General features: G+C 46.0%; 1 protein-coding gene, 1 long non-coding RNA gene and 1 other non-coding gene across 3 annotated transcripts; 1 reads left to right on the top strand and 2 right to left on the bottom strand.

Annotated features, from left to right (window-relative positions):
• Positions 1 to 17,437: 17,437 nt before the first annotated feature.
• Positions 17,438 to 24,662, bottom strand: LOC144479289 (uncharacterized). Its single transcript, XR_013495491.1, has 3 exons — positions 24,549 to 24,662; positions 22,205 to 22,280; positions 17,438 to 17,485 (listed from the first exon to the last, which is right to left on the bottom strand). It is a non-coding gene; the product is annotated as an uncharacterized LOC144479289 (long non-coding RNA).
• Positions 24,663 to 136,744: 112,082 nt separating this feature from the next.
• LOC144479217 (synaptotagmin-6-like) lies at positions 136,745 to 280,869 on the bottom strand (the record flags this gene model as incomplete). Its single annotated transcript, XM_078197879.1, has 8 exons — positions 136,745 to 136,816; positions 138,618 to 138,692; positions 144,129 to 144,258; positions 146,581 to 146,752; positions 178,202 to 178,322; positions 258,081 to 258,639; positions 280,101 to 280,446; positions 280,827 to 280,869. Coding segments are annotated over 8 exons (1,518 nt in total), but the record flags the coding sequence as incomplete, so codon positions are not given.
• trnat-ugu (transfer RNA threonine (anticodon UGU)) lies at positions 227,080 to 227,152 on the top strand. The gene has a single exon. It is a non-coding gene; the product is annotated as a tRNA-Thr (tRNA).
• Positions 280,870 to 288,358: the final 7,489 nt, after the last annotated feature.

Below are 288,358 nucleotides of genomic sequence, written 5' to 3'. Positions count from 1 at the left end.
GGCCCTATCCCCGTAACCCAACATATTTGCCCTGCTAATCTCCCTGATTCTAAAGCGTCAATTTAGCATGGCCAATCAACCTAACCCGCACATCTTTGAAGTGTGGAAGAAAAAGGAACACCCGGAGGAAACTGATGCAGACACGGGGACAACTTTCAAACTCCACACAGACAGTGACCCAAGGCCGGAATCGAACCCATTCCCTGATGCTGTGAGGCAGCAGTGTTAGCCACTGTGCCACCTTGCCACCCTAATGTATTTAGTCTTTGAACACAAAATACCTTAAAGTATGTCAAAATAATGCAAAGAAGTCCCAAAGAGGAACCCAACGGTGCACCTGATCTACTGGAAGGTAGCTGCCAATATCTCTTACCCCGTGGTTCATTTGAATTGGCCACCTCACTCATTGTGAAGGAATGCAACTATAAATGTGAAGTTATGAGAGAATCAGCTGCAAATAGGGTTATAAGATTAAAAAGAGTAATTCTCTCATGATGCAGGGATTCATAATTAAAGCAGAGTTTATCTGTCAGACAAAGGTTTAAACATTATAAACATAATTGTGCACTCAAAGACAACAACATTCTGTGACATTTTCTCTAATGCAAGGCAGTTCTGAAAAAAACCAGGAACCGGTCTTTACATCACCTCAGCGAGACATTGATAAATTGCACGATACTACACTCTAACAATGGATAACCTTAAGGTTGACCCTAAATAACTTTTAGTTTATAAGTTTATTTATTAGTGTCACAAGTAGGTTTACATTAACACTGCAATGAAGTTATTGTGAAAATCCCCTAGTCGCCACACTCCGGCGCCTGTTGGGGTACACTGAGGGAGAACTTAGCATGGCCAATGCACCTATCCAGCACATACTTTAGACTGTTGAGGGAAACTGGAGCACCCGGAGGAAACCCACGCAGACACGGGGAGAACGTGCAGACTTCGCACAGACAGTGACTGATGCGCGATTAAATCACTCGGGAGGCTAGATTGTACCCAGGAAATAAAGGCTTTTACTACTAACAAGAATGGAGCACACTATATACAATACAATCCCAGACTAAAGGGTCACCAGGCAGTGCAGTGACCTTTATACTCCTCCAGGTAGGCGGAGCCAACTGGAGTGTACCACAGAACAATATCAACAGGTAGAACAGCCCAACCCTAACCCCAACATTGACAACAGTAACATATCTACAAACACCCATAGTGCTGACCATCCATGGCTCAGCACTCATAGTGGTAACCAACTATGGTTCACCACAGTGACCCAAGCTGGGAATCGAACCCGGGTCCCTGACGCTGTGAGGCAGCAGTTTTGTTAACTGAATCCTGGAAACTGGGTGCTGGAGGGAAGTGACCATTGTCTGCACCTTTCAGTATTCTGTTTGATTGAAGGATGCTGAATACAAACGATAGATGTTGATGAAATATAGAAGATGTTGTCCAACACGTGCTCATCATGCTTCCTGTTGGTTTAGATTGTTTAGGTTATAAATACCGGAATTACACAGCAGGATTTTTAGATTCATTGGATTCACTCTAGTGCCTCTCCAGGTAAAGATGGTCTAGTGATGGTAGTTTTCCCCTCAATTGAGATAAAGGTATCTTGCTAGACTCAATAGCTTTCTATTTGGGGATTTAAGATTAATACTACTTTAAGTATTGATGGATTTCTTAAAAAATCAGTAACATTAATAAGACCTTCATTCTCTATGAGAAGGAAGATTATACTTTTCCTAGAACTGTCAATGTTGTGAATGAATTTCCATCAAAACTGAGTTGCATGTTTGGTTCTTTAATAAGCTCTTATATAATTTAGAAAATATGTCATTCTTTTGTATCTAAACTCAAAAAGCCACCTCCATGCATTCTTCAGTGGACTGGCACTTTGTTGAGGAGAGATTCCTGGATCCTTATAATATCTGTGTTGTTATAATCTGGCCAACACTTGCTAAAAAGGCTATCTAGAGGATGGTAATTTTCTCTAATTGTTTCTTTGCTTTGGAGAGAGTTAGATCAGTTCCTCTGACCTGTTGGAATTCTTTGAAGATGTAACTAGTAAAGCCGACAAGGGGGAACCAGTCGATGTGATATATTTGGACTTTCAAAAAGCGTTTGACAAAGTCCCGCGCAAGAAATTATCGTGCAAGATTAAAGCGCATGAGAGTGGAGGAAGTGTATGGAGGTGGATAGAAAACTAGTTGGCGGAGAGGAAACAAAGAGTAGGAATTAATGGGTGCTTTTCAAATTGGCAGGCAGTAACTAGTGGGGTGCCACGGGAATCGGTGCTGGGACTCCAGTTATTCACAATATATATTAATGATTTGGATGAGGGAACAAAATGTAACATCTCAAAATTTGCAGATGATACCAAGTTGGGTGGGAGGGTGAACTGTGACGAGGATTCAGAGATCCTTCAGAATGATCTGGACAGGTTGGGTGAGTGGGCAAATCAATGGCAGATGCAGTATGATTTGGATAAATGTGAGGTTATTCACTTTGGAAGCAAAAACAAGAAGGCAGATTACTACCTGAATGGCTGTAAATAGGGAGAGGGGAGTGTCCAGCAGGATCTGGGTGTCCTTGAGCACCAGTTGCTGAAGATAAGCATGCAGGTGCAGCAGGTGGTGAACAAGGCAAATGGCATGTTAGCCCTCATTGCGAAAGGTTTTGAGTACAGGAGCAGGGATGTGTTGTTGTAATTATACAGGGCGTTGCTGAGGCCACACCTCGGGTATTGTGTGCAATTTTGGTCTCCTTTCTGAGGAAGGATGTTCTTGCTCTCGAGGGAGTGCAGTGAAGGTTTACCAGGCTGATTCCAGGGATGGCGGGACTGATGTATGAGGAGAGATTGACTAGGTTAGGACTGTTTTTGCTGGAGTTCAGACGAATGTAGGGTGATGGGAGAGGAGGAGGGTGGGGGGATTTCATAGAGACTTATAAAATTCTAACCGGACTAGACACGGTAGATGCAGGGAGTATATTCCCAAAGGTGGGGGGAGTCCAGAACCAGTGGTCGCAGTCTGAAGATTCAGGGAAGACCATTTAGGACGGAAGTGAGGAGATATTTCTTCACCCAAAGAGTGGTGAGCTTGTAGAATTCATTACCATAGGAAGTAGTTGATGCCAAATCATTGAATGTATTCAAGAGGCGGCTGGATATAGCACTTGGGGCGAATGGGATCAAAGGTTAGGGGGAAAAAGCAAGATTAGGATATGAAATTGGATGATCAGTCATGATTGTAATGAATGGCGGAGCAGGCTCGAAGGGCCAAATGGCCTCCTCCTGCTCCTATCTTCTATGTTTCAGTGTCTGTGAGGCCTGTCTTTCTCAACCTGATGTGAGAGTGATCATTGGAGGAGTATGCCTGATCTGAAATAGTCCCGAAAAGGGGCTAAGATTATAATCCACTTCATCCTGACCCAAACCTGTCCCCTTGCTGTGAGCCTGAAGAACAGGGAGGAAATGTACGCCAACTTGTGGGCTTGTGAGAACAGTGGCCTGAGATCTGAACGTTTGGGATTAGGATCTTCGGATTATTCTGGGAAAAAGTGGAGAAAAAATAGTTTTTATTATACTTTCCTGTGGAGTTTTCAGTCTGACCCTGCGACTTGTGGAGCTCCTCAAAGCTGTACACACCGTTAACAACTACAGGAATTGATTAATTAATCACTACCAATCACCATATATAGTGGACAGATCATGTTAGCATGACCCTGCTCACTTTATACGATGATTCCTGCATTTTATAAAGATGATGCTGCCGTGAAAAGATTCTAGATCATTTTTCATACTGCCCCAACTTCTATTTTTTATTCATTCGTGGGACATGGGTGTCTCTGGCTGGGCCAGCATTTATTGCCCATCCCTCGTTGCCCAAGGGCAGTTGAGAGTCAACCACATTGCTGTGGCTCTGGAGTCACATGTAGGCCAGACCGGGTAAGGACGGCAGATTTCCTTCCCTAAAGGACTTTAATGAACCAGATGGGTTTTTCCGACAATCAACAATGGTTTCACAGTCATCAGTAGATCCTCAATCCTAGATATTTTTTAATTGAATTCAAATTTGACCATCTGCCATGGTGGGATTTGAAGCCAGGTCCCCAGAACATTAGCTGAGTTACTGGATTAATAGTCTAGCGATAATACCACTAGGCCATCGCCTCCCACTGAAACCACAAAGGTAATATTATTGAGAAGTTAAATCAATCCCTTGATAAAATATCTACCGTGCAGCTCCACAATGCAAGTAGTGTCATTCTCTCGAGTACCAGGAAATGCACATATACCTTTACTATCCAATTCCAGGAAATTTAGGCACAATCCTGTCCACTAATAGTCAGTGAAGAGGTTCCATCATGCAGTTAGAAATACCTGGAGCTAAATATGCTTTGATCCAGTAATGAAGGAGATTGGTACTGAGGTGTATGAGGAAACAAGATCTCAATGCAAAAATCACCTCATGGAAATATCAGTTGCTCAATTATTTATTCACAAAATTGAATAATTCTTCTAAAGCAAACCGTGTTCATGTTCCTTTGAAATGAAGTCAGTTATCGGTACAAAGTCAATGCTTTGAAAGTGATGATTTTTTTTGTGGCTCATTTCCTCGGTTAAGCATCAAAAACAAATTACTCTTCATCAGAAACATTGATTATATCATCAAACTGAGGAGAAATGTTCCATCCCCATTGGAGGATCAGTGGCTAAAATTCCCTAAAATGAAATGGTGAAGTATTTGTGAAAAGATTAATTCTACACCTTGTAGCAGAAAGGGTTCTTAAAAATTTGGTTCAGGGTGCTTCAGGTAAGTTCACCTGGTTACTGGGAATTGTAAGGATACTCTGGGCTGTGTTTGTGACTCCGCTGAGCTTTCAGAATGGCGAATTGGGCTTGGTTGTGGAGGTGCTGCCCCAATTTCCCACAGATCCGATTTTCTTCCTGGAAGAGAACTGGAGACAGGGTGTGATCGCACCCAGGAAAGCTAGAACTCAGCAGGGCCATTTGAACTCAGTGCTGCTGAGTTCAAGCAGGCCCCAATCAAGGATATTGAAGGAAGTGAGAATGGAAATTGCTGGGGCGCTGGCCAGAATCTTACAGTCTCCTCTAGATTCAGGGGAGGTGCCAGTGGACTGGAGAATTGCTAATGCTATGCCCTTGTTGAAAAGAGATTTTGGGGCCCCCCCGCATCTCGAGGGAGGAGGAACAACTGGAGCAAAACAAAGGGCCATCCAGAGTGCTTTGCAGAGTAAATACATGGCGTTATGTAGACAGGGCCATCCACGCAAAAGAGCCTGGGAGACCCCAGCCATTCTCAGTCCAATCTTGCTGAGACCAGCACAACTCAGACACAGAGGACAGGATAGGGCAAGGATAGATAAATTTTTGAACAGTAAAGGAATTAAGGGTTATGGTGAGCGGGCGGGTAAGTGGAGCTGAGTCCACAAAAAGATTAGTCATGATCTTATTGAATGGCGGAGCAGACTCGAGGGGCCAGATGGCCTACTCCTGCTCCTAGTTTTTATGTTTATGATGGCCAATTAGTTTGATGAGCATGAGTCTCAGGAATGTTGAAGAGCACAATTGCTTTCTGTATCAAGCAATAGGCAAAGCTGAGAGGCATCCTTCTTACCCAGGCTGCATCATTCGCAGATCTCACTGCTGTCAGGCCACAGCACCTAAGACCCCTGGACAGTCACTCCAAAAATTTTGCCATGCGTTGATGACCCCTCACCCCACCCCACACCCCACCACCAGACCGGACACCGTGTTGCCTTCTTTTTTGGGCAGAGTAAGAAGTCTCACAACACCAGGTTAAAGTCCAACAGGTTTATGTGGAATCACGAACTTTCGGAGCGCTGCTCCTTCATCAGGTGAGGAAAGTGACCCTCTTTTGGGGTCAATGGTGCTCACCTCCTTCCTCCCTCTTGGAGGTCACGGTGCCTGGTTCCTGTTTTTAAAAAGCAGTAGTGATTCGTGCCAGTCTGACATCACGCCTGGTGGGTGGGAAGACTCAATGAGGGCCGACGTTGCGACATTAACCATGCTATGTTATAATGAATTCAAATTCATGCAAATTAGGTTGTGCCCTTCCTGGGCATGAACCTGGGATTGGGGAGGGCCCGGGAAGCTTGTATTCTGAAATCTTGCTCGCACAAATCCTGTTTTTGGCCTCTCATGGGATTTAGCAGCCATGATGGGCCCACTGGGCCCACTAAATCCCCCTCTTGGTCATGTTGCCGCTCAATACTCTTTTGTCCAATGGTTCTGAGTCTTTCCTGATTCAGGTAAACAGCTGAGGGAAGACCAAGGGCTGCGCGCCACACATCAGGTTACGAGTAGACCAGAATTAGCGTCGAAGTTAGAAAGTGGTGCTTGGCGCAGAGGACAGTGGAACCATTTCCTGGCCTGAAATAATGCTTCAACCAACTGCACTAAACAGATGAGCCCATCATTATCTCATTGCACATTGTGGGATCTTGCAAAGTTATTACTGAGGTCACCTCATACAGAGGGAGGTAAAACGTTACCTGGTGTCAGAGGTGGCTCCTCCAGTCAGCTCAAGGGGCCAGAAAGGAATTTTCCAGATGTGTCCCCAATTGTCTGGTTATTCAAGGATTCCACATGGTTTCTAATATGGAGTGTACATATTGTGATGTGTAAATTGGCTAGTGACTCTTTTCATATTTTGTTCATATGTTTACTTAGCGTTAAGAGTGTCACAGAATGCCTGCAGTACAGAAGTTGGCCATTCAGCCCATTGAACCTGGCGGACAACAATCCTACCCACGCCCTATCTACATAACGCCATGTATTTACCCTGCAAATCACTCTGACAGTGAGAGGCAATTTAGCACGGCCAATCAACCTAATTAGCACATATTTGGACTGTGGAAGGGAACTGGGGCACCCAGAGGAAACCCATACAGACACGGGAAGAACATGCAAACTCCACACAGACAGTCACCCGAGGCCGGAATTGAACCCGGGTCCCTGGCGTTGTGAGGCAGCAGTGCTAACCACTGTGCCACCGTGCCGCCCGAATTGTCAATTTAATATTTGTTGAACCATCTTCAATCCTTTTGAGGATAGGGTGTACAAAACTGTGCACCATTTCCAAGTGTGGCCTCTTTAGTGACTGGAATCATTTGCTTCAACTTGGAATCACATAGAGCTGGCCCAACATAAGCTACGTTGCAACCTCGGAGTAAAAGCACCTTTGAGATAGCTGAAACTGCTGTGATCAGCTATACACAAATTGGATATTAAAACACAACTCTCTCGGTGTTTGACCTATTATACTAATATAAACGTAGATCAAATCATACAGTGGAATGATAACATTCTTTTCTGTAGTAATTCCCAATAAGCTGCCGTTATTACACAATCAGACTTATGTGCACCCCGAGATAAAAAGTTGTCTGGAAATAATTCTGCTGATCCTCAGGTGTATCTATGTGAACAAGTGCAAAAAAAACAAAATGCAAAGCGCAAGTTTAATTGAGAATATTCACCTCACCTCAGGTGGTGTTCAGCTAATTTCCCAAACAAATCTAAAAATGCAAAAGAACAATTTATGCAATCATTTACAAACGATCCTTTCACAGCTCAGGACCTGGGGCTGTTGTGTTAATTAAGTACCTGGGGAATGAAGGAGATTATATTAATTATGCATGATCAAGCTAACTTCAGAACTCCAGTAACTCTTTCCTGTCGAGTATATCCCAAGGTGTTGTCTGTACAGGGTTTCCAGGCTCAGGGGTCAAACATTTATCTGTGTCCAAAGGTCTTAGATTTTAACCCTACTCCAAGATTTATGTCCATAATCTAGGCTGACACTGGATGACTGCTACAGTGTTGGGAGTTATATCTTTCAGGTGAGACACTAAACCAACGTCCCACCTGCTCAGATAGATAGACATGCAAGATCCCATGCCACTATTTGAAGAAGAGCAGAGGTTTATTGGTGCCCATTTTTACCCCTGAGGTAACATAATTGAATCAGACCATCTGTAACCATGGCCGTATGCAAATTGGCTTTCATATTTTCAGCAGCGGGCACACTTTGTAATTACTTTGTTAGCTGCAAAGCACTTGAAATCACTCTGAGTTTGTGAAAGGCACCACACAATATTTTTTAAAAATCAAATGGAGTGGGGCTACAGGCCTATCTTTGACACATTCTCCTGTCTAATGAGGCTGGGCAGCATGGTGGCACAGTGGTTAGCCCAGCTGCCTCACAACGCCAGGGTCCAGTGTTCGATCCCTGGCTTGGGTCACTGTCTGTGCGGAGTCTGCATGTTCTCCCCATGTCTGTGGGTTTTCCGGGTGCTCTGGTTTCCTCCCAAAGTCCGAAAGACATGCTGGTTGGGTGCACTGGCCATATTAAATTCTCCCTCAGTGTACCTGAACAGGCGCCAGAGTGTGGCAACTCGGGGATTTTCATAGGAACTTCATTGCAGTGTTACTGTAAGCCTCCTTGTGACACGAATAATAAAATTTCCTCTGATCCAGGAGAACAACACCTAATATCAGAATTGTTGGCTGCTTTATTAACATACTGAGTCAAATTCCTACAATGCTCATTCACTCCATAGCAGCAAGATCTGGATGAACTCTGGAAGCAAAGGAACAGCATCTTGCAGCGAGATTGTTAGGTGCAGAAATTGGATGTCATTGCGCCAATCTTTTGGGCTTAAAGGGGCACAACAAGGACCAATTCCAGCGGCCAACGTGTAAAGTCCCAAAGATACCTGACAGAAGTCTAATCATAAATTGGGTTGGACCATTTTTAATTGCAGTTGCCAAAAACAGGTTTTTGATCCCCTGATGTTGTGAAAATAGGCCCTAACGCCTGTTTTAGATCCCTTCAATAAAACTGGGCAGCAAAGACACGACCAGATGTTGGACCTCCCTATTCTTTAATGCAATTATTTTACAAAACCTTCCCTTGGATCCAGGAGGAACTATGTTCCCTCCCAGTTTCAGCACCACCTTGCTCCCATCTCCATCCCGTAACTTTATGCCATCCTTGGACTTGCTGGCTGGCTAACAGTGGGTCTGGATTAATTGCATACGCTAAATCTCCCAGAGTGTTGCTTTCTTCCTTTACATTCAGGAGCACTATAGCAGGCATAGAAATGGTCCCCAATCACTTGGCCATGTGATGGTTTGTACTGCCGAGTATTCCTGCCATTCCTGACACCTACGCTCAGATGTCTGCTCTAGATATTAATGCCCCTAAATTCGAGAGTTTGTCCAAAACAACTGAATTTCATTGTTTGATTTCTATAAAGGACTGTTCAATAATACAGCAGTGACTATTCACCCCGTTCTTTAGTTGCTTGGTTTCCCCGAGAAAGGGACAGGATCGGCTGGTGGATCTGCCCTTGTCCTCTCTCTGTCCGGGTAAATGACCAGACTATCTCCTTCCCTGTCCGGCTGCGGAGACAGTCTCGGGTTTAACAAAGGCTGTGCTTAAATACGTCCCCACTTCGTGCCCTGCAATGTGCACACTTTATGATTGGCTCCTTTCTCTGATAACGACAGTCCATGACTGGCCCATTTTCACCCCCACCAACATCCCCCCGCCCACCCCCCTTGCCTCCCAGAACAGGAAGATCCCAACAGCAAGCTTGGCCAATCATCTCCTAGCTCTGCTTGCTTCAGAATCTTCCACCACGCGACCATTAGAATCATGGAATCATAGAATCCCTACAGTGCAGAAGAAGGCCACTTGGCCCATTGAACCTGCACCAACAACAATCCCACCCAGGCCCCAACCCTGTAATCCCACATATTTACTCCACTAATCCCCCTAGCCGACACATCTTGGGACACTAAGGGACAATTTAGCATGGCCAATCTACCTAATAAGAAGTTTAACAACACCAGGTTAAAGTCCAACAGGTTTATTTGGTAGCAAAAGCCACACAAGCTTTCGGAGCTCCAAGCCCCTTATTCAGGTGAGTGGGAATTCTGTTCACAAACAGAGCACATAAAGACACAAACTCAATTTACATGAATAATGGTTGGAATGCGAATACTTACAACTAATCAAGTCTTTAAGAAACAAAACAATGTGAGTGGAGAGAGCATCAAGACAGGCTAAAAAGATGTGTATTGTCTCCAGACAAGACAGCCAGTGAAACTCTGCAGGTCTAGGCAACTGTGGGGGTTACAAATAGTGTGACATGAACCCAATATCCCGGTTGAGGCTGTCCTCGTGTGTGCGGAACTTGGCTATCAGTTTCTGCTCAGCGACTCTGCGCCGTCGTGTGTCGTGAAGGCCGCCTTGGAGAACGCTTACCCGAATATCAGAGGCCGAATGCCCGTGACCGCTGAAGTGCTCCCCAACAGGAAGAGAACAGTCTTGCCTGGTGATTGTCGAGCGGTGTTCATTCATCCATTGTCGCAGCGTCTGCACAGTTTCCCCAATGTACCATGCCTCGGGACATCCTTTCTTGCAGCGTATCAGGTAGACAACGTTGGCCGAATTGCAAGAGTATGTACCGTGTACCTGGTGGATGGTGTTCTCACGTGAGATGATGGCATCTGTGTCGATGATCCAGCACGTCTTGCAGAGGTTGCTGTGGCAGGGTTGTGTGGTGTCATGGTCACTGTAACCTCACTACCTAACCCACACATCTTTGGACTGTGGGAGGAAACCGGAGCACCCAGAGGAAACCCATGCAGACACGGGGAGAACATGCAAACTCCACACAGTCACCCAAGGCCGGAATTGAACCCAGGCCCTTGGCGCTGCAGTGCTAACCACTGTGCCATCATGCCGATCAGGGTGTTTGCAAACGACCAAACATCTACTTATTTAATCATATTCTAAACTAATAGCATCATTTGTCACAGCATATTAAGACATTGGCCAAGCTTTCTCATCCTCGTTGGCGCCTGGGATTTTCCAGACCCGCTGAAGGTGAATGGACCTTTGGCTGGAAAGCCAAATTTCCCATTCCTGCTCGCAAGACGAGACTGGAGAATCCTGGTCATTACCTTTCGACCTTACTTTGAGTTTTAAACAAACATCTTTACACGATAGTTGTAATCAAAAAGGGAGAAAAAAACAATTGTTGCTTGGCCTTTAACCAGCCACCTTCTATTAACTCATTTGCAGATGTTAGCCTAAGTTAGCCTTATAAATAGTGCTAAATAATAATTGTAAGCCTAGTTTTTAACTGGTATCCATGAAAAGCTTCCACAATGTTACCATCCTGTTATTATCTTGGAAATTAGCAGCCCCAGCACCTTGTATCCTCCCTGTTAAAGGGAGGTCAGTTTCTGGAAAGGGAGCTGTTAGTAACTCTTGGTGCTGAAAGAGATCTCAAGTAATTGAGCAAATTTCCTCAGCAAAGAGTCTGCCAGAATGACCAGACTTGGAGCCACTCTGTATTCGAAATACAAGGTCTGTGTGTGTTGGACCAGTTGGTACACTGTCTGCCATGAGCCACAAGTACATGGGGACAGAAGTTTAGGATAGGCAGAGAAAATCTAATGAAACGTTAGCATTAATCTGAAGCGAAGTACAATTCATATTTTAACAAGAGACCAATAGGATCCACGCTTATACCAGTGAGACTGAGAATGAGAAATTCTATGGTGCATAAAATACACCTGATAATGAGTAACACACAACAGAAAATCATTATCACGTTTTCACTATGTTTCCTGTTTATAATCTCCTCTCATTAATTATGTTTCCTTGCTAATCCCTGTGTTAGTTTTCTGTCGATGTTCACGGTCTTGTGTTTGCATTTCCCTCGGTATTCTAAGCTGTCATTTTTCACTTGCAGGCTGCTCGGAATCTGTAAAACACTTACTGAACACCCAGTGGATACTGAACCCAGTGGACACTGAGTCCAGCAGAGACTGAACCGAGTGGGCAGTAACCCAGTGGGCACTAACCCAGAAGGCACTGACCCAATGGGTACTGAGCCCAGTGGGCACTGAGCTCAGCAGAGACTGACCCAGTGGGCACTGAACCCAGTGGGCACTGAACCCAGTGGACACTGATCCCAGTGGACACTGAGTCCAGTGGACACTGAGCCCAGCAGAGATTGAACCCAGTGGGGACTGAATCCAATGGGCACTGAATCCAGTGGGTACCGAATCCAATGGCACTGAACCCAGTGGGCACTGAACACAGTTGATACTGAACCCAGTGGACACTGAACTCAGTGGACACTGAGCCCAGTGGGTGCTGAAGCCATTGGACACTGAGACCAGTGGATATTGAGCCCAGTGGGCACTGAACCCAGTGGGCACTGAGACCAGCAGAGATTGAACTCAGCAGAGACTGAACCCAGTGGACAGTGAACCCAGTGGGCACTAACCCAGTGGGCACTAACCTCGTGGACACTGAGACCAGCAGAGATTGAACCCAGTGGGTACTGAACCCAGTGAGCACTGAACACAGTGGACACTGAACCCAGTAGACACTGATCCCAGTGGGCACTGAACCCAGCAGAGATTGAACTCAGTGGGCACTGACCCAGTGGACACTGAACCAGTGGACACTGATCCAGTGGACACTGAACCAGTGGACATTGAGCCCAGCAGAGACTGAACCCAGCGGGCACTGAGCCCAGTGGGCACTGAACCCAGTGGGCACTGAACCCAGTGGACACTGAACCCAGCAGAGACTGAACTCAGCAGAGACTGAACCCAGTGGGGACTGAACCCAGTGGACAGTAAACCCAGTGGACACTGATCCCAGTGCACATTGAGTCCAGTAGAGACTGATCCCAGCAGTGACTGAACCCAGTGTGGACTGAATCCAGTGGACACTGAGCCCAGCAGAGACTGAACCCAGTGGGCACTGAGCCCAGTGGGCACTGAGCCCAATGGGCACCGAATCCAGTGGGCACTGAACCCAGTGGACACTGAACACAGTGGATACTGAACCCAGTGGACACGAAACTCAGTGGACACTGAGCCCAGTGGATGCTGAATCCAGTGGACACTGAGCCCAGTGGGTGATGAATTCAGCGGACACTGGGCCAGTGGATATCGAACCCAGTGGACATTGAAACCAATGGTCATTGAACCCAGTGGGCACTGAGCCCATTGGGGACTGAATCCAGTGGACTTTGAACCCAGTGGGCATCGAACCCAGTGGGCACTGAACCCAGTGGATATTGAACCCAGTGGACATTGAACCCAATGGGCATTGAACCCAGTGAACACTGAACCCAGTGGACACTGAATCCAGTGGACAGTAAACCCAGCAGACACTGAGCCCAGTGGAGACTGAATCCAGTGGATACTGAACCCAATGGACACTGAACCCAGTGGACATTGAACCCAGTGGGGACTCGAATTTCTTGGATCTTTTTGAACAAATGTTTACAGAACATCTAGATCTTATCTATGGATTCCAGGATTCTAAAATAAGTGGTTGGAATCACTGCTTGTGATCCTCCAAAATTCCCCAGATTCTGTCACAATTGTCAACTGGAAGGTAACAAATGTAACATTGCTGTTCAAGAAAAGAGGGAAATTAAACCGGAAACTATAGACCAGTTCGTTGGAAAATGCTGAATACATTATTAAGGAAGTGCTAAGATCAGAAAATCATAACCTGCTTCGAGTCAACCAAGTTTTGTGAGGGAAATAATAGTTGGACAAACTACTGGAGTTTATTGAGGATGCAACTAGCATATAGATGGAGAGGAATCAGTGGAATTAATAAGTTTGAATTTTCAAAAGGCATTTAATAAGATTTTTTTTATTCACTCATGGGATGCGGATCAGTATTTATTGCCCATCCCTAACTACCCTTAAGGGTCAATCACATTGCTGTGGCTCTGGAGTCACATGTAGGCCAGACCATGTAAGGACAGCAGATTTCTTTTCCTAAAGGGCATTAGTGAACCAGATGCATTTTCAGTTTTTATCAGCAATGGTTTCGTGATCATGTTTAATTCCAGATTTTGGTTGAATTCAAATTTCATCATCTGCCATGGCGAGATTCGAACCTGGGTCCCCAGAGCATCACCCTGGCTCGCTGGTATACCAGTCCAGTGACATTAACACTATGCCACCGCCTCCGCACAAGATGCCACATGAAAAATATTGTTGTCCAAGATAAGGATTCATGGGATTGAGCTGATACATTAGTTGCCACACAAACAGGACACATATCCACGTCCAGGAGGATTATTCTGGGGACAGCGAGACAAACACAGTTCAAGTGGCTCCCTGCCCCAGTACACATTGGACCCCCTGATGTCCACAAGGAAAACATCCTCCTCAATGCACACCAGTGGCTGACAGCTAACTCCGCATTCCCATTAACATAGAACCCAAGCATCCATCTGAATCATAGAATCCTTACAGTGCAGAAGGAGGCCATTTGGCCCATTGAACCTGCATCGACCACAGTCCCACCCAACCATTCCCAATCCCTATAATCGCATGTATTTACCCTGCTTGTCCCTCTGACACTAAGGGGCAATTTAGCATGGCCAATCAACCTAACCCTCACATCTTTGGGATGTGGAAGGAAACCGGAGCACCCGAAGGAAACCCATACTGAAGTCCCGCAGCCCTTACTGAAGCACACCCCACACCCTACAAACTGACGACAGCCCCAGCTCTCGATAGCACCCCTTCACATTGACTGCAAACATCAACAACCGTGAACTGGTGACAGACCGAGTGGTAATGTCCCAGGATTCATCGTTCCATGGAAAATACGGACATTGAGGACTTTTCCCACAAGTACATAAGAACATAAGAACATAAGAAATAGGAGCAGGAGTAGGCCATCTAGCCCCTCGAGCCTGCCCCGCCATTCAATAAGATCATGGCTGATCTGACGTGGATCAGTACCACTTACCCGCCTGATCCCCATAACCCTTAACTCCCTTACCGATCAGGAATCCATCCATCCGTGCTTTAAACATATTCAGCGAGGTAGCCTCCACCACCTCAGTGGGCAGAGAATTCCAGAGATTCACCACCCTCTGGGAGAAGAAGTTCCTCCTCAACTCTGTCTTAAACCGACCCCCCTTTATTTTGAGGCTGTGTCCTCTAGTTTTAACTTCCTTACTAAGTGGAAAGAATCTCTCCGCCTCCACCCTATCCAGCCCCCGCATTATCTTATAAGTCTCCATAAGATCCCCCCTCATCCTTCTAAACTCCAACGAGTACAAACCCAATCTCCTCAGCCTCTCCTCATAATCCAAACCCCTCATCTCCGGTATCAACCTGGTGAACCTTCTCTGCACTCCCTCCAATGCCAATATATCCTTCCTCATATAAGGGGACCAATACTGCACACAGTATTCCAGCTGCGGCCTCACCAATGCCCTGTACAGGTGCATCAAGACAACCCTGCTTTTATATTCTATCCCCCTCGCGATATAGGCCAACATCCCATTTGCCTTCTTGATCACCTGTTGTACCTGCAGACTGGGCTTTTGCGTCTCATGCACAAGGACCCCCAGGTCCCTTTGCACGGTAGCATGTTTTAATTTGTTTCCATTGAGATAGTAATCCCATTTGTTATTATTTCCTCCAAAGTGTATAACCTCGCATTTATCAACGTTATACTCCATTTGCCATATCATAAGACCATAAGACCATAAGACATAGGAGCGGAAGTAAGGCCATTCGGCCCATCGAGTCCACTCCACCATTCAATCATGGTTGATTTCAACTCCATTTACCCGCTCTCTCCCCATAGCCCTTAATTCCTCGAGAAATCAAGAATTTATCAATTTCTGTCTTGAAGACGCTCAACGTCTCGGCCTCCACAGCCCTCTGTGGCAATGAATTCCACAGACCTACCACCCTCTGGCTGAAGAAATTTCTACTCATCTCTGTTCTAAAGTGACTCCCTTTTATTCTAAGGCTGTGCCCCCGCGTCCTAGTCTCCCCTGCTAATGGAAACAACTTCCCTACGTCCATCCTATCTAAGCCGTTCATTATCCTGTAAGTTTCTATCAGATCTCCCCTCAACCTCCTAAACTCCAATGAATATAATCCCACGATCCTCAGACGTTCATCGTATGTCAGGCCTACCATTCCTGGGATCATCTAATTTTTGGGCTTCATAGGCAGTTTGCTGTTTAAAATCCAACTGGCGATTGAGGCGGACACGCTGGGATCATTTAAGACTTATCTAGATAGCCACATGAACAGACTGGGAATAGAGGGATACAAACGAATGGTCTAGTTGGGCACATGAGCGGCGCAGGCTTGGAGGGCCGAAGGGCCTGTCCCTGTGCTGTATTGTTCTTTGTTCTTTGGTGAACCCCGAAGAAACAGAACTCCAGGCAGAACTCAAATCCCGTCTCTGCTGGAATATTTCCTATGATTGCCTGCAGAACTGACCCAATCTTTGTCTGCCTACTTCATCTGCAGTAGCAGCTCTGTAACTTAGTTCTTCAGCCAGCTGATCTTATGTGAAAGAACTCCCCCTTGGACTCTGGACTTGTGAACTAATATCCGTTTCTGTAGTCCTTGTATTGTGACTATTCATAGTTGTAAAACTTATTTTCTTTTCCCTTAATGTGCATGTGTGCGGTGCATGTGAACATGTTTGGAAAACATGTCACCACATAAGTTAAAAATTCAAAACACCTTTTGCTTACAGACAGGTGGTATGGGGAAATAAGCATAAGCCCGTCTCTCCTTTGTCCATAACAGTAGCTAACTTTACTTTAAATTAAATTTACAGTATTTGTTTCAACCACTCCTCTGGTAGCATTTTCCACATTTTGACCACACTCTGGGTAAAAAAAATCCCTATGGAGAACCTTAGGAGTCTGAGCTTGAGATCGAGGTTAATTAATATACATCCATGTTATTGAGATGATGCAGTTCTGCTAGCATCAGCTCCAGACACAACTAGGAAAGCCCAAATGTTAATACAAAACAGTCACAATTTATGTTCAGCTGATAGAAGCGTACCGCTGCCCAAGTACAATAACCATAATGGCTGCTCCATCTTCAGTAGGAATCCCAGGTGGTGCCAACAGTAGGATAAGCTCCTTATATTGATTTTTAAGTTTAAGTTTATTTATTAGTGTCACAAGTAGGGTTATATTAATACTGCAATGAAATTACTGTGAAAACCCCCTAGTCACCATACTCCAGCACCTGTCTGAGTACACTGAGGGAGATGACCAATGCACCTAACCAGAATGTCTTTCAGACTGTGGGAAGAAACCGGAGCACTCGGAGGAAACCCACACAGACACGGGGAGAAAGTGCAGACTCCGCACACACAGTGGCCCACGCCATGAATCGAACCCGGGTCCTTGATGCTGTGAGGCAGCAGTGCTGACCACTGTGCCACCATGTGGTGGTTGGCTGATTGTGTTGAAAGTAGGTAGAATACCAAACCCTACATGATTTTGAGTCAACCTTTCCCTGGGGAAGAATTATAAAAAGATTTGTAATACTCACTGGACTATCGTCTATAAAAATCAGTAACAAATGGTTCACAGTGTCCTTTAAAAAAAAAGGGAACAGCATTTGTACATCCATAATCAAGTACCTGAGAGTTTATTACACTGGAATATAATTAAATCAGAGAATGGACTCTCAAGGTTTAAATTTAACATTAACTGTCATCTAGATATTATTTTTGAAAATCATTAAAGAAACAACACAGGAAACTTTTAGGTTCAAGTCAATAACAACAAGGATCTCCCACAAACTGACCTCAGTTCAGATGGAAATTGTAAAGTACAGAAAATTGCCAATTTTAGTGCAAAATGAGACAAAAATGAAGTTAAATTGAGAAACATGATTGTGAAGGAGACATTTAACTATGAAGGAGTTCCTGTGGAACAATGCAATTAAACTGCTACCATAATGTTTTGATAACCTGAAGCATCAACTATTTCTCTCTGCATTCATGCTGCCTGACTTGCTGAATGTTTCCAGCAGTTTCAGTTTTATTTTATGGTACTATGCAGACTGATGAGATGCTACCGGTCAAAACAATAAATGGACATGGAATTTGTCTCTTGAACACTCAAGTGGAGGAGCAGAGAGGATAGAGTTCTCGTGCAACAGAGGCATGAACAAAATGGTTAGCAAGGAAGCACGTGAGATAATACAACAAAAGAGAAATAATGAAAAGATCATAATTTGAGGATGTGAATGATAAATGACAGTTTTAAAAGGGAGCAGAAAATACCTGAGGAATGGGAGCTGTTTACATTTTGAAGAGTGAGATGATCGTTTGGGAAAAAGATGGAAAATGGATAGGGCTGTAGGTCAAAGATCAAGTGACAAAGACTGAATGACATGATGGGATGGACAGATATAACATTAGGTGGTGATACAATTCACCAATACAGACAGTAAAGTGCAGAATGCACTGGTCATCAAGCTCCAAGCAAGAGAGGCACAAGACAGAGAGAAGGCTCTCTGTTAATATAGTTAATATGTTTGGTAAATAGAATTATGTCAGAAGGAATATGACATTTTGCTCTCACTTTTTACTTCTGTTTCATTCTCCATGTGAATAATTGACAAGATGGAAGGTGAAGGAAACAAGGCAATGAAGTGTTGGAAAGTAAAGAAACTTTACCCCACTTTCACCAATACAAGAAAACACGAGGTTGCATTAATAGAATAGAAAGCATAAGGAATAGGAATAGGCCATGTGGCCCTTCAAGCCTTCTCTGCCATTCAGTAAAATCTGGCTGATCTTATCGAAGCCTTAGCTCTACTTTCCTGTCTACCATAACCCACAACCCCCTTGCATATTAAAAGTCTGTCCAACGCAGCCTTACATATATTCAATTACACAGCCGCCACTGCTCTCTCTGATACAGAATTCCACGATCCGCAAATAAATTTCCCCACATCTCCATCTTAAATGAAAGACATCTCATTCTGAAAGTGTGGCCCCAGTTCCAGATTCCCCATGAGGGGAAACATCTTCTCAGCAGCTATTTTTCTAGCCCTCTCAATCTTGTATGCTTCAATAAGATCACCTCTCATTCTTCTAAATTCATAGAATCATACAGCGCAGAACAGGCCCTTTGGCCCATCAAGTCTGCAACGACACATTAGAAACACCTAAACTCCCACCTAATCCCATCTGCCAGCACTTGGCCCATAGCTCTGAATGTTATGATGTGCCAAGTGCTCATCCAGATATCTTTTAAAGGATATGAGGCAACCCGCTTCTACCACCCCCCCCAGGTAGTGCATTCCAGATCCTCACCATCCTCTGGGTAAAAATGATTTTCCTCACATTCCCCCTAAACCTCCTGCCCCTCACCTTGAACCTATGTCCCCTTGTGATTGACCCTTCAACTAAGGGGAACAGTTGCACCTTATCCATTCTATCCATGTCTCTTAGAATCTTGTACAACTTGATCAGGTCACCCTTCAGTCTTATCCGCTCCAATGAAACAACCCAAGTCTGCGCAACCTTTCTTCAAAGCTGAAATGTTCCATCCCAGGCAGCATCCTGGTTAATCTGCTCTGCACCCCCTCCAGTGCAATCACATCTTTCCAATAACATGGCAACCAGAACTGTACACAGTACTCTATCTGTGGCCTCACCAAAGTTCCATACAACTCCAACATGACTTCCCTGCTTTTGTAATCTAGGCCTTGATTGACAAGGACAAGTGTCCCATATGCCGTTTTCACCACCCTTTAGACCAGCACCAACCACCAACTAAGGGGGGATCTTATTGAAACTTACAGGACACTGAGGTCTGGATAGAGTGGACGTGGAGAGGATATTTCCACTAGTAGGAAAAACTAGAACCAGAGGGCAAAACCTCAGGCTAAAGGGACGATCCTTTAAAACAGAGATGAGGAGGAATTTCTTCAGCCAGAGAGTGGTGAATCTGTGGAATTCTTTGATTCTTGAATAAGGGGATCAGGGGTTCTGGAGAAAAGGCAGGAGAATGGGGATGAGAAAAATATCAGCCATGATCGAATGGCGGAGCAGACTCGATGGGCCGAGTGGCCTAATTCTGCTCCTATGTTTTATGGTCCAACTCCAATAAGTATAGGCCCAGCCGGCTCAACCTTTCATCATAAGCCAACCCCTTCATCCTAGGAATTAACCTAGTAAACCAAAACTGTACACAATACTCTAGGTACGGTCTCACTAATTCTCTGCAAGGTTGTAGCAAGACTTCTCTACTTTTATACACCATTTCCCTTGCAATCAAGGCCAACCTTCCCATTTGGCTTCTTAATTATTTTCTGTACCTGTATGCTAACATTGTGTGATTCGTGTACAAGGATACGCAGATGTCTTTGTACCGCAGCATTCTGTAATAATTCTCCATTCAAATAATATTCTGCTTTTCTATTCTTCCTAACCAATATGCACAATCTTACATCTTCCCCACTCCATCTGCCAATTTCTTCCCCACTCACTTCACCTTTCTATGTCTTTTGCAGACTTTATTCCTCCTCACAACCCAACTTACACATATATATTGTAAAACGGTAAAGCCCTGCACTAATCTTTTTGGCACCCTATTAGTTAGTATGCCAATTAGAAGTGACTCATTTATCCTGTCTTGGATAATAATTTTTTATGTGGCATCTGTGGAATACCTTTTACAAAATCCAAATACACATCTATCAGTTCCCTTTAATGTAAAACAAAATCTATAATACTTCAGAGGGGTAACAATGAAGATTGGGCAAAGGTGGAAGGTTTAGAAAAGATTAACAACTGGTCAAATAGGAGCTTATGAAAGATGAACTTCAAAAAGTGTGTAGGCTGTTAAGAGAAATTAAATCTGAAGGTAACAAATAGGGTTGGGATCAAGTTATGAGATTGATATAGGGTGCAGGTGTGAGATGCAAAAGACAGAAGTAAACAATCTTGGTAAACAGGATGAAAGTTTGAAATTTAATTCTTGGTTGAACAAGAGATCACTATTGTGGAATATTTGGCAAGAGCAGTCAGGGACATGAAAGAAAATCCTGATAACTAAATGGAACAAATATTGTATCATTCAAACATCATACAATATAGCACACAAGAAACAATACTTTTCACTGTATACTAATACATGTGACAATAATAAATCAAACCACTGACAGCACAGCAATAGCTGAGAAGTAGAATGAAATTGTGGAGAGGTACAAGTGGATGTAATGAGCATATATATGGCACCCAATGCTACAATTATAGATAATGTCACCATATGAAAAGAAAGCAGATGAAGATGGAACCTTGGGCACTTGCCCATTTTCAGACAGGACAAGCCATTATTGGAGGTTTGGTGGCAGCATGAGGATAGGCAACAGTGGAACCATGCATAAAATGTGTTTGAACTATTTTTGTGTTTGGGACTGCTTAGTGGGGACCACATATAAATAAAAAAAACTGTTCTTATTAATTTGCCTGGATCTCAAAGCTATTGATACTTGGATATTCTAATTTAAGAATCACTCACCATTAAAAAAAGTGTGACAAATGAGCTTCAATAGAGATAAGTGAGAGCAGTACCAGTGAAAAAGTAGTAATGGTTAATACAGTCATAATAAAAGCAAAAACTGGAGCTCAATTCTGGAAGAAAGAACTGGAGAGCAAAGTTACATTAAATTTGAACAGAAATTTGTTTAGATGTGAGACTGTGAACAATCTGGTGTCTATATTGGAAAAAGACAGAGGTACTGGAGAAGGCTTACTCCAATGAAAACCAGTTAGTCATTGCGGTGGTAAATTACACGGTCTTGCCACTCTTCAATAATTAACGGTGGGATTTTAGCTATGCACGCTCCAAGACTGGAAATTCCCTCTGAGGTCAACGGGGCAGTGTTCATGATTGAAGAGTGGCAAGAACGTGTAATTTACCACCACAATGACTGAGGCAACGAGCATTGATACAATTAAAATGAAGCTAGGTAAACGTATGAAAATAAGATGAAGGGTGGCAAAGGCTTGTGTGGAACATGAACACATGGACATAGCTAAGAATCTTTTGAACCAAATGGCCTATTTCTGAGTTGCAAGTACTTTACAATTTTGGAACCCAAGCCAGTTCAAACATTTTAATTCAAAATTCAAAGTAAGAATTATCAGGGCAAAGAGAACCATGCTGGATGTCATGAGCACAGCTGCATGCAGAACATATATCTCAAACTCCATTTATATTCATTTTCAAGTACGTTTTATTGAAGACTTTTGGTCAAACAATTAACCAGTTTAGTCTAAACAAAGATATTTACCGGATCAGCCAAGAAGTCCAGAGAGGGAAGAAACACTGACCCAGCCAGAATTTCTTGAATCAATAGGGCTAGAGATCTAGACATCAAACAGAGGAAACCGTCACCCGCTGCACATCCTGTACGAGACTAATATGCAAGTGCACAATCCATATACAAGCTTATAGTTTCTTCCCTCATTAACTGGGACCCTTCTAAATGGTGAATTGATCCAATATATTTATGTGGATGGATTTAAATTTATTAATGACATGTCACAAGATTGTTTCAAATTTCAGATTAAGTTAATAAACTATTGCATCCTCACAACAGTCTCTTCCAAAAGTCCAACCGTGGGGTGCAGAACAATGAATAATCTCGACTTGCATTGCAATACATTTCAAATCACTTGAGCAGTTTTCTTACAACAATTTACATTTATATAGCACCTCTAATGTAGAAAAAGATACTGCAAGGTGATCAGGAAATGAACAACAAGTCAAAAGGAAGGAAGTGGGGTATGTGATCAAAAGATTGGTGAAAGATATGGACTTTCAGGAGAATTTGAATAGTGTGGAGAAGGAAGTGTTTTAGGGAAGGAATTCCACACCCTTAAAATTGCAATTCCACAACTGAAGGACACTGCCAACAATAGTGGGTTGAAGGGGGGTGCACAAGAAGTCTGAATCAGAAGAAGTGTGTTTTAGGGGCTGTGGGACTGAAGAAGATTAAGGAGGGACAAATCCATGAACAGATTTGAACACAAGGATGAGAAATTTACATCTGAGATAACAGCCAATCAAGTCTTCAGACATCCTGGGAAAGTATTGACAATGCCCAAAGCTCAAGCACAACTTTTGTCGAAAAAAAATCCTCCTTTCCACCGTTCAATTGAGGTTGACGAAGGAAAAGCGGTAGATGTGGTTTACATGGACTTCAGCAAGGCGTTCGATAAGGTCCCCCATGCAAGACGTCTCGAGAAAGTGAGAGGGCATGGGATCCAAGGGGCTATTGCCTTGCCTGCAGAAGGCAGAGAGTGGTTGTATTTGGGTCTTTTTCTAAAATGGAGGTCAGTCACCAGTGGAGTGCCCCAAGGATCTGTTCTGGGACCCTTGCCGTTCGTCATTTTCATAAATGACCTGGATGAGGAAGTGGAGGGATGGGTTGGTAAGTTTGCCGACGACACGAAGGTTGGTGGTGTTGTGGATAGTTTGGAGGGATGCCAGAAGCTGCAGCGTGACATAGATAGGATGCAAGACTGGGCGGAGAAGTGGCAGATGGACTTCAACCCGGATAAATGTGTAGTGATACATTTTGGCAGGTCGAATGGGATGAAGGAGTATAATATCAAGGGTAAGACTCTTAGCAGTGTAGAGGATCAGAAGGACCTTGGGGTCCGGGTCCATAGGTCTCTTAAATCAGCCTCGCAGGTAGAGGAGGTGGTTAAGAAGGCATATGGTGTGCTGGCCTTCATCAATCGAGGGATTGAGTTTAGGAGTCAGGAGATAATGATGCAGCTTTATAAGACCCTCGTCAGACCCCACTTGGAGTACTGTGCTCAGTTCTGGTCGCCTCATTACAGGAAGGATGTAGAAATTATTGAAAGGGTGCAGAGAAGATTTACAAGGATGTTGCCTGGATTGGGTGGCATGCCTTATGAGGATAGGTTGAGGGAGCTCAGTCTTTTCTCCTTGGAGAGACGAAGGATGAGAGGTGACCTGACAGAGGTGTACAAGATGTTGAGAGGTATAGATCGGGTGGATTCTCGGAGGCTTTTTCCCAGGGCTGAAATGGTTGCTACGAGAGGACACAGGTTTAAGGTGGTGGGGAGTAGGTACAGAGGAGATGTCAGGGTTAAGTTTTTCACTCAGAGGGTGGTGGGTGAGTGGAATTGGCTGCCATCAGTGGTGGTGGAGGCAAACTCGATAGGGTCTTTTAAGAGACTTCTGGATGAGTACATGGGACTTAATAGGATTGAGGGTTATAGGTAAGCCTAGGTAGGTAGGTAGGGACATGACCGGCGCAACTTGTGGGCCGAAGGGCCTGTTTGTGCTGTGGTTTTTCTATGTTCTAATTGCTACGTCCTAATGTTAATAAAATATATTTTAAAAATGACACGAAGGAGAAGTACCCAAAATTTTAGGTCATCAATCAAGTTTCAAAAGCAAGCAACTCTATTTAAATACCTGGTCAGAACTTCAAGTTAAAAACTTCTGAATATAGAAATATTACAGAAAATATTGTTATAGGGAGATAGTAGCAAAGAGTCAATTCTGTTTACAGTATCTTTTAGTAAACAAAACTTGCCATTAAGCATATGTTTCATATTCCACAGTATGTAACAGAAAATAAAATGTCAGCAGAGTACCTGCATTCTGTGGCTTTTGGCGGTAGAATGTATGGGAACAGCAACTCGGTTAATTTCCTGAGATACAGGAGTTCATCCCTGCGACTTCTCAGAGCCAGGTGCAGATCTGGCCCATATTTTTCCAGTGCAGCTTGTTGTAAATATTCACTATGTTTCACTGAAATAAAAGAAACTCACTTAAATACACCCGACAGGTAAAGTCGCCATAGTCCCAGATGACCATAGGCTGCTCTCCTCTTTGAGGGACAGAGCTGATTGGTGGTGATTTAACCTGAAGGTCACCATACCTCAGGCAAGGTTAAAAGGCAGGGGCTTCATGAATAACCTCAGCCAGTACAGGAATTGAACCCATGCTATTGGCATTGGTCTGCATCACTAACCATTTATCCAGTCAACTGAGCTAAACTGACCCGCAAACAATCTATGACTCTAGTTCTGAAACGACAGTTGATAGAACACAATTGGGGAACAATCCATGATATCTGCACACCGGACAATGCTCCAAACTAGAGATGAAAATAAAATAATTTTAATCTCAGAAATATCAGTATAGAAAGAATATTTAAAATCTCTAAAAAGGTATAAAAGTTGAGTATTTACTTGTATACTTGCAATAATGAATGGGCAAGTTGACTGTTCAATCTTCAAACTCCTGAGATACAACACTTGCTTTTAAAAGTTTTCTAGTCTATATAAGTTGCAAGATTGAATTTGATATAACTATCGCCAGCAATTACCAACCCCAACGCCTCCTGATCGGCAAACCCCCTCCCCGCCACCCGATCACCGGCCCCAGCCCCAATCACCTGCTCCAGCGACCAGCCCCGATGTCGAGATCCCCCCCTTCTCGCCCTTTCTACCCACCTCCCCAGCCCCCAAAATCTGGCTCCGCCCCAAGCTGACTGTGCCAAGCTCGCACTGCCCAAGGGGCTCTGTCCACCCCCGCCCCCGACTACCTGGGGGATTCAATGGCCTCCAGTCTCACCGGCGAGACCATCACATCTGGTCCCCATTGGTGGGGATCATTGGTGATTCTAACCAGTGAGGACCTCCACCGGCAAGGTTGAAAAGCTAACTGGGCTTGGACTATTGCATCCCAGGCTCATTAATGATGCCAAAATGATCTAATACACACATAAATCAGCCTTCCCGGGTGTGGGGCTGATTACGTTGGCAGAATGGGGCTGGCAAGGTTGGTAAAGGCAGGAAATCGAGTGAGCGCCCAATTTTCTGCCCCTCAATCATATTTCCTGCACTGCTATACTACTCGATTAGCGCAGCGGGGTGCAAGAGTCCATCCATAGAGTTTTATAGCGTGCAAAAAGGTCCTTCAGCCAATCGTGGCCGCTCCAGCCATCAAACTCCTATCCACTTCCTCGTACAGTATATAGTGGAACCTACGATGAAGCAAACTATCCTACATCTGGTCCTGTGTAATGAGTCAGGAATGATCTCACAGTTAGGATTCTCTCGGAAGGAGTGATCACAATATGGTTAAATTTAAAATACAGATGGAGGGTAAGAAGGTAAAATTCAATACCAGTGTCTTGTGCTTAAACAAAGGAGACTACAATAGGATGAGGGAGGAGTTGGTTAAGGTAGATTGGGAGCAAAGATTTTATGGTGGTACACTTGTGAAACAGTGGAGGACTTTCAAAGTGATTTTTCAGTGTTCAGCAAAAGTATATACCAGTGAAAAGGAAGGACTTCAGGAAAAGGCATAATCAGCCATGAATATCTAAAGAAATAAAGAAGGGCATCAAATTGAAATAAAACGCATTCAAAGTAGCAAAGATTATTGGGAAACTAGAGGATTGGGAAATATTTAAAGATCAACAGAAAGCCACAAAAAAGCTATAAAGAAAAGTAAGATAGATTATGAGAGTAAACTAGCTCAGAATATTTTTAAAAAGCACAAGTTTCTACAAATACATAAAACAAAAAAGAGTGGCTAAGGTAAACATTGGTCCTTTAGAGGATGAGAAGGGAGATTTAATAATGGGAAATGAGAAAATGGCCGAGGCATTGAACAGGTATTTTGTGTCGGTCTTCATGGTGGAAGACACAAATAACATGCCAGAAATTGATGACAAGGAGGCTATGGCAGGTGAGGACCTAGAAACTATTATCACTAAAGAGGTCGTGTTAGACAAGCCAAAGTCTCCTGGCCCTGATGGAATGCATCCCAGGGCACTAAGAGAGATGGTGGGGAAAATAGCAAATGTGCTCGTGGTAATTTACCAAACTTTACTGCACACTGGGTGGTTGCAGCAGAAAACAGCAAATGTGCCGCCACTGCTTAAAAAAGGGGATAGACAAAAGGTGGGTAACTATAGGCCGGTTAGCTTAAATTCTGTAGTGGAGGAAATGTTTGAATCTATCAAGGAAGAAATAGTGAGACATCTGGATAGAAACTGTCCCATTGGGCAGACACAGCATGGGTTCATGAAAGACAGGTCATGTTTAACTAATTTACTGGAATTCTTTGAGGACATTACAAGCGCGGTGGACAATGGGGAGTCTGTGGATGTGATGCATCTGGATTTCCGAACTTGTTGGATTTTTATGAAGATGTGACTAGTGCGGTTGACGGAAGGGAACCGGTGGATGCGGTGTTTTTGGATTTCCAAAAGGCGTTTGATAAGGTGCCTCACAAAAGGTTGCTGAAGAAGATTGGGTCACACGGAGTTGGGGGTCGGATGTTAGCGTGGATTGGCTATCCGACAGAAAGCAGAGAGTCAGAATAAATGGGTGCTTTTCTGGTTGGCAGATGGTAACTAGTGGCGTGCCGCATGTATCGGTACTGGGGCCTCAACTATTTACCATTTATATAGATGATCTGGAGGAGGGGACTGAGTGTAGGATAACAAAGTTTGCAGACGACACAAAGATAAGTGGAAAAGTGAATCGTGTGGTGAAGTGAAAAGTGAATCGTGTAGAAGGTCTGCAGAGAGATTTGGACAGGCTGAGTGAGTGGGCGAGGATCTGGCAGATGGAGTATAACGTTGACAAATGCGAGGTTATTCGCTTGAGGAAATAATAGCAAATTGGATTATTATCTAAATGGAAAAAAATTACGACATGCTACTGTGCAAAGGGACCTGGGGGTCCTTGTGCATGAGACGCAAAAACCCAGTCTGCAGGTGCAACAGGTGATCAAGAAGGCAAATGGGATGTTGGCCTATATCGCAAGGGGGATTTGCCATATCCTCGCCCACTCACTCAGCCTGTCCAAATCTCTCTGCAGATCTTCTCCGTCCTCCACACGATTCACTTTTCCACTTATCTTTGTGTCGTCTGCAAACTTCGTTACCCTACACTCCGTCCCCTCCTCCAGATCATCTATATAAATGGTAAATAGTTGCGGCCCGAGTACCGATCCCTGCGGCACGCCACTAGTTACCTTCCTCCAACCGGAAAAACACCCATTTATTCCGACTCTTTGCTTCCTGTCGGATAGCCAGTCCCCAATCCACTTTAACACACTACCCCCAACTCCGTGTGCCCTAATCTTCTTCAGCAGCCTTTTATGGGGCACCTTATCAAACGCCTTTTGGAAATCCAAAAACACCGCATCCACCTGTTCTCCTCCATCAACCGCCCTAGTCACATCTTCATAAAAATCCAACATGTTCGTCAAGCACGACTTTCCCCTCATGAATCCATGCTGCGTCTGATTGATCGAACCATTTCTATCCAGATGCCCTGCTATCTCCTCTTTAATAATGGATTCCAGCATTTTCCCTACTACAGACGTTAAGCTGACCGGCCTATAGTTACCCGCCTTTTGTCTCCTTCCTTTTTTAAACAGCGGCGTAACATTAGCCGTTTTCCAATCAACCGGCACTACCCCAGAATGCAACGAGTTTTGATAAATAATCACTAACGCATCCACTATTACCTCTGACATTTCTTTCAATACCCTGGGATGCATTCCATCTGGACCCGGGGACTTGTCCACCTTCAGTCCCATTAGTCTACCCAGCACTGCCTCTCTGGTAACATTAATTGTATTAAGTATTTCTCCTGCTGCCAACCCTCTATCGTTAATATTTGGCAAACTATTTGTGTCCTCCACCGTGAAGATCGACACAAAAAACTTATTTAAAGACTCAGCCATATCCTCATTTCCCACTATTAACTCCCCCCTCTCGTCCTCCAAGGGTCCAACATTCACTCCAGCCACTCTATTCCTTTTTATATATTTATAAAAACTTTTACTATCATTTTTTATATTAATTGCTAGCCTAGCTTCATAGTCTATCCTTCCTTTCTTTATCGCTTTCTTAGTCTCTCTTTGTTGTTTCTTAAATTTTTCCCAATCACTTGTTTCTCCACTATTTTTGGCCACTCTGTACGCAGCTGTTTTTATTTTAATACTCTCCTTTATTTCCTTCGTTATCCACGGCTGGTTCTCCCTTTTCTTACAATCCTTGTTTTTTGCTGGAATATATTTTTGCTGAGAACTGAAAAGGATCTCCTTAAAAATCCTCCACTGTTCCTCAGCTATCCTACCTGCCAGCCTGCTCTCCCAGTCTACCTTAGCCAATTCATCCCTCATCCTATCATATTTCCCTCTGTTCAAACAGAGGACACTGGTTTGGGACCAAACTTTCTCCTCTTCCATCTGAATCAGAAATTCGACCATATTGTGGTCACTAGACCCAAGAGGGTCCTTCACAATAAGATCCTTAATTCTACCTACCTCGTTACACAATACCAGATCCAAAATAGCTCGTTCCCTCATCGGTTCCGTAACATGCTGTTCAAGGAAACTATCCCGACAGCATTCTAAGAACTTTTCCTCCATTCCACCCTTCCCGACTTGAGTCTGCCAGTCAATGTGCATGTTGAAGTCCCCCATGATTATTGCCGTTCCGTTTTTACACGCATCCCTTATCTGCTTGTTTATAGCCCTCCCTACCTCAACATTATTATTTGGGGGCCTATATACCACACCTACTAGTGTCTTTCTCCCTCTACTATTCCTCATCTCTACCCATAATGATTCCACGTTTTGTTCCTCAGAGCCTATGTCATCCCTCAGTACTACCCTGATATTATCTCTTATTAATAGCGTGACCCCACCACCTTTTCCTTCCTGTCTATTCTTCCTAAACGCCTGATACCCCTGGATATTCATCTCCCAGTCCTGGTCACCTTTCAGCCACGTTTCTGTAATGGCCACTAGATTGTACCCACTTGTGCTGATTTGCACCATCAACTCATTTACCTTGTTCCAAATGCTTCATGCATTCAGGCAAAGTGTCCTTATTCCAGCTTTTATCTGGACCCGCTTTGATGAGTCGCGAACACCCTCTCCCTCTACTCCCTTATCTAAATTACCGCCTTCATTCACTTGCACCCTCTCCTCTACCATTAATTTTGTAATTCCCCTTACCCCTGCATCCTCCCCCCCATCAATTAGTTCCTTGATCCTAGTCAACTCTTCTAGCTCCCCTCCCCCCAACCTATCTAGTTTAAATTCTCCCCAGTAGCCTTAGCCAACCTACCGGCCAGGATATTGGTCCCCCTGTGATTCAAGTTCCACCCGTTCTTTGTATACAGATCACCCCTGCCCCTAAAGAGGTCCCAATGGTCCAGGAACCTGAATCCCTGCCCCCTGCACCAGTCCCTCAGCCACACATTCATCTTCCACCTCACTCCATTCCTGCCCTCACCTTCCCGTGGCACAGGCAGTAATCCTGAGATTACTACCTTTGCTTTCCTCTTTCTCAGCTGTCTCCCTAATTCCCTGTACTCCCTTTCATGACCCCTTCTCCCTTCCTACCCACATCAGCGGTACCAATATGTACCGCTACCTCAGGCTCCTCTCCCTCCCACCTCAGGATTTCCGGGACGCGACTAGCGACATCCTGGATCCCGGCCCCAGGGAGGCAGACCACCATGCGAGACTCCCGCCTACCTCCGCAGAAACGCCTGTCTGTCCCCTTCACCATCGAGTCCCCGATTAATACCGCCTTCCTCCTCTTTTCCTTAGCCCTCTGAGTTACAGGGCTGGACTCCACTCCGGAGACACGGCCACTGCTGCTTCCCCCAGGCGGGCTGTCCCCCCCAGCAGTACTCAAGCAGGAGTACTTGTTGTGCAGGGGCAAATCCACCGGGGTGCTCTCAACCACCCTAGCCTTACCCTTCCTGGCCGTCACCCACTTGGCCTCCACCCGTGGCCCTGGTGTGACCACCTGATGATAGCTCTTGTCTATCACCTCCTCATTCTCCCTCATCAGCCTAAGATCCTCGAGCTGCAGTTCCAGCTCCTTAACACGGTCCCTCAGGAACCGCAGCTCGACACATCCCTCACAGATGTGGATGTCCGGGAGGCCAGATGCCTCCAGGACCTCCCACATCCTACACTGGGAACAACACACTGGTTTCACACTCATACTGGACACTTTATGTCAAGTAAGACAGTGAAAAGTTAATAAGAATGTAAGGAAACAAAAACTCACCCCTGCTCGTCCAAGCCCTGTGAGCCAAAGCCCTGACAGCTCACTCAACTCCCCACTCACTCTGCTGCCTGCTACGATGCTGCCCGCTGTATACTTTGGTGCACTTTTAAACCCTCCAAAAACTTCCCCAGGCCTCTCCTGGGCCTACTTCCGGTTTTGAAAAAAACCTCCGATTTTAAACCCAAAATTAACTGAAAAAATAAATAATTAATTAAAGTCAGAAAACCAACTCTCTTACCCTCAGCCTGCTCCTGGGAACAATGTGAAGCATGGTGAACAACTCAAGTTCAGACAGTGACCACCCAAGTCTGACTGTCACTCACATGTTGAACTACTGCACTGAGAGATCCATTCCCGGTGGCATCATAACCATTCACACTGTGTCACCTAAAGCCATTGATTTTTTGTTTATTCTTTCATGGGATGTGGGCGTCACTGGATGGGGCAGCATTTGTTGTCCATCCCAAGGAGCAGTTAAGAGTCAACCACACATTGCTGTGGATCTGGAGACCAGGTAAGGACGGCAGAGTTCCTTCCCTAAAGGACATTAGTGAGCGAGCTTTTACAACAATCGACAATGATTTCATGGTCATCAGTAGATTCTTAATTCCAGATTTTTCATTTAATTCAGATTTCACCATCTGCCGTTTGGGATTTGACCCCCCAGCGTTACCTTGGGTCTCTGGAATAGTAGTCATAGAAACATAGAAACTAGAAGCAGGAGCGGGCCATTCGGCCCTTTGAGCCTGCTCCATCATTCATCTTGATCATGGCTGATCATCAAATTCAATATCCTGATCCCCCCTTCCCCCCATATCCCTTGATCCCTTTAGCCCCAAGAGCTAAATCTCATGTCTTCTTGAAATAAGACAATGTTTTGGCCCCAACTACTTTCTGTGGCAGTGAATTCCACACATTCACCACTCTCTGGGTGAAGAGATTTCTCCTCACTTCAGTCCTAAAAGGTTTACCCCTTGTCCTCAAACTATGACCCCTAGTTCTGAACTTCCCCACCATTGGGAACACTCTTTCTGAATCCACCCTGTCTAACCCTGTTAGAATTTTATCAGTTTTTATGAGATCCCCTCTCCCTCTTCTAAACTCCAGTGAATATAATCCTAACTGACTTAGTCTCTCCTCATATGACAGACCTGCCAAGCCAGGAATCAGCCTGGTAAAACTCCGCTCTACTCCCTCTGTTGAGCAAAGACATCCTTCCTCAGATAAGGACACCAAAACTGCACACAATGCTCCAGGTGTGGCCTCACCAACGCCCTGTACAATTGTAGCAAAATTTCAGCAACGATACCACTGTGCCTCTACATTAAACTATAATTCCAATATAAAAACATAGCATGGACAGAGGATGGGTTACAGGATACAAAAAAACAGAATGGGAATAAACAAATGAAGAAAAAATGATGTCAGAAAATATTTTCCAGTTAGCAGGTTATTACTAGTGGGATGCCACGAGGATCAGTTCTGGATCCTCAGCTATTTACAACATATATTAAGTGGATAGAACAAGGAACACATGTCAGTATTTTCGAACAATGCCATGTTTTCTTCATTTGTCCATGCGATGTGGGTGTTGCTGGCACATCCAGCATTTGTGGCCAATTCCTAATTACTCATGGAAACAGTTAAGAGTCAACCACATTGTTGTGGGTCTGGGGTTACATGTAGGCCAGACTGGGTAAGGACAGCAGGTTTCCTTCCCTAAAGGACACTAGTGAATCAGACTACTAATTTACTAGTAATCTAGTAAGCAGATGACACAAAGGTTGGAGGTGTTGTGGATAGTGTGGAGGGATGTCAGAAGTTGCAGCAAGACATTGATAGGATGCAAGACTGGGTGGAGAAGTGGCAGATGGAGTTCAACCCAGATAAGTGTGAGGTGCTTCATTTTGGTAGGTCAAATAGGATGGCGGAATATAATATTAATGGTAGGACTCTTGGCAGAGTGGAAGATCAGAAGGATCTTGGGGTCCGAGTTCATAGGACGCTCAAAGCAGCTGTGCAGGTTGAGGCTGTGGTTAAGAAGGCGTTTGGTGTACTGGCCTTCATCAATCGAGGAATTGAGTTTAGGAGTCGGGAGATAATGATGCAGCTATATAAGACCCTGGTCAGACCACACTTGGAGTACTGTGCTCAGTTCTGGTCGCCTCATTACAGAAAGGATGTGGAAGCCATAGAAAGGGTGCAGAGGAGATTTACAAGGATGTTGCCTGGGTTGGGGAGCATGCCTTATGAGGATAGGTTGAGTGAGCTCGGCCTTTTCTCCTTGGAGAGACGAAGGATGAGGGGTGACCTGATAGAGGTGTATAAGATGTTGAGAGGTATTGATTGAGTGGATAGTCAGAGGCTTTTTCCCAGGGCTGAAATGGTTGCCACAAGAGAACACAGGTTTAAGGTGCTGGGAGTAGGTATAGAGGAGATGTCAAGGGTAAGTTTTTCACTCAGACGGTGGTGGGTGCATGGAATGGGCTGCCAGCAACGGTGGTGGAGGAGGATTCGATAGGGTCTTTTAAGAGACTTTTAGATAAGTACATGGAACTTAGTAAGATAGAGGGTTATAGGTAATCCTAGTAATCGCGAAGGTAGGGACATTGTGGGCTGAAGGGCCTGTATTGTGCTGTAGTTTTTCTATGTTTCTATGTTTCAGATTAAAGTCCACCTCGTTTGCCTCCCACCATCCTAGAAGTTTCTTTATTCATTCATGGGGTGTGGCATCACCGGCAAGGCCAATGTTTATTGCCCATCCCTAATTACTGCTGAGAATTTGTGGTAGACCATATGCTTCAAATCTGCTAGTCTTTGTGCACTATAGGCACGCTGTTAAGTGAGTAGATGTCTAATTCAATAAACAGACATGAGATGAAAGTCAATGGTGGTTAGTTTTGGGAACCAAAGTCACTTGGAACACACCAACAAGCATACTCTACTCACCAAATAAAGTCAGACATGGAAGATGAGAAAGATAAAGAACACCATAAAGCTCAAGGAAAAACAGAAAGACTACAAAAAATCATAGATCATAGCAAATGGTACAAAGAATAGCAAAACAGAAAATACAAGCTATATGAAGAATGTGAAGAAGCATGCAAAGGATATTGGAATCAACACAAAAATCCTTTTACAATTATATATGGGAAAGAAGTTGAGTTAAGAACAATGATGTTCTTAAAAAGCAATGGTGATGTTGTAAATGAAAATAAGGAAATGTCGGGCCTCTCAAGTAATGACTTTGCATCAACATTTAGGGGAAGAAGGAACATCCGAAGGAAACTAACATTGAATCATTTTGTCTCACCAAAATTATCACAAGCAAGTTAACAGCAATAAAAAAAATAAAGGCACCACAGAGGGACAAATTCTCAGAGCATATTGCAGATGCTCCAATTATAACCTTCTGAGGTTCTTCCAATTCAGAAACCATTCCTTGGAAAATTGTGCATGTGGCTACACTATTTGAGAAAGTTGAGAAAGGGAAGTGAAGGAATGAGAGATCAGAGAGCTCAAAATCTACTGTTGGGAAATTTACTGGAGTCTTTAATTAAGGATCAAGTCATTGAATGCCTTGAAAAGTTTCAGCTGATCAGAAAAAGCCAGCTTGGATTTGTAATTGGACTAGTTCATGCCGTACTAACCTGATTGAATGTTTTTGAAGAGTTGACTAAAACAGTAGACGGGGGAATTTCTATAGATGCTGTCAATATGGACTTCCTGAAGTCAATAGAGTCCTTGATCAAAGATTGTTGGTGCATTTGAAGCTCAAAGGCAAATTATTGACCTGGTTAGGAGCTTAGCTGAGTGACAGAGTATGATACATAGATATGTAGAAACTAGAAACAGGAGTAAGCCATTCAGCCCTTCAAGCCTGCTCTGCCATTCATCTTGAACATGGCTGATCATCAAATTCAATATCCTGATCCCCCCTTCCTCCCATATCCCTTGATCCCTTTAGCCCCAAAAGCTATATCTAATTCCTTCTTGAAATCAGACAATGTTTTGGCCACAACTACATTTGGTGGTAGTGAATTCCACATTCACCACTCTCCTCAGTTCTAAAAGGTTTACCCATTTCTCCTCAAACTCTGACCCCTAGTTCTGAACTCCCCACCATTGGGAACATTCTTTCTGAATCTACCCTGTCTAATGCTGTTAGAATTTTATATGCTTCTATGAGATATCCTCTCACTCTGCTAAACTCCAGTGAATATAATCCTAACCGATTTAGTCTCTCCTCATATGATAGACTTGCCATCCCAGGCATCAGCCTGGTAAATCTTCACTGTACTCCCTCTATAGCAAGGACAACCTTCTGCAGATAAGGACACCAAAAGTGCACACAATACTACAGGTATGGCCTCACCAACGCCCTATACAGTTGCAGCAAAACATCCCTATCCCTCACTATGAAGGCCAACATACCATTTGCCTTCTTTACTGCCTGCTGTACCTGCACGCTTACTTTTAGCAACTCCAAGGTCTTGTTGCGTATTCACCTCTTTCAATTTACACCCATTCAATTAATAATCTGTCTTCCTATTCAATGGATAGTAGAGGGTCATTGATGAGATGATCTCGAATACTGTTGCAGTTTTAGTCTCCTTATTTAATAAAGAATGTAAATGTACTGGAGGCGGTTCAAAGGAGGTTTATTAGATTGATACCTGGAATGAGTGGGTTGTCTTATGAGGAAAGGTTGGAAAGGTTGTGTCTGTTTGCACTGAAGTTTAGAAAAGTTGCGGGGTTGAGGGGGTGACTTGACTGAAGTATAGAAGATCCTGAATGGCCTTGACAAGGTGGATGTGGAAAGGATGTTTCCCCTGGTGGGTGAGTCCAGAACTAGGGGGCACTGTTTTAAATTTAAGGGTCACCCTTTTACAAGAGAGATGAGGAGATTTTTTTTCCTCTCATAGGATTGTGCAACTTTGGAATTCTCATGTGGTGGAAGAGGGTTTATTGAATATTTTTAAGGTGGAGGCAGATAGATTCTTATCAGACAAGGGAATCAAAGGCTAGATGGGAATGTGGAATTTGAAACGCAAACAGGTCGGCCATGATTTTACTGAATGACAGAGCAGGCTCGAAGGGCCGAATGGCCTGATTCTACTCCTATTTCATTTATTTGTATGTTCGTATTGTAGTTGATAGGATATGACGAGTGGTGTATCACAGGGATCAGTGCTGGGATCACACTATAATGACTTAGATGACAGGGTGGACACGTATGCATCCGAGTTTACTGATGACACAAATAAGTATGACATTGTAAGCAGTGTAGATGGAATCATAATGAATGAAGGTATTAACTGATTAAGTGAAAGGGCAAAACTGTGGTAAATGGATTTCAATATAGGAAAGTGTGACATCATCCACTTTGGATTTATAAATAATAGATCACAGTATTTTCTAAATGGTAAAAATCTAGAAACTGGAAGTCCAAAGAGACTTAGCAGTTCAACATAGATCATTAAAATGTCCTGTATAAATGCAAAAAAAATCAAAAAGGCTAATGGAATACTAGCCTTTGAATCTATAGGACTAAAATTCACTGGGTAGATGACATGCTTCAGCTATACAAAGCTTGGGTTAGACCACCCTGAAGCACTGTTAGCATTTCTGGGCCTCACACCTTAGGAATGATTTATTGGGGGGAGGATAGTGTAAATTCACTCGAATGATATCTGGACTGCAAGAGTTAATTTAGGAGGAGAGAACACACAAACTAAGGGGGCGATTTACCTTCCTCAATTCCGGCCTTGGGTCACCATCTGTGTGGAGTTTGCACGTTCTCCCCATGTCTGCGTGGGTTTCCTCCGGATGCTCCGGTTTCCTCCCACACTCCAAAAATGTGCAGGTTAGGCTGTTTGGCCATGTCAAATTGCCCCTTAGTGTCAGGGGGAATACATGGGGTTACGGGGATAAGGCCTGGGTGGGGATTGTTGTCGGTGCAGAGTCGATGGGCTGAATGGCCTCATTCTGCACTGTAGGGATTCTAGGATTCTGTGATTCAAACACAGATCCTACTCTGCCAGAAAAGGTGTAACAGCTTGTTTATTATCTAGTTCCTTTCAAATAATGAGCAACAACAGTCTCATGTCCTATTTTCATTATCGGCCCACACAGTTCATTCCCTCCATCCCCCTCATTCATTCTGATTGCTTCCTTCTGTGGTATTTTCATAGTTACAATAAACCTCATATACAATGTTAACCAGAGCTATATGCAAGATTCTAAGTGTGGTCAGACCAATTACTTATAAATTGGTAGGTGTGGTGAACCATAGTTGGTTACCACTATGAGTACTGAACCATAGATGGTCAGCACTATTGGTACTTGTAGATATGTTACTGTTGTCACTGTTGGGGTTAGGGTTGGGGTGTTCTACCTGTTGATATTGTTCTGTGGTACACTCCAGTTGGCTCCGCCTACCTGGAGGAGTATAAAGGTCACTGCACTGCCTGGTGACCCTTTAGTCTGGGATTGTATTGTATATAGTGTGCTCCATTCTTGTTAGTAATAAAAGCTTTTATTTCCCAGGTACAATCTAGCCTCCTGAGTGATTTAATCGCGCATCAGTAGGATTACTGTTGTATCTTAAAGCGGTCAGCTCACTTTAACAGCAAAGATAAAAGGATGCAAATGTTGTCAGATGGTGGGTTACTTAACCAATTAAATGGAGCTTTATCAGATCGGTGTTGCTTGCTTACAGTCCAAGATGGAAGAGAGGGAAAAATCTCCCAAGTGCCTCTGATGATGTCACCGTGTAATCATGTGACATGCTACACAGTGATGCATTGGTTTACAATACATAACAATTGCCACCCCTAGCTCCCTCCCTCCCTCCCACACACACCCTGCCCTTGGCCCTTGGGTGTGGACTGTGGGGCAATGGTAACAGTCTTACCTCTGAATCTGAAGGTTGTTGATTTAAATTGCCCCTTGGTGTCAGTGGGATGAGCAGGGTGAATATGTGGGGTTACGGGGATAGGGCCTGGGTGGAATTGTTACAGGTGCAGGCTTGATGAGCCAAATGGCCTCCTTCTGCACTGTAGGGATTCTATGATTCTATGATTCAACCCTTACTGGAGGGACTTAGAGATTGAAAGTCAGGCTGTTACTCCAGTGCAGTACTGGGGGATTGCTACACTGCCTTCCAGGTAACATATGAAACAGATACCTAGTCTCAGCTGAATGCAAAAGATCCCTCCATGTTACTTTGAAGAGTAAGGGAGTTCCCCTGGTGCCCTGGCCAAAGATTTATCCTGCAACCAATATCTCAATCAGATTATCTGCTCAGTTATCACATTGTTTGTGGGACCTGGCTGTATACAAAATTGTCGCTGTGTTACCTAAATTAGTAAGAAGTCTCACAACACCAGGTTAAAGTCCAAAAGGTTTATTTGGTATCACAAGCTTTCGGTGCGCTGCTCAGGGATTTTCACAGTAACTTCATTGCAGTGTTAATGTAAGCCTACTTGTGACACTAATAAACTTTATACTTTATTTTATTTCTTCCCTTTATACAAATTAACGACAAATGCTGAAAACATCAACACTGACCAGAAGGATGCTATTTTCAAAATCTAGTTGCAGTGATTCCAGGTTTTGAAAAAGTTAAAGCTTATTTATTAGTCACAAGTGGGCTTACATTAACACTGCAATGAAGTTACTGTGAAAATCCCTTAGTTGCCACACTCTTCCGCCTGTTCGGGTACACTGAGGGAGAATTTAGCACGGCCAATGCACCTAACCAACACATCCTTCGGACTGTGGGAGGAAACCGGAACACCCGGAGGAAACCCACGCAGATACGGGGAGAACATGCAAACTCCACACAGACAGTGAGCCAAGTCAGGAATTGAATCTGGGTCCCTGGCTGGCAGCAGTGCTAACCACTGTGCCACCGTGCCACCTGATTTAACCATGGCTTTATATTTGGGGCTGAAATGAAGCGATTTGGGAATATTCTGTGTGGCTTGCAGAGTTTATTCAGGAAACAATTTTATTTACCGTGTTTCCTTTCACTTTTCAAATTAGTAATCCCATAAGCTTCCTGTGCTATTTAATATGTTAATAATTGAAAGAACAATATTGGCTGTGTGAGTTAGGCTTTGAGCTTTGTCTGAAATATAAAGAGCCAGCCGGGAGCTTGAGACTGAAACAACGATTCTCTGATTACAGAACTATTTTTAAACACAAGTTCATAAATGTTGGAGGCCTTTCGCATACTAATGTCTGGTTCAAAGGCTGTATTTCTGCAGCCTTCCCAGCTAGTTAAAAATATCAGTCAGCGAAACCTCTTTCTATTTCATCTCCTCCTGTGCGTTTGAAATTGTAAACAGAGCAAAATGTCATGATTGTGTGAACTGACCTTTATATGTATCATCGCCCAAGGGTGCAAGGGATAAAAATAAGCTTGCTAGTTTTATAAATCCTGAGCGCTGTGCCAAGCAACAGTGGAGAAGCTTACATTAGTGATAGATCGGAACTGCTTGGTGCCAAATGCATGAACAAGAAGTGAGGGGGTTGTGCGCTGGCACTATTTGTCGTGCAGTTTCTCTGTTCTGTGGGACCATTTTGCAGATGCATAGAAACATAGAAATAAGAGCAAGAGTAGGCCATTCGGCCCTTCGATCCTGCTCCGCCATTCATTTTGGTGACGGCTGATCGTCAAATTCACTATCCTGATCCCCTCTTCCCCCCCATATCCCTTGATCCTTTAGCCCGAAGAGCTATATCTAATTCCTTCTTGAAATCACACAACATTTTGGCCTCAGCTACTTTCTGTGATAGTGAATTCCACACATTCACCACCCTCTGTGTGAAGAAATTTCTCCTCACTTCAGCTCTAAAAGGTTTACCCCTTATCCTCAAACTATGACCCCTAGAAACATAGAATCCCTACAGTACAGAAAGAGGCCATTCGGCCCATCGAGTCTGCACCGACCACAATCCCACCCAGGCCCTACCCCCATATCCCTATATATTTACCTACTAATCCCTCTAACCTACACATCTCAGGACACTAAGGGCAATTTTTAGCATGACCAATCAGCCTAACCCGCACATCTTTGGACGCTCCAAGGTTCTGGACACCTCAAGGTTCAGGAACATTCTTTCTGAATCTACCCTGTCTAATCCTGTTAGAATTTTATCAGTTTCTATGAGATCCCCTCTCACTCATCTAAACTCCAGTGAATGTAATCCGAACTGACTTAGTTTCTCCTCATGTTATCCCTGGAATCAGCCTGGTAAACCTTTGCTGTATTCCCTCTATAGCAAGGACATCCTTCCTCAGATAGGGACACTAAAACTGCACACAATTCTCCATACAATTACAGCAAAATATGATCATGCAGTTAAGTCAAATCAAAGAGCACAGAGAAAAGAGAACGTGAGTAATACACAACCCTTTCCACCTAAATTGCACTGGATGAGGTTGATTGTCTTCGATGGTGTTGGTCCCATCTAAAACTCTGCTGCCATGCTTGTAGCTCACACCAATACCTGTTTGTCCAACACCCCACTGCTCGCTGATCTCCGTAGATTTCCAGCCTGACAGCACCTCGATTTTAAAATTCTCTCATCCTAGCTTCCAATACTCCCCATGGCCTTTCCCCTTCTGCCCCACAGTCCTCACCAATCGCTGCACTCTCCATTCTGGCCTCCTGTGCATCCCTGATTGGCACTGTTCCACCATTGCTGGCCATGCCTTCAGCTGCCTATAGGTCCTGGCTCTGAAACCCCTGAGTCCTGGGACCTCTCCATCTCTCTGCCTCTTCCCCTTGCTTCAAAACACTCGTTAAAATCTACCTCTTTGACCAACCTTTTGGTCAGCTGCTAATATCTCTTTACGTGGCTCGGTTCAAAGTTTGTTTGACAACACTGCTATGATGTTCCTTGGGCTATCTCACTACGTTAAAGGGGCTACACAAACACAAGTTCTTGCTGTGGGTGTTGTCAGGGTTTAATTTAATTGGACCAGTAAATCTGGCACAGATCTGCCCCAGCACTGACAGAGGTGACTATATTTTCAGTCTTGTTGCAGTGCAAAGTGAGCCGATTTCATTCAGGACTGAAGTGGGGGTATTGCAGGGAACTTTCAAGCACCTGTACTAAGGAGGGGGAAAGGAAGATAGGAGGGCTGATTTTAATTTAATCATTTGGATGATACGGTAGCACAGTGGTTAGCACTGCTGCCTCACAGCACCAGGGAATTTGGTTTGATTCCCGGCTTGGGTCGCTGTCTGTGTGGAGTCTGCACATTTCCTAAATCCATTCAAGTGTTCCCCCCTCACCCCCCTGCCGCTCCCCCTCCCCCCCTGCCGCCCCCCCCCTCCCCCCACCCCCCCTCCTTGGTGTCAGACTAACTGGCCTCTCTTTTTCTCTCTCTGTCCATTCTTAAATCACAGAGCTACCTTGTTACCTTCCAGCTACAGGGTCTATTCTAGAATCTAGGGATTCCTAGAAGATTAAATCAATGCGTCCACTATCTTTGTAATTAACTCTTAATGCACCCTTGTGCCTTGTGCCGGCAATCAGATTTGAGAGCTTTGTTGGCTTTTAATTCCATTCCTTTCCCCAGTAATATTTCATTACGAATAATAACTTCCTTTATTTCTTTAACTCTTCCCTTGGTTCCCGATACTGGCTCCAGTGTGATGGCTCTTAGAACGGAGAGTAGGAGGGAGGGATGGGAAATGAGCAATTCACATGAGAAATGTAAGAGTCCTGCGTGACACAATCATTAAGAGAGGCAGACACCTTCGTTTCCAATCCAGATTCAGTATCTCAGCTACTCTGCTGCGTTTGAATGGAGGATAACAGCCATTTCAGAGTGAATTGGAATGAGAGTAGCTCATCACAAAGCCATGAGTGAGTCAAAGACAGAGTGAAAGGAAGGTCAACAGTCTTTCAAAAGGGATGAGGAAGCAGAGAGTGGATTATAGCCACCCCACCACCCATCTCCCCCTACCCGAGCATGTTTTTGGCAGGGGTGGGTGCACAAATATGCCCAGCCGCCACCTTCCCACCCACCCCGAACTGACCCCTATAATACACCAGTGGGCAGGTGCTGAAATTGGCAGCATGCCCCACATATCTCAATGAAAGGCACTTAGGCTTTAGCAAGCTTATCGACTGGGATAATACGCTGCCCACGCCATAATACAGTTGGTCTGGTCGGGTGGGTGGGAATGGGCAAGCCGTAATTTGTGGTCTAGATAAAAAACAGTAGGAAGGAAGGCGTGTACCTCACCTGGAGGGCGCCCTGTGTGTATCAGGGCACCCCCTAAGATGTCAATCCCTCCCTTCCTCCCTCACTATCTGCCCTCCTAACCATAAGTTCATAAATCCATAAGATTTCGGTGCAGAATTAGACCATTTGGTCCATCGAGTCCGCTCCGCCATTCTACCATGGCTGATATGCTCCTCATCCCCATTTTCCTGCCTTTTCCCCATAATCCTTCAACCCATTGCCAATTAAAAATCTGTCTAACTCCTCCTTAAATTTACTCACTGTCCCAGCATCCACCGCACTTTGGGGTAGCGAATTCCACAGATTCACAACCCTTTGGGAGAAGGAGTTTCTCCTCAACTCTGTTTTAAATTTGTTACCCCTTATCCTAAGACACCTCAACCCTTCTTCCTGGGATCATGGATCCCTCCGTGCTCTATTTCGGTGGCAGTCATCTCTCTCCTTCGCCCTCCTTTCTGCAGTGCCAGCAGCAGCCACGACTGAGATTGGCATGCCAATCAATCTGCCAATGTTTGGTTGACAGCTCTCGAAGGCAGGATGTCCTCCCTCTGAAGGGGCAGAAGTCCGATTCTCAGTTAATTGTCAGCCTTCAGAAGAGATCCCATCACCCTCACCATAAAATGCAGCCCCCTCCCCCGCCCCCCCGCCGGGTTAGGACTACTTCTCCATCCACGAACAAGTATAGGGAAGGATCATCAACTCAGCCGGTGGCAGTAGGATAGTCAGGGTGTCAGGAAAAAGGCTTCCATTTAATGGCACCTCTTCTGGGAAATAAGAGAACAACTCGGTAAGGTCAGGTCATATCTGAACAGAAACTGAGCTAATGTACTGGAAAAAAAAGAATAAAAAGGCAAAGGATGATCAAAAATAGAATGCTGCAGGTGTAGGAAATCTGAAATAAAAAGAGAAAAAGTGGAAAACTAACTCAGCAGGTCCAGCAGCACCTGTGTGGAGAGAGTCACAGGTTTGTGACCTTTGTGTTTCGGGTTCCTGAACCTTTCATCGGAATTGGGAAAGGCCAGTGGTGTAATAGGTTTTGGCAAGGGGTGGGATACGGAAAAAAGGAAATTTTGAATTCGGAGAGATTGAATGACACGAGTCCCACAGCGCCAAAGAGAATAGAGATGGGGCAAGAAAAGGAACAAAGAAACAAAAGATGTGCCTGGAGCAGGTATACTGCTGGCTTAAAGAATAAAAAAACAAGCAAAGAAAAAGAAACAAAATGAAGGACAGAGATTACAGTCTGAAATTGTTGAATTTAATGTCACGCCCAGGAGGCTGTAGTGTACTATTTGAAAGTTGATGTATTGTTCTTCGAGCTTACATCACTTGAATAGCAATGATTCAGCTGAGTCATAGAGTCATAGAAATATGCAGCACGGAAACAGGCCCTTCAGCCCAACTTGTCCATGCCGACCAGCCTTCGTAAACTGAACTAGTCCCATTTGCCTGTGTTTGGCCCATATCCCCCTAAACCTTTCCCATCTATGTACCGATGTCCAAATGTCTTTTAAATGTTGTAATTGTACCCGCCTCTACCCCCTCCTCTGGCAGCTCATTCCATACACTCACCGCCCTCTGTGTGAAAAACTTCCCCTCAGGCCCCTTTTAAATTTTCTCCCCCCTCACCTTGAACCTATGCCCTCTAGTTTTGGACTCCCCTACCCTGGGGGAAAAGACTGTTGTGGCTATTCACCTGGAGCTTGGAGGAAAAATGTAGGGAGCATTAAAGCAACCTGAAGAAGCAAGTAGACAAGGTAGAACTGGATGAGGTTTATGTACAAATAAAAACAGAATTGCAAACCTTGCATGTGGAATGAATGTAAAAGGTAAAGGTAACAAGCCAAATCTGTAGGCAGAAAAAAACTTGAGATAAAATGTGTTTGGCTGGACAAAGAGAAAAGAAATGAGGGCAGCGGGATAGCTTTAGATTGGAACAAAGTACATTTACTGCAATACTCAGAGTATGCGACATAAACTAGGGAATTTAAGTACAATTATGCCACAGGAAGATATCGATTTTTACAGCACTAACAAAAACTTAGCAGCAAAATCTCCTGAAGTGGAAAATTATTAAGCTATGATACGTATCGAATGAGCAGAAAGGAGGAGATGTGGTAGTATTATTGAATCCTTACAGTGCAGAAGGAGGCCATTTGGCCCATCATGTCTGTCCCAACCACAATCCCAGCCAGGTCCTATTCCTGTAACCCCTCACATTTACCCTGCCAATCCCCCTGATACTAGGGTTAATTTAGCATGGCCAATCAACATAACCCGCACATCTTTGGACTGTGGGAGGAAACCAGAGCACCCAGGGGAAGCTCATGTGGACACAGGCAAACTCCACACAGACAGTGACCCGAGGCTGGAATTGAACCCGGATCCCTGGCACTATGAGGCAGCAGTGCTAACCATTGTGCCACTGTGCCGCCCATATTGATGAAGGAGGGAATACATGCTGTAAACAGGACTGATGTATGTAAAAGATCCGGCACAGTCAGTCTGGTTCAGGATCAAAGGGAGAACAGGGATGCTTAGATAAAAGCAAAATACTGCGGATGCTGAAATCTGAAACAAAAACAGAAAATACTGGAAAATCTCAGCAGGTCTGGCAGCACCTGTGGGGAGAGAATAGAGCCAACGTTTTGAGTCTAGATGATCCTTCGTCAGAGCCGAAGACAAGGAAAGTCGGGCAAGATTTATACTATGAGGCTGGAGGGGTGGGGGATAAATTTTGTCAGAAGGGTCATCCTGACTTGAAACATTGGCTCGATTCTCTCTCCACAGATGCTGTCAGACCTGCTGAGATTTTCTAGCATTTTCTGCTTTTGTTGGGAAAGGGACTGGCGAGGTAGTATTACAGACCAGTTAACTGTGGGAGGGAAATTAATGAAGAAAGCTATCCACTGATCAGCAATAGGAGAGAGAATAATAATATTATTTTTCTGGTAGGTTTTTGATTTGATTTGATTTGATTTATTATTGTCACATGTATTAACATACAGTGAAAGTATTGTTTTTGTGTGCTATACAGACAAAGCATACCGTTCATAGAGAAGGAAACGAGAGAGTATAGAATGTAGTGTTACAGTCATAGTTAGGGTGTGGAGAAAGATCAACTTAATGCAAGGTAAGTCCATTCAAAAGTCTGACAGCAGCACGGAAGGAGCTGGTCTTGAGTCAGTTGGTACGTGACCTCAGACTTTTGAACCTTTTTCCCGACAGAAGAAGGTGGAAGAGAAAATGTTCGGGGTGCGTGGGTCCTTAATTATGTTGGCTGCTTTGCCGAGGCAGTGGGAAGTATAGACAGAGTCAATGGATGAGAGGCTGGTTTGTGTGACGGATTGGGCAACATTCACGACCTTTTGTAGTTCTTTGCGGTTTTGGGCAGAGCAGGAGCCATACCAAGCAGTGATACAACCAGAAAGAATGCTTTCTATGGTGCATCTGTAAAGTTGGTGAGAGTCGTAGCTGACATGCTGAATTTCCTTAGTCTTCTGAGAAAGTAGAGGCGTTGGTGGGGCTTTCTTAACTATAGTGCCGGCATGGGGAGACCAGGACAGGTTGTTGGTGATCTGGACACCTAAAAACTTGAAGCTCTTGACCCTTTCTACTTCGTCCCCATTGATGTAGACAGGGGCATGTTCTCCTCTACGCTTCCTGAAGTCAATGACAATCTCCTTCATCTTGTTGACATTGAGGGAGAGATTATGGTTGCCGCACCAGTTCACCAGATTCTCTATCTCATTCCTGTACTCAGTCACTGTTTAATTGCTCTGTTTAATTGCCTACTGAAAGATTGAGACAGATAGGGAGTAAATAGAGAAATGGAATTTGTAATGTTTGTATGGGACATCTTTCTGAAGGAAATGCGCCTAACTAAGTGAAGTGGGAGGGAATGAGTTGGAAGAGTGTAAGTCGAAATTGGCAAGTAATTTGTTTCAGTGTTTGCAAAAGAGAAGAGAGAAGGTTAACCCATTTGGTTAAAAGTCACATGAGAGATATTATAATTAAAACAAAACAAATGTATTAAAGATGCTAAGCTTAAGGGGAACAAACTAAAGGATACATCCAAGGATTGCAAAATATTACAAATTATTTACAGAACAGAACTAGGTCATTCCACCCATCAAGTACATGATAGTGGGCGGAATTCTCCATGCCACGGGATTCTCTGCTCCTGCTGCAGTGAACAGAGATTTGGCTGAGACCCAAATTCTCCTTCCTCACTGGCAGCGGCAGGGGGGTGTTTAAACAGCCAGAGAATTCTGACCAAGAAACTACAAAGGGTTGTGAACACATTGTGACTCGAGTCTAGTGTAACACGTTCATCTTTTTTTTAAGGAACACCTGTGGTGAGAGGAACAGTGAACATTTCAAATCAACTCTCTACGTGGAGCAGAAATACTGGTTTGATAAAATTTGATTTGATTTGATTTGATTTTGATTTGATTTGATTTATTATTGTCACATGTATTGGGATACAGTGAAAAGCATTGTTTCTTATGCACTATACAGACAAAGCATACCATTCATAGAGTACACAGGGGAGAAGGAAAGGAGAGGATGAAGGATGTAGTGTCACAGTCATAGCTAGGGTGTAGAGAAAGATGAGCTTAACATATAGTAGTATCATAGTGTAGTATCATAGAGTAGTATCATAGTATACACACAAACCAGCCTCCCATCCATTGACACTCTCTACACTTCCTGCTGCCTCGGCAAAGCAGCCAGCATAATTAAGGACCCCACGCAACCCGGACATTCTCTCTTCCATCTTCTTCCGTCGGGCAAAAGATACGAAAGTCTGAGATCACGTAGCAACCAACTCAAGAACAGCTTCTTCCCTGCTGCCATCAGGCTTTTGAATTGACCTATGGATACTATGATATTACTCTATGATACTACACTATGACCTACTATATGTTCAGTTCATCTTTCTCTACACCCTAGCTATGACTGTGACACTACATCCTTCATCCTCTCCTTTCCTTCTCCCCTGTGTACTCTATGAATGGTATGCTTTGTCTGTATAGTGCATAAGAAACAATGCTTTTCACTGTATCCCAATACATGTGACAATAATAAATCAAATCAAATCAAAATCAAATCAAATCAAATCAAATTTTATCAAACCAGTATTTCTGCTCCACGTAGAGAGTTGATTTGAAATGTTCACTGTTCCTCTCACCACAGGTGTTCCTTAAAAAAAAGATGAACGTGTTACACTAGACTCTAGTCACAATTCCTAGAAAGAATTTAATTGTAAAGCTATTATGTGGTTTCTCAGGTTTTGGCTAGATTCCTATGAATTCCGAAAGGAAGATTGGCTATCACACTGACAGATCATTGCTTCCACTAAAGGTACAATAATAGGTTCAAACCCAGACTGTCATCCCACTCTCCCCTTGCTTCCTCAACCTCCACCCTGAGCTCAGTCTTCTAACAACACACACAAAGGAGCATTTAGCAATTTAACAGCTGTGTTGTGCTGAAGGAGTACTGAGACGACTTGGATTCCACTCCCGAGTCAGGTGGTGGGAATCAAGATCATTCCAGGGGCCGCGGAGTTGGAGGTCTGGGATGGAGTTGGGCTTGCCATGACTGGATGCATATTGAAGACTGCATAGTGTCAAGGCAGCCTGTTTAAAAGTTCTCTGTGAACTTATCCCAGTTGTTTTCTTAAATATTAGGCCCTCCAGCCCTCATCCGTCACAGCCTCTCATCTCTCCACCCACTCACATTGCCCAGACTTGCCAATTCATACCGACCCATGCCTCCATCCACCTCATGGCCCTTTATTGCACCTGTGCCAACTTGGTGCAAACTTTTGCCCCCCACTAACTACCCTTTGCCCTCCATGCCAACTCATCCAGTATCTATAATGGACAGACGTCGGGAGACCTAAGGTTCTGAATTCCCATTACAGACTCCATTGAAAGCCCATTCAAGATTTAGTTTCCCCCGAGTACATAATCACTTGTAAAAGGAACATTTGTATTTATAATCTCACATCAATAACAGCTAAACTTTGCCAGCAAATCCACTTTCTTAAACTGTCAATCAGATTGTGAATTCATATTCCCCACCACTTCCCTGGCACCTCCCACTGTGTTATAGACATATTGTCAACATCAGCCATGCAGAATGATGACAGAATGTAGGAGTATATCAACAAACAGCAATTGAAACTGATAGAACAGCCAGAGTGTGATGACTTCCAGAGAATCCTAAATGGATCTCCCTGTGGGGCTCGTGGAATATGAGTTCCCATGGTAACAGACAATTGCCTACGCAGGTGGAACACGTTAATGAAGCCCTTGATGAGGCAAACTCCAGAAAGGGTCTGGTGACCGATAATCAACAAAGAACAAAGAACAAACAAGAACAAAGAACAAAGAACAACAAAGAACAACAAAGAACAAAGAACAAAGTACAAAAAACAATACAGCACAGGAACAGGCCCTTCGGTCCTCCAAGCCCGCGCCTCTCCCTGGTCCAAACTAGACCATTCTTTTGTATCCCTCCATTCCCACTCCGTTCATATGGCTGTCTAGATAAGTCTTAAACGTTCCCAGTGTGTCCGCCTCCACCACCTTGCCTGGCAGCGCATTCCAGGCCCCCACCACCCTCTGTGTAAAATATGTCCTTCTGATATCTGTGTTAAACCTCCCCCCCTTCACCTTGAACCTATGACCCCTCGTGAACGTCACCACCGACCTGGGGAAAAGCTTCCCACCGTTCACCCTATCTATGCCTTTCATAATTTTATACACCTCTATTAAGTCTCCCCTCATCCTCCGTCTTTCCAGGGAGAACAACCCCAGTTTACCCAATCTCTCCTCATACACATATGTCCTGGGCGGGACATATGTATGTGCACCATATATGTTGCGGTTTAACTTTACGATTTGCCAGAAACATCATTCCTTACCAGTCAGCTTCCTAAGTTATTGCACATATGTTGGCAGTTCCTTTTCTCCTATTTTTAAAGGGCTGGCCATTTAACTAATTTGAAAGCCCCACTCCTCTGGATGGATGCAGCTCCAATAGCACTCAAGAAACTTGATGACATTCAGGACATAGAAACATAGAAGATAGGAGCAGGAGGAGGCCATTTGGCCCTTCGAGCCGGCTCGGCCATTCATTACGATCATGGCTGATCATCCAACTCAATAGCCTAACCCTGCTTTTTCCCCATAACCTTTGCTCACATTCGCCCCAAGCGCTATATCCAGCCACCTCATAGAAACACGAATCAGTCCGCTTGATTGGCTCCCTTTCTCCAAACATGCATTCCTTCCACCACCTATGAACAGTAGCAGTTGTATACCATCCACAAGACCCACTGCAGAAATTCACCAAGGTTCCTTAGGCAGCACCTTCCAAACCCATGACCACTACTATCTAGAAGGACAAAAGCAGCAGATACCTGGGAACACCATCACCTGGAAATTCCCTTCCATTGCCCTCACCATTCTGACTTGGAAATATCACTGGGCCAAAATCTGGGAACTCCCTCCCTAGCAGCACTGTGGGTGTACCTACAACTCACCAATGCTCCTTCGATATTGACTTCTAAACCCATGACTCTACCACGAGGACAAGGGCAGCAGATGCATGTGACTACCTGACGCTTATTGGTGTGAAATGTTAACTCGGTTTCTCTCTCCCTAGGTGCTGCCTGACCTGCTGAACAGTTAAGCGCTTTCTGTTCTATCTCATCCACCTCACCCAAGGCTGTCAAGCACCCTCTAGTCCGACTCTCGACCAATCCAAAGCACCATGTTTCAGCTGCTGTTCATTCCACCGGGTATGATCAGCCCGTGTTACTCAGATATTTTGGCTCCATGACCAAATGAGTAAAAACTTTCCTTTGTGGATCTCTTGCAAAGTTTCTACCGAACCTTGACGGGTCCACAATCTCCAGTTTGAAAATCACCAGAGTACCCGGGGGAAACCCATGCAGACACGAGGAGAACGTGCAGAATCCACACAGTCACCCAAGTCGGGATTCGAGCCCGGGTCTCTGGCGCTGTGGGGCCGCAGTACTAACCATTGTGCCACTATGCTGCCCTAATCAGCGATGGTCATCCATTGACTTCCTCAAGTGGTGTCTCAAGTGGACAAAGAACTAGAGCAATGTATCATATTTAGCGCAGAGGGCATGATCTCAGAGTAATGGGTCGCCCATTTAAAACAGAGATGAGGGGGAATTTCTTCTCTCAGAGGGCAGAGAATCTGTGGAATTCTTTACCGCAGAGGGCTGCAGAGGTTAGGTTGTCAAGTATGTTCAAGGCTGAGACAGACAGATTTTTAATCAGTCAGGGAACCGAGGGTTATGTGGATAAGGGGAAAAGTGGAGTTGAGGATTTTCATATCAGATCAGTCATGAATGGTGGAGCAGACTTACTGGGCCGGGTATTCTACTTCTGCTCTTACGTCCTATGGTCTAATTACGTCCAGAGGATGAGGGGGGTCATTGTGAGTTTGGGCAAGAGCGCAAACTGGGTGACGGTGAATGCTGTCAAAATAATTTGCAAGCAATGGAAAAATGGCCTGCCGGTCATCATTCTGTTTCACACCATTGACCAAAGTTAAAATGACTCCATCAGTGCTTACAGTCATATTGATACTGAGCAGGAACTTGCACCCATTGGAAGAAATGCTATTTAAGGGAGAAAGGCTCTTGTACTGCTATTGGGCCAGCTGTAGTCACACCATGTTTGGCTGTGCGAATATAAGTCACCTCCTTGCCGCCAAACATGGCCGCCTCCCCAGTGTTTTATGTGGATTGACAGGGCAGGCGAGCAGTGTCGGAAACAGGGGTCCATTAGACCATAGGACTTAGGAGCAGAAGTAGACCATCCAGCCCAGTGAGTCTGCTCCACCATTCATAGCTGATCTGATATGATACTCCTCAACTCCACTTTCCCCCCTTATCCACATAACCCTCGATTCCCTGACTGATTAAAAATCTGTCTGTCCCAGCCTTGAACATACTTGACAACCTAACCTCTGCAGCCCTCTGCGATAAAGAACTCCACAGATTCTCTGCCCTCTGAGAGAAGAAATTCCTCCTCATCTCTGTTTTAAATGGGTGACCCATTACTCTGAGATCATGCCCTCTGGTCCTAGACTTTCCCACAAGGGCAAACAACCTCTCAGCATCTACCCTGTCAAGCCCTCTAAGAATCCTATATGTCTCAAAAAGGTTGCCTCTCATTCTTCTAAACCCCACTGAGTACAGCCCCACCCACTCAACCTCTCATCATGAGAAAATCCCTCCATACCTGGGATCAACCTAGTGAACCTTCCCTGGCTCCTTCCTCTCTCAATTGGGCTTCAAAGTGGGTGCACAGTCACAAGTGGCACCTTAACATAAGTAACATTTGAGAGGTCACAGTTCTTGGTTGGAACATTGGAGTTCCAGGCGAGAAGAGAAACCTAAAAGGGAGTAAGCACTGAGCAACCTTGCAGTTGCCACAGAGATGAAAAGGAGAGGCTAAAAGTGTCAGGACTCCACAGTCATCCATTAGCATATGAGAGAAACAGGTTAATGTTTTATGTAGAAATCGTTTGTCAGATTGAAACAGGAAGCTGGGTCTTCCGATGGGAATAAAGAGGCAAGAAGAGAACAAGCGGCAAAGATCACTAGTCAAATATGCTAAGTACAAGTACAAAGAGACGGATTTAACAGTTTGACTATAGAGCTGGAAATGTCAGCTGTTAGATGATCAGAATAGCAAACCTCTGCAGACTGCTTGAAATCCTTCATCTTCTAGGTGAGAGGTTCACAGTTATTTTCTCAATAAGACTTCAGGTTTTGGGTAGGCCACACCCTTCAAAACAATAACTATCATTTCAAATGAATAACTTGATGTACTTTTGGAAAAACACCTTGTCCCACAAGCCACTAGACTGTTTCTAAATTCAGATTGTTCCCACTCTCTCTGGGCCTGTTAGATCCCTTATGAAAGTCGGAGACCTGAATAAATGGATGTTGTTTGCATTCGGGGTGTATTTGTATATGGCTTAGGTGCAAGTGGCCAACAGAGGAAGCCTCATGGTGGCACAGTGGTTAGCACTGCTGCCTCACAGCTCCAGGGACCTGGGTTCAATTCCCGGCTTGGGTCACTATCTGTGTAGAGTTTGCACATTCTCCCCGTGTCTGCATGGGTTTGCTCCGATTTCCTCCCACTGTCCGAAAGATGTACTGGCCAGGTGCATTGGCCATGCTAAATTCTCTCTCAGTGCCCCCGAACAGGTGTCTAGGGGATTTTCATAGTAACTTCATTGCAGTGTTAATGTAAGCCTACCCCTGTGACACTAATAAATAGACATTAATAGTTGCTGAAAATTGTGGCAGCAGAAATGAATTATCCTGGAGGACGCTGAAGGTGACTGAGCATGAATTATGATGTTCAAAAAGATTGGCAGGAGACAGTTTACCTTCTGAAGATCACCAATCACTGCCCGGAAAAAAATTGTTACACATCGCCATGAATGAAATAGAATCCTTTCATAGAAAAGCTGGACAGATGCTCTTTATCCCTGGACTCATTTTTAGGAGGGCGAGTCACACTAAGTGCTGAATAAGGGTTAGAAGCTGAAGAAGGGAAAGGGTTAATGTTTTTTTGTACTCAATGTATTTTGTGCCTAAAAGGTTGAACTTTGTACCTGGAATGTATCACAAACATAACCCTTCCTTATGGCTAGCCTCCCCCTTGTTTATATTGCTCCTGGTAGTAATACGAGCCATTTGTTCATGTCTTTCATCTTTTACTTTTAGTATAAGCCATTTGTTCATGGTTCCCTCGCTTGTTTATATCATTCTGATAAAACAGACAGTTGAATATAGATGTTAGTCTTTCTTTCCCGTAGGCTTGTCTATGATTTAAACAGAGGAAGCAGCGACCAAATGGTAGAGTGCGAGAATGGCCGTTTGAAGGAGGACTCCCACTGGGATAGCTGCAATCACACACAGTCACTTCAAAGGAAAAGCTGCGGGAAGAGCAGTGAACCAGAGGTGACACCTTGACTGCAACGACCAGAAGAATTGTGCTTTATGACCCAAGGGTACCAGATGGTCTCTAACCATGATCCAGAGACTATCAGAAGCTGTTAAAGGAACTATAATTTATGATCAAGGACTGTGAACTGGACTTTGCTTTATGGCTTGTACTGGGAACCCTGATGTATAAATATCCACGCTTCTTGTGTTCAGAGAGAACTTTGGCTTCCGCTTTCAAGGGGTCAGGTTCTCCCATAAGCTTATGAGAATAAAGCATGACTGTATTTTGACTCATACCAGCCTATAGAGGTATAATTTCCGACTTCAAAGCTCAACACATTCCCCCATGAAAACCCTATAAAATGTGCAGTGTTCAGTGTCAAACTGAAATGGCCATTATCTACATTATTATTCACATGCAGTTGTCTTGACGGAAGAGACAGCAATCCACAGTAAAGGAACCAAGGCAGAGGGATTCAGCCATGTTGAGTCCTAAGGGAGTAAGGCAAGGCTGGATGGCCTCTCCTTTAATGCTTAGAGTACTATCGGTAAGACTGATGAGTTAAGGGTTGACACGTGGAATTGTGATATTGTTGCTGTCACAAAGACGTGGTTGAGGGAGGGGCAGGACTGGCAACTCAACATTCCGGGTTATAGGAACTTTGGGCGAGATGAGTAGAGTGTAAAAGAGGAGGTGGTGTTGCATTATTAATTAAGGAGTCAGTTATTGAAGTAAGGAGGGACAATATCTTTGAATGGGTCGGGCTTAGGAATAAAAGGGGGGCAGTCACATTGCTGGGAGTGTATTATCAGCAGGCAATAGATATGTAGTATAAAGAACAAAGAAAAATACAGCACAGAAACAGGCCCTTCGGCCCTCCAAGCCTGTTAGCACTGAATTCACTGAAGTGAGTAAAAATAACAATAATAGAGCTAACAACAACAATAATGATATTAGGGGATTTTAACTTTCCCAACATTAACTGGGATATACATGGGACAGAACCTTATGACCAAATCGTACCCGTTTAGCAGTAGAAAAAGTTGTAAAATCGAATATGCGACTAGCGGGAATGGCGCCCATTTTTGCGCCCATTCCCCATAAAAACCCCATAAAATGTGCTGTTTTCAGTGTCGAACTGAAATAGCCATTATCTACATTATTATTGACATGAAGTTGGCTTTATGGCACCTGGGCCCACATCTGGGTGGTGGATAAGGGAGCAGGGCCCCAGAGTGGGTGGGGTGGGGGGGAGGGAGGGAATTTCTTGTGGGTTTTGGGGATGGCATGGCTGATGCTGTACGTTGCTGCCAATGAATGCCACCCGCTGTAGCCAGTGAATTATTTGAGTGTTTTGATTTTCTCAGTAGCAGTGCGCTGAGGGCCTCCCCCACTGATATCAACATGCAGGGTCTCTCCGGCGGCCGTTGGGGTCAGTACATTCCTGTTCGAGGCTAATCAGAGAGAGACAAATTAGTCACAGGTATGGGATGAAATATTGGTGTCAATAAAAGTGCCTTCAAAATAATTGATAATATAAAAATATGAGAAAATGAGACTTTAAAATGTCTAAATATTCTGTCTAACTAGTGTTATCCTTCACTCGTGTCATCTTAGTGCTGCTACAACTTCTTAACTTTACATGGGCTACCACTATGTCTCGGTGTCTCCCCAGGATGTATATTGGAGCTGGAGGGGGCCAGTTGCCTACCGCACCCCATAGCCTGTGATGCCCTTGGTGATCGACCTCTGGAGGGCTTGGATCTTGAGGACCCTGGCCAGCTTCCAGGTGTCAGGGACGTATCCATTTCATCCCGCTTCCCCTGAGACGCCCCAGTGTCAGGAAGGGGGGAGTCAGAAGGTGTAGCCACAGCCGCAGTCTCCTGGCTGGAAGGCCCCAATATGGGCTTGAGCCCTTCCTCCTCCCTCAGGGTTCTTGTGGGATGGCAGTGCTTCTGCAGTGATCCAACATCACCTGGCCCTGCCAGTCCGGGAAGATCACCTGCCCTGTTGCCATGGTGGCCGACCCCTCTGTATTGGCCCTCTGAGTTGGGGGGCACCTATAAATGGCAGCAGCAAGTGACTTCTAAGACTGGGCCACACTCTGCAACCACTCAGCCATGACCCTCTGCGACTGGGCCACATTCTCAAAGGCTGCAGCCATAGCCATGGGCCGCAGAATCTTGAGAGACCTGTTGAGGCCCTTAGCTGTGGCCTGCTGTGACTCGGCTGCGGCCCTCTGGGATTCTGCTGTGGCCTGCTGTGACTCGGCTGCGGCCCTCTGGGATTCTGCTGTGGCCTGCTGTGACTCAGCCATTGCTTGGAGTCTGCCATTCATGATGAGGATCCCCTGCCCCTGACTTTCCACTGTGGTCGCCACTCTTGTAGTGTTGACCAGGGAACCACTCAAAACAGGCAATAGCTGGTCCATCTGAAAGCTTTGGGACTCCTTCCAACAGCCTCATGGTCAGCCCAGTGTTGCTGTTAGCTCTTCCGGCATCCCTGGCTCTGTTGCTACATCTCCAGCAGCTGGGAGAAGTGATCCCAGAGGCCCTGCATGTAGCCTGGGGCCAGCTGAGTCCTTGCCTTCGGCAGGCCCCTGCGTGCCAGAGAACTCGGATGTTCCCTCCCCACCCAATGTACGTCAGTAGATGTATCGTGCGTACAGAGAGTGACCCAGATGCCTCGCCACTAACTTGACCCACCGATGTGAGAGTCTCTGGGATGGTGAGTTGTGAGGTAGAAGCTGACGTAAAACTGGTGGTGGTCTCGGAGGCCCCTTTACTGGCTTCCTCCGAGGAGTCTTCTGAGCTGTCAGGGGCAGGATGGGCGGGAGCAGCAGTGGGGGCCACGATGTCAGATGGCCCAGGCATGGGGTGGGGGAGCAAGGTGTGCAGTTCTGGCCACCTCACTATCGGAAGGATGTGATTGCACTCGAGGGGGTACAGAGGAGATTCACCAGGATGCTGCCTGGGATAGAACGGTTGAGCTATGAAGAGAGGCTGGATAGACTCAGGTTGTTTTCTTTAGAGCAGAGAAGGCTGAGGGAGGACCTGATTGAGGTGTCTAAGATTGAAGGGTATAGACAGGGTGGATAGGGAGCAGCTGTTCCCCTTGGCTGAAGGGTCAATAATGAAGGGGCATAACTTTAAAGTGAGGGGCAGGCGATTTAGAGGGGATCTGAGGAAAAGATCTTTTACTCCGAGGGTGATGGGAGTGTGGAATGCATGGCCTGGGAGGGGAGTAGAGGCAGGAAACTTCACAATCTTTAAAAAGTACATGGATGAGTACTTCAAATGTCATAACATTCAAGGCTATGGGCCAAGTGCTGGAAAGTGAGATTATAGAATCCCTACAGTACAGAAGGATGCCATTCAGCCCATCAAGTCTGTACCGACTGCAATCCCACCCAGGTTCAATTCCTGTAACCCTATTCCCATTTACCCTGCTAATCCTCCTGACACTAAGGGGCAATTTAGCATGGCCAATCAACCCAACCCGCACATCTTCTGACTGTGTGAGGAAATCGGGGCACCCGGAGGAAACCCACGCAGACACGGGGAGAATGTGCAAACTCCACACAGACAGTGACCCGAGGCTGGAATTGAACCCGGGTCCCTGGCGCTGTGAGGCAGCAGTGCTAACCACTGTGCCACTGTGTCGCCCTTAACGTAGCTTTAGTGCAGTTTTTGTTGGTGCAGGTTAGATGGGTCGAAGGGCCTTTACTGTACTGTATGGCCCTGTTACTCTAAGTGCTGTGAAAGCAAATATTTGCAACATCCCCAGTTGGGAATTGGAAAAACTGGAAATAAAGCATGTAAACTGTAGATTTCAAAAGTTATGAATCTCTGTAAATTTCTGTAGAGACATTTTTTGCACAAGGGATTTGTGCACAAAAGTGGATCCATTTTAAAATATCGTTTTACAGACCCCAACATCACTTACGGAATAGGCTGACAATTCCTGTGTTCATAAGGTTATAAATCCTTTGGCTAATTAATCCCAAGGCAGATGAAAACTAGAGCATCAATAACCCAGGCCACACGTATGTTAGCAACTGGAAGGATCTCTTTTGATGACACCTTCTTCTTTCAGCCTCTGACATCCATTAAACTCAGGCAGACTAATCAGAGATCATTCTTGATGTTTCTGAATTTCAAAGACATAACAAATTGAAAGGTCGCTAGCGTCAACCCTGCAGCTATCAACCTCCGGGCTGTGTTGGAGCTGCTTTTAAATTCTTAATTTAATTCAACTTGAGGCAACTCCTGGACCTGAATTTTTCTATTGATTGGTGCTTTCTTCCCGCCTTCTGAGGAGTCAGAGGGGAACACACTCCCATCAACTCCGAGTGCCCCGTAGCATGTCACACCCCGAATGTGTGTAAAATGGCTGCAGGTGGGAATTCCACCTCTCACTCGGGATGGTTGGCTGACAACTCTCCAGTCTCTGCGATGAAATGAGGAAGAATGCCTGAGAATAGGTCCAGGCTCCGGAGGCTCAGCTAAGTTCAAGGGGTTCCAGAGCAGGGAGGGTAGGGAAGGCCTGGGGGAGTGGGAAGTGGTTGGGTTCCAAGCAGAGAGGCTGGGGTGGGAGCGGGGGAGGAGGAGAGAGGTCTGGAGGCCTGAGTGGGCTTTTGACGGTGGTGTGAGACCTAACTCTGTGGAAATTTGGCCTTCCCCCACACAAGTTCAACCCTCCCACCAGCCTAAAATCTGACGCTAGGCAAGTGCGGGTCTGGTGATTGTCCCTTTAATGACAACACATCCGAGTAAGAGTCACGTGGTCTGGTTGACCAATCAGGGCTCAGGGTGGGGTATGTCTCTGGGGGAGGGGTTCTCCTAGTGCAGTGGTACTTTGGAATTAGCTGCAAGCATACAGGTCCTGTAGCTGACTTGAAAATAAATCCCTTTTTGTTCTACTAATGAAATCTCTGACAGTACATTGTTACATCTGGCGACAAGGATACATTATCCTGGTGTTGCTTCTGGCCAGACACCTGTGAACATCCTGTTTTAATTGAAATCTGAGAAAAAGAAAAGTTACACACTTACCAGGATGACCCAATCGGCGATTCCACAGTGCCTTGCGTTTTATTTCAAAAATAAAGAGAATAAATAGGCAAAGCATAAAGAAATTGCCTTAAGTGTTTGTGGAAGTCAGACCTTTATCCTTATTCGCAGTCTTACAGCCCAAAGTGCCCCCACTCCCAATCATTCAGTGAGCTTGTGGATTTAGTGAAAACTCATTTGCAATCTCAAATAGCAATGATGCTCCAGAGATTCAAAGTTAATTCGAGGTATGAGTCCCAGGCATTGCTAAACTGAGGCAATTATTGAAGTGTTGCGATTTTGGAACATCCCAAAATGACATGTTACAGGAACAGTTAGCCTGCAGTACGAGCAACTAAGCTATTCGATGCAGATTGCTCTCCGAAGTTGACATAACTTTTAATTGAGCAATGCAGATAGCACTGGCCATGGAAAGCACCGGAAAAGATGCACAAAAGCTGCAGAGTTCAGAAAATGGTGCCATCCACCAGGAATCAGCTGTGGCTCCAAAATCAGTCAGGAAGAAGGAAAGAATTTCCTAGAATCCTGCAGTGCAGAAGGAGGCCATTCGGCCCATCGAGTCTGCACTGACCACAATCCCACCCAGCCCTATCTCCATAATCCCACGCATTTACCCTAGCTTGTCCCCCTGACGCTAAGAGGCAATTTAGCAATTTAGCCAATCCACGTAACCGACACATTTTTGGACCGTGGGAGGAAACCGGAGCACCCGGAGGAAACCCACGCAGACACGGGGAGAATGTGTAGACTCCACACAGACAGTGACCCAAGCCAGGAATCAAACCCTGGTCCCTGGCGCTGTGAGGCAGCAGTGCCAACCACTGTGCCACCGTGCCGTCCCTTTCAGCCACCAATAAAACAAAAAGGTGCAGCGGAGAGAGTCAGTGACGTTTAAAGTGGAGCGTTACCAACGTGATGGTAACCACACTCCTGAATCATTCGATTTAAGGAGGCTAAGTGTTTCTATTGTCACAAAAGAGGAGATTTGATAAATCAACAGAGCTAAGTCAAGATTGCTAAGCGATCAATCAGCCAAGATGTTATAAGTGTGCAAAGTGGAGGAGCCTGGTATGAGTGATTCTGATATTCACTCTCTTTTTAATCTAAAAACAGACAAGATAGGCCCTATTATTGTAATGCTCGGGGTAAATGGGAAGCCTCTGAAGTGAAAGTGGATACAGGGGCATTAGTCACTGTGACGGGTGAGCACACATTTCAGAATCTAACAGAGGGTACCCAGCCATTGAACTTGAGTATTTCTACCAAGCTGAAGATGCATACAGGAGAAGTAATAAAACTAGAAGGCACCACAATGGTATCAGTAAGCTCTGGACAACATCTACCCAGCTCCCAGTGATAGTGACGGGGGAAGGATCAAGCCTTCTTGGCCGCGAATGGCTCAAAGAAATCAAGTTAATTTGGGCCGAGATTTTTCAAGTGCGGGAAGGGGACTGCCCAAACTAATAAGAAAATACAAGAGCATCACCTGTGATGAATTAGGCAAAATCAAGGGGCTACAAACTAAGATTTACATCGACCCAGAAGTGACTCCCCAATCCTTTAGGGCAAGACCGGTACCATATGCCTTATGAGAGGAAGTCGTACTCTGTTAATCAGGTTGGTAAAACTAGGGAGTTCAGTTTTTGGAATGGGCAGTATCTATAGTCCCCATATTGAAACCAGGTAAGACCATCCGTATTTGTGGCGATTATAAGCTAACAGCTCATCAGGCCACCAACTGGATAAATACCAATCCTGAGAATTGAAGACATGTATACAAAGCTGGCAGGTGGTCAGAAAGCTAGGTATGAGTCACACATACCAGCAACCTGAATTAGATAATGCTTCCCAGGTGTATTCCAGCACACACGCCTGCCTTTTGGTGTGTTTCAGCATGTGCAATATGCTAAAGAACAATAGAGAGCCTGTTGCAGGGACTACCATGGGTTGTAGCCTGACACTTAGTTGGCGTAAATGTTACTTGTCACTTATCAGCCCAAGCCTGAATATTATCCAGGTAAGGCTTCCTGTGGATGTGGATTGCTTCAGTAGCTGAGGAGTTGCGAATGGTGAGTGAACATTGTGAAATCATCCAAGTACAACCCTACCTTCTGAAAGGTCATTGATGAAACAGTTGAAGATGATTGGATCTTGGACACTAACTACAGCGAGGATGATTTATTACGCTGAAGGTAGTTTATAAATATCAATTGTTGTTGGTTTGGATCCTCAAAAATAAGTTTATCTGACATTTTGCCAAGGTTTTCACAGCGTTACAATTTAAATCTCTGAATTGCACCTTCCATGAACCACAAACGGAAGTGGTTGCCTTATGAGTACAGAGCTCATTAAATTAGCTGTTTCTCCGCTCCTGTGTGTAAGGCTGCAATGGAGGCTGCACCATGATGACTAAACCTGAGGACATTGAAGTAAGAGACCAAATCATGCTGTTTCTGCGGAAGCTTTTCTTCAACTCAAGGAATGACAGCTGGCGCTGAGAGATGCTGAGGGAATTGATGGCTTTGAAACAAATAGTGCACCGCAAGTGATTCCTTATGATACACGAAGCTGCTGTGAGATACAATTATTTGAAATCCATACTGGGATTAGCCTGGTGAGTGTGGAATGCTTTTACAGTCTGCGGTTCACAAGGGAAAATTCACACAATAGGAAATCTGTTCAATTGATTGGAACTGTCATGTACATAAATATAGCAGAGACCATATCCTGATGGCTCAGCTAACCTCTCCACTCAGGAGTTAAGCCGCACGGATGGTCCCAGACTCAGGATCTGATCTTTGCTAAATTGTCTTTTTCCTGCCATGGTTGGAAAAGGAAAATTATTCAGGGTTCCCTGGCCGGCTTGTTGCCCAGTGTTCTGGCCTGGAAGCTGGAGTGTGTCTGCTGAATGACAGCAGGGTTAGGGGTGCCCTCCACCCAGCCTAGTGATAGATAGACAATGACCACAAAACTGAGGTACTAGAGGGAGAGAGAGGACTGATACCTCTGACTGCCCCAAGACAGCCCAAGGCAGCCAGTTCAGTACTTCTGAATAGTCACTCTAACAGTGCAATCTCTGATTGACCATGAGAGATTATGGCCAAACCTTTGCATGGTTCGTGTCCCACCCACTACCGTTCCCATGGTGAGTGGGATGGGCAAATTCCACCCTATGGGTAGGATTTTCCAAGCCCCCTCGCCCTCTCTGGACCACTCGCCAAAAGCCAGTGGTGGGATTTCCCTGCTGTTTACCAGATGATCCCACGGGTGGAAGCATCCGGAAATTCCTGCCCTGTATATATTGTACATCAATCAAATAGCTCCAATTAACTGGATCTGCTCTCTGAGAGCGGCAAAAGGAACACGCCTGTTTAGTGTTTAAACAGCACCATTATGTTCCAGATCAGAGATTATTCAGGTTTTGTTAAATTTATCCTTTCATGGGATGTGGGCATCGCTGGCATGTTTGTTGATCGCCCCTAATTGCCCCTGAACTGAGTGGCTTGCTAGGCCATTTCAGAGGGTAGTTAAGAGTCAACCACATTGGCTGAGGCTCTGGAGTCACATGTAGGCCAGACCAGGGAAGGACAGCAGATTTCCTTCCCTAAAGGACATTAGTGAATCAGATGGGTTTTTACAACAATTGACAATAGTTTCATGGTCATCGTTACTGAGACTGGTTTTATGATTCCAGATTTTCAGCCATGAACCAATGCTTTGGTATATATGACAATCAGCTCTTGTTTAAAACAAAAATATTACAATGCTTTTGTGCAGCTTACTGCCATCGAAACCCAAAATGATGTTCCTTTCACTCTTCCAACCACATATATTTGATACAAGTAGATCAGGAATATATTATTCATTCATTAGATACGTGATGATGCCCTCACTGAATAAAGAGATTAAATTTGTTAAATTACCAATTTGCAAAGGACGTGTCCTTATCATGGTGGCGAACTGAACTGTAAAGTGAGAATGCTTTCTGCTTGAAGCAGCAGAAAAAATAACTGCTGGGAATGTGAAGCTAAAACAGAAAATGCTAGAAATACTCAACATGTCAGAGTGCATCTGTGGAGACAGGGAGAGAGGGAGAGGGAGAGAGAGAGAGTGCAATGGAGAGAGACAGAGAGAGAGAGACAGAGAGGGAGACAGAGAGAGACAGAGAGAGAGAGGGGGGGGAGAGAGAGAGAGGGGGACAAAGAGAGAGAGAGGGAGAGAGAGAGAGAGAGAGCGCAATGGAGAGACAGAGAGAGACAGTGAGAGAGTGAGGGACAGAGAGACAGAGAGAGAGAGAGAGAGAAGGGGACAGAGAGAGAGAGGGGGGGGAGAGAGAGAGGGGGACAAAGAGCGAGAGAGAGAGAGAGAGAGCGCAATGGACAGACAGAGAGAGACAGTGAGAGAGACAGAGAGAGAGAGAGAGGGGGACAGAGAAAGACAGAGAGAGAGAGGGGGGAGAGAGAGAGGGAGAGAGAGGGAGAGAGAGAGAGCGCAATGGAGAGAGACAGAGAGAGAGAGAGAGACAGAGAGAGACAGTGAGAGAGAGAGAGAGAGAGGGACGGAGCAACAGAGAGAGAGAGAGAGAGAAAAAGGGGGGTACAGAGAGAGACAGAGAGAGAGAGCGAGAGGGGGACAAAGAGAGAGACAGAGAGAGAGAGAGAGAGGGGGAGACAAAGAGAGAGAGAGAGACAGAGAGAGAGACAGAGAGAGAGACAAACAGACAGAGTGAGAAGCAGAGACATAAGCAGAGAGACAGAGAGAGAGACATAGGCAGAGAGATAGAGAGACAGAGACAGAGAGAGCGAGACAGAGACAGAGAGAGGGAGACAGAGAGAGAGACAGAAAAAGAGACAGAGAGTGTGAAAGAAAGAGACAGATAGAGACAGACAGACAGAGAGAAAGAGAGAGAGAGAGGCATATGCAGAGAGACGGAGACAAAGATAGAGAGAGCGAGAGAGAGAGAGGGAGAGCGAGACAGAAACAAAGCCAGAAACAGAGAGAAAGAGAGACAGAAAGGGAGAGACAGAGAGAAAGAAACAGAGAGGAGAAGAGGGAGACAGACAGAGAGAGAGAGAGAGCAAGATAGAGACAGACAGACAGGGAGAGCGAGAGATACAGAGAGAGAGAGAGAAAGATAAAAATAGGGACAGAGAGAGACAGAAAGAGATTGATTGGTTTAACATTTCAAGTCAATCACCTTTCCTCTGATCTAGTCCTGCTTACAATTTGGAGGCCCGATTGGCTGAATGCCTGACCTTGGAATTCATTTTTGGCTAATTTTGGGCGGCACGGTAGCACAGTGGTTAGCACTGCTGCTTCACAGCTCCAGGGACCTGGGTTCGATTCCCGGCTTGGGTCACTGTCTGTGTGGAGTTTGCACATTCTCCTCGTGTCTGCGTGGGTTTCCTCCGGGTGCTCCGGTTTCCTCCCACCGTCCAAAGATGTGCAGGTTAGGTTGATTGGCCATGCTAAAATTGCCCCTTCGAGTCCTGGGATGTCTAGGTTAGAGGGATTAGTGGGTGGGATATGGGGATAGGGCCTGGGTGGGATTGTGGTCGGTGCAGACTCGATGGGCCGAAGGGCCTCTTTCTGCACTGTAGGGTATCTATCTATCTATCTAGTAATTTACAGAGCGACCACCCCCCCGCTCCCCCCACTCCCCCCCTCCACAATAATTGGACTTCCGAGTAGGGACAGCCTTGCTCAGAAAGATGAGGGAAATGCTCAGAGAGAAAGAACATCAATAAAGGAATACACTGTATTTTATTCTTTCACTGAATGTGGTCGCTGGCTGGCCAGCATTTATTGCCCATCTCTAATTGCCCTTCCAAAGATGGTGGTGAGCTGCCTTCTTGAATCGCTGCAGTCCATGTGTAGTAAGTACACCCACAGTGCTGGTAGGGAGGGAGGATTTTGACCCAGCGACAGTGAAGGAATGGAGATATATTTCCAAGTCTAGATGGTGTGCGACTTGGTGGTGTTCCCATGTATCTGCTGCCTTTGTCCTTGAGGTCTGAAGGACGCTGTCTGAGGAGTCTTGATGAGTTGCAGCAGGAGTTGTATAGCTTGTAGATGGTACACACTGCTGCCACTGCGTCAGTGGTGAAGGGATTAAATGTTTGTGGATGGGGTGCCGATCAAGTGGGCTGCTCTGTCCTGGATGGTGTCGAGCTTCTTGAGTGTTATTGGAGATGTGCGCTTCCAGACAAGTGGGGAGTATTCAATCGCACCCCTGACTCGTGTCTTGCAGATGGTGGATAAGTTTTGGATAGCCAGGAGGTGAGTTACTCTCCCAGCCTCTGACCTGCTCTTGGCGTGATTGTATTTACGGGCGGCACGGTAGCACAGTGGTTAGCACTGCTGCTTCACAGCTCCAGGGACCTGGGTTCGAATCCTGGCTCGGGTCACTGTCTGTGTGGAGTTTGCACATTCTCCTCGTGTCTGCGTGGGTTTCCTCCGGGTGCTCCAGTTTCCTCCCACAGTCCAAAGATGTGCGGGTAGGTTGATTGGCTATGCTAAAATTGCCCCTAGTGTCCTGAGATGAGTAGGTTAGAGGGATTAGTGGGTAAATGTGTAGGAATATGGGGGTAGGGCCTGGGTGGGATTGTGGTCAGTGCAGACTCGATGGGCCAAATGGCCTCTTTCTGTACTGTAGGGTTTCTATGATTTCTTTCTATGATTTACATGGCTGGTCCAATTTAGTTTCTGGTCAGTGGTGACCCCCCGAATGGGGATTCAGCAGTGATAATGCCATTGAATGTCAAAGTTGTGTTTATATAACATCCTTCACAGCCTCAGGCTGTCCAGGATTGCGCTTCAGGAAAAATGGTTCTTTTCAAGTATAGTAGGGAAATGTGCCAGTCAATTTACACAGAGAAAGATACATAAAAATGAGACAAGAGGGAAACCACCCACACATTCCACCAACCCCAGGTTCATTGACAATTAAACTTCAAAATCCAAGCCTGATGTCATGTCGAACAGAAGTGTCCTCTTTTTAGGAAACATTGTTGATCTGTAAAATGGCTGCCACAGGTCACCTGATTTTGTAACTGCAATGGTGTCAAGCTTTCGGAAGGCTCTGAGTGGATTATAAGCAGACATACTCACACATGGAAAGACTTTTGAAATTTGATCAGTTCTCAAACAAACAATGGCTTTCTTTGAAAGCGGGAAAACCTTGGCCCCTTTTGAATGCAGCAGCAGATAGGGACATTTTGGATTGCTAAATGAGATTCCCCTTACTGCAGGTACCTGCCATCCACTGCTGAGATCACCCCTATAATACCGGGGGAGGGAGGGTCTGCTGATTTCAGCACCCACCCTCCCATATTTAAATGAATAATTAAGGATCAGTTAGACCAGTTATTGAGCTAATTAACCCTGATAAAACTCTGCCCTAATCCAAAAGATGTTTGACTTGGACAATTCAGCGGGAGTTTTTAGATAAATTCTTCAAAGGATGGGAAGGAAGAGGCTGTTCTATCTTTGGGGGCTGCCCTTTGCTGCTCAGGATTTGCCCCCCCCACAACCCAAAATTGAACCCTCACTTTCCTCCAACCCATCCGCAACCTTTGTGTTACAGAACTGAGAAATGGCAGATCGTGCTGGCAAAAGTATAACTTGGGGCAGACAATGGTTGATAAAGTTGAGAATAGCTGGGAGGTATCTGTGTGGCACAATGATCCTGCGTACCTGGGACTTGTATACCAATCCAACCATGCCCGTGCGGAGCTTACACATACGTTAGCCTCTGTCCTGCCCTGACTGCTGCCAATTCATGCCCGATGACTCACTGTGTGCTGATTCCAACTCAATTCTATTCTCTCAGTAAGCACTGGACCACTATCTGAGCTGGTGGCAGTGAGTGGCAGATCAAGTGAAGGTGTTTCTTTAAGAAAGATTAGGGCTGGGATTCTCCCAAAAAAACTCTAAGTTCCCAACGTGCAGGAAAATGGGAGTAAATCCCACTGGTTTTTTTTAGCGTGATTTCCAGAGCAAATTTCCAACACTCTGAGCACTGCAGAGTGCCCTAGCGTGATTCCCTCTGAAAATCAATGGGTGGGGCCTATTCCCGCCCGAGAGGCCGGCAGCATAGTGCAGAGCGGGCCACTGCGCATGCGCCGGTCTGTCAGAGAGGAGATCAGCATATGCGCAGTGGCCCCGCATTGCCGGCCTCCAGATTACTGGGAAGCCCCCCAACAGCACATTTCTGGTCTTCTAATCCCCCCAGCCCCCGATCACTGCTCTCCTGGGCCAGCCCCGATGTCTCTCCTCCCACATCCCCCCCCCCCCCCCCCCCACCGGCCAGCCCCGATCTCACTGAACCCCTACCCCCCAGACAGTCTCGGCCCCACCCCTCCAATGACCATCCCCACCCTCCCCATAGCCCCGACCCCCCCCCCAACCCAGATGGCCAGCCCCGATCGCCCCCTTCCCTCCCTGTGCCAACAATCCCAATGCAGGATGGCAGTGTGTCCCCGTAGGCCCTGCCCCCTCTAATCCCGCCCCCTTGGCATTGACCAATGCCCAATGGGAAGTGCCAAGGTGACTAGTGGGCAGTGCCAGTTTTCCCCTTGGACAGTACCAGGGGGTCAGGCTGGTAGTACACTGGTCAGTACATGATCTTAAACTTTTGTATCTTCTTCCTGACAGAAGAAGGTGGAAGAGAATATATCTAAGGTGTGTGGGATCCTTGATTATGCTGGCTGCTTTTCCGAGGCGATGGGAAGTGTAGACAGAATCAATGGATGGGAGGCTGGTTTGCATGATGGACTGGCTACATTCACAACCCTTTGTAGTTTCTTGCGGTCTTGGACAGAGCAGGAGCCATACCAAGCTGTGATACAACCAGAAAGGATGCTTTGTGAGACATGGTGAGAGTCATTGGTGAGAGTCATTGCAGACATGCTGAATTTCCTTAGGCTCCTGAGAAAGTAGAAGCATTGGTGGGCTTTCTTAACCATAACGTCAGCGTGGAGGGGCCAGGACTGGTTGTTGGTGATCCGGACACCTAAAAACATGAAGCTCTCGACCATTTCCACTTCATCACCATAGATGTGGACAGGGGCATGTTCTCCATGACACTTCCTGAAGTTGATGACAATCTCCTTCATTTTATTGACATTGAGGATTTTCCAGGAAGCTCAGGTGATGCATCCGTGCTTGTCCTCTTCTCGATCCAGTCTGCTTCCTCCTGCTTTGGGACACTTGTCCTGCAAGGGAGAGGGTAGAATATCAATGATTGTTTTGTAACGTGTTTGGATGATGATTGATTGTTTGTTCTGGAGTCGGCACCACAACGTCAAGGTTCTGACTCTGCATCGCATTGGAGCCTGAGGCCTGCCAGCTACCCAATCAGAGGCCAGGATATGCTTCATCGTCCAATTGGTTCGGGTTCTGAGACCCAATCGGAGGCCGTTCAGTAATGACAGATCAGAAGTCCACCATCAGGGGCAAAAGCAGCTGATGTTGATAGGAGGGAAAGAGGGCGGCTTGAGATGGAGGTGGCTTCTGAAGACTTTCTGAACAGTCAAAAATAAAACTCACGACAGCTGCCAATGCTATTATGTAGAGTCAGTCAAATCCGATCCAGCCAATTACTGCCCCATCACTCTATTCCCAAACATAGAATCCCTACAGTGCAGAATGAGGCCATTCGGCCCATCGAGTCTGCACCGACCACAATCCCACCCAGGACCTATCCCCACATATTCACCCTGCTAGTCCCCGTTACACTAAGGGTCAATTTACCATGGCCAATCCACCTAACCCACACATCTTTGGACTGTGGGAGGAAACCGAAGCACCCGGAGGAAACCCACGCAGACACGGGGAGAACATGCAAACTCCGCACAGTCACATAAGGCCGGAATTGAACTCGGGACCCTGGCGCTGTGAGGCAGCAGTGCTAACCACTAACCACTAATCACTGCAGGAGTTCCTCAGCGTAGTGTCCTTGACCCAACTACTTTCACCAATGATCTTCCCTCCATCATAAGGTCAGAAGTGAGGATGTTCGCTGATGATTGCAAAACGTTTAGCATCATTCGCAATTCATTAGATACCGAAACAGCGACCAAGACCTGGACAACATTCCATCTTGAGCTGATAAGTGGCAAATGATATTTGCACCATACAAGAGGGAGACATTGACCATCAGGAGAACATCCTATCAACCCGCTTGATGTTCAATGGCATGACCATCACCGAATAGCCCATTATCACTGTCATAGAATCATAGAATCCTACAGTGCAGAAGGAGGCCATTCAGCCCATCGAGTCTGCGCCAACTACAATCCCACCCAGCCCCTATCCCCATAACCCCATGCATTTACCCTAGCTAGTCCCCCTGACACTAAAGGTCACTTTAGCATGGCCAATGCCCCTAACCCACACATCTTTGGAGTGTGAGAGGAAACCGGAGCACCCGGAGGAAACCCCACACCGACACGGGGAGAACATGCAAACTCCACACGGACAGTGACCCAAGCCGGGAATCGAACCCGGGTCCCTGACACTGTGAGGCAGTAGTGCTAACCACCCATGACCAGGAATTGGACTGGACCAGCCATATAAACATTGACGTCACAAGGGCAGGTCAGGGCCTGGGAATTCTGCAGTGGGTAACTCATCTCCTGACCCCCTCTTCTCAAGGTCAGTTTGGGATGGGGAATAAACGGTGGACCTGTCAGTGATGCTGACGTGACATGAACATATTTTAAAAAAAGAACATGGATGTTACTGAGTTCAAAAGAGCTCATGAACTTCACGTATAAACTGGGTGGTTTATATAACAGTGAGATGTAATTTATTTGATGCCTGCATAAAACTTCTTTTGGACAGAACCATTAAACCTATATGTAACCTACTTTAAACCCAGTGCTCTCAGCTATGAGAGTTTGCCTTATTAGCAGACCTATTTACCATAACTCAGTACGGAGTTACATGTGAAGGGTGTGAAGGGAATTAGTTCTCCGGCATGCAAACTCTTCATCACTAATTTCCATTTCATTAATCTAAGTTTCCCCATTGAGGTGGTTCGTATCTAATCGGTGGTAATTACTAAATGAGTAAATGTGGAGGGATTTAGTCCGAACTAAACAGGACGTGATGTGCCTCCCTTCAACAATTAATTCTGCCTTGCAGTTCGAAAAGAATAATCTCTATCGGGTTCTGTTGAATTAATATTTTTTGCTTATGTAAGCTGTCACATCGAGGCTCTTGAGTATAACTCAGGGTGAAAGATAAGATTGGACTGTTATAATAACACAACTCAGGATCAGGTAGTCAGGCTCCAGTCAAAGGGACCACCTGGGACCACATATAGAAAAAAAACTGGACCACTTTTCTCCTGCAGCTAAGACAGATCAATATAATACACAACTGAGAATGAGGCCAAGTGTCCTTCACACTGCCTGTTAATAACATCAAATAGTTTCATGTGCACAGTCACAATGGATGAATATATCATGTCAAAAAAAAACATTGGTAGCTTTCCCATTCCACCACTGTGAGTGGGGCGGGAAACTTTGGAAAGCGGCCAAAAGTTGATTGACCTTTGATACCCGCCACTGTCGGGACGAGAAAATTCCACTGAACATCTTTCTCAACCTTAATGTGACACGGCCATCCCTCCACTCCTGCCATTAACATATGCAAACCAGGAAGTCCCTTCATTGCAGAGCCCTGTGGTAAAACATCAGCACATGGAGGAATCCCACACAGACACAGGGAGAGTGTGCAAGCTGAGCATAGACAGTGACCCAAGCTGGGAATCGAACCCAGGTCCTCGGAGGCAGCAGTGCTAACCATTATGCCACTGTGCCGCAGGTTTTTCCAGGAGCTTTCTTGTTGCAATCTCCCTCCTTATGTGAGGGGGCGGGATGTTGCTCAGGACTGGGAGCCAGGGGAGTTGAGTTGATCAGAGGGTAACCCGAGATGACTGTTGTGCTGAACCGGGTGTCTGCAGGACTGGTGTGGAATGTGTTGTACCATACCGGTGCACAGTACTCTGCAGTTGAGTAGACAATGGCAAGAGCTAAGGTTTTTAGTGTTTGTGCATCTGCACCCTATAAAGGGCCACACGTTTGTCGAGGAAGTTGTTTCATGTTTTGATCTTTGCTGCTGTCTTGCTCAGATGATTTTTTGTATGTCAGTGTTCAGTCAAGAGTAACACCAAAATAAACGGCATGTTGTTTATGATTCAGTCTCTTGCCATTCAAGGAGATGTTAAGTTCTCTCTTGGCATTGGTATTGTGGAAGTGGTAGATACTGGAGACTGGTTGGTTGCCGCTGGGCTGAAGGTGCCTTATCTCACATCCCTGTGTAAATCCATGTTGACTCTGCCCAATCAGATCATTCTTTTCTGATATTTATTCTAGATTGCTGTCCCTGTTACTGGCCTAAGGCTAACAGATCTGTAGTTCCTTGTTTTCTCTCTTACTCCTTTCTTAAACAGTGGGTTACATTTGCCACTTTCCGATCTGCAGGAACTATTCCAGAATCATTAAAATTTTGAAAGATGGTCGTTAATGCATCCACTATCTCTACAATCAACTCCAAACGTCTCCATTGGAAATAAAGATGGCAATATATTTTGATAATGTAACAACTCTATTGACAATATAGATCTACTGGAAGGAGCACTTTCAGCTTCAGATTGTTAAAAATGCCGATTTTATCTTATGAATATAACATATTACTTCATGGTTATATTCAGTAGTTCAGAGTTAAACAGCAAGTCAGTTCCGTCTTCTCCTTTTCTTCTCCACATTATTATTGTGGCATGGTGGCACAGTGGGGGTGGCACACTGGCACAGTGCCTCACAGCATCAGGGGCCTGAGTTCAATTCCCAGCTTGGGTGACTGTGCGGAGTCTGCACGTTCTCCCTATGTCCGCGTGGGTTTCCTCCAGGTGCTCCAGTTTCTTCCCACAGTCTGAAAGACATGCTGGTTAGGTGCATTGGCCATGCTAAATTCTCCCTCAGTGTACCCGAACAGGCGCCGGAGTGTGGCGACTAGGGAATTTTCACAGTAACTTCATTGCAGTGTTAATGTAAGCCTACTTGTGACTAATAAATAAACTTAAACTATTGGCCATAAGTTAGCTGCCCTAGTTTCTGGAATTCCTTCCCTAAACTTTGCCTTCTCTCCAGCTCTTACCCTTCTTTTGGGAACTTCCACAAATCACACCCCATCCCCGCTCACCAGACCCTGTCTTTGACTACACTTTTAGTCCCCACTTTATATCTTCTGCTTTAGCTTGCTGCCTATTTCTCTTTTGTTATCCTTTTGGGTCCAGCTTTGGGACAAATTCTAACTAAATGCAAGGTGTTACTGTTGAGAGGTGAAAGTGGTAATGATTATTTTTTCACACACAAAACTGTTCTGTATGCCTGCAGGCTAGAACAAACTGTGAAAAGCGTAGAAGAAGTTTGAAAGTTAACATATTTCACAATGTTGTCCTGCTGTTAGCTTTGTATGTCAATTGAGAGAAGCAGATGAGTTAAAGGAGGGAAGACTGGTATTTACTGTCACAGTGATAGTGATTTCACTTTCTGTCTGCTGCTATTATTGGATATACTCCTGGGCACACTCATGTAGATTGATATGGTGCAATTTTGAAACAACATCACAGCGGAACACCTCATAAGGAAATAAGAATGATTAGGGACAAAGACAGACCATTTTACCCATTGAAGCACATCCTTTTTGCACATTAACTCTCATAACCTTGCATTTTGCTTTGAATTGCTTCTTTTCCCTCAGTAGATAATTCCAAATTATGTTTAGCCGATTATTCCAAACATTCATCACTCTGAGAAAAGGAGCTTTTGCTGGTATTGCATTCATTCCTCATTTATTTTTCACCAAGTTCCATTTATATTTCCTCTGTCCCTACTGCCTAGAATTATTTTGACCTTTAATATTCTATAGACTTCGATGAACTTTTCCCTTTTCCGCCTTCTTTACAGACCATAAACATTAAGGGCAAGGAATTGGATCGACCTGTTGATTGGGCATAAGGAGTCATCCTGATTCACCATCTGCTCATGCTGGTTCAGAATAAGATGGACAGCTTTTAAACTCACAGTGTCTCCGAGACTGTATTCATGACACAAATAGCTTCTGTGCAGAACTGGTCTGTCTATCATTACTGGCAGAGCTCTTCACTCTAAAGAGGGTCAGAGGGTCTTCTAAGCAGAGCATGTGTTCCAGGTTGCCTTCCTTTTATAAACGCGTAATCCCTGCAATACAGCCACAGTCTTACAGGTCAGACATATCTACATAGCTCCCCAATGGGTGACATGGTGGCACAGTGGTTAACACTACTGCCTCACAGTGTCAGGGACGCGGGTTCGATTCCCGGCTTGGGTCGCTGTCTGTGTGGAGTCTGCACACTCTCCCTGTGCCTGTGTGGGTTTCCTCTGGGTGCCCTAGTTTCCTCCCACTGTCCAAAAGATGTGCTGGTAGGTGCATGTTAAATTCTCCCTCCATGCACCTGAACAGGCGCCAGATTGTGGCAACTAGGGAATTTTCACAGTAACTTCATTGCAGTATTAATGTAAGCCTACTTGTGACACTAATAGATAAACTTTAAACTTAACTTAAAGAGTTAAGGTTTCATGGAAATTTAATACTAGTCATTTCATAGAATCCCTACACTACAGAGGGAAGCCATTTGGCCCATCAAGCCTGCACCAACAACAATCCCACCCAGACCCTATCCATGTAACCCTGACACTAAGGGGCAATTTAGCATGGCCAATCCACCTAACTTGCACATCTTTGGAATGTGGGAGGAAAAGCATCCATGTTATTGTTTTACCAATCCTTGTATCATTGGAAAGTTTGCAACAGTCAGTTGGATTATATTCGCTGAAGTTCAGAAAAATGATGGGGGATCTCATAGAAACGTATAAAACTCTAACAGAATTAGACAGGTAGATGCAGGAAGGATGTTCCAATGGTGGGGTTGTTCAGAACCAGAGATCAAAGACTAAGGATACAAGGTAAACCTTATAGGACTGAGTTGAAGAGAAATTTCTTCATCCAGAGAGTAGTGAGCCTGTGGAATTTACTACCACAGAAAGTAGTTGAAGCCAAAACATTGTATGTTTTCAAGAAGGAGTTAGATACTGCTCTAGGGGCAAAGGGGATCAAAGGGTATGGGGAGAAAGGTGGGATCAGGCTACTGAGTTGGCTGATCAGCCATGATCATAATGAATGGTGAGCAGACAGGAACTATAGGACCAGAGGAACTCCAGAGACAGATCACCTCCTCAGGAGGTCTGGATTGGGCATCAAATACTCGAGGCCAAGAAAAGAAAAAGAGTCCATTGGATAATAGCTCCAAGCAGCTTCTAACTGCTTGAAGAATGTGCGGGGACAGGGAGGTGAGACATTAAACACTCTGGGACAAAGAAAGAAGGAAGAATCCATTCAGTAATAGCTCCCTTAAGCCTCTGACAGCTTGACAAGGCCTGTAAAACTTATTTTTTCACTGTTTGATTTACTCTTCAAAGCCTGGAGTCCACTTTCATGTCAAGATCACTGCCTCATGGGGAAAACATCCAGCAAACCTGGGGAAGCAGCAATAGCTCAACAGCGCCACCATTGCAGTTAAGCAACAAGCTGTGACCAGTTGAGGCAGTGGCCAGTAACGGTACTGCAAGTTAAGAAACTACAGAGCCAACATCCTGCAGGACTGTAAGAATGCTGAATATTTGTTCCTGATGGTCCTCCTAATCTGGCAAAAAGCCACAGGCTGATCGTAACATTTCCAATGCTTAGTTGGAAGGTAGCAGACCACCTATTTGAGTTTACTTTGTTCTGACAACACACAGGGCTATGTTTTCTGAACCTGGATATTTCCAAATCGGATGAACAAGCCTTAAAGATTCAAATTGCCAAAGGGAATGAAAGACCCCCCCCCCACCACCACCCCCCCCCCCCCCCCCCCGCCCCCACTCCCTCCCCCCAACAGACTGAACTCTTCAGGTCTTTCAGATGATGATCTTAAAAATCTAAATAAAATATGGTCAACACTTGAACCTTGATTACACGTGAAGCTTATCTCCTGAATGCAATGTCTGGGATTTGTGTCTTTTAGAGTACAGCCACTGGGGACTGTTGATCAATCCATGAACAGATCCAGGATAGAAGAGTCTGCTTGATTGGCATCCCATCTACTAACTTAAATATTCACCCATTCCAACACTGATGCCCAATGGCAGTAGTCTGTACAAGATGCACTGCAACTAATCAACGATCGTTAGACAGCACCCTCCAAACACACAACTTGGAGAGATAGGGGCAGCAGATACATGGGAACATCACCATCTGCAAGTTCCCCTCCAAGCCATTCAGCATCCTGACTTGGAAATACATCGCCGTTTCTTTGCTGTCACTATGTTAAAATCCTGGAACTCCCTCCCTAACAGCACTCTGGGTGTGCCTACACCACATGGACTGCAACGGTTCAAGAAGGCAGCTCACCGCCACCTTCTCATGGGCAATTAGGGATGAGCAATAAATTCTGGCTTAGTCAGTGATGTCATCAGTGATGGTCTGTCAAATAGTCCATCCTGTGACGTTTCCCTCAGTGGGCAGGACCAGAAATTTTACCCCAAGGGGTATGATTGTGATCCCGTGGCAGGGAAGCGAGCCAGTTGAATAATCAAGCTCAGGAAAGCATCTGCCCCCATAGAAGCATTCCGGAAAGACCTCCTGAACCAACCTAAAGGTAACAGTGCTGAAGCATTAACACAAAGCGAGCGCAAGTGTGAAACCAGTCTACAGGCCGTGCATGATTCATCCACCATTGGTAGAAATGCCATCGCAGGCAAACGTAGCGAGAGTGAAGGTGGCACAGTGTCATACATGCACCCAGACCAAGGCACGTGGCACGAGAGGAAACCGGAAATGCCAATTAAGAAAGCGAAGATTGGAGCAAGCGATTCCACATCACGAGAAGCCACAACCAAATGCCAGACAGGCAGCGCCATGGAGCCTGGTGTGACTCCCATTTCCGGCCTCCATATCCCATCTCCCATCCTCTCCCCTCCCCCATTATCCTCAATGCTTGTAAAATCTGTGTCAAATACACTTCAGATAATAATGGTCAGACATTATTATCTGAAGTGCAAACAGGGTAACTTTGCACCACTGCTTTATACTCAGCTGAGTGGAAAGTTTATTGGTGACGATGTTCCTTAGTGAATTACTGTATCATTGTATTATTGAAGAACCTCCATCCCTGCCTATGACCACCTCCTGCCACCGTCTGACCTCCCGACCCACGCCCTCAGTCACACCGCTTACTTTGTTAATATATTTATACTTCATATACTTCATCATAACCAGGATGATAGGGAGTGGGATAGCTTGATCTTGGTTTCAGATAAAGCTCGGCACAACATCGTGGGCCGAAGGGCCTGTTCTGTGCTGTACTGTTCTATGTTCTATGTTCTATTTTATCATTCTCGCTGCAGCTTCACAACCTTTGCTGCAGAAAACTGATGGCAAGAAGGAAGCAGGTGGAAGAGTGAGAATTCTTAAGCAAGCCTACTGCGCTCATCTGAACTGCTGTACAAAGGCTGATGGACCAAGTCAGAGTCAATAACCTATGAGGAAAGATTAAAGGGACTCGTGCTTTCCTGACGAGAAAGCAGAGATTAAAGGTAATGACTCACTGAAGTATATCAAATATTAATTACCAGAGATAAGATATACCCAGATTGTCACTGTGATGCACGTGAAGAAAGAACTAGAGGACATAAAATAGAAATTTACCAAAAGTAAATTAAAAATAACACGGGTTAAGATCAAACAGGTTAATATAGACTAAAAAAAATAGTGTTTTTTGAAGTACTGTTGGATGCTCTGATGAGAGTTAATATGCCAGTGGAATGGTGGCAAAAATTAACTATTCCATCTAGATTTATTATAAACCATCCTTGGTTTATTTATTTATTTGTCACAAGGAGGCTTACGTTTACACTGCAATGAAGTTACTGTGAAAATCCCCTAGTCACCACACTCCAGCGCCTGTTTGGGTACACTGAGGGAGAATTTAGCATGGCCAATGTACCTAACCAGCACGTCTTTCGGATTGTGGGAGGAAACCGGAGCACCCGGAGGAAACCCATGCAGACACGGGAAGAATGTGCAGACTCCGCACAGACAGTGACCCGAGGCTGGAATTGAATCCGGGTCCCTAGCGCTGTGAGGCATCAGTGCTAACCACTGTGCGGCCATTCCACCCGCTACAAGGGTACAAGGAATACAAGGATATCCTCCAACAAATCTACATTGTATTGCAGGAAATATGATTTTTGGACTGCGGGAGAAAACCGGAGCTCCCGGAGGAAACCCACGCAGACACGGGGAGAACGTGCAAACTCCACACAGACAGTAACCCAAGCCGGGAATCGAACCCAGGTAGATAAAAACTAGTTAATTGAAAACCAGGTTCTTGGCCTAACTTAAAACAAATGTTGTGGCATCATTTTCATTGCTTTCAAGGGCACAGACTTGAGGAAAACGCCAAATCACATTGAAAATAATGCTGGTTGTAAACGCGGTGACAATTAAATACTTGCTCGAGTTGTGATTAAGAGCAGTTGATACTAATTGGGAAAGAGTTAAGGCACGTGTATAAGAATCAGTTTCCACTAGTGTGAAAGGAAAAGGTAATCTGCATTTATGGCATATTGAGTTTTGTAAATACACTTATATTGAAGACAGACTGGCTTCAACTTATTCCTTTGCCAGATGGATGGACCAACATCTTGAGTCTATTTATTCTGATGAGCTATTGGAAAACTGTGGGGACTCGGAGGCTGGATATTTCCTCTCACTTGATGTGGGATCTGGTGGACACTTGGAATGCTGAATGCATGCAGTTAAATCAACCTACCAGCAGTCAGATATACCTTAGCCTGGATTCCCCACTGCCATTTGCCAACACAAGCAAGGGGCATCACGGTGGCACACTGGTTAGCACTGCTGCCTCACAACGCCAGGGACCTGGGTTCAATTCCCGGCTTGGGTCACTGTCTGTACGGAGTCTGCATGTTCTCCCTCTGTCTGCGTGGGTTTCCTCCGGGTGCTCGGGTTTCCTCCCACAGTCCAAAGATGTGCGGGTTAGGTTGATTGGCCATGCTAAATTGTTCCTTAGTCTCAGGGTGATAGTAGGATAAATATGTAGGGTGATGGATATAGACTCTGGGTGGGATTGTTGTCAGTGCAGGCTCGATGGGCTGAATGGCCTCCTTTTGCAATGTAGGACTTCTATGATTCTATGAATATAATCCATTAAGGACCTGCCAATAAATATACATTCAAATATACATCTCTTGCTGGTGGCCCCCATAAGCAGAGGGGGCAGCTTCATCTGTCTCCCTTGATGTGGTGGCCAGCCAAAATGCACCCTGAGTGCCACGGGTGCCTCGGGTGTCCGTATATATATCTGATTCTGTAGTAAAGTGGAGGGAACAGGTCAATGGGAGTGATATCAGTCCTAATATTGCAACATGAAAGCATATAAAGGAGCCCAGATTAAATCCATTTTTCTTTCTGTTTTCCCCCTACTGACATACCCACAAACTCTAACAGCTTGTTTTGCAGTCTTTATCACCACCATCACCCCTACACCATCTCTCACCACTTAACCTTACCTTAAATCATAATTCAATCGCAAAACTTAATATTCTTTTCACAAATATTGGCGATCTAATGGAGGGTTCTTACCCAGCATTCATAGCAGGATAGAGTGAATCTCTTGATGTAGCGCCCCTCAAGATATAAGCTTATGGCGACAGACTATAAAGTTTTATAAACTTTATTCATTTATTAGTCACAAGTCAGGCTTACATTAACACTGCAATGAAGTTACTGTGAAATTCCCCTCGTCGCCACATTCCGGTGCCTGTTCGGGTCAATGCACCTAACCAGCACGTCTTTCGGACTGTGGGAGGAAACCCACGCAGACACGGGGAGAACGTGCAAACTCCGCACAGACAGTGACCCAAGCCGGGAATCAAACCCGGGTCCCTGGCGCTCTGAGGCAGCAGTGATAATCACTCTGCCCACTGTGCCACCCAGTGATTAGCAATCTGTTCTGGGGATTACTAGCTATGGAAACAGACAAAAGTTTGCATTAGTGCACCACTACTTGCGGGAAGAGAATTGGAATTAGAATGCTATGTAGTGGCAGCTGGAACTAAATGATGGATTCAGTTGATCCCTGCTTACTGGTGCAATGAGGCTTATGGCCGAGATTCTCCCAAAAATATTTTAAGTCCCCAATTTGTAGGAAAATGGGAGAAACTCCCACTGATATTTTTAGTGTGATTTCTAGAGCGGATCTCCAACATTCTGCACATCACAGAGTGCCCGAGCGTGATTCACTCTGGAAACCAGGGGGCGGGGTCTATTCCTGCCCGAGAGGCTGGCAACATGGCGCTATGATGTGGAGATGCCGGCGTTGGACTGGGGTAAACACAGTAAGAAGTTTAACAACACCAGGTTAAAGTTGGACTTTAACCTGGTGTTGTTAAACTTCTTAACATGGCGCTAAGCAGGCCACTGCGCATGCGCCAAGCTGTCAGTGTGGAGATTGGCGCATGCACTGTGCCCCCCCCCATTGCTGGCTTCCAGATCGCTGGCCAGCCCCACAACCCCACATCGCTGGCCTTGTGGACCCACCACCCCCCTGGTTACAGGCCTCTCAATTCTCCCCAGGCCAGCCCTGATGTCCCCATCCCCACTGCTGGCCAGCCTCGATCTCCCGTCTCCTCCCCCTGCCCCGCAACCCAAACCCCCCCCCAATAGACCCGACCACCCGACACTCCCTGGCACTGCCCAAGGGGAAACTCCCTCCCTTACCCTGACCTCCCAGGGGGCCACAATAGCCTCTGTTCTCTCCAGAAGGGTCAGGCTGCCTGTTCCCCGTCAGTGGGGAGCAGTTGTAAACCCTGACGGAGTCATCCACTCCCGGCGGGGGGGGGGGCGGGGGGGACGCTAGCGGGCACGGAGACTCCAGTCTCGGGCCCGCTAATGACATGGTCATCAGCTGATTTCCGGCGTGGAGCTGGTTACGCTGGAAATCTGAGCTGCAGAGACTCGTGGAGGTCGTGGTGAGCAGCAGGAAGCCTGTGAAATGGCCTCTACTAATGTCTCCCAGCCCACTGCGCTGCCCAAGCAGAACTGCCCCCCGCCCCTTCCCTATATCTGTGATACTCCAATGATGTGGAGATGCCAGTGTTGGACTGGGGTAAACACAGTAAGAAGTCTCACAGCACCAGGTTAAAGTCCAACAGATTTATTTGGTAGCACAAGCTTTCAGAGTGTCACTCCTTCTTCAGGTGAGTGTGGACTTGTGTTCACAAACAGGGCATATATAGATACAAACTCAATTTACAAGGCAATGGCTGGAATGCAAAGGTACAGACAATGTGAGTGTCACATTGTCTGTACCTTTAAGACTGGATTACCTGTAAAGACTCGCATTCCAACCATTATCTTGTAATTGAGTTTGTGTCTATATATGCCCTGTCTGTGAACACAACTCCTCACTCACCTGAAGAAGGAGTGAGACTCCGAAAGCTAGTGCTACCAAATAAACCTGTTGGACTTTAACCGGGTGCTGTGAGACTTCTTACTGTGCTTATTCCAATGAAACAGACAAGGGGTTACAGACCGGATTTTGTGTGCAGGACTTGTTTGTGTTGAAGATTCTAGTCGACAGTAAAAGATGATGCAGATTAGACGTCATTACAAAAATAGCTCTAAATCTCACAGCAGGACCCTTGTGTCTAAGGGTTGGATTTACATCACTGGAGCTGGTAACTGGTGGAAACTGTCAGGAAGTGAAGGATACAGTTTGAAAATATTTGGCAAAGCAAGGCAGGGAGGAGAGGAAATGGTTTTTAAAAGAAAACTCAAAATGGTTTTATGATCTTTACAACAGATAGTCTAAGCAGTCGTAACCTTAAGAAGTAAGTTTATTTTATTTATTAGTCACCAGTAAACTTACATTAACACTGCAATGAAGTTACTGTGAAAATCCCTTAGTTGTCACACTCCGGCGCCTGTTCGGGTCACACTGAAAACTTGAATTGCTACTTGGGGGGACAAAATATTTGCAGGGAAAGAGGGGGAGTGGGGGGAGAGGGTGGGATGTATTGGTAGCTCTTTTCTCGAGCCGGCACAGGTATGATGCACTGAACAGCCATTGTGCTGTACGATTCTATGATCCTATAACCAGCATAGCTTCTGGCCAAGAACTCTGAGTCCTTTTGTATTTGGCATGCAGTGTTGGCATCTGCCCATCATCCTCAATGCGCAATGAGACACATTGGTGCTGAGGGGGGGACCGGATCCTGCGGCTACTCTGTGTAGCATCAGACCCACTCTGCTTCTCCGCTGAGGTGCCCCGCTGTGACCTGCTCCACACTCGGCATCTCCAGAATCTGGCAGTACCCTGCAACAGCAGAAAGAGATTAATCCAAGTGCTGTTCATTTACGTCCTTAACGTTACCAAATGAAGAATAAAACCTAAAAACAAGTCTGTGGGACTCAGCTGGAGAGATGCTTGCGTGCTGGAGTGAAAAGTGGAATAAATCTCTGAAAATCTGAAGATAAAAGCAATGTCAAAACCCAGCACGAGTATCTTTCTCACATTAAAGGGATCCAGCACCTATTTTTTTCTGTATCACTTGCATGAACAACAAAGAACAAAGAACAAAGAACAATACAGCACAGGAACAGGCCCTTCGGCCCTCCAAGCCCGCGCCGCTCCCCGGTCCAGGATTGAATCCTGAATCCAGGATCCCCGCCCAATTTTCCAGCCTATCTACATACCAATATCCTATCCACCGAGCTGTCCCTCACAGCTACGATGCTTTGTTCATTACAACCTATTAACTTACCCCCACCCCCCCATTCCAGACCATGTGATCTCCAGGGAGAGGCGAAAACCCAGAGTGAAAAACCCCAGGGCCAATATGGGGAAAAAAAATCTGGGAAATTCCTCTCCGACCCCCTGAGGCGATCGAAACGAGTCCAGGAGATCACAATGGCCCTGATCACAAAATGCTTCCCAACCCTAGTCATTTCCACTTCCACGAACACCATATGAATTCCCTGCCCCCGAGACAGGTTCCCAACTATCCGCAGTCTCACTCTGTACTGGCACCAGCAAGATGATCATAGAATGAAGCCTTGAAACGAGAAACCAGGAACAATTAGCCCGCGCCGCTCCCTGGTCCAAACTAGACCACTCTTTTGTATCCCTCCATTCCCACTCCGTTCATATAGCTGTCTAGATAAGTCTTAAACGTTCCCAGTGTGTCCGCCTCCACCACCTTGCCCGGCAACCCATTCCAGGCCCCCACGACCCTCTGTGTGAAATATGTCCTTCTGATATCTGTGTTAAACCTCCCCCCCTTCACCTTGAACCTATGACCCCTCGTGAACGTCACCACCGACCCGGGGAAAAGCTTCCCACCGTTCACCCTATCTATGCCTTTCATAATTTTATACACCTCTATTAAGTCTCCCCTCATCCTCCGTCTTTCCAAGGAGAACAACCCCAGTTTCCCCAATCTCTCCTCATAACCAAGCCCCTCCATACCAGGCAACATCCTGTTAAACCTCCTCTGTACTCTCTCCAAAGCCTCCACGTCCTTCTGGTAGTGTGGCGACCAGAACTGGACGCAGTATTCCAAATGCGGCCGAACCAACGTTCTATACATCTGCAACATCAGACCCCAACTTTTATACTCTATGCCCCGTCCTATAAAGGCAAGCATGCCATATGCCTTCTTCACCACTTTCTCCACCTGTGACGTCACCTTCAAAGATCTGTGGACTTGCACACCCAGGTCCCTCTGCGTCTCTACACCCTTTATGGTTCTTCCATTTATCGTGTAGCTCCTCCCTACATTATTCCCACCAAAATGCATCACTTCGCATTTATCAGGATTGAACTCCATCTGCCATTTCCTTGCCCAAATTTCCAGCCTATCTATATCCTTCTGTAGCCTCTGACAATGTTCCTCACTATCTGCAAGTCCTGCCAGTTTTGTGTCGTCCGCAAACTTACTGATCACCCCAGTTACTCCTTCTTCCAGATCATTTATATAAATCACAAACAGCAGAGGTCCCAATACAGAGCCCTGCGGTACACCACTAGTCACAGGCCTCCAGCCGGAAAAAGACCCTTCCACTACCACCCTCTGTCTTCTATGACCAAGCCAGTTCTCCACCCATCTAGCCACCTCCCCCTTTATCCCATGGGATCCAACCTTTTTCACTAGCCTACCATGAGGGACTTTGTCAAATGCTTTACTAAAGTCCATATAGACAACATCCACAGCCCTTCCTTCGTCAACCATTTTGGTCACTTCTTCAAAAAACACCACCAGGTTCGTGAGGCATGACCTCCCTCTCACAAAACCATGTTGACTATCGTTAATGAGTTTATTCCTTTCTAAATGCGCATACATCCTATCTTTAAGAATCTTCTCCAACAACTTCCCCACCACGGACGTCAAGCTCACCGGCCTATAATTACCCGGGTTATCCTTCCTACCCTTCTTAACTAACGGGACCACATTGGCTATCCTCCAATCCTCTGGGACCTCACCTGTGTCCAGTGACGAGACAAAGATTTGCGTCAGAGGCCCAACGATTTCACCTCTCGTCTCCCTGAGCAGCCTTGGATAGATTCCATCAGGCCCTGGGGATTTGTCAGTCTTTATATTCTCTAACAAACCTAACACTTCCTCCTTTGTAATGGAGATTTTCTCCAACGGTTCAACACTCCCCTCCGAGACACTCCCAGTCAACACATCCCTCTCCTTAGTGAATACCGACGCAAAGTATTCATTTAGGATCTCCCCTACCTCTTTGGGCTCCAAGCATAAGTCCCCACTTTTGTCCCTGAGAGGTCCGATTTTTTCCCTAACAACCCTTTTGTTCCTAACGTATGAATAAAATGCCTTGGGATTCTCCTTAATCCTGTCTGCCAAGAACATTTCGTGACCCCTTTTTGCTCTTCTAATTCCCTGTTTGAGTATTTTCCTACTTTCATTATACTCATCCAGAGCTCCCTCCGTTTTTAGCTGCTTGGACCTAACATACGCCTCTCTTTTCCTTTTGACCAGTCCCTCAATTTCCCTGGTTATCCACGGTTCTCTAATCCTACCCTTCCTATCCTTCTTTTTTACAGGCACATGCTTGTCCTGTAGCCCTAACAACCGTTCCTTAAAAGACTGCCACATACCAGATGTGGATTTACCCTCAAACAGCCTCTCCCAATCAAGAGCTGCCAATTTCTGCCTGATCCCAATAAAGTTAGCCTTCCCCCAATCCAACACCTTACCCTTGGGACACCACTCATCCTTTTCCATCACTATCCTAAAGCTAACAGAATTGTGGTCACTATTTGCCACATGTTCCCCAACCAAAACTTTGAAGACCTGACCGGGCTCATTCCCCAGCACCAGGTCCAGTATAGCCCCCTCTCTAGTTGGGCTGTCCACATATTGTTCCAACGAACCCTCCTGTACACATTTTACAAATGCCTCACCATCCAGAGTCCCTGCCCTCAGCGATTTCCAGTCTATACCAGGGAAATTGAAGTCTCCCACTACAACAACCCTATATTTCCTGCACCTATCCAGTATCTCCTGACATATCCATTCTTCCACTTCCCTTGGGCTGTTGGGGGGCCTGTAGTACACCCCCAACATAGTGACTGCGCCTTTCCTGTTTCTAAGCTCCACCCAGAGTGACTCGCTACACGACTCCTCCGAATTGTCCTCCCTCTGCACCGCTGTAATATGCTCTCCAACCAATACCGCTACTCCCCCACCTCTTTTGGCCCCTCCTCTGTCTCGCCTAAAACACTTGTACCCTGGAATATTCAGCTGCCAGTCCTGTCCCTCTTTCAACCAAGTCTCTGTCACCGCAACCACATCCAAATTCCTCGTGCGCATTAAGGCCCCAAGTTCGTCTGTTTTACCTGCTACGCTCCTTGCATTGAAGTATAAGCACTCCAGACCCCCAGGCTCAGTGAGGTCGTCCTCCCCCAAAGTGCTCTTCTTCTTTGCCAGCCTTGTCCCAGCCCCAAGCTCGTCCCCAGCCACCACACTTATAGACCTAATAGTTTGATCCCCACCCCCCTGCCATACTAGTTTAAACCCCCCCGAACTGCATTAGCAAAGCTCCCAGCCAGGATATTTGTGCCCTTCCAACTTAGTTGTGACCCCTCCCTCTTGTACAGGTGCCATCCTCTCCTGAAAACCTCCCATTGGTCTATGAAAATAAAGCCCTCCCTCCTGGACCAGTCCTTTAGCCAGGCATTCATTTGAACCAACTCCCTATTCTTATCCTCACTGGCACGAGGCATTGGGAGCAGCCCAGAGATGGCCACCCTAGTGACCCTACTTTTTAACCTATTTCCCAACTCCCTGAATTGCTCTCTTAGGACCCCCCTACTCTTCCTATCTACGTCATTTCCACCAATGTGTATAATGACATCCGTTTCTTTATCTTCCCCTTTTAAAATGCCTCCTATCCGCTCGGAGACATCCGTGACCCCAGCACCAGGTAGGCAGACTACCATCCTGGAGTCCCGTTCGCCCCCACAGAATCGCCTGTCTGTCCCTCTAACTGATGCATCCCCCACCACTATCGCTCTCCTAACCCCTCTCTTCCCTTTCCGGGCCACAGAGCCTGACTGTGTGCCAGTGACCTGGTCACTGTGTCTTACCCCTGGAGAGGCACACTCCTCCACACTATCTAAAACAATGTACCTGTTTTGGAGTGGGACAACCACAGGTGACCCTTCTTCTAACTGTCCACTCCCCTCCCCTCTCACACCTGTCACCAAGCCCTTCCTATTTTGAGACACCTCTGGAGACCTCCCTTGTACTTTACCCTTCTGCCCTTTACTCCTCCTAACTGTGACCCACGTGTCATTCTCCCGATGCCCCGGTGTAACTAGTTGCCTATAACTGCTGTCAATGACTTAAGGTACCAGGGATGATATCCTTCCTGTATTAAGAGGACCCTACACTCATACTTTTTCTGATTCTGACATGGTTCAGTTATGGATAGAAGAGAGCGAGAGAAACAAAACTGAACTCCTTTACTCTCCCACCACCCATCCATAAGCAGAGGTGTGTTTTTGTTTTGAAGATAGGCCTTGGCATTTACTCCAAAAAATCCCTTTGTTTGTGTAGCCAATTTTTAAAGTGACTGGCAAAGTCTCTGAGGTTGAAATCAGAAGTTTAGTTTATTCGCACATTCAAAGCTGGGGGATCACAAGTTCACAAACACACACACTCGCACACACACTCACAGACATATATACACATACGCACGCACGCACATGCACACACAAACACACACAAACACATATACACACACACACGCACTCACACACACACACACTTACACACATGCGCACACACACGCGCGCACACACACGCGCACACACACACTCTCGTGCATGCACACACACACGCATGCACACACACACACTCACACACACACGCACTTGCGCACACACATTCTCATGCACACACACACTCTCGTGCACACGCACTCACACACACTACACACACATGCACAGACATACACACACAGACACACATATACACACACACACACATACGCACTCACAACAGACATACATGTACACACACACGCACATACACGCACTCACACTACGCACACACGCACACACACACAGACACACATACACACACACACACATGCAGACATATATATATACACACACACACACACGCACTCACACACATGCACTCACACACACTACGTACACACACGCACACACACATATACACACACACACACAAGTATATAGTAGGGGGATAGGAAAGAAGGGTTGTACAACTATGAATAAGTTGACAGTAAGAAGAACCACAGTAATGGATATCAGTTTATGTGTTTGCCAGAGTCCAGAAAGTCCAAATTCAGAGGGGACTGACTCAGTTTAGGCAGGTCCAGTTCAGGCAGGTTCCTGGCAATATTTAGAGTCAGAGAATCATAGAGATTTACTGCAGGCTCTTCGGCCCAACTTGTCCAGTTTTTACCACTAAGCTAGTACCAATTGCCTGCACTTGGCCATATCCCTCTATACCCACCTTACCCATGTAACTATCTAAATGCTTTTGGAAAGAAAAAATTGTATCTGCCTCTACCACTGCCTCTGACTTCCTTGTCAAATTACTCCTTCCATGGTTTTCAGGGTTAAATTTCATCTGCCACTTCTTTGCCCTTTTGACCATCCATCTTTCTGTAGTTCAAGACACTCAACCTCACTGTAAACCACACGGCCAACTTTTGTGTCATCCTCTGGAACTTGTACCTCCCTTGAAGTTCACAGCACTTCCTTAACTTTGGGCTAATTTACACGTTTTCTTGGACTCAGGCCAAATGCTCCTTGTGCTTTGTAAATGGTGAAAACCCAAGTTTATTAATGGCAGTTTTATTCCTGACCCTTGCTTTTTGCTCCCCAGGAGTATTGGATCCTTTAAGGCAACTAATTAATGTTAGCGAGGGCTTTGGCACTGAAATCATTGTGGAAAGATGATCTAGATGATGTACAATGACTTTCCAACCAATTGATCGCTCCAATCCTTTAGTAGTTTCTCCTCAATTCCTTTTTCTGAACAGCAACTTACTTTTTCAATTTTCACCTCTAATGATGTTTATTGTTCCTTATGCGAGTCAGTCTTGTCTTATTCAGTCGCAATGCTGCCCCAGTCAATGGTCGTGGGTTCAAGTCCCACGCCAGACTCCAGTATACAATCACATTCTGTTGTAGCATGGATTGGGGGGCCTGAACTGCATTGCCGTGGAGTAATTGTTTGGATGAGATATTCCCCTGCTACCTTTCTCCAATAAAAGACGATATTCCAAGAAGAAAAATGAGTTTTCAAGGTGGCTTGGCCAAAATTGCCTCCCCAATCAATAAACAATCAGATAAACACATTATTCATCTCATGGTTTGTAGAATATTGAGTTGTATGATTTCATATGGACTGTTATCATCTGCTATTAAGGAGGGCTAAGTAAGGTTGAAAACAAAAGGCCAACACTTACCTGGAAACCATGAGAATAGATAAAGGAATGGGCATGAAACCCTGAACTTTTAAACAATTCTTTATTGGGATGTTGCCCATCTCTAATAATCCTTAGAGGGTGTTGGTGAGCCAATTTCCTGAACTGCTGCAGTCCATCTGGTGTAGCTACACCCACAGTGCCGTTTGGAAGGGAATTTTTGATTACAGTGAAGGAAAAGCAATATATTCCCAAGTCAAGATGGTGACTGGCTTGGAGGAGAACTTCCAGGTGATGGTGTTCGCATGACTTCCGCTGCTCTTATGCTTCTAGGTGGTAGAGGTCGTAGGGTTGGAGGATGCTGTCAGAAGGAGCCTTGGTGAGTTTTTGCAGTGCACCTTATGCTACATGCTTATGCTAAATGCATATTTTGATGAAATGGTTGAGGATTTATCTCTCTCTCCTCTGATCTGAATGGTTGCATGAATTTCTTCTTTGGGAACTGTTGCAACCAAACATTTAGGTGTATGGTTCCCACGTCTATCGCGTCTTCAAACTGTGTGTCGGTGGTGGAGGAAGGGAATGTTTATATTGATAGATGGAATGCTGATCAAACGGGTTTCCCTTGTCCTGGATGATGTTGAACTTCTTGAGTGTTATTGGAGCCACACCAATCCAGGCAATTGGAGAATAGTCCATCACACTCTTGACCTGGGCTTCCTACATGGTGGACAGACTTTGGGGAGATATGAGATGAGTTACTTGTCACAGAATTCCCAATCTCTGGCCTGCTCTTATATTTGACAGTCAGTATTTATCTAGCTGGTCTAATTCAGTTTTGGGTAAATGGTAACCTGCAGGGTGTTGATAGTGGGCAATATCACAATGGTACTGCCATTGAATGTGAGGGGAGATGGTTAGATTCTCATTTGTTGGAGAAGGTTCTTGCCTGGCACTTGCATGGTACAGATGGTGCAAAAATAAGTGCATTGTTTTTAAAGTTTATTTATAATTGTCACAAGTAAGCTTACATTAACACTGCAAAGGAGGTTTCTGTGAAAATCCCCGTGTCGCCACACTCCAGCGCTTGTTCGGGTACACTGAGGGAGAATTTAGCATGGCCAATGCACCTAACCAGCACGTCTTTCGGACTGTTTGGACACTATGCTGCCAGCCTTCCAGGTGGGAATAAGCCCCACCCACTGGTTTTTAATGGCATTTATGCTTGTGCACTCTGCAGTGCAATGAGTGTGGGAGATTCTACTCTAAACTACCACTGGAAAAACCAACTGGAGTGAATTACTCCACTTCTCACGCAAATTCGACACTTAGAATTTCTTTGGAAGAATCGCCCCCAAACTCTCTTCAATGGATGGGAGAGTTGACAAATGGGCAGAGGTTTAAGGTGATTGTCAAAAAGAACAGAGGGGCTATGAAGAAAAAAACTTGTTTACCCAATAAATGCTTAGATTTTGAATGTGCCACCTGATGTGGTGGTAGATATCGTTTCAATGATAGATTTCAGAAGTGACTTGGATGAATACGCAGAGGGAAAAACATTGTAGAGGCAACAGAAATAATTTATTCACTGATGTTCAGATTCTGCTTTACTCCAGGTGGCGAAGGATACAACTGGAACTTAACCTTCACACACTTCTAAGCTTTTATTTCCAGAGATACACATTACAAGCATGCACCTCCAAACCCAACACCTACATGTGACTCCAGAGCCACAGCAATGTGCTTGACTCTCAACTGTCCTCGGGCAACTAGGGATGGGCAATAAATGCCGGTCCAGCCAGCGATGCTCATGTCCCACGAGTGAATTTTAAAATGTAGAAAAGAGGTATCGCGAGTGATTTTTCAGGAGCCCATGAAGAACACACATGAAGGACTGTTGTTCAGGGGAATGAGGGATAGGCAGCAAATGTTAAATTTTTTAGCGATGCCCAAATCCGATATTGTGTAAAAAAAAAACCCTCTTCAATGTTTCCAGAACTGTTCACTCTTCATTCTGACTTGGATTGCTCGAATAAGAATGTAGAATGTATTCTGGAAAGACTTTGCATCTAACGTCAATAAAATAATTTAGAGTGTTTAGAATTATTTCAGTGTCAGTTGGTTCTTAACCTCTCAAGATCAATAACTAAGGAAACACTGCAATAATGCTGAAAAATGACTATTGTATTCGCTTGCTTAGCAATCACTGCACTTCAGAGCACTTCACCGCAGGGGAAGCACTTTGAGATTTGAGGCTTATGATTAGATCTCGATAATGACAAGCCTTTCTTTCCGCCAATTATTTACTTCCTGCCGGACTTCCCACCATCTTTCTGTTGTACGTTTTAGCAAGAAGTTATTCTAAATCGAAATCTTCTACTGTTTGGAATAAAAGATTTTCTTTTAGTGCACTTGACCTGTCATCTGCAACTTAAGAGTGGCTGTAGAATTGTCAGGGGCTCTTACATTAAACTCATTGCAAAATTGTCAGTCAATAACTTCAACACTTACGGAAAAAAATGGCACGATCGTAACATCTTTCAATCCATTCCGTCGGTATTCAGGACTTTCTGTGATGCAGGGATTCTTTGGTTATAGGTTCTGCTAGAAAGGTACAGTTTTGCCGTTGCTACGACCAGCCCCAGAAGTTGTTGATCTGGGTGAGACCCCCTCGATTTGTCACCATCCGGCTGGGAATCCCTCAAATTGTTACTAACCCGAGTGAGAAGGGATGACTAACTCTGTGGGCAAGATTTTATGGCCTCGCTTGTCCCGAAACCGTAAAATCCCACCCGAGGTCAACGGACCTTCCCACGCTCCGCCCCTCGCCGATTCCCATGGCGGGCGGGGCGGCAAAATTCCGACCTGTGTCTTTATTCAACTCATCCTCTGCAGGTAGCAACACGGTTTAATCTGACCAGGTTCCCTTCCCCTTGGATACCTTCACCAGACCCAATAGTTATGTTTAAAAAGGAGCCAATTTCACCAGACTTTCTAGAGTTAAGACAGAGTAAGTTTATTAACTACTGAGAGGCAAGGAGAAATGGTGAAACATATTTACATTTACATTCACATGGATTAGAGATAAGAAAAAATTGAGTCCAATTGTAAGTAAATATTTTAAAAAGTTATACAGAACAGTGCTTGAGTTGTGAGGATGCATTGCGGCTGTTGAGATTGTTTTCAGTATATTGGCTTCTGCTGGTGAACAGTTGAGTCTTGGGTTCAGGCACCCTGTAGTTCAGTAGTTTATAGAGATTTCAGTTATTTTGCAGTTACTGCTTTACTCACCACACACACACTCAGGCACACACATGCTCACACGCACATGCTCACACACAGGCGCGCACACACACAGGCGGGCACACACATACACGCGCACATACACACACACATACACACACACACACTCAGGCACACACAGGCTCACACATACATGCTCACACACAGGCACGCACACACACAGGCGTGGACACACACAGGCGGGCACACACACACACCTACACACACACACTGGTAGCAAGCAGACTTTTAACCCCCAGATATGTGCATTCCGAGAGGAGAGGACTGGAATGTATTAGCTTGTCTAGGCCACTTATCCAGGATCTTGGAGATGAGAGGACCATTCTGTCACTTCATCCTTATCAGAGATGGCAATCAGTCATTGGATGGTTTTACAAGTACCTTACGCGGAAGTACAGAGAGGGCTCCACTGCTCCTTAGAGAAACCCCCTGCAGACTTTCCTGTTAATGGCCAGTTGAGCATTCTCAGCCAGTTTCTGTATTTCTAAAAAAACCCATCTCAGGTCTTTATTAAAGTCCTGGTATAATTCCAGGGTTTTCCTCCATTGTCATAACACTGCACACAAGATTGGATCAGAGATAACACCATCATTGTGATTCTCTAGCTTGTGCTCTCTGTTAGTGAGACTCTGTTGTAACTCCTCAGACACTGAAACAGCCTGTGCCCAAATGCAACAAGACCTGATCAACATTCAGGCTTAAGCTGTTTAGTGTCATGTAACATTTGGATCGTACAAGTGCCAGGCAATGACTGTCTCCAAAAAAAGAAAATCAACCATCTCCTTTTGTTGTTCCATTACCATCACTCCATCACACACCATCAACAGTCTGGAGCTTACCATTGATCAAAAATTCAACTTGACTGGCCACACAAATACTGTGACTGCAAGAGAAGGTCAGAAGCTGGCCATTCCCCTTACTCTATCTACCATCTTCAAGTCACAAGTCAGGAGCGCGATGGAATACTCTCCGCTTGCCAGGATGAGTACAATTCCAACAACATTCCAGAAGTTTTAGACCATCCAGGATGAAGCAGCCCACTTGATTGGCACCTCATTCATCATCTTAAACATTCAAACCATTGATGCACAGTGGCAGCAGTGTGTATCAATCTACAAGATACACTACAGCAACTCACCAAGGCTCCTTCAACAGCACCTCCTAAACTCACAACTGTACCCCCTAGAAGAACAAGGGCAGTAGACACATGGGAACAACAGAACTTGCATGATCCCCATAAGTAACATACTATTCAGACTTGAAGAAATTGTTTCTTTGTTGTCGCTGGGTCAAGATCCTGGAACCTCTTCCCTAACAGCACTATGAATGTATCTACATGGATTGCAGCTGTTCAGGAGAGGGGCTCCTTACCACTTTCGATTTGATTTGATTTGATTTGATTTATTATTGTCACACGTATTAACATACAGTAAAAAGTATTGTTTCTTGCGCACGATACATACAAAGCATACCGTTCATAGAGAAGGAAAGGAGAGTGTGCAGAATGTAGTGTTACAGTCATAGCTAGCGTGTAGAGAAAGATCAACTTAATGCAAGGTAAGTCCATTCAAAAGTCTGACGGCAGCAGGGAAGAAGCTGTTCTTGAGTTGGTTGGTTCGTGACCTCAGACTTTTGTGTCTTTTTCCTGATGGAAGAAGGTATGTGCGGGGTGCTTTTCTGAGGCAGCAGGAAGTGTAGAAGAAGAAGAAATCATAGAAGAAATCATAGAATCCCTACAGTGTAGAAAGAGGCCATTCGGCCCATCGAGTCTGCACCGACCACAATCCCACCCAGGCCCTACCCCCATATCCCTACATATTTTACCTACTAATCCCTCTAACCCACGCATCTCAGGACACTGAGGGGCAATTTTAGCATGGCCAATCAACCTAACCCGCACATCTTTGGACTGTGGGAGGAAACCGGAGCACCCGGAGGAAACCCACGCAGACACGAGGAGAATGTGCAAACTCCACACAGACAGTGATCCAAGCCGGGAATCGAACCCGGGACCCTGGAGCTGTGAAGCAGCAGTGCTAACCACTGGACTACCATGCCGCCCTAGTGTAGAACTCTACAGAGTGTAGAAATGTCAATGGGTGGGAGGCTGGTTTGAGTGATGGATTGGGCCTCGTTTGCGACCCTTTGTAGTTTCTTGCAGAAACTGTCATAAGTTTCCCACTTTCTTAAGAACAATTAGGGATGGACAACAAATGCTGATAGCGACATTTTATGACTATCAAATAAAAAAAAACTTTTCAAAACGACTCTCGGAATGTCATCACTGCAGGAGTGGGAAGATATTTCTGTGTTAATTAACAGTCACTGTGATGAGGAAATACAGTTTTCAAATAAATAACTGACTGGGACAATGTTCCACCTGCCGCTGCACTGTTTACTAAACCGAGAGCCTCCTTTTGCCTTCCTAGATGGCAAATCGGAGAATTACAGTAGAGTTATTCCTGGTGTCCTGGCCAATATTAACCCCTCAATCAACATCACAGATTATCTGGTCATTATCACCTTGCTGTTTGTAAGAGGTTAATGTGCACTAATGGGCTACTGTGTTTCCTGCATTACGACAATGGCTAATTTCCAAAGCATTTCATTAACTGTAAAAACACTTTGGTAAATAGTGCAGTCATGGAAGCACAAAGCAAGTCTTTTTTTAAAAAAAATCTTGATTACGTTCCTTAACATTGATGAATTGCAACCTTTACTTCAGAATAGAATTAACAAATCATCCACAGACAGTAGTGAGACATTGTCATCTGTTAAGGAGCTAACTCCCTATCCTTTTTCTTACTGTAACGATACTGGTAGAATCAGCAGACAGCTGGGTACCTCAGGATCATGAAATAAGCTGAAGTATCTGTAGAAATCAAATATCTAAAATGCTGGGAAGTCAGCAATCCACTTCATCAATTACTTAACTGGGTAGAACCAGTTCTACGTCACACTGTTTTAAGTTGTGTGGTTTGTGCAGAATTAAAGATATTTCCAACTGTAAAGACCTTTCTGAATGAGTGATGTAAAGGCATCAGTGCCCTTTTAATCATTCATATGCATTATCACATTAAGTTTAATTATTAGTGTCACAAGTAGGTTTACATTAACACTGCAATGAAGTTACTGTGAAAATCCCCTAGTTGCTACACTCCAGCACCTGTTCAGGTACAATCATAGAAATCATAGAAACCCTACAGTGCAGAAGGAGGCCATTCGGCCCATCGAGTCTGCACCGACCACAATCCCGCCCAGGCCCTACCCCCACATATTTACCCGCTAATCCCTCTTACCTACACATCCCAGGACTCTAAGGGGCAATTTTTAACCTGGCCAATCACCCTAACCCGCACATCTTTGGACTGTGGGAGGAAACCGGAGCACCCGGAGGAAACCCACGCAGACACGAGGAGAATGTGCCACACAGACAGTGACCCCAGCCGGGAATCAAACCCGGAACCCTGGAGCTGTGAAGCAGCAGTGCTAACCACTGTGCTACCGTGCCGCCACTGTACACTGAGGGAGAATTTAGCATGGCTAATGCACCTAACCAGCACATCTCTCGGACTGTGAGAGGAAACCAGAGCACCTGGAGGAAACCTATGCAGACACGGGGAGAACGTGCAGACTCCACACAAATAGTGACCAAGCTAGGAATCGAACCCAGGTCCCTGATGCTGCGAGGCAGCAGCGCTAACCACTGTGCCATTGTGCCACCCCATGTTGAATTATGTTGAATTTTTCAAATAACAATTCTTAATCTCCTCACGTCAATAATGTTTATCTGATTGTGAAATCAAACCACTGTAAAATATTTCTCAATAAGTTGTCAGTGGATAACCATGTTAATGAAGGTAGAAAATACCATGCAATTCAACAAACTATGATCAGGGTTTATTCACAGTCAAATCCTAGTGGATATCTACTTTTAGGAACATGTGACCGGGAGTATACCATCCAACTTATTGCTCCTGTTCCAGCATTCAATCAGATCATGGCTGATCTTAACTCTATCTACATACTTTGGTTCAAGCTTGTAATAATCTCAGCCTTCCATCACCATAATCCTGTAATCACAAAGCAGGAAAGAGTCGCATCCACAGCTTAGAATCATAGAATCCTACAGTGCAAAAGAAGGCCATTCGGCCCATCGAGTCTGCACCAACAACAATCTCACCCAGGCCCTCTCCCTATAACCCCATGCATTTACCCCTGACACTAAGGAGCAATTTAGCATGGCCAATCCACCTAATCTGCATATCTTTGGACTGTGGGAGGAAACCGGAGCACCCAGAGGAGACCCACCCAGACACGGGAGAACATGCAGACTCCATACAGACAGTCACCCGCTAGGGGAGTTCCTACACCATGAAACCTATGATCTATTGATGATCCTCAGTGTCCTTCGTGAACATCCCTCCCCCATTATGTCCATTTCTCCTTTACTATCTCTGCTTCAAGGAGGTCCTTTCTGACTTTCTGGCGAGTGGTCTAAGTTTTGTTGAAGGCGGGACCAGATCTGATGGTGTGAATGGAATTGGTGAACTTTATTTCCAGACTGAGCGTCACAAAACCCCTGACTCAGATCCCTCCTCGGGTGCTGCTTCAGTCAGGGTACCATCTTCTTCCGCTTCCATCTCAGAGTCCGTGTCCTCATCAGCCAGAAGGGCAGGCGAGGGGTCGGCTTCAAGTTGTTGCCTGACAGTTTCGCGTCCAGGCAGGAATGCAGAAATTGATCATAGGGCTGCCTGAAATCACCCATGCCGGGGGGGGACCTTGGGGTCAGCCAGGGCTAGAAGCGGCAGTGCAGCCATGAGACCCCCTCCCCAGGGGAGAGTGCTGAGGTCAACCCCAAGCCCTTAACCCGAGCCCACCTAAACATCAGGACCCTTGAGGAACCCATCCTTTGCAGCCTGGCAGCAGCAGAGGTGCAAATGGCCACTGTGCCTACCTCCTTGATCCCCCTCGGGGCCCAAGGCACCAGGCCAGGGTGCCAGTGCCAGAGTGCCAGGGAGGGTGAATCATTGACGCTGCCAAGGTACGTGGCCTGAAGGGTAGCCTGATTGGGCATCTGAAGGGGAGGGGGGGGGCTAAGTGGAGGTTCTGAGGGGAAAGGGGGGGGGTTGTGAGGTTCTGAGGGGTCATGCACTTAGTGTGTCGGGGGGGGTGGTTACCCATTATTTGTGGGTGGGGAAGAGGATGCTCTCCTTTGGTGAGGGGTTGGTTGTGCTCCCCTGGTCAGTGGTGGGGGGAGAGGGGGGGCGGAGACGGGGGCGGGGAACAGCATTTCATTTTTTTGTGGGGAGGAGATTTATCTCCAAACACGGAGATTGGGACACCCTTTAAACAATCTCGGAACAGCGGGACTGGCCAGAGGTTCAGGCAGAAAGTTTTAATCCCCCACTGCTCATTTTCCATTGGAAGAGGCCCCGCTCACTCAATAGGGAAGTTCATACTCCACAAAGCCCATGATCTACTGACCATCCCCCGTGTCCTTCATTAGCACCATAACAAAACCTTTGCCTCACAAAAATCTATAAATCTTAATTTTGAAAGTTCTAATTCAGCTGGCAGTTCTGGTGGAAGTGATTTCCCTGTGTGAAGAAGTTCTTCCAGATATCACCCCAGTACAGACTATCTATTTATCAGCTTTTGTCCCCTTTCCCTGGAAGCCTGAACAGAGGAAAAGAATCATAGAATCCCTTTAGTGCAGAAGGAGGCCATTCTGCCCATCGAGTCTGCACTGATAGCAATCCCACCCAGGTCCTATCCCCGTTTACCCTGCCTATCCCCCTGACACTAAGGGTCAATTTAGCATGGCCAATCCACCTAACCTGGACAGGGGAGGAAACCAGAGCACCCACAGGAAACCCGCACAGACATGGGAAGAACGTGAAAACTCCACACAGCCAGTGACCCAAACGGGGAATCGAACCCAGGTTCCTGGCGCTCTGAGGCAGCAGTGCTAACCACTGTGCCACCGTGCCTCCCATGTTTTGTCTGTCTACTTTTAATCACGTCAATGAGATGGTGTGCTTCTTCTAATCAGAGCTGAACCAGGAGTACTCCTAAAGCAGTCTACCCCGAGGCCTGTAGTATCTTCTTAAAGCCTGTTCTGCCTAGCCACACAGAAATTCCCCCAAAAAACCATCCCAGGCCTTGGATAAGCCACTCACTACACCCGATACAAATGGGTGGAGTGGTATATGGTGCACTTTCCATCCACCTCGGCATCTTGGCATCTGCAAATGGTTATGGCTCCATGATTTACAGAAATGAAGCTGTCCGCTGCCTGTTTCAGCTCCATTTACAGGCCCGTCTGAAAGTCATCTCAAGTGGGCCTTGGGCCATTAAGGGTGGCTGATGTTTGCCTGCCACTATCAATTGCTGGACATCCGTGTAAGGAGGTGTCGAACATCACTCCCTGAATAGAGGTCATCGAGGTTTGCAGCTCTATGGCCAGCTCTGCTGCTTTGCTTTTCTGACTCATCTGCCAACTGCTAAGGCAAAGGTCAGCTTGATTTACTTTCATTTTAATTTGCCAGTGGTGAAATGCAGTGGGTGAGGCGAGTGTCATTCAACATTAGTGAACCAGATGGGTTTTTCTGACAATCGACAATGGTTACATGGTTCACTGGGAATAAGAAATAAACCTGTTGGACTTTAACCCTGGTGTTGTTAGACTTCTTACTGTGTTTACCCCAGTCCAACGCCGGCATCTCCACATCATCACTGGGAATAAGCAGGGCATTGGTGGACAAGCAGACAGTCGCAGACAGTACAAGGCAAATGTCCGAGGCGGAACCTCAGGAGAAGAAGTTTTCTACGTGATGCGCTATCAATAAGGCGAAAGACTACCGGTGTGCCAATACAACTGTAGGCTTTTATTCATAACAGAATCAGGAGCAGATCCCAACAAATAACCAACCTGGACTGAACAAGGGGGAGGAGACAGCCACCTTTATACTAGGTGCCGAGGGGAGGAACCGAACCGGGAGGGGATGTGTCCAGGCAGGACAAACACACACAACGGTGGTCCATATAGGACAAAGGCACAACTGAGGTCCACCACACTACGGCTTCTGTCATGATGCTGTCAGCAACCTTTCACCTTCAGCAGACTCCCCTCTCACCCACCCCTTTCCCCAATCCTGCTCGATGTTAGTGAACGACATGCTGACCATTGCCATCATTGTGCACCAAGCCACACAATGATTGCATTCATTGATCACAAAGGAAGTTTATTCAATCAGCATCCTGGGCCAGGTGTAACTAGAACACTGTACAGTCCTGTTACACTGATTGTACAGAGATGTCATTAACCACCTTTGTAACTCGTCACCCACATCTCTCAGCAGCCATCCATCAGGAAAAGTTTGGCAATGACGGAGTGGCTCATGATCCATGAGTTGCTGGTACTTTCTGGGAAGCCAACATACACATGCAATTCGACATTGATGTTGGGAAGCCACATATCACTGAAGAAAGATTTTGGTGTCCCATGGACTGAAAATAACATGAATTCAATTTGACAATTCCCTGAACCTTGGGGAGCTGCACCAGTTGGCAAACGTCTTCAACCGCTGGAGTTAAAGGTGCTTCTGCACTGCAAAGTCAATGTGATCTTGGGCAATAAAACTTCATCAATCACCGTTAATAATCCTTTAGCCCTTCACGTAAGGATGTCCCCTATATGAGACTCCCAAAGCTAGGAACAGCTTAGAAATTGTGAACCATTGCAACTTAGCTGCTGAAAGGAGGGCAGTATTTAACAGCGACTGATCCCAGGTCTCAATTCTCAAGAGCTGTCACGGATTAGTAATTACTTTCTAGATTTTGCATGCACTGTTGCTCTGCTTTAACACCAACATCCAGCAGGTATCTTGCAATTAATCTTAATGGTAATAATTACAGCCGTTCCACTCAATAAAAGGTTGCCACAATGTTACATTTGCTCCCACACTTTAAGAATGCTCATAAAACACATCATAAATTCATTAATGCCCAATGTAACATACTCAGTACAAATTGTTGAGGGTGTGTGATGAACCATCGTTGGTTCCCACCAGGTAGTACTGAGCCAGGGTCTGGCCAGTACTATGAGTCTGTATATATGTTACTGTTGGGGTTAGGGTTGGGCTGTTCTACATGTTACTGTTGGGGTTAGGGTTGGGCTGTTCTACATGTTACTGTTGGGGTTAGGGTTGGGCTGTTCTACCTGTAATATAGTTATTATGGTACATCCCAGTCGGGCTCCGCCTCCTGGGAGAGGTATAAAGGTCACTGCTCTGTCTGGGACCCTTCAGTCTGGGATCATGTATTATATATGGTAGCTCTATTGTTGTAGTCAATAAAAGCCTTTATTTCCTCGAGCATCTCTAGCCTCGTGAGTTATATCGCGCATCAGGGTGGCAAGGCAAATTGAGAAATTAATTAAAAAGAAATTTGGGATTTTGACTGTTATAAATGGAGGCCTTTGGTACAAGCACTGTAAGTTGTGAGGAACCTTTGTAAAACAATGGTTTGGCTTCAGTTCGAGTGTTGTGCCAGTTTAGAACTTTAGGAAAGATATGAAGGTATTAGCAAGGGTTCGATATGAGTTTGGTTCCAGGGATGAGGAACTTTGGTTAGGTGGATAGATTAGAGGGGATGAGATTGTTCACCTGAGAGAAGGTTCAAAGGAGATTTGATAAGGAGTTCAAAAACATGAGGGTCCAAAAAGAATCATAGAGTCTCTACAGTGCAGAAAGAGGCCACTGGGTCCATCGAGCCTGCACTGACATCAATCCCACCCAGGCCCTCTCTCCGTAATCCCACATATTTACCCTGATAATCTCCCTGACAGCAAGGGGCAATTTTGCAAGGCTAATCCACCTAACCTGCACATCTTTCAGGCTGTGGGAGGGAACCAGAGCACCCGGAGGAAACCCATGCACACATGGGGAGAACGAGCAGACTCTGCACAGACAGTGACCTAAGCCAGGAATCGAACCCGGTTCCCTGAGGTTGTGGGGCAGCAGTGCTAACCACTGTGCCACTGTGCTGTCGAGCAGTTAGAAATGGATCCATTGTTAGAAGGGTTCAAAACCGGAGGGTGCACATTTAAATTGAATATCAAAATAACCAATATCAGCACAAAGGAAATAGTTTTTCACATCGTGAGTGGTTACGATCAGGAATCCATTGCCTGTGGTCGATGTAATTGTGCCTTTCGAAAGGGGATCGGATCCGCACCCAAAGGAAAAAATGTTGCTTGCCTACAAGGAATAAGGAAATGAGATGAGCTAAATTCTTCTTTTGCAGCAGGTTGGTGTGGACACAACAGAACTGGCCTCCTCCTGTGCTGGGACCATTCTATGCTTCTAGTAACACAGTCATGGTTGGCAACATGCCCAGATTGTAACTGAATCTGAAACTCTAGTGAAGGTAATTTCATCAACGCACATTGTGGAATGATATCATAAGTATCTTTAAAGGATTGCATAAAATGATGCTGTGCCCAACACAGCATGTCGATCCTTGATTCATTTAAATGCGAATAACCGGAAGATGTCCTCATGCATCAGTCGCTGAAAGTAAGTGCACAGGTACAGCAGGTAGTAAAGAAGGCAAATATTAAGTTGGCCTTCATAGCAAGAGGATTTGCGCATAGGAATAGGGATGTTTTACTGCAATTGTATAGGGCGTTGGTGAGGCCATACTTGGAGTATTTTGTGCAGTTTTGTGTCCTTCTCTGAGGAAGGATGTCCTTGCTGTAGTGGGAGTACAGTGAAGGTTTACCAGGCTGATTCTTGACATGGTGGGTCTGTCATATGAGGAGAGACTAAGTCAGTTAGTCTCATTGGAGTCTGTCATTGGAGTTTAGAAGAATGAGAGGGGATCCCATAGAAACTTATAAAATTCTAACAGGATTAAACAAGGTAGATACAGAAAGAATGTTCCAGATGGCGGGGGAGTCCGGAACTAGGTGTCATAGTTTGAAGATAAGGGGTAAACCTTTTAGAACTGAGGTGAGGAGAAATGTCTTCACCCAGAGAGGGGTGAATGTGTGGAATTCACTGCCACAGAAAGTAGTTGAGGCCAAAATGTTGCGTGATTTCAAGAGGAAATTAGATATAGCTCTAGGACTAAAGGGATCAAGGAATATGGGGGGAAGGCGGGATCAGGATATTGAATTTGATGATCAGCCATGATCAAAATGAATGGTGGAGCGGGCACGGAAGACCGAATGGCCTATTCCCGCTTCTGGTTTCTATCTTTCTATAATAATATTGTCATATTAAAATAAGCACTTTACATCATGTAAAAGGATTGATATCATTGATTGTCATCCCAGTTGATGAGGTTTGGCAGGTCGCTTCTGTTGTATAAAAAAACCTCAGTTTGCAGGTTAAGAATTCCAGATTTTGTCACTGAATCTTACTATTGTAGAGGTTTCAGAAAACTATATGAAAAATACGGCAAAAGCCTACAAGCTATTCTGCAACTCATTAAATGTTAGGCCAGTTTACTTCCGATAATACTTGTCTTGCCTCCAAGGATATAATGTGGATTTATATATATATATAGTAACATTAATTGATGTTCCATGTTGTGTTAGACAATTCTGCTCCAGGGAATTGAAACTGTTCCCTGTTTACATCAACACAATTACACAATGCCATTCAAACATGACAGCATTATCAAACAGGACAGAATGACAGTTAACATTAACACAACTACAGGCCACAGGTACACAGTTCTTCTTGTTGTCCTGAAGCTAAGTTATTCAAAATAAATCAAGCAGCACAGCTTCCAAAACAAACAGCGTGTCATAGGGATTGGGGGAGGGCAGTTAGAATTTCCAATCCCCGAATTGTAGATTGTTGGTTCAGACAATCTCAAGGGGAAAGATTTCATCTGGTTCCCGAGACAAGTGCTCCCAGTTGCCAGACAATTGGAAGCTCAGAGTCTCTGACAGTCAGGTCATTAATTTAAATGAGGGGAAGTCAAGGTCTGGAAACACTGGATTTCCCAGTAGGCGCTCACTGCGAGCGACGCTTTTCATTGGCAGGGCGCAATCAGGAAATGAATCCTTATGTGTAATGAAAGTTTTAAATCTATTCACTGAAGAATGAGTCTCCAGTTTCACTGATGAATCAGACAGAAGGGGTGTTCCCAAAGGTCAGTATGTAAACATTGACTATGAAGAATTACATTTTGTCTGAGAATTTTACATTTATATTGCAACTTTATAGATGTGTCCTGAATCTTGAATTGCTTTGTTTCATGTTCAGTTGAAGAAACAGATGAGGCCCTTTGGTGCAGAGTTAGCTCATTTTAATTACTGATGGAAGCACCAGTACAATTGCCACTGCTTTCCCACATTTTCACAAATTATTTCCACAAATCATTTTGGGTTGCGTATTAAAAACCTGATGAGATGCCTAGATGCAAATTGAATGGGTCTACTTAGACCGAAATACATTCCGTCTCTGGGGGGTCTTGTGATCTAGACATGGTGATTAATTGAACTTAAAGCCAGGAGCCAGACTCTTTGGGACCAGCACCTACTGTTAATCGAGGACATGGGTCTGGATTATGGTGACACAGAACAGGGAGATCTACCACTGAGTGTCTTCAAACTAAACTTTAAGTTAGTTAGGGAGTGGAATAACTCAGGAAGCCCAACTGGAAAGGAACATAGTTTATTAAAGTAAAACCACTACCATGGTGCACACACACTAGTTCCTGCCTGAGACTGAAGTTCAGCAGGCCCAGTCCTGAGCCTGTTTTGTAAAAGGCTCAGGTAATGAGTTCAGCTGGGCTGGCCACTGCCTGTTCCCAGGGGAACTCATACTCAATGAGTCCCATAGGGAGATCAATCAGTGATTTCCCATGGACCTCATGGGGTTATTACAAGGACTGAATTGGATTCTGGAAGAATAACGTATTTGATTCTAATCCCTGTGTGTGGATTATGTTCTGTATCTCCCCGTACAATTCACTGTTGTTTGGTAGCATAGAACTTGAATATTTCTGAGAAGTGACACAAGAATGCAAAGTCAACACAACAACACTTGGCCAATCAGAATTAACTAGAGCTAACAAATCAGCACCCTTGTCTCCTGGAGTATAAATTGATGTGATTGTTTGAAATTTGGTATTCTTGTGTTTGTCCTAATGAGTGCAAGATGAAAAGTTTCAGCAAATGTCTCTTTTCAGCAATATTGACAATATGAAATAATCTTTTTCAACATGTGCCGGAAGATTTGTGTTTCCATTGCAGATCATTCTTTCACGGGTTTGTGAACATAGTCCTGATTTTTCTCAGTCTATTTATGCTTTGCGTTATTTTTGCATTTGACTAAAGGGCGTCATGATGTCAGAATGGTTAGTACTGCTGCCTCACAGCGCCAGGGATCTGGGTTCGATTCCCAACTTGGGTCAGTGTCTGTGTTGGAGTTTGCACATTCTCCCCATGTCTGCGTGGGTTTCCTCCCACTGTCCAAAGATGTGCAGGTTAGGTCGATTGGCCATTGTAAATGTGTACAGTTACGAATATAGGGCAGGGGAGAGGGCCTGGGTAAGCGAGTCGGTGCAGACTCGATGGGTTGAATGGCCTCCTTCTGTACTATAGAGATTCTAAGATTCTATGACTAGGTCAGCATTTGTTGCCCATTCCTAATTGCCGTTAAGAAGGTGGTGATGAACTGCCTTCTTAAGCTGCTCCAGTCCAGGTACAATCACAGTGAGTTCTGGATTTTGACCCAGTGACACTGAGGGAATGGCGATATAGTCCCAGGTCAGGGTGGTTTGGAAGGCAACTTGCAGGTGGTGGTGTTCTCACATGTTTGCTGCCCTTTTCTTCCTATCTGAGAGAGGTCACAGGATTGGAAGATGCTGTCGAAGGAGACTGCAATGTAGATGGAGAAGATATCGATTTCTGACACTTTGCAGTGCTGGAGGAGGGAGTGAGTATTTAAAGTGCTGATAAAGTGGGCTGCTTTGTCCTCGATGGTGTCAAGCCTCTTGAGTGATGTGTATGTGAGGATGAGAACATTGCAGCATGCTTAGGAGGACAAATGGGTCAGAATGTTTTCACCCAAGTGATGACTTGTTCCATTGTGTGCAGGGAGAGAAAGTTCCAGAAAATGAAATTGCAATTGGATCTTAATGGCATCCCATCATCTTCCAGCTCCAGCTTTCCCGAGGAACTGTTTTGAAATTTGCAGAGAAGCCCCAGGAGTCTTGACAGGGAGTAACATGAGGCGATTAAAATATAATTAATATGGCACAATTTTGCACCTGCGTTTGCCACAAGCGCAAATGCCAGCTAGATCTGGTTCTCTGTTTCTGCCCTCCAGCCCCACCAGTGATGTGACAAGATTCCCACCCAGGAAGGGCTGGAACCTCAATTCAATGCAGTTAAATACAGTTAGTGGGCATCCCCGCCATATCAATACCCCGCCATATCAATATCCCCGCCATATCAATACCCCCGCCATATCAATATCCCCGCCATATCAATACCCCCGCCATATCAATACCCCCGCCATATCAATACCCCCACCATATCAATACCCCCGCCATATCAATACCCCCGCCATATCAATACCCCCGCCATATCAATACCCCCGCCATATCAATATCCCCGCCATATCAATATCCCGCCATATCAATACCCCCGCCATATCAATATCCCCGCCATATCAATACCCCCGCCATATCAATATCCCCGCCATATCAATATCCCCGCCATATCAATACCCCCGCCATATCAATAACCCCACCATATCAATATCCCCGCCATATCAATATCCCCGCCATATCAATATCCCCGCCATGTCAATATCCCCGCCATATCAATATCCCCGCCATATCAATATCCCCGCCATATCAATACCCCCGCCATATCAATACCCCCGCCATATCAATATCCCCGCCATATCAATATCCCCGCCATGTCAATATCGCCGCCATATCAATATCCCCGCCATATCAATATCCCCGCCATGTCAATATCCCCGCCATAATCAATATCCCCGCCATATCAATATCCCCCCATGTCAATTCACCCACATGTGGAATTCCCCGCTCGCTGACATGACATCACATCAGCGAGGTTCACAACTGCTTTTTAAAAAGGGGAGCCAGGCGAAGGGAACCAGCCGGGGCGGTGGTGGGGTGGGGGGGGAGGCTGTGCACGTGTAAGTATAGCCCCTGGTGGGAGATGGACGTGCCTGGGCAGTACCCTGGCACTGTAACTGTCACCCTGGCACTGTCCCCTGGCATCATGGTACCACTCCTTTGGGCAGTGCTAGGGGCAGTGCCAGGGTCAGTGTCAAGGGGACCATTGGGGAGCTCCACTGGAGGGGGGGTTGGGAGGGGCGGGTCCTCTTATCAGTTGGGGGGGGGGGGGGGGGGGGGCGGTTCCCCTGTGTGCATGTGGAGGGGGCTCCAACGTTGCCTATCAGAGAGTCCAAGCTCTAACATCACTCTCACACTGGACTGAATGTGACTTTCTCACGGCAGGTTTCTCTTCCAAGTCATCCATTCCAAACACGATGCTCTTGAAGAAATAATTTCTTCAGCACCAATCAATCAAGGCCTATGGGATATTTTGATAGGGACATCGGAGTTGCCAGATGAAAAATGATCAAAATGCATTTGGTTTGCCTTCTCGCATCCTGGTGCTCAATATGATGTGATAACAATGGAGTTGTTAACAAATTGTAACAATCAGTCTTTGTCAATCTGCAGATCGAAACAGGGAATCTCAGTGGAGAGAGCTTTGAGAAGTGTAGACTGAAAGGTCGGAATTGTTTGACCCCACCAGCGGCTGGTACTGGAAAACGTGCAGTGAAGACAAAAGCCAAAAATCCAGGGAAACAAGTTGTAATTTTCCACTCAGCCTTACCATGGCAGGTACATGGCAGGCCAACTTTCCCGCTGGCAAACGTCGGGTTCCTGATTTGCATGTCATGAACACTCATTAAACGGGGCGACACAGCTGTATCTTGTGCCCCCGTGAAACTTTTACCCCCCCCCCCCCCCCCCCCCCCAGCTAGCAGGAAACCAGACACGAGTGTTCACTCAGTCTGGCGGATCTCTTGCTTTTCCCTGACACGACCGTCACCATTGGCACTGCTCTTGTCCCCGGTGGCGTGCTGTATTTCACACAGTGGATGGCATGTACATGAATTAAGTGGGGAGGTTGGATTGCACAATGGAAGTTGAGGGGGGTGTGGGGTTTGTCAGGAGGTCAGGAGGTGAGGTCCAAGGGTGTATGTCCAGGAAGGGCAGGTTCTGGGGAAGGGCAACTCTGCAAGCAGGGTGTTGGGCCAGGGGGGTGTGGGCAGGCAGGGGGAAAGGGAGGGAGGTGGGGTGATCTGGGTGCCTTTTAAATATGGTGCCCAGCCCTGATGGTGAGGCACCTGCCTTTCTGCCCAATCCGCCACGAGTTTTGACCTGAACCTCGCAGCTGCATGATTAATTAGCTGAACATTGGGTGATTTGGCAGATTTACCCATTGTACTCTGTGCCAGGAGTCCCTCGGACTTCCCACTCCCGCCACGGGGCTTAGTTTCAGAATGGAAAATTCCACCTAAATTCACCTGCTCCTTAAATACTATACTTACCAGCCACGTGTGGGTTAGGTGGATTGGCGATGTCCCTGCTAATCCCCCTGATCCTAGTGTCAGGGGGATTAGCAGGGTAAATTTGTGAGGTTATGGGGATAGGGCCTGGGTGGGATTGTGGTCGGTGCAGACTCGATGGGCCTAATGGCTTCCTTCTGCACTGTAGGGATTCTATGATTCTATGATGTCTCTGGCACTATATCTTAAAGGCTATTTTAAAAAAGTAACAATCTCCTTTGCATTTGAATGTATCAATATTAATGTGGTAGTGTGGCTCCTTTAAGGGGTGTTTGTTCATGGGTTACGTGACCTGCCCGGGGCCTATTGCTTGGAAGCACATGAACCTCGGCCAATGCAAGAAAATGTGGGAGTCCGGGGAGCAAGCGGACCCTCAGTGTGAGCCTGGGAGTCAAGGAGTAAAGACCTGTATTGTCGTTGCTGTGCCGATATGAAGTTTTACTTTGTTGCTGTCTGGAATAAATCATTTTGATGATTAAAGCAGCTTCCTCATTGATACCTCACGCTATTACAACTAACTACGTCCAATGTTTCTCCAGGGAGGAGTCCCATAACTTGACCACTCACTCACTCACTCAATCACTATAAAATATTTCATGGCTTAGATTTTCTTTTCCCGATAGGAGTAAACGCTGACCCTATTTACACTGAAAACCAGAAGTTGTGATATACCGGACATTCTCTCTTCTACCTTCTTCCGTCGGGATAAAGATACAAAAGTCGGAGGTCACGTACAAACCAACTCAAGAACAGCTTCTTCCCTGCTGCCATCAGACTTTTGAATGGACTTACCTTGCATTAAGTTGATCTTTCTCTACACCCTAGCTATGACTGTAATGCTACATTCTGCACCCTCTCCTTTCCCTCTCTATGAACGGTATGCTTTGTCTGTATAGTGAGCAAGAAACAATACTTTTCACTGTATGTTAATACATGTGACAATAATAAATCAAATCAAATCAAAAGCGCTCCAGAGCAGAATGGCCCTGCCATTCTGATTCTTAAAGTGGGCAGTGGGGTGGATGGGGTGGATTGGGAGGTGGGAAGAGAAGCCTGGGATCCGGGTGGGAGTGCCTGGAGGCACGGGGAAAGCAGGGGGGTATGAGGCCTAATAGGCGGGGGAGGGGGGGATGGTGGAATTATGGGTTGTTTGGGGATGGAGGGAGGAACCCGGGGGATGGGAGCCAGGGAGGAGGGATGGCCATGTTAGACGCCAGCAAATATTTAAGATTGTTAGAAAAGTGTTAACAGTATTGATGAGTGTCTACATCTTTTAAATAGTGCGCTAACTGTTTTGAAATATTTTAAATCATAATAAAAAACTCACCTGTCATTGTGGACTTCATAATAAATGATGTTCAAATCAATCACGTTCACTGTCAGTAGAATGGACATGTGTTGTCTGAACACGTAAGCTGCGATCAACTAACAAAATTCCTTGCAATGCTGACATTGACATCAATTGAATCTTGTAAAAGCTAAGATGTATTCAATTCAATTTCCATTTCATTTAGAATGCCACAGGTATCTGCATACTCACTGATTTAATTCGGTTCACCCAAGCCCTTTGCCTCTCCTGCTTTATATTTTGAAACTATTACTCTGAGACAATGAATGCAGATCATTGTTGCCGAGTGATGTCTTCACATCCCTCTCAAATGACCTTGCAAATTGTGAAGATGGGAGAAATACTGCGTAGATCAGGCAGAATCTGCGAAGAGAGAGACATGGAATTAATGGGAGCAATCTTAGCAAAACATGGCAGAGTGTCGCAGTGTTTCACACCAATGCAGCACGGTGGCACAGTGGCTAGCACTGCTGCCTCACAGCGCCAGGGACCCGGGTTCGATTCCCAGTTTGGACCACTGTCTGTGTGGAGTTTGCACGTTCTCCCCATGTCTGCGTGGGTTTCCTCCGGGTGCTCCAGTTTCCTCCCATCGCCAAAGATGCGCGGGTTAGGTTAATTGGCCATGCTAAATTGTCCCTTAGTGTCACGGGGACTAGCAGGGTAAATATGTGGTGCCAAGGGGATAGGGGCTGGGTGGGATTGTGGTCGGTGCAGACTTGATGGGCCAAATGGCCTCCTTCTGCGCTGTAGGGATTCTATCTATCTATGTAATGCTGCCGGTATGTGTTCGGGCTGAGCATTACGGCTCATTAGTATTCACTTCCATTCCCACGTGTTTCACATTGTTCCAGATTGCTTGATGGCGCAGAGGTGGGACACACTCTACCCCCGCTCCAGGAGTCGGCCTTTCACCCACCTGGGATGCAGTGGCAGCCCGGGTCAGTGCAAGCACACTGCAGAAGACAACGGGGCAGCAGTGTTGGAAAAAGATGAATGATCCTCTTCGTTCAGCCGGGTTAAGTACCCCCAGTCTCCTACTGGACCCTCTCGCACATCTCTCACTCCCCCAACCCTTTCTCTCACTCAGCCACCTTGGTCTTTGCCAGCACCAGGCATCAGGTTCCCCACTACTCCTCCCGCAATCACTATGTTCCCCCAGTCGCTGCTATGCTCCTCTCACTCTAGTTGCCACCCAAGCCCCATGCCTGCCACACCTCATCACCATCTTAAATGTCCACACACCCACCTACGTTCTTCCTCTCTGCATTGATGCAGGATTAACTCAACCACAATGGGCGTCAGCGGGCACAGCCAACTAGAGTCATGCCCGAGCTGAGAACTCTCACTCATTTTGAGGAGTGAGTCCTCGAGCTGGCCAGGGTGGAGGATGATTGTGCCGGAGCTGCTGGTGAAGTGGAGGCAGCAGAGAAATGAGAATCTTCAACGGATATACTGTCATTCTTCAAGTCCCAAGTGACTAATCATTGTTCCCTCCGCATCCCCTGTAATGCACTGATACCATCTCCCTTCTCTTGCAGGCCAGCCAGTAGAATAGGCTGGTCCATCCTCACGCTCCCTGGACCCACTGGACTCCAGCAGCTCAGAGGGGGGCTTCTCTAACCGAACCACTGAAGGGGCATCACACCCGGCCCCAGCGCAGATACTCACACCTCAGTGGAATTGCTAAGTAGACAGGCTTCTGGGTCACTCGCTAGTGAACACCTCACAGCTGGAGCGGGTCCAGCGGAGATTCACACGGATGATCCCAGGAATGGTAGGCCTGACATACGATGAACGTCTGAGGATCGTGGGATTATATTCATTGGAGTTTAGGAGGTTGAGGGGAGATCTAATAGAAACTTACAAGATAATGAACGGCTTAGATAGGATGGACGTAGGGAAGTTGTTTCCATTAGCAGGGGAGACTAGGACGCGGGGGCACAGCCTTAGAATAAAAGGGAGTCACTTTAGAACAGAGATGAGGAAAAATTTCTTCAGCCAGAGAGTGGTAGGTCTGTGGAATTCATTGCCACAGAGGGCTGTGGAGGCCGAGACGTTGAGCGTCTTCAAGGCAGAAATTGATAAATTCTTGATTTCTTGAGGAATTAAGGGCTATGGGGAGAGAGCGGGTAAATGGAGTTGAAATCAACCATGATTGAATGGTGGAGTGGACTCGATGGGCCGAATGGCCTTACTTCCGCTCCTATGTCTTATGGTCTTATGAAGATCCACAGCAGACGGAGGCAGGAACATCCCAGGGAACTAGCCCAAGATCTGGAATTCCCAGCGACAATCCAGTTAGTTCTACTGCCTCCACTCTTTCCCCATATCCCTGCCACTTTTTACTCTTTTAGCTCTTTATCAAATTCTTTTTTGAAGTTTGTATTGGATCTGTATCCATCAGGCAGTACATTCTAAGTCTTAACCACTCATTACATAAAACCACACATTTCTTCATGTTGCCTCTAGTTCTTTTATCAATTACCTTAGATTTGCAGCCCCTTGTTGGCGACCATTCAGATATTGAAGACTGTTTTTCTTTATTTGTTATTTATTTATTCTATCTAAACCTTCATGACTTTAAATAAAGCTCCTCTGAGTCTTCCCTACTCTAAAGGGAATCAAGCCCAGTTTCTCTAGTCTAACTGTAATCCATCATGAAACCATTTTAGTAAATCTCCTCATAGCCTCTCCAAAGTCTTTGGCCAGAATTCCCAGACTGTTCACTGGGGTGGGGGGGAGTAGGGGGATGGTGGCAAAATCCAGCCAGGTACCTCTCTTTGTAAAGCCCAAGATCCCAGGTGCTTTATTAACATCTTTACATAGAAACATAGACATGGAAACATAGAAACTAGAAGCAGGAGTAGGCCATTCGGCCCTTCGAGCCTGCTCCGCCATTCATTTTGATCATGGCTGTTCATCAAATTCAATATCTTGATCCCCCATATTGGGGCAGCACGGTGGCACAGTGGTTAGCACTGCTGCCTCATAGCACCAGGGTTCGATTCCCGGCTTGGGTCACTGTCTGTGTGGAGTTTGCATTTTCTCCCTGTGTCTGCGTGGGTTTCCTTTGGCTGCTCCGGTTTCCTCCCACAGTCCGAAAGACGTGCTGGTTAGGTGCATCGGCTATGCTAAATTCTCCCTCAGTGTACCCAAACAGGACTATGGCAACTAGGGGATTTTCACAGTAACTACATTGCAGTGTTAATGTAAGCTTACTTGTGACTAATAAGTAAACTTTTACCTTGATCCCTTTATCCCATAGAGCTATATCTAATTTCTTCTTGAAATCAGGCAATGTTTTGGCCTCAGCTACTTTCTGTGGTAGTGAATTCTACACATTCGCCACTCTCTGGGTGAAGAAAGTTCTCTTCAACTCAGTCCTAAAAAGTTTACCCCTTATCCTCAAACTATAACCCCCTGGTTCTGGACTCCTCCACTTCTTCTTTGTTAACATTTGCTGTTTCAAAGATCTGTGCACAAACCCCTAACCCCTCGGTCTCTCTTTACCTTCACCCTCTTTATGTGTAGCACTATGAGATCTTGTTTCACCATAGTTCCCAGCCAAACTACATCACCTACCATGTTTCTGCATTGAGTTTCATCCGCCCTGTGTCTACCCATTCCATGAACCTTATTATATCCTCTTGAAGTCTATTGCTATCTTCCTCATTGCGAAGCTTTGTGACATTTGATAAATGTAAAATTGTGGCCTGTACCCCAAGTCCAAGTTATTAATGTGTTTGAAAAACAGCAATGGCCCTAGTACTGATGCACCACCATGAATCTCCTTCCAGTATGATAGAAACCATTTATTATCGCTCTCTCTTTTCCATCCCTTAACCAATGTTGTATCCATTCTGCCACTGTTCGTTTTTGCTCAAATGTTTCAAATTTGAATCATAATCCTGACAGTGCAGAAGGAGGCCATTCGGCCCATCGAATCTGCACCGTCCACAATCCCACACAGGCCCTATTCCCATAACCCCTCATATTTACCCTGCTAATCCCCCTGATACTGGGGTTAATTTAGCATGGTCAATCAACCTAACCTGCGCATCTTTGGGCTGTGGGAGGAAACCGGAGCACCCGGAGGAAACCCACGCAGACACGGGGAGAATGTGTAAACTCCACACAGACAGTGACCCGAGGCCGGAATTGAACCCAGTTTCCTGATGCTGTGATGCAGCAGTGCTAACCACAGTGCTGACAAGCCTATTTATTATGTGGCAATTTATCAAAAAGCCTTTTGAAAGTCAATCTATTCCGCATCAACTACATCAACCTCATCAAACCTCTGTTTTTTTAAATCAAAAATAAATTAGTCAGATATGATTCATCCATAATAAATCCAAGTTGCATCTCCTTTATTCGTCCTAGATTGTGGTTTCTAAGTGCTTCCCTACAATCGACATTGATTGACTGGTCTGCTTTATTCATCTCCCTTTTGAACAAGGGTGTGTTTTTGGACTGCTGCTTCTAAGAAGTGTTGAAAGATTTTTGTTTAGAACCCCTGCAATTTCCATCCTTATTTTTCTCATCATTAGCTGGACTTTTAAAAAAATTGTCCATCCCTAATTGTTCTTGAATTGAGTGCTAGTTGGGCCATTTTGGAGGGTATTTATGAGTCAACCACACGGCTATGACGTCAATGAAATGGATGAGATTTTATGACCATATCTTCAGGGGTTATCATTAATTGAGTTCAAATTTCACCATTTGCCCCCAGAACATTATCCTGGGTCACTGTGGCAATACCATGATACCACCACCTCCCTGCTGAATGACTTATGTTTGTTAAATACTGTCAGCCTTTCCAGTTCCTCCTCTTTATCTATTTTTATTGCATTCAGGAAGATGTTAACATCCTCATTCATTATACATTTGCTAAATTTTTCTTTGGTGAGCACCATTAACTGGAACTCATTTACAACCTCAGCTATGCCTTGCGCCTTTACCACTAGAACTCCGTTTTGGTCTCTAATCAGCTCCAACACTTTTCTGGCAACTCTTTTTGTTTAGAAACACTTGGCTCTTGTCCAAACCGTGTCACGGGGTCTTTAATGTTGGCCTGACCCATCCATATCTGCTAGATAAGGCCCATAATGCAGCCCTTCTTATGTAATGCACAGTGAAGCGATGGACTTTTGTGGCTGGACTGGGCTTTGAACCAACAATCTCCTGATTCAGAGGCACAAATCATACCAATTGATGTAAAGTGGTGTAGATACTGGGCGCAAACGGGGCAGCCAGCCAAATCTCTGTTCACTGCAGTGGGATGGGAAAACCCCACTGGCGTGAACAGTGGTAAGATTCCGGTTCCTGACTTTAGCTGAAATCTTGCAGATCCAAGGAGCCATGGCAGCTATAAGGGCACCTGATATCTAGAAGGATGTGTTAATTAGTTTTGATAAAGAGGCTAACAGGAGACTCAAGTGGACCAGAAGAGACAATCTCGACCATTTGGATTGTATATTGTTTCTGAGCTGTAAATACATTGTGCCACTTCATAATGCATTTCTTAACTCCCCCTGGCTTCCCCTGTGCTTCTGCTGATTAGATATATTTGAGTAAAATTATGAGAGAGAGGATACTTGGCCTTATTATTGTGCAGATTGGAACAGAGTAGACGAATGATGTGTGTCATGGTATAGCTTTTAAATAATACCACTGGAATGCGAAGGTTATGTAGACTGGGGAGAAACAGATTTGGGAAAGAATATTTGAGGATAATCTATCATTAGAGGAAAAATTACTTTGCAGTGAAGCAAATTGAGTGTTTATTTGTCCTGTATCAAATGAGGTTTCACTGCACCACTAACTCTTCTTGAGAGCTTTCAGAAGTACCTTAGTTTAGATGGATGGTTTAATTCTCCTGCTTCTTATTACTATGCCCTTCACTCATTAATCCTCACAGCGTAAGTAACATTTGTGTTGTTACACCAAATAAGCTTTTGAGGCATTTCTTATGATTGCACTAGCTTTATAATTATGGACTCAAGTTGGAGATGGAACTGTTTAGCTGGGGGTTCATGATGTCCTTTAATAAAACCTGGAGCTAATCAGTCATGATGCATATTTTTGAAGGACATCCTGGAAATTGGAAACACGATGAGGAGGCTTTCTTCCTTCCATTTATAAATTGAGTTCTTTGATGATGGAGTGCTATGCCATTTGATACCTTGGATTTTTATTGCATTACTTACGTAACATTTCCTCAGACTTGTTCACAGTTTTCTTCGGAGCAATGAAGGAGAGGAAAAGAAAGTTCCAAAAGTCAAAACAATAGACTCCAAGGCCCTGATTTTAGCGGCACACCTGCCCCAAAATCGGGGCGGGCGAGGCTCGTAGAATGGCATTCTCCATTGGCCTCGGGTGCGATCTACCGAGCCTCGGGCAGGCGAGCCGGTAAAATCCTGGCCAAGTTAAAGATAGCAAGGCCACAATAGCTATGTAACCAAGAGGAGCAGGCTCTCTAAGGTAGTATAATGCTGCCTGAGACTGCACGTGTACAGGTTTAAAGTTATTTTAAAGTTTAAAGTTTATTTATCAGTGTCACAAGTAGGCTTACATTATCACTGCAATGAAGTTAGAATGATAAATGTACCAATTGCACATGTGGATTTGGTTCACACTTGGTGGGTTCATTTATTAAGTAAGAAGTTTAACAACACCAGGTTAAAGTCCAACAGGTTTATTTGGTAGCAAAAGCCACACAAGCTTTCGGAGCTCCAAGCCCCTTCTTCAGGTGAGTGGGAATTCTGTTCACAAACAGGGCATATAAAGACAGAGACTCAATTTACATGAATAATGGTTGGAATGCGAATACTTACAGCTAATCAAGTCTTTAAGAAACAAAACAATGTGAGTGGAGAGAGCATCAAGACAGGCTAAACAGATGTGTATTGTCTCCAGTCCTGTTCCCATATTCGAGTGTATGCAAAATAAGCTAGCCCTCTGAGTTCATGCGATTGGGCGTTTGATGTGGGAGTTATTAATAGGAATTGTAGTCACACCAAAACTGAGGGGTTGACAAGTATGTCACCACTTATAAAGGAGGAAGCAAACCAAAACACTTTCTGTTTACAGATGAGGGTGCGGCACAGTGGCACAGGGGTTAGCACTGCTGCCTCACAGCGCCAGGGAGTCGGGTTCAATTCCAGCCTTGGGCGACCGTGCAGAGTTTGCATGTTCTCCTCATGTGGTACTCCAGTTTCCTCCCACAGTCCAAAGATGTGCAGGTTATGTGGATTAGCCATGGTAAATGCGTAGAGTTATGGATATAGGGCAGAGAGGGGGCCTGCATGGATACTCTTTCAGAGAATCGGCGTAGTCCCAATGGGCCAGAAGGCCTCTTTCTGTACTGTCAGAATTCAATCGTTCTACAGGTAGTGAGAGGAGAAACCAGGGCTGTTTAAATTAACCTCCTCCTGTCTGTAACACATTGAATAACTAATTGTGGAGAACCTTGTTCTCCTGTCTGTAACACATTGAATAACTAATTGTGGAGAACCTTGTTCTCCTGTCTGTAACACATTGAATAACTAATTGTGGAGAACCTTGTTCTAGGCTATTGTGGGGAGATGTTCCTTTGAAATCTATGTGAAATTCCTAACATTGCAGAGAGATTTTAAAACTAAAGAATCTGAATACTGTGGAACAGGAGGAGGCCATTTGAACCATTGAGTCTGTGCCAGCTTTTTGGAGGGGCAATCCAGTTAGCCCCACTCCCCTGCATTTTCTCCATCTCCTTGGAGATTCTTTCTTCTTCAGGTATTCAAGCAAATCCCTTCTGAAAGTCATGAATAAAACAGCCAACTCGGGTTAGGGAAGACATATCTGAAGAACTAACACTTTTATTCATTTTATTTAAAATACAGACCAACCCAAAACATTCATATTACAAATACAATCATTGTTTTGTACAAAATTCTGAACTTCTGTCATAAATGATAACACACGGATTGGCTTCTAAAAGTGTCAGCACACAAGAAATCACACAAGCCAAATAATTCTCACGTGAAAATGCGGACAAAGTTACACTTTTCAGGAACTAAATCAACTACGACAGAAATGCGAGTCAAAAGAGGAGGTTAAAACCGGGATAAAAAACAATGTACAATTTACAGTTTGGGAAATACTTCTGACGCTCACACATAATCCCCCCGACTTCTTTATTGGGAAAGGCAGAATCATTCACTCTGCAACTAAACCAGAGAGACCGCCAGAAAAATCTGTGCTATCAATAGAATCACCTTCAGTAGTTAACAATACATGCCCTGTTGGAACAAAGCATTCTTGGTGCTTTTCCCAAGACCAATGGTTGAAGTAGGTCTGGAAGCAGAATTGGGGGCTTCTCAGCAAATATGGGGTCTAACTGTACCGCAGTGAAGAATAAAGGACCCTGGATGATTGAGAGTCCGTGATACAAGCTGAGAATGATGATCAGATTTATCCCTTCATATTCCTCTGAAAAAACGTTAGAAGTAATCATTATGTGAATAGGTATAGATGAAGAACCCCGGCCTCATAATAGTCAGGACTGATGTGTTCTCATTTCTCAAACCAGATGGTCTTGCGCACAGATATCCACATATCTATAAGTTATTACATCAAAGCTGGTATGTGAAAACTCTTTCAAAGTGCCAGTCATTTGAATTACTCTTGTATTTGGTGCCATATTTGGCCTACACAATGCTAGAGGTGCCACACAAATGGGTTGATCTTAACCCTGCCCAACTAGTATGTTGGCACGCTGGGTTTGGCAAATAAGTTGCCCGCCTGAAGCAGGACCCACAAGGAAGTTCACAGCTCCTCCTGGCCTGAGTTCCTACCCTGCCTCCTGAAATGTATTGTCCATATCGTACCAGCAAGCTGGTGGGCATGCAAGGGATGCCCAATCTTCAGCTCCTGGCAGTCACTCTGGGCCCTCTTGCTGCCTGTTCCAGAAGGGCAATGAACCTGGCAGTCAAAGTATTTGAGACCTGAAAATTAGGCCATAGAGTATATTAGAAATGTAGAAACATGGAAACTAGGAGCAGGAGTAGGCCATTTGGCCCTTCAAGCCTGCTCCACCATTCAACATGATTATGATTGATCCTCTATCCTAACACCATACTCCTGCACTCTCACCATACCTCTTGACACCTTTGGAGTCCAGATATCTATCCATTCATTTCTTAAGTATCTTCAGTGACCTTTCCTCCATAGCTTTCTGTGGTAGAGAATTCCACAGGCTTACCACCCTCAGAGTGAAGAAATTTCTTTCAGCTCAGTCCTAAATGGCCCATCCTTTTTCCTGAGACTGTGACCCCCTTCTTCTAGACACCCCCTACCAGAGGAAACAACATTCCTGCATCCAGTCTGTCCAACCATGCCAGAATTTTATATGTTTCAATGGGATCCCCTCTCATTCTTCTCATTCTAACCCTAGTGAATATAGACTCAGTCGACCCAATCTCTCCTCATATGACAATCCTGCCATGGCAGGGATCAGTCTGGTGGATCTTTGCTGCACTCCCTCTATGGCCAGCAAATCCTAGTTTAGATAAGGAGATATTGTTTGATCTACCTTTCCCTTAAGTGTTTGAATAAATAAAATTTCTCAAAATTACACATTTCCCGCCAATATCATAGAATTTATTTGCTCAATATTTGTTCCTGCCTTTATTAAAGATTTATGAAGGGCTTAATATCCCTCAAAAATGAACAGGTCCACTCATTTTGTTTCATAATTGTGCCTTCCAGCTGATTAGCCGAAACTCAATCAGTCAGGCTGATTGGCTTGGTAATTTCTGTTATTACAGATGTCATAGAAAATGGATAAATTAGTGATGCCAATTTTAATCTTCTAAATGCAGGCAGGGAGAGTGGGGAGACGGTATGCGAATGAATTGATAGATTTGGTGCTGGATTTAACCACCTTCAAATGGAAAGCTTGACATAATATCTTTGCAGAGTGTTGTGAATTTTACGGGATCAGAATTGATTCAATTCTGAGTCTGAACCTGGGCACTGGCAGAAAGGGGCATCAAACAATTTTCTGTACCGTACAAGTGTCAAAACTAACATGATAAGCAGACTTGGCGAATTTTTAAAGGTAAGGCACAAATGAAATGACGTGATATTGAATTTTCTGGCTTTAGCAAGCATTAGCTTAAAAATGACGAAATAATCCAAATCCCTTGCAACTTTCAGTTTTTGTACTCCACCATCTATAGTTAAGATGGGTTAGACTGTCTGAGACATGGAAAAATAACCTCTAACGTTACTTCGGTTCTGTGATCTGCTGTCTGACAGAGAGATCTGAGTGATGGCACAGACATTTCTCCCATTCTTATCAGAATAAAGCCGCAGCTTAGGTGCAACTCTGAGACCAAACATCTCATCATAGGCAAGGCGTGCCACACTTGGTTTAAAAGATAAGTTGAGTGAACAATATAGTGTGCAAATTACTAACACAGAATTATTTTCAAGTTTAGCTTAGTTATGTGCTTTTCCGTCTGTGTCCAGAATCTAACGCTGGAATTCTACCAACCCAACAATTCGGGAATCGGAGCGGGCAAGGGGCAGGCAATAGAAATGCCCTTTGACCTCGGAAAGGAATTTCGTCTCACTCGAGCAAGGCTGTAAAATCCCATTCTAAAAGTTCAACTCCGTACCATTTCCACAATAACCTTCTCTATGGATTCTTGCTGCTCATTCCTGCTGGGATTTGCTTCTGAATCTGCAGCAATTTCTCTTTTTAAAATTTCTCTGAGTTTGAATGCCGACTCCTCAATTCAATTCTGTAAAAGCTGCATGTAGAAAACACTCTTTACGGCAACTTTATAAATAGATGCCCCAGAACACAAAAGCAAGAGAGCAATGCTAAACATTCATAAGTTTAAAGTTTATTTATTAGTGCCACAAGCGGGCTTACATTGACACTGCAATTAAGTTAATTTGAAAATCCCCTAGTCGCCACACTCTGGCACCTGTTCGGGTACACTGAGGGAGAATTTAACATGGCCAATGCACCTAACCAGCACATCTTTCGGACTGTGGGAGGAAACCGGAGCACCCGGAGGACACGGGGAGAATGTGCAGACTCTGCATAGATACCCCAGCCAGGAATTGAACCTGGGTCCCTGGCACTATGAGGCAGCAGTGCTAACCACTGTGCCAGCGTGCCACCTGTCAGGAGCGGGTGGGCCTATCGGAGGTTTAACACCAGTTAAACCTCCGATAGTTATTGTGCCCAATTCTGGGCATCATGCTTTTGGAGGGGTGGCAAGGCCTCGAGATGAGGTTCACTCAAATAGGATGAGGGGCGACAGAGTTCAGTTTGGCGGAGAGATAAAACAGGTTCAGGCTTCTCTGCTTAGAGTAGAGAAGTTTATGGGGAAATTTAATAGAAGTGTTCAAAATTCTGAAAGGTTTTGATAAGGAGCTAAGGAGAAGCTAAGTTGAATGGCAGAGAGGCGATAATCAGTGAACACATGTAAAGAGCTCGAAGGGCATCACAGCGCCAGTGACCCGGATTCAATTCAGGTCACTGAAAAACAATGTGGTGTTTGCACGTTTTCCCTGTGTCTGCGTGGGTTTCCTCCGGGTGCTCCAGTTTCCTTCCACAGTCCAAAGGTGTGAGGGTTAGGTTGATTGAACATGCTAAATTGTCCCTTAGTCAGGTGGATTAGCAGGGCAAATACGTGGGGTTATGGGGCCAGTGCCTGGGGGGGATTGTTGGCGGTGCAGACTCAATGGGTCACATGGTCCGCTTCTGCACCAGAGGTTCTCGGATTCTATGATTTTTTTTAATGCAGGTGATTGGCATCCGAAATGGTCACCTGAAATTCTAGTCGAAATGAATTTGTTATTGACTTTCCAAAGTGAATTGGATGTCTGCTTGAAAAAAGAAACATCTGTCAGGCTATGGGGAAAGGGTAAGGCTGCGGAGCTAATTGGAAAAACCCTTTCAAAGAGTTGGTACAGACACTGGCCGGAATTTTACTGGCACGTCTGCCCCGATTCCGGGGGCGGCCGAGGCTCAGGGAACAGCACTCTCCGTTGGCCTCGGGAGGGATCGTCTGAACCTCGGGCGGACGTGCCGGTAAAATTCCGCCCATAGTGAGCCAAATGGCCACCTTCTGTGCTCGAGGATTCTATCATATGCCATTAAGGCATTGCCCTATCTCAGGGTGACACATTCTATAAGTTTATGGACAGGAGTAATGAGCTAAGCATCAAGTCTCGTTGACCTCTGCCATCTGACCCCATTCCATGACCTCCCACTTGGTAGCCAATGAAAAAGCAGCTTGAGCTACCAGGCTAGTCAGCATCAATGCAATTTCTATCCATAAAGTGGAAAAAGGACTAAAATTTGGTCTGTCCCATTTTTCAGGCACAGAGATTGTGATTCACAACCTGCCTGAATTTTTAAAATTCATTTTTACAGGATGTGAGCATTGCTGGCTGGGAAAGCCTTTACTGCCCATCCAGAGTTGTCCTCCATTTCAGAGGGCATTCTAAGAGTCAACCACATTGCTGTGAGTCTGCAGTCACATGTAGGTCAGACCAGGTAAGGACGGCAGATTTCCTTCCCTAAAGGACATCAGTGAACCATTGTACAACAATCGACAATGGTTTCATGATCATCTTTTAATTAAACTTTAAATTCCAGATTCTAAATTTCACCATCTGCCGTGGTGGGATTTGAACCCGGGTCCCCAGAGCATTACCCAGGATCTCTGGATTGCTAGTCCAATGATAATGCCACTACGCCACTGCCTCCCTTTAAATTGAGAAAAGAGAAAATGCTGCAGATTGAGAAGCAAATCTCAGTGGTATTCCTGTGGAAGTAGGCAGCACATAAATTGAGTGTTTCCACCTCATTTACCTAAAGGTGGTATCGGACCAAGTGGGTCCCGCACAACTGGCTGCATCTGTGTGGTCACACTCCTTTTCTATCAGGAAGTCTAGTAATCTTGTGCTGAAAGCAAGCAGAGCAGCCAGCTTTTGTTCTTAAAGCCAGTCTGTCCCTAGAAAAAGCGAATAGGTGGCAAAATTCTTGTGTCTGCACCTGAGAACCTGGCATTGGTGCCACAAGGCATTTATTATCTGTACACAAGTTGTCAAGATTTGAGAATGTAATCTTCACATGCCATCTCTTAACCACTGCACTGCCAAACTCTCATACTTCCCAATGCCATGGCACACCATCATTATCCATCAGCAGGCCCTAACACTGAGGGCTGAGGCCAGACATTCAGATACTCATTCTCACATAGCTTCCAATGCTGCCAGATCCACACTCACCCCTGCCTGCCTCCACATACATCTAGCTATTTGGTTTTGGCACACACACCCATGTGTCACACAGTCAATGACATTCGTCCCTCTCTCTTGCAGGGATAAGGTGACACAATGTCATTGTGTTGGGGGATTAGTATGCCTGCATCTCCTGAGCTTTAAAGAAATGTTTACCAGCATCGTGCAGCCAGCTGCCTCAGAGCTTGGGGAATCTGACATCGCTAAGACATTCATGATGGCACTTCCCACCCTCATCAAATCCCGCTCACTGTCACCCAGGAATCTGGCGTGACAAACCAGCTACAGATTGTCTTATCATGGACTTCTTGCTTTCCACCCATAGCCCCACTCCAAACCAGTGCCCCCCCGCCCCCCCCGCCCCACACACCCACCCCTGCCCCCACCACCCGTCGCCCCAATCTTCCCCTTCCTGGCTTTCTACTTTCAAACATTCAAGAATTGCTGCTGACTCAGTGACAACAGTTCCAGGAGGAGAGAGAGCAACTGAGGAAGATCTGACATTCACATTCACCAGCTCAGACACTGGCACCGCACATTCCTTCAGAAACGAATGTAGAGTTGGCATTGCCAGGCCTGTGTGGCAAGGAGCCAGACCAAGGCAGGGCTAAAGGGTGGTTTGTTTAGCTGCTCACCAGAAGGTGAGATCAGAAATGAGTTCTGCTGCAGAGGATTTGATGAGAATAGCGATGGACCGGCATACATCAGAGCGTTAATGGGCTTGCGCATCAAGATGCTGCGCGCGTTAATTGGCCTGGAGGATCCTCGCAGCAACTTGGCAAAGGACATCTGGCTGTGATACTGCAAATCCAGAGACATTGCAACTGCAGCCCCCAAACCTGTTGCAACCTCCTTGTGACCAGGTCACTTGATCCTCTGTCCTCCTTGTTGGGATGCAGAAACAGAAACACATCTTTCCAAATCCAGGAACTCACCACAACACCTCCAGAAACACTCCACAGGGCTAGTAAGTAGTCTCACAACACCAGGTTAAAGTCCAACAGGTTTATTTGGTAGCACGAGCTTTCGGAGCGCTGTTCCTTCATCAGGTGAGTGCCAGGGGGCATAGATTTAATAGATACTCACCTGATGAAGGAGCGGTGCTCCAAAAGCTCATGTGACCAAATAGGCACTCACCTGATGAAGGAGCCGCGCTCCAAAAGCTCGTGCTACCAAATAAACCTATTGGAATTTAACCTGGTGTTGTGAGACTACTTACTGTGCCTATTCCAGTCCAACGCCGGGAACTCCGCATCATGACTCCACAGGACTGACTGACACTTACAGGTGAGTGACTGGCATTTGAATAACATTGGTGGTGGGCCCCTCATTGGTGTGTGATGTACAAATTTGTTAGATTGACTCTGAGATCCGAATGAGCACAATGGATTCCCATTCACCAGCAGGGCTGTATGACATGAGAGGAACCTTGGTTTAGCTGTGGCCGGTATTTCATAGAATCATAGACTCCCTACAATGCAGAAGGAGGCCATTTGGCCCATCGAATCTATACCGATCACAATCCTACCCAGGCCCTGTTCCCGTAACCCTATATATTTACCCTGCTAATCCCCCTGACACGAGGGGCAATTTAGCATGGCCAAGCAACCTAACCTGCACAACTTTTGGAGTGTGGGAAGGAACCGGAGCACCCGGAGGAAACCCACGCAGACACAAGGAGAATGTGCAAACTCCACACAGACAGTGACCCAAAGCCAGAATTGAACCCGGTCTCTGGTGCTGTGAGGCAGCAGTGTGAACCATTGTGCCACTGTGCCACCCAAAGGGGATACCTGTGTAAATGCCACGTATAAGATGGCGCATGACAAGGGCTGCACCCAGAAGAGGCTTGCGGGCTTCCAGGCCTGCAGTCAGCTTCTGTTTCACTGGCCAGGGGTTTCTGCTCTTGCTGGTGTCGGACAGTTTGGTGGAAAGTCCAAAGTTGTGTTTCATGTCAATGTGAAAGTGTGATGTGATTGTCCCTTCCCCATGCCAGTGGTGGGCCACACTCCCAGCCATTCAACTTCGGAACCTCATTAGAATACACTTGCATCTCACTATTGGGCCCATACTCCGGAATCATACCACAGTGTTCGCTGAGCCGCTATGCATCTTCAGTGGGGCGGGGGGGGGGGGGGTGGCGGAGGGGAGAAGGGTTCAGGGCTTGACTCGAGGGGAGACAAGACTTGAACCAGGGGTTACGGGGTGTGCTGCCAGCCTCTTCTGGTGCGGCCCTTGTCATGCACCATCTTGTGCGTGGCATTTACACAGGGCGGCACGGTGGCACAGTGGTTAGCCCTGCTGCCTCACCACACCAGGGACTGGGTTGACTTGCAGGTAACGAGGTTTGACTCAGGGGAGACCGGGTGTTGACACAGGAGAGACAGGGTGTGTTTAGCAGAGGTGGGGCTTGACCTGAGGGTACAGGAGTCACGTCTAGAAGATGAGGCTTGCGTCGGGGGGAGGTTGGTGTGAACTGGGATATGGAGTGACTCAGGGGTGATGCCGGGTGCAGCAGGGAGGTGGCCCAGTGGCATTGGGTCACTCAAAGGTGATGGTGCATCAGGAGAGATGGGGGCAAGTCAGGGTGGCGAGTCTGGGGAGGCGGGGAGTTCACGTAAAATCATAGAATTTTACATCACAGAAAGAGGCCCTTCGGCCCAGCTGTCTGTGCCGGCCATCAAACACCTCTCTACTCTAATCCCATTTTCTAGTACTTGGTCCAAAGCCTTCTGTGCTATGGTATTTCAAGTGGTCATCTAAATGCTTCTTAAATGTAGTGCGGGTTCCTGCCTGTACCGGCTTTTCAGGCAGTGAGTTCCAGATTCCCACCACCCACAAGGTGAAAATGTTTTTCCTTAAATTGCCTCAAAATCTCCTGCTCCTTACCTTCAATCAATGCCCCCTGGTTATTGACCCTTCATGGGAAAAGTTTATTCCTATCTGCCCTATCTATGTCTTTAATAAATCTACCTCCACTGCCACTGTCGATAAGGTTACTCTAGCGCTCAATATTTGCAGCAGTGGCTCCTTCCACGGCTCCACGGGTAACCTCTGAGCGATTCTGCAAGCCTCCACACACAAGTACATTCAGGAGGATGTGGATGCGATCTTCATGAGGGCGCATGACTTCATTCATTTTGACCAGGATCAGGCAAGCCAAGAAGCAAGAGCAATGGGATTTGTGCAAATCTCTCCTGATCATACCGCATCCTTTGTGAGCTGAACCCTTGAGGAACAGTGTCACCAGAGGCAGAAGCAGATGAGGGGGGGTTGGGAGGTGGGGGTGGCATTGCCACATAGGTGCAGAGGGCATACCGGGAGAATGACGGAACTGTGTGATGCCAGTCCAGTACATTCTAGCAGACATTATAATTCCCATCAAGATGCAGGCATGACTGATGTGCTCAGTCATTGTGAAGGAACACCTTCAATGAGCTGGGAAGGTTGAACAAAGCACAGAGTGGAAGCCCTGGACTGAGAACCCTGCCTTTATCTTGTGCAGGAATCAATCTTTTACTTCAGACTGACAGGAAGACAGCTCATCATAACAAGGAGCTGGAGAAAGGGTGCAATTAGTGAGAATTTATTTACAGAGGTGGATGTTATGTACAAGTGCTTAACACTTATGCCCACACTGTGCAACCATAACCTTTCTTACCCTGCTGCTACATCTTGGTGCATCCCTACCACCCACAGCGATGGTGGAGGCAGCCTATTGACTGCTGTGCCCCTGTTGTCTGTGATGACCTTGGTGGCTGTCTTCTGAAGAGCTGAGACCTGGAGAGCCTTGGCCTGCTGTGTGGCAGGGCCACTCTCCTAGGCCTGTGGAGCTGGAGATGAAGCAGTCACAGGAAGAGGGGATTCGGATGGGTGGGACACTCCCAGGGTCACCTGGGCGGATGGTCTCGAGGTGTGCACCACCTGATCCTCCTCCCTATAGATGCCTGAAGTCCCTGGCTGCCTCCTTGAGAGGAAGAAGCACCTGGAGTGAGCTTGAGAAACCCCGCCCCCTCTGGCATCGATACAGATGGATGCCAGCAAGTGCCTGCACCATGGAGTGCAGCTCGTGCAGCAGGGCAGGACAAAGATCTTGGACCAAGGTCTCTACTGCATCCGCTACGCTCGCAGTGTTGACCTCGGTACTTTGGAGTGATGGCACAATCACCTCAGACATAAGGCGGACGGACTCCTCCTCCATGCAGCCTTTCCATCTGAAGGGTGCAGCCACCACTGATGTTCCTGACCTTGCCTTTGGAGTTCCAGCAACCCGGCATGACCGAGTCCAGAGGCTCGCCTTCTGACTGAGACTCAGCAGGTTCCTGGCCTCCAGCAAACCTCTGAGTCCCTGCCTCTGCCTGCTGTTGATCAGACAGTGTGATATACCCACCAGATTGGGACCCTGAGGCAACCCGAGAACTAGGTCCCGCCGAGGTGTGTGTCTCTGTGCGGGTAGAGGATGTGGGTGAACACAGTGACGAGTCTACCACTCCTGGTGCGCTTGGAGTTAAGTGGGCTGGTGGAGCCCTCCAGGTGCTTCCCAGATGTGTGCCTGCGAAGGAAAGAAGTCATCATGCATGGCTGGGGCCTTTAGAAACATCACTCACAGCATTGTTGTCTGATGGATCGTGCAGTGCACATTGAGTTTGTTGCCACCGACATCACCATCAGCACAGGAGCAGTCGAAGTCCGCCCCAGCCAGCTGGGTGGCTCATGCCTCAAGGTACGTGAGGACCTTGAGTTCTGACATCCCTCTGCCAGTTTAGGGTCTCTTAACTTGTCCTGGGAAAACAGGGACAGTGTAAGCAGGATGTGTACCAGGGCGGATGGTAAGGATGCCTGGCATGTGTGGATACAGATGTTTCAGGCAGGATAGAGGGGGATGTAAAAGGGGTGGGGGAGTTGCACTACTGGTTAAGGAGAACATCACAGTTGTGCTGCGGGAGGACACCTCGGAGGGCTCATACAGCAAGGCAATATGGGTAGAGCTCAGGAATAGGAAGGGTGTAGTCACAATGTTGGGGGTTTACCATCGGCCGCCCAACAGCCAATGGGAGATAGAGGAACAGATATGTAGGCAGATTTTGGCAAGATGTAAAAGTAACAGGGTTGTTGTAGTGGGAGATTTTAACTTCCCCTATGTTGACTGGGACTCACTTAGTGCGAGGGGTGTGGATGGTGCAGAGTTTGTAAGGAGCATCCAGGAGGGCTTCTTGAAGCAGTATGTAGGTAGTCCAACTAGGGAAAGGGCCGTACGGGACCGGGTATTGGGGAATGAGCCCTGCCAGGTGGTTGACATTTCAGTAGGGGAGCAGTTTGGGAACAGTGAGCACAACTCAGTAAGCTTTAAGGTACTGATGGATAAAGATAAGTGCAGTCCTCAAGATGAGGTGCTAAACTGGGGAAAGGCTAATTACAACAATATTAGGCAGGAACTGGAGAATGTAGATTAGAGGCAGATGTTTGAAGGCAAATCCACATCTGGCACGTGGGAGGCTTTCAACTGTAAGTTGATAGGGATTCAGGACCGGCATATTCCTGTAAAGATGAAGGATAAGTATGGCAAGTTTTGGGAACCTTGGATAACGAGAGATATTGTGAGCCTAGTCAATGAGAAAAAGGAAGCATTTGTCAAAGCTAGGAGGCTGGGAACACATGAAGCAAGTGTGGAATACAAGGAAAGTAGAAAGAAACTTAAGCAAGTAGTAAGGAGGGCTAAAAGGAGTCACGAAAAAGCATTGGCCAGCAGGATTAAGGAAAATCCCAAGGCTTTTTATACATATATAAAGAGCAAGAAGGTAGCCAGGGAGAGGATTGGCCCACTGAAGGACAGGGGAGGGAATCTATGCGTGGAGTCAGAGGAAATGGGCGAGGTATTAAATGAGTACTTTGCGTCAGTATTCACCAAAGGGAAGGACTTGGTGAATGATGAGTCTGGGAAAGGATGTGGAGATAGTTTGAGTCATTTTGAGATCAAAAAGGAGGAGGTATTGGGGTTCTTGAGAAACATTAAGGTAGACAAGTCCCCAGGGCCTGATGGGATATACCCCAGAATACCGAGAGCGGCAAGGGAGAAAATTGCTGGGGCCTTGAGAGAAATCTTTGTATCCTCACTGGCTACAGGGAAGGTCATGATGTGGAGATGCCGGCGTTGGACTGGGGTAAACACAGTAAGAAGTTTAACAACACCAGGTTAAAGTCCAACAGGTTTATTTGGTAGCAAAAGCCACACAAGCTTTCGGAGCTGCAAGCCCCTTCTTCAGGTGAGTGGGAATTCCCACATTTGCTGTTTATATATAAATGATTTGGAGGAAAATATAACTGTAGGTTTGATTAGTAAGTTTGCGGACGACACAAAGGTTGGTGGATTTGCGGATAGCGATGAGGCCCATCAAAGGATATAGCAGATATAGATCAGTTGGAGACTTGGGCGGAGAAATGGCAGATAGAGTTTTATCCAGACAAATGTGAGGTAAAGCATTTTGGAAGGTCTGATACAGATGGGAAATATACAGTAAATGGCAGAACCCTCAAGGATATTGATAGGCAGAGGGATCTGGGTGTTCAGGTACACAGGTCACTGAAAGGGGCAATGCAGGTGGAGAAGGTAGTCAAGAAGGCATACGGCATGCTTGCCTTCATCGGCCAGGGCATTAAGTTTAAAAATTGGCACGTCATGTTGCAGCTTTATAGAACCTTAGTTAGGCTGCACTAGGAATATAGAGTTCAATTCTGGTCACCACACTACCAGGAGGATATGGAGGCTTTGGAGAGGGTACAGAAAAGAGTTACCAGGATGTTGCCCTGGTATGGAGGGCATTAGCTATGAGGAGAGGTTGAAGAAACTTGGTTTGTTCTCACTTTCATTTTCTTCGTCCCTTGTTCTTTGTTCTTTGCGTAGGTGGTGAACTGTGCCAGATCTTGGTGTCCATTAGAGATGGACAACAAGACCTGGTGTCCATCTCTAATTGTTCTTCAGGAAGTGGTGGTGAACTGCCTTCTCAAACTGCTGCAGTGTATCTGGTCTGTAGGTATACTGTCACCTGAGGCTGGAATTGAACCTGGGTCCCTGGCGCTGTGAGGAAGCAGTGCTACCCACTGTGCCACCATGCTGCCCTAACTCACCACCTGCCTTCCCAAAGTCTGACAATCAATTATAAGGCTCAAATCAGGACTGTGATGAAATACTCTGCAGTTGCCTGGATGAGTGCAGCTACAACAACACTCAGGAACTTTGTACTGATAGGAAGGGAGCATTAGAATTGGGATCCAGTGACAGTGAAGGAATGGCAATATCGTTCCAAGTCAGGATGACATGGAGGGGAACGAGCAGGTTGTGGTGCTCCCATATATCTGCTGCCCTCGTCCTCCTAGGTGGTACCGGTCCTGGGTTTGGTGAATGCTGTCAAAGGAGCCGTGGTGAGTTGTCTTGGAGATGCCACTGTACATCAGAGGTGGAAGTGGTGAATTTTTTAAGGAGATGGATGGGACGCCAATCAAGTGGGCTGCTTTGTCCTGGATGGTGTTAAGCTTCTTGAGTGTCGTTGGAGCTGCAGTCATTCAGGCAAGTGGGGAGTATGCCATCATATCCCTGACTTGAGCCTTCTAATTGGTTGTCAGACTTTGGGAAGACAGGTGAATTAGGGTGGCACGGTGGCACAATGGTTAGCAATGCTGCCTCACAGCGCCAGGGACTCGGGTTCAATTCCCGGCTTGGGTCACTGTCTGTGTGACGTTTGCACGTTCTCCCCGTGTCTGCGTGGGTTTCCTCTGGGTGCTCCGGTTTCCTTTCATACTCCAAAGATGTACAGGTTAGTTTGATTGGCCATGCTAAATTGTCCCTTAGTATCAGGGGGATGAGTTGGGTAAGTACACGGGGTTACAGGGATAGGGCCTATGTGGGATTGTTGTCGATGCAGGCTCGATAGGTTGAATGGCTTCCCTCTGCGCTGTAAGGATTCTATGATCCTATGTTACTCTCCATTGAATTCCCAGCCCCTGACCTGCTCTGGTAGCCACAGCATTTATATAGCTAGTCCCATGCATTTTCTGGTCAATGGTAACGCCCTAAGATGTTGATAGTCGGGGATTCCATGATGGTGATGCCATTGAATATCAAAGGGCAATGGTTAGAAACATAGAAGATAGGAGCAGGAGGAGGCCATTCGGCCCTTTGAGCCTGCTCCACCATTCATCACGATCATGGCTGATCGTCCAACTCAATAGCCTAATCCTGCTTTCTCCCCATAATCTTTGATCCCATTCGCTCCAAATGCTACATCCAGTCGTCTCTTGAATACATTCAATGTTTTGGCATCAACTACTTCCTGTGGTAATGAATTCCACAGGCTCACCACTCTTTGGATGAAGAAATGTCTCCTCATCTCTGTCCTAAATGTTCCATCCCGAATCCTCAGACTGTGACCCCTGGTTCTAGACTCCCCCACCATTGGGAACATCCTCCCTGCATCTACCCTGTCTAGAATTTTATAAGTCTCTCTGAGGTTCCCCCCTCATTCGTCTGAACTCCAGCGAAAACAATCCTAACCTAGTCAATCTCTCCTCATACATCAGCCCCGCCATCCCCGGAATCAGCCTGGTAAACCTCCGCTGCACTTCCTCATGAGCAAGAACATCCTTCCTCAGAAAAGGAGACCAAAACTGCTCACAATACTCTAGGTGTGGCCTCACCAAGGCCCTGTATAATTGCAACAATGTAGAAGGCAACACAGAGTCGCTGAGCAGAAACTGATAGCCAAGTTCCGCATACATGAGGATGGCCTCAACCGGGATCTTGGGTTCATGTCACACTATCTGTAACCTCCACGACTTGCCTGGGCTTGCAAAATCTCACTAACTGTCCTGGCTGGAGACAATACACATCTCTTTAACCTGTGCTTAACCCTCTCTCCACTCACATTGTCTGTACCTTTAAGACTTGATTACCTGTAAAGACTCGCATTCCAACCATTATTTTGTAAATTGAGTTTGTGTCTTTATATGCCCTGTTTGTGAACAGAACTCCCATTTACCTGATGAAGGAGCAGCGCTCCAAAAGCTTGTGGCTTTTGCTACCAAATAAACCTGTTGGACTTTAACCTGGTGTTGTGAGACTTCTTATTGTACTTGCAACAACACAACCCTGCTCCTGTCCTCAAAACCTCTCGCAATGAAGGCCAACATACCATTTGCCTTCTTTACCACCTGCTGCACCTGCATGCTTACCTTCAGTGACTGGTGCAGGTCCCGTTGCACACTCCCCTCTCTCAATTTACAGCCATTCAGGTAGTAATCTGCCTTCTTGTTTTTGCTTCCAAGGTGAATAACCTCACACTTATCCAAATTATACTGCATCTGCCATTGCTTTGCCCACTCACCCAATCTATCGAGATCATGCTGAAGGATCTCTGCATCCTCATCACAGTTCACCCTCCCACCCAACTTGGTATCATCTGCAAGCTTTGAGGTGTTACATTTTGTTCCCTCATCCAAATCATAAATATATATTGTGAATAGCTGGGGTCCCAGCACTGATCCCTGTGGCACCCCACTAGTTACTGCCTGCCAATTTGAAAAGGACCCATTAATTCCTACTCTTTGTTTCCTCTCTGCCAACCAGTTTTCTATCCATCTCAATACACTTCCCCCAATCCCATGCGCTTTATATGCGGGACTTCGTCAAATGCTTTCTGAAAGTCCAAACATACCATGCCAACTGACTCCCTCTTGTCAACTCTACTAGTTACATCGTCAAAGAATTCCAATAGATTTATCCAGCATGATTCACCCTTCATAAATCCATGCTGATTCTGTCTGATTCTGCCACTGCTCTCTAAATGCTCCGCTATAAAGTCCTTGATAATGGGTTCGAGAATTTTCCCCACTACCAATGTTAGGCTTGCTGGTCTACAAATCCCTGTTTTCTCTCTACCTCCCTTTTTGAATATTGGAGTGACATTAGCTACCCTAGGTTCTCTCTTGTTGGAGACAGTCATTGCCTGGCACTTGTGTGGCGCGAATGTTACTTGCCACTTATCAGCCCATGCCTGACTATTGTCCAGGTCTTGTTACGTATGGACTTGGACTGCTTCAGTATCTGAGAAATCGCGCATGGTGCTGAACATTGTACAATCGTCAGCGAACCTCCCGTCTCTGACCTTATGTTGGAGGGGAGATCATTGTGGAAGCAGCTGAAGATAGTTGGGACCTCGAACCTGAGGAACTCCTGTAGTGATAGGAACTTCACTCTCTGAAGGAAGTTTAAAGCCTCATTCATGTTCTGCTTACTTGCTTAATACCCTGAGGCAATCTCCTGGCTATACCCATTGATTTACAGTGATATAGAACTAGCAAGGTGATTCACTTGAAAAATGAATATGCTGCAGTCATTGAGCAGATGATTTTCGATGAAATCTTTGCTTCATCAGTGCACCAAAACACAAGGCATTAAGGAAGGGAAGTCCCCAAATCTCAATGGCAGAATATTTACGGTGAAAAGTTACCAATGTTAATCTTCACATTACTACAGATGGGGTGAATGGGACTAACTGGGTGATGTGAATCACTTAAAAATACTTCTCACATGTCTGGTAGTGCCACCTTATTTCTGCACAGTTTTAACTGCACCCTTGAATTTTAATGGAGCCAGCACTATAGGGAGATCACCTATATTACATGATATAATGTCACCTCCCTAAATCCATAAAACAAGGGTGATGATTTTAAAAACATTTCCGCATGTCCGTCTCTAGTTGTTTGTGTTCAGTCTATCTAAGCAGACACAATTTAATAAGTAACTGGGTGCTGACTGGATTTTTGCAATAAATATTAGGCTGCAACTTTGCATCATTATCTTCTAGGCATCAGGTGGAAATTTTGAGAATGATCCAGAAAGAAACATCTTATTAAGGACAAACAGAGTAATGTTAATGGACATCTGGAAACCTTACTGCCACACTGCTAATTCAACCAGTTGAGTTAGTCACTGAGGCAAATCTCATTATGGTATTTTGACCCGAACGAAAGTCTAAAGATGGCTTGATTATTGGAGTGTGACTGAGTCTTTAGACCTGTGCAAATTAAGCTCTGAGCTGGTTTTGCAGCATTGTATTACACAGTACAAAACAGGGCGTTGCAATGCATCCGAATGACATATTTAAACACTTCACCAATCAATAGCCTTGCCTCTATCTTGCTAATTCTAGGCACAAAAGACATGAGCTCATCCTGAGTCTCGTCACTGTCCGCAAATGTGATTGTCAGGTTTCCATTTAATAACGTTCAATGAGGTGTCTTAAGAGAGCTTTGAATTGTCGTGCTTTTGAAGACCTGAATCTACCAGGGGAGGCTGCAATGGTGAAAATTAAATACAAAGTGGTCAAGGATTAGTCAAATCCCAACCGACCAACACTTTTCAGAGCTCACTTGATCTCGCAATGTTTCACTTGTTTAAAAGCAATCTGTGTCAACTTGTTAGAATCCAGAAGGAAAGCTTTGAGTGGTAAAGGTAGCACAGCAGTTTACATACCGTTCAATCCCGCTCTTTCTCTTCCCTACTGCTCTCATTATCCTGAAACTCCAGGTTCAAAATTTTACCGACTCCCCTGCACCCCGTTAACCTTGGAGACAGCTTGTGTTAGTTGTTCAGACGTATGTTACCATAGCAACATCACATGCAGACCTCAAACTTGCTCAGTGTCAAAGAGAGCAATAGTCATGGAAACTCTTCTGCCACGGTTGATAAAGAGTGTATTTACAATTCACACATCTGAAGACATTAGCAAATGAATCTTGTGAAAAGTCATTCCTTATTTGTCATCGCATGTTTTCTTACAGATGGCAAAACAAAATGTTCTACCGCAGCGATATCTTTGAGAGCGTGACCATCAATGCTCCCTGAGTGGATTAGAAGTTCAGCTTATCGCTCAAGAGTGGGTCTTATTGTGGCCTCCAGCTCAGTTCTGTCATGAGCAGACTGACCAGTAAGTACAGCTGACGTCACCAATTGCTTTTTTAAACCATAAAGTTATGCCATTGCCCAAAAAAAAGATATCATGCTCAGTATGCTAACTATCGCAACGTGCCCAAAATTTGTGCAATACATTATCAAACTGTAAACAGCCGCTGGTAACAAATGAAGCTGATGTGGAAGCTTGAAAGTCGTATTAATATCATCTGTTGTGTCAGATAAATCTGGCGTCAGTCTACTTGGACTTCGCAAAGCAACCAACCAAGGTATTTATCTATTTTAAATATATTTCAAGAATGAATATTGCTCTCCTGAAAGAGAGGATGCTTGTAATAAAGAGATCACTTTTACTTCTTGGACTTCATTTCACCATTTAAGAACTCCAAGTTAGCTAGATAACATGATTAATGTAAGCCAAGGCTCTTTCTATATTGCCTCAATAGAATCCCTAATTGTAAGATGGCGTTCCCACTAAATGCACTCCACTGTGCTATGAGTGAGAAGATTTAGGGGGAATTTTCCCCACTTCCATGATGCTGGGTGCAACTTCATATGGGATCCGAGATGAGCTGGTAAGATGGATACTGAACTGGCTTGGGCATAGAAAGCAGAGAGCAGTAGTGGAAAAGTACTTTTCTAACTGGAGGTCTGTGACATGCGGTGTTCCACAAGGATCAGCGCTGGGGCCTCTGTTGTTGTAATATATATAAATGATTTGGAGGAAAATGTAGGTGGTCTGATTAGTAAATTTGCAGATGATACAACAAATTGGGGGAGTAGCGGATAGTGAGGAGGATTGTCAGAGGATACAGCAGGATATAAATTGGCTGGAGACCTGGGCTGAAAGGTGGCAGATGGAATTTAACCCGGACAATTGTGAGCTGATGCAATTTGGAAGGTCTACTGCAGAAGGAAAGTATACAGTAAATAGTAGAGCCCATAGAAATATTAGACTACAGAGGGATCTAGGCATGCATATCCACCGTTCCCTGAAGGTGGCAACTCAGGTGGATAAGGTGGTCAAGAAGGCGTATAGTATGCTGCCCTTCATCAGTCAGGGCGTTGAGTATAGGAATTGGAAAATCATGTTGCAGCTGTATAAGACGTTGGTTAGGCCGCATTTGGAGCATTGTGTACAATTCTGGTCGTCACTCTACCAGAAGGATGTTGATACATTGGAAAGGGTGCAGAAGAGGTTTACCAGGATGTTGCCTGGTTTGGATGATATGGAATTTGAAGAAAGATTGAACAAACTTGGATTGTTTTGATTGGAGTGTCAGAGAATGTGGGAGGGCCTGATAGAGGTTTACAAGATTATGGCAGGCTTGGATAGAGTGGATGGTCAGAGTCTTTTTCCCAGGGTCGAAGGATCAATTACTCGGGGGCATAAGTTGAAAGTGAGAGGGGGAAAGTTCAAAAAAGATGTAAGGGGCAGGTTTTTCACACAGAGGGTGGTGAATGCCTGGAACGTGCTGCCAGGGGAGGTGGTGGAAGCAGATTCTATAGCAATGTTCAAGTGGCATCTGAATAGACACATGAATAGTCAGGGAATAGAGAGATATGGACCATGTAGAGGCAAGAAACTACTAGATTAGGGAGGCATTTGTGTCGGCACAAACTTGGTGGGCCAAAAGGCCTGTTCCTGTGCTGTACAGTTCTTTGTTGGTTGTTCTTTACCTCCGGTGTGCACGGTTCTCACCTTCAGGCTGTAGCCTTCCAGTCATAACTTATAGGTTCTTTGTAGGCTCCCCTACCTGACACCGTTTGACATGAAGGGCAGTTTAACCCAAAGGTAACACTAAAATTTAAAAATAATTAGGTCCATATTAGCCTCCAATACACATCCCACCCGGGATAGAAACAATCTGTACCAACCATGCATTTTAGAAGAGGATTGCAGTCTAATTTAATAATTTGGGTGTGGCACAGTTGTTAGCACTGCTGCCTCACAGCACCAGTGACCTGGGTTCGATTCCCGGCTTGGGTCACTGTCTGTGTGGAGTTTGCACGTTCTCCCCATGTCTGCGTGGGTTTCCTCCGGGTGCTCCGGTTTCCACCCATAGTCTGAAAGGTTAGGTGCATTGGCCATGCTAATTCTCCCTCAGTGTACCTGAATAGTTGCTGGAGTGTGGTGACTAGGGGATTTTCACAGTAACTTCATTGCAGTGTTAATGTAAGCCTACTTGTGACTAATAAATAAAATTCATGTATTGGAGAGGCTGACTCAGGGATTTTAATCACATTCTTCTAGCTAGCAATAGTTTGGGTGAGATACTGGTTAAGATGGGACAAGCTAACACAATCAATTGCACTTTGAAATAGGGGAATAAGTATTAATGAGTTAATGGTGAATAGGCATCTTTTTTTAGGGGTGCATTACACCGGTATTACCTTCAGAAGGACCCTAAACATTTTTGCATCTTTCAGGTATAAATCATATTCATATTTTGTCAAATTTCAGATTTTCAAAAGAGGTAAGCATCTGATTTGTACCCATGCCATATAAGGGCAACTTTACAAAGCCTCTCCCAGTTTCACTTCACCATAATGTTTGTGTCTTTTTCTCAAACAAATCTGATAATATAAAAATGTTCTTAATCAAGAGGGAGCACTTGCTTGCCTGCTTGCTTGAGCTGGATTCAAACCACAGCGTTGGGGCAATAAAAATCTATACACTTTCTAGACCATTCACTTGGGATGGGGCTACACTTCAGCTTTAGGACAAGAGTCCTTATATCTCCAATGGTGGGCGGGTGTTATGGTTTCAAGACCTCTCCGTGACCAATGCAAACACTTCTCCGTTCTCACTGACCAAATCTCACCACGCAAAACAGAGTAGAGATTTTGAGTTTGATTAGGTGTTGAAGAGGAGATTGTAGGGGAGATTGAGGACCATACAAAACCCTGAAGAAACATACCTCAATCAACTGATTCAACAGATACTTGTTAATTCATTGGACCCAACTCTTCATTAATTTCAGTAGCCCGAAAGCATCCGGCAAGCCAAAACCAAGAATCCTTTTGCTTCCTTTGACATAGTATATGGCAACGCATCACCTTTAAAGCTTGCTTTAGCCAAATAAAAATTGAAAATTATTATTCTGTACAACAATAATGCTTTCTACACAATAAAAACATTGAAAATGTAGTTGCCTGACAAGTATTCTGATAGCCTGAGGTTGCTGAACTATTGCGAGTTTTAATCCATGATAAATCTATCGTTTGATCATTTATGGAACAGAGAAACTATATTGACTCCATGATAAATAAAACACGAGTAATGCAAGTTTGAACACAGACCAGAATCATTTTTTGAGGCACGTTACTCAAACCTATGCATTGGTTCAAACTGTGATACAGATGGATTTAAATTTCACACATCACCAACAACATTTGGTTCCACTTCTCTCCCTAGAGCAGAACACAGAGTTCTCTTGTGCCTTCCCCTTATTTACACCTATGGCTCCACAATAATAATCCTGTATCCTTGCGCAACATCTGAAAGTCACCCAATTTTTTGGATTTGCTTTCTATCCGAGCAACAAGCTTATGACAAGCCACCTCCAAGATACTTGCATCCATTTGGCAGAGTACAATGTGTGGTTTTTCCAGTAAGGAAAGAGGCTGAACTACTGACATTACATTATGTTCAGAACACGGAAGGACCCACAGAATCTCTCTCTGCGCTGGGATTCATGGTGTTGATGGAGGTTTCGGAGATGGACAGGACCCTTGGCTGTCAAAGCTGGCAGTACGGCCTTGCCACTGAAAAGAAAAGAGGTAAAAAAGAAACCTTTGTGTTACTCTCTAATTGAACAGGTTTGTATTCACATAAAGACTTTAACACAGAAGAGAATTTCATGGTGCTTCAAGGAACGCATATTGAAAATGGAGGCTAAGCCAATGGAGGGAGTAGGAAGAGTGAGGAACAGCATTCGCAAAGATTTCAAAGGAGGAGGGTAAGGTGGAAATGTTTAGAGAGGAAATAACAGAGAGTGAGCTCTAGCGAGGAAGAAGGGAGGGATAGGTATGGGGCCAAAATTATTGGCCTTCGGGAGGGCAGATGCAGGACTAGAAGAGACTCTTGAGGTGGTGGACCAGATGCCAAAGAAGACTTAAAGGCAAGGACAATAATTTTAATTCTGAAGTATTGGCGGGCCAAGAACCCCTTATCCCAATGAAGATGAGGTGAGGGGAAAGCAAGGATAGGCTGCAGGATAGGCAAGGGGCAGCAATGTCGAGATAAACCTCGAGGCTGTGCATATCCGGACTGGTTGCTGGCGAGAACAGCAGCGTAAATGAGCCTACATGATAATGGTACGTGCGAGAGTCGCAGCAGTAGGTGGGCTAAGGCAAGCAGTGTCAAGGAATCGGAAGCAGGGGGTCTTTGTGATGGAGAAGATATGGGGTCAGAAAGGCAGCTCAGAGTTGAACAGGATTCTGAGGTTGCAAACAATCTACCACGGCCGGGGACTGAGTCAATGCTGAAGGGTCACAATTTGTGGAGGGAGCTGAAGACTATTGCTTCAGTCTTCCCAGTGTTTTACTGAAGGACGTTTGCAGCTGATCCAAGGACAAACAGTTCAAGAACACACAAATTGTGTCAAAGACCACACAACACATTTTCATGACAGCAACGAACAAATATCGGCACATTTATCCAATTTATCATATATTTACATGACAAGAAACACTCTGGGACTAAGGAACCACAGACAAGCAGTCGATGAAACAATGTGCTATCCTTTAAACCTCTCACAGTGCCTGGCTGTGATAGAGGGTATTTGCTTCACACTGTTTCTGGGGCAAAGAAAAAAGCAACATGTAACTTCACCAGGTGGTACCCAAAAGTTCTGTTTCAGCCACCAAACAAAGGTGGCTGCCACTTAGCTACCTCTTGGAATCAACTGTTTCTTTAAACAAATTAAAGTAACAAATTTGCATTTAATAAGTTGAGGGGGGGTGCTTCCTTGCATAGTGCCACTGCAGGGGGTAAATTTCTTTGTAAAGGGGCAATGCCACTAAACTTAGGCTGGATTTTCCAATTCAGTCGGCTTCCTGACAGAGGTGCTTGGAGTAGGTCCTGCATCTGCTGAATTTTGCCAAGAGCCAGACTCATCAGGTTATAAGTGGGTTCCCAGCATTACATATTAGGAGATCTGGTGGACCAGGTAATCCAGCTGCGGCATTTCAATTGCTGCTGCAGCAGCTTACAGGAAAAAGGTTCAAAATTTCAAATCGGGGAGCAGGTATTTTGAATCGTGAAACAAAAACGATGGTCTCCCTAAATGGTTCAACAGTATCTAAGAATTCTCTGAGAAAATGTCCAAAGCAGAGGGAAGGAGACCAGTTAAAAAAGGGTCCTGGCACATTGGACGGAGGATGCCTAGGCAGTCAGCGCCACCTACACAAACTGCCGTGTGATAACTCAGTGCCAGAAGAAGTTCAATGACTCCGCTGGGGCAGCCAAGATACAAGAAGACAGTTCAACAAAGCACTGTCAGAAATCTACCTCTCATTACCCGCCCGCTTACTCTCACAATACTGAACACCACCCACAACTTACCAGCAACGTGCAGGAGGGAGCACTATACCCTTCACAACCGCTTCCTTCCCCCGCAAGTGTGCCTTCACCCACAGCCTAAGACAAAGGGGAAGCATTAAAAGCCTCAGGATATTTAGTTCCTCATTTCCTGCACCTGTCTTCAACCCACCCCCTGTCACCCAACCCCCAAAACATTCACCTTTCCATTGGAGAATACTCCCTGCCATCTGACTTGTTCCATGTGACAGAAGGGCTATTGCACCATCAATTTTAATCTTTAAGTAAGAAATGACCCAGAACCAAACCCAAAGAATTGCAACAAACTGTGCCCTTCAACCTTTGAAGTTTCACCCGTTAAGAGGAGGAATTTTGGTTATTCTTGGACAGGTAAAGGGAGGAGTGGGAGATGGGGCGATATGGGGGGTGGTGCTAGGTACAGTTTGGTTGTCCAATTCATCATCTCAATTCTATTCAGCTCCCACAGGACACATATAACCTGTCGTCAATAAGCACTTTGCAGGGAGCCTTTGGGTGAATGGGAGCATTCCATATCTCAATCTGGAAATGCAGGGTTGAAACCCTATCCCAGACACTCCTGACAAACAGTGACCAGAGTTGGGACTCTGAATTCAGGGTTGACATACTCAGGTCCAATGATTAGACCTTCCTGCTATCGATTAGTGTAAAAATGATTTCAAGCACAAAAGTTATGTTTGCATCACCGTTTGTCAGACTGTTAATCAACCTGAGAATCCTTCCGCGTATTGCACTAGAGATAGAGCATGAAGATAGGGAAACAGCAACAGCTAAACATTATTAACCACTTGTGATGCAATGCAGGAGGAATGGCCAATGTCCAGCTTACGTCCCCTCTTTGTGTGCTCCTAGAGACAAGCAGAGAAGGAACAGCAAAGCACTTTGGCTCCCAATTGAGGTACTACCATCAACTCTTTACTCTTACCACCAATCACTCCCTCCAGCACAGAGACAAACACACACAGTGAGGGGGGTGGTAATGAGCCTCAGAGAAGCATACAGAGGATGACTGGATACATGCAGCTGAGTTGAAACATGAGGGCCCAGATTTTCATGGAGTTTTGTAGACTATGGAGACCTTTAAAATGGTGAGTGGGACCCAATTCTGGGATCTCCTCCAGCACCAACATCTCACATTGCACTCTCCTGCAAATCCCATGGATTCAGGCCATCTTCTCGAGGCATCACGGATCACGGTCCCTCAGTGGCGTCATGAACGATGGTCTGGGTTTGGCACCCTTTTGAAAGGTATCTTTGAAAGTTCTTATCCAAGTCACCTCACATCCCCCACGACTCCCCCCAGTCCCCATTCCATCCCCCCCTTCCTCCTCCATGCTTGCCATGCCCATTCCATATGCCTTCTATTACTCATGCCCCCCTGTATCCTCCATGCCAGTATGAACTATGGATACATCCAATGAGCCACATAATAACAATAGCAAGTCTAAAAATGCTCATGAAAAGACACCCATTCAGAAATCTGCTTTGAAAAAAACTGTTTCTCTTCCAACCTTATAAAAGGTTGTAATCAAATACTGCCATTCATGGTTTCAATAACGGAATTTTATCCTACTTCATACCTCTTAATCTTTTCCAAAACAAATTAAAGAAAAAATAGCATATTATAACCTCATAAAGATTTTAATCAACCAAAGCTAATACTCCACTTCAGCCTGTGTAAGCTGACCCTTACTGACACCCAACAGAGGAACTAAATCTACCAGCATATAGCTCAGGCTGAGTGGTTGCGGCAGGAGGTTTAAACTTCAATATTAGGATATTCAGACTAACATATATCAGAAAGTTGGTAAATTTCTCAAGTGTGTCCAGCACAGTTTTCTGCTATGATAAATCCTACACCAACAAGGGGAAGTCCATGTCAGTTATGATAATGAGCCAGTTAATGGATGAATGGTTTGCAAATAATTTTGTAATAGCAATCGGATTATGATTGAATTCAATGGTGTGTTTGAAAGGGAAAAATGTAATATAGCGACTAAAAGTTCAAATTTAGATTTCAACAGGATGATACAAAGACGAGAAGAGAGTGAGTAAATCTGTTATTGGATAAAACAACAGGCAATCTGTTGGTGCTGTTCATAAAAACACTATGGGGAGAGTTAAGTACTAGTTAATACCTCAAGGATCAAAATCTTTACTTGCAAAAAATTAACTGTGGATGATATAACTTGTAAGAGATAATGCAAAACTAGAAGAAAGAGAATGCAACAACTTAGCACAGATACTTGCGATTGACAAATGCAAAGAACAGCAAAACCAGATAGCTAAAGCTACAAAATAGAGTACAAAAAAAGGAACCTGCAAGTGATTACAAAAGCAACACAATGGTGTTTACAATTGTATTAGACAAAAGTGGGCGATTAAGACAGTGTGGGCCTTTATAAACAGAGTGGTGATATTATAATGATAAAAACAGGAAATGGCAAACAGGTTACATCATTATTTCACAGATATAATCAGTAGAGGAAGAAGTAAGTGTACCGGACATCCCAAGGAAAGTAATATTGAATCAAGGTTGGGGGCTTGTCAAGATTAATGCAATCAAAGCAACAGGCGATTCGGAAAATAATGGCACTGGAGGTTTCTTTATTCATTCATGGGACATGGGTATCGCTGGCTGGGCCAGCATTTATTACCCATCCCTAGTTCTTGAACTGATTGGCTTGCTAGGCCATTTCAGAGGTCAGTTGAGAGTCAACCACATTGCTGTGGCTCGGGAGTCACATGTAGGCCAGACTAGGTAAGGACAACAGATTTCCTTCCCCTTAAAGGGCATTAGTGAACCAGTTGGGTTTTTCCGACAATCGACAATGATTCTGTGGTCATCAGTAGATTCTGAATTCCAGATAGTTTTATTGAATTCAAATTCCACCACCTGCCATGGTGGGATGTGAACCTGGATCCCAGAACATTAGCTGAGTTTTTGGATTAATAGTCTAGCGATAATACCACTAGGCCATCGCCTCCCTAATCCTGTTGTCGCCTCATATTTACTCAGGTACAAAGTATATATCACTCTAGGAGTTTATTATTCCTGCAGCAGTCTAGGAAGCCTCACACTATACCATCTTGCCAGTATTGTCCTCTCATTTACCAAGCGGCATGGTACTGTATTTCAGCTCGACATGGAATCCAGTAAATCCAATGGGATTTCAACAGGATCCACAAGGAGGTGAGACTCTGCTGCCACCAACCAATGGGGATCAAGCAAAATATATCGTTATACCCACTCGTCCCTTTCATACCCAAATCATGGTTTTGTTACAGAAGGAGGCCATTCATCCCATTGTGTCCATTCTAGCTCCCTGCATGAATAACTCAGCTATTCCCACAACCCACCCTTTCCCTGTGGCCTTGTAGCTTTTTTCCTCCTTGGGGACTGATACAATTGACTTTTGAAAGCGCGATTGAATCTGTGGCAATCTTTGGCAGTGGATTCCAGATCCTAATCACCAGTGAGTAAACACGGGTTTTCTTCATGTTGCCATGGTTTCTTTTACCAACCTCCTAAAGTCAGTGTCTCCTGGTTTGCATTTCTTCCACCAATGGCAAGGCTTTCTCCTTACTTACTCCGTCTAGACCCCTCACATTTTTGAACATCTATCAAATCTCCTCTCAAATTCCCTTCTGCCAGGAGAACAACTCCTCTCCAACTTATCCACATCACTGAATTCTCCAATCACTGCATCCAATATCGTTTCTATTTTCTGCACCCTTTCTAAAGTCTTCGCATCTTTCTTAAAGTACGATGCCCATATTTGGGCAGCTGAGGCCTAAGCAGGGTTTTAGAAATATTCACCATAACTGTTACATATTTAAGTGGTTGCATGATTGCTTTCTGAGCTGGACATATAATTTAATGGTGATGTCATTGGGGTGTATCACAGCTGTTGTCTTAGTTTCATTTTCTACTCATTACAGACAAGAGCTCCTACAATAAATCTGTGGTTTGAATCTATGTGTATAAAGCACGTCTTTTTCTTTTTGCTTAAAACTCACAACCCCTAACAGAGTTAGGATGTTACAATAACCCCATTGCTTTTGTACGCTCTGCTTAGGAGTGAGTTCGTGTTTTGAGGCAGAACAATGCTATCAAACCTTTCACAGTTACATCAGTAATAACTTGTGCGAAAGGTTCTAGGTCTGTAAGGTACAACAGTGGTTAGCACTGCTGCCTCACGGTGCCAGCGACCCAGGTTCGATTTCCAGCTTGAGCCACTGTCTTGGCGGATTCTGTGTCTGCGTGGGTTTCCTCCGGGTGCTCCGGTTTCCTCCCACAGTCCGAAAGTCGTGCTGGTTCGGTGCATTGGCCATGCTAAATTCTCCCTCAGTGCATCCGAACAGGCACCGGAGTGTGGCGACTAGGGGATTTTCACAGTAACTTCATTGCAGTGTTAATGTAAGCCTACTTGCGACACTAATAAATGAACTTTAAAAGTTTAAGAAAATGAAAAGGGAGAGAATATGAGGAAAAAAAACAAGTGATGGTTGTATGATAAAACTGTAACAGCTGTAAAAAGGAAGAGATTAAAAGGTAAGGAGCTGCATAGTTTTGATGTTTGGACAATTAGGATGAGAGACTGAGATGATTTTAACACAATGAGGAACTGTGTGCAAGGCAGGTGCCCTGGAAGTACGAGGGGGATGAAAGTACAGTGTTGACAACAGCAATATCATGAACATTGTGATGGAGTGAGAGATTGCTTGCCAGATGAGAAAAAGAGTTCCCATTGACCAATGGGTTTCCGTTGTACTCTGAATGGAGGCGAAGACAACCCACTCAAACAGCTTCCCAGGCCATCCTGGCACACACAAACCATCCTGACTTACAGTCTCTTCACTGTTGATGGGTCAAATCCTGGAACTCCCTTACAAGCAGCACTGTGGGTGCACCTACGCCACGTGGGCTTCAGCACTTCATAAAGGCAGACTTCACCGCCTCCTCAAGGGCAACAAGAAGCTGGCCCAGCCTGCGACATCCATATTCCGTGAAAGAATGAAAGAAATATGGGAGCTGAACGGGGGTCCTGGAAAGGATCCAGACTTTACAGGAGGTTGGAGTTGCTGGGAAAACCAACAGGGATAAATTCCACCTTCAACACCTGAATGCCAGTCTGGGAGAGTGGACCCAGTGCCCATTGTATAACCTGCTGCATTTTCAATTGACAGGTTCCTGCTCAACTGGTAAAGATAATAATGACACCTATTGGTCTTTACACCCAATAGACACTACCACCACCCAGGAGCACCCAAAAAACCCAGCCCCTTTGGATATAACACTCATTAGGACATCCATGATTTAAGTATATAACATCTTATTTAACATATAGATTTTTCATTTCAGCTGCAGCAATATGTACAACTTGTTTGATTCAACTGTAAGACTACATACAAAGAAATGATAAATGTTTGGAGTATATACTATTATTGAATATCATTGTATATTCACCAATAAGCAGTCTGAAGTTCTCTTACCTCCACCAGGGGATGCCAATGTGCAATTGGCTTGCGTGGATATGCCAACATTTCATTCCAGTGGTCCCTCCCTAGGCCTTCAGCATTAATGCCCACACGACACACTCCAATGATCTCATTATGCCCAACACTAATCAGCATGGAGGGAAGAACATTCTCATTAACACATATTCCTTTGTGCAACCTCAATTATTCACAGCAGCAGAATTGGGACACATCTGAGCAATGGCAAGAAGGAACCAGCCAATCTCCTTCAATGGCATGGTGGCACAATGGTTAGCACTGCTGCTTCACAGCGCCAGGAACCCAGGTTCGATTCCTGGCTTGGGTCACTATCTGTGCGGAATTTGCATTATCTTCCCGTGTCTGCGTGGGTTTCCTCCGGGTGCTCCGGTTTCCACCCACAGTCCAAAAGACGTGCTGGTTAGGTGCATTGGCCATGCTAAATTCTCCATCAGTGTACCCGAACAGGCGCCGGGGTGTGGCGATTAGGGGATTTTCACAGTGGCCGGAGCTTCTACCACCTTGCCCGCCACAGAATTGGAGCGGGCGAGGGTCCGAAATGGAAATCTCCGTTGACCTCGGGCGGGAATTTCCGGTCTCGCTCAAGTGAGGCTGTAAAATCCCGCCCAGTAACTTCATTGCAGTGTTAATGTAAGCCTACTTGTGACACTAATAAATGAAAAAAAAGTATCCAGTTGGCTGCCCAAAGTAAACCTGGGCTGTAGAAATCATGATTCGAGCCCCAGTCTGCGTTGAGTTTGCTGATCTCCAGAAGGTCAATAGCAGTGGATCTTGACCTCAGTATCCCTGAGCCAGGAAGATGTAAAGTCAGCCAGAGATTCTATTTCTGGTTAATTCCCAGTATATGGAGCTGGGAAGTATGTGCATGGGGAAAGGATTCACCTCAAATGTTTGTGTGCACAATCTGGATTCACAGCTAAAGAATACCGTTTAGCTGATGTACCGGGGAGCCAACACACGTGCATCTGAGGCCAATCTGGATTTATACTTTCAAATGTGAAGGAGGAAGGAAGAAGAACAATTGAGCTGATCTCTGTGGCACTGTGCCTGGGTGGGCAATCTGTATGCAATTCTATGAGTGAATAAGGGAAGGACCAAAGAATCCCGCTGCTGGCAAACAGCGCGCCACCTCCCGCCAGCGGGAAACACATGGCTGGGAGGCTGGAGAATCTGGCATTTGGTTGAGTGTAACCCCCAGGTTTAGCATTCCTTTTACTTTCACAAGAGAATTTTATAATCACTTAAACCAGGAAAGCAACAGTGCAGGGTTGTGGAGAAACTGTGGGGAGGGGAGTGTGTCTGACTGGATAACCCTTTCAAAGAGCTGGCACAGATGCGATGGGCCAAATGGTCTACTCCTGCATTGTAATGAACATTAAGCCCTATCATATTAATTGCTTATCGGAGAACATGTCAGAACCGGGAGGGGAGGATGGTGATCGGGGGTGATTGGCAGGAGGTGGGGGTTGGGGGGAAGGGGAGGTCTCCTGTGAGAGTGCGGCATGGCAACTAGAGGAGATGGGGAAAGGCAATTGAGAGAGAAGGTGTGATTGGTGATGCGGGGGGTAATTGGGACGGTGATCGTGGGGGGTGGAATCTGGGGAGAGCACAGGAAAGCAATCAGGCGAGAGTAGGGTGCAGAAGGAGGCCACCCGGCCCATCGAGCCTGCGACGACAACATTCCCACCCAGGCCCCATCCCCGCAATGTTAGTCCCTCTGACACTAAGGGCAATTTTTAGCATGGCCAATCAACCTAACCCGCACATCTTTGGAGTGTGGAAGGAAACTGGAGCACTCAAAGGAAGCCCATGCAGACACGGGGAGAACGTGCAAACTCCACCCAGACAGTGACCCGAGGCCGGAATTGAACTCGGGTCCCTGGCGCTGTGAGGCAGCAGTGCTAACCACTGTGCCACCGTGCCGCCCCATCAGTAAAGGGGAGCAATCTGGAGAGTGTAGGATGTTCGGGGGTTGGGCAAGATGCAGGCGAAATTGGATGGGAGGGGGCAATTGGACTGGATGAGGGCAGGCAAATTTGGGGATGATCAGGTGAGAGAGGAGGGGTCAAATGAAGGCCGGCATTAATTGATACTGCGGCGGTGGGAGAAGATACAGTGGGCTTTGCCTCAACCAGTTAGTATATAGGGTATGAATTAGAGCCCAGCATCTGCTCGTAAAGTAGGATTAACAATGCTTGTGATGATTTTGACTTTGGCTGAAATGGATTACCGAAATAATAATTCACTTGAAAATGTATTTATTATCCAGGTCCCAGTGTGTCACTCATGCCACACATTGCAGAATTAAAGCTTAGAGCAGCAATCTTTCAAGCTGGAATCAGAAGCTTTTCCCTTGGTAACGCGCTGGCCTGAAGTGGAATCTGGTGTCTTGCCAGTCAGTCAGTACGATCAGAACTCTGGTACTCACCGGTCATAGTCCATGACTGAGATCAGCAGGCTGACCTGATCCATGTTCTCTGGCGGAATGTCGAAGATAATTGCCTCATTGTAAGTAGGATTGAGTGTGTTTTTCTTTATGGTTGTTTTCTTCTTTTTTAACCGTCGTCCTTCGCACAGCAAAGACACCTTAACATATGGATCTAGAAAAGAAAGCAGAGGCTTCATGTGACGTGTACATATTATCAACGGATAGTCTGGGCTCCTAAAGAATAGTAAGAAGTCTCACAACACCAGGTTAAAGTCCAACAGGTTTATTTGGTAGCACAAGCTTTCGGAGTCTCGCTCCTTCCTCATGTGAGTGAAGATTTGTGTTCACGAACAGGGCATACATAGACACAGACTCAATTTACAAGATAATGCGAGTCTTTACAGGTAATCAAGTCTTTACAGGTACAGACAATGTGAGTGGAGAGAGGGTTAAGCACAGGTTAAAGAGGTGTGAATTGTCTCCGACCAGGACAGTTAGTGAGATTTTGCAAGTCCAGGCAAGTCGTGGGGGTTACAGATAGTGTGACATGAACCCAAGATCCCGGTTGAGGCCATCCTCATGTGTGCAGAACTTGGCTATCAGTTTTTGCTCGGCGATTTTGCATTGTCGTGTGATGTGAAGGCTGCCTTGGAAAACGCTTACCCGAAGATTAGAGGCTGAATGCCTGTGACCGCTGAAGTGTTCCCCGACAGGAAGAAAACACTCCTGCCTGGTGATTGTCGAGCGGTGTGCATTCATCCGTTGTCGTAGCATGGTCTCGGCGGACAGAGTACCCTTCGTCATCCAGTACTTCCCCGGAGCGGAGAAGCTATGACATCTTCTCCAGAGCCTTCAACATGTCATCGAAGAAGATGAACATCTCACCAAGGCCATCCACACACCCCCACTTCTTGCCTTCAAACAACTGCACAACCTCAAACTACCCAGCCTTCAGGAGAACAGTGACCACGACACCACATAACCCTGCCACAGCAACCTCTGCAAGACGTGCCAGATCATCGACACGGATGCCGTCATCTCACGTGAGAACACCATCCACCAGCTACACGGTACATACACTTGCAACTCGGTCAACGTTGTCTACCTGATACGCTGCAGGAAAGGATGTCCCGAGGCATGGTACATTGGGGAAATCATGCAGACACTACGACAACGGATGAATGAACACCGCTCGACAATCACCAGGCAGGAGTGTTCTCTTCCTGTCGGGGAACACTTCAGCAGTCATGGGCATTCAGCCTCTGATCTTCGGGTAAGCGTTCTCCAAGGTGGCCTTCACGACACACGACAGCGCAGAGTCGCTGAGCAGAAACTGATAGCCAAGTTCCGCACACATGAGGACGGCCTCAACCAGGATCTTGGGTTCATGTCACACGACATGTAACCCCCACGACTTGCCTGGGCTTGCCAAGTCTCACGAACTGTCCTGGCTGGAGACAATACACACCTCTCTAACCTGTGCTTAACCCTCCCTCCACTCACATTGTCTGTACCTGTAAAGACTTGATAACCCGTAAAGACTCGCATTCCAACCATTATCTTGTAAATTGAGTCTGTGTCTTTGTATGCCCTCTTTGTGAACACAACTCCTCACTCACCTGAGGAAAAAGCAACACTCCGAAAGCTTGTGCTACCAAATAAACCTGTTGGATTTTAACCTGGTGTTGTGAGACTTCTTACTGTGCTGACCCCAGTCCAACGCTGGCATCTCCACATCACTCCTAAAGAATCATATATAGGGGGCAGCAACATTGTCGTTCTCTCCCACAGTTCAGTGAGGTGCAAACAGGACTCCGATTCATTCACCTTCATCTCACTATTATGAAGAATCCAAACATCATCTGCAGGGTTTGGTTTGCTCCAATTATACCATAATGGCAACGTGTTGATAAGGTTGCCATATTGGCTACTTTTACATGGTTGTGCAGTGGTTAGCACTGCTGCCTCACAGTGCCAGGGACAGGTTCAATTCCAGCCTCAGGTGCTATATGCGTGGAGTTTGCACGTTCTGCCTGTGTCTGTGTGGGTTTCCTCCGGGTGTTCTGGTTTCCTCCCGTGCTCCAAAATTGTGCAGATTAGGTGGATTGGCCATGCCAAATTGCCCCTCAGCGTCCGAAGGTGTGTAGATTAGGTGGATTAGCCATGGTAAATGTGTGGGGTTACAGGGAAAGGGCGGGGTAGGATGCTCTTTCGGAGAGTGGGTACAGACTTGATGGGCCAAATGGCCTCCTTCTTCACTGTAGGGATTTTATGGTTGTTCAGCATTAAATCTGCTAAACTCTGAATGATATTTCCTTTTACCCAATGGAGTAAATTCTGCCAGGATCTGCACCCAGTGCAGTAGTTAAACATTGCACCTTTAAATGATTCTTTCTATCCTTCTGTGGGGTAGGAAGGGCAGTTTGGGTAGTGGGCACTGTATTTTACTCAAAGTATTACCATTAACGCCAAGGTTACCAGATGCAACACTGGTGCAAAATGGGGATAGATGTAAAAAGGTGATGTTTCGATTTGAGAAGAATAAAGTAGTGATTGTTGCTGTATATTTTATAGCTTTCAGTAAAAGCCGTAAATAGTTGATAGGTCATGCTGCATTATAATCGCAGATGTGTTGACTGCTATTCTTGAACGGAGGAAAGTACCCCATTATTAAGGCAAAATATTCATTCGCACTCTGATCATTTCAGAAATTGGGACATTTTCATTCAAATTTGTGGTATTTTGGCAGCTAATTGTGCACTGAGTGTAGAGAATGATAGAGAATTTTTTTTATTCGTTCGTGGGACACGGGCATTACTGGCGGGCCAGCATTTATTGCCCATCCCTAGTTGCCCGAGGGCAGTTGAGAGTCAACCACATTGCTATGACTCTGGAGTCACATGTCGGCAGATTTCCTTCCCTAATGGGGGTAGGGCCTGGGTGGGATTGTGATCGGTGCAGACTCGATGGGCCGAATGGCCTCTTTCTGTACTGTAGGGTTTCTATGATTAATGGACATTAAAGTTTATTTATTTATTAGTCACAAGCAGGCTTACATTAACACTGCAATGAAGTTATTGTGAAAATCCCCTAGTCGCCACACTCCGGCGCCTGTTTGGATACACTGAGGGAGAATTTAGCATGGCCAATGCACCTAACCAGCATATCGTTTGGAATATGAGAGGAAACCAGAGCACCCGGAGGAACCCCACGCAGACATGGGGTAAACATATAGACTCCGCACAGATAGTGACCCAAGCCGGGAATTGAACCCGGGTCCTTGGCGCTGTGAGGCAGCAGTGCTAACTACTGTGCCGCCCATCTTAGTGAACCAGATGGGTTTTCCAACAATCAACAATGGTTTCATGATCATCAGTAGATTCTTAATTCCAGATATTTTTTATTGAATTCAAATTCCACCATCTGCCGTCGCGGGATTTGAACCTAGTTTCCCAGAACATTAGCTGAGTTTCTGGATTAATGATCTAATGATAATACCACTAGGCCATTGCCTTCCCCTTAAATTCATGGTGCTCCTAATTTCCTGCATGCTGAGATTAATGGCCAAATATTCAAAACTGCAGTGAATGGAAAATACCAACTTCCAAACTTAATCCAATTCAATTTGTCCAATCTATGCCTTTGATAAGCAAAACTCTTCATTAACATATTATAAGGACAATGATTGCAGATGTAAAACATTCTACAATAAGCCCTGTGAATCTCTAATCTTAACACATTGTCATGAATGCTGAACTTTACATGAGCATTATATCTTGAAATGTAGTAAAACAGAAGATTATGGATAAACCTCAGCTCAGAGGTAAACCCATGTGATCCGGTTGCCATGGGGAGAATTCAAACAGAAACATTGAAGTGAGTTGGTAGCTTTAGCAGCTGCTCACAGCACATCACAGAAAAAGTCAGCTGTTATTGGAGACACAGAAATAAAGGAGCTACAGAATGAACTCTTGTGGGTGAACAACCAAGCAGGATGCTGGTGAGAGTTCAGTTTCTGAAAGAAAGAAAGGAAGCAGGACAGGGCACTTGAAGAATTGAGGAATAGAGAGTCACCAAGGTGTGCCTTGCTGATGATAATCATATTTGGAGAAAACCCAGGCTGAGTAGAATGATTGTTGAAAGCTACCTGATGTTTTGAGCTGGTGTGGCAGGAGAAAGTGAGCCTCCACTGGCAAGCTGGGAGTAACTATGGAACTGTTCCTGTAAAGTAGCATATCGCTCAGAAGTCAGGTATTGTGCACAAGTGTTTCATAAAGCATTAGTGAATGTAAAACAAATATTTTCTTTACTTTAGTATATCATTTGCCTGTTAATTAATGTTTTATCTATGTTGATTTCAGTTTGTTTGTTACAGTAAAAGCTTTAAAACATGAAATATTGTCCTTTGCCACTTTCTGTCACCCACAATTAATCTCTTCTTAAAGGTTATCAGCCACCAGGGGAATTGTAACAAATGGACTATAAGGAGAAAATCAAAGTAGTTAGGACTGCGGCTGATGGAAGTTTCAATAGCGGAGAAGCTGAGGGCAGCATCACATGTAGATAACATTGTCATCTTACATATTTCTACGAGATTCCTTCGTGATCATTTTCTTGTTGAAGAGTCTGAATTTTACCAGCTTCATAATTGAATTCTCTTATTCAAGATATCTGCCACCGATTTTCATAATCCAGCTGGAATCCTAGTTCATAATATCAACAGAACACATTTGCTTGAATGCTAATGTTAAACAGACGCCGGTGCTGAAATATTGATTTCTATAAGCCATCTGTTTGTTTACGTGCTTGAATTAAAAACCTAATTTTGGTCCACATCACACTGCGTTTTTGGGATTAATTAACTTTGTTTGATGGTATGCACATTTCCAGAGTAATGGATCAGGAAATCAGCGACCAGTTAAGCTTTATCTTCTCCGCAGGTTGCATGCTCTGTCTCGTAGAGAGGGTGTGCACAGGGTCAAATCACTGGACCTCTGCTGCCGTCCAAAGCTCTTGTGGGTAGGTTCTTTGGGCAAGGAAAGAACATTATTTATTTGTGTCACATGTAGGCCTACATTAACACTGCAATGAAGTTACTGTGAAAATCCCCGCGTCACCGCACTCCGGCACCTGTTCGGGTACACTGAGGGAGAATTTAGCATGGCCAAAGCACCCAATCAGCACGTCTTTCAGACTGTGGGAGGAAACTGGAGCACCCGGAGGAAACCCATGCAGACAACGTGCAGACTCTGCACAGACAGTAACTCGAGCCTGGAGTTGAACCCGGGTCCCTGTCGCTGTGAGGTACCAGTGCTAACCACTGTGCCACGGTGCTCTGATCAAAGCCATCAAGACACATAATCAGCTGGTTGAAAGACCCAGCATCTCCCTCTGGTTTTATACTTACAACATTTCCTTTCATTTCTTTTCTACTTGTTGGTCTTCAGCTTCAGCAGTGTCTTCTCTTGGGTGAGATATCTTCCAAGCATTTCTAAGTTTCCTAATTTTTTGTCTCTAGATTTAAGAGACATCTGGTTGGGTACATGAATAGGAAGGGAATCAAGGGCTGTGGTCCAAGACAGGGCAGAAGGCTTTTTTCTTAGTTTAGTTAGGGCGTCATGATCTGTACGGACTTAGAGGGCTGAAGGGCCTGTCCCTGTGCTGTACTTGTCTTTGTTCTTGTTCACGGTGAACTGACCATTCTTACTGCTGCCATCTCTAATGGCTCAATGGTGGAATTGTTACGTTGCAATGTCTCCCAGTTGATTTTATCACCCTCCAATCTATTTAACCATCTCCCCATGAAAGCTTAACCTTATAATTAATACAGTCCACATCTTTTCTTCTCATGTGTAAACCACACACTTATCTGGATTGATTTTCATCTGCCGCATTTCTGCCCACCTGCAAACATTTTCTGGGTTCTCCGGCTTTCCTTCACTGTTTTATCAGGCTCGATCTGTCTCCCACCCTCAATCTAGTGTCATCACTGAAACATTCCTGAATCCAAGCACACATAGCAGATACCCAGACCCCGATTTCTCGGATACTCCACACGATACCCATTCCCGAAATAATTCTTCCTCTCACACAACTCCTTACGGCTCATCTGTATTACTTGGAGACACGCCACCTTATACTTGAAGAGCTTTATTGATACTGTATGTCAAATGCCAATGACTGGAATGATGGCCTCAATTTTACCTCCCCCACTTCCATCACCTCCAACAAACTTGACCACGTTGAACCTCAATAAGAACAAAAAGAAGAACTGGTGAAAGCGCAGCGACATTATTGAAATGGGGAGTTTCTGGAGGATGTACAGCTGCAGGAGTGGGCCACCTTACATCCGAAAAGACAGATGAACGCCTGCCCTCATTGACACTAGAGATCAAATGAAAGGTATGTTCCATGTCCCTCTATGTTCCATATTTCACTGTGCACGATGGGCTGCCTCACAGGTCCAGGGACGTGGGTTCAATTCCAGCCCCAGGTGACTGTCTGTTCTCCCTGTGTCTGCGTAGGTTTCCTCCGGGTGCTCCAGTTTCCTCCCACAGTCCAAAGATGTGCTGGTTAGGTTGATTGGCCATGCTAAATTGCCCCTTGTTGTCAGGGGGAGTAGCAGGGTGAATACGTGGGATTAGATTATTACTTGAATGGGTGTAAATTGAGAGAGGTGCATACTCAGTGAGACCTTGGAGTCCTCGTGCATCAATCGCTGAAAGTGAGCACACAGGTACAGCAGGCAGTAAAGAAGGCAAGTGGTATGTTTGCCTTCATAGTGAGCGGATATGAGTAAAGGAACAGAGATGTTTTGCTGCAATTGTACAGGGTGTTGGTGAGGCCACACCGAGAGTATTGTGTGCACTTTTGGTGCCCTTATCTGAGGAAGGATGTTCTTGTTATAGAGGGAGTACAGTGAAGCTTTACCAGGCTGATTCCTGGGATGGCAGGTCTGTCCTATGAAGAGAGACTAAGTCGGTTAGGATTATATTCACTGGATTTTAGAAGAGTGAGAGGGGAACCCATAGAAACTTATAAAATTCTAACAGGGTTAGACAGGGTAGATTCAAAAAGAATGTTCCCAATGGTGGGGGACTCCAGAACTAGGGCTCATAGTTTGAGGATAAGGGGTAAACCTTTTAGAGCTGAGGTGAAGAAAAACTTCTTCACCCAGAGAGTGGTGAATGTGTAGAATTCACTGCCACAGAAAGTAGTTGAGGCCAAAACATTGTCTGATTTCAAGAAGAAATTAGATATAGCTCTAGGGGTAAATGGATCAAGAGATATGGAGGAAAAGGGGGATCAGGATATTGAATTTGCTGAGAAGCCATGATCAAAATGAATGGTAGAGCAGGCTCGAAGGGCCGAATGGCCTATCCTGTTTTTAGTTTCTATGTTTGCAGGGACAGGCCCTGGGTGGGATTGTTGTCGGTGCAGGCTGATTGGCTTCCTTCTGCACTGTAGGGAATTCTATGCTATGAATAAAGGAAAATGGAAACCACAGTGTTTAATTTTTTTCTTAATCCGAATCAGGTGATTGATGATGTCGGGGGCCTAACTGACATTCAAAGGTTGCAGCCTTCTAACATCGTCAATGCTGTGGCTTTAACTGAACCGCAGGTCAAATGGAGGCCCTCTTGTATTCTTGTAGCAAATCCAAGGCAAAGTCACTGACTCCCCCAGGTTAAAATGTGAAGATCATCTGCTGTCAGCACTCGCTGTGGGCCAGGTGGAACCCCCCCCAGTCCTCACAATTAAGTCTTCAGCCTGCCGAGTAAATTTTAATTGCTGCTTGGAACTTCTGCCTTTGCCCATGGCTGCCCCCCGCCCTGCTCAGCTGCAGGGGGAGGGGGGGGCACGCCTGGCATGACTTACTGCCCTTGCCGTTGCCTTAGGCAGTCAATCTGATTGGCTGATGGGTGGGTGGTTGAAACCAATTCAAATATTTCACATCCCCAAGCTCGATAATTTCTCTGTTCACTACTAGGCTCAGCTGTATCCATCCATGTCCATCCACTAATGCAACTTGTCATCGTGTGGAGATGCCGGCTTTGGACTGGGGTGGGCACAGTAAGAGTCTCACAACACCAGGCTAAAGTTCAACAGGTTTGTTTGGTATCACGAGCTTTCGGAGTGTTGCTCCTTCATCAGGTGAGTGATGAAGGAATGGACAACTTGTCCACTCACCTCATGAAGAAAGCTCGTGATACCAAATAAACCTGCTGAACTTTAACCCGGTGTTGTGAGACTCTTACTGTGCACTAATATAACGGCAAGAACTTATATTTGATTGAACCTCCACTGTAACAAAACTAGCTAATACACTTCACACAAATGTTATAAAACTAAGTGTGACTTTCAGTTACAAAAGAAGGTATTTGGACAACTGACCAAAAGCTTGGAGAACGAGTTAGGTTCTAAATTTTTAATAGTTAATTTATAGAACATGGGTGTTGCTGGTTAGGCCAACATTTATTGCCCATCCCTAATTGCCCTTCGTCCTAAGTGTCTGAAAGGAGGAAAGCAAGGTGGAGAGGTGCAGAGGTGTAGGGAAGGAATTCCTGAGCTTGGGGCCTGGGCAACTGAAGACATCTCCATCGATGAGGGAACAATGTGCAATTATTTCCTTCTCTCTCCATTGATACCGTTGAGCTTTTCTAGAATTTTCTGTCATTATATCATTTATTCCATTATTATTTGTTGGGTTCTTGATATGTGTCAGCTGGATGCTGCATTTCTCTATGTTACATCAGAGACTACACTCCAGAAGATCCTTCATTAATTGTGAATTCTGGAGATCTTCAGGCTGTCAAAGGCATCGTATAAATGACCTGTTTATCTTTCACTGTTTTATCAACTTGCATTTCTTCCAATCCCGGCTCTGCTTACAGACGAAACAGAAGATCCCACTGCACTGCTCCTGCTCATTTGTCTCTCGCAGTAATGACAGTAAGTGTCAGATGACATCATGACAAGAGCTATCACAGAATGTTAATGGCAATATCATTCTTTCCAGGGATTGCACATTGGAACTGCTTTATCCATGCAGTAACCATTGCCTTCCTGAGGGAGGGCTCTCATTAATAATGAATTAGATTGAGATAGCAGATGTTACATCAGCCAGACTGTGTGTAGAGTACACTAAGGAAGGCTATTGAGAGCATTTGTATGTAAGGGGAATGCTTTGTGAACCCATTGGGAATCGCTGCTTAAGGGAAGGAGACAGGATCTTGCCATCTTAGCTCAGGATGCGGTGCTCCCTGTGAAAACAGGATTGTAACAAGCTCATCGATCTGCCTAAAGAGGTTTGATAAATCAACATTAATCAGATTGTTTGTGGCGAATAAAGATTCAACAACCTGAGCAAAGGTGCTGCTTTCAAAACAGCACGAGCTATTGGTATTTGTGGAGTATTGGAACAGATCTTTAATTGTTATGTGGACCGGGACTTTCCAGCACCATTCTTGCTCCCCCCCTCCCCCCCCACCCAGCTGACGCACAACCCACACCCCCCGAGCCCCGTGAGGGTTTTCCAGTGGTGGAGGCAGCTTGTCATTGGCTGCCAGCAAGCTATTCCAGTCCCGCTGAAGTCAATGGCCATTTGCATTGCTCGCTGGCGGCACCACTGGGGAACCTGCCGCAGGGGTTGGGGGAGGGGGGTGTGGCGGGTGGGACTTCGCCTTCAGTGGCCTCAGGATTGTTCAGCAAGTGCTGTCCGATTGCAAAATCACATCTAACATTAGTACTAGTACACAACCAGCCTGTGCTTGCAAAGCTCAGAACCTAATCTCTATCATCAGGTGCGATTCCGTGACTGAGCAGCACTTGCTAAACAACCATGTGTGTGCTAAGAATTACACTAATGGTAAATTTAAGATTACGGCTCAGGCTTGCAAAGCTCACACTTGTTAGAAGCTACATATATTCACAGACGGGGATCTGTCCCCTGCAGGCATTGCATCTTTTATGAATTAAACAAAAACATGGGGACAATAGTTCCCTGGTACAAAGGGTATAGTGCAATCTCCAAAGCAGCACCTCAACCAACCAGAGTCGACTAGCAAAACAATGAGTTCCCTTTTCTCATGCAGCATAGATTGTTGCTCTCTTTGAAATTTAGCATTTTTGTGTCCATCCTGTTGAGTACAAGATGATAAGTTTTGACAGCATGTCTCTTTTTTCAGCAATATTAAATTCTGCACTACCCAAGTGACTATCAGTATTTAATCAATGAAACCAGTTCTGTTTCAGTACAGTTTTTTTGTTTATCAGGTTGTTGTTTCTCTTGCTGCACCTAATGCTACACAAGGCAGACTTACACCTGTTCCATTGTGAATTTTTTCCTGGGATAGGTCGCTAGTCTGTCGCCAGAGGCTTATGGTTTGAGGGACGCCACATCAAGCATGGCTGACCAGGAGATTTTCCTGCTCTTACCGTCTGCCATCAGCAACACAACCTGTTACAAACGCACTTTCCTTGGCATTAAGTCCTTGAGTGGGACTCAAACTCAGAGCTTCTGGCTCCCAGGAGGGACACTACTCACTGCACCATAAGACTTCCCATTAGCAAGCCGGCAGGCAACTTGATATTTAGTGGGGGCAATTTCTAACCATGGCCTGTTCTTTTCTCAATATGTCTGATTCTACCGTTGACTAACTGAGCAACATTGACTGCTATGATTGGTCAACAGCTCCATTACTCTTGCCTCATGTGATCAGGATGATAGAAAGTGGACTCGATGGATCTTAGCCTTTCTACTTTTAGCAATCCCTGTGTTCCCAATCAAAATTAGCTGCCTCGCAGTTGCAAATCTGATGGACACACCATCACCTGCAAGTTCCCCTCCAAGCCACTCACTATCCTGACTTGGAAATATATCACTATTCCTTCACTGTCATTGGATCAACTTCCTGACCCCTCCCTAACAGCACTGTAGGTTTACCTACACCACATAGACGACAGTGGTTGATGAAGGTGGCTCACCACCACATTTTCGAGGGCAATTAGGGATGAGTAATTAATTACCCATCAGCCAAGCCAGTGATGCCCACATCTCATGAAAGAACGCAAAAACCCAGTCTGCAGGTGCAACAGGTGATCAAGAAGGCAAATGGGATATTGGCCTATATCGCAAGGGGGATAGAATATAAAAGCAGAGATGTCTTGCTGCATCTGTACAGGGCATTGGTGAGGCCACAGCTGGAATACTGTGTGCAGTATTGGTCCCCTTATTTGTGGAAGGATATATTGGCCTTGGAGGGAATGCAGAGAAGGTTCACCAGGTTGATACCAGAGATGAGGGGTGTTGGTTGTGAGGAGAGACTGAGCAGATTGGGTTTGTACTCGTTGGAATTTAGAAGGCTGAGGGGGGATCTTATAGAGACCTATAAGATAATGAAGGGGCTGGATAGGGTAGAGATGGAGAGATTCTTTCCACTTAGAAAGGAAACTAGAACTAGAGGGCACAGCCTCAAAATAAAGGGGGGTCAGTTTAGGACAGAGTTGAGGAGGAACCTCTTCTCTCAGAGGGTGGTGAATCTCTGGAATTCTCTGCCCACTGAAGTGGTGGAGGCTACCTCGTTGAATATGTTTAAATCACGGATAGATGGATTCCTGATCGGTAAGGGAATTAGGGGTTATAGGGATCAGGCGGGTAGGTGGAACTGATCCACTTCAGATCAGTCATGATCTTATTGAATGGCGGGGCAGGCTCGAGGGGCTAGATGGCCTACTCCTGCTCCTATTTCTTATGTTCTTATGTTCTTAACTGAAAAATTCCTGAGGCCCATCTGATGTAATGTTCATTTAGGTCTGAGCATGGGTAAACAGCAGGCCCACTTATCTGGTTGGTAGGTTGTTTAAAATCAAGGTCATAACACATTACAGGACCCCAGTTGCAATATTTGGAGTATGGAGTTGGAACAGGCAATGAGCATCATGGGACTGCTAATCACTGTTCTACAAAATCACAGACTCATGCAGAAGGAGGCCACTCAGCCCATCGAGCCTGCTACCAACAACAATCCCACCCAGGCCCTATCCCCGTAACATGCATCTTCCCTGCTAGTCCCCCTGAGAACTCAGGGGCAATTTAGCATGGCCAATCCACCTAGCCCACACATCTTTGGACTGTGGGAGGAAACGGGAGGACGCGGAGGAAACACACACAGTCACAGGGAGAATGTGAAAACTCTGCACAGACAGTCACCCTAGGCCGGAATTGAACCCGGGTCCCTGTAAGGCAGCAGTGTTAACTACTGTGCCACCACGATACCAAACTTGCCACGCCAGTTCAGGCAGGAAGCCCATTCTCTAGGATCAGTCTTTCCCAGCTTCATTCCTGTATAGCTGAACAGTGGGACGGGTGTGTGAACTTACTCTTTAAATTCCCGACCTGAGCAGAGGAAGATAATTCCAATTCTCATCACGTGGCAGCATATTTTTTGGGTGAAATGCTCTTTTAACAAACACTGTTTAATGACAATCCAAATAATTCTCAGTTCATTTGCTTCAACCCACCAACTCAACAGTGATTACTCATGTGTGCCCTTTGCATTCTATTAGGTTAATTTCTTCAGACAAAGCTGAAAGTTAATTCAATGGTTTATAACAATGATTGGAATTACAGCAGCCAAAGTTGTCAGTGGAAAATTGGAGGATATTTGGTTCCTTTTTTATATAAATGTCACCTTTGTTTTCTCTGTGTTTGCAACACTCTACCACTCCTGCCAGCCGGGGCTAATTTTAACAATGTTTTATTGTATCTACGCCCACCTCCTTACAGCTGTGAGCTGATTTCGAGAATACAAACAATATTTTCCATCCTTTCTAGAAGTAAATATTTTCTCTCCCGTTAACAACAAAAGATTATATAAGATCTATGCAGCACATTCCAGCACCACAGGATGTACTGGTGGGCTTTACCACCGATTAAATACTTTTGAAGTGTAGTGACTGTTGTAGCTAAGGAAGATGCCAATCTTGGTGAACGGGGTCACAAAGAGAGTCATGTGACAATAACTAGGTGATCTGCTGGCGTGATTTTGCTTGAAAGGTAAATATCGGACAAACACAGGACATTTGGCAAACTCAACGGGTGCAATTTTCCAGGCCTGAAAATATCAGTGGAAGGGAAAAATGGGATTCGCCGGTCCATTTTTTTTGGACGTAATCAGCCTCGTGCCGGGGAACAGAGCGATGCTGATTACAAAATGGAAATGAACATTTCCATCTATTTATCTTAGAAATCTTAGAAACCCTACAGCACAGAAAGAGGCCATTCGGCCCATCGAGTCTGCACCGACCACAATCCCACCCAGACCCTACCCCCATATCCCTACATATTTTACCCACTAATCCCTCTAACCTACGCATCCCAAGACACTAAGGGCAATTTTAGCATGGCCAATCAACCTAACCCGCACATCTTTGGACTGTGGGAGGAAACCGGAGCACCCGGAGGAAACCCACGAAGACACGAGGAGAATGTGCAAACTCCACGCAGGCAGTGACCCGAGCCGGGAATCGAACCCAGGTCCCTGGAGCTGTGAAGCAGCAGTGCTACCCATTGTGCTACCGTGCCGCCTATTTAGCGAACCCGGGACTCAATTGTCCAGTATACTGGGAGATTGACGCATGCGCACTAGCTCCCTCTGCAGTCCGATGCCGTCTTCTTAGGCGGGATTAGGCCCCCCACCCCCTCCCCCTCCCTACCGGCATAAATCCCCTGATGGCCTCTGTGATGCACAGAGTGCCGAAAATTCATTCAACTAAGCTTGCCCAAAAAACAAGTGGGAAATACTCCCATATTCCCGCCCATTGGGCACTTAGATTTTTGGGGGGAAAATTGCGCCCTTCATCTCTCCCTTTAATAGTGCAGGGGGATTTTTCACACACGATTCCTGGCTTGGGTCACTGTCTGTGTGGAGTTTGCACATTCTCCTCGTGTCTGCGTGGGTTTCCTCCGGGTGCTCCGATTTCCTCCCACAGTCCAAAGATGTGCGGGTTAGGTTGATTGGCCATGCTAAAATTGCCCTTAGTGTCCTGGGATGCGTAGGTTAGAGGGATTAGTGGGTAAATATGTATGGATATGGGGGTAGGGCCTGGGTGGGATTGTGGTCAGTGCAGACTCGATGGGCCGAATGGCCTCTTTCTGTGCTGTAGGGTTTCTAAGATTCTAAGATTCTTCTAAGACCTATCAGAGAAGATAGACAGGAGCTCGGATTAACAATTCATCAGTGTGGTGAACCATCGTTGGTTCCCACCAGGTAGTGCTGAGCCAGGGTCTGGCCAGTACTATGAGTCTGTATATATGTTACTGTTGGGGTTAGGGTTGGGCTGTTCTACATGTTACTGTTGGGGTTAGGGTTGGGCTGTTCTACCTGTAATATAGTTCTTATGGTACATCCCAGTCGGGCTCCGCCTCCTGGGAGAGGTATAAAGGTCACTGCTCTGTCTGGGACCCTTTAGTCTGGGATCGTGTATTATATATGGTAGCTCTATTGTAGTAGTCAATAAAAGCCTTTATTTCCTCGAGCATCTCTAGCCTCGTGAGTTATATCGCGCATCAATTTTATTGACTACAATTGAACTCTCTTCGTTGGAAAAAAAAAGAAAACGACACAGAGAGCATGGAGCAAATGCTTAAACCCGAACGGCTTACGCTGGACCCACGTGCGGCGGGCGCCTCCAACACCTTCGACCACTGGTTGAAATGTTTTCAGGATTACCTCGAAGCCTCCGCAGCGGTCACCACCGACGCCGACAGACTCCGGGTCCTCCACGCGAGGGTAAGCGACGCTGTATATTTAGCGATCCGTGGGGCCACCGACTACAAAGGGGCCCTCGAGCTTCTTAAGAAGCGCTACATTATACCGCCGAACGAGATGCATGCTCGATATCTCTTAGCCACTCGACGGCGGCAGCCCGGCGAAACGACGGAACAGTACGCGTGCGAGCTCCGACAGCTAGCCAGGGGCTGTAACTGCAAAGCAGTGTCGGCAGACCAGAACATGAGCGACCTCGCTCGAGATGCGTTTGCGGCGGGAATCGGATCGTCTTATATCCGACTTCGGCTGTTGGAGCAAGGTAATCTCGACCTCACTAAGTCCATAGAGCTAGCGGATACGCTAGAAACGGCCTCCAAAAGTCTGGCGATGTACCCCGACGACCACGTGGAGACAGCGTGGCAGGGGCAGTCACAGATCCCACTTCATCCAGCGGGACCGAAAAGCTGCGTGATTGCGTTCCCACCCTCGGGCCTGACGACAGCAGCAGCTCCAGGCAGCCCGCGGTGTTACTTCTGTGGGGGAGTGAAACACCCTCGGCAGCGATGTCCCGCTAAGCGGTGTTGTGCTCCGCCTGCGGCAAGAAGGGGCATTATTCGAAGGTATGCCGATCCAAACTTCCATCCAGGAACAGCAGTGCGGCGTGTGACTCCCCGGAGCCGGTTTCCTCATTGTCGGCATTGTCAAGGGCTTCTTCCATGTGCGAGGCCAGGACGTCGCCATTCCAGACGACGGAGTCGCAAGAGACACGCGACCACCAGGAGCCGCTGGTTTTGGCGCCATCGCCCACGTGTGACCTATGGGAGCAGCCATTTTGGTCAGCACCGACCGCGAATGACCAGCAGGGGTCGTCATCATCCATCTCAGCTGCCTGCAGTGGCGCCCACGAACCAACGGTGGCGTCGATCATCCTGGACCAGGCAAAGCCTCAGAGACTCGACAAGTCCATGATGGACATACAGGTAAACAAACGCACGATTTATTGTCTGTTTGACAGCGGGAGCACGGAGAGCTTCATTCACCCAGACGCCGTGAAGCGGTGTGGCCTCCGGATTCAGCCTGTCAAGCAGACAATTTTGATGGTGTCAAGGTCCCGGTCTGTCACCGTGCTAGGGAGTTGCGTGGTAAATCTAACGGTGCAGGGCACGGTTTACAAGAGCTTCAAGCTCCTGGTGTTACCGCACCTTTGCGTGCCAATACTCCTAGGACTAAATTTCATGGTCCACTTGAAGAGTGTAACACTACAGTACGGTGGGCCACTCCCTCCGCTTTCAGTGGGAGACTCGCAGCCTCTAAATTGCCCAACGCGCTCCACCTGTAGCCTCTCGACGCTTAAGATTACCACACCCTCCCTATTCCAGAATCTCGTGCCAGGCTGCAAGCCGATCGCAACTAAGAGTAGGCGTTACAGCGCTGAGGATCGGATCTTCATTCGATCTGAGGTTCAGCGGCTCCTCAAGGAAGGGATCATACAACCTAGCGCTAGTCCTTGGAGAGCGCAGGTCGTGGTGGTCAAGAGTGGGAACAAACCCCGGATGGTCATAGACTATAGTCAGACCATTAACAGATACACGCAGCTGGATGCGTATCCCCTCCCGCGCATATCTGACATGGTCAACCAGATTGCGCAGTACCGGGTGTTCTCCACCATCGACCTAAAGTCTGCCTACCACCAGCTCCCCATTCGCCCAGAGGACCGACAATACACGGCTTTTGAGGCGGATGGTCGCTTGTACCATTTTCTAAGGGTTCCTTTTGGTGTCACGAATGGGGTCTCGGTCTTCCAGCGTGCTATGGACCGAATGGTGGACCAGAACGGACTGCGGGCTACCTTCCCGTACCTGGATAACGTCACCATCTGCGGCCATGACCAGCAGGACCACGATACCAACCTTCTTAGATTCCTACGCACTGCATCTCGCCTGAATCTGACCTACAACAGGGAGAAGTGTGTATTTCGCACGCGCCGCCTAGCTATCCTCGGATACGTGGTGGAAAACGGGGTCATTGGCCCTGATCCAGACCGTATGCGTCCCCTCCTCGAACTTCCCCTGCCCACTAGCGTAAAAGCACTGAGAAGATGCTTAGGCTTCTTCTCTTACTACGCACAGTGGGTTCCCAATTACGCGGACAAAGCCCGTCCGCTCATCAAGTCTACCTCTTTTCCCCTAGCACCAGAGGCTCGTTTGGCCTTTGAAAAACTAAAAGCCGACATCGCGAAAGCCACGATGCACGCTATCGATGAGTCAATCCACTTCCAGGTGGAGAGTGATGCATCGGATTTCGCCCTGGCCGCCACACTTAACCAGGCGGGCAGGCCTGTCGCCTTTTTCTCTCGCACCCTCCAAGGCCCTGAAATTCGACATTCGGCGCTGGAAAAGGAGGCCCAGGCCATTGTGGAGGCCGTCAGGCATTGGCGCCATTACTTGGCGGGGAAACGGTTCACCCTGCTCACGGACCAGCGGTCCGTGGCATTCATGTTCAACAACACGTTACGGGGCAAGATCAAGAACGATAAGATCTTGAGGTGGAGAATCGAACTCTCCACCTATAATTACGACATCATGTATCGTCCAGGGAAACTCAACGAGCCCTCGGATGCCCTGTCGCGTGGGACATGCGCTAGTATGCAGGAGAATCGATTGCAGGCTCTCCACAATGACCTCTGCCATCCGGGGGTCACTCGGCTCTACCACTTCATAAAAGCCCGGAATCTACCCTACTCGGTGGAGGATGTCAGGTCCATAACCAGAAGCTGCCGGGTATGCGCGGAATGCAAACCGCACTTTTACCGACCTGACAGGGCACAACTCGTTAAGGCCACTCGTCCCTTCGAAAGACTGAGTGTGGATTTTAAGGGCCCCCTTCCCTCGACAGATCGGAACGTGTACTTCCTCAATGTGGTTGATGAGGACTCACGATTCCCTTTTGTCATTCCCTGTTCTGATATGACCACTGCCACGGTTATCAAGGCATTTCGTGATCTTTTCACCCTGTTCGGTTACCCCTGTTACATCCACAGCGATAGGGGCTCGTCGTTCATGAGCGATGACTTGAGGCAATACCTGCTCTCATACGGGATTGCCTCTAGTAGAACCACGAGCTACAACCCTAGGGGTAACGGACAGGTTGAACGTGAGAATGCTACAGTCTGGAAGGCTGTCTTACTGGCGTTGAAGTCTAAAGGCCTTCCAGTCTCCCGTTGGCAAGAGGTGCTCCCTGATGCGCTCCACTCCATACGCTCACTCCTGTGTACGGCAACCAACGCTACTCCCCATGAGAGACTGTTTTCATTCCCTCGGAAGTCTTCCTCTGGGACCTCATTACCGTCTTGGTTGACGTACTCAGTACCTGTCCTCCTGCGGCGACATGTTAGGACCCGCAAGTCCGACCCTTTGGTTGAACAGGTCCATCTCCTCCACGCCAACCCTCAGTATGCCTATGTGGCATACCCTGACGGGCGAGAGGACACGGTCTCGATTCGAGACCTGGCGCCAGCAGGGGGCTTGGAAACCCCTGTCGCTCCCATCCCTCCTGTTAGAGACCCCCCAACTATTGTTTCCCCTCCTGACATGGCGCCGGCAGCATCGGGACCATCACTTAACCCTTTTACTCCCGTGTACAGCTTGCCTGAGTCCAGGAGATGGTCGCCACTTCAAGGCGTGCCCGAGTTCAGCGGATTGTCACCACCTCGGGATCTACCGGCCCGTGAGACATTGGAGGAGCCGTTGGACACCGCCTTGGGGAGAACGCCACCGCGAGTGCCTACACCGGTGTCATCGCCGGTGTTGAGGAGGTCACAACGACGGTGCGGTCCCCCTGACCGTCTGAACTTATAGACTGATGAGCAATTGTTCTGTGTTTTTGTACCCCGCCGGCCTTTGTTTTCAAAAGAGGGGTGAATGTGGTGAACCAACGTTGGTTCCCACCAGGTAGTGCTGAGCCAGGGTCTGGCCAGTACTATGAGTCTGTATATATGTTACTGTTGGGGTTAGGGTTGGGCTGTTCTACATGTTACTGTTGGGGTTAGGGTTGGGCTGTTCTACCTGTATCATAGTTATTATGGTACATCCCAGTCGGGCTCCGCCTCCTGGGAGAGGTATAAAGGTCACTGCTCTGTCTGGGACCCTTTAGTCTGGGATCGTGTATTATATATGGTAGCTCTATTGTTGTAGTCAATAAAAGCCTTTATTTCCTCGAGTACCTCTCGCCTCGTGAGTTATATCGCGCATCAATCAGATAGGTGGTACTTCCAACAGTCCAAGACTGAGGTGTCAGCCAGGATTACTTGCTGTGTTTTATACGGCACTTTTAGGATAACAACCAAAGTAAAGTGATCACACACGAGGTTGGAGGCAAACAGCAACGCAGATTCATTTAATAGCAGTTAACTCTACAAAGACTTGATCTAGACTAAGGTAAAAACCCACAAAGCAACTGATGAAGTCACGAACTACACATGTGACTAGACTCTGAAAGTGACAGCGTAATAAAACAATGACCCCAAATGTGTAACAGTTTGGGAGTGGCACTTGAGTCAACAACTTTCTGACCACCGCTGAGCCACGATTGATGCCTTGGTCATTATGTTGACAATATTCCTGTTCAGTGCAATCAGTTACAATGTGAGCTCTCCATTACAGTCTGGGCAGGAGAAACAAACTTCTCCACAACAATCTCACTTGGTATTCTTTTGGATTCAGCATTACCGGCCCTGTCCATAAAATCAGGAGGTTATCTTTGAGCTACCCGCCTGGGAGCACCAACCCACCCGGAGCAACTGTGCTCCTGGCAGCCACAGGCAGCCACATTAGGCCCATGAAGGGGGTCATTCTGGTGTCACAGTAGCACTCCCCAGTGAAGACGGAAAGTAACTGGCAGCGGGCTCCCTGCGGCAGGTTGGGTTGGAGATGATTGGGCCTCATCCTAATTACTCCAGCATAGCGTCACCGGGAGAGGAGGCAACAGCCATGGCTGCAAGCAATCCTTGAAAGAAGGGGTTCCTCCTCCACATTGATGGCCCAAAGACTATGGTCCTTAATGATTTTTACATTTCCAGAGTGCTTCATAGAGTGTCTTCATTTTGTGGCACCCACCTGCTTTGCTACCTGTATCAGCAGCATCCAACTCTCCTAATGGGCCTGTGAATCATGCAGAGCTTTGGGCCCTCTTAAAAGCTTGGCGCGGTGGTAGTTGGAGTGGGAGGGAGGCCAGTTTGGTGTTCCAGAGCTCTCTCCCAAGATCCATTCACTCACTTCCCAACAATGACTAGCAGATCCCTGACTAACTACTCATCTTCCGTGGAGTTTGACTTTCAACTCAACCACTTGGCTTCTGCACTTGGTTTCTGCATGGCAGACCACAGGCAGAATTTTCCGGCTTTTCACGCCGGTGGAATTTTCTGGTCCCACTGCAGTGAATGGAGATTTGGCTGAGAACCAAACTCTCCATCCTAGCTGGCAGCGGGAAAATCCCAGTCCTTGTTATCGACTGCAGTTTGTGCTGTGGAGAGTCTGAATTCGAAAAAATTGCATGTTGATAAAGAATTGGCCAAAAATATCTTCATGAACTACAGACCGGCGGATACTGCTGGGGTAAGGGAGATATTGCTGAGGTAGGGGAGATATTGCGGGGAGAGGGGAAATATTGCTAGGATAGGGGAGATATTGCTGGGGTGGGGGAGATATTGCTGGGGTGGGGGAGATATTGCTGGGGTAAGGGAGATATTGCTGGGGTAAGGGAGATATTGCTGGGGTAGGGGAGATATTGTTGGGTGGGGAGATATTGCTGGGGTCAGGGAGATATTGCTGGGGTAAGGGAGATATTGCTGGGGTAGGGGAGATATTGCTGGAGTAAGCGAGATATTGCTGGGGTAGGGGCGATATTGCTGGGGTGGGGGAGATATTGCTGGGATACGGGAGATATTGCTGGCATGGGGGAGATATTGCTGGGATTGGGGAGATATCGCTGGGGTGGGGGAGATATTGAGGGGATACAGGAGATATTGCTGGGATGGGGGAGATATTGGTGCGTTCAGGGAGATATTGCTGGGGAGGGGAAGATATTGCTGGGGAGGGGAAGATATTGCTGGGGAGGGGGCATATTGCTGGACAAAGGGAGATGTTGCTGGGGTAGCGGAGATATTGCTGGGGTGGGGGGGATATTGCTGGTGCGGGGGAGGTATTGCTGGCATGTGGAGATATTTCTGCGGTAGGGGAGATATTACTGGGGTAAGGGAGATATTGTTTGGGTGGGGGAGGCAATGCTGTGGTGGGGGAGATATTGCTGCAGCAAGAGAGGTATTGCTCGTGTGGGGGAGATATTGCTGGGGTCGGGAGATAGAATCATAGAGTCATAGAGCTTTACAGCATGGAAACAGGCCCTTCGGCCAAACTTGTCCATGCCGCCCTTATTTTTTTTAAAAACCCCTAAGCTAATCCCAATTGCCCACATTTGGCCCATATCCCTCTATACCCATCGTACCCATGTAACTATCTGTGGTGAACCATCGTTGGTTCCCACTAGATAGTACTGAGCCAGGGTCTGGCCAGTACTACAAGTATGTATATATGTTGCTGTTGGGGTTAGGGATGGGTTGTTCTACTTGTTGCTGTTGGGGTTAGGGTTGGGTTGTTACACCTTGTATTATAGTTATTGTGGTACATCCTAGTCGGGCTCCGCCTCCTGGGAGAGGTATAAAGGTCTCTGCTCTGTCTGGGACCCCTCAGTCTGGGATCGTGTATATAATTAGTAGCTGCCTTGTTACAGCAAATAAAAGCCTTTATTTCCTGAGCGTCAAGCCTCGTGTGTGATAACGCGCATCGCTATCTAAATGCTTTTTAAAAGATAAAATTGTACCCGCCTCTACTACTATCTCTGGCAGCTTTTTCCAGACACTCACCACCCTCTGTGTGAAATAATTGCCCCTCTGGACACTTTTGTATCTCCCCCCTCTCACCTTAAACCTATGCCCTCTAGTTTTAGACTCCCCTACCTTTGGGAAAAGATACTGACTATCTACCTTGTCTATGCCCCTCATTATTTTATAGACCTCTATAAGGTCACCCTTCAGCCTCCCACGCTCCAGAGAAAAAGTCCCAGTCTATTTAGCCTCTCCTTATAACTCAATCCATCAAGTCCCGGTAGCATCCTAGTAAATCTTTTCTGCACTTTTTCTCGTTTAATAATATCCTTGATATTGCTGGAGATATTGCTGGAGTGGGGGAGATATTGCGGGGGTAAGGGAGATATTGCTGGGATAGGGGAGATATTGCTGGGGTAGGGGAGATATTGCTGGGGTGGGGGAGATATTGCTGGGGTAGGGGAGATATTGGTGGGATAGGGGAGATATTGCTGAACTGGGGGAGATATTGCGGGGGTAAGGGAGATATTGCTGGGGTAAGGGGAATATTGCTGGGGTAGGAGAGATATTGCTGGGGAGGGGAGATATTGCTGAGGTAAGGGAGATATTGCAGGGGTAAGCGCGATATTGCAGGGGTAAGCGCGATATTGCTGGGGTAGGGGAGATATTGCTGGTGTAAGGGAGATATTGCTGGGGTGGGGGGATATTGCTGGGGTAAGAGAAATATTGCCATTTAAGGGAGATATTGCTGGGGTAGGGGAGATATTGCTGGGGTGGGGGAGATATTGCTGAGGTGGGGGAGATATTGCTCGGGTAAGGGAGATATTGCTGGGGTTGGGGATATATTGCTGGGGTAACGGAGATATTGCTGGGGTAAGGGAGATAATACTGGAATAGGGGAGATATTGCTGGGTTGGGGGATATTGCTGGGTGGGGAGATATTGCTGGGGTGGGGTAGATATTGCTGGGATAAGGGACGTACTGCTGGGGAAGGGAAATATAGCTTGGTTAGGGACGATATTGCTTGGGTAGGGGAGATTTTGCTGGGGTGGGAATATATTGCTGGGGTGGGGAGATATTGTTGAATTAGGGGAGATATTGCTGGGGTAAGGGAGATAATGCTTGGGTGGGGGAGATATTGCTGTGGTGGGGGAGATATTGCTGTGGTGGGGGAGATATTGCTGGTGCAAGAGAGATATTGCTCGGGTGGGGGAGATATTGCTGGAGTGGGGAGATATTGCTGGGATGGGGGAGATATTGCTGGGATGGGGAGATATTGCTGGGGTGGGGGAGATATTGCTGGGGTGGGGGAGATATTGCTGGTGTAATGGAGATATTCCTGGGATGGAGGAGATATTGCTGGGGCGGGGGAGATACTTCTGGGGTGGGGGAGATATTGCTGGGGTAAGGGCGATATTGCTGGGATGGGAGCAACATTGCTGGGGTAAGGGAGATATTGCTGGGGTGGGGGAGACATTGCTGTAGTGGGGAAATATTGCTGGGGTAGGGGAGATATTGTTGGGGTAAGGGAGATATTGCTGGGGTGGGGAGATATTTCTGGGGTGAGGGTGATATTGCTGGGGTAGGGTAGATATTGCTAGGGTAAGGGAGGTATTGCTGGGGTTGGGGAGAGATTGCTGGGGTGGGGAGATATTTCAGGGGTTGGGGAGATATTGCTGAGGTAAGGGAGATATTGCTGGAAAAGGGGAGATATTGCTGGGGTGGGGAGATATTTCTGGGGTAAGGGAGATATTGCTGGGATGGGAGATATTGCTGGGTAAGGGAGATATTGCTGGGGTGGGGAGATATTGCTGGGGTAAGGGAGATATTGCTCGGGTGGGGGAGATATTGCTGGGGGTGGGGAGATATCGCTGGGGTAGGGGATATATTGCTCGGGGAGGGGAGATATTGCTGGGGGTGGGGATATATTGCTGGAAAAGGGGAGATATTGTTCCACAGGAGCAGGCTGAGGGTAAGAGAGATTGTGTCTGCATTTTATTTATTTATTTATTTTTCAGTTAAATTTGGCTTAAAAATCGGAGGTTTTTTTTCAAAACAGGAAGTAGGCCCAGGAGCAGCCTGGGGAGATTTTTTGGAGGGTTTAAAAGCAGGCCGCACTTTTGAGCGGGCAGCGTCTGGAGTGGGCAGTGGAGTTAGCAGGGAGCAGAGTGTGAGCTGTAAGGACTTTGGCTCACAGGGCTTCGCCGAAGGCGAGGAAGGTTGTTTGTTTTTCTTCTGTTACACCAGCTTTTTTGTTTTATCTCCCAAAAACTAAAAAGGACATAGCTGGTATGAGTGGGAGGCCAGTGTACTGCATTCGGTGTGGGATGTGGGAGTTCCTGGAGACAACTTGCCTCCCGGAAGTCCATATCTGTGCCAGATGCGTGGAACTGCAACTCCTGAAGGATCGTGTAAGGAGCTGAAGCTGAGGCTCGATGAACTCAGTTTAGTTAGGGAAAATGAGAGATTAATAGATAAAAGTTATAGTCAGGGAGTGACACCAGGGTCTCGGAAGGAAGACACGTGGGTCACAGTTAGGAGGGGTAATAGTCAGAAGGGTGATGTGCCAGACAGTACCCCAGTGGCAGTCTCCCATAAAAGAAAGGGATCGGCAAAAGATGGGAGAAGGGAAGGGAGTGAGCAGTCTGTGGAGGGATCCCCTGTGGTTGTCCCCCTCCAAAATAGGTATATTGTTTTGGATTCTGTGGAGGGGGATGACCCTCCAGGGGTAAGCCACGAGGACCAGATCACCTCCACGGAGACAGGCTCAGGGGTCCGGAAGGGAAAGAAGGGGTTTAGGAGAGCGATAGTTGTGGGGGACGCAATGGTTAGAGGCACGGACAGGCGGTTCTGTGGGAGCGAACGAGAATCCAAGATGGTAGTCTGCCTCCCTGGTGCCGGGGTACTGGATGTCTCCGAGAGGGTAGGAAGCATATTTAAAAAGGAAGGTAGTCAAACGGATGTGATTATACACATTGGTGAAAATGATGTAGGTAGGAAGAGCAGGGGGGTCATACGAGAGAAATTCAGGGAGTTGGGTGCTAGGCTAAAAAGTAAGGCCTCCAGGGTAGCAATCTCTGGACTGCTCCCGGTGTCTAGTGCAAGTGAGGCTCGGAACAGGGAGATTCTACAGTTGAACGTGTGGCTAAAGGACTGGTGCAAGAGGGAGGGTTTTAAATTCATAGATAACTGGGAAATCTTCAAGTCAGGATGGCACCTGTACAGAAAGGATGGGTTACACCTTAACTGGAAGGGAGCAAATATCCTGGCTGGGAGTTTTGCTAGAGTGTTTCGGCAGGATTTAAACTAGTGTGGCGGCGGTGTGGGGAACAAACAGTAGGTCAGTAAATACTGAGGCTGGGGTTGAGCTGGGGGCCAGGGCAAGGCTAGCTAAGAAGAGGAGCACTCTGGAGGAGGATGACCTGAGTGGGCCTGGAGGTCTGGAGTGCATCTGCTTCAATGCGAGGAGTGTAACGGGTATAACAGACGAACTTAGGGCCTTAATGCTTATGCGGAATTTGGATGTGGTTGCGGTGACGGAAACTTGGTTAAAAGGACAGGACTGGCAGCTGAATATTCCGGGGTATAAGTGTTTTAGGCGATACAGAGGAGGGGCTAAAAAAGGTGGGGGAGTAGCGATATTAGTTAAGGAGCATATTACCGCGGTGCAGAGGGTAGACAACTTAGAGGGGTCATGTACTGAGTCGCCGTGGGTGGAACTCAGAAACAGGAAGGGTGCAGTCACTATGCTGGGGGTGTACTACAGACCACTCAACAGCCCACGGGAAGTGGAGGAAAGGATATGTCAGGAGATTCTGGATAGGTGCAGAAAAAATAGGGTTGTTGTAGTGGGGGACTTTAATTTCCCTGGCACAGACTGGAAAGTGCTTAGAGCTGGGGGTCCGGACGGGGAGGAATTTGTAAAATGCATACTGGAAGGTTCTTTGGAACAGTATGTAGATAGCCCGACTAGAGAGGGGGCTATACTGGACCTAGTTCTGGGAAATGAGCCCGGTCAGGTCGTCAAAGTTTCGGTAGGGGAACATGTGGCAAATAGTGACCACAACTCTGTTAACTTTAGGATAGTAATGGACAAGGATGAGTGCTGTCCTACGGGCAGGGTGCTAAATTGGGGGAAGGCTAACTATAGCCGGATTAGGCAGGAATTGGTGGATGTTGATTGGGAGAGGATGTTCGAGGGTAAGTCCGCGTCTGGCATGTGGGAGTCTTTTAAGGAACTATTGATAAGGCTGCAGGATAGGCATGTGCCTGTAAAAAGGAAAGATAGGAAAGGTAGGATTCGAGAGCCGTGGATAACCAGGGAAATTGAGGATCTGATTAAAATGAAAAGGGAGGCGTACGTTAAGTCCAGGCAACAGAAAACAGATGGAGCTCTGGAAGAATACAGAGAGAGTAGGAAAGTACTCAAACGGGGAATTAGAAGGGCAAAAAGAGGTCACGAGATGTTCTTGGCAGGCAGGATTAAGGAGAATCCTAAGGCATTCTATTCATACGTTAGGAACAAAAGAGTTGTCAGGGAGAAAATCGGACCTCTCAGGGACAAAGGAGGGGAATTATGCTTAGAACCCAAGGGAATAGGGGAGATCCTAAATGAATACTTTGCATCGGTATTCACGAAGGAGAGGGGCGTGTTAACCGGGAGTGTCTCGGAGGGAGGTGTTGACCCGTTAGAGAAAATCTCCATTACAAGAGAGGAAGTGTTAGGTTTTTTAGGGAACATTAAAACTGACAAAGCCCCAGGGCCTGATGGCATCTATCCTCGACTGCTCAGGGAGACGAAAGATGAAATTGCTGGGCCTCTGACGGAAATCTTTGTCGCTTCTTTGGACACGGGTGAGGTCCCTGAGGATTGGAGGATAGCGAATGTGGTCCCGTTGTTTAAGAAGGGTAGCAGGGATAACCCAGGAAATTATAGGCCGGTGAGCTTGACGTCCGTGGTAGGGAAGTTGTTGGAGAGGATTCTTAGAGACAGGATGTATGTGCATTTAGAACGGAACAATCTCATTAGTGACAGACAGCATGGTTTTGTAAGAGGGAGGTCGTGCCTTACAAATTTGGTGGAGTTTTTTGAGGAAGTGACAAAAACGGTTGATGAAGGAAGGGCAATGGATGTCGTCTATATGGATTTCAGTAAGGCATTTGACAAAGTCCCACATGGCAGGTTGGTTAAGAAGGTTAAGGCTCATGGGATACAAGGAGAAGTGGCTAGATGGATGGAGAACTGGCTTGGCCATAGGAGACAGAGGGTAGTGGTCGAAGGCTCTTTTTCCGGCTGGAAGTCTGTGACCAGTGGTGTTCCGCAGGGCTCTGTACTGGGACCTCTGCTATTTGTGATATATATAAATGATTTGGAAGAAGGTGTAGCTGGTGTAATCAGCAAGTTTGCGGATGACACAAAGATGGCTGGACTTGCAGATAGTGAAGAGCATTGTCGGGCAATACAGCAGGATATAGATAGGCTGGAAAATTGGGCGGAGAGGTGGCAGATGGAGTTTAATCCGGATAAATGCGAAGTGATGCATTTTGGAAGAAATAATGTAGGGAGGAGTTATACAATAAATGGCAGAGTCATCAGGAGTATAGAAACACAGAGGGACCTAGGTGTGCAAGTCCACAAATCTTTGAAGGTGGCAACACAGGTGGAGAAGGTGGTGAAGAAGGCATATGGTATGCTTGCCTTTATAGGACGGGGTATAGAGTATAAAAGCTGGAGTCTGATGATGCAGCTGTATAGAACGCTGGTTAGGCCACATTTGGAGTACTGCGTCCAGTTCTGGTCGCCGCACTACCAGAAGGACGTGGAGGCGTTAGAGAGAGTGCAGAGAAGGTTTACCAGGATGTTGCCTGGTATGGAGGGTCTTAGCTATGAGGAGAGATTGGGTAAACTGGGGTTGTTCTCCCTGGAAAGACGGAGAATAAGGGGAGATCTAATAAAGGTGTACAAGATTATGAAGGGGATAGATAGGGTGAACGGTGGGAAGCTTTTTCCCAGATCAGAAGTGACGTTCACGAGGGGTCACAGGCTCAAGGTGAGAGGGGCGAAGTATAACTCAGATATTAGAGGGATGTTTTTTACACAGAGAGTGGTGGGGGCATGGAATGCGCTGCCAAGTAGGGTGGTGGAGGCAGGCACGCTGACATCATTTAAGACTTACCTGGATAGTCACATGAGCAGCCTGGGAATGGAGGGATACAAACGATTGGTCTAGTTGGACCAAGGAGCGGCACAGGCTTGGAGGGCCGAAGGGCCTATTTCCTGTGCTGTACTGTTCTTTGTTCTTTATATTGCTGGGGTGGGGAGATATTGCTGGGGTTGGGGAAATATTGCTGGGGGTGGGGACACATTGCTGGGGTTGGGGAGATATTGCTGGGGTGGGGACATATTGCTGGGGTAAGGGAGATATTGCTGGGGGTGGGGATATATTTTTGGGAAAGGGGAGATATTGCTGGGGTGGGGAGGTATTGCTGGGGTGGGGGAGATATTGCTGGGATAATGGAAATATTGCTGGGGCGGGGGAGATATGGCTGGGGTGGAAGATATTGCTGGGGTAAGGGAGATATTGCTGGGATAGGGGAGATATTGCTGGGGTCGGGTTGATATTGCTGGTGTGGGGGAAATATTGCTGAGGTAGGGGAGATATTGCTGAGGTGGGGGATATATTGCTGGGTTAAGGGAGATATTGCTGGTGTAAGGGAGATATTGCTGGGGTGGGGGATATATTGCTGAGAAAGAGAGATATTGCTGGGGTGGGGGTGTTATTGCTGGGGAGGAGAGATATTGCTGGGGTAAGGGACATATTGCTGGGATAGGGGAGATATTGCTGTGGTCAGGTTGATATTGCTGGGGTAGGGGAGATATTGCTGAGGTGGTGGAGATTTTTCTGAGGTAAGGTGGATATTGCTCAGGGTGGGGAGATATTGCTGGGGTGAGAGAGATATTTCTGGGGTGAGAGAGATATTTCTGGGGTAAGGGAGATACTTATGGGGTGGAGAAATATTGCTGGTGTGGGGGAGACTTTGCTGGGGTAGGGGAGATATTGCTGGGGTAGGGGAGATATTGCTGAGGTAAGGGAGATATTGCTGGGGTGGGGGAGATATTGCTCAGGTGGGGAGATATTGCGGGGGTGGGTGAGATATTGCTGGGATAGGGTGGATTTTGCTGGGGTGGGTGAGATACTGCTGGGGTAGGGAGATATTGCTAGGGTAAGGGAGATATTGCTGGGGTAAGGGAGATATTGCTGGGGTAAGGGAGATATTGCTGGGGTAAGGGAGATATTGCTAGGGTAAGGGAGATATTGCTGGGGTAAGGGAGATATTGCTGGGGTAAGGGAGATATTGCTGGGGTAAGGGAGATATTGCTCGGGTGGGGGGATATTGCTCGGGTGGGGAGATATTGCTGAGGTGGGGAGATATTGCTGGGGTAGGGGACACTTAAATGCAATTTAGCATGGCTAATCCACCTAACCTGCCCACCTTTGGATTGTGGAAGGAAACCTGAGCGCCTGGAGGAAACCCACGCAGACATGGGGAGAACGTGCAAACTCCACACTGATAGTCATCCAAGCCGAGAATCGAACCTGGGTCCTTGGCGCTGTGAGGCAGCAGTGCTAACTGCTGTGCCACCATGCTGGCCCATATTGCTGGGGTAAGGGATGGCCACCGAGGTGCCAGGACACTGTGTTGTTCAGGGAAGGTAGTTTGAAGAGGGATAAATAACCTTGTTTAATCATTTGTGCTATTTCAGCTAAGTTTCCTTAACCCTCCCAATTTGAAAGAATATTTGAACCTTCATCATCCCTTTAAGATGATTGGCTGACAGTTGGAACAATCTGGAACATTCCACTTTGCGTGCACTGAAGAGTGGTGATAGGAAGCAGAATTTTGTTTTCAGTGATCTATATATTTTTGTTTATTCATTCGTGGGACATGGGCGTCGCTGGATGGCCAGCATTTATTGCCCATTAATAGTTGCCCTTGAAACTGAGTGGTTTGCTAGGCCATTCCAGAGGGCAGCTGAGAGTCAACTACATTGCTGTGGCTCTGGAGTCACATGTAGGCCAGACCAGGCAAGGATGGCAGATTTCCTTCCCTAAAAGACATTAGTAAATCAGATGGGTTTATCGAACAATCGGCAATGGTTTCATGGTCATCAGTAGAGTCTTAATTTCAGATATATTTTACAGAATTCAAATTTCATCATCTGCAGTTGTGGGATTCGAACCTGGGTCCCCAGAATAATGGCTGAGTTTTTTGCTTAATAGTCTAACGGCAATACCACTAGGCCATTGCCTCCCTTACAGCTAACAATTGGAGGTTCGAAATAAAGTATATATTTAAGTGAGTTTAACTTAGTATGTAAGAAAGGGTAAAACACTGGTTAGGTTCATGCTAAACGAGTTGTGTCTCTATTGTGCTTAGAGAGTTTACAGCATGAAAAGTAAACAAGAGCTTGGAGAAAGAATGGGCTGTTGCTTAGTAACCAGGGCCACCATTAGGATAGGAAAGCCTTTTGAATTTCATTTAACTGAACCTATAGCAGAAGGAGACTAGCAGCCTAAGAGAGAAAGCTCTCTAAACTCTGCCAGAAGCAAGCAATGGAGTAATGGGCAAGAACACAAGTCCCAGACACTAACTGAAAGTTCTATAAACCAAGAGATGAAAAGAGAAATTCCAGGAATTTTGATTTGTAATCTCAAGGTAACACAACATAACTGCACATGCAGCGCCTACTGGCCTCCACATAAATGGCGTGCCAAACAGATTAGCCGAGTCCACTGATGACCGCGAGGAGTGGTGTGCTGCTTGTGCAGTCATGGCCTTGAGAAAGTTGGCAAGGAGTAGAGGAATGGCTCCTAATAACTTTATTAACCTGAGAGCCAGTGCAAAGCCTGTATCCTGTGGGGACAGAGGGAGGGCTGGGGAAAGGGGTGGGGGTGGATTGTGTGGGGAGAATTGCAGGGGGAGGGTACATCATCTCCAACCCATCTGAAAACAGTCCACTTTGTCCCTTAGACTTCTAGGAGGTGGAGGATATGTGTAGTGAGGTAGCCCCAGATGGAGGCTGGCAGAGAATCAAAGACTCATAGAATCCTTACAGTATAGAAGGAGGCCATTTGGCCCATCGCGTCTGTAGCGACCACAATCCCACCCAGACCCTATTCCCAAAACCCTCATTTACCCTGCTAATCCCCCTGACACTAGGGCCAATTTAGCATGGTCAATCAACCTAACCCGTACATCTTTGGAGTGAGGGAAGAAACCGGAGCACCCGAAGGAAACCCATGCAGACACAGGAAGAAAGTACAAACTCCACACAGCCAGTGACCCAAGGCCGGAATTGAACCCGGGTCCCTGGCACTGTGCCACCATGCAGAAGTGGGTGCATAATTGGAGCAAGCAAAGCTTTGCAGGTGATGACCACTTCCAACAAGGGACAATCAAATCATCTCCCATTGACATTCAAAGGCATTATCGTCACTGAATACCACACTGTCAAAATCCTGGGGGTTACCCTTGACCAGAAACTGAACTGGACCAGCAATATAAATGCTGAGGCTACAAGAGCTGGGCAGAGGCTGGAAATTCTTCATTGAGTAACTCACCTCCTGACTCCTCAGAGCCTATCCACCATCTACAAGGCATAAGTCAGGGGTGTGATGGAATGCTTTCCACTTACCTAGCTGAGTGCAGCTCCAGCAACACTCAAGAAGCTAATTTACCCCAGTTCAGGACACACAGTTGGAACATTGCGAGCTGCCTTTTCCCCTTACAGATATGGGATCTCCAACAGTTTCTGTTTCTATTCCAGCTCAAGTAGCAGAGGCGGAATGAGCTGGAATAGAAGCAGAAACCTTTGGAGATGCATAGCCATGCCTGGCTGCATAAGTTTTGAACCTGAAACTTTGAGATTGATAAATACACAATTTTTAAGATAATGGTACACACTCACCAGAGTAGCCAGTGATGTCCATGGCTTTGAGATTCCTGCACTTGATGACAGTCAATGTTAACCGTCCAGCAGTAGGCAGATAGCAGAGAGAGAACATGATTTCCCCCAGATCCACACTTTCCTTAAAATAGAGAAGAAAGGTTACAATAAGGTCAGGGGTTTACAAGACTTCAATCGTATTAAACAGACTGAATAAAGGGATTAAATGGTCAGTATCAGATCTTATAAATGAGACTGCTTTGCCTTGATGCTAAGTCCCGAAGACTAACAGTGGAATTTTCCATGCCGCCTTCCACGGGAATCGTAGCGGGCGGGACACGGGACCATGTAAAGGTCCGTTGACCTCGGGTAGGATTTTCTGTCTTTGGGGTGAGCGCGGCCGGAGAATCCACCCTAGAAGTTTTGTTTGTTATACTTGCATCTCCTGGCAACCAGCTGGGGATTAACCCTAAGTAAAAGTGTACTTTCTGCACCCGCAACTCTCAGCTCATGTGGGACATCACTTCATTCAGGAGCAGGAGGACACCATTCAGCCCCTCAAGCTTGCTACACCATTTGATAAGATCATGGCTGCTCTGATTATGGCCTCTACTTTCCTGTCGACCCCACACACTACCACCCACCCCCACCCCCCCATCTCCCCTCCCCACCATCTCACATAACCCTTGACTCCCTTGTCAATCACTTGAATCTCTCAAGGTGATCTGGCAACAGCCATAATCATTTCCCGTTGTGTTGGATCTGACTCCAGCCAGTGATGAGTTTTCTCCCACTGAATCTATTGACTCCAATTTTGCTGGGTCTCCTTGATGCCACCTTCACTCGAATGCTCCAGCGTGATGCCACCACCAAACACACCTTCCCCTCACTCCCCCTGTAACATTCCCCAGGATCCATTCCCTCCGGGATATCCTGGTCCACTCCTCCATCACACCCCGACACTTCACCCCCTACCCACGGAGCCTTAACCAGAGAAGATGCAACATCTGTCCCTTTCTCTCCTCCCTGCTCACCATCTAAGGACCTAAAAATTATTTTTAGGTGAAGCAGTGCTTCACGTGCACCTCATTCAATCTGGTCTATTGCATTTGTTGCTTCCAATGCGGTCCATTCTACATTGGAGGGACCAAATGTAGACTGGGTGACCACTTTTCTGAACACCTTCGGTCCGTCTGCAAGTAGCACCCAGACATTCTGTCGCTTGCTACTTCAACACACCACCCTGCTCTCCTGTCCACATGTCCATCCTTGGCCTTTTGCAATGTTCCAGTGAACCCCAACGCAAACTGGAGGAACAGCTCGTCATCTTCCGATTGGGCACTTTACAGCCTTCCGGACTGAACAATGAGTTCAACCACTTCAGACTGAACTCTTTCCTCCATCTTCATCCCATTTATTTTATTTTATTTTATTTCATTTCATTTTATCTTATTTGTTTATAATTTTAATTTTCTTCATCATCTCATTTTTCCACTTTTAAAAATTTTTGTCTTTTTCCCGCAGCACTGACTGTCCTCCCCCCACCCAACCACGGCCACCTGTTACCTTTTCCACATTGTCCTTTGTCACTCTGCTCACCTTTGTCCTGCCATTTACACATTCTGATCTCTTAATGGCCGCTATTAGCGCCCTTCTTAACCATGATCTCCACCATTGACTTCCCCTTTGGGGGTGATTTTGAGCCTGCACAATCCACCTGCGGGTATGGTGGCGCAAGATCAGAATCCGGAAAGCACAATTCCCTCCAGCGAGTTTCCGAGTTCCTATCTTCCCGCTGGTGGAGTGGTGTGAAACAGGCTGCGGGACCGCAGAACGGTCATTTAAATACATGAGCATGTCGTTAGCGAGCACTCTCTCTGAGACTTCCCCCTGCCCCCTCACCACTACTCAGCGGGTGCCGCTGTGACATCACCCTTTACATTGACAGGAAACACTCACACCGGAACCAATTGTAACGACTTTAATCAGGCAATTGAGGTGGGCCCGTTAGAACATGAACTCCCTGATTAAGGGCCAAATCAGGGAGGCTCTTGCTTGGTATTTAACCAGGAGTGTCAGTTCCTCTGGGACTCCTGGTGTAGACAGCTATCTGAAAGTACTCTGTGTGCTATTGTCAGACTTGTAAATAAAGGGATTTTGGGGGAGGGACTTCTGCCTCTGAGGATTTATTGCACCAATATTTTGCCATTTTTTTGTTAAGGTTTCAACCTTTGTCGTTTTTGTCCATAACATCTTTGTCAATTCCACCCCGCCACCGCCCCCCCCCCCCCCACCCCCCCCCCCCCCCCCCACCCCACAACCAAGCCCCTCACCCTAACAGTATAAATCTCATCCTATTTTCTATTATCTTTAGCTCTGACAAAAGGTCACCCAGATTCGAAACGTTGGCTCTATTCTCTCTCCACAGATGCTGTCAGACCTGCTAAGATTTTCCAGCATTTTCTGTTTTTGTTTCAGATTCCAGGACCCACAGTAATTTGCTTTTATTTCACGCAAATGCTGCATTGATGTCAAGGGCAGTCACTCTCACCTCTACTCCTGAGTTCAGGTCTTTTGCCCAGGTTTTTTACTGAGGCTGGAAGGAAGTCTGTGCAGGTTAGGTTGATTGGCCATGATAAAAGTGTCCTGGGATGTGTAGGTTAGAGGGATTACTGGGTAAATATGTGGGGATATGGGGGTAGGGTCTGGGTGGGATTGTGGTCGGTGCAGACTCGATGGGCCGAATGGCCTCTTTCTGTACTGTAGAGTTGCTAAGATTCTAAGATTTTCTAAGTTAAATTTCTCCAGCTGCTGGAGTGGGAGGGTGGTTTGAACTCCTATTTTCCCGGCATGAGTCGGGGCCCTTATCTTACTCACCCAGCGACATTGCCAATATGCTGCCAGTCTGAGTCATTGCTGTCATTTAGGGAAAGATGACATCCAACCAGCACACAGCAAGATCCCACAAACAGCAACAAGTCAAATGACCAGTTTTAGTGAGGCTGGTGGGGTGGGAAGTGTAGCCAGGACATCGAAAGGGCCTGCCCGCTCTTTTAATAACACCATTGGGTATTTCTAAGTCCAGTTGAGAGGACCGAAGGGGCCTGGGTTTAACAGGTTATCTGAAAGACAAGCAGTCCCCAGCTGTACTGCGTTGGAGTGGCTGCCTGGATTATGTGATCAAACAGCTACACTTGAACCCATGACCGTCAGACTCAGGCAAGAGTTCCAACACTCAGCCATGACTGACTGTCCTCAGTACATGTTAGTGTGACAGCAAAGGGGGGGGAGAGATTGTGAACCAAGCACCAGCACACACCCCGGGGCAATACTGAGGGGGTGGGCAGCAGATTGTGACATCACACTGGTGAATTGGTAGGCTTGGTTACCCATAGTGCACCAGCAAACATCTTCCATCATCACGATCGATCACTAACCTCAATTTCAAATCAATAAATTTTCCAACCACGCAACATAACCCCAATCGCTTACTCCTCGTCTCAGTAATGAACGCATCATTCAGTGAAGTACTGAGATACGCAGAGAGAGAAAGGTCCCAATTTCAATTCCTGCTGTTGACTAAACTAACTGATTAGTAATTACGCTCGGCTGCAGGTGGTAAATCAAGTACTTGCTGCTGGAAAGGACATCTGTGTGACTACGGAGCAAAGACACAAGCAGGCTAGAATTGAACCCCGTCCACCGTTTACTGTCCAGACTGAGATGTAAATGATGTTCACTAAATTGAGGTAAATACCATTGCTACCATGGTAAAATCCAAGTGGAGAGTGAGGAATTAAACTGAATTCCACTCTGTAACATGTATGGGATATATCTATAAGGAAGGTATATAGAGGAAGGCATATGGTGAAGATTTCAAATTTACAATCTATTGTGTTCAACATCACTGATCCCTCCTGTTGACTAATGCCATGTCCCGTACACTATTCAGGAACTCACTATGTTGTGATATAGCAGTGTTATCCAGGGCTGTCCTACTAAAGTCCCATGTTGGAATCATACGGTACAGAAGAGGCCCTTCGGCCCATCGTGTTTGCACTGACAAGCGGGAAACGCCTGAACTCCCACCTAATTCCATCTACCAGCACTTGGCCCATAGCCTTGAGTGTTATGATGTGCCAAGTACTCATCCAGATACTTTTTAAAGGATGTGAGGCAACCTGCCTCAACCAACCTCCCAGGCAGTGCATTCACCATCACCACCCTCTGAATAAAAAGGTTTTTCCTCACCCCGCCTGAACCTCCTGCCCCTCACCTTGAACCCATGGCCCCTTGTGACTGACCCTTCAACTAAGGGGAACGGATGCTCCTTATCCACTCAGTCCATGTCCCTTATAATCTTGTACACCTCGAGCAGGTCACCCCTCAGTCTTCTCTGCTCCAACGACAAACAACCCAAGCCTACCCAACCTCTCATTGTAACTTAAATGTTCTGTCCTATGCAGCATCCTGGTGAGTCTCCTCTGCACCCCCTCCAGTGCAATTACATCTTTCTTATAATGTGGCGACCAGAACGGCACACAGTACTCCAGCTGTGGCCTCACCAAAGTTCTATACAACTCCATCATGACTGCCTTGCTTTTGTAATCTATGCCTTGATTGATAAAGACAAGTATCCCATATGCCTTTTACACCACCCTACCAACATGCCTCCAGAGATCTGTGGACAACACGTCAAGTCCCTTTGTTCCACCGAACTTCCTAGTGTTCTGCCATTTATTGAGTGCTTCCTTGTCAAACTGCTCCTTCCAAAGTGTATCACCTCATACTTTTCAGGGTTAAATTACACCTGCCACTTATCTGCTCATTTGACCAACTTGTCTATATCTTCCTGTACCCAAGACACTCAGCCTCACTGTTAACCACCAGGACAATCTTTGTGTCATCTGCAAACTTACTAATCCTAGCCCCCACATAGTCATCAATGTCATTTATATAAATGATGAATAATGGGAAACTCAGCATAGATCCCTGTGGTACGCGACTGGACACTGGCTTAAGTGAACTGGCTACTAGAATCTTATATGTGTCTCACCATGCGTTCCCCCAATCTCCCAAAAGCAGACTGGCATGAGGCCAAATATTGGTTCACAACAGTTGGGTGAACAAGGAACGAATGATTGACCTTCTGTGGTCGCCTCATGGGAGATTCTTACTTGTAGGAGCAGCTAGATAAGATCACCCCAATGATGTTGGTACTGGGGTGAAGCAGGTTTCAGGACCCCAGCTGCCTCTCCTCCTTTGAAAGGCTGGACAATCAGATCACAGATCTCCCATCACCTGCGTTCCTGCCAATCGGTGGCATTGCAGAGCTGCATCCCAGTGGCAGGGCCAGATGTTCCACTGGAGTTGCCCTCTTTCAGCCTGACAATTATGTCTGGACTATCACCACATCTTAACGAACCTCTGCCCCAGTGCCTGCAATCAAGGCGTTCTAGGCTGACCAGGAAATCACCATGTTGCTGCAATCTCCAGTTGGCTTTATTCTGTAACCAGTCATGGGCATTTCAGGAGCCTGAAGCAGAGTAGCACCCCACCACCAGAACACATGCCAGTGATGGCACAGCTGATAGGAGGCCCAGAATCTTTAAACATTATACAAGCACTACAGACTCTTATCTAAGCGATCATCAGTTTGTAGGCACTCGCGTGAAGATGCGGAATTATAGTCCTTTGGAAATCTTTGGGCTGGATTTTAATGGTCCTTTAGGAACTGGGTGCTGGGATTTGTAAATTGATGAGGGAACGCAGGGATGGAATGCCCATCATTGGATCTCACCATGGCATCCTGCCAATGACAGAGAAGGCAGCCCTCCTGCCCAGCGGTCAATTGAGCTATTTGAGCTAATTAAAGACCTCTTCCTACCACCACTGGCAGGTGGGTCTTCTTTTTAATTGGGCTGTTTGTGGTCCACCCCGCAACCCCTCCCCCCACCTCTGCTCACCCCCTCTTGCTCCCACCCCCAACCCCGCACCCCTCTCACCCCAGCTGCAGTGGCCAGCTTGCCATCAACATCTCCTCTGCCATCAGTAACTCTGCCCTTCCCAAAAAACTTCCGCAGTCCTAAGGGTTTACGAAGGAAGTGGGGCTGTGAGAAGGAGCCTGCAAGCTGACATGGTCACAGCGGACACAGCCTTAAATTGTGGTGCAAACCACAGAGCTCTGTCCCAGGGGGTTTTCACAGTAACTTCATTGCAGTGCTAATGTCAGCCTACTTGTGACACTAATGAATAAACTTAAACTGTCGTGTCAGATTTGGTTCCATTGGTTGCACTCTTTCCTCTGGGTCAGAAGATTGAGGGTGCAAGTCCCATTGCAGAGACTTCAGCACAGAATCTAGGCTGACATCAGTGTTGGGTTGAGGGAGGACTGCAATGCCAACAGCAACAGGTTCAAACCCTGACCTACATTGGACTCCAGTCACAAACTGGGCCAAGAGGACCATCAGTGATATGTCAGCGAGTCCGTATTTTTTTTTTGGATCCATTTTCAGGTTTAACAGGGCTGTAATGAGATTCATATAGATGTTCCATACACCCAACCCCGCAGCCCCTCTCCCCGTCACCTCCTGATCCCTCAGCCTTAGCTCCCATGACATTCCCAGTCCCGGTATTCTCCCACCAAGTAAAGGATAGGATCGGCCTCAGCCAGGGTCCTTTACACCGCAAACTCTTCCAGTTTTCCTGTGTGGTTTTTTTACCCACAGCTGAGTTTCCTAAACAAGCTGCTTCTGCTGACTGCGGATAATGGCGTGACCGTTCTCTCAACGGGGGCACTGCCCCGAGGGGACAGAGAGAAGATGACTGATAACTGAACGGCAAACAGCTGTGAAAGCATTGGGTAATCATTTCTGGAATGCTTTGACACGCAATTTCATCTCTGAGAGGGTAGGTGCGAATGTAGAAAACCGTAGCCATCAGCCCACAAAGCTGGCAACCACTCCATCGCACAATGAGAGCTGATTAGGAGGTGGCATCATTAAGGTTAGACCTATCAGACCGCAAGACATGGTACAGTGGTGCCAACACTCAGTCAGAGAGGATCACTGGCTCATAATAAGGCACTCGGTGCTCAATAAACTTGACAGATTCACATCAACCACCAGTGATCTGCTGACTGAACTAAATGATTTATCTTGGCAAAACTGACAGGCTCTTTAGTTTCTGTTCACACACACTTGTTTCTTTTCTGTGATGTCCCATTTGTTCAACTCTCTGTCTTATTAGCTGATTTCAACCAACAGCTTCTGAGAATGATTTTAAGGACGGATTTTGAACTCTGGCAGGAATTTTGCACGGTGGGTGTAACAAATTGAGAGCCACTTGATGAGGCTTCAGAACATAAGGGTTTTATTGCCAACAGGACGATTCACTATATATACAAATAGGTTCAGACATAATAACTATGCGACTGTGCACTACGGCACGGTGGCACAGTGCTACCTCACAGCACCAGAGACCTGGGTTTGATTCCCGGCTCAAGTCACTGTCTATGTGGTGTCTGCACGTTCTCCCTGTCTCTGCGTGGGTTCCCTCCGGGTGCTCTGGTTTCCTTCCACAGTCCGAAAGACGTGCTGGTTGGGTGCATTGGCCATGCTAAATTCTCCCTCAGTGTACCTGAACAAGCACCGGAGACCTTTTGCCTCGAAGCGATCCATATCCCTCTATTCCCTGTTAATTCATGTATCTGTAAAGATGCCTCTTAAACATTGCTATTGTATCTGCTTCTACCACCACCTCTGGCAGCACATTTCTGACACCACCCTCTGTGTAAAAAAACTTACCCCTCACATCTCCTTTAAACTTTCCCCCTTTTACCTTAAACCTATGTCCCCTAGTATTTGACATTTCTACCCTGGGAAAAAGACTCCGATTATCCATTCCATCCGTGCCTCTCATAATGTTGTAAACTTCTATCAGGTCACCCCTCAGCCTCCAACATTTGAGTGAAAACAAACCAAGTTTGACCACTCTTTTCTCATAGCAAATACCCTACAAACCAGGCAACTTCCTGGTAAACCTCCACATCCTTCTGGCATTGTGGCAACCAGAACTGTATGCAATACTCCAAATGTGGCCTAACTAAAGTTCTATACAGCTGCAACATGACTTGTCAATTTTTATACTCTATGCCCTGACCAATGAAGGCAAACATGCCATGCGCCTTCTTGACCACCTTATCCAGTTGTGTTGCCACTTTTAGGGAATGGTGGACCCTTTGTATGTTAATACTTCTAAGGGTTCTGCCTTTTACTCTATACTTTTTTGTAATATATATAACTGTATACTTCCCTCCTGCATTGGACTTTCCAAAATACATCACCTCGTATTTGTCCAGATTAAATTCCATCTGCCATTTCTCTGCCCAAGTCTCCAGCTCATCTATATCCTGCTGTATCCTCTGGCAATCCGCTTCTATCCGCTATTCCGCCAATTTTATGTGTTGTCCGCAAATGTACGAATCAGACCACCCACATTCTCTTCCAAATCAGTTATATATATTACACACAACAGGGGTCCGGCACTGATCCCTGCGGAACACCACAGATCACAGATCTCCAGGCAGGAAAGTATCCTTCCACTGCTACTCTCTGTCTTCCATGAACAAGCCAGTTCTGTATCCATTTTACCAGCTCACCGTGGATCCCATGTGACTTCACTTTCTGTATCAGCCTGCCATGAGGAACCATGTCAAAGGTGTTGCAGAGTTGATATGCATTCTTCCCTCGGGTCTCCCTGGCCACTCCCAAGAGGGCGGCAACAAGGCCTGTTGAACTTGACAACCAGGGCATTGACCAACCATCCTCTGTATCTCTGCATCAAGGCCTGGCCACCACACATAACTTGATTTCATTCTGCTTTGTCCTGGATGTGAGTCGTGCAGCTCTTGCAACCAAAGCTGACTTCTATAACCCTAGCCCCCCACAACAACACCCATCTTCACAAGTTATCTCCATCCTCTATTGTTGGTAGGCCTAAGCAGCTCAGACTTCTCATACCTCCCCCACCCCTTGCAATACCATTTTGTTGACCTTCGATAATACTGGGTCTCTTTCTGTCCATATCCTTCTGTGCTTCACTGCGACTGGCAAGGACTCTATCACAGGCAGTGCCAGCACTATCTCTTGTGGAACAGGTGGTGATGCCACTGTCTGTGGCAGGGACAACCTGCACAGTGCATCCGCATTAGATATCTGTGCCCCTGGGTGATGCTGAAAGTACACGGCCAAGAAGAAAGCCCACCTCTGCACACTTTGCAAAGCTATTGGTGGCACTGTCTTATCTTCTCTGATTAAGCCCAGCAATGGCTTGTGGTCCAAAATAATTGTAAAATTCTGAACATAAATGTACTGATGGGACCTTTCAACTGCGTATTATGGCCGCCAAACTTTCCTTATCGATTTGGGGATATTTATTTTCCGTCTCAGACAACCTTGAGGCAAAGGCTTTTCTGCTCCGTCAGGCATTCTGTGGGACAAAACTGCTCCCGCTCCAGAAGGTGATGCATCGCAAGTTACCACCAAAGGCTTGGTTGGATCGTAGAGGACCAATAATACCGATGATTGCAAAGCCTGTTTAAGTTTTGTGAATGCCTCTTTCTGGTCTTCTCCCCACCTCCATCGTTGATGTTTCATTAACAGTTGCTGGAGTGGGGATAAGGTGGTTTAGATACATTTTGTAGAAAGCTATAGTTTACAATTCTGTGAAGTGGCTTTAATTGAGAGATGTTTGCTGGCCGTGGAACCTCTTCTATAGCTTTTACTTTGTCTTCCAAAGGGTGCAAATCTTTTGTGTCCATCCTAAGATCTAAATAGGCAATTTTGTCTGCTTGGAACATTTCTCCCGTTTCCGCCTAACCCCCTCCTGCTTTAAATCGCTTCAAAACTTACTCCAAGTTTGCTCTGTGTTCTTCAGACGTGGCTTCTGTAATTAGAACATCGTCGAGATAAACCACTACATTCAGGATGCATCGTAATAGATTTTCCAGTATGTTAGAAAATAGCACAGGCTGATGAGACCACAAAAGGCAGGCGTGTTTACTGATATAAACCCTTGTGAGTATTGATGTCACCAATCTCTATGAGTCCTCATCCAATTCCAAATGCTGGGAGGCATCACTGTGGTCCCACCTGGTACATTTCAAACCTTCAGCTAGTTTTGCATAGAGATCTTCAATTTCAGGAATGGGGTCTCTGTCTATTTGAACTCCTCTATTAACTGTCAATTTATAATCCCCACAAATTCTACAGTCTGATCCGATTTCTAGGATAGGAACTATGGGTACGGCCCACGCTGAGAATTGAACAGGTGATGGGCGATTAAATCACTCGGGAGGCTAGATTGTACCCGGGAAATAAAGGCTATTATTACTAACAAGAATGGAGCACACTATATACAATACAATCCCAGACTAAAGGGTCTCCAGGCAGTGCAGTGACCTTTATACTTCCCCAGGTACCCTACCCCCAACAGTGACAACAGTAACATATCTACAAACACCCATAGTGCTGACCATCCATGGCTCAGCACTCATAGTGGTAACCAACTATGGTTCACCACAGCAGGCTTTATGATACCCAAATCTCCCAGACTCTTAAGTTCCACTTCAATCTTATGCTGAAACGTTTAAGGCACGGGACGAGCCCTGAAAAATATTGGTGTTGCCTCTGGATTCAGATATATTTTAGCTTGAGTTCCCCTTATATGTTCTAATTTGGAATATTTATATAACAACTGAAAACATCCATCTTGCAGAATTAATAGGTGAGTCCCAAGCTCGTCCCAAAACCATAAAATCCCACCCAAGGTCAACATACCTTTTCAATTTTCTGCCCCTTTCCCGCTATGATTCCCGTGGTGAGTGGAGTGGTAAAATTTTGGCTAATATCTCCAACCAATTCAGTTCAATCTGCTTAAGCCAATCAGGCCCCATTAAACAAGGCCGATGCCCCTTCATTACCAAACCAGGTAACTGCGCTATTTGATCCTTGTGGGACACTGTGGTTGATCCTGCCCCTAAAGTCTGCAGTGTTTCTCCAGTACACGTAGACTATATAGACAATAGCTCCAGACTAATTTAACCTCAATTGTCTGAGGCTTTTTTGAAGATAACGGAATGCCTGCTTCCCTATGACTGTAGCCGTAGCCCCTGTGCTTTTCAAGAGGTCTGCCGTTTACCATCAAGGCTATCTCTATAGGGGACACTTTACTCACTTGGACCTGGTTTGGGGTAAATGATTCGAGTCCCTTGTTGAGTTCCTCAGCCAGTTTCTTCACAGGAGTTAAACTAACCGGTGTGGGGTTTTGTTTTTGTATATTCTGTCCTGACAGCTTTAGTCTGCCACATGCTTGTAAATTATCCTTTTTGTTACATCTGAAACACACATAACTCTTACACTTGCAAGCTTCTGGGGAATCATCTCCCCACACTGATAACAAGTTTCTGCTCTCGATGCTGTATCTCTTTTATTGGACTGTTCAATACCTGCATTCGGGGTGACGTTCACAACATAACCTTCCCGCCACAAGTGGTTTTACTTCATTAAAAAGCAAAATACTGCGGAGGCTGGAATCTGAAACAAAACCAGAAAATGCTGGAAAATCTCAACGGGTCTGACAGCATCTGTGGGGAGAGAATAGAGCCAACCTTTTGAGTCTGGATGACCCTTCATCAGAGCTGAGAGCAAAGAGAATCAGCAGAGATTTAAACTATGAGGGTGCGGGAGGAGGGTGGTGGGGGCTGGTGGAATAGGACAAAGGGAATGTAAATGAGAATACAGAAGGCTGGAAAGATGCTGAAAGTATCCATCAAGTGATCAGAACGTATGATTGGCAGAACGGAGGTACAGATGGTTAAAGGACTGCCTGAGGAATGTGGCAATTGCCCTGAAAGGATGTGGGGGTAAGGGGAAGTGGGGGGGGGGGGAGGGATGGGGGGAGAGGGGGCAAGAAGGAGAGCTGGATTAGAAAGTGGAAAAATGGAGATGAGAATGAAGGATGATAAAATGTATTAGGATGAAACAAAATGAAATAAAATAAATGGAAATGGGGTGAAAGTGGAGGGGAGAGATTTTACATTCCCTTTGTCCAAGAACAGCAACCCCCTGCCCCCTCCAACCCTCATCGTATAAATCTCTGCTGATTTTCTTTGCTGTGGAGATGCCGGCGTTGGAATGGGGTAAACACAGTAAAGAGCCTAACAACACCAGGTTAAAGTCCAACAGGTGTATTTGGTCCTGTTGGACCTGTTGGACTTTAACCTGGTGTTGTTAGACTCCTTACTGATTTTCTTTGCTCTCAGCCCTGACGAAGGGTCATCCAGACTCGAAACATTGGCTCTATTCTCTCCCCACAGATGCTGTCAGACCCGCTGAGATTTTCCAGCATTTTCTGTTTCTGTTGTTGAACTAGTTTACTTTGTTTGCCAAGCTTTGCCTTCCTAACATGCAATGTCACATGCTGTGATAGAGTTAATGCTTCACTCATGCCTAACAGGGAATATCGGTTAAAACAAATGCGGTTGAACAAAAGGTGCAGAGAAAGGAAGAGTAGAACTAACTACATTTTTGTCATTTTTAACTGAGTTAACATTCATTTAATAGGTCCCTATAAAATGTAGTGTGTGAACAACCTCGTGCTTAATATACACTTAATATTGGAGTCAAGATTGATATTGAGAGAGTTCTTCAGGTTATGGTGAAAATAATAGAAATCAATGAGGAAAGACTGTCTCTTATAGGATTAAATCCCATTTGTTTGTGTATTAACTGTCTCTTGGTTCTGTAATATTGTGAGATTAGTCATGGCTAACATTTTCAAAACATAACATCCTCCCTAGTTTCCTACAGACCACTTGAGAACTGAAAGCACTGCGGCAACACTGGCAAAGACCTGGAACATGGAGGCAAAGCTGACAGAGACCTGGTGCATGGAGGTGACAATGGCAGAATCCTGGGGCACTGAGGAGACATTGGCAGAATCCTGGGGCACTGAGGAGACATTGGCAGAATCCTGGAGCATGGCGGCATCACTCAAAGAAGCCTGGAGCACTGACGCAACACTGGCAGAATCCTGGGGCACTGGGGCAACACTGGCAGAATCCTGGGGCACTGGGGCAACACTGGCAGAATCCTGGGGCACTGAGGTGACACTGGCAGAATCCTGGGGCATTGAGGCGACATTGGCAGAATCCTGGGGCATTGAGGCAACATTGGCAGAATCCTGGAGCAGGGAGACATCACTCAAAGAAGCCTGGAGCACTGACGCAACACTGGCGGAATCCTGGGACACTGAGGCAACAGTGACAGAGGCTTGGGGCACCAAGACAATGCTGGCAGAAGGCTGGAGCACCGCAACGTTGCTGGAAGGGTCCTGGAGCGCTGAGGCAGCACTTGAAGAAGCCTGGAGAACTGAGGCAACCCCAACAGAACCCTGGAGCTTTGAGGCAGGACTTGAAAAAGCCTGGAGATCTGAGGCAGCACCAATACAGTCCTGGAGCACGAAGGAAAGACTGGTAGAGGCCTGGAAATCTGAGGCAACATTGACAGAGTCCAGGCGAACTGAGGCAACACTGAAAAAGGCCTGGAGGACAGAGGCAACATTAACAGAGTCCTGGGAAACTAAGGCAGCCATGGGAGAGGCCTCAGGAACAGAAGCAACACTGACCGAGTCCTGGGACACTGAGCAAACAGTGAGAGAGGCCTGGAAAGTAGAGGCAACAGCAACAGAATCCTGGGACCCCAAGGCAACACAGAAAGAGGCGCCAAGACCTGAGACATCACTGACAGAGTGCTGGGGTGGTGAGACAACTCTTGAAGAGGTCTCAAGAGCAGAAGCAACCCTGACTGATTGCTGGAGAGCTGAAGCAACACTGATGGAGTCATGGGGCACTGAGGCAACAACAACAGAGTCCTGGGGTAATGAGGCAACACCAACGGTGTCTCGCGGTAATAAGGCAACACTAACGGTGTCTTGGGCTAGTGAGCCAACACCAACAGTGTCTTGGGGTAGTGAGCCAACACCAACAGTATCCTGGGGTATTGAGGCAATGCCAACAGTGTCCTGGGGTAGTGAGCCAACACCAACAGAGTCCTGGGGTAGTGAGCCAACACCAACAGAGTCCTGGGGTAGTGAGCCAACACCAACAGAGTCCTGGGGTACTGAGGCAACACCAACAGCATCCTGGGGTAGTGAGGCAACATTGGAAGAGGCCTGGAGAAGAGAGTCTAGATCAACAGGATTCTGGGGAACCGAGACAACACAGGAAAAGGCCTGGGGCACGGAGAGAACATTGGAAGAGGTCTGGACCACCAATACAACACTGGAAGAATCCTGGACAACAGAGACAACAGCAGAAGAGACCTGGGACATAGAGTCAATACTGGAAGAGGTTTGTCTTACTGACACAACACTGGTAGAGTCCAGAAACACTGAGCCAACGTTGGCAGAGGTGTGGAACATGGAGGAAACACGAACAGAAGCCTGGAACATGAAGTCAGCACCACCAAGGCCTAGAAAATGGAGACAACAGCGACAGAAAGGTAGATCACGGAGACAGCTTTGGCAGAGATCTGGAATGCAAAAATCAAACTGGTGTAGACCTGTAGCCTTTCAGTGTAGAAAGATCTGTATTGTGGGGTCAATGCATGTTTAAAATTATTGGTGTTTAAAACATTGACTGTTGGTGCCATCATTTTGAGAGGGAGTTTGGGAAAGAGGGAATCACCATTTTGTTGGAAGTGTTTTGAATATAGAAGTGGTCCTGCTAAATGATACTAAGCACATGCAGCAACCAAAAGAGACCATGCCCAGCGTCCCTGAACTGTTTTTGTATGAAGGATTCCTCCTTATCCTTAATCTCAATCGAGGTTTCATCGCACCCTCGAGCTCAACATTCAAACTTGGGAGTTGAAGACATCTCCACACACACCGACATTAGCTTTGTCTTTTAGTTTTTAAAAAGAGAGCTCACGCCACCCCCCCCTCTGCACCCCCCCCCCGTTCCCCCACCATACCCCCCGCCACCCCCCCCACCACCCCCCCCTCCGCCCCCCCCTGTTCCCCCACCACACCCCACCACCACCCCCCCCCCCATCCGCCCCCACCCCCCCCCCCCCCCCCCCCCCCCCGCCTCACCCCTCACTCTATTGTGCGTAGGAAAATAATGCTGCTATAAAGCCACAAGTCCAGCTTGCGTAAATCCATTAACAGTCAGTGCTGTTTAAAATGGGGAGATGAAGCACTGGTGTCGGCTGACAAGCCAAACTGAATGTAGACAGACCACCCCACAGCAACTTTTAAAAGCACCTTTTATCCCTTATGCCTCTGTTTGATTTTATACAATCCAACATCAAACCCGGGAATAGAAACCTCTACCATTTATTGCAGCCAGTGTTAACATTTAACTTCAACATTCATAGAATTTCATAGAATCCTTACAGTCCAAAAGGAGTCTTCAGCCATTCAGCCCAGTGAGTCTGCACCGACCACAATCCCACCCAGTCCCTATTCCCGTAGCCCCTCATATGTACCCTGTTAATTCCCCTGACACCAGGGTCAATTTCATGGCCAATCCACCTAACCCGCACATCTTTGGAGTGTGGGAGGAAACCGGAGCACCCGGAGGAAACCCACGCAGACACGGGGAGAACGTGCAAACTCCGCACAGACAGTGACCCGAGGCCGGAATTGAACTCGGGTCCCTGGCGCTGTGAGGCAGCAGTGCTAACCGCTGTGCCACCGTGCCTCCCACTTCTTCATTTTGATATCAGAACAGCACCCAGCCATGCGTTAGCGAATAATGCCACTCGCTAGGGTGACCCGCATGAGATTATCAATTTATGCTGCATTAAACAGTGCCTGTGTTTATAAGATCAATGAAACAGCTCAGCACCAATCAAGAGAAAATATCATTCATGATTTAGTGATCAATTATAACTTCATTATTTCCCCCGTCTTCCGACCCCAAACATCTGAGAAATTTTAGAGCCAGGGTCTGAAAGCTGATACATTCTGGCGAATTAGTCAGATTCAGATGGTCACTTTCCGATCATGGCCATGTTAATTATAAACTGTGCCCAATGTCTGTGAAGTCTTTCACCTCATAAAATAAATCCTCTGTTTCTCCCTGAAGATGATCATGGCTGGATTTTAGTTTTTCAGCTGAGTACTCAAACCCCATGTCCGAATCTGGACGGACAATTGAAGTAGTTATTCACATCAACAGAATCCTGGGACCCAAAGCTGGAGCACGCAGCCGGTGAGTTGGTCAGAAAGACGTTCAGGGTTTTGTGGTGCTACCAATCACTCTCCCCACCCCATCTGGGGGACAGTCTGACTGGCAACTGTTTCTCCAGTTGGCAATGAAGGTCAGAGCAAGGTAAGACCTCACCAGGGCAAGGAGTTGGGGAGGGGCAGAGTGAGTGGCATGGATTGGCGATAGAGGGAAAGAGGGTGAATGATGGAGGGGAGGTCAGCTGGGGTAAGGGGGGGGGGTTTTCAATCGTGAGGAAGTGTTGCGAAAGATGTGCGGGTTAGGTGGATTGGCCATGCTAAATTGCCCCTTTGTGTCAGGGGGACTAACTAGGGTAAATGCATGGGGCTATGGGGATAGGGCCTGGATGGGATTGTGGTCAGTGCAGCCTCGATGGGCTGAATGGCCTCCTTCTGCATTGTAGGATTCTATGAAATCTACGATTTTATGAAATCTATGAATTGGGGATGGAGAGGAAATAGGGGTTGATCTGGGGAAAGACAGATCAGTTGGGGAAACTATGCAGACACTGCGACAACGGATGAATGAACACCGCTCGACAATCACCAGGCAAGACTGTTCTCTTTTTAGACATCTTTTTAGCCTGTCTTGATGCTCTCTCCACTCACATTGTTTTGTTTCTTAAAGACTTGATTAGCTGTAAGTATTCGCATTCCAACCATTATTCATGTAAATTGAGTCTGTGTCTTTATATGCCCTGTTTGTGAACAGAATTCCCACTCACCTGAAGAAGGGGCTTGGAGCTCCGAAAGCTTGTGTGGCTTTTGCTACCAAATAAACCTGTTGGACTTTAACCTGGTGTTGTTAAACTTCTTACTGTGTTTACCCCAGTCCAACGCCGGCATCTCCACATCATGACTCCCATCTACCCAGAGGAGGATAGTCACCCATCCGAGATAATGTAGAGAAGGTTTTTGGTACTGAATCCTGTTAAGTGTGATACATTACACCCATCCGAGATGTCATGACCTCCAATGGCTTCTCTCCTTTTAACAACTTTGATTTCTCAATGAAATAAAGAGCCTCCTGCGATAATAATGGAGGGGGAATTAGATTGGTGCTGTGATGGAGCTGGAAGCTCTCAGCCTGTGTCTTTATCCAGCTATATATTTTTGCAGTGATGTAACATTCACTGTTGCGGGTGAATTTTCGTGACCTGCTTTGTATTCTCGAACCATGTTACAATGAGAATGATGGCTGAACCCTTTCTTCAATGTTGTGAAAACGTAGCCTTAATGTGACCGTTAAAATTGGTCAGAGATCCTGTATCTCAAGCAACTCAATAGTTTCTTGCTTGTATCTTTGTGATCTGATTTCAGAATCATGGAATCATACAGTGCAGAAGAGGCCCTTTGGCCCATCGAGTTTGCACTGACATATATTAAACACCTGACCTCCCACCTAATCCTATTTACCAGCACGCATTGTTTCGCCTGCTACATATTAACATTCGTCACTTCTTGTCCGACAGATAACTAAAACCACTGCAGAACAATCTTTCATACAATATATAGTGACAATTATTGTTCTAATTCCAAATTAAAATCCTCCTGAATCCCAGTCACGTACACAATATGACGTCAAGTGCCAATTTTATTAGGTAGAAATCCTAATGTATCACACTTAACAGGATTCAGTAACTAAAAACCTTCTCTACGTTATTAGATTCAGGGTAAATGTAAACCTCACAGATTTCATCAAATACACTTCTGTTGATGTTTGCCAGCATGAAACCTGCCATTAGTGACTGTTGCTATATTGACAGTCTGTTCTTCCTGACTCTAATCTGTCAGAATGGTACCTGCTGTTACTGAGTGCCAGACCATATTGTTCAGCAAATCAAAGCAACACCAGAACTGAAAAGCCTGGAAACACTCAGCAGGGCAAGCGGGTTCTCTTTTGAAAAATAAAGTTAGGTCATTAGGTCATTGTCAGAACTGGGTTTAACTAAGCGTTACATTGGAATTAAAATTTTCGTGAATTGAATAAAAGCGATCTCTTTAATCTTTCAAAACTTTGAGCCAATGCTCCACCAATCAGCGATTCAGTCCATTATTGACATTGTAATAAAAAGATCAGACACACACAAACCTCAGTAAATCTGCTGGTGTTGTTCAGTTAGGTTTGGCAGGATGTGTGTTAGTCAGTGGAATAGGTTCTCGATGGATGGATAAAGGTATCTGAGCCACATGATTGATAGTCAAGCTGTGAAGATGAGAATGTATCCTGGTGTGTTAACATTAAAAAGTAATTAGTTGGGAACTAGGTTTTTATCCAACTGAGGGGAGTGAAAATCGACAGGATGGACTGCTTGATGAAGGATGTGTTCAGTGGGAGTCAACTGAGTGGTACAGACTTAAAAGTAGTGTCAAGTTACCAAACCTAGTCACTACATACAAACAGAAAGCAAATTAACTTTCTCCCCACAAAGTGAAAAGAGAAAGGAAGATTGAATTACCTTATTATTTGAAAAGCTGGTTCACTTAGAATCATATAGAATCATGAAGTGATACAGCACAGAAGGAGACCATTCGGCCCATAGTACTATGTCAGTTCTTTTGTAATGCTATCCAATTAATCCCACTCCCCTTCTCCTTGGTCATGGCCCTGTATGTATTATATATAATACAAAGATATTTTACCTTTCAAAAATGTATCCAATCTCTTTTCAATGTTAATACTAAACCTGCTTCCACCACTCTTTTAGACAGTGCATTCCAGATCGCAACATAAAACATAAGAACATAAGAACTAGGAGCAGGAGTAGGCCATCTGGCCCCTCGACCTGCTCCGTCATTCAATAAGATCAGGGCTGATCTTTTTGTGGACTCAGCTTTTGTATGTAAAACAAAAATCGTTCCTTGTGTCGCTTCTGGTTCTTGATTGCACCTTGTGCTTTTCCATAACTATCTAATGATTAGTATTCCCCAAATGCTCCCCTCTGAAATATGTTCCACTGCTCCACTTCATTCCCCAGAACTCGATCTCACATTATTTCCTTCCTTGGGCTGGGAGCACACTGCACAGGAAAAGTCTTGTGCACTTTCCTTGTTGCTTTTTACAATGTGTGAGCTCAAACACTGGGACCCACTTGTGGATGTGACCTCAACTGTCCTCACAGGAACATTGTCCAGCGGGAAACACTGGACCAAGTGAGCAAAAGTGACACATCCTTCTTCACGTTGGAAGTCTTTTTGCTGCTTCGTTTCTTATTGATGAGTCCATCTATTCTCAAATGCTACAAAGCTCTTGTAAGAAAAGCCTGAAGGATTGTAGCTTCACAGTTCATCACAATTTGATGAAACCCAACCTGCCACTGGCACCAGTCCCCATTATTATTTGATCATGGCCCAATTTGTAAAGACAATTGCGCAGGTTATTGGTACAAATACCAATGGCGATTGACAGAGAGGTTTCTGAGTTAGGAGGGAATGGAAGAGTTTCTGGGAGGCAAAGCTCATTCTATCTAATTGTTATCATTTCAGCCAGCGGTTGGCTTTGATTGTAGGAACGGAAATTAGGGAACAACTGTCCACAAGGTTTCAAAATTATTATAGTGAGACAAAAATGGACACTTCTTGTCTCAGAGGGAACGTTCCGACAGTTACTTAATAAATTCGCTGGCAAAGATTGTCCAAAGTTGGAGCTTAACTCAAACGATCAATAGAATATGCTGCTTTAAAGAATAGTACTAACTGGCACCACAGGATTTAGGGCAGGTCATGAGGGGGCCTCAGTAACGGTGAATACATTGCTTCTCCAGGATGTCAGGGGATTGTTTAGTCCATTCCTCCAGCATAGACTGAAAACCTCAAGTTAAGAATAGACTTCGAGCACTCCAAGTGCCAGCAGCACTAATCACACTGATCTACTAAATCATTAACTACACTGCATGTTAACAACCTGAGCGAATTCACCACAAACCTGTCCACTTTCAACCTCTCCCTCCAGGTTAACTCACAACTGAAAACAGTTTGGCAGGTCAAACTGGGTCATTTATCGACGTACTTACCCCTGTCTGCCTAATTTTACCTTTGAGCTTTATCCATCTCTCTCTCTCACTCTTATCTATTGATCCAAATTTTTAGCACAAATGTAATGGTAAGGACCCTCACGTTACTGCTGTCCATTGAAGTGCAGCAGGAGGTTTTGTGCTGCAGAGGGCAACATCTCTACCTATGACCAAGAAACTCTGGGTCCGAATCCCACTCCAGGGGTGGGGATTTTTCTCCCTCTCCACAGCGTGTTTGGTGGTGGTGGGATTTTATGGTCCCAGTGTTGTCAAAGAGGGTTCCCGTTCAACCATGCCTTGCCACCGGGAAACCTACAGCAGGGGTGCTCTGTCAATGGGACCATAAGATCCTGTCAGTGTGAATGGCAGCGAGATTTTGGGGCAGGACTTGATGGCCAAGGAAGGTGCGTTCATAATGCAATAAAGTGGCCTCTGGCGACAGACTAGCAACCTGTTCTGGGAATGACTAGCTATGAAAGTCTGCCTTAGTGCATCACAAGGTGCGGGAAGAGAATGGGAATGGAATTGCAGCACCTGAACATGCAGTGGAGACCTCTGAGCTGTCTTACAATTTCCAGCTGAAATTTCAATTTGGATTCAGTCTCGGATTTCTGTGATCCTGAATTACTGACAACTGGATACGTGGACAGAGTGTTCCCTGTTGCCAAGGGGAAGATGGTGCCTTCTTCCCAAGTAGTTTCTCAAGTGTTGCTTGTGTCTTCACTTGATTTTTTTCACTATACTCTGAGTGAAAAGATGAGAGTGGGCACTGAAAGATTGGGGAATCTGTGGGCAGAATAAGCGACAAATCAATTAGGACTGAGATGAGGAAAAATTGCTTCACTCTAAGGGTTGTGAATCTTTGGAATTCTCTCCCCAGAGAGCGTTGTGGATGCTCCATTGTTGAATACGCTTCAGGCTGGGATAGACAGATCTTTAGTCTCTTAGGGAATCAAGGGATACGGAGATTGGGCGGGAAAATGGAGTTGAAGCCCAAGGTTGGCCACGATCATATTGAGTGATGGGGTAGGCCGTGTGGTCTCCATCTGGTGTTCTTGTGAACATTACAGCCAACACAATCCGAACATCCAAAGATGTTCGTTGAAACGTGTTGATGTTTCTTTTCAGATTCAATGCTACAGCGGGAGTGTGAGTGATGCAGAACTAAAAAGTCATGCAAATTGCAAAAGGTGGGGTTGATATTGTTTTGTGTGGGCACAGCAAGAAGTCTCACAACACCAGGTTAAAGTCCGACAGGTTTATTTGGTATCACGAACTTTCGGAGCACTGCTCCTTCATCAGGTTCACAAACAGGGCATATATAGACAAAGACTCAATTGCAAAATAACGGTTGGAATGTGAGTCTTTACAGTTAATCAAGTCTTTACAGGTACAGACAATGCGAGTGGAGAGAGGGTGGCCAGGACAATTAGTAAGATTTTGCAAGCCCAGGCCAAATGGTGGGGGTTACACCTAGTGTGGCATGAACCCAAGATTCCAGTTGAGGCCATCCTCATACGTGCGGAACATGGCTATCAGTTTCTGCTCGTTGGGAAAGGGGCACGGGTATTGCTCTGCTGGGACATGAGACAATCTTTTTCTTTTATCAATATCACTGAGGAACTGCATTTAAAATGGTGTTCCTGTTTCTATTAGGTGAAGCCTGACATTTCTGTTTGCATTTGTGTGTGGACTACAAACTTGAAAGGCAGCCGACATCACACTTTGTCACTGAGCGCACAGTGATGGAGGATGGTGACTTACAGTTAGCCCAGTTAGGTGATTCCTTCAATCTTGGCCACTTTCAGACCTTTCATTCAGCTCTTGACAGTCACCCTGTACCTGGGGTTCACTTTTATTGAGAAGGAACTGCAATGACCCACAGGGGATGAATAAATGGGAAACAGGAGACCTCCTTGTTACCTGCTTCAGAATTGAATTGAAAAGAGGATATTCTTTCCAGGGCATTTTGGTATGTAAGCTAAAAAGAATTAGAGTCGACTAAATTATCCAAACAGATATATTTGATTGTGGGCAGGGCATCATCAATGAGATGTATTTTGATGGGTTTAAATATAAAAATGCATCAATGTTATTGAGGGACTGTAGGATGAGAGATTTACACCACAAAGATTTTGCACATTGACCGGGCCGGGAATTTCCAATACACCCCCGTGATGAGTTTCATGGTGGTGGAGCTGCCCTGCCATTGGCTGGTGGAAGGATCTTCTGGTCCCATCGCTGTCAACGAGGTTTCTCATCGCATACATCTGCCCGCCACCCCTCGCACGCTCCTCCCCCCCACTGTCGCCGGAAAGGGAGTTCACCAGCGGTGAGACTGGAAGACCCCACTGGCAGGAACGGCCGTAAAATTCTGGTCAATACTCTCCATGTTCTGGATAGTCACAGTAAACGCTGTTTCCCTGTGTAAAGAATCCACTTAAACTTATCACAAAATTATAACCCAGCGGGCGGGAATTTTACAGCTTCGCTTGTCCCGAAACCATAAAATCCAGCCCGAGGTCGATGGACCTTCCCATTGTCCGATTCTCGTGGCGGGCGAGGCGGTAGAATTCCGGTGAGCATGAGATGCTTCCCACTCCAGGAAGGCTGGCCAGTGAATTCCAAGATGGGACTTGAGTTGCACTGTCCGTGATCCTGAGCTGGACTCATCGGTGTGCTTTCATCTATCCTTGGTCAGCTGCTTCTGCGTTTCCCTGCACCAATCATAATTCTAGTCCTGAGGCATGGAGCTTTTGACGTCTGGAGTACCCTGAGGAGCATCAATGGTCTCATATGAGGCCGGTTGAGGCTCTGCTTGATAGGATGATCAGGGAACTTGGTCCCAAAGCCTTGACTGGCTTAATGGGCTTTTCTGCCATTCTGATAGATTCACATCAATGTTACAGTCTGAATCTGCAGACTTTCAGGACCAGTCACCTGTTAACATCATTGAAAAGATCTCTGAATGTTCTAAACAAAAGAACAAAGAACAGTACAGCACAGGAACAGGCCCTTCGGCCCTCCAAGCCTGCACAGTTACCTATCTAAACCAACCGCTTATATCCCTCTATTCCCCATTTGCTAATGTGTCTATCAAGATAGGTCTTAAATGTGGCTAACGTAACTGCCTCAACCACCTCGCTTGGCAGTGCATTCCTGGCTCCCACCACCGTCTGTAAAAAGACTTCCCCCACACACCTCCACAGAACCTTTCCCCCCTTATCGTGAATTTGTGTCCCCTTGTAATTGTCATTTCTGTCCTGGGAAAAGGCTTCCAACTGTTCGCCCTATCTATACCTCTTATAATTTTGTAAACTTCTACCAGGTTGCCCTTCAGCCTCCGTCTTTCCAGGGAGAACCATCCCAGTTTATTCAATCTCTCCTCATAGCTAATACCCTCCATACCAGGCAACATCCAGGTAAACCTTTTCTGCACGATCTCCACAGCCTCCACATCCATAGACATTATGGCTGGAATTCTCCCATCCCGCCTGCAACTGGAATTCTAGTGGGCGCGGGAGGGGGGGGGGGGGGGGGGGGGAAACAGGGGGGGGGGCGGACCATGTAAAGGTCCATCGAAGTCGGGCAGGAGTCTCTGGTTTTCAGGCCAGCGTGGTCGGAGAATCCCCTCTATAGCATTGAACATTAACACTGAGGAATGTAAGGGGAGGGGATATGCAGAGATACCAGCCACAATCTTCCTTAAAAACAGAATTGTCCCAGAGGAATGGATGGGTGCAAATGCTGCACCCTTCTTCCGAAAAGTGGGTGTAGGATCAGCCTAGTGATTACAGGCCAGTCAGCTGAACATTGCTGATGGGAAGCTTCCAGCAACAATTACTTGGGAGAAAGTTAACAGCCACCTGAACAAGCATCGATTAATAAAGGAGAGCCAGAACTTGTTAAGAGGATGTCAGGCGTGACTATGACTGAGTTTTTCTTAATGAGATCATCGGGAGGATAGCTACATCTGGGCTTTCAATTGGTGTTAATGAATAATGACCTGTCAGCAAACCCAAACCCAAAGGGGTAAATAGCAGCAAGGATAAAAATTGACGAAGTGATAGAAAGCAGAGAGTTGTATTCCAGTTTGGAGGGAAGTGTACAGAGCCATGTAAGGAATGTAAGGCCTCCTTCTGCACTATAGGGATTCTACGATAAGATCATAGGATTTAGGGACAGGTGATTCAGCCCATGAGCCTGCTCCATCATTTAATAAGATCGTGGCTGATCAGGTTGTTGTTTGAACCACTTTCCAGACAGCTTTGCAAACCCTTGATTCCCTCATGTGTCAAAATTCTATTCAACTCTGCCTTGAATGAATTCAATGATCCAGCACCCCCTGCTGTCTGGGAAGAGAATTCCACAGATTAACAAGCCTCTGAGAGAAACAAATTCTCTCACCTCCATCTTAAACCTTTCCCCATGGTCTTCGCCTTCCCTCACATGTGGAAACATCTTCCCAGTAACTTCCCTATCACATCCCCTCAGGATCTTACAGGTTTCAATAAGATCAACTTTCACTCTTCTAAACTCCAATGGGCGGGATTTTACGGCCGCACTCGCCCCAAAACCATAAAATCTTGCATCCCGCCCGAGGTCTACGGACCTTTGCGTGGTTCCCACCAGCACCCCCCCCCCCCCCCCCCACCCCCCCACCACCACCGCCTGCTACGATTCCCATGGCAGGTGGGATGGGAAAATTACCTCCCCCCCCCCCCCCCCCGCCCACTACCACCCCCCCACCCCAGTGTGCCCCTTTCCTCAGAAGGGGAGCCCATCATCCCAGGAGAGACAGCCAGTTGTCAAATAACTAAAAGCTTGTTCAAGGAGATAGGTTTTAGGGACTGTCTTAAAGAAAGAAAGTGAGGTAGGGATGTGTAGGGAGGGTAAACCAGAGCTTAGGGATTAGACATCTGAAGGCATGGCCTTGAAGGTGGAGCAAGTATTTTAGGGATACACAAGAAACCAGAATTAGAGGAACATGGATATCTAGGAAGGTTGTAGGGTTGGAAGAGGTGACAGAGATAGGGAGTAGCGAGGCAATGGAGGGATTTGAAAATAAGGATAAGAGTTTTAAAAGCAATTGCTTGATCAAGAACCAGTGTAGTTCACCGAGCACTGGAGTGAGAGGGGAATGTAACTTGCTCTGAGTTAGGACACAGGCAGCAGAATTTGGGATGATCTCAGGCTTCTGGAGGGTGGAATGTGTGAGACCAATCAGGAATGTGTTGGAATAGTTGAGGTAATTAATGAATGAAGGTTTCAGCAGCAGATGACAGGAGGCAAAGTCAGGCACTGGAATATACTGTTAACATATCTTATTATGTTAATGGAAATAGTGGCAGCACAAATGGGAACTCGGAAGCTCACCTCAAGATTAGGTCGGGTTCAAGCCCACACACAGACTGGTCTAATCTTAGACTGTTGCCAAGGAGAGGGATGGAGTCGGTAACTGGGGAACAGAATTTGGAACGAGGACAAACAACAATGGGTGGGATTTTCCTGCCACGCTCGCCCCAAGACCGGAAAATCCTGCCCGAGGTCAATGTACTTTTGTATGGCCTGCCCCCCCTCTCCCGCTATGATTCCCATAGCGTGCGGGACAGGAAAATTCCACCCAATGTCTTTGGTTTCTCAATATTTAATGGGGGATATTTCTGCTCATCCAGTACTGGATGTTGGATAAACAGTCTGATAATGTGGGGATTTACATCTCTCTGCAACCCTGATGATAAGGTCCAATGTTGTCAAGGATGGGAGCAGAAGAAATGTTGTTTGATGCTGCAACAGGGTCCTGGCCTCCTATATGCCCCATCTTGGAATCCATTGACCAGATTTCTTGGAATGGACGGCATCGAGATGCTGGGTTATGGACGCTTTGAGTGGGATTTTCCAGCCCTTCCCATTGGCAGGTCTTCTGGTCCTGCTGAAGTTGACTCCTGCCACGGGTTCCTTGGCGGTGGGGTGGCGTGGGGCCAAAAGGTCCTGTTGGTGGACAATGGCAATCTGCCTTTGCCATGGGAAATCCCGCCGCGGGGGGGAACGTTGGAAAACTTTGACCTTTGTTTGGCAAAAATATAAATGGAGGTTTTCCACAGGGAAATGTTGTTTACTGTGAATATCCAGAACATGGAGTGATTGAGACAAAATGCTCACCCATCCAAAATCTTCCGAGTGTGAATTTCTCATTCTACTGGAATTCAGGAAGGATTACTTCCATCAAAATATGCCTTCAGCCACTTGTCGTGATTTTTCTCTCAACAAACTAAACACAAGTTTGCCAGATACCACTTTGCATAAACAATGTCCTTCAAGATTTCCCAATATTCCCAGCGTGGAGTCATATCCAACCCAGGCGAAAGCCATTCCGCTCACCGAGTGCATCCTCGTTCCCTGCAGAGCAAACCCCGTCAAACCCACCCCCCACTTAGGTAGGAGTTGAGGGTTCTAGCAAAATTGTTTAAATCCATCAAAAACACCTTATTGAAGATGTCACCATACCCAGAAATATCAAATACATCAGTCTGAACTATTTCTAAGAAAATGTCTTAAAAGAGATTCTGAAACAGCTAACAGAGCTGCTTTGCATTTATTTAACCCCTATGAATAACTTTGACCCCCTCATCACCCTTTATCAATGAGAAGGAAGAAGTTTAACCTCAGCTACAGTTTGAGTACTAAGAACTGAACCTATTGAAACTCATCCATTGAAATGACTGGAATTGGCAAAGATTGAAGCAACCATCTCTCATCTAATCAAGACCAGATGAAAAATTCCCCATCAACCCAGTCCATCACACAAACCAGCCTCCCATCCATTGGCTCTGTCTACACTTCCCGCTGCCTCGGAAAAGCAACCAGTATAATCAAGGACCTCACGCGCTCCAGACATACTCTCTTCCACCTTCTTCCGTCGGGGAAAAGATACAAAAGTCTGAGAACACGTACCAACAGACTCAAGAACACCTTCTTCCCTGCTGCCATCAAACTTTTGAATGGACCTACCATATATTAACTTGATCTTTCCCTTCACCCTCTCTGTAACTGCAACATTATATTCTGCACCTTCTCCTTTCCTTCTCCCCTGTGTACCCTGTTAGGGTGGCACGGTGGCTCACAGCATCAGGGACCTGGCTTCGATTCCCGGCTTGGGTCACTATCTGTGTGGAGTCTGTACATTCTCCCCATGTCTGTAGGGGTTTCCTCCGGGTGCTCCGGTTTCCTCCCACAATCCGAAAGACGTGCTGGTTAGGTGCATTGGTCATGCTAAATTTTCCCTCAGTGTACCCGAATAGGCGTCAGATGGTGGAGACTCGGGGATTTTCACAATAACTTCATTGCAGTGTTAATGTAAGCCTAATTGTGACTAATAAATAAACTTTACTCTGTGAATGGTATGCTTTTCCTGTACAGCGCACAAGAAACAATATTTTTCACTGTATCCCAACACGTGACAAAAATAAATCAAATCAAATCATGATGAAGCATAATGTTGGCTCTCTTTCAAGCTTGTAGTACAAAATTAAACATGAGCACATACTTCCAACTTCTCCAAATAGAAATAGGAACACAATTTTGAAGGCAGTTCCTCTGTAGTATTGAAAAAATAAAAATAAGCTGGACTACATTACGTCTTAGAAGAACAGCAGTGTTCCCTTTCCCATACAGAACAATTCTAACTCCTCCTTTTGCCTTTGAGTTGGGTTTTGCATTGCTTGAACTTCTTTCCATAGAATCCCTACGGTACAGAAGGAGGCCATTCAGCCCATCGAGCCTGTACCGACCACAATCCCTCCAAGCCCTATTCCTGTAACCCCACATATTTACCCTGCTAATCCCCCTAACACTCCGGGCAATTTAACATGGCCAATCAACCTAACCCGCACATCTTTGGACAGTGGGAGGAAACCGGAGCACCCGGAGGAAACCCACACAGACGCGAGGAGAATGTGCAAACTCCACAGAGATATTGACCCAAGCTAGGAACCGAACCCAGGCCCCTGGAGCTGTGAGGCAGCAGTGCTAAACACTGTGCTACCGTGCCGCCCTTCTGCTGTCTCGTTGGTTGATGCGTTTCACAGACTATCTCCAGGTATTAAAGTTTTAAAGTTTATTTATTAGTCATAAGTAGGCTTACATTAACACTGCAATGAAGTTACTGTGAAATTACCCTAGTCGCCCCACTCTAGCACCTTTTCGGGTCAATCCACCTAACCAGCACGTCTTTCAGATTCTGGGAGAAAACCAGAGCGCCCGGAGGAAACCCACGCAGACACAGGGAGAACGTGCAAACTCCACACAGACAGTGACCCAAGCTGGGAATTGAACACGGGTCCCTGGCGCTGTGAGGCAGCAGTGCTAACCACTGTGCCACCGTGCCGCCCACTATTAGGGATGTGGTGCCGGTAATATTTCTCTCTCACCTTCTGAATCAAACAAAGAAGAGAAAAGCAAAGTGTGGACACAAACAGCAGCTAAAAAATGACTGAAAATGAAGCCGCCATCTGTATCAATGGTGATGACAATGCCATCCACGAGTAATTTAGAACAAAAAAAAAATAGCTGAAGTGGAAGACAAATTGAATCTTCAACGGGCAAACAGAAGGGGAGCACAGAGATCAGTGCGTTCTGTAGTCAGAAACTGCAAGCTGCAACAAATAACTGCATTGCATTATATTGTTGTTAAATTTTGGATAGATCGGTAAGATAGAAATGTAGATAGATCAAGGGGAGAGACAAATATCAGTGAAGGCAGAGTAGATAACAGAGAGGTATTGCATTAGTGATTGGCTCACTACTTTAGTCCTGCCTTGAAAATGCAACACGCCATGAATTACAACATTTGGTTCCAGCAAACTCACCATTTCCTTGAACATAAAAATAATTGCTTCCCACAAGTGGCTCAGAAACAACTCCAGTGAATGAAAGGTTTCGCTCAGCTCACCAGTCTTGTCCTGTCATTGTGCTAACAGCCTGATTAAATCAAATCAATGGAGAGAGGAGTAAGGAACCGTTGAAATTGTCTGACATGTGCCTGGAGGCAGGGATGAAGATTTATACCTCCGACTGAATGATTGGTGAATCCCAAGATAAATCAAACTTCCACAGTCCAGTGCACTTTCACACTGGACCAAGTGGTGGAAAAACAGAACGGTTACAGGACAGAAGCAGGCCGTTCATCCCATGATGTTCATACTGGCCCCCTGTAAGAGCAAGTCAGTTAGTCCCACTCTCTTGTCTTTTCAGTATTACCCTGGGGGTCAAGGAGGTAGGTCCAGTGGCCATTTGCCTCTCTGCTGCTGCCAGGCTGCAGAGAGAAGTTCCCTCGAGAGTCCTGGGTATTGGGTGGCCTCAGATTGGGGACAAGGGATTGGCCTCACCATTTTCTGCCAGGATGGGGGTGTCATGGCTGGACTGCTCCTTCTAGCCCTGGCAGAACTGAAGATCACCCCTGGCATGGTGATTTCATGATGTGAAGATACCGGTGTTGGACTGGGGTGGGCACAGCAAGACGTCTCACAACACCAGGTTAAAGTCCAACAGGTTTATTTGGTAGCACTAGCTTTCGGAGGCTTGCTCCTTCTTCAGGGGAGTGAAGAGTTGTGTTCACAAACAGGGCATATAAAAACACAAACTCAATTTACAAAATAATGGTTGGAATGCGAGTCTTTACAGGTAATCAAGTCTTAAAGATTCAGACAATGTGAGTGGAGAGAGGGTTAAGCACAGGTTAAAGAGATGTGTATTGTCTCCAGCCAGGACAGTCAGTGAGATTTTGCAAGCCCAGGCAAGTCATGGGGGTTACAGATAGTGTGACATGAACCCAAGATCCCGGTTGAGGCCGTCCTCATGTGTGCGGAACTCGCATTCCAACCACTATCTTATAAATTGAGTTTGTGTCTATATATGCCCTGTTTGTGAAACAACTTCTCACTCACCTGAAGAAGGAGTGACACTCCGAAAGCTTGTGCTGCCAAATAAACCTGATGGACTTTAACCTGGTGTTGTGAGACTTCTTACTATGGTGATTTCAGGCAACCCTGTGATCAATTTCTGCATTCCTGCTTGTCAGCAAATTCTGGCCAGGTCACTTCAACCTCCACGCCCCCCAGTCACCTGGCAAGATTTTAAATCATTGCAGCACTCCATTCTGCAGCAGGGATTTTCCTTTCTCCCTGTCGGAAGCTGCAGGTGAGAGCAGACCCCCTTGACGTGCCCTGACAGAGAGGAAACGTCAATTTCCCCTGGGAGGGAGGGTTGGGGTGGGGGATACCAGTCTTCCCAGCTGCGCACTCAGCTCCAGTGTGTGCACACAGCTTTGATGTGAAGTTGTTGTGCCTTCCCAGCAAGCAGAAATCTGTGAAACCCTCTCCATTGCACTTGAGGCCTTTGATCTGTAACAATTCAAGGTGTAGCGTCTGGTAAAAGATTCAGCTGTCAGATCAATGGATTTCTATCATCCTCCAGCCACCTGTGTTTATTTTGATTTCCCTTTACTGTTGATTGCACCTCGAGTACCCCATTGATCCTGACCACAATGTAGACAGACTCTAATCCTGATAGACAGCCTATGGTTTCACTCCCTCTTTGAAGTGCTTTGCAAAAGAGGAATTGAAACCACAGACTGTCAATAACTGAATTGTCTGAGGGTCAAAATGTCTCAAGAGTTATAATCACAATTTAAAAAAAAATTATTTCACTATATCAAAATTAGATTTATCCACCAAATTGTCTTTTATGGCTAATGCATAGATTTAACACTGGAAATTTTATATTTGTAAGGCAGAAACGTGATTAAGAGCCTCCAATAGTTCTAAAGTAGAAAATTCCCCAATTAAAAGTTAAAGTTAAATCTTTAGTTAAAGCTTTGCTTTTAAGGCCTTAGCCTCACTGTCCCAAAGCCCGGGTTTCAACTGGAGATGTTATTTTTAACCTTAGAACAGTTGCAGAGCATTTAATCACATCTGGGCATATGAATAATTTATATAACTTTCTCACATAAATCTTCGTATTTGCAGAGTCCCTAATCCTTGAGGATTTAAGAGTGCCTTCACTTCTCTTAAAAAAGCTAAAGACTGAATTCTCAAAGATTTTTATTCCAGGCTAATAACACATTTTTAATTACTTCTCTGCGTTTTGAACTCCTTACAAACAGAGAGCATTGGGTGACTCTGTATCCTGCATTTCAACAGTAACTAATTAGCTTCATTGGCTGTAACCAGATTTGCGAAGTCCAGAATTCATACACGTTGCTGGGCTGCATGGTGGCACAGTGGCTAGCACTGCTGCCTCAAAGCAACAAAGACCCGGGTTCAATTCTCTGGCTTGGGTCACTATCTGTCTGGAGTCTGCATGTTCTCCCCATGGCTGATGCGTTTCCTCCCACATTGCGAAAGACATGCTGGGTTAGGTGCATTGGCCATGCTAAATTCTCCCTCAGTGTACCCGGACAGGCGCCGGAGTGTGGCGACTAGGAGATTTTCACAGTAACTTCATTACAGTGTTAATGTCAGCCTACTTGTGACACGAATAAATAAACTTTAAATGCAGGGTCTTTGTTGTTCGAGTGAGAGACATTTACAGAGCTTGTCATCAAAAATAGATTTGTTTCTCATCACTTACTTTGTCTGCCGTAGAAAACGCAATTTAAAAGTTCTTCACTTTTGAGGCAAATGGAATATTTTAGTAAAGAATAATGCGGAAATTGCAAAGCACAAGTTTCTTTTGTCTGTTTTTGAAAATTCATTTTCATTGAAGGCTATAAACTTGTAACGATACACTGAAGGGTCATTCTTCTACCTCTGTGCTCCCAATCTGATGTTTTCTTTGAAACTCCATCTGATTTTTTGGTTCATTGTCTTCAGTGTGAAAAGGGGTTGGTCGATTCACTGCTGCTCAATTTATGCTGCTGGACAATGTGAGTGTGTGCCCCAAAATCTCTCTCAGGGTGGAAGGGCAACTTTAAATGGTATTGAGAGGCAAAACATATATCCAAAACAGCAACAGGTAATGATCTTTATTTTTTATACATTCTTGCATATTGAGTGTTTATCTGGGCCGTAGATATAACAGGCGGAATTTTGAGCCCGCATAGGTCATCAGCGCATACGCCAACCCAGGCCCAAAATCTCACCAAAGCTGGGAAACAAGCTGATTTCCATCAAAGAGATGTGACACAGGTTTAGCCCCCAATGCAAGGGGCAAAGGTGGCACAGTGGTTGGCATTGCTGCCTCACAGCGCCAGGGACCCTGGCACAGTGGTTGGCATTGCTGCCTCACAGCGCCAGGGACCCGGGTTCAATTCTGGCCTCAGGCCATTGTCTGTATAGAGTTTACACATTCTCCCTGTCTCTACATGGGTTTCCTCCGGGTGCTCCGGTTTCCTCCCACAGTCCAAAGATGTGCAGGTTAGGTAAATTGGCCATGCTAAATTGACTTTTAGTGTCAGGAGGATTAGCAGGGTAAATATGTGAGGTTACAGTGATAGGGCCTGGGTGGAATTGTGTTCGGTGCAGACTCGATGGGCTTGGCAAAGCAGCCAGCATAATTAAGGACCCCACGCACCCCGGACATTCTCTTTTTCACCTTCTTCCGTCGGGAGAAGATACAAAAGTCTGAGATCACGTACCAACCGACTGAAGAACAGCTTCTTCCCTGCTGCTGTCAGACTTTTGAATGGACCTACCTCGCATTAAGTTGATCTTTCTCTGCACCCTAACTATAACTGTAGCACTACATTCTGCACTGTCTCCTTTCCTTCTTTATGAACGGTATGTTTTGTCTGTATAGCGTGCAAGAAACAATACTTTTCACTATATGTTAATACATGTGGCAATAATAAATCAAATCAAATCAAATGGCCTCCTTCTGCACTGTAGGGATCCTACAATTCTAGGTTACAGAGGTTAGTGGCTGCTCTGAAATGAGAAGTGTTGTGACAGTGTTTCAGCCTCCCAGGAAGTCAGCACACAATCAATGTACGCAAGTGCCCTCAGTCCTCACCTTCGTGGGGGCGGTGGGGAGGGGTGTTCTGCGGGCCACTAAGGCTTTCCAAGCTATCCCATCTGGCAGACAGGGTTGGGAGAGGCTCATATGGGAAAACGGCCATTGTGTTAGAGAGAATGGAGTGAAGCTCATTGGAAAGATGCTCACTTAGGGGAACGTGCATGGGTGGATGTCACATGTCTTGATAGGGCAATGAGTGAGAGCATTGACGTCACTCTTCAATGCTCACATTTCTGTTTTCTCCCTTTCAGTTCTTGGAGTGTGTGGATGATGGAGCCAATAGAATTGGCTGTGGGATAAATAGGTGGGGTTACAGGGATAGGGCCTGGGCAGGATTGTTGTCGGTGCAGGCTCGATGCACTGTGACGATCCTATGTAAGAGCTACAGAACCATTGGCATGTCCACCACTTGCCCGGGGCATTTGGGAGCTTCCTTCTTCTTTTGATGCTGATTGTGACCTGGCAGATATGTTACTGCACCAGTCACACCTGAGGTAGGAGCCATTGAAAAGGTGTTGCAATTTATTAAGGATGAAACGGCCATATCAGTAATGAGTTTACGTTTTGCTGTAGTTTCACTTTGGAAGTTAATCCAGTCTAGAAATCTAAAGGGGTTAGAGGCTTGTGGCATTTCTTCCCTTCTCTCCTTTCATGCTCCGAAGACAGTCACTCTTCCTGGCAATGTTATGACTGCCTCCCAAACATGTCCACACAGTTTGCCATTCTGCAGGTCGGTTGAGAGACCGTAGGTTTGTCAAATACAAGGGGGGAAGTGGGGGGGTGGGGAGGGAAATCGCTGCCAAGCTCTGCACATATGCTTCACGGACAGAAGGCAAATCCTGGCTGATCTTCCCCTCTCTAACTCCAGGGACTCTGAACCAAACCAGATATGGTGCCACTGCTGCCTGACTGAAAGCAGCCAATTCAGCCCATCACCCTCCTGCCTACCCCTGAGCTGATCCCCATAGCACACTCGGTGGCCGGGCACAGAATGCAGCAGCCCCCCCACCCACTGTATTTACATGAATAACTGAAAGCCAATTCGGCCACTGAGCAAAATTTTTGACCGGGATAATATGCAGGTGATTTCCCATGTTTATCAGCTAGAGTTTTGATGTTTGCATCTTCAAGTAACAATGGTTCATCTGGGTCTTGGTTGGGGAAGCAAGAGGACTGTATGCAGTCACCACCAATCTATGCTTCTGGCAACGTGAAATCAACTCATTCTGCCCAAACCACACCACAGAGGGCATGGGCAGGCGGGCAGGAGTGGGCAGGCCATTGTTTGTGACCTAGGTTAGGAAAGGCGGGAAGACTTATGCCTTGATTTCTGGACCCTAACCATGCAGAATGTGGGCAGAACTCTTGCACTATTGGTCCCTTGCTGCTTTAAGAAGAGGAACAGCGGGACTATCAGCGTGTGTGCCTCCGGAGTTCATTCCGGTGCACCACAATTCGGGGTTTCTGTGTAAGTGCGCTCTCCGGAGGTTGCGGTGACATTACATCCTTCAATAGTGTAATACGTCTGTGGAGGTAGAGGTTCCTTCACCAAAATACCTTTATTTATAACTCCAACAGCAGTACACAGAGTTCTGGTGGTTCGCAGTACACAGAGTGCTGGCGGTTCGCAGTACACAGAGTGCTGGCGGTTAGCTGTACACAGAGTGCTGGCGGTTAGCTGTACACAGAGTGCTGGCGGTTAGCTGTACACAGAGTGCTGGCGGTTAGCTGTACACAGAGTGCTGGCGGTTAGCAGTACACAGAGTGCTGGCGGTTAGCAGTACACAGAGTGCTGGCGGTTAGCTGTACACAGAGTGCTGGCGGTTAGCTGTACACAGAGTGCTGGCGGTTAGCTGTACACAGAGTGCTGGCGGTTAGCTGTACACAGAGTGCTGGCGGTTAGCTGTACACAGAGTGCTGGCGGTTAGCAGTACACAGAGTGCTGGCGGTTAGCAGTACACAGAGTGCTGGCGGTTAGCAGTACACAGAGTGCTGGCGGTTAGCAGTACACAGAGTGCTGGCGGTTAGCAGTACACAGAGTGCTGGCGGTTAGCAGTACACAGAGTGCTGGCGGTTAGCAGTACACAGAGTGCTGGTGGTTAGCTGTACACAGAGTGCTGGCGGTTAGCAGTACACAGAGTGCTGGCGGTTAGCAGTACACAGAGTGCTGGCGGTTAGCAGTACACAGAGTCCTGGCGGTTTGTAGTACACAGAGTCCTGGCGGTTAGCAGTACACAGAGTGCTGGCGGTTAGCAGTACACAGAGTCCTGGCGGTTTGTAGTACACAGAGTCCTGGCGGTTAGCAGTACACAGAGTGCTGGCGGTTAGCAGTACACAGAGTGCTGGCGGTTAGCTGTACACAGAGTCCTGGCGGTTAGCTGTACACAGAGTCCTGGCGGTTAGCTGTACACAGAGTGCTGGCGGTTAGAAGTACACAGAGTGCTGGCGGTTAGCTGTACACAGAGTCCTGGCGGTTAGCTGTCTACCTTCTGGAGTGCCAGAGGAACTGATTGTCCCGGTTAAATACAAGGCAAAGACTCCCTGATTGGCCTATCAATTGGATTCTTAATTGGGGAGTTCATGCTTCAGTAGTCTAACCTCAATGGCCTGATGGAAGTCATTACAAATAACAACAAACATCTCTGCGTTCACCAACACTGCGGAAGGAAAATCCAGGCCAATGTCAATTAGACTTGGCACAATAGGAGTGGAAGTAAGACTTCCTTAGTATTCCCAGTCCTGTTTGTTTTCATTAGTGTTTAATGCAGTCTGAATGCAGCAGCGTCACCGCACACTCCTCAACAAGGCTGCAGCGTGTGATGGAAACCTACAGCATTACTGCAGAAACCCAATGGACACGAGGCTTGTCCTGCAATGTACCTCCTGTATTGCTAGCATACTCCTTTCAAATCCCTCAGTATAAATAACAAGTAGCTTCAGGAGCTTGTGTAATAATGCAACTGTTCATATTCTTGGTCAGCAATGGAGAGAGTGAGAGAGAGGCTGCAATATCTTACAATCCTATTCCACATCGTGGCAGCTGTAATGCTCTTTATAGCTTTGTTGCTATAGCAGGGAAATTCTCTCGGGTCAGACCTACAAGGCAAGCATAATTCTTCCTCACCAGTCTCAGTTAGAAGCATGTCTTCAACAACAGTTTATTCTTATCCCCGGATGGGATTTACAGGGCTGTTGAGATAGTCGCCGTCATTCAAGGTGATGGTTGTATTTTCCTTTGATGTGACTGGAATTTTACAGCCTTCAGCATCATTACTCAGCGACACTGGTCAGCAGGGTGGATGCCGCATTCATCACTTGGGACTGATCAGGATTTCTTTAGCTATTGAAACAAGGAGGTGGCCTGTGCAATGTGGAATATTAACCGTTAGTTTCATCGGCTGGCTAATGTCTTGGATTTTGTTCCCAACAGAAGAAAAGGCCCAGCTTGAACCGCAAAGACACAGATTTTTAAAATGGCGGCAAGGTCACCTGACCCACAATTTGGCCAGCTTTTTCAAAGCCTCTGAACGTGGATTACCAGAGGACATGTCTAGACAGTCCCCCAATGGACTTCACACCTGCCATCATCTGAACTCGCTGCAAAATATCAGCATGAAAGACCACCAAACTTCAAAAACTGTCAGGAAAACAGAAGGCCCCATTATGCAAGGAGGGTTTGAAGAAATCCCTACCTGTTTCAATGGCATCTTGTTCGATTTGACAATTGAAAGCACTTCATTAATCTGGACTGCCCTCCACTGTGAGCCAAGAGCAGGTGTCACATGATCGGAACCCCACTTGTGAAAAGCTGTGCCGATAAACTTGTCCGTTTGTCACAGCAGAGGAGAATGCAGAAGGCCCCGTTACATCCGGAAGACGACTGCAGGATGGAACATCGTCTCTCTCTCCCTGTTATCTCAAGTTCGGGGCCGTAACTCTGTTACATTTTGAATATATCGTGGAGAATTTTCATTGAAAGGAACATCAGGTGTCATGGCGTTCCAATTATAAAGGATAGATTACAGTTTCAAAAGAGACCAGAAAAACAACCAGTTTATATCAGACACAACCAATCACCCCTAGGCCCTGCCCACGATAGGCCCCGCCCCGTGGCACTGCCCGATGCCTTGTGGGCAGTGTCAAGGTGTACCCTGGACATGGGAACTTTGTCCCTTGGGCAGTACTGGGGGCACAGGCTGGCACTGCCAGGGTGCCCATGGCCAGGGCCCCCCCCTGCCACCTGACCCCCAGGGGGGTCCCGATTGCCCCCCCCTTCATTCCGGCAGGGTCTGCTGCTAGTTCCCTGAATGTGGAGAGCTAGTCTGAACCCCACCGGAATGAAGTACTGCTGGTGGGGTGGGAGATACAATCGGGACCAGTAAGTTCCCGATAATTACATTGAAAACATATTTAAAATACATTTAAAGAGATTCAAATGACTTATCTGTCTTCCTGCCGGTTTCCGGCGTGGGCTGACTGGCGACTGTTCGCCGGCTCTGGGAGATGTGCATGCATTCCCGGCGCATGCTCAAATCCCGGAACAAGGCTGGCGACGCGCATCTCCCACCCCGATCCGCCAGAGAAGTTGCGGGTCGGGATTCGAGAATCACGGCCACTGTCTCTGTACTTGGTCTCCAGAAAAGCTCCTATATTCAGACAGTATAAATCTCATCCCATTTTCTACTGTCTTCAGCTCTGACGAAGGATTGCCCTGACATGACTCATTGGTTCTATTCTCCCCCCACCGATGCTGTCAGACCTGCTGAGATTTTCCAGCATTTTCTGGTTGTGTTTCAGATTCCAGCAACTGAAGTAATTTGCTTTGATGGAATATTCCCATCATTTTCTCCTGTTTTCGGGATTTGCAAAGCTAACCATCCATAATCAAAGATCCACTGGGATAACTTCTGATCGTGCAGATTGGAAGTTGCCAGTGGGGCCACCTACTGATCGCCCCACCTCTTTCAAGTGTATACTTTCAGCCTGAATACGATGATTGTTACATGGAGCATGAAGGATCAATGTATCACTCATCGTTGTATATGAGGAAATCTTTACAAGGGTTTAAGAATAAATTGAATTGTGTAAAGTCTTCTCATTCTGGTCAATTTCCAAATTAAGCTGAGCTGAATCTATCTCTTATTTTCCATTCTGAAATCTGATCATAATCCAACTTTTTGGTGCTTTACACTTCTCAAACCTGTTATCTCAAACACTAAAAAGGAACAGGTATATAGAATACTGTCATATCCTTTTGATTTGATTTGATTTATTATTGTCACATATATTAGTATACAGTGAAAAGTATTGTTTCTTGCGCACTATACAGACAAAGCATACCATTCATAGAGAAGGAAACGAGAGAGTGCAGAATGTAGTGTTACAGTCATAGCTAGGGTGTAGAGAAAGATCAACTTAGTGCGAGGTAGGTCCATTCAAAAGTCTGACAGCAGCAGGGAAGAAGCTGTTCTTGAGTTGGTTGGTACGTGACCTCAGACTTTTGTATCTTTTTCCCGATGGAAGAAGTTGGAAGAGAGTGGCCGTTATTTTATGACCTCGCTTGGGCGAGACTTGTAAGATCCCACCTGAGGCCAACAGAGAATTCCATTCTGCGAGCCGTGCCTGCCCTGATTCCAGGGTGGGTGTGGCAGTAAAATTCCAGTAAGAGTCCAATGCCGGCATCTCCACATCAGTAAAATTCCAGCCAGCATGTTCAGGGTGCGTGGGGTCCTTAATTATGCTGGCTGCTTTTCCGAGGCAGCGGGAAGTGTAGACAGAGTCAATGGATGGGAGGCTGGTTTGAGTGATGGACTGGGCTCCTTTATATCATACATTTTCCCAGTACCTTCACTGCAGTGTTAATGTAAGCCTACTTGTGACATTAATAAATAAACTTTAAAACATTTGTAGTGACTTGGACAGTTACTGTCTTTCTTGTTCAAAGTCTGGCAAGTCCCTCTATAACAGCATTATGGGAGTAGCTTTACTACAGGTACTGTATCAAAGACAAAGACCAACTTTGCCCCTTCTCAAGGTCAATTAGAGATGAACAATTAATGCTGCTGCTTGATAATGAGCCTTGCATCTAAAAGAAATGTTTAAAAAAAAGCACCAATTCCCCTCATTTCCAAATCTAACTGTGGAGGTTGACCTTGAGCCCGTGCTCGCTGTCCGTGCAAATGCCAGAAGGGGCTCAAGATTCGGAAGTTCTCACTGGCAAGAATACAATTTCGGATCTTCCCCGCCCCTTGGCAGTGACATCATCAGGGCATGAACCCACTTAACGTGAATTTGAATGCATTTAAACGTTATTAACTCACCCCCTCACCAGATATTGACCCCAGCACCTTATATTGACACTGCACCGACATGATGTTTACAATAGATTCACCTGGACATGAACCTGTCATGTGCATCACCCTGGGGATGTCAAGGTAAGTATAGCCCCGGCGGGGAGAGGGATATGGCCAGGCAGTGTCCTGGCAATGACCACTGTCATTACCCCTTGGTAAGAGTTTTAACAACACCAGGTTAAAGTCCAACAGGTTTATTTGGTAGCAAATACCATTAGCTTTCAGAGCGCTGCGTCCTTCATTGACAAAGGAGCAGCGCTCCGAAAGCTAATGGTATTTGCTACCAAATAAACCTGTTGGACTTTAACCTGGTGTTGTTAAAACCCTTACTGTGTTTACCCCAGTCCAATGCCGGCATCTCCACATCATGATTACCCCTTGGCACAGGCTGGCACTGCCAGGTTGGCACCACACCAATGCCAACCTGCGCCAAAGGGCGGGCCCCAGGGGGAGGGTGGTTCATTTAGATGTGGTGGTGGCTGGAAGCGGCGGAGGAGCAGGGGATGCTGGAAATGGTTGTTGGGGGGAGGAGGTGGAGGTGGGTGCCAGCTCAGACTGTGAGGGGGGGAAGGTGGCGATGATCAGGGTGAGGAGGAGAAGGGGATGATGATCAGAGTGGGGGTGGAAGGGAAGGGGCCAATGATTGGGGGGGGGGGGAAGAGAAATGTCAACTCTGATCAGGGCTGGGGAGGAGAGCCTCGAGGCCTCCATGGTGGGGGTAGTTTTACACAGGTTCTGATCGGGGCGGTAGGGAGCTCTGCGATGTATGGGGGCACGGAAGTGGTGTAGGGGACCTGAGAGTGCATAGAGGGGGCTTAGCGGTGACATAAATGATATAAATGAGGACAGAGACAGGCTTTCTAACCAGCCTATTTCAACAGCTGCTCTCATCCCTCTATCCATCACCGCCTACAGGGCTGCCAGAAATCTGATGAAAAAATAAAAATTCCAGGCAAAGTGGGTAATAATTTGAGTGTGTGCCTTGGAAATGGAAAACAGCCCAATTTGCATTTGACATGCCTAATACGAAGGCCCAGATTTCTGCCATAGTCGGAAACTTTTCCATCATGGTACAAAATCCCAGAAATGGCTGAAAACTCTAAGTCCCCCTTTAACATGGCATGTTCCACTTTCACTGGGGCGGGGGTGGAGTCAGGCTCGGGTTCATGGAAGCAGAGTGTACAGAGACAGATAGCCATTTACATACCAGCTTTCTCCACTGAAGAGGGAGTTTTGTAGGCAAGGTGTGTGAAGCCTGTAGTGTATAGATTAGCTCAGATCGAAGCTGGTCTGAACTTAGATTGTTTGGATAGTCAGGGCATCCTTTGGAGAGGTAATGCTTCTCTTTGGATCTGGTCCCAGGATACCTTGGGGGTGGAAGACACCCTTTGAGAGACATAAGGAACTATTTGAGGATGGCAAGGCACCCTTTGGGATTGTTAAAAGTAAACTTCATTGTGCATAAAAATCATTGGAATTGTCAAGCTGTTGGAATTTAGAAAACCCATTGGAATTGTCAAACTGTCAAATTGTTGAGGAACTATCAATTGATGCTTGATGATTTGGCATGGAGGGGGTTAACGGCAAAGGGTGGTGGGAGAATGGCATTGGTTGGCATGAGGGTTCTACGCTTGTGGTTTCTTGAGTATAGAAGACCAAGTGTTGTGTCATTCTACCACCGTGCTAAATGGGATAGATTTCAAACAGATCCAACAACTCAAAATTGGGCATTTGTGTGTCACTGTGGACTATCAGCAGCAGCAGAATTGTACGCAACCAGCAACTTCATGGCCCAGCATATCCCCCTTTACAATACAAAAGTCTGAGGTCACATACTAACCGACTCAAGAATAGACTTTTGAACAGACCTATCTCACACTAAGTTGATCTTTCTCTACACCCTAGCTATGGCTGTAACACTACATTCTGCACTCTCTCATTTCCTTCTCTATGAACAGTATGCTTTGTCTGTATCGCGCACACGAAACAATACTTTTCACTGTATACTAATATATGTGACAATAATAAATCAAATCAAACCATCAAACTGGGTGATCAACTCTAGCTCAATGAAGGGTGCTGGTCAGCAGCACCAGGCACACCTAAAAATGAATTGTCAACATGGTAAAGCCACAACAGAGGACTACTTTGGTGCCAAACAGTAGTCGCAACATGCAATAGACAGAGCTACCAATCCTACAATTAACAGATCCAATTTAAGTTCTGCAGTCCTGCCACATCCAGTCACAAATGGTGGTGGACATTAAAACAGGTAACTGGAGGAGGAGGCTCCACAATCACATGATTAGCCATGATCTTATTGATGGCAGAATAGGCTCAAGGGGGGTAAGGCCTATCTTCTGCATCAATGTTCCTATATATTTATAATTAATATAACTTATCATATATTAATGGATGTAGATTTTTTTATGTGGGCTGGGCCAGCATTTATTGTCCATCCTTAATTGCCCTGGAACAGGTGAGAGGTTCATTTTTGAGAGATGATATAGCCTAACCCTGGTGGACAAGTGGAAGATCAATCTTCATTCAGCACTGGTGATAACAGCAACATGTGACACATTCAACTTTTAAAGTGGGTTTCTCAGCAAGGAGAAATCTCTCTCTCACCATTATTACAATTCCAGTACAGCATCCAACAGTCAGGCCACCCAACCGCATTCTGAAATATCACTCGCAACACAGGAAAACAGAAGCCTTGATATTCTTTGAGCTATTCAGAACTTTGCTCAATTTCTTCCTCACAAACCTCAGAGGTACCACAGGCAAAGCCATATTGACCTTGAATGCTCTCCTCCCTTTCACATGGACAAGTTGATTGTATAAACTGAAGAGAACTACGGCAGCACTGGTAAAGTACAGGAAGGTCTGTAGACAAGAGCAAGACATGTTCTCGATTGTGGTGAGAAATATCTCAACACTATCTGAATACTAACTAGTTTTTCCTGAAAGCCAGCTCACAAATTATTCAGTAAAGTAGCTCCTCTGGCTTGCATTGTCTTTTGTTTTTAGTTGGAATGACTTCACAGCCTATTGGGCCTCACGGATAACTAATGAGGGAGAATGACAAACACAGGCCCATGGTCATTTTTCACATCACCTCAAGTACACTGTACAATGACAGAGTGTGAACAAATATTCATATATAAGTTTGAAACACTCAGAGGGCATTTATTTCAATATATTTATCATGGATTATGTTTGTCCATTCATGATGTAATTTCCAAGACAAAGTCATTTTAAAAGCTTTTCTCGAAATCTAATAGAGAATCTAAAACTTACACAGCCTGGGTTATTCTTTTTAATTCATGGGACATTAACATTGCTGGCTGGCCAGCATTTATTGCCCATCCCTAGTTGCCCTTGAACTGAGTGGCTTGCTAGGCCATGTCAGAGGGCAGTTCAGAGTCAGCCACATTGCTGTGGCTCTGGAGTCACATGTAGGCCAGACCAGGTAAAGATGGCAGATTTCCTTCCCTAAAGGGCATTATTAAACCAAATGGGTTTTTCCTGACAATTAACAAAGGTTTCATGGTCATCAGTAGATTCTCAATTCCAGAAATTTTGATTGAATTCACATTGCACCAGCTGCTGTGGTGGGATTCGAACCTAGGTCCCCAGAACACTAGCAGTTTCTAGATTAATAGTCCATGATAATACCATTAGGCCATTGCCTCCCCTCAGAAGACTTTAGAAGATGATCATGCAAATATAAACCTTTTTGTTATTTAAGTGTGATCATCCAATAAATAGTAGGTACCAGCCAATGTCATACAAAATTACATCGATCAATCTTAACTCCTAATTCATGCTTAATTAGCTCATTTCAATCACTCTTGTATGATACTTAATACTCATACCAAAAGTCAGGGAGGAGGGAATAACACATAGCCACGATACTGGAGACTATTCAGCATAACATCAGTTGCAGGAAAAATATTGGAAGATTAGTGAAAGTAGAAAAACAGCTAGAAACCAAAAAAAAATCATCAGTCGTTAATATGAATCTCTGAAGGAAAAATCTTGCTTTACCGCCCTCATTAAATACTTTGAAGAGATAACAGAGAGAGTAGTCTAGGGTAACACAGTGGATATAATGGGTGAGATTCTTCAGCCTCCCAGCCATGTGTTTCCTGTTGGCGGGAGGTGGCATGTTGCCTGCTAGTGGTGGGATTCTCTGGTATCGCCGCTATCACTGGGAATTCCAATGGACAGCACCCCACGCTGGCGGGAATCCCATGGGTGGGGGTGCACTGCTGGGACCAGAGAATCCCTCCGACGTGAATGGCAGGAGAATTCTGGCCAACATAGCTAGATTTACAAAAGGCTTTTGATTAGGTATCACAAAATGGACTAATTAATGCGTTCAGAGCAAGCAGGGCTTAGGGACAAAGAAGAGAATAGCGACTAAGCTATCTGATGGTTGATTGGCCACGGCAAATTACTACTTAGTGTCAGGGAGACGAGCAGGGTAAATACGCGGGGCTACAGTGATAGAGGCTGGGTGGGATTGTAGTCAGTGCAGACTCGATGGGTCGAAGGGCCTCCTTCAGCACCATAGGATTCTATGATTCTTCCATGTGATGCAAAGTGGGAATTGGGATCCCACCTGGATCGGTGTTGGGAGACATTTGTTCACAATTTATGCTAACAATTTAAACTTTGGAATCAAAAACATAATTCCCAAATTTGCTGATGACACAAACTGTGGGGATTAGTTAATACTGAGAAAACTGTAAGTAGTAACAAGGCAACATTGATAAATTTATAGAATGGGCACATTATTGGCACGGATCCACAATGAAAATTAATGGGAGGTATTTTATTTTGATAAGAGAAATATGGAGGTTACATATGACTTGGAAAGTAAGTATCTACATGGGGTAGAGGAGCAAAGGATTTGGGAGCTTAAATATGCAAACCACCAAAAAGTAGCAATACAGGTTAATATGGGATTGTGAAAACGCAAATCAATTGCGTGATCATAGAAGCATAGAATTCCCACAGTACAGAAGGAGGCCATTCGACCCATTGAGTCTACACTGACCCTCCAATAGAGCAGCTCTCACAGACCCAATCCCTGTCGCCCTATCCCTGTAAGCCTTTGACAAGGTACCGCATAGTAGATTGTTGCATAAAGTTAAATCTCACGGGATCCAGGGTGAGATATCTAAATGGATACAAAATTGGCTTCTTGACAGAAGCCAGAGGGTGGTTGTAGAGAGTTCTTTTTCAAACTGGAGGCCTGTGACCAGCGGTGTGCCTCAGGGATCAGTGCTGGGTCCACTGATATTTGTAATTTATATTAATGATTTGGATGAGAATATAGGGGGCATGGTTAGTAAGTTTGCAGATGACACCGAGATTGGTGGCATAGTGGACAGTGAAGAAAGTTATCTCCAATTGCAACGGGATCTTGATCAATTGGGCCAGTGGGCTGACGAATGGCAGATGGAGTTTAATTTAGACAAATGCGAGGTGATGTATTTTAGTAGATTGAACCAGGGCAGGACTTACTCAGTTAATGGTAGGGCATTGGGGAGAGTTACAGAATAAAGAGATCTAGGGGTACATGTTCATAACTCCTTGAAAGTGGAGTCACAGGTGGACAGAGTGGTGAAGAAGGCATTCAGCATGCTTGGTTTCATCAGTGAGAACATTGAATACAAGAGTTGGGACGTCTTGTTGAATTTGTACAAGACATTGGTAAGGCCACACTTGGAATACTTGTGCAATTCTGGTCACCCTATGATAGAAAGGATATTATTAAATTAGAAAGAGCGCAGAAAAGATTTACTAGGGTGCTACTGGGACTTGATGGATTGAGTTATAAGGAGAGGCTGTATAGACTGGGACTTTTTTCTCTGGAGCGTAGGAGGCTGAGGGGTGACCTTATAGAGGTCTATAAAATAATGAGGGGCATAGACAAGGTAGATAGTCAATATCTTTTCCCAAAAGTAGGGGAGTCTAAAACTAAAGGGCATAGGTTTAAGGTGAGAGGGGAGAGATACAAAAGTGTCCAGAGGGACAATTTTTTCACACAGGGCGTGGTGAGTATCTGGAACAAGCTGTCAGAGGTAGTAGTAGAGGCAGGTACAATTTTATCTTTTAAAAAGCATTTAGATAGTTACATGGGTATAGAGGGATATGGGCCAAATGCGGGCAATTGGGATTAGTTTAGGGGTTTTTAAAAAAAGGGTTGCATGGACAAGTTGGGCCAAAGGGCCTGTTTCCATGCTGTAAACCTCTATGACTCTATGACTCTAAGTATTACTCCACTGATACCCCTAATCTACAAGTCTTGGACACTAAGGGGAAAATAAGGATTTATTTTTAGAGGAATAGAATTGAAAAGTGGAGAAGTTATACCAACTCGCATTGAGCCTTGAGTAGACCACACTTGCAACCTGGTGTATAGCTCCGATCACCACAATATATGTAACTTGTGGAAAGGGCAGGGGTCAAATCAAGTCATGGAAATGCAGACAGAAACCCAGGTGTTGTGGTCCATGTTGGAACAAATAACACGAGAAGGAACAGGATGGAGGTTTCTGTCGAAAGAGTATCAGCGATTAGTCTCTAAATCAAAAAGCAGGACATTGAGGGTATTAATCTCTGGGTTATTATCTGGGCCACATGCAAATTGGCATAGGAACAAAGAGTAGAAGAGAATTAGCATGTGGCTAAATGGTCGGTGTGAGAAAGAGGGTATGGGACATTGGCACCAGTTCTGGGTCAGGGGAGAGCTCTATCAGTGGGATGGGCTACACCTGACCCAGCATGGGAGTCAGGTCAGAGTGGAAAGTTTAAATAGGAGGTGGAAAAGGCTTTAAATTAGTAAGATTGGAGGAGACAGAAGAAATGCACCATGAGTATGTGACAGGTTTGATGGCCCAGCCGTTCCTCCCTGGCAGTCTTTTCTTTTGGCCGAACTCTCCGGCCCTTCACGCCCTGCCATCGTGAACGGAAAATTTGGCGCTCGGCCAAAACTCCATTCACTGCAGCGGAACTGGAGAACACCAGCTGCGGGCGAGACCGGAGAATCCAGCCCCTTATCAATTCTTAAGGAAATATCTCCCTTGTCAACTTTATGCAAAAGGGGCATTGTTGCTTTATGAATGCCTGTGAATGATCCTGCAGGCTGCACATTGGGACATAATTAAAAATTAGTCTGCGGAAAGAATTTGCTTGTCTTGGTCACTGCAAAGTCCATTGAGTCAGTTTTCATTTCGTTCCTGTTCATTTATCGGGTGAAAGCCTTTATTTGATATCTCATTAAAACATACTGATGCTGGACTGAAGAGCAAATGTATGTCTATAACAATCCTTCTGCTTATTCCGATCAGCACATTCAGCACCCCTCAAACCGAATCAGCAGTATTTGCAAACTCTAAAAGCAGCCTGGATATTAGCGGCTGCTAAATGATCATTCAGTGTTTACAAAAGTACTGTCAACATTACTGTGATAGACTCTCGCATCGGTAATGGGATCGTACATCCTCACAATGTCATTCAGTGGTGAGGTTTGAGATCTTTGCAGACAAACTGTTGTGATCTCCAAAATAAAATGAAGCCTGGCAGTTTTAAAAGGTGGAGTTGTCCTTCTAAGGCACATTTTGGGACCACATTGCGAGTCCCTTGTTTGTTTACACTGGTCCAAACAGATTAAGAGTTATGGAACTGCAGTTACTTTTGAAATGCAGCACGAAAGGCCCCTATGAGCTAAGGGTCCCATTAGACCGTAGTTCAGTTTGGCAGCTGCGGTATCTTTTGGCCAGCTGCCTGGATTCAGCTGGGGCTGAACCAGGACAGGGCTTTGAGTCCCGCATTGCTCATGGTCTGTACGAGGTAGATGTTTGAAGAGCACATTTAAGTATCGGTGAGTTTAAACAAATGCTGGACTTTAATTGTCCCTCCAGAGGTGGGCGGCATGGCGGCAAGATTTCCTGATCTGCCTCAGGAAAAAAGTGGCGGGGTCTTTGTTCTTGGGGTGGGGGTTTGGACGGGCAGGGGCACCCTGGAGTCAAGCTCCCCAACCTCAAACACAGATTGGAGGCAGCCCAAGGGGTTTGCTAAGTGCCAAGGTGAGCTGATTTAAAGGCTGTGTCATTAAATATTAGGCCTACAGCCCTCATCCCTCTCACCCCACCCCTTCTCCATGCCCATCCATGCCAACTCATAACTGCCACCCAGCCCATGGCTCCTCATACCCTCATTGCCAATCCATGCAATAGTCTGTGCCAGCTTAGTGCCAATTCATGACCTCCACTCATCTCCATGGCCTCTTATTACCCATATGCCAATTTAGTTCCACCTAATGACCCCATTCATTCCCATGGCCCTTTGTCACCCCTATGCCAACTTAGTGCCAACATATGCCAACTCATGACACCACCTATCCATCCCCATGGCCCCTATGCTAACTCATGTCAATGCATGTCCACCATCTACCTTTGCCCTTACACTCTTCATGCTAACTCACCCGGTATCCACCATAGGCAGACATCAGGAGCCATGCTGTGATTAAATAAAGTAAAGTTCTAAGTATGTATTACAGACTTCCAAACATACAAATAACATTGCATAATGTAATTTGTAATAATGTAACTCATAAAAGCCCATTCAATATGTTTAAATTCCCTAAAGTAGTTAATCCCTTATAAATACAAACATTTAACCTCACATTAAAGGCAGCTGATGATAATAACCTCTTGGAGTTGTTAATAAAGCTGTGAAATTACTGCCCCCGCTGTAATAACGATAGCAGTCACGCAGTAATAATGTTGCAATAATAACACAGGGTTACATCAATAAACATTGCTTAAAAGCAGAATTTTCACAAGCAAAAGATCACAACAGTTTGTCTGCAAAGATCTCGAACCTCACCACTGAGTGATCTTGTGAGGATGTGCAGCCTTATTGCTGATGTGAGAGTCTATCACAGTAACGTTGACAGTGCTTTAGTTTGTAAATGGGGAATGATCATTTAACAGCTGCTAATATCCAGGCTGATGTTAGAGCTTGCAAACACTTGTTAATTTCATTGAGAAGAACTGAATATGTTGGCTGCAGTAAACTGATCTTTTTTTAATCCACAGACATAGGCAGGTTGTGTTTTCATTCAGAATTTAAAGTGTTGTCCATTCAGATAAATTGGCAGCTTGACGGATCCACAGACCTTATCTGCTTTTTATGAGCATTTATATCAATTGGCTCCATAGCTCAGTGGTTAGAGCACTGATCTTGTAAACCCGGGGTCACGAGTTCAATTCTTGCTGGAGCCTGCAGTTAAAGTTTTGGGTGGCACAGTGGTTAGCACTGCTGCATCACAGCATCAGGGACCTGGTTCGATTCCCGGCTTGGGTCACTGTCTGTGTGGAGTTTGCACATTCTCCCTGTGTGGTGGTGCTCCGGTTTCCTCCCACAGTCCAAAAGATGTGCTGGTTAGGTGCATTGGCCGTGCTAAATTCTCCCTCAGTGTATCCGAACAGACACCAGAGTGTGGTGACTAGGGGATTTTCACAGTAACTTCATTGCAGTGTTAATGTAAGCCTACTTGTGACACTAATGAATATAAACTACTCTAAAATAATCACACACTGCAGGATAAAATCGTCCCTCCAGTGAAAATGGAGTCTGTTTAAACTCAGCAAATTGCCCTGCTGAGTTTGGGTTTCCTTCATGCGTGAGTCATGTCCTATCAGGAGCAGATTTACAATGGAACACAGCAAAGGGTCCCCCTAATGACCAGGGAGCATCCAAAATGAATGAGTTTCAAATTAAAAATGTTTTCTTGTTCTCCAGTGGGCTGGTGGATTTCCTACTAGATTTCTAAGCTTCACAAGCCAGGCAGTACCAAGACTCAATGCTTGGTCCATTCTGAAGTAGGTCATCTCAGCTTGTGTTAATGGGAACACCAGAAGTGATCTCCAAATCTTTGGGATGGGGAAACTAATCAATCAGCAGGATTGGTAGTCCAGACCCCTCAAAGTTCACCGCCTTCTGGATCATGTCGCGCTTCCCGATTCCCCGTCCCTGTGGTGAGCTGGATGATCCCTAAGGTCCACCACTTCCCTTAGCGAGGGTCCTGGCCACTGACTGAACCAACTCCCTTCTCCCCTGTCCCAAGCTGCCTCTTCATTCTGTCCCCTCGGCTGATGCTCTGCATTTTCAGTGAACTGTTGGCTTCTGTTTCTCCAACAGGCAGGCCATGTTTTTCAGCTTTCCAAAACCTGTCGCTTATTGATGATCTGTAGCAGTTTGCTGTGCATACATGATGATGTTTGTCTGCTGACTTAACCCCAGTAACTGGCGAGATTCTTGTAAGCTATGCTGTCCTTCAGCACATTCAGCGCATCATCCAGCACACCACACTGGCAATTATCTTACTACCCATTCTTCCCCTTTTAGGTAGTTACATTTAATCCCAATACACAGAGTTGATGCAACCCAGGGAGCACTGGCTGGGAACAATTTGGACATTTGCACCTCAGGTTACAGGTAAACTGCTTCAAGACCAGCGACCTTTGCAAGGTTCCATTTCTCCGCTCCATTATGCGAGCCTGCAATATATATGCAGCAAAGGTTTCTAGCTCGTGCCGGTCTATATCTTAACTCTGTACTTTGTCACAATTCATAACATAGGGCAGATATGATCACTGAACCTGTGTATTGGGATTTCTTTCAAATCGGATATCTTCCTGGACAAGACTGCAACTTGATGTTTGTTGGAAAGAGCAGGGGCGAGGCTCCAATTCTGTGGTATCCCCATGGATTGATGCTATGACATGTACCAGTTACAATCATCCTGATGCAACGATGGTACAGCCACCAATTAAGTAGCTGATGCACAAATATTTCAAAAAATGTCAATACCCAGGAAAGGATTACAACATTGAGATGACACCGCTCCCACTTGAACCCCATGACAGCGTTCCCACATTAATAGCATAAGTTAAGATGCAGAACACCATCTGTTTATGAATAAAATAACTCCTGGTTCTTATTAACTTCAGCATCCTAACAGTTCAATATCGCTACTGAAATAATCCATGCTTTTCTTTCCATATCTCCAGCCTTTCCTGGAATGAGTAGAGCAACATGGATTTTTCTGGAATTGTGATCGCCACTTTCAGAGTCAGCACATGTCACTTTGATTTTTAGGGCCCCAGTATTGTAAAACTCTGATCTCAGCTGACACTAGTGATGGGATTTTATGGCCTCCCTCGAGCGAGACCCAAGATCAACGGACATTTCTGTTTTCCGCCCCTCGCCCGCTCCCGATTCCGTGGTGGGTGGGGCGATAGAATTCCGGGGTAGGTGTCAACCCCTGGATGGGGGGATGGCAGGATCAAGCTACTGAATTTGGTGATCAACCATGATCGTATTGAATAGCACAGCAGGCTGGAAGGGCCGAATGGCCTACTCCTGCTTCTATTTTCAATGTATGTTTCTATGTATGGATCAGTGGGATGGTACTCTGGGATACTGAGAGAGCGCTCCACCGTCAATCCAAAACATTCCCTCCAGTTCACTCTTGGAACCAAACACAATTTCTTCCTCCTGAACCTGACCATGAGATATGGGCAAAAAAAACGCGATGGCTGGAATTTTACCATCTAGCCCGCCACAGGTACTGGATCAGGCCAGGGGCAGACCATGGAAAGGTCCATTGACCTCAGGTGGGACTTTACGGTTTGGGGACAAGCGAGGCTATAAAATCCCACCAGATGTGTCTTAGTGTCCAATTAACCCGACATTTTCAGGCTTTTCAGTGTAGCTAAAGTGAGCCTATCAGCTGAAAATGCAAAGAGGAATCAGCCTGTGATTGGCTGAACAGCTTCACTGATGTTTTTCAAACAGCAGAGAAGTCAGTCCAGAAATGATGTCCTGGTGAGGTCATAAAAACATAAGAACTAGGAGCAGGAGTAGGCCATCTGGCCCCTCGAGCCTGCTCTGCCATTCAGTATCATGGCTGATCTTTTCGTGGACTCAGCTCCACTTACCCGTCATTCACCAAAACACTTAATTGCTTTACTGTTCAAAAATCTATCTACCTGCCTTAAAAACATTCAATGAGGTAGCCTCAACTGCTTCACTGTGCAGGGAATTCCACAGATTCACATCCCTTTGGGTGAAGAAGCTCCTCTTCAACTCAGTCCTAAATCTGCTCCCCCTTATTTTGAGGCTATGCCCGCTAGTTCTAGTTTCACCTGCCAGTGGAAACAACTTCCCTGCTTCTATCTTATCTATTTCCTTCATAATCCTATATGTTTCTATAAGATCCCCTCTTATTCTTCTGAATTCCAATGAGTATAGTCCCAGTCTACTCAGTCTCTCCTCATAAGCTAGCCCTATCAACTCCGGAATCAACCTAGTGAATCTCAGCCAGCTCAGTCTAATCATGATGTGGACCACAGAGATCCAGGTCTGTACCAATGGAGATAGGATCTGTCAGAAATGGGGATGGGACTTCCGGATCCAAGTGCCAGTTTCGCTAAGACAGGGAGATTATAGAAGTGTATACAATAGCAACGTTTCAGAGGCAACTTGACTGGGATATGAATAGGCAGGGAATAGGGGGATATGGACCACTTGGAGGCAAAAGGTCTTTAGTTTAGAAAAGCATCATGTGTTGGCGCAGGCTTGGTCAGCCAAAGGGCCTGTTCCTGCCCTGTACTGTTCTTCTTTATTCTTTGGTTAAGTCAACATGACTCTGTGAAAATCTAGGCCACTGTGTAAGTTTATAAACTGGAGGGGGTCGATTCTGTATTGGAACAATGTGCAAACCTGTTTTGACAGAGCGAGATAAATTCATTGGATTGATTTGAGTCAGTCTCATATAATCCTAATCATTTGCAATGTTACTCCTCTACCAATCAAATAAAAACAAGAGATCTCCAACACTGTGGTGTTATAGGAGTCTCAAATCCAATACGTTCTGTTCACCTGGCAGACCACTGCACACTATAGCCAATATAAAACGTCATTCTGCCCCTTGGTGCTCCAGAACTACCACAGTGATCACGCTTCAGAACTACTTGATTAGCTGAGTGCTTTGGAGCGTCCCAAGGTTGTGAAAGGTGCTGTAGAAATGCACATCATTTCTTTACTGCAAAACCTAATTGTTTTTGAAGACTACCTAGACCCCTGTCCTGGTCAAAGTACAATCTAAACCTTCGAGCTTGTTCACAACCTTTCCTAGTTTCTCTGACCGAACGTTGCTTTATAAAAAAAAATGAAACCCTTAACAGCATCCTGCTGGCCGCAAATTTTGAGGTGTCTTTGAAAGGGAATCCAAGCTGATTCCCAATGGTTTGTGAAACTGCCTAATTCTTTCTCTACAACTATCTGGCACGCAGTTCCCCATCTCCTAGAATTCTCAGAGGGCAACTAATAGGTGCAGTGGGAAAGCTCAAATATGCGCAATTATCATACAAAAGATGCAAAAGAATCCACAATCTCCCTCCTGATGACTGTCCAGAGGAAAGCGAAGCAGTCTCTGAAGCCAAAGTACATTCCATTGTCCACCCATGATGAGCATCCAATGTGTGTTAAATGGCTAATTTGTTAACATTGCCTCCCCTGTGACCGTATTAGTTTTTATCATTGTAAGCTGTTTGCAGTCTTATTGCGGCTACTAAGGTTTCCAGCATGTTTAACATGCAATTTATTCCACTAGAGCAGCAAACATGTCATTCCTGCGTAAATTGATTATTCACATCAGGGAAGATATAAATATTTAGATATGTATGTATGAATTTATGGCAAGGTTTACTTGAATTTGCAAGCTGCCTGAGTCTTTAGGGATGGTTTTCATTGAATCAACCAGGTGTCTCACTAAGCACAAGGAACTCCAAAAATATTATTGCTTTAAAGATCATCTGTGGAGAAATGATGAGTTATGGATCTCTCGATGTTGGAAAAATAATGGTCAATGTGGAGTTACAATTTTGGCATTGTACATTAGGCCGGGAAGCTGGCCTGAGTCCCTAGAATGTCAGGGATCTATATCTTTGGGAAGATTTATTTCCTGTTGTTGTGAACCTCTTTTACCACCACGTTAGCACCTTGTATTTATGTGCTTCCGCTTGTTTGCAGAGCTGTACAATTCACAATACCACCAGAGAGGGGCAAGTGGAAGTCAAACCCTTCAAACATTATAAAAAACAACTAGGTGCAGACAGAATGGGCCAAATGGCCTCCAGCACCACAACAATTCTGTGAATTCTGCCCTAAGTTACAAAGAGCCCAAAGGCCTAACAGACCCCTTGATACTTTTTAAACTCTGTTCAACATTGCAGTGTCAAAGCCAAGGGTGTGTGATTGTCTCCCGCAGAAAGGGTTGAATACTTATTTTAAAGTTTATTTATCAATGTTACAAGTAGGCTTACATTAACACTGCAATGAAATTAATGTGAAAATCCCTAGTCACCACACTCCGGTGCCTGTCCGGGTACACTGAGAGAGAATTTAGCATGGCTAATGCACCTAACCAGCACATCTTTCGGACTGTGGGAGGAAACTAGAGCACCCGGTGGAAACCCACGCAGACACGGGGAGAATGTGCAAACTCCACACAGTCAGTGACCCAAGCTGAGAATCGGGAATCGAACCCGGGTCCCTGGCGCTGTGAGGCAGCAGTGCTAACCACTGTACCACCGTGCCGCACTTGTGTACCAGAATCAATAGACTTGACAATTGTACAGTCTACTGAGCACTTAAAAAAGGTTAGACAGTGCACCTTTTAACATCACAACTCAAACTTTCTAACTGATAATTTTCATGCTGGTTTTAACCCAATTTTAAATTGATTCTTTTTGATTTGATTTATTATTGTCACATGTATTGGGATATAGTGAAAAGTATTGTTTCTTGCACACTAAGACAAAGCATACTGTTCACAGAGCACATAGGGAGGAGGAAAGGAGAGAGTGCAGAATATAGTGTTACAGTCATAGCGAGGGTGTAGAGAATGATCAACTTAATATAAGGTAGGTCCATTCAAAAGTCTGATGGCAGTAGGGAAGAAGCTGTTCTTGAGTCAGTTGGTCCGTGACCTCAGGCCTTTGTATCTTTTTCCCAACAGAAGGTGGAAGAGAGAATATCCATAAAACATGACCAATGGGAGAATCCGAACTTATATCCTTTACTGTCCAGACACTTTACGTCATGGGAAGCAAAAAATGCCACTTCCGTACTGCAAAGTGTATGGATCAAATCAATTTAGGGGAGATGGTGGCCTAGCAGTAATGTCAATGAACTAGGAATCCAAAGATGGCTAATACTTTGGAAGATGTGTTCAAATCCCACCATGACAGCTAGCGACATTAAATTCAATTCATAAATTTGGAATATAAAGCTAGTCTTAGTGATGGTGACTAGGACAACTCTCTTTTATTGTGGTGTAAACCCATCTGTCCTTTGGGGAAGGAAATCTGCCATTCTTAACCGATCTGGCCTACATACTCCAGACCCACAGTGTCCACTGCCCTCTGAAATGGTCTAGTAAGCAGCTCAGTTCAAGGGCAATCCATTACGGCCATGAAATGCTGACCTTGCCAGCAAGGTCCACATCCCATGAAAGAATCAAGAAGGCTGCTGAAATTTTAGCCTTTATTTTAAAAAGCATAGAAGTCAAAAGTGAGGAAATTATACTCCAGTTGTGCAGAGTCTTGGTCAGACCCCATGTTGGACACTGAGTTCTGATCAGCATATCCTTCAGAAAAATATCTCGGTCTTGGAGGGGGAAAAGCATTGGTTCACTAGAATGACACCAGGGCTGAAAGGGTTAATTTACAAAGTAAGAAGTTTAACAACACCAGGTTAAAGTCCAACAGGTTTATTTGGTAGCAAACGCCACACAAGCTTTCGGAGCTCTTAGCCCCTTCTTCAGGTGAGTGGGAATTCTGTTCACAAACAGAGCATATAAAGACACAGACTCAATTTACATGAATAATGGTTGGAATGCGAATACTTACAGCTAATCAAGTCTTTAAGAAACGAAACAATGTGAGTGGAGAGAGCATCAAGACAGGCTAAAAAGATGTGTATTGTCTCCAGACAAGACAGCCAGTGAAACTGGAGGCAATACACATCTTTTTAGCCTGTCTTGATGCTCTCTCCACTCACATTGTTTCGTTTCTTAAAGACTTGATTAGTTGTAAGTATTTGCATTCCAACCATTATTCATGTAAATTGAGTCTGTGTCTTTATATGCTCTGTTTGTGAACAGAATTCCCACTCACCTGAAGAAGGGGCTAAGAGCTCCGAAAGCTTGTGTGGCTTTTGCTACCAAATAAACCTGTTGGACTTTAACCTGGCATTGTTAAACTTCTTACTGTGTTTACCCTAGTCCAACGCCGGCATCTCCACATCTTAATTTACAAAGCCAGCATGTGCAAACCTGGATTTTATTCCCTTAAGTTTAGAAGGCTGAGGGGAGTTTAAAAGGATTAAGGAATTCCAAAGAGAAATAGTTTGCTCTGGTGGGGAAATCCAGAACAGAGGGCATCATTTTAAAATTAGAGTTTGACTATTTAAGAACGAAATTCGGAAGGACTTTTTCACACCAAAGGGAGTGGAAATCTGAGGCTTCCTTGCCCAAAAGGCTACGGATAACGGGCCAATGACATTTTCAAGAATGAGCAATAGATTTCTGTTAGAAAATATGCAGCTAGCAATTAGGACCTTCTTTTCCCGTCCCCTCCTGCTTTTCATTCTCCTCCCTCAGGACAATGGCACACATTGGAATGCCCACTTCCCCCAGGGAATGTCAGACTTGTTCAAGAATGATCCCTACTGGCGGTGGGGGTGGGGAATCGCACTCTGCCGACATGCTCACATTCCGCAGGCAAAGGCTTTGCAAGTAAACAGAAAGGCAACAAAATAAATTACTCCAGCAGTTATTCCCCGCAGCTGTAATCTCTCTTCAAGTGTTCCACACTCGTTAGGCTCACGAGCTTGTCATCTTACCAATTCCAGGCTCTCAATTGAATTCACTGGTACTACATCATATCCAATGACAATGCAGCCAAGAAGGTAGAGGGTGCCCTGGTCCTGTTAATTATATACTAATTGTATTTAATTATGCACATTAACTGGGGATTCCCCCAGACTCTTAAATAGGATCAGATTGATGTTGGTTTAGGAGCTGCATGTTTGTATTGCCTATCTCTGCAAATAAATGCTGTTAAGAGTGGAAGGGTTGCCTCCAGTTTTTCCTTTCACCACCTGGCTTTCTGGGGTATAACAATCTGAAGCCTCTACCAGTGCTATTGTGAACCAAGGGGCGGCATGTTGGCACAGTGGTTCGCACTGCTGCCTCACAGCTCCAGGGACCCAGGTTCGATTCCTGGCTTGGGTCACTGTCTGTGTGGAGTTTGCACATTCTCCCTGTGTCTGCGTGGGTTTCCTCTGGGTGCTCCGGTTTCCTCCCACACTCCAAAGATGCGCGGGATAGGTTTTTTGGCCATGCGAAATTGCCCCTTAGTGTTCCCGGATGTGTGGGTTAGAGGGGTAAATATGTGAGGTAATGGGGATAGGGTTTGAGTGGGATTGTTGTTGGCGCAGGCTTGATGGGCCGAATGGCCTCCTTCTGCACTGTCGGGAATCTATGAAATGCTGAGAGGAGTTAGAGGGGATAATTCAGGATATTGGTCGACTGCATCTTCATTACTTGAGGAAGCACAACCAAAAGCAGATCGTGCCTGGAATTTTCCGGCTGTTCACGCCCCATCGCCACTGCAAGTGGGGATGGAGAATTTGGCACTCAGCCAGGACCAGAAAATCCTGCTGGCGCGAACAGCCTAAAACTCTGATTTAGGCCGGGATTGTCCAGCACTGCTGTGATGGGACCTGCTGCAGGCGGGGTGTGGGTGGAGGTTTGAGCGATGGGAGAGCCAAAAGTCTTAGACCTTTGGCGGGACTGGAAGACCCCAGCAGTGGGTGGGACTGGAAAAACCTGATTTAGCTTGAGAGCAGTCCTCCATAAGCCACTTGTGTCAAATGGTAAGCATCGCTTCATCAAATCACAATATCTTCCACATTATCTGAATTCTAATTTCCTTTGGTTAGAAAAATGTTCCACTTGGTAACGGCCAGGATTTCAGATGTTACAGCACAGGCTCGAGGGAGATGAAAGATTGGCCAATCTTTGGTGTTCAGTACAATTTGAATTTGTACATCAATAAAGGAAGTTAACGACATTTCCAGTTGATTTTGTTTTATTGACTGATCATGTCGTGAAGGAAGCTTTCACCTCTCTCCCAATGCTGACCAGCCTGTTTTGAACTGCACTGACAACTGCCACATTTATTCATCATTTGCATGGATTAGTTTCAATGTCATCAGTTCCATATCATTTCATCAATAGCTTTCACCATCTGACAGAAGGACTGCTCCCTAATTATAAGCTTGCAGTTAAAAAGTATCTGATAAACTTCAGCTGCATTGGAACTGGTCGAAATCTGCAACCGATCAATAACTCATTTTAGGAGATGAAACAAGATAGAAGCAAATAATTATAATTCAACAGAATTCAGAATTATGGTTGGAATTCCCCGGCCATTTCCGGCCGGTGGGATTCTCCAGTCCCACTGGCCACCCATCCCCGCTCACGGGTTTCCGGACGCAGTGGGGTGACATCAGTGGGAATTCCCATTGACAGCGGTGGGACCAGAAATCCTTTGCTGGCAAATAACACACCACCTCCCACAGGCGGGAAACATGCAGCTGGGAGACTGGGGAATCCCACCCTATATATTTTTTTCTATTTATATTTCTTTCTCCTTCCTCACCCTGGACTTGAGGCAAGGAGAGTTTGTTTCTGAACTTTCCTAAAAGTGGATGGATTTTCACTTTTTTCCCCCTTATCCTTTCATGGGATGTGGGTGTTGCTGGAAAGGCCAGCATTTATTGCCCATCCTTAAATGCCCTTGAACTGAGGGGCTTACTAGGCCATTTCAGAGAGCAGTTAGAATCATAGAATCCTACAGTGCAGAAGGGGGCCATTCAGCCCATCAAGTCTGCACCAACCACAATCCCACCCAGGCCCTATCCCCATAACCCCATGCATTTACCCTAGTTAGATCCCCTGACACTAAGGGGAAATTTAGCATAGGCAATCCACCTAACCCGCACATCTTTGGAAAGAGTCAAACTCATGGCTGTGGAGTCACATGTAGGCCAGACCAGTTAAAGATAGCAGATTTCCTTCTCTGATAGGACATTAGTGTACCAGATGAGTTTTTCATGACAATCAATGCTTTTCAAGGCCTCCAAGACTCGCTTTGCAATTCCATTTTTTTTTTGACTTAATTTAAATTCCACCCAGGGCTGTGGATTTTAACCCATGTCCTCAGAATATTAGCCTGGACCTCAGCATTATTACTCCAGTGACATTAACACTATATCGCCAACTACTCCTGACTTTCATTACGTGCTGTGGGTTATTGGCATCTCTTGAGAGCTGAATGGAAAGTTATAGATATATTAATGGCATTAATTCATTGGTTTTTGAAAGGAGCATGGAGTCATGGGAAGGAACTTAATAAAGTAAATGGCTCGCACATGGTTGGAGGGAAGTCTGTTAGACAGAAATCCCTTTCAGGTCACGTATCATTCCAGGACATGTATATAGCAGCTCCCTCATTGTCACTGGGTAAAGATTCTAGACGTCCCTCTCTAATAGCACCATGGAATTAACTTCAGCATTGTGTACACAGCAATTCTAGAGGAAGACTTACCACAAGCTTCTCAATGAAAACTAAATACCATCCTTGCTAACAGTGCCCACGTCCTGAGAATTATGTCGTCTATAGAATATGGATGGAGTAAACTTGATAGACTGAATAACCATTTCACATTTCAGACTTACCGTTACTGAAAATGCCCGGAGGGGCATTGGGATGTGGGAGCAGTGAGAAATCACAGGCCCTGGCGCTCCCCCTGTGTCTGAACCCTTTATTCTCCCTCCAACCTTTCCCATCCTTCATGCATGTGTGAGGTTAAGAGAGGACACAGGTTAAATCTTGTTGTTCTAAAATGGCAGCATGGGTGTTAAATCAATGTTACTCGCTGACTGATGTCAGGATATGCCTACTCGGTATATTTCTGGGAAACATGAGGGCACATTAGAGCGGCACGGTAGCACAGTGGTTAGCACTGCTGCTTCACAGCTCCAGGGTCCCGGGTTCGATTCCCGGCTCGGGTCACTGTCTGTGTGGAGTTTGCACATTCTCCTCGTGTCTGCGTGGGTTTCCTCCGGGTGCTCCGGTTTCCTCCCACAGGCCAAAGATGTGCGGGTTAGGTTGATTGGCCAGGTTAAAAATTGCCCCTTAGGGTCCTGGGATGCGTAGGTTAGAGGGATTAGCGGGTAAATATGTGGGGGTAGGGCCTGGGTGGGATTGTGGTCGGTGCAGACTCGATGGGCCGAATGGCCTCCTTCTGCACTGTAGGGTTTCTATGATTCTATGATCACTAACTCCTCACTAATATGACAACCAGATGCCAGTTGGCACCTTTGGCCGGAATTTTACCATCCCGCCCGCCACGGGAATTGGAGCGGGCAAGGGGCGGACAATGGGAAGGTCTATTGACCTTGGGCGGGATTCTACTGTTTCGGGACAAGCAAGGCCATAAGATCCTGCCCTTTGTATCTGATGTGTTTGCATGTGCTGCAAGCTCCACTTTGGAACTTTTAAGATGCCTCGTGGCACCCAGAAATCCAATGTCACCCCCAATCTCAGCATCTGGTCCTTTCTGTTTGTGAATCTCACAAAGTACAAGTTGGGCATTGTTATGCATGTTGGGGCATAGCCCCTTTAAGAGAATGGGTCATGTGACCTGGGGGTCTGGGGTGAGCTGGTTGGGAACTGCCCTGAGTGGGCAGTCAACGTTTGGAGTGTGGCACGAGTAGACCGAATAAAGATTTGTGTGTTTCCTGACACCTGGCTGTGGAGTAGTTCTTGAGGAGATACCTTAGTACTAAGAGATTCAACAGGTATCAGAATTCCACACATAATGACATTGACTAAAAAGTATTTCACTGAAGATTCCCGAGAGAAACATGGTTGTGAGGATGTGAAAGGCACTCTGGAAACCAATTGAAGGGCAAAGTGGAACCATAGAGACTTCTGGATGAGTACATGGAACTTAATAGGATTGAGGGTTATAGGTAAGTCTATATATAAGCCTAGGTAGGTAGGGACATGACCGGCGCAACTTGTGGGCCGAAGGGCCTGTTTGTGCTGTATTTTTTTCTATGTTTTATGTTCTATGTTCTATAGCCACATCATGAGAGGGAGGAGATTGGCTCTGGAAGGACCCAGACAAGTAACTAAATACTTGATAGATAGAGATTGACTGATAAGAGTTTAAATCAGTGCAAGTTTAGTGTTTCACAATAATTTAATGTCAGCCAGGCTCTACTTACGACAGGATTCTACTCAGTATCTAAGATTAATGTGAACTCAACAAGACTATTTAAGGTTAGCTGTCTTGCAAGGTTGTCAAGTTAACAGCTTTCAGTATGAGTTGCATCCTAATGCATCATTTTGCGGTGAGCTTTGGGCTTTGCAGGACCTCAGTGTTAGCCTGAGTACAGTGGAGAACATTTGCTCCCCCTTGGTCACTTGCATTCACCTTGGAGAGGGGGGGGCGTCACAGCAAGGTGGAACTTTGGGGTGGGTCACATACCAGAGAGAGGGAGGAGGTCGGGATTGGCCTTCTGGGGTAAAGATGAGAAACTAGGTGCTTTAACTCACCTTGTGCTCCAGCAGCCTCCAGCCAGGTCTGAAGTGAAGCAAGCTCTGACAGAATAGAGACAGAACAGTCCCTCACTCAAGACCTGCCAAGAGGGTTAAGCACATAAGGAGGGACTGGGGAACTTGGCGCATCCCACTTGGCCAGTGATTGCTGCTGTTTAGAACAACTGCAATCATTGACCGAGTGGCCTGTCAATCGAGATGGTCTGCACACCAGGTTGGCTGCTTTGGACACTGGCCATCCAAACTGACAGGCGACTTGACCGATGAGCCTGGGAGCCTAACAACATAGGCCCCATCACGTGTGCCCCACTGCCCTGGGCCCCGGGTGGGAGTGAGTGGAACTTCACTGTGGAGGGCCCTAACCTTATTTCATACATCTTGTGTGGACACAATGGCTGGAATTTTATCACCTTGCTCGCTCCAGAATCGGAGCGGGCGAGGCTCGCAGAACGGCATTCTCCGTTGGCCTCAGGCGGGATCTTACGAGCCTCGGTCGGGCGAGGCAGTAAAATTCCAGCCAATTTCTGCTCGAATTGGGGTGACTGCAGAAGGCAAAGAGTGAAGGTAAAGGGGTCTTTCTCATAATGACAGCTGGTGACTAGTGGTGTGCCTCAGGGGTCAGTGCTGGGACCACAACTTTTCACAATATACATTAACGATTTGGAGGAAGGAACTGAAGGCACTGTTGCTAAGTTTGCAGATGATACAAAGATATGTAGAGGGACAGGTAGTATTGAGGAAGCAGGGGGGCTGCAGAAGGACTTGGACAGGTTAGGAGAGTGGGGAAAAGAAGTGGAAGATGGAATACAATGTGGAAAAGTGTGAGGTTACGCACTATGGAAGAAGGAATGGAGGCATAGATATTTTCTAAATGGGGAAATGCTTAGGAAATCAGAAACACAAAGGGACTTGGGAGTCTTTGTTCAAGATTCTCTTAAGGTTAACGTGCAGGTTCAGTCGGCAGTTAGGAAGGCAAATACAATGCTAGCATTCATGTTGAGAGGGCTAGAATACAAGAGTATTCCATGCTGTAAACCTCTATGACTCTATGAGTAGGGATGTACTTCTGAGGCTGTATAAGGCTCTGGTCAGACCCCAATTGGAGTATTGTGAGCAGTTTTGGGCCCCGTATCTAAGGAAGGATGTGCTGGCCTTGGAAAGGGTCCAGAGGAGGGTCACAAGAATGATCCCTGGAATGAAGAGCTTGTCGTATGAGGAATGGTTGAGGACTCTGGGTCTGTACTCGTTGGAGTTTAGAAGGATGAGGGAGGATCTTATTGAAACTTACAGGATATTGCGAGGCCTGGATAGAGTGGATGTCGAGAGGATGTTTCCACTAGTAGGAAAAACTAGAACCAGAGAGCACAACCTCAGGCTAAAGGGAGGACCCTTTAACACAGAGATGAGGAGGAATCTCTTCAGCCAGAGAGTGGTGAATCTGTGGAACCCTTTGCCGCAGAAGGCTGTGGAGGCCAGGTCATTGAGTGTCTTTAAGACAAAGATAGATAGGTTCTTGATTAATAAAGGGAACAGGGGTTATGGGGAAAAGGCAGGAGAATGGGGATGAGAAAAATATCAACCATGATTTAATGGCGGAGCAGACTCGATGGGCCGAGTGGCCTAATTTTGTTCCTATGTCTTATGGTCTTAGGGACTGTTTGAGAGCGAGGAGGGGAATCTCATTGCAGCACTTTGCAAAGTGTCAAGGTATATCACAGGGCTCAGGAACCTTGCAGGAGAAGAATCTCATCTTGGCATCTTGTGATGGTGACAGCTGGAGCAATGAATTGCCTTGCTCCCTTTCCTGCCCAGCAACACTGGCCCTCAGGATGTCGCAGGCATCAAGTGACATGTTTTCCTCATTGACAATGGATCATAATCCACCCTCCCTACTGCCACACATAGGTAGGGTTAATTTAGGCCCTCTGCCCAAACTGCTGGTCTTCCCAACATTCCCAACAAAGAATGGGACACGGCTGGATCGGTGGCAGAACGTGGGTGCCTCTTCCTTCATGTGCTCTGAAGCAATCCATTTTAGTGAGCAATGTGGTTCCAGCACAGAAACTACAGCCCATATTGCAGCCCTTATCGTCTGATCTTGCAATCGGTTCAGTTTGAACTGTGGTCGCCACTGCTCCCGAGGCAGACACAGCTGCCAATTGACCGAGGTGAATAATTGGTTCATGTGTTTCTGGTGGAGTGGACTTCAAAGGAATTGTTGCTCAAAACACTGGGAAGCTCTTTTGCCCTTTCTGTGAACATTGAATTGTTCTGTCCGGCGGTGCAAAGCACTAACATAAGCTGAGGGTGTTGTTTTGTGGCTCCAACACTGAGCTGGCAGCTCAGAATGCAAACTTGATCATGTGCAAGTTCTGTGAAACTGAATTAATTAAATCTGCAACAGACCATGAAAACTGGTTGTCATAAAAATTCAGCTGGTTCATCAATTGCCTCAGGGGAGTGAAGCTGTCTGCTCCTCACTGACTCCAGTCTCAGATTTTTCACATAAACAGCCTCATCTGACTAAAAACAAAGCAACTGAGGATGGGCAGTAAGTGCAGCCCACATCCCGGGCAACCCACAGATTACAAAAGCAGAAAGCTCATGATGGAGTTGTATCGAACTTTGGTGAGGCCACAGCTGGAGTACTGTGTGCAGTTCTGGTCACCACATTACAGGAAGGATGTGATCGCACTGGAAGGGGTGCAGGGGAGATTCACCAGGATGCTGCCTGGGATGGAACATTTAAGTTATAAAGAGAAGTTGGATCGGCTTGGCTTGTTTTCTCTGGAGCAGAGAAGACTGAGGGGCGACCTGATTGAGGTGTTCAAGATTATGAGGGGCATGGACAGGGTGGAGAGGGAGCAGCTGTTCACCTTTAGTTGAAGGGTCCGTTATGAGGGGACACAAGTTAAAAGTGAGGGGTGGGAGGTTTAGGGGGGATTTGAGGAAAAACCTTTTTACTCAGAGGATGGTGATGGTCTGGAATGCGCTGCCTGGGAGAGTGGTGGAGGTGGGATGCCTCACATCCTTTAAAAAGTACCTGGATGATACTTGGCACATCATAACATTCAGGGCTTTGGGCCAAGTGCTGGCAAGTGGGATCAGGTCAGAGCCTTTCATGCGTCGGTGCAGACTCGATGGGCCAAAGGGCCTCTTCTGCACTGTAGTATTCTGTGATTCTATTTAATGTTTTATCCATGCATCTCGGACAATGCAGCATTCCCTCAGAGCACAAAGGAGAAGGAGTGGGCCATTTGGCCCTTCAAGCCTGCCCTGCCATTCGGTAAGATCATGGCTGATCAGATTGTGGCCCTAACTCCACTCTCCTGCCTGCCCCTCATGACCCTCCAACTGGGAATAAATTCAGTGACTCCACTGCTTGCTGAGGAAGGGAGTTCCAAACACTAACATCCCTCTAAGAACAACACTGATAGGATAGTAATCAGCTGCCATATTGGACAATACTTCAAAAGGAAGTCAGCGCAGGTCAGAGGTCAGGGGTGGCATGGCACAGTGGTTAGCACTGCTGCCTTACAACGCAGGGACCCGGGTTCAATTCTCAGCTTGGGTCACTGACTGTGTGGAGTCTGCACGTTCTCCCCGTGTCTGCGTGGGTTTCCTCCGGGTGCTCTGTTTCCTTCCACAGTCCGAAAGACGTGCTGGTTAGGTGCATTGACCGTGCTAAATTTTCCCTCAGTGTACCCGAACAGGCACCGGAGTGTGGTGACTCAGGGAATTTTCACAGTAACTTCATTGCAGTGTTAATGTAAGCCTACTTGTGACTAATAAATAAACTTTAAACTTGGTTAAATGTCTATTCGTGGCACCTCTGTACTTTTATACGTTGATTATATTGTTTCTTCTCAAGCCTATGTTTTAATCGATCTGATCCATAGTTGCTGGTGGTTCCGAACCTTTCCTATCTAATCCGAGGACGATAGGTGTTTCTCTGCTTTTACTCAACTTGAAACATTTCAATCAGTTCCCTCTTCATCTCAACATCACAGACTCTAATCCAAGGGCTTACTGTCGCTGCTGGGCTCAGTGACTGTTGCTAATCCAGAAGCCAAGCCTCAAATTCGGTACACTTGACCATCTGTGTCTACAGGAAGGTATGAGCTCATGGGAAGCACGGAATAATGCATTCACATGAGCTTCTGCACAACCTCTCTTACTGGGTTAGCGGCAAGACGCAGACTGGTTCTCAATGTTTGACACCTCAGGTATCAATGGCTGAAATCCATGAGAGATAGTCTCAGTCTTAGGAAAAAGAAATTGCATTTATATAGCGCCTTACATGATGTGAGATTCCCCTCCCAAAGTGCTTTACAACCAATGAAGCACTCTGGAAGTGTAAACACTCTGGTATTGTGGGGAATGCAGCAGTTAATTTGCTCACTGCAAACTCCCACAAACAGCAATGTGATAATGACCAGATAATCAGTTTCTGAGCTATCATTTGAGAGGTAAATATTGAACAGGCCTCTAAAGCAACATCCATGCATCCCATGCCATGGGATCTTTTATATCTACCTAAGAGGCCAGATCAAGCCTCAGCTTAATGCTTCTCCAAATACATCCGTGCTCCACACGCTCAGTCTCACACTGGATTGTGCTCACGGTCTGGGCAAGCAACTTGGAAATACAATGTTCTGACTCAGAGGTTAAAAGTGCTGCTTACTGAACCACTGTGTGACTTGGCAGTTGGCACTTGCTGCCCACTTACTGGAGAATCTCTCTTCATTACTCCACCATTGAGGCTGCTTAAGTTGTTACCCATATACCATTCAGATATATTGAGGCCAGAATCTTACCGTCACGGGAATCAGAGCGGGCCAGGGGCAGACCGTGGAAAGATCCGTTGTTCTTGGGTGGGACTTTGGGGTTGTGGGATGAGCGAGGCTATAAAATCCCACCCTGAGACTTTAATGCACAGACCTTCCAGTGGAGCATTTGTTTCCAGTGGATGCATTTTAACGTTATTATGAATGTTATTGCGCTGTTACTGCATTACACAATGCTGTACGGCCAATAAGTTAAACCTGATGGCCCTTCAAGGGCAGCCGGGTCTTCTCTCATAACCATCCCCCTCAGTGCTAGCTCTAAGAGTAAAGTTCACAGACAGAGCTGCTTTCCCTACAGGAGTAAAAGAAGATCCAGGTAGATATGTAAATTTTCAATGAATTAAAATCCATGAGGGGTGCGCAAATTCATTCATAATATTTCAAGCACAGTGCATTAATAAATATTGACATATCAAATAAGTCACTCTTCTCATTTCAAAGTGCCACCTGCCTTTAATAAATTGTTCTTCCATGTATTGAAATTAGCAACCATGCTGTTTCACATATGCAGGGATGGGTCTGCACAATCTGTTACCCATTTGCACATTCCTTTTAACTGTTGGTACATTTGCCTTATGTTGTGATGGCATTATGCCATTGAAACGATAAACAACCAACCAAAGATGGAAAGTTCTATCAATCCTTGGCTTTGCTTCTATACATCAACGATGACTCACCATGGACATTTGTGCATTGTTGACCTTCTTTCTTTCTGACTTCACCCCTGGCACAGGCAGGTCATTGCCAGCAGGACAGGATGACTTCTGACCTTTCCAGTGTTAACCTTCACAGAATGCAGCAAATCTCCCTCTCGTTCTTCCCTGGGACACATCTACAAGTAACTATAAAGGGCCATGAACATAGCCCAGTCCATCACGCAAGCCAACCTCCCATCCACTGACTCCATCTACACTTCCCACTGCCTTGGAAAAGCAGCCAGCATAATCAAGGATCCCACGCACCCTGGGCATTCTCTCTTCCACCTTTTTCCATCGGGAAAAAGACACTAAAGTCTGAGATCATGTACCAGCCAACTCAAGAACATCTTCTTCCCTGCTGTCATCAGACTTTTGAATGGACCGACCACATATTAAGTTGATCTTTCTCCACACCCTAGCTATGACTGTAACACTATATTCTGCACCCTCTTGTTTCCTTCTCCCTTATGTACCCTCTGTGGGCAGAATTTTCCCGTTTGGCCTGTCACGGGAATCGTAGCGGACGTGACATGGACCATGCAAAGGTCCATTGACCTTGAGCGGGATTTTCTGGCTTTGGGACGAATGTGGCCGGAAAATCCGATCTGATGAATGGTATTCTTTGTCTGTATAGCACACAAGGATCAATATTCTTTACTGTATACTAATGCATGTGACAATAATAAATCAAAAGAAGTTTAGACAGAGTTCCTCCTGTGCGTGACTGAGATATGATAGCCCTGCAAGTGCACACAGTTTGATTTTATATTCCCAGGTCTTAAATGCACCAGTTACATAACAGCTAAAACCATTTCAGAAAATGTGGAGCAAGCCAACCCCAGTTGAGATTGGCTGCACTTGTTACATTAAGGTCAGCACCAGGGATTAATCCCTGGGGTAAGCAACTCATGTTTAAAGAGCACTTTCAATGCATTCCAATGTGCTTTACGGGAGCGTAATCAAACGAAATGTCCGACTGAGCCACACAAGGAGATAGGATTACTGGTGACCAATGGCTTTTAAGACGTGAATATTACCATGAATAAATTTCAGAATTAATTAGCTGAATGCACCAAGGCGATAAGTTTTCCAACTTATTCCTCGTTCAGTAAGTATGGTGTAACTATTTGCATTGTTGCCTGCCCCACTACGGAGACAGATTCCCAGAGATACGTTTCTCGTGCTGGGTTTTCCATCATCTAGACACTGTCAGACTCGAACATTCGCAAGCAGATTGCAAAGTAGAATGATGCAGGAATAAAACCGTTAACAGTGGTCATCCCCTGATTGAAATGTCAATTCTTTGACATAAATAAATCTACCGTGGAAGTCGGAACATTGTGCTCTGCAAGGTGTCTGTTGGGGAAATGGGGAGTTACATGATTCAGTATTACACCAGTGTGTCAGGATAACACATTATCAGAGCACAGAGACAGGACGAGAAACAGCGTGCTGAGAAAGTCTCCATTCAATTAGCATTATCTCTCCAATGAAAAGAAGACATGGTTTGGAAGGTTTTAATCAAATATACATTGCTGGTAAGATGGTGTGAAAAGCTTTCTGCATTCAACGTGCTCCCATTCAAAAAGCTCCAGATTCAGCGCCTCACGGTTCAAAACTTAGATTGCATAAAAGGAGAGCCTTAATATTTAATACACACTGAACAAAATGTAAGGGCTATATTATTGAGATCGATAGGTGTAGAAATTGGATCTAATTGCTCGGTGGAACCGGAAGATCCCAGTGGTGAAAAGGTCCAAATTTGTGGGCCAGTGACCATCGGAATCCCTACAGTGCAGAAGGAGGCCATTTGGCCCATCGAGTCTGCATCGACTCTTCAAAAGAGTATCCCCCTTCCCCCCCGCCACCCTATCTCTGTAACCCTGCGCATTTAGCATGGCCAATCCGCCTAACTCGCACGTCTTTGGAGTGTGGGAGGAAACCGGAGTACCTGAAGGAAACCCACGCAGACACGGGGAGAATGCGCAAACTCCACACAGACAGTGACCCGAGGCTGGAAGTGAACACAGAGTCCCTGGTGCTGTGAGGCAGCAGTGCTAATCAGCATGCCGCCTGTTTAATGTTGAGCTCCGAGGATCAATTTGGTGTTATACTGAGACCTCCATCTTTGGGCACAGGAACCTATCACTGTGCTGATGAAGCACTCCAAATCCTGGTCTAAGCTAATTTTCAGGTCATTGAGTTTTAGCTGGTCTTGGCAGCAAAAGGAAGAAGGCTTGTCAGATAATATTGGCATTGGATTTATCCCCTCAAATCAGTGTGTATGGTAATACGCACCAAGGCAGCTGAGAAATATGGCCAAAGATTAATGAGGGGAAAGTTGACCAAATGATGATATTATTGAGACTGTGTTAGGTGATGCTGTGAGTTCACAAGGCACACTTTCTGAATTTATAATTGGAGTGCTTGTGATATTGCACAGATTTCACTGAAATCAGCTCTTAGGGAAGGATTCGAAGGGTAGGGCGTACCAGCAGTTGGGCACGCACAGATCGAATGCAGTTAGCTTTCACCCACGTATCCTCCACCACACCCCACACCTCCACTATCCCTCTCCCCATCACCCAGGTTCTGGCTTCATGCAAATCATCTTGTACTTGATTGGTTCAAGCCCACCGTGCAATTTCACACACAGTCAAAATGTACGGGTAACGTCTTCTGATTCCTGACACCGTCCCTCTCCCCCACACCAAAACAGGTTTTAAAATGAAGGGTCGGAACTTTCCACTTTAACAATTCCCTGACCAGCATTAGTTGTGGGAAATCTTAAAAGAGTTTGATTAAAGACTCACAGGTGTAAGGGCCCAAGTTGTACTCAAATTCAACCTCAACAATTTGAATACCAGGCATCAATTAAAATACAAAATATCAGCACTCCAGTCAGATCAGAATGGATTGAAATAGCACTGGCTTTGTTGAACAGCTGTGGCTCAGTTGGTGCAGGTACAAACATCTCAAAATCAGCAACATCAGGACCGAGGCTGTGTTGGCTTTTGGATCTCACTGGATTTCAGGTTGGGCGGTTCAGACCCTGGGCCATTCAGGCCAAACTGGATCAGTTAGGGTCAAGGACGCTTGGAGCATGGGGATAAACAGGATGCACAAGCACCTGATGCGCGATATAACACACGAGAGGCGTGATGTACTCGGGAAATAAAGGCTTTTATTGCCAACAATAACAGAGCTACCATATGCAGTATACGATCCCAGACTAAAGGGTCACCAGGCAGAGCAGTGACCTTTATACCTCTCCCAGGAGGCGGAGCCGACTGGGGTGTACCATAACAACTATATTAACAGGTAGAACAGCCCAACCCTAACCCCAACAGTAACATATATACAGACTCATAGTACTGACCAGACCCTGGCTCAGCACTACCTGGTGGGAACCAACAATGGTTCACCACAGCACCAAAGCAGATAACTAGTCCGGTGCCACATTGCACCAATGTAGTGCTTAGTCGATCGCCCAGTTAAATTATTTTGAAAAATTTCACTCAGTTAAAATTGATTTAAAAAATGCCCGGTTTTAGGTCAGCCGGATCTGACACGCCAGCTGGAATTTTCTGGCTGTTCCCATCAGCAGAACTGGAAGGTCCCGGGTTCCCCGGCTGCAAGGGGTGCAAGCCATGGGAAAGCCCGTTGACAGTGGCGGGACCATAAGATCCCACCAGCAGCCAATGGCGGGCCATCTCAGCCATTGCAAAACACACCATGGGGGATACGTAAAACCCCAGCCTGTGGCGCACTCACCTCTGAACCACAAGGTGCATGTCCCACTCCAGGGACTTGAGCACTGAAATCCTGGCTGACGTTTCAGTGCAATGTGGAGGGACCACTGTCCAACGATGACACATTGAACCAAGATCCCATCATGCCTGTTTGGGTGGATGCGAATGATCTCATAGGAATATTTCAAAGGAGAGTAGGGAAGTTACCCCCAGTGCCCTCGTCCCTCAATCATCATCACAAAAAAACAGATTATATCACATTTTGCAGTTTCATTCATAAATTATTGGCAGAACAGAACAAGTGGCCTCTTTAACGACAACTTCAACAAAGGAGTTTTTTTTCATTCATGGGATGTGGGCATCGTTGGCGGGGCCAGCATTTAGTGCCCATCCCTTCTTACCATTGAACTGGTTGCCTTGCGAGGCCATTTCAGAGTCAACCACATTGCTGTGGCTCTGGAGTCACATGTAGGCCAGACTAGGTAAGATTGTCAGATTTCCTTCCCCAAAGGACATTACTGAACCAAATGGGTTTTTCCTACAATCGGCAATGGTTTCATGGTCATCATTAGACTTAATTCCAGATCTTCATTGAATTCAAATTTCACCATTTGCCACGACAGGATTCGAACCCGGGTCCCCAGAGCAAAATCCTGGGTCTCTGGATTATTAGTCCAGCAACAATACTCATGAAACAAAATTGTGATAGGAGGATCTCCTTTAACCATCATAAAGGTTCGACCTTCACATTAGAAGGTAGAACCAAAGAATCACTGCAGTGCAGAAGGAGACCATTCAGCCCATCGACTTTGTCTCTCTCCGAAAGAGCATCTTGTCCAGGTCCACCTCCCCCAACTCAAAACCTCACGCATTTACCATGGCCAATCCACCAAACTACACATCTTTGGACACTAAGGGCTAGATTTTACCCCCTCGCTTGTCCCGAAACCGTAAATGCCCGCTGGAGGTCAATGAACATTTCCATTGTCCACCCTCCGCCTGCTCCAATTTCGTGGGGCAGTATAATTCCGGCCTAAGGTCAAATAGCATGGCCAATCCACCTAGCCCGTACTTCCTTAGACTGTGGGAGGAAACTGGAGCACCCGGAGGAAACCCTCGCAGACAGGGGGAGAATCTACAAACTCCACACAGTCACCCAAGGCTGGAATTGAACCCAGGTCACTGGCACTGTGAGCCACTGTGCCACCCGTTAGTTACTGTATAAAAGGCAGATTTGGATGTCACCAATAGGGGAAACTGTAGAAGGAGCAGAGGATAATAGAGGAATCTAAGTGGATAGGATGTCTCCCAATCAGCATTGCACCACATGGACTGTAACGACACAGGAAGGCAGCTCACCATCACCTTCTCAAGGGGAATTAAAATTGGGTATGAAATGCTGGCCTAGCCAGCGACACCCAGACCCTGTGAAAGACTATAAAAAAGCATCAGGAGTTCCAGTGCATGGGTAATGAACAGAAGTGGGCTTGTGATGTTGGAGACACAAAATGATTGGGCTGAATTTTACGCTGCTCGGCAATGGGCTGGAGTCTGACACGGAAGGATCACTGATTCCTGCATCCACCTTTGTACACTGGCGATAATTTATCCCTCATCCAATTAGCAACCTGTGGTGAACCATCGTTGGTTCCCACTAGATAGTACTGAGCCAGGGTCTAGCCAGTACTACAAGTATGTATATATATGTTGCTGTTGGGGTTAGGGATGGGTTGTTCTACTTGTTGCTGTTGGGGTTAGGGTTGGGCTGTTACACCTTGTATTATAGTTATTGTGGTACATCCCAGTCGGGCTCCGCCTCCTGGGAGAGGTATAAAGGTCTCTGCTCTGTCTGGGACCCCTCAGTCTGGGATCGTGTATATAATTAGTAGCTTCGTTGTAACAGCAAATAAAAGCCTTTATTTCCTGAGCATCTCAAGCCTCATGTGTGATAACGCACATCAATTTTATTTGCTGTTAAGTAAACTCTCGTCGTAAAAAAAAAACGATACAGAGAGTATGGAGCAGATATTGAAACCTGAACGTCTTACATTGGATCCACGTGCGGCGGGTGCCTCTAACACCTTCGACCACTGGTTGAAATGTTTTGAGGACTACCTGGCAGCCTCCGCAGCGGTCACCACAGACGATGACAGACTCCGGGTCCTCCATGCGAGGGTAAGCGACACCGTATACCTCGCGATCCATGCGGCCACCGACTATACAAAGGCCCTCGAGCTTCTTAAGAAGCGTTACATTAAACCGCCAAATGAAATGCATGCTCGATACCTCTTAGCCACTCGGCGACGGCAGCCCGGCGAAACGACGGAAGAATACGCAAACGAGCTCCTACAGCTAGCCAGGGGCTGTAACTGCAAAGCAGTGTCGGCAGACCAGAATATGAACGACCTCGCTCGAGATGCGTTTGTGGCGGGAATCGGATCATCTTATATCCGACTCAACCTACTGGAGCAAGGTAATCTTGACCTCACTAAATCGATAGAACTGGCGGAGATGTTGGAGACGGCCTCCAAAAGTCTAATATTGTATCCTGAGGACCACGTGGAGACAACGTGGCAGGAGCAGTCGCTGATCCCTCCTCGTCCTTTGGGTTCGAAAAGCTGCATGATGGCGTGCTCACACTCGGGCCTGACGACGGCAGCAGCTCCGGGCGGCCCGCGGTGTTACTTCTGTGGGGGAGCGAAGCATACTCGGCAACGGTGTCTCGCTAAAGCTGTGTTGTGCTCCGCCTGCGGTAAGAAGGGGCACTATTCGAAAGTATGCCGATCTAAACATGCTTCTAGGAACATTCCTCGGAGCCCGGTTCTTCGTCGTCGGCATCGTCGAGGGTTTCGTCCACGTGCGAGGCCAGGACGACGCCATTACAGTCGACGGAGTCGGAGATGCGTGACCACCAGGGGTCGCTGAGTTTGGCGCCATCACCCACGTGCGACCTATGGGAGCGGCCATGTTGGTCGGCACCGACCGCGAACGACCAACAGGGGTCATCCTCGTCAATCTCAGCTGCCTGCAGTGGCGCTCATGAACCAACGGTGGCGTCGATCATCCTGGACCAGGCCAAGCCTCATAGACTCGACAAGTCTATGATGGACATTCAGGTAAACAACCACTTGATTTATTGTCTGTTTGACAGCGGGAGCACTGAGAGTTTTATCCACCCAGACGCTGTGAAGCGGTGTGGACTCCAGATTCAACCTGTCAAACAGACAATTTCTATGGCATCAAGGTCCCGGTCTATCACCGTGCTAGGGAGTTGTGTGGCAACTTTAGCGGTGCAAGGCATGGTTTACGAGCGCTTCAAGCTCCTGGTGTTGCCGCACCTTTGCGCGCCAATACTTCTCGGACTAAACTTCATGGTCCACTTGAAGAGTGTAACCCTACAGTACAGTGGGCCACTCCCCCGGCTTTCAGTGGGAGAACAGCAGCTTCCAAATTGCCCAACGCGCCCCGCCTGTAGCCTCTCGACGCTGAAGATTACCACACCCTCCCTGTTCCAGAATCTTGTGCCAGGCTGCAAGCCCATTGCGACTAAGAGTAGGCGTTACAGCGCTGAGGATCGGATCTTCATTCGATCTGAGGTTCAGCGGCTCCTCAAGGAAAGGATCATACAACCCAGTGCGAGTCCGTGGAGAGCGCAGGTCGTGGTGGTTAAGAGTGGGAACAAACCCCGGATGGTCATTGACTATAGTCAGACCATTAATAGATACACGCAGCTGGATGCGTATCCCCTCCCGCGCATATCTGACATGGTCAATCAGATTGCGCAGTACCGGGTGTTCTCCACCATAGACCTCAAGTCTGCCTACCACCAACTCCCCATTCACCCAGAGGACCGACAATACACGGCTTTTGAGGCGGATGGTCGCTTGTATCACTTTCTCAGGGTTCCCTTTGGTGTCACCAATGGGGTCTCGGTCTTCCAGCGTGCTATGGACCGAATGGTGGACCAGAACGGGCTGCGGGCTACCTTCCTGTACCTGGATAACGTCACCATCTGCGGCCTTGACCAGCAGGACCACGACACAAATCTCCTGAATTTCCTACGCACTGCATCTCGCCTGAATCTGACCTACAACAGGGAGAAGTGTGTGTTTCGTACGCGCCGTTTAGCCATCCTCGGATACGTGGTGGAAAACGGGGTCATTGGCCCTGATCCAGACCGTATGCGTCCCCTCTTTGAACTTCCCCTGCCCACTAGTGCAAAAGCACTGAGGAGATGCTTAGGCTTCTTCTCTTATTATGCACAGTGGGTTCCCACTTACGCGGACAAAGCCCGTCCGCTCATCAAGTCCACTTCTTTTCCCCTAACACCAGAGGCTCGATTGACCTTTGATAAACTAAAAGCCGACATCGCGAAAGCTACGATGCACGCTGTTGATGAGTCCATCCCCTTTCAGGTGGAGAGCGATGCATCTGATTTCGCCCTGGCCGCCACACTTAACCAGGCGGGCAGGCCCATCGCATTTTTTTCCCGCGCCCTCCAAGGCCCCGAAATTCGGCATTCAGCGGTGGAAAAGGAGGCCCAGGCCATTGTGGAGACCAACAGGCACTGGCGCCATTACTTGGCGGGAAAACGGTTCACCCTGATCACGGACCAGCGGTCCGTGGTGTTCATGTTTAATAACACGCTGAGGGGCAAGATCAAGAACGACAAGATCTTGCGGTGGAGAATTGAGCTCTCCACCTATAATTATGACATCATGTATCATCCAGGGAAACTCAATGAGCCCTCGGATGCCCTCTCACATGGAACATGCACCAGTATACAGGAGGACCGTTTGCAGGCTCTCCATAATGACCTATGCCATCCTGGGGTCACTCGGCTCTACCACTTTGTAAAAGCCCGCAATTTGCCCTACTCGGTGGAGGATGTCAGGTCCATAACAAGAAGCTGTCGGGTATGTGCGGAATGCAAACCGCACTTTTACCGACCTGACCGGCCACAATTAGTCAAGGTCACTCGTCCCTTCGAAAGACTGAGTGTCGACTTTAAGGGCCCCCTTCCCTCAACAGATCGGAATGTGTACTTCCTCAACATCATTGATGAGTACTCGAGATTCCCTTTTGTTATTCCCTGCTCTGATACATCCGCTGCCACGGTTATCAAGGCATTCCGTGATCTTTTCACCCTGTTCGGGTACCCCAGCTACATTCACAGCGACAGGGGCTCGTCGTTCATGAGCGATGACTTGAGGCAATACCTGCTCTCATACGGGATTACCTCTCGTAGAACCACGAGCTACAACCCTAGGGGTAATGGACAGGTGGAACGTGAGAATGCTACAGTCTGGAAGGCTGTCTTACTGGCGTTGAAGTCAAAAAGCCTTCCAGTCTCCCGTTGGCAAGAGGTGCTCCCTGATGCGCTCCATTCCATACGCTCACTCCTGTGTATGGCAACCAATGCTACTCCCCATGAGAGGCTGTTTTCATTCCCTCGGAAGTCTTCCTCTGGGACCTCATTACCGTCTTGGTTGACGTACTCAGGACCTGTCCTCCTGCGGCGACATGTAAGGGCCCGCAAGTCCGACCCGTTGGTCGAACAGGTTCATCTCCTCCACGCCAACCCTCAGTATGCCTATGTGGCATACCCTGACGGGCGAGAGGACACGGTCTCGATCCGAGACCTGGCGCCAGCAGGGGACGTAGAAACCCCTGTCGCTCCCATACCCCCAGTTAGAAACCCCATAACTATTGTTTCCCCTCCGGACACGGCGCGGGCAGCATCGGGACCATTACTTAACCCTTTTACTCCCGTGTACAGCTTGCCTGAGTCCAGAGGATGGTCGCCACTTCAGGGCGTGTCGGAACTCCATGGATTACCATCACCTCGGGGTCAACCCGCCTGTGAGACTGTGGAGGAACAGTTGGACATCGCCTTGGGGAGAACGCCACCACGAGTGCCTACTCCGGTGTCATCGCCGGTATTGAGGAGGTCACAACGACGGTGGGTCCTCCTGACCGTCTGAACTTATAGACTGATGACAAATTATTCTGTTTTTTTGTACCCCGCCAGCCTTTGTCTTCAAAGGAGGGGTGAATGTGGTGAACCATCGTTGGTTCCCACTGGATAGTACTGAGCCAGGGTCTAGCCAATACTACAAGTATGTATATATATGTTGCTGTTGGGGTTAGGGATGGGTTGTTCTACTTGTTGCTGTTGGGTTAGGGTTGGGCTGTTACACCTTGTATTATAGTTATTGTGGTACATCCCAGTCAGGCTCCGCCTCCTGGGAGAGGTATAAAGGTCACTGCTCTGTCTGGGACCCCTCAGTCTGGGATCGTGTATATAATTAGTAGCTTCGTTGTAACAGCAAATAAAAGCCTTTATTTCCTGAGCATCTCAAGCCTCGTGTGTGATAACGCGCATCACAACCTCCTGCCAGGAAGCCAACCAATCACCTCCAGGAATGGTGGACAGCGTACCCATACAGCAATGACAAGTCCAGGCACTGAAGGGCAGGCCATGCTGGTTAGGAGCATTGGCCGTGCTAAATTCTCCCTCAGTGTACCTGAACAGGCGCTGGAGTGTGGCGACTAGGGGATTTTCACAGTAACTTCATTGCAGTGTTAATGTAAGCCTACTTGTGACACTAATAAATAAACTTTAAACTTATGTAGCGGATGACATGGCCACCCATTTAAAGGTACCCTGGCACACAGGTCAGCCCCACCTATAGGCAGGGCTTGGAGCTTCCTCCTGCTAAGAATTTTAAATCTTTTTCAGCAAGTAGGAGCTCAGATTGAAATGCGGGTGACTATTGTGCTGCTCATGAACACTCAGGACCTTGTCACAGAGAAAAGGACATTTTGAACACAGCTGACCTATTCCCCTTATGAACAGCAAGTGTTGGTGAAAATTCTCCAATTCAGCTCAAACTCTCTCCATCTCTCCACAGATAGAGGATAGAATGGACTTCCAGCTGGTCAGGGCTCCAGACTCTGGACGGCCCCATGGTTTGATGTTGACTCCCTGCGAGTCCTCCTCCAGGCTATGTGAGATAAGCAGGAGGTCCTCATGTCCTTGCGTGTAGATGAGAGGAGGAGAATGCCCAGCCAGACCAAAGCGCCCTGGTTGGAGGTCACAGCGGAGGTCAGCAGCTATGGGGTTGTCCAGAGGCTGCAATGTCGTAAAAAAGGCTCAATGATTCTTCCGATCTGTCAGGGCGAGTGTCACATTTCAACAATGTGAGGGTGTGAAGTGGCTCAAATATGGGGTTGCCTCCTGCATTGCCCAGGTGTAAAAAGCAGCATGACAGAGACATGTCCCTGTGCATGGCAAAGAGGGCTGGAGTTTGAACACTTGTTAGCTGGCTGGGAGCATTGAGAAATGCTCACTGGCAAAGTAGACCCAACATGTGAAGAGGCGACTGCAGCACAGTCATTCCAATGTCCTTTCTCATTTCCAGAAGAGGCTGCACAATGAGAGAGAATAGGCCAAGACTGGAATGGTCAGCCCATTCTCACCCAGTTAGAGGAGAAGGTTCCGGAGCTGGAGGCCCATCGCAGGTGCAGATTTAGTGGCTGAGATGAGGTGGGAGGAATTCCCTGGGGTGGTGAGATTCAGGGCACATAGCTCTATCCTTCAAACAACACTTAAGGGGATGGAAATTGGAGAGGCTGCTGGGAAGGTGACATTGATGGTTAGTGTCTGTGAAGGCTTGTACAATTGGGAGAGGATTGTCTATCTGACTGTGGAAGTGTATAAGGTTCAGAAAGTGCCTACCATCTCCTAATGGCACCAGTGAGTCTCCTGAGGAAGCCAGTCTCTCTGAACTCACCTAGCTGGACGATCAGCCATGATCGTGATGCATGGCGGAGCAGGCTCGAAGGGCTGAATGGCCTCTTCCTGCTCCTATCTTCTATCAAGAGATGATGATCTGCCCCATTCTTATTGTTTCTGTTTCAATCACAGGACATATCAGCTGCACATTCAGGGAATGATCTCTCTTCCTATTTAGCTCCCTGGCTGTGCAGCGGACACTTTAATGGCTACATGTGTGCAATCTATGGTGCTCTGCACCTTTGGCAAACCAGCAATACTGGCAGGTCCTCTGCTCCTTACAACCTGACTGGGGTTATGGTCAGTAAATGAAATAAATTTTATATGCACACCTGAACAGTCGCTAAATGTATGCAGTGATGGGCCACAATGCTGCACAGGTCTTCTGCCCATAAGCCTGTGATGAAAAGATTCACTGTTACTTATAATGCCACAGGCATTGGAGGCCCATCACGCCATTGGATGCAATGTCAACAGCCAACAGGTCACAGATTGCTGTGACTCCCTCCCTGGACAGCTGGAGTCTTCAGAGGCACTGTTAGTCTGACAGTTAGAATGAAGTGGAGACGCCAGCATTGGACTGGGGTGGGCACAGTAAGAAGTCTCACAAAACACCAGGTTAAAATCCAACAGGTTTACTTGGAATCACGAGCTTTCGGAGCGCCGCTCCTTCATCAGGTGAGTGATAAGTCATCAGGTCACCTGAAGAAGGAGCAGCGCTCCAAAAGCTCATGATTCCAAATAAACCTTTTGGACTTTAACCTGGTGTTATGAGACTTCTTACTGTGGCAATTAGAAGTTAGACATCCTGGCTTATAAATACGGTTAGCAGGATAGTGTCTTTCCTCTGTCTTCCTGGCAGCTACTGTTGCCTCCCCTCTCTAGTCTCTTACTTGTTAAGTCTCAGGTAAGCTAGCTTGCTGGTCAACAGGCCGCACCTAGAACCATAGAAACCCTACAGTGCAGAAAGAAATTGTTCGGCCCACCGACTCTGAAACAGTATCCCATCCAGGCCCTTCCCTATAATCCGTAACCCCACACTTTTACCATGGCCAATCCACCTAACCTGCACGTCCTTGGAGAATGGGAAGAAACCCACACAGACACGGGGAGAATGTACAGACTTCACACAGACAGTCACCCAAGGCCGGAATCGAACCAGAGCCCCTGGTGCTGTGAGGCAGCAGTGCCAACCACTGCGCCAATTTAACATGGGCTCAGGTCCTTCAGTGCTGCTGCAGTCATAACTTGCTGACCTAGAGTCAAGTGTACGAGCAACTGAGCCAAGTTGGGGGGTAAATTCCTCATGGATATTGATACAGGCATAGGTAAAGAGACTCAAATACTCACAGTTGTGGCGTACTGAATGTCCTTCCAGATGGAAGTATCCCGGGAAAGGTCAGAGATCTCAAACAGGTTCTCTAGAATCACCTCCCCAATCATATCGTGTCGAGAAAACCTGTCAAAGTCATACACGCTTAAGTGCAGCTTTCTGTTGGTGAGTTCATCGTATGACACAGGAAACTGGAAGCTCTCGTCGAAGGTTGGATTGAGGGTCTTTCTGTGCACACGGGTCTGAAACTTCCTTTTCCGATCAGGAAGAAGGTAGATTTTTACATAGGGGTCCGAGCTTCCACAAAAGTCTTTCGCGGGCAGGTCAAAAGCCTTGAGAATTGTAACAATCAACATTTCGTTTTCATAGTCGTATTTCAACATGAAGTTGATTTTCCCGCAGGTTTTCCCATCTTCTTTCTTTGGGTCTTCCGAATCCACGGATTTCTGTTTGTACAGCTCTGGTTTGATCCTCCCAATACTCGTGGCTTGTTCTTTGTGCGGTAAAGAGTCTGTGCTGAAGTCCACACTCGATACGTGCATCTGCCTTGGCAAGTGTCTCTTAAAAGAGCTGTGCCTAGAATCAATAATTAAAAGAAAATTAAATTGGTAAGTGCCCTCAATGGTTTGGGAAATGGGAGTTGGGAAGAAAAGAAGGAAGTGTTAATTGTATTAAATCACGTTAAGTACAGAGAGGTAGGGGCATTGTTATGTTGGGGGCTCATGTGAAGACACACTTCCTAACACCAAGAATCAGGAGATTATAAACCCATACTGCTTCAGTCTGTGATTAAAGATTGTAAATTAAAGACTGGCTCTGGTTACTTCCTTCACCATTTTGTACTTGGAGGTCTGTCATTGGGAAATTGTTCGAATCCATTATTAAGGAAATAATAACAGGACATTTGGAAAGTCAAAACTAAATCCATCAGAGTTAGCTCGGTTTTATGAAGGGGAAATCCTGTTTGACTAATTTGCTTGAGCTCTTCAAAGATGTAATAAGCCAAGTGGATAATGGGGATCCTGTCGATGTAATATATCTGGACTTCCAGAAGGCATTTGATAAGGTGCCGCACAAAGGTTAATACAGAAGGTTAGTTCACATGGGATCAGGGATAGTTTATTAGCTGGGATAGAGGACTGGCTAACCAACAGAACGCAGAGAGTAAAGATAAATGGGTCTTTTTCCGGCTGGTAAGATGTAACTAGTGAGGTGCTCAGGTCACAGCTATTTACAATCTGTATTAAAGACTTGGATGTAGGAACCATAGCCAAATTTGCAGATGACACTAAAATAGGTGGGATAGTAAGTTGTGATAATGAAATAAGAAATCTGCAAACGGATATGGATGGATTAAGTCAATGGGGCAAAATCTGGCTGATGAAGTTTAACACGGATAAGTGTGAGGTTATCCGTTTTGGTAGGAAAAATACAAAGGCAAATTATTACCTAAATGGAGAGAAACCTCAGAGTGCATTGGTGCAGAGGGATCTGGGTGTCCTTGTGCATGAATTGAAGAAAGCTAATGTGCAGGTACAGCAGGTAATAAGGAAGGCAAATGGAATCTTGGTGTTTATTGCTAAAGGAATAGAATATAAAAGTAGTAAAGTGTAGCTGCTACTGTACAAAACATTAGTGTGACCGCACTTAGAATATTGTGTACAGTTTTGATCCCCTTGCTTGAGGAGGGATAGAGTTGCATTGGAGATGGTTCAGAGGAGGTTCACTAGATTAATTCCAGAGATGAGTGGTTTAATGAGGACTTAACTTAATTTAATGAGGACTTACCAAGAGAGAATGGGCGGTTTGGGCCTATACTCCCTGGGATTTAGAAGGAGAGGAGATCTAATTGAGATGATAAAGGAGATTAATAAAGTAGACATGGAGAGGATGATTCCTCTTGTGGGGCAATCTAGAACAAGAGGTCATAGATTTAAAATTTAAAATAGAGATGAAGAGAAACTGCTTTTCTCAAAGAATCTGTGAAATTCACTCCCCAGAGTGTAGTGGATGCTGGGACTTTGAGTAAATTTAAGGAAGAGGTGGGCAGATATTTAATTAGAAAGAGTTTGAAGAGCTATGAAGAATGGGCAGGTAAGTGGAGCTAAGGCTGAGATGAGACCAGCCATGATCATATTAAATAGCGGAGCAGGCTCCAAGGGCTAAATTGCCTACTCCTGCTCCTAGTTCTTATGTCTGGTGGTGCAGTGGGTAGTGTCCTTGCCTCTGAGCCATAAGCTCCGGGTTCAAGTCCCAGACTTGATGGCCAAGGAAAATGTGCTCATAACATGGTCAAACAGACTGATGTGGAGTGGCATCCCTCAAGCTATAAGCCCCTGGCGACAGACTAGCGAGCTGTTCAGGGAATTACTAACTATGGAAGGAAGACAAAGTTTGCCATTGTGCACTGCTAGGTGCGGGAAGAGAATTGGAATTGGACTTTATGTTTACTTTTGCACATTTTCATTTGAACTCTGACTCTGAAAACTAAATGTAATTGAGAATGTAATGTGCATTACCAACGGAATACCTTCACAACTGTTCAATGTGACAATCACACAGCCCATTGGCCGGTAAATGTTTCACTCATCTTTGAACACTGGTTTTGTTAACCAACATTGGCTCCTAAACCAACAACACTTCAATCTTAAAATTCTCATTCTATTTATCAATTCCCTTTTTGTCCTCACCCCTCCCTGGCTTTCCTTCAATCCCACAACCTTTTTGTGACCTCCACACTCTTCCAATTCTGGCTCCTTGTGTTACACAACATCTCAGCATTCCACCCTTGGAGGCCCTGCCTTCAGCCGCCTAGGCCCTAGGTTCTAGAATTCTCATCCAAAGCCCTGCCTCGCTACATCGCTCCTGTTTTCAAGATATTCCTTCAAATTTACTCACTGACAAAACATCTGGTCACCTGTCACAATATCTCTTTTCATGGCTCTGGGTTCAAGTCCCATCTTGCCTCCCCTCCCCCCACCCCTTCTCGCTTCCCCTCCCTCCACCCCTTCCCGCACCCCCCCACCCTCCCCACCTCCCCCACCCACCCCCACCTCCCAACCACGACGTGATAGAATCATAGAATCTACAGTGCAGAAGGAGGCCATTTGACCCATTGAGACTGCACCGACAACAATCCCACCCAGGTCCTATCCCTATAACCCCACATATTTACCCACCTAGTCCCCCTGACACTAAGGTCACTTTATCATGGCCAATCAATCCAACCTGCACATCTTTGGAGTGGAGTGGGAGGAAACCGGAGCACCTGGAGGAAAACCACATAGACAAGGGGAGAATGTGCAAACCCCACACAGACAATGCCCCGAGGCCGGAATCAAACCAGGGTCCCTGGTGCTGTGAGGCAGCAGTGCTAACCACTGTGCCACCGTGCCGCCCTCATGGCCAGGGAAAATGCGTTCATAACGCTGCAAAACAGGTTGGGTGCTTCAACCTGCAAAATCCTTCCAAGGACATTCATGGCTGGCGGTAAGAGCTTGGTCGGCCACGCTTGGTGTGGAGTGACGCTCCTCAAGCAATAGGCCCCTGGCGATAGATTGGGAATTACTAGCAGTAGGTGCGGGAAGAGGATTGGAAGACATGCTAGTTTTTCTCCTGCGCTCTCTTTAAATTCCTGACTCATCCATCCAAACCAGGAAACCCATTTTCAGTGTTTATTGCTGTTCAAAATCCCCTTTAACAATCACCATGCAATTGAATCACAAAATCCTGGCTAAAGAAAAATGCACTAAACATTCAAATAAAGTATTGGTTTAAATGAATGTGAATTCCAAAACACAGCGTTATCCCTATGGTCAGGACCCTTATCGATCCTGTGCAACCTCCATCATGTGTACAATCATTATCTGCTGCGTACATTAGCTACCAGAACATTTGTAGAATAAGGAATTGTTGAAGCCACCTCATTTTTATTGTTTGTGCTTTATCCCGTTTTCTTGGTGAATAAATTTCTTTGATTTCATACTCTCTGTGGACCTTATCGACCGGGAGAGATGGGTGGAGACACTTGTGTTATAGATCTACGTCCCCAATGGGACTTGCTTTTAAAACACTGCTGGCCTGCCTAATAACACAGATTTGATCATTTTTGACAGCAAGAAAGACCTTCAATTCTCAGTTATGAGAAGTTGTTCACGCACCATGCCACATTTTCATGCCAGCAGTGTTCAAAGTGAGTTAGATCTTTCTCCCGACTGGGAGAAATCAATTTTCGACTCTTCGTACGAGCTTGGCAAACTATAATAACTAAAATCGGAATGGATTTCATAAAAAGCATTTCATTTTTTTTTCTCTTGCAATTGATTTCAGATGAAAAGTGTGCACAGAGCAGGGCAGAAAATGCTTTCGTCAAATTCTGGGTACAACCAAGCGTATTCCGGAGTTATCAGTGTTAACCCATCTCCAGACTGGGGTGACCAAATGCAGACTGGCTGCTTTGTGGAACACCAAGGCTTGGTCCACAAGCATGGCCCCAACCTTGCTGCTTAATGCCGTGTCAACTTAGCTCCTTGCTCTCGTGCTCACATTTCTGTTCTCGGCGTGGGGCAGTGTTCCAGTCAAGCCAAACACAAGCTTGAGGAACAGGACCTCATCTTCAGATCAGGCCCTTTACAGCCTTCTAGATTCAGCACTGAGTTCATTAACTTCAGACTGTGAAAAATGTCCTTCATGTTGTTTTCTTCATTTGCCATTTTCCACGCTTTTGCCTTTCAGAGAGAGCTGTCCTTTATTCTGCCGTGAACATTTACTCTAGATCGGTGCTGTGGTGGGTGTCCCTTTAAGAATCAATCCGTAGAGTAAATGTCACGTGACCCATGGGACCAATCAGGGAGCAGGGTGGGGGATCACCTTGGTAAGGTTTCTGTACTTTGGGTCATTTCGGGAGTTGAATGCAGTCACGAGGCTGCAAGTCTCTGTATAGTTTTAACCTTTAAATAAATTAGTTGTATTTTCCCTAAACTGGTGAACAAGCATCTTTACAAGTGGTTTGCCTCTTTACTACAACCATTACCATTCTCGTTTCCTATTACTCTACAACATACTTGTTATTTGATCTCTCCTGCCCTCAAACCGAGTCTAGAGCTTCCCTTTTGTTCATCCTGACTCTCCCAGCCTTTTCCAACAGCATCCTACTCATCACATTTCTCCCTCCCTTCAATTCCAAAGGAGAGTCACAATGGACTCAAAATCTTAATGCTGGCTGAAATGTGCCAGCCCTTCCTGCTGGAGGCATCTTCCAGTCCCGCTGTTAGCAATCTCCCCCCCTTTCCCCCACACTGCTGTGAGTTTCCCAGGGGTTGAGGGTGCAAACAACAGGAAAAGCTGTTGACAGCAGTGGGACTGATAGATCCCACTATTGGATTGCTTCCGCTGCCACAAAACATGCTGCGGGGAGGGGGAAAATTCCAACTTCCCTTTCTCTCTCCCCAGATGCTGCCAGACCTGCTGAGTATGGGCAGCACTTGGGTGGCATCGTGGCACAGTGGTTAGTACTGCTGCCTCACAGTGCCAGAGACCCATTCAATTCTGGCCTTGGGTGACTGTCTGTGTGGAGTTTGCATGTTCTCCCCGTGTCTGCGTGGGTTTCCTCTGGATGCTCCGGTTTCCTTCCACACTCCAAAGATGTGCAGGTTAGGTTCATTAGCCATGCTAAATTGCCCCTTATTGTCAGGGGGACTAGCAGGATAAATATGTGGGGTTATGGGGATAGGTCCTGGGTGAGATTGTTGTTGGTGCAGACTCGATGGGCCGAATGGCCTCCTTCTGCACTGTAGGAATTCTATGGCTTACTGTTTTTATTTCAGATATCCAGCATCTGCAGTATTTTACATTTATATTAATTATTTGTTATACCAGAGTGACACTTGGAAGTAAATCCCAAATATATTTAGCACCCTTGTACATTTAGTTGTATCAAGTAGCACAGCAGTATTAAAATTTTCTTAATATAGGACATAACATCACATATTAAACACATGTTTCTTGCAGTGATACAATGTCAGGCAACATTATCTCATAGCCATCCACGTTAAAAGTCAAGAAAGATCGTGGCCGGAACGTTACGGCCCTTCCCGCTGGTGGGATTTTCCTGTCCCATCTTCAGTGAACGGAGATTTGGCTGGGCACCAAATTCCCCAACCTCCCTGCAGCAGGAGCGTGGCATGACCGGCCAGTAAGATCATGCCTAATGGGTTTATAGTAATTCAGTCAATTGATGTAGGGAGGTAGCCTGGGAATGACTACGTATTATATATTCACTGCAGGAGTACTTGAAAAGGATAGGACATTGAAAGCTGCTGAGAATGACTGAGAATGTTCAGAGCTCAGGGTGGCACGGTGGCACAGTGGTTAGCACTGCTGCCTCACAGCGCCAGGGACCCTTGGCTTGGGTCACTGTCTGTGTGGAGTCTGCATATTCTCCCCGTATCTGCGTGGGTTTCCTCTGGGTGCTCCCCAGATGTGTGGGTTAGTTTGATTGGCTATGCTAAATTGACCCTTAGTGCCAGGGGGACAAGCTGGGTAAATAAGTGGGGATACGGGGATAGAGGTTGGGTGGGATTGTGGTCGGTGCAGACTCGATGGGCCGAATGGGCCTCCTTCTGCACTGTAGGGTTACTATGTTTCTGTGGTTTCTATCAGCTCTGACAAAGGGTCAGCCAAATTGAAAAGGTCAGCTCCAATCTCTCTTCCTACAGATGCGGCCAGACCTGCTGAGATTTTCCAGCATTTAGTGTTTGTGTTTTGGATTCCAGCATCCACAATATTTTGTTTTTATCTCAATGTTCAGAGCTTACTGAACAACCTGAGACATTGATGGGCCCTCACGACAAATAACAGGAACCAACCTCAGAACAACATGAGTTAATGTATCAACAGTATACACGCTGAATAATATAATGACGTACATTTGTCCCACCTGATTAAACTTATAGAAGATACAATGCACTGAAGCACCTTGGGGACTTTGATCTAGCCTTGTTATGGCGAGCGTAAGCAGTCAAGATATAATTCTTGCAACTGCCTGGAGAATCCTTGGTGTGTGAGCTAAACAGTTGTTAATGATCCACATTTTAAAGGTGCTGTGTTTTGCTATCTCATTCGCTTCATTTAATAGCGTCAACCAGACATTTCAGTGTCACCTCCTCAAACTTGCATATGTGTTAGTACATCGCATCCTTTTTATTAGTTTGATATTCGCTAAATAATATTCTATGTTCCAGCAAGCCCTGGTTTGGAATCCATTGCTTTGAAAATGACCCTGAAAAAAGATTCACGTATACGCTTTAGATTCACGTATATGCTTTATTTGCACCACAACCTTCCAAAATGCATCTTTGCTGCTGTTTGGGTAAATCGGGGTAAACCAGCTCGTGAGGATTTTTAAAATTGGAATGTGTGTACCATTGATGATCTCAAGTTGTGCCTTGGTATTTTCACTAAGATGCCCCTTTTTGCTGATATCAGCCTCTTCATTTCAACTATTTCCTTCCAGGTGTGAGTAAAAAGCTCATTATGTTCGATGTCAATGATTCTGCACACGCACCACAGTATACTCACTTTATTTGCTTAATCTGTGGAAGTTCCACGCACCTCAGGAAACCTCCATACACTAGCTGTTAAAGCCAGAATTCTGGATTAAATCCTGAATAAATTGGGGATTTAAATATTTAATTGCTTTCCCATGCACTTGCAAACCTACACAGTTAAACCCAAAAGTGGGCTGGATCTTCTGACTTAACACCACTTTTAAACCCTCCTGCCCACATCTGACACCAGCTGCCCCCTTGACAGTTAAAATTCTGCCCATTGTTGCTTACTGATGTTCAGGTAGGAGAATTGGTATGATATGGACCCCTGCTGGGAACCCACCTCTCCCTCCACCCCCTCCCTCCTGTCATGTTCTGTGTCATCTCTGCCAGTGTCTCTTGTCATGCAGTTGTCCTGAGGATTACAACCGACTGCACCCGGGTCTGGGAGCAAATGAACAAAGCAAAGCCTGGCAGTCAGGTCACAATACTTCAGCAAACGTTATATCACTCGCTGTATGAGTTCAGCAACTTTAAACAACCCGAGAAACCACCACGTTTGACAATTACAACAAGATCGAAATCAGTCAGTAACCAATCTGATGCTTCCTTTGAGTAGCACTGGTAGACCATAAGGCATTAGGCCCATAAGACATTGGAGAGGAAATAGGCCATTCGGCCCATTGAGTCTGCTTCAACATTCAATAAGATCATGACTGATCTGATGTAATACTCCTCAACTCCATTTTCCCACCTTACCCCCATAACCCTTGATTCCCTTACTGGTTATAAGGGACTATTTTCTGTTGCTTAACGCGTCTTCAGTTTTGTGTGTTTAAGAGATGGCATTATTTGGAATGGAGAGCTCCAAAATGACAGTACTATCATCAAAGCATCATGATCTGCCGACTCTACATGCTTGCAGTGGACGCTCCCTGTGTACTTATTATCCACCCTCCTCAGCACACCATCTGGACCTGACGTGTGAGTGTGCACTGCAGACGCCATTTTGGAACCCAATCGGAAAAAACAGTTTGAACCAGTATTCTTATTTCCCTGTTTTCAAGTGTTATTTTATTCTGGGAAGCAAAATAGCACTTCAAGCAATGAAAACCTTGGCTCTGTGGAATTGAATTTTGTGGCCTAAGAGATATGATCTTTTTCCCTTCAGGTACAGTGTTTTGATTTGATTTGATTTATTACTGTCACATGTATTAGTTTACAGTGAAAAGTATTGTTTCTTGCGCGCTATACAGACAAAGCATACCATTCATAGAGAAGGAAACAAGAGAGTGCAGACTGTAATGTTACAGTCATAGCTAGGGTGTAGAGAATGATCAACTTAATATAAGGTAGGTTCATTCAAAAGTCTGACCGCAGCAGGGAAGAAGCTGTTCTTGAGTCGGTTGGTACGAGATCTCAGATTTTTGGATCTTTTTCCCAAAAAGTAGGTGGAAGAGAGAATGTCCGGGGTGCGTGGGGTCCTTAATTATGCTGGCTGCTTTTCTGAGGCAGTGGGAAGTGTAGACAGAGTCAATGGATGGGAGGCTGGTTTGCGTAATGGACTGGGCTTTATTTGTGACCGTTTGTAGTTTCTTGCGGTCTGGGATAGAGCAGGAGACATACCAATTTCTTGCGTTATTTCTTGCCGTATTTATATGGAGACCAAAAAATACTGAGATTGTTCCATCATATTCTATATCTGTCTAACGATCATTGAATTGTGAAAGTAATCATTTACATTCCGGTTGGATTGATTGATGCAATATTCTTGTTCAGTATTGTTTAAGTGCTTGTATTTTTTATCAAGGATTCAGTCATTCAGACTAAATGTCTTTCTCAGGACGTTTCAGTACAGAGGAGCTTCCATTCTCACCTTATACTAGTCTGAAGCAGATGCGTCGTTGTAGTTAGTGAGTATCTACACTGCCCACTGCTTCCATCAAAGCATCGATAAATGTATTCCGGTTCCTGAGCAGTGTAAATCTGAAAGAGCGACCTGGTAGATCAGTGGGCCTGAACCCGGGTTTTTTCCTAACGCTTTCATCGATAAAACTTTCATCAATGGGCGGCACGGCGGGTGGCACAGTGGTCAGCACTGCTGCCTCACACAGTGCCAGGGACCCAGGTTCAATTCCAGCCTTGGGTGACTGTGTGGAGTTTGCACGTTCTCCCCGTGTCTGCGTGGGTTTCCTCCGGGTGCTCCGGTTTCCTCCCACAGTCCAAAGATGTGCCGGTTAGTTGGATTGGCCGTGCTAAATTGCCCCTTCGTGTCAGGGGATTAGCAGGGTAAATACATGAGATAGGGCCTGGGTGGGTTTGTGGTCGGTGCAGGCTCAATGGGCCGAATGGCCTCCTACTGCACTGTAGAGATTCTAATATGGAGATGAGGAGGGGCTTTCCTCTTAGAGTCATGAATCTTTGGAATTCTCTTACGTGCAGTCAAGGCTGGGTTAATGAATAGATTCAAGGCTGAAACAGACAGATTCTTGAACAAGAGGGGAGTCAGGGGTTATGGGGAACGAGCAGGAAAACAGATTTTCGGCCAAGATCATTTATCTTATTGAAGGTAGAGCAGGTTCATGGGCTCTATAGAATCATAGAATCCCTGCAGTGCAGACGGAGGCCATTCAGCCCATCGAGTCAGCACTGATAATGATCTCACCTAGGCCCTATCCCCCTAACCCCACATAGGGGTTCTGCTAACCTGCTAACTGCCTGACACGAAGGAGCAATTTAACATGGCCAATCCATCTAGCCTGCGCACCTATCTCTGGACTGTGTGAAGAACAGTAAGAAGTTTAACAACACCAGGTTAAAGTCCAACAGGTTTATTTGGTAGCAAAAGCCACACAAGCTTTCGGAGCTGCAAGCCCCTTCTTCACTTACCTGAAGAAGGGGCTTGCAGCTCCGAAAGCTTGTGTGACTTTTGCTACCAAATAAACCTGTTGGACTTTAACCTGGTGTTGTTAAACTTCTTACTGTGTTTACCCCAGTCCAACGCCGGCATCTCCACATCATGACTGTGGGAAGAAACCAGAGCACCTAGAGGAACCCCATGCTGACACGGGAAGAATGTGCAAACTCCACACAGACACTGACCTGAGGCTGGAATTGAACCTAGATCCCAGGTGCTGTGATATTTCTTAGGTTCTTATGCTCAAGGTGAGTGCCTCCACTGGCAGCTCGCAATTTAAAACTTTCTGTCCCACAGATATTGACTATCCAGTAAGTCCCAAGAGTTGAGGAGTGTAATAACTCCACGGAGGCAAAGGTTCCGTCACCAAGTTACCTTATTTACACCAACATCTGTACACAGCCAGCTCTGCAGTTGCTCGCTGCTGAATGCAGGCAGGGAGTCTGACACACCTGCTTTAAATAGGGAGCATGAGGCTCCATGGTTTGACCATCAATTAAGGCTTCCCCTGTCTTGTTTCTTGCAAAGTTCCATATGGCTGAATGCTAGACCTTACATTGGTGGAAACAAAGGACCTAACATTAGTTTGATGTGGATGTCCGAGAGACAGCCTGGACCACTTTTGGGTTTGTGATAAGTCTGCAGAGGCAGAACCCTTCACCAAAATTCCTTTATTTAGAAACTCTAACAGCAGTACACAGAGTGCTGCAGTCGACCTCTGGGGGTGTCAGAGGAACTGACACTCCCGGTTAAATACAAGACAAAGACTCCCTGCTTGGCCCATCAATTGGATCCTTAATCAGAGGGTTATTATTCCAATAGGCCAACCTCAATGGCCTGATTGAAGTCATTACAAGGTTGATGCTTTTCAGGAACCGGCTTGGGGCACAGGACATTACACTCAAAATTAGCCCTCTTTGCACCCATTTTACACCATTAGAACAGGCACAATAAGGAGCAATTTCTACTCATCAGGTCTTGGGAGATGCACTAAATTGTGGCTGGATAAAAATATCTGCTTTCGAGAGCACACGGAAGTTGCCAACATTCAGACTGGAATTCAGGTTGCAATTCTAACAAGGTTTCCCTGCCTCTGCGCAGATATGAACACAGACTGCACAAGCTCAATGAGTTTACACAGACGGGTCCATCACGCACTTGAGTAGCACAGATGGTGAAGAGGCACAGCTTGTGCCACTTGCAAAGCTGACTGTCACAGCGATCCCCAAGTAGGTTCTGTGCAGTGTTCATTTATCTTTTTCATCACTCCAAGCTGTTAAATGGACTTTAACCAGCCGTTCAGGGAGCCAGAGCGGAGGGCAGCTTATGTACGACACAGATCAATCGTTCAGGAAGTGGAACAGGAGGACCATCATATGTAGTGCACAGTCCACTGAGACAGGAGTCCAGGGGAAACAGAGGGCATCATAGTCAGTGCAAACTAACAGCAGCTTGCTGCAGGAGAATAGGTGGAAACCACGGGAGTTATACACTAAGCACCAGATACAAGTATTGAGTGACAGGTGATAAAAATACACAGAGGGCAAGAATTGACTTGAGCAAAAGATAGGGGCGTGAGAAAGGGAGAAAGATGATAAATAATTGTGAGCTGGAAGAAGGCTATGTCTGTGTGGAGTTTGCACATTCTCCTCGTGTCTGCATGGGTTTCCTTTGGGTGCTCCGGTTTCCTCCCACATTCCAAAGATGTGCAGGGTTAGGTTGATTGGCCATGCTACAGTGCCCCTCCATGCTAAAGCACCCCTTACTGTCAGGGGGACTAGCAGGGTAAATGCATGGGGTTACGGCGATAGGGCCTGGGTGGGATTGTTGTCAGTGTGGGCTTGTTGGACCGAATGGCCTCCTTCTGAACTGTATGAATTCTAAGGAAAGTGAGATAGAGAATCAGAAGGTGTAGGGAGGGAATTCCAGAGCTTGGAGCTTTGGCAACTGAATGTACAACTACTGAGTGTGCAACATTGAAATCAGGGATGTGAAAGAGGCCAGAATTAGGGGAGCGTGCGTACCAGAGAAAATTGCGGGGCTGAAGGAGATTACAGAGATGGGCTTTTTCTGGGGCACGCCAGGGGCAAAGTCATGGAGAGGTTGGACACAAGGAGGAGAATTTTAAAATCAAGATATTGCCTGACCGAGAGCTAATATAGGTCAGCGAGCCATAGGGACGATGGGGCAAGTTGGGGCAAGTTAAGACAAGGGCAGCAGAGGTTTGGATGAGCTCAGGTTTATGGAAGGCAGAGTGTGGAGGATCGACCCAGAGAGCACTGTGATATTAGAGTCGAGTAGAAACTGGGAGTACTCTGAGCAGGCAGATCACCCATGCTCCCAGGTTAACTGCCCCACCTCACCCCCATCCCTGGGAGTATTAAAGTGCACATTACCACCACTCGCAACATCCCCTGCCACCTTTCTTCAATTCATTCTCACAGATACTTTTATTCACGAGTAAATCATTGGCTAGACAATGCAAGGTGGCATTGCCATTTTATAAAGACTTACTGGCATCTTGTAGTGTTATATATTTAAGTGGTTGCATGATTGCTTTGAGAACTGGTCACATGATTTGATGGTGACGTCACTGGGCTGTATCACAAGCTCTGGTCTTAGGGCATGCTCTTATGATCTTAACCCGCCTGTTGTTTGGTGAGGTGAGGTGGTAAGATTGCGTGAGAGACAAAAAAATTAGGTTAGTTCCCGTTTTCTTGCTTCACACATTCTTACCGGCCCTATTTTGCTGGCAAAATTGTCCTTGCGCCCAAAAAGGGTGCAAAGGTGATTTAAATATTAATGACATGTTAGCAAGTCCCTGACACTATCGTCCAGGCTCACTTACCCCTAGTCAGTTGAGCTGCACAATGGTGAGAATCACAGCTGGTCTCCACCAATGGAGGGGGAATTGGAGACCATTGAAGCCCTCTGGGTGCTGGGGGCATGGCCGGAGAATGTCTATGGGGCTGTGTCAACCTGGCACTGCCCACCTGGCACCCTGGCACTGCCCATCAGGCTCCATAAGTGCCAAGGCAGTGTCAAAGAGGTGGCGCCTGAGTCGGGGTGGGGCATGAATGGGGTGGAGAGTGGGGAGGCAAGGAGGAGCTCCATGGGGGATATGAATGGAGCTCTGCAAGGTGGGAAAGGAGCTCTACAAGAGGGGAGGCATTGGGGGAACTCTGCAGGGGTGGTGATTGGCGGGGGTGAAGGGAGAACTGCAGGGGTGATGGTCCGCAGCAGGAGCATTATGATAGACTAAAACATACTATAGTATAGTGTATGAAATTTTAGGTCAGGCATCAGCTTTGGGCCTTTATCGTGGCAAAGGACTAGCCCTTAAGGGCCTCATCCTCATGCTGCCCATATTGACTTGTGGCAGGGGAGCCCCACACCATGTCAGGGGCCCAGTAGCTTTAGCTGTGCAGGCTGGTGTCAGGCAAGTTAGTGGGGGGTCAGGGGGCAGGGGGAGAGGGCAGCCTCTTTGCAGAACCTTTGGACCCATCAGGAGTACCCTAGACTCTTGAACCCAGACCCGCAATCCCATCACCCATCTTGCAGACTGGAGATCCAGATTAACCTGAACTCCTTGGCGTCGGGGATTGCTTGTAATCCCAGCAATGGCCACTGGCTGGCGCTGGTAGGGCAAAACTGTTGTTGGCCATCTGATTGGTCAGCATCACTCTTGAGTGAGGTTTCCGACCGAGGACAGGTCAGGAGTTTCTCCTTGAAACAATTAACGCTGCTCCAAGAGTTAAACTGCTGTGGGATGGTGGGCGGGTTCCCCATCCAAGTTTTAGGCCAGGTTGGTTGGGACCACAGCGCTCTGCAAAATCCACCCCACAGAGTAGACAACACACAAACGCAGCTGGTCTATGATGGTTTTTATGCTGAAAACAAGGCTCCTTCCACCCCTCTTCCCCTAATTTTACCGCCCCGCCCACCACGGGAATCAGAGCGGGCAAGGGGCGGGACACTGGGAAGGTCTGTTCACTTTCGGGTGGTATTTAACGGTTTCACAACGAGTGAGGCATAAAATCCCGGTCCATCCTTCTCTTCCTTACCACCTTTATCTAGCTCGTTGTGATGTCATTTACCTCAACCAGTCTATATAGTACTGAGTTCCAGATTTAGCTCTTGGGTCTATAGGCATCAAGGGATTTGGGGGGAAGGTGGGATCCAGGATATTGAATTTGATGATCAGCCAGGATCAAAATGAATGGCGGAGCAGGTTCGAAGGGCCGAATGGCCTACTCCTGCTTCTAGTTTCTATGTTTCTATATTCAAGCCACTCTCTGGGCAAAGATTTTGAAGTGAAGTCATGGCTGATCCATACCTCAACTGCCTTGATTCATATCACTTCATATATTACCCAATAAAAATGGAAGGAAGGTTCCTAGTTCCATGATCCATTCATTAGAATGAGGTCAACTCTGTCAAATTCCATCTTCTCCTCCCCAGCTAAGGGTGCATCTCGGCTTGTTCTGTAGCAGAGTCAAAAATAGCAGCTTGATGTGTGAGAAACCGGCCGGCACAGTGGCACAGTGGTTAGCACTGCTACCTCACAGCGCCAGGGACCCGGGTTCAATTCCAGCTTCGGGTCACTGTCTGTGTGGAGTTTGCACATTTTCCCGTTGTCTGCGTGGATTTCCTCCGGGTGCTCTGGTTTCCTACCACAATCCAAAGATGTGCGGATTAGGTTTATTGGCCATGCTAAATTGCCCCATCATGTCAGGGGCAGGGTAAATACGTGGGGCTAGGGGGATAGGACCTGAGTGGATTATTGTCAGTGCAGACTCGATGGGCTGAATGGCCTCCTTCCGCACTGTAGGAATTCTATGATTTTATGGTTTACCACTGTGTAACATCATCAGATCCTTTGATGATGATTAGCTCTGCTGGGCAGTCTTGGGATATCCCAGAGTTTGCAAGGCTGGATCCCAGCTTCTTTTACCTTTGGAACACTATTGGAAATGGGCAAACAAAATGTGGATTATCTCTGCTCTGCTGAAGCATCCTTCAAAGTGGAGATGTGACTTGAAGGTTAGCTACAAGAAGAGGTTGTCACTCAAAGCACATCTGCCCACGAAGGGAGGCTGTGTGCTTCAAGAAAGCAGCAGGGATGAGAGTACATGATTTCATTAACATTAAAATAACTTTCATCAATTGAGTGCATCTTGCTTCCAGCTGCACAAACCTTGAGAGGTTTATCGAAAACAAATAGATTTGAGAAGCGGCGCGGTGGCACAGTGGTTAGCACTGCTGCCTCACAGCACCAGGGAACCAGGTTCAATCCCCAGCTTCGGGCCACTGTCTGTGCGGAATCTGCACGTTCTCCCCGTGTCTGCGTGGGTTTCCTCCGAGTGCTCCGGTTTCCTCCCACAGTCTGAAAGACGTGCTGGTTAGGAGGATTGGCCATGGCAAAGTTGCTCATTAGTGTCAGGGTGATTAGCAGGATAAATATGCGAGGTTACGGAGATTGGGCCTGGGTGGGACTGTTGGCGGCGCAGACTCGATGGGCCAAGTGGCCTCCTTCTGCACTGTCGGGATTCTACGGGTGAGGAAATTGTGGCCAGGTGACTAACCTGTTAGTGGGACAATGGAATGCAGTAAGCTGCGAGGTCTCTCAGCAGCGAATCTGATTTGCGCTCGTGTCAAACTGGAGTATGTGCTGACTGCTCATACAGAAGAAATCGCAACCTGAATCTTTAAAGAAAAAAACCACAGCAAATCTTTTTGTCCCGTGCTTTTTTTTCTGTCTCAGAGCACAGGATGGATGTGTGGTGAAGATCTATTTTTTGCATCAGTTTGCAGCTATTAGCATTTGATGTATTAATTTGACTGTCTCCCAGTCCTTTCAGAGTTGAGCAATGGAATCATAAAAAGGCAGAAATGGGCCATTGTGCAGATATTCTGGTGCCAGAGCATGGATGGTTGGGGGGGTGGGGGGGGATGTACAAGTGACCTGATACCACTGTTTTAACTCGCGACAGATCATTCAGCTGCCATGGCTGTTTTACAGGCTTGTCCCGCTGTGCACCTTGTACCACGTTGTACAAGGTGGCCTTTTGTTGGAGTGTGGCAGAATTCAAGAATGGTTGTTTCTTTAAAAAAAATATCCTGGGATTGTTTCTCTTCCATCACCAGTATTAAAGCCGGGTTTAACTCAGTCTGCCTGGCAGCAATGGGCTGACAGCAGAGTTGTAATAGCTGTGGTGAACCTACCCTTGCCCGTGCTCTGCCATATTTATCAGAACCTTCCACTGGGCAGATCAAGCACTCGCTTGAATCAAGCGTGGACCTTCTAGCTGCAAGCAAGCGATGGACATAAGACCCCGAAGCAATTTTAAGGGACAATTGAGTGTGAGGAATGCATACGCCATCAGTTTGAACTGGATGATAAGAGGAAGAACATAAGAACTCAGAGCAGGAGGAGGCCATCTGGCCCCTCGAGCCTGCTCCACCATTCAATAAGATCATGGTTGATCTTCTCGTGGACTCAGCTCCACTTACCCGACCGCTCACCATAACAGTGGTGAGCACTGCTGCCTCACAGCGCCAGGGACCCGGGTTCAATTCCCGGCTTGGGTCACTGTCTGCACGGAGTTTGCACATTCTCCCCGTGTCTGCATGGGTTTCCTCTGGGTGGTCCGGTTTCCTCCCACAGTCCGAAAGACGTGCTGGTTAGGTGCATTTACAATGCTAAATTCTCCCCCAGTGTACCCGAACAGGCGCTGGAGTGTGGCGACTTGGGAATCTTCACAGTAACTTCATTGCAGTGTTAATGTAAGCCTACTTGTGACACTAATAAATGAACTTTAAGAAAGCTTTCACTCAAGTGGTCCTTATTCATTTGCGAGTGCCATTAAGATGATATATCTCCTTCTCATTGCAAGATAGTCCAGAGAGAGGCAGGAAGCCAGAGGTGGATCTGCAGATACGGTGACCCCTTGAGATTGACAGGGCAGCATAAGTTGGTGGTGGGATGTCCTAGAGACTTGGATACAGCGTTGGATGAAACATTGCCTCTTGGCACTTAACTATCATTCAGTGAATTGAAGTCACTAAGAATTGAAATAGTATGATCTGCACTATGTTAACTTGGAACCCTGTTTCACCTTCTTTTAAGCACTCAAATTTTCCCTCCCACAATTTCTATTTGGGTTGGGATGGAGAAGGAGTCTGAAGAGTTCGTAGAGGATATTCAGCATTGCAAGGATGCATCGTCACCTGACTCCACCAGCACGGAGACACATACATTGATGGCTCAGCATCTCAGAGAGATAGGCTGTGACGTGGCGAGGAGACCATCACGTGAGCTGGAGCACGTGCTGGAGACAGGGACAGCCGTGGAGAGTCTCCATTGGAGGGGAAGGTCACTCCAAGCTCTCCTCTGCTGGACGTAGATGCTGAGTCTCTGGGGGTCACCAATGAAAAGGGAACTTGTGGAACAGGAACAAGAAAGTTGTGTGCTTCTGTCAGCATCCAGTGGCTCTGCACACCTCCGTACATAAAATGGAGGAGTCTATCTCTGGCATAAGTACCATGATGACTCAGGGCACTGATGACCCACTCCACTGAAAGAGGAAAAACCCATCCAAAGTCCACTTTCTCAGTCTACTTTCTCAGAAGACTAAAGGAATTTGGCATGTCAGCTACAACTCTCTCCAACTTTTACAGATGCACCATAGAAAGCATTCTTTCTGGTTGTATCACAGCTCGGTATGGCTCCTGCTCTGCCCAAGACCGTAAGAAACTACAAAAGGTCCTGAATGAAGTCCAGTCCATCACACAAACCAGCCTCCCATCCATTGACTCTGTCTACACTTCCCGCTGCCTCGGCAAAGCAGCCAGCATAATTAAGGACTACACGCACCCCGGACATTCTCTCTTCCATCTTCTTCCGTCGGGAAAAGATACAAAAGTCTGAGGACACTTACCAACCGACTCAAGAACAGCTTCTTCCCTGCTGCCATCAGACTTTTGAATGGACCTACCTCGAATTAAGTTAATCTTTCTCTACACCCAAGCTATAACTGCAAAACTACATTCTACACTCTCTCGTTTCCTTCTCTATGAACAGTATGTTTCGGCTGTACAGCGCGCAAGAAACAATACTTTTCACTGTACACTAATACATGTGACAATAATAAATCAAATCAAATTAAATCAAGTCCACATCACTGAAGATTTGCTACACTTCAAAGCAGAAAGGTAAGCACCATAAAATCCAGGAAAGCTTTGAACAAACTCATCTCCCAAATTACCAACAAGGACTGTGAATTTTTCAATGGCTTGTTCTAAGGCTGTCCTGGTGCTGACATGGCTCTTGCTGTACCTTTGACCTGTGCCTCATGCGGGACAACAGCCACCAAAACAGCAGCAGTTTTGGTGGGTATCCCTTGTCTCTCAGCAGCCAGCTGCTGGAGTTGCCGCTGCTATCACTGTGGCTGTTTGGCCCAGATTCGAGCTACTGTTCTAGCATTAGGTCCAAGCTACCGCGGCTACTTAAACTCAATGGACTCCAAATGGCCTAAGTCTCCAAAGAAAGTTGTGAAGTTAGGCTGAAAGAACTACTACAGCCTGTCACTGGGGTTAACCACAAACCTGCTGATTTTGGCCTTTGGTGACCCAAATGACCTTGCACAAAAGAACAAAGAACAAAACAGCACGGGAACAGGCCCTTCGGCCCTCCAAGCCCGCGCTGCTCCCTGGTCCAAACTAGACCATTCTTTTGTATCCCTCCATTCCCACTCTGTTCATGTGGCTATCTAGATAAGTCTTAAACGTTCCCAGTGTGTCCGCCTCCACCACCTTGCCTGGCAGCGCATTCCAGGCCCCCACCACCCTCTGTGTAAAATACGTCCTTCTGATATCTGTGTTAAACCTCCCCCCGCTCACCTTGAATCTATGACCCCCTCATGAATGTCACCACCGACCTGGGGAAAAGCTTCCCACCGTTCACCCTATCTATGCCTTTCATAATTTTATACACCTCTATTAGGTCACACCTCATCCTCCGTCTTTCCAGTGAGAACAACCCCAGTTTACCCAATCTCTCCTCATAACTAAGCCCTTCCATACCAGGCAACATCCTGGTAAACCTCCTCTGCACTCTCTCTAAAGCCTCCACGTCCTTCTGGTAGTGTGGCGACCAGAACTGGGCGCAGTATTCCAAATGCGGCTGAACCAATGTTCTATGCAACTGCAACATCAGACCCCAACTTTTATACTCCATGCCCCGTCCTATAAAGGCAAGCATACCATATGCCTTATTCACTACCTTCTCCACCTGTGATGTCACCTTCAAGGATCTGTGGACTTGCACACCCAGGTCCCTCTGCGTATCTACACCCTTTATGGTTTTGCCATTTATCGTATAGCTCCCCCCTACGTTAGTTCTACCAAAATGCATCACTTCGCATTTATCTGGATTGAACTCCATCTGCCATTTCTTTGCCCAAATTTCCAGCCTATCTATATCCTTCTGTAGCCTCTGACAATGTTCCTCACTATCTGCAAGTCCAGCCATTTTCATGTCGTCCGCAAACTTACTGATCACCCCAGTTACACATTCTTCCAGATCGTTTATATAAATCACAAACAGCAGAGGTCCCAATACAGAGCCCTGCGGAACACCACTAGTCACAGGCATCCAGCCGGAAAAAGACCCTTCCACTACCACCCTCTGTCTTCTGTGACCAAGCCAGTTCTCCACCCATTTATCCCATGAGATCCAACCTTTTGCACCAACCTACCATGAGGGACTTTGTCAAATGCTTTACTAAAGTCCATATAGACGACATCCACGGCCCTTCCCTCGTCAACCATTCTGGTCACTTCTTCAAAAAACTCCACCAGGTTAGTGAGGCATGACCTCCCTCTCACAAAACCATGCTGACTATCGTTAATGAGTTTATTCCTTTCTAAATGCGCATACATCCTATCTCTAAGAATCCTCTCCAACAACTTCCCACACAACTGAACCGATCCCAGATTAAGATATTTCAAACTGAGGTGAATTCAACATCCAACATTTCCAAACACTTTTCCTGTTCCGCATAGTGCCCATAGGTGGCACTGTTGAAGCAGAAGCAAGAATTGTACCACCTTCAAACAGGAGCATGAGGCAGCAGAAGATGGAAAAATGGCCACCCAACTTCATAAATTCCAGATGTCTCTAATGAAGGTAAGTTAAGGATTGGGACACCAATCCTTAAAGATTAGAGTCAATCCTTGCAGAAATAATCATCTGCTGACTACAGCAGGTATGAAATATTAAAACTTAACTACACCATAAATTTTGTGTTAGCCACTACTCTGCCAATGGAATTCTCCCCTAACTGGGATTTCTCATGTTTCCCCAATACAAATTGTCATTTTATGAACCGGGAGGAATTACAAAGTTATCTGGAGTCTGTACCAGCACATTGTATTATTTTATACTTTAATTTATGTTTTAATGTATCATTGAAGATAGAATCCCTGCAATGCAGAAGAGGCCATTCGTCCCATTGAGTCTGCACTGACTTTCTGACAGCACATCTTACTCAGGCCCACCCCCCTCCCTATCCCCATGACCCAATATATTTACCTCCTTAATCCACACTGTCAGTGCGGAGTCTGCGCATTCTCCCCGTGTCTGCGTGGGTTTCTTCCGGGTGCTCTGGTTCAGACTCCCACAGTCTGAAAGACGTGCTGGTTAGGTGCATTGGCCATGCTAAATTCTCCCTCAGTGTACCCGAACAGGCGTCGGAGTGTAGTGACAAGGGGATTTTCACAGTAACTTCACTGCAGTGTTAATGTAAGCCTTACTTGTGACTAATAAATAAACTTTTTTTTACACATCTAAAAGCAATTTAGCATGGTCAATCCACCTAACCTGCACATCTTTGGACAGTGGGGGAAAAAGAGAGCACCCAGAGGAAACCCACGGGAGAATGTATAAACTCGGCACAGTCAGTCACCCAAGGCTGGAATTGAACCCAGGTCCTTGGCGCTGTGAGGCAGCAGTGCTAACCACTGTGCCACCGTGCCACCGTGCCACCCTGATTAAGGTTAAGAAGTACTCTCTCTCAGACAAAAGTCTGAGATCACTTACCAATCGACTCAAAAACAGGTTCTTCCCTGCTGACATCAGACTTTTGAATGGGCCTACCTTATATTAAGTTGATCTTTCTCTACACCCTATCTATGACTGTAACACTACATTCTGCATGCTCTCCTTTCCTTCTCCCCATGTCATCTATGAACGGTATGCTTCATCTGTATGGTGCACACGAAACAATACTTTTCACTGTATGCCAATACAGTGACAATAATAAATCAAATCAAATCTTAAATCTTTTACCTGGTCTGACCTACATGACTCCAGACCCACAGAAATGTAGTTGACTCTTAACTACCCTCTGAAATGGCTGAGCAAACCACTTGGGGTTTGAGGGCCAAATACTGGCCTTGCCAATGATGCCCACATCCCATGAAAGAATTTTTAAAAAGCAACAGTTGAAAATCCAGACAAGGCAGCAGATGCATGCACAATATATCTCTGGAATCAAAGTTGAGGCACTGACCTGGAGGAAGATGTTGGTTCCGTTGTCTGTCTCTGGATCCGTGTGTGGCGCAGGATATGGTCTCTCATAGACATCTGAACCTCTGCTGGGATATCGGGAGATGTGTGGCTGATCTTCATGGCTGCTTCAAGGAAGCTCATGGATGTGGATTCCTTGGGTTTATCCGTCATCTCCTTGTCGCAGTCAGTGCCGGTGATGTTCACCGTGTCCCCAGGAACGGAGGTGTTAGAGAGAACCTTGTTCTTCCAGGGGACCCAGCACAGCTTCCAGAACACAAACAGAAAGACCGCCACCAGGGCCAGTCCACAGAAAATAAGTATCACTGCAAGCAAGCTGACCGAGAGATCTGCAAACAGAGAGGAGGAGGTGCGAGTGACAAGAGAATGACACATAGACAAAGGACAAAGGGAGAGAAAGAAGAAAAAAGCTATGAGAAAAGCCTGGAGATTATCTTTCAAGAAATAGTTTACACTCTATAACTATGAACCTGAACTTAATCCAAGCTGATTGAGCTGCCAATGTTCCTATTCTCTGAACACCCTGTGATGAAACCAATATCATGGGACGATTCTCCCAGCCGGGAGACATAAGCAGAGGCCGTTTAACGGGCTCTCCACTGGGCACCATGGCTTCTGCAAGTCTCTGGCCGCTGGATTTCCTGTTAAAATGCTGATTTTAATATATTTTACATCTGATTAGCGGGCCCAGGACTGAAATCTCCGGCACCGCTAGCCTCTCCCCTGTCGCCAGGAGTGTTCCACTCCAGCGGGGTTTACAATAGCTCCCCGCTTGCAGGGAGCTGATGGCCCAACCCCGCTGGAGTAAAGGGGGGGGGGGCACCCCAAGAGGTCGGGGGTAAGAGGGGTGTCCTGTTGGCATTGCCAGTTTGGCAGTGCCAGCCTGGCCCCCTGGCACAGCCCATGGGGCAAAGTGCCAATGCCCAGGGGGCAGCAGGCAGTGCCAAAGGAGCGGGGCGTATGGGAATGGGGCCTAATGGGGGAGCAAGGCCTCAGTGGATGGGGTGGGGAGGGGAGATTGGTGAGAGTGGGAGCTCCCGCTGCCACTCTGCAGAGGAATCAGTGACAGAGGGAGGGAGGACATCGGGGTGGGGGAGGGGGTCGGCCTGCCTGGGGATTAGGGTTGCGAGGGTTGGGGAGTCGGGAGATCAGGGGGCTGCCGGTGGGAGGGGGTGATCAAGGCGGGCCGGGAAGGGTGGGGGGGGGGGGGTGTCGAGGCTGGTCTGGACACGTCCGGGAGGATAGCGATCGGGGAGGATTGGTGGGGCGGGGGGGGTGGGGGAGGGGGGTAGCGTTCTGGGGTTTCGGTGCTGACCAGCGATCGAGCTGGCCAGTGATCAGGAAGCCAGCAATACAAGACATGCACGGGTTTCCACTCTGACAGATCGGTGCTTGCGCAGTGGCCCACTCAGCACTGCCAGCCTCCCGAGCATGAATAGGTCCCACACACTGATTTTCTGCGTGAGTCACACTCGTACACTTGGCACAGAGTGTGGGAGATTCATTTTGAAAACCCCGCTGATAAAAGAACAGCGCGATTTACTGCAGTTTTTATGCAAATTCAACACTTAGCATTTTTTGGGGGAGAATCACCCTCTCCATGTTCAACTTTAATTTCTCACTGAAGCAACAAAAATGATTAAAGCAAGTTTCTAATATAAAGTTAGATAAAATCTCAGTTTTATCTTGTTTCTACTTGTTGAAGCTTAAATAAATGAAAGTACACCACCTATCACAATTGACCCTTGGAAACCCATCACAGGGGAAATGCACACCATTGTTAGACTGTTATTACCTATTTGGATTACTTTTTCTTCTATTCATTCGTGAGATGCGGGTGTCACTGGCTAGGTCAGCATTTATTGCCCATCCCTAATTGCCCTTGAGAAGGTGGTGGTGACCTTATGTCTTGAACCGCTGATGTGGTGCCAATATTGTGTGAATAAACACTTGTTTCTCTATCACTTTTCCAATTCTTAAGTCTTGCTTGTTTTACTGGATACGTAGCTTCATCCAGATCATACAGATGAGCCCCTCATCCCTTCTTTTACACTGTGGTTGCTCAGAATGGACCATATTTACAATTGGCAAAACATGTAAACACCAGGTAGAGAGGTCTAACTAGCCAACTGGAGTGGACCGGATAGGAACCGGTCACAATTGTACCTTGTTTTATTTGCATTTTCATCATCTTATCGTTTATATATCGGGCCTGTCTTTCTGTTCTGGGGGTTAAACCAGAATTTCCGAAGATGGTTCATTCCAAAAGCAAGATGACCAATTGCTTCTGTCTCATCAAGATGCAAGCTTCACAAAGAGCAGTCATGCTCTGAGCACTCTGAGCAATAGATTGGAATGGAAGACAGCCTGTGGCCTGAGGCATAGAGCACCCACTCTGCTGCCAGGCCATCACTCAGGAAATCCTAGAATCCATTACACTGCAGAAGGAGGCCATTCAGCCCATCGAGAACAATCCCACTCAGTAACATAAGGGACAATTTAGTATAGCTAATTAACCTAACCCACACATCTTTGGACTGTGGGAGGAAACCGGAGCACCCGGAGGAAACCCACGCAGACACGGGGAGAACGTGCAAACTCCGTACAGTCACCCAAGGCGGGAATCGACCCCAGGTCCCTGGCGCTGTGAGGCAGCAGTGTTAACCACCGTGCTGCCCATAGCTTATTTGTATCTTTTTTTTAGCTCACTGGGGGGTCGTTTTGACTTTGGATGATAGCTGAATTCAACAAATTAAAAAAATCAGAAGAGATATAAAAGTGACAAACAATTCACTGCCAACCATTTCACACTAAACCACAAAGTCTGCAAGCTGCATGATCGCTGTTTTCAGCACCATTGCACCAAATACTGCTTCATACACACCGCATAGATTGAACAACAAATGAAATGACAGGCAATAAAACCTGATGCATTTAGCACATACATTATAGATGTGTGCCACAGACAGACCTTTCAAACCATTATTTTGGTCAAAAACAGAACACATTTATTTACCTGTACTTTTTGCTATCTCACCTTTCCGATAGCACATTGGTCATCATACATTTCAAATCACCCTGAATTATAGAAAATAGTCTAACCTGCAATTTACAACAACGCCATATTCTCAATACAGAGAAAGATAGGGAGAAAGATAGAGAACGATAGAGGAGGAAAAGATAGATAGAGAGAGAGAGAGCAAGGTAGAGAGAGAAAGTTACAGAGGGCAGAATTTTAATGGCATGTCCGCCCGAGGTTTGTACGATCCCACCCGTGGCCAACGGAGAATGCTGTTCTCCGAGCCTCGCCCACCCCCGGAATCGATAAAATTCCGGCCAGAGAGAGGAAAATAGATAGAGCGAGAGAGAGATGGAGAGAAAGATAGAGAGAGAGAAAGAGATATTTAGAGATAATAACTCTTCTCTCCCTCTTTTAAATTTTAAATTAATTAAATTTTAATCTTTCTATGCTAATATTACAGATGGGTTCAAATGAAATAGCAAAAGGCACTGAAGGAATAAACCCCTAAATGGTTTCACAGTGTGTAGTTGTAATTCTTTCCCCCCATTTCAAGAAGATTAATGTAGGTTCATTTGAACAATGAAGGAAAATCAGTCTTTAGTAATCATTATTAATAAATTCTCTTTTTTAATGACATGTTCCAAAACAAGGTAATGTCAATTCTAGTTTCAGACCTAAGCACTGCACCAGTATAAGTTAATGACCAGCTTTCACCAAGTTGCTTTTGTGTGTTACTTCCCAAAAACTGTATTTTGTTACAATGCAATCAGACTCCGCATATTCGGCCCTGGAACAAATCCAAAATCAGTTTACACTAATCTCGGATTTAATCTCGGAGCGTGCTCCAGGTGTGAAAGGCAAACTGACTGTGAGGTAAAGCACTAAGGAGACTCTGTCCGTCGGGGAATTCCTCTCACTTCATTCTCGTGTCAGCTTTGGCCTGGCTGAGCATTCAGGCAGGATGGCGGTTATCCGGGCCTACTATTGGTTCCAATCTCTGCCCTCCTGAGGGAAAGCAGAAGACGAAAAGATATCTGTGGATGGATAGAACTTCAACCTTGGGTCTTGTCTCGATACTCAGACTGCGTTCGCCTTTATGGGAAGAACCAAAATCGGGCCCCGTGCCTCGCCATCAATGGAACTCAGGAAGGTTACGGAAGAGAAGCTAGAGCAGGCTACAGGTGGAAAATAAAAGTCCCAAAAATGTGCTTTTGTTTGTACCACTGACGAATCCATGAGTGATCTCTGTCTGATGCCTGCTCTCATGTGGCACCCAGTTGCTCAAAAGGGTTCTGTGACAGGAATTAGGCTTCTGGTTTACAAATTTAAGCACAACATCTATTCCAGGCTAAAACTGAAATACTGCGGATGCTGGAAGCAAAAACAGAAAATGCTGGAAAATCTCAGCGGGTCTGACAGCATCTGTGGAGAGAGAATAGAGCCAATGTTTTGAGTCTGGACGACCCTTTGTCAGAGCTGATTTTATTCCAGACCGACAGTCTAAAAAATGGGCCGCTTAAATTAGGCACTGGGACTTATGCGTGTACAGAAAGATGGGCGGAATTGATACCATAACCTACCCCAGTGTCTATACTATAATCACAGCTTCAGTCAGACCTAAAACTGCTTTGCACTGACAGTACAGCTGTAATATAAATGAACCCTCGATAATCTTTTACGACCGTCCAAATAGATTACTAATATGAATCAACTTTTTTGTTCACACAGCTCTGTTGCTTGTGAAACATTTGGGTTTCTGGGCAGCCCAGCAGGAAATATTAATTAAAAATGTTCAAAAAAGCCAGGAAACGGCTAATTCTTCTGAACAGTTTGACGAACAATGAGATAATGTCAACACGAGACCGCGTGTGTACTGAATTATAAAGAGGACACACTGCAGACAAACCCACAGAAAAACACACACAATAAGATCACCGGTCCACATTTGCCACCACAATGACAGAGAGCTTTGAAGTTTTTTTTTGCACATTGCTGCCTCATGGCTCTCTTATAGCAAGCTATTTAAATTTAAAAGGGACATGACAAAATGTGCTGCCTATCTCGGACTGGCAACTGAAGCAATTTTTAATTTATTCTGAAAACCCCGCAGAAGTCTCATAGAATTCTCTATCCTGCTGAAAGAACATTGTAGAGATGCTTGTGGATTTTCTTTAGATACAGGCAAGATAAAATGGTTGAAGAGTGGGACTGGATTTCTGTTGTAGGAACAATTGGAACAGTAGGTCAGGGGGATAGTAGCCATAATATCAGAAGACATGGGAGAAGAAATAGGCCATTCAGCCCATCGAGTCTACTCCACCATTCAATAAGATTATGATTGATCTGATGTGTTAATCCTCAACTCCACTCTCCTGCCTTATCCCCATAACCATTGATTCCCTTACGGGTTAAAAATCTGTCTAATCTGTGGTAGTGGCATCGTCACTGGGCCAGTAACACAGAGCCCCAGGTTCAAACCCCACCGTGGCAGATAGAGAAATTTGAATTCAATAAAGGTCTGGAATTCAAAGTCTAATTGTGTTGGGTGGCACGGTGGCACAGTAGTTAGCACTGCTGCTTCACAGCACCAAGGGGTTACGGGGATTGGGCCTGGGTGGGACTGTTGTTGTTGTTGCAGGCTTGATGGGCCGAATGGCCTCTTTCTGCACTGTCGAGATTCTATGATTCTAATGAAAACCACCAGGATGTCGATGCTTTGCGTTTTGTCAGAAGATTTCAGCAAATCATTTATAAAAATCTCAAGAAGCCACACAAGAGGCAGCAAACTCACTTTTAAAATCACATGGTTAATGCCATTTCATAGTATTCCAATTAACTTTGCTAATATTCAGCATGAAACTGAACTCGAGACAAACATGAACTAACTTTGGACCTGTTGATGAATTTGTATGCCTGCCCAACAGCCAACAGAAAGGGGAGGTGATGATGTAGCGGAACTGTCACTGAACTAGTAATCCCGTGACCCGGGGTCACTCTCTAGTGACCTGCGTTAAATCCCACCATGGCAGATGGTTATATTTGAATTCAAGTCTCGTGATGATCAAAAAACCCATTTAATTCATTAATGTTCTTTAGGGAAGGAACTCAACCACCCTTACCTGCTCTGGCCTAAATGTGACTCCAGACTCACAATAATGTGGACTAGCAAGCCACTCAGTTCAATTGGAATTAAGGATTGGAATAAATGCTGGCAGCACAGTGGCATTGCTGCCTCACAGAGCTAGGGACCCGGGTTCGATTCCTGGCTTGGGTCACTGTCTGTGCAAAGTCTGCACATTCTCCCCGTGTCTGCGTGGGTTTCCTCTGGGTACTCTGGTTTCCTCCCACAGTCAGAAAGATGTGCTGGTTAGGTGCATTGGCCATGCTAAATTCTCCCTCAGTGTATCCAAACAGGCGCCAGAGTGTGGCGACCAGGGGATTTTCACAGTAACTTCATTGCATTGTTAATGTAAGCCTACTTGTGACACTAATAAATAAACTTAAAAGACTACATTCCATGAATGAGTTAAAATAAAACAGAGGTAATTGCTAAATTAGAACTCATCGCCTAAGAAAAGTAAAATCCAGTATTTGTACCATGCTGATCTTTATTTGCTGGGATGATCACTGCATCCTAACATGGGTAAACCAAACATTCAGATTTCTCCATTCTCATTTCCGAAACTGTGAAAAACATCACTGCAGACAGCAAGGATGCCACGGTGCTGGATTCTTACTTTTGAATATTAAGGGGAAAAAAAGCATTCAGCATGTTTCAACACATGAAATATTGTTTTCTGAATCACAGTTTAAGAGCTTACAGCTACCTGGTTGCGATCAATTTCAACAACTACTGATAGATACTCCCAAATGTGCCTAGGCAACAACTGCGGCACAACAGCTCTGTACAAGTACTTAAGAATTCAGAGTCCATCGGGCTTCATATATTGTACTCTGTACAAAGTACAAAACCTCTCATGAGTTGATCTTGCTGTCATGTAGCGATGCCCAGTTTTATGATTGCAATGTAATTGAAAAATTGTCAGCTCTGCAGGAAAATAAGAATTCCCATGGCAAAAAAAGGAAAAGCTCACATATATATATCTATACATATATATTTTAGATATATATATCATATATATATCTACTTTACGAAGAATTGGAATAACTTGGCTCAATCCCAGTGCTTCAGAACAGAGTACAGGGTTGGACAGTGTTCAAAACAACTCAAAAGACACTCTCATCTGAATGTGTTGTAGTCCTGTTCATTTCTAGCTGTTATTCTCTGTTGAGGAGGGCTGTTTTCCAATTAATCTGTAGTTACTGCCCAAACTGATAAACAGGGAATTATCAGCCACACCGTAGAGTAACTGCTAATTGGGATAATTGGCCTCAAACTGAGGGCAGACGTGATTTAATTTATTACCTTTCTTTTGTTCTGAAGATAAGTAGTTTAAATATGCTGCCTCTTATCATTAGAAGCAGGAGGTTAATTACTGCAGTTGAAAGGATATGCATGAAGTAACTTCAAATTTCACCATTACCCTGTTTTTTTTAATGTAAACAGATGCATCTATTTAACTGTAATCTATTTCTATGTAATCTATGACACAATGAATATTCTAAAGATTCCCTTTGTCATATGCCATCCTGACTGGACACATATCAGCATTTGTTCATGGGTTCAAGGTCTGGAACTCCCAAGTAGCACGTGAGGTAAGAGGTGGTGGAGGCAAAGTGTCACTGCTAAGTTCTCCCTCAGTGTACCTGAACAGGTGTGGGAGCGTGGACTAGTAATCCAGAGATCCCAAGGTAATGCTCTGGGTTCGAATCCCAGATGGTGAAATTGGAATTGAAATCTGCAATTGAAAGCCTAATGGTGACCATTGTCATAAAAACCCATCTGGTTCATTAATGTTCTGATGTAGAAATGCCGGCGTTGGACTGGGGTGAACACGGTAAGAAGTCTCACAACACCAGGTTAAAGTCCAACAGGTTTATTTGGTAGTAAATACCATAAGCTTTCGGAGCACTGCTCCTTCGTCAGATGGAGTGGAAATGTGCTCTCAAACAGTGCAAACAGACACAAAATCAAGTTGCAGAATACTGATTAGAATGCGAATCCTACAGCCAGCCAGGTCTTAAAGGTACAGACAATGTGGGTGGAGGGAACATTAAACACAGGTTAAAGAAATGTGTATTGTCTCCAGACAGAACAG

This window comes from Mustelus asterias, chromosome 25 (genome assembly GCF_964213995.1).
Source record: "Mustelus asterias chromosome 25, sMusAst1.hap1.1, whole genome shotgun sequence".
Lineage (NCBI taxonomy): Eukaryota > Metazoa > Chordata > Chondrichthyes > Carcharhiniformes > Triakidae > Mustelus > Mustelus asterias.
The sequence above is the reverse complement of the archived record's forward strand: the minus strand, read 5'-3'. Positions and strand labels throughout refer to the sequence as shown.